The sequence below is a fragment of the Kogia breviceps genome, chromosome 10 (genome assembly GCF_026419965.1).
Source record: "Kogia breviceps isolate mKogBre1 chromosome 10, mKogBre1 haplotype 1, whole genome shotgun sequence".
Lineage (NCBI taxonomy): Eukaryota > Metazoa > Chordata > Mammalia > Artiodactyla > Physeteridae > Kogia > Kogia breviceps.
The window spans coordinates 37,038,575-37,316,495 of record NC_081319.1 but is presented as its reverse complement, the minus strand read 5'-3'; the positions used below and the strand labels follow the sequence as shown (position 1 = coordinate 37,316,495).

The window sequence follows — 277,921 nt, the reverse complement described above, 5'->3', positions numbered from 1 at the left end:
CCAAAACCCCACCCAGGTCTCCTGGGTCCTCAGAACCACCAGGGAAAAGGCTGATTGTTAAGAGGGGAGATCAGAGGTCCTTTGTGGCAGACACCAGAGCTGTGGTTGATGGTGACAAATTCACTGGGAGTCCTCTGCTTTGCTTGGTTAGTTGCTTCTTGCAAAACAACGCCAGAGAGCAAGAGAGAAGGCGGCTGGGAAGATCCAGGCCTGGTGGCGTGGCATCCTGGTGCGTAGGACCCTGCTGGCAGCCGCCCTCAGGGCCTGGATGATTCAGTCCTGGTGGAGAACAGTCCTGTGGAGGCAAGTGTATAAGCGGCGGCAGATCTCATTGAAGAACTATGTAATCCAGGAGCAGGCGGCAGTCAGGCTCCAGTCCTGGGTTCGCATGTGGCAGTGCCATCAACGTTATTGCCAAGTGTGCAACGCTGTCTGCATACTCCAAGCTCCAAAGAGCTGCTTCACCTTTCAGACCAGTGTTGTTTCACAGGCACAATATGAAGGCACTTACAACCAGCCGGAGTTCCATATTGAAATCCTGTCAGTCTAAGAGTACTGTAAGATGGAGAGCTGGTTCCACCACCCCAGTAAATGTCTGACCAGGTTTTGTGTGTTTCAGTGACTCCCACAGGATGGGGACCCCCAAAGATTCAGGCCCTGCCCCTCCTCTTCTACTTGGGGAAATACTTTAATATAGGTATCTCTCCCTCCCATCCCCACCCCGACCCCTCAGTACCTGTGGCCCCTGTTCTGGACTCACAGTGGCCATATGCCACTCACTCTATGCAAATCAGAAATTGCTGCCTGAGGCTGACCTCATATATGCAGAGCCAGGGGTCTCATTCCACAGTCCCAGCATCAGTCTTGTCTCCTAAACTTGCAATTGGGAGGCATTGGGCTTTATATTCCTGAAGACTGGGTACCTACTCTTATTGAGAGTGAGGCCACGCCACACTCTCTCAGCCTACTGTCAGGGCCCAGCTGGGGTTACACCCACTGACTTTCTGTTTGGCAAGTCCCAGACCGAAGTCAGACACTTGTCTGGCTCTCCTGGGAAGATAGAAAGCACAGGAGGCTGGCCTGAGTGATGACTGGACACAAGGTTTTGCAACCTTCATGCTAATTTGGATGCTGTTTTCTTTGGGAAGTAGCGGATATCATGATCTTAAGGAACCTCAGTTCTGTCTCCCTCCTCCCTCCTCAGTGCTAGCTTCTCTAGAGTACTGAACACAAATAGGGCTCCCACTGATATCAACCACCTCCACCCTATGTATGACACCATTCTTAGTGACTTCAACATTGACCGGATGATGCCCCCAAGCCCCTTGCCTCTCACCTCCAGCGATTTTGACTTCCACCCTAGCTTAGTCCTTCACTCCTGTGATCACACTAAAGACCTTGGCTTCTGAAGCTGTCTGTGGGGAAGGACCACTTTTTAATGTCCAATCCATCATAGACTGATTATTTTGTAAAACAAAGAAATAAATTATGATAAAAATAAATGGAGGGCTTCCCTGGTGGCTCAGTGGTTGAGAGTCCGCCTGCCAATGCAGGGGACATGGGTTTGTGCCCCAGTCCGGGAAGATCCCACATGCCGTGGAGCGGCTGGGCCCGTGAGCCATGGCCACTGAGCCTGCATGTCTGGAGCCTGTGCTCCGCAACAGGAGAGGCCACAACAGTGAGAGGGCTGCGTACCGGAAAAAAAAAAAGGAAAGGCATGCAGAATACAAGGCTTGTTTTTAATGATTAAAACAGACATAAAATTACTATTTCAAATTGCTTTAAAAGTGTCTGAATGCTTATTCTCAATCTCTGTACTTATCTCGGTGGTAACAAATGCTCACCACACTTGGGTGGTATTCCCCTAGTGCTTGTGTTACCAAACTTAGGTTCAGCTGCTTGTCGTTTAAAAATCCAATACTGAGAGACAAGGGACTTCCCTGATGGTGCAGTGGTTAAAAATCCACCTGCCAATACAGGGGACACAAGTTCAATCCCTGGTCTGGGAAGATCCCACATGCCGCGGAGCAACTAAGCCCGTGCGCCACAACTACTGAGCCTGCGTTCTAGAGCCCACAAGCCACAACTACTGAGCCCATGTGCCACAACTACTGAAGCTCACACGCCTAGATCCTGTGCTCTGCAACAAGAGAAGCCACTGCAATGAGAAGCCCACGCACAGCAACAAAGAGTAGCCCCCGCTTGCCACAACTAGAGAAACCCAGTGTGCAGCTACAAAGACCCAACACAGCCAAAAAAATTTAAAAAAACAATCCAATACTGAGAGACAAGTGTTAGGTAAAAAGAAAGATAGCTTTACTGAGGAAGTTGGCAACCCTGGGGGGAAGGTGGACTCATATCCCAAACAACCAATTCCTCACTCTTTACATTTTGTTCAAAGACAGTATAGGGAAAAGAGGAAGGGGCTACATGCTGAGGAGAGGGTTGCAGGGTACATGATCAGATCATGGACATTCTATTGATTAGTTGGTGGTGAGAAACCAGGAGTCAACATCATGAACCTTTTGGTTCCAACCGGTCTGGGGTCTATGTGCTTGTGGGCAGCATACAGTTAACTTCTTCCACCTGGTGGGGGTTTCAGTATCTGTAAAACAGATGAAAAGATATGGCTCAGAATATTATCCCTAGCCCTCAAGGAGGAACTAAAGGTCCTTGACTTTGTTTAATGGCTAAACTACTATTATTTTGTCTTGTTTGACTGCTTGCCTTTGTTTTTGCATTTTTTAAAATTTTCTGATAAAATTTATTCTTTTTTAAAATAAATTTATTTATTTATTTTTGGCTGCGTTCAGTCTTTGCTGCTGCACGCGGGCTTCTTCTGGTTGCAGCGAGCAGGGGCTACTCTTTGTTGCAGTGTGTGGGCTTCACATTGCAGTGGCTTCTCTTGTTGCAGAGCACAGGCTCTAGGCACGTGGGCTTCAGCAGTTGTGGCATGCAGGCTCAGTAGTTGTGGCTCATGGGCTCTAGAGCACAGGCTCAGTAGTTGTGGCACATGGGCCTAGTTGCTCTGTGGCATGTGGGATCTTCCCAGACCAGGGCTTGAACCCGTGTCCCCTGCATTGGCAGGCAGATTCTTAACCACTGTGCCACCAGGGAAGCCCTAAATTTATTCTTTAGCTACAGTTGTTTTTACAGACAAGAGGCAGGCAAAGGACATGGGTGGGGGGTGTCTGTCCCAGGAAGGCCCCATGGGATCCTGTTTAGTGACACTTGTCACCACTCAAAACTGATAACAGCAATAATAATAATTTCAGTTACCCCAGTCTCTGAGTTTTGCCTTCTATCCTTTAGAGCAGAGGTAAAAAAACTATGACCTACATTTGAGTGGTTTTGACAGAGACTGTACAGACAACAAGCCTAAGATACTATTTGGCCCTTTATAGAATAAGTCTGTCAACCCCTGTGTTAGAGCTGTTGATTCTTATGCATCACTCCAAATGTTTCTTCAGTCCTAGGAACTTCCCAGAGATTGACCTTAACAGTATTTTACTGCCCATCATGCCGTCATGCTTTCACCCCTTGCCCCATTGTCTATTAAGCATTCTTTTACAATTTTACCACCATTTGACCTCTCTCTCTCCACCTTTGGATGAATGCAACCCTTCACCTACTTCATCTTGCACCAGAAGAGCTGAACTTCCCTGAAGAGAAACAAATCACCATACTGCATGGTTGGGGTTTCTATTCAGGACGACAGATGGACAAACTTCTCAAGATACTTCTCTATAAGCTTGCTTTTTTAAAAAATTAATTTTTATTGGAGTATAGTTGATTTACAATGTTGTGTTAGTTTCTGCTGTACAGCGAAGTGAATCAGCCATACATGTACATATACCCATTCTTTTTTAGATTCTCTTCCTATATAGGTCATGACAGAGTATTGAGCAGAGTTCCCTGTGCAATACAGTAGGTTCTTATTAGTTATCTGTTTTATATATAATAGTGTGTATATGTCAATCCCAATCTCCCAGTTTATCCCTCCCTCCCTTACCCCTTGGTAACCGTAAGTTTGTTTTCTATATCTGTGACTGTATTTCTGTTTTGTAAATAGGTTATAAGCTTGCATCTTGACCTGAAGATCTTACATTCTTGCATACAATTCTCTTCAAATGGTCAGTTCTCCCTTTTTCCTCTTAACCTCAAATGATAATGTTACCACACACTTAACCAAGCAAAGAGCAGCAGACTGGAACCCCATCTTCCTATCATCTCATCCTCCACCTCAGAATCATTTGCACCACACTTTTTGCCTTTCTTGAGTTGAAATGAATTCTTTGCCCCATCTGAGGCCACCCCCTCCACTTTGCTCTTCTTGCGCTCTTCTTTTTCTTTTGCTCTCTATCACCTCTTCCCTTTGCAATGATGTCATCCTGTAATTTCATTTTTCTCTAAATCAGTTTCCACCTTTTCACCAAATGATTCCCATCAGCATACAAACTATCCCCCATATTTAAAAAGTCCATCCTTGACTAACTCCTATTCCAGTTCTTATATCTCCTCATAGCAAAATATGTTGTCACTGTCTCCCCTTCCACTCCCCCCATTCTTTCCTAAACTCACTCCAGTTGGGCATCCCTTACCCCCAACTCCACAGAAACGATACTCATCAAGAGTACTTAATGAGAGACTGTTGGCAGAGATAACCAAAATTAGGGACTTCCCTGGCGGTCCAGTGGCTAAGAATCTGCATTTTCACTGCAGGGAGCACAGGTTTGATCCCTGGTCAGGGAACTAAGATCCCACATACTGCGCGGTGCGGCAAAAAAGAAAAAAAAGACCAAAATTACTTCACTTGACCATTCACCCAATCTGTTTGATTCAAATTCCTCTCTGAATACTCCTTTTTACTTACCTCCATTCATTTCCCTCCCACATCAATCCATCATGAAATGCTGTTGGCTCCATCTCTGCAATACAGCAATATCTACAATATAGCAGATAGTGAAGATTGGAAAAACTAGATTTCTCACAGATTGCTCATAGGAATGTAAAATGGGGTAACTGCTGTGGAAAACAGTTTAGTGGTCTCTCAAAAGTTAATTATAGAATTACCAATAACCCACACTTCTAGATATATACCCAAGAGAATTGAAAACCTATGTTCAAACAAAAACATGTACAATATTTCAAAGTTGGATAATAGCCAAAAACTTGGAGACAACCCAAATGGGTGAATGACTAAATAAATTGTAGTACATTCATACCATGGTATACTGCTCAGCAATAAAAAGAAATGAACGGTACTTCCCTGGTGGTGCAGTGGTTAAGAATCCACCTGCCAGAAAGAGAAATTAAGGAAACACTCCCATTCACCATTGCAACAAAAAGAATAAAATACCTAGGGATAAACCTATCTAAGGAGGTGAAAGACCTGTACTCAGAAAACTATAAGACACTGATGAAGGAAATCAAAGATGACACAAACAGATGGAGAGATATACCATGTTCTTGGATTGGAAGAATCAATATTATGAAAATGTCTATACTACCCAAAGCGATTTACAGATACAGTGCAATCCCTATCAAATTACCACTGGCATTTTTTACAGAACTAGAACAAAAAATCTTAAAGTTTGTATGGAGACACAAAAGACCCTGAATAGCCAAAGCAGTCTTGAGGGAAAAAAACAGAGCTGGAGGAATCAGACTCCCTGACTTCAGACTATACTACAAAGCTACAGTAATCAAGACAATATGGTACTGGTACAGAAACAGAAATATAGATCAATGGAACAGGATAGAAAGCCCAGAGATAAACCCACGCACCTATGGTCAACTAATCTATGACAAAGGAGGCAAGGATATACAATGGAGAAAAGACAGTCTTTTCAATAAGTGCTGCTGGGAAAATTGGACAGCTACATGTAAAAGAATGAAATTAGAACACTCCCTAACACCATACACAAAAATAAATTCAAAATGGATTAGAGACCTAAATGTGAGACTGGACACTATAAAACTCTTAGAGGAAAACACAGTAAGAACACTCTTTGAAATAAATCACAGCAAGATCTTTTTTGACCCACCTCCTAGAGCAATGGAAATAAAAACAAAAATAAACAAATGGGACCTCATGAAACTTAAAAGCTTTTGCACAGCAAAGGAAACCATAAACAAGACAAAAAGACAGCACTCAGAATGGGAGAAAATATTTGCAAACGAATCAATGGGCAAAGGATTAATCTCCAAAATATAAAAACAGCTCATGCAGTTCAACATGAAAAAAAACAAGCAACCCAATCCAAAAATGGGCAGAAGACCTAAATAGACATTTCTCCAAAGAAGACATACAGATGGTCAAGAAGCATCTATTTTATATATAATATTAAAGAGCTGCTCACCATCACTAATTATTAGAGAAATGCAAATTAAAACTACAATGAGGTATCACACCAGTTAGAATGGGTATCATCAGAAAATCTACAAACAACAAGTTCTGGAGAGGGTGTGGAGAAAAGGGAACCCTCTTGCACTGTTGGTGGGAATGTAAATGGATACAGCCACTATGGAGAACAGTATGGAGGTTCCTTAAAAAACTAAAAATAGAATTACCATATGACCCAGCAATCCCACTACTGGGCATATACCCAGAGAAAACCATAATAGCACTATTTTACAATAGCCAGGTCATGGAAGCAACCTAAAATGCCCATAGACAGACGAATGGATAAAGAAGATGTGGTACATATATACAATGGAATATTACTGAACCATAAAAAGGAACGCAATTGGGTCATTTGTAGAGATGTGGATGAAGCTAGAGACTGTCATGCAGGGTGAAGTAAGAAAGAGAAAAACAAATGTCATATATTAACACATATATGAGGAACCTAGAAAAATGGTACAGATGAACCAGTTTGCAGGGAAAAAATAGAGACACAGATGTAGAGAACAAATGTATGGACACCTAGGGGGGAAAGTGGCGGGTCAGGTGGTGGTGGTGAGATGAACTGGGAGGTTGAGATTGACATATATACACTAATATGTATAAAATAGATAACTAATAAGAACTGCTGTATAAAAATAAAATAAAATTCAATAAAAAAGCAAGTAAAATAAACAGCATGTTGTAAGATGATACAAAATGTCTTTATCAATAATCACAGTAAATGTACAAATAAATGGAAAAACAAAAAAGAATCCACCTGCCAATGCAGGGGGCACAGGTTCGAGCCCTGGTCCAGGAAGATCCCACATGCCACAGAGCAACTAAGCCCATGCACCACAACTACTGAGCCTACGCTCTAGATCACACGACCCACAACTACTGAGCCCGTGTGCCACAACTACGGAAGCCCGCGTGCCTAGAGCCTGTGCTCCACAACAAGAGAAGCCACCGCAATGAGAAGCCTGTGCACTGCAACGAAGAGTAGCCCCCACTGTCCAACAGTAGAGAAAGCCCACATGCAGCAACAAAGACCCAACACAGCCATAAATAAATAAATAAATTTATTTATTTTAAAAAATGAAATAAACTACTGATATTTACAACAACTTGTATGGATCTCAAGGAAGAGTACAGCCCTCAGAGCGATAGAACCATCTACCTCCTAACTCTGGGAAATTTAGGGGATCGCAGACCTGAGGAATTTGAACCATCTATTTCCAAGTCATGGGCATTTGATGTTATGTAAGAGAGAGCCAGTGTACCCAAAGTTGCAGGAAGGGGAAGGTGGATTTGCACATTTGACTAAGGATACACAGCCTACATCTAGGGTCTTTGGGCAAGGCAGGAGGTTAAGTACGTGGTGGACTCGGCACAGAATTTTACAAAGAACAACCTACCCATATCTTTCCCCTCTAAACTCTGATTACTGAAGAATGTTGATGAAACCCCCTTGATGAACAAAAAAGAAAAAAAGACAAAGAGAGAAGAGCCTCCACCTTCACCCCTTCCATCCCCTCCACCAAAGGCAGGCTGATAGAAAGCCTCAAAGTTGAGGGGCACCCCAACCTGCAACATGTCTAAACAAGGTCAGCCAGGAGTCGTGGTTGTCTTCTCTATGGTCCATAGCATGAGATGATCAGGCAATTTGTCATCAAAAGCAGGATACATTTGTGAGTGAAAGATAGTGCTATGAATTATTGCTCAGGAGCAACAATCATGAACTGAGAGTGACCCAGGCCAACCACGATGAATGGTTGTCCTATCCAGAACTGGAATGAATAGGAATTGACTCATCCCTGGTTGTCCTTTTGTCCTAGTTCCTTCTCAGTCTGAGAAGGGTGGGTGTGACTGAGATATGGAGACTTGGTTATAGGGAGAAGAAACCCTGACAATTGGGAACCAGACTATGCCAAGCTGGGGAGAGGGGTGAGAGGGCTGTGTTTGGGGGATGCAGAGTCAACTACAGGGAAGCCCAAGTCTAGAACCGTGTGGGAGCATGTGTCTGTTTACATGAGTACATGTATGTGTGTTAACTGAAGTTCAAGATGTGAGAACCAAAAGAAGTGAAAGTGAGGAATAAACGAGAAAGGCTCCAAACTGTGTAGGTCAGACAAACTTCTTTAAAAAAAAAAAAAAAAATTATTTATTTATTTATTTTTGGCTGTGTTGGGTCTCTGTTGCTGCACTCAGGCTTTCTCTAGTTGCAGCAAGCAGGGGCTACTCTTCATTGTGGTGTGCAGGCTTCTCATTTTGGTGCCTTCTCTCATTGTGGAGCACAGGCTGTCAAGCGCAGGCTCAGTAGTTGTGGCACACGGGCTTAGTTGCTCCGTGGCATGTGGGATCTTCCTGGACCAGGGTTCGAACCCATGTCCCCTGCATTGGCAGGTGGATTCTTAACCACTGCACCACAAGGGAAGTCCCAAACTTCTAATCCTGTGAGTTGACAGAGGGAGACAGCAGGCTGTGCATTGGAGCTGGACTCAGGCATGAAAGGAGAGCAAAGGATGCCCTTTCTCCAGCCTGTGGGTGAGGTCTGAAGGGAAGTGATATGCTTCCCAGGTAGGTGGTCAGGCCCAGGCACAACAGAATAACCCTTTGACCCATAGTTCGTGGTGTTCTTGTTCTAGACTGGCCAACCAGGTCCAAGGAACCAGGTGACAGCTAGGGCAGTTGTGCCCCATGTTACAGTTGAGGACCCTGAGACTCAAGAGTTCAACTGTGATGTGTCTGTTAACCAAGAGTGGCAGAGACAGGACACCTATCTGGTCTTCAGGCTCCAGCCAGTGGCCTGCCCAGTGCTCACAAACTTCTGAGGAAGGTGCCATTGTTGATAAAGGATCAGGACCCCTTCCTGGCTCACACCAGGGCTCAGGTGGGTTGGGAACATTTCCTGAGTGTCCGTCTTTTTCCTGCAGGCCCTCCCTCAAAAGGGAGGTGAAGAGCGGAAAACCATAAAGATCCAGGCCTGGTGGCGGGGCACCCTGGTGCGTCACACTGCTGCACGCGGCACTCAGAGCGTGTGTTATTCAGTACTGGTGGAAACAGAAGCTGGCAGAGCTGCTGGAGAAGAAGGAGCAGGGTGTGCTGGAGTATTACACTTGGCAAAAATGGGCAGTGGTCAGGCTACGGTCCTGGTCGCATGCAACGCATCCACCTTTGTTACTGCCCTTTGCTCCGTGCTTCCCACATTGTCCAGGCCTACTGACGCAGGCATACATGTCAAAACCGTGGCTTTTTCCAGGGCAGCTACGAGTTCACAGCGAGCTAGCTAGGACTTGAGCTTGAGATCTCTCTGGAATCACAGATCTGTCAGATTAGAGACTGCATCACCTTCCCAATAAAGAAATGATCAGATCAGTTCCAACACTGTGTCACAAGATCTCTGTCAGGCAAGCTTCAAGAGGTCCTTGTCTCAGTGAAGGGTCAAGATAAATGATGGCAGATATTGGGAATCTCACAGGTCAGCTTTGAGGTTGTCTGGGGTCTCATATGAAGGAGGATTCTAAGAGCCAGCTGTGGGATGAGCGGGGTCTGTGGTTGATTAGTAATGTCTGCCATGGGTAGGAGACATGAAGTTGCAAAGCTGCCATGTCAGCCAGCTCCAGGTCAACTCCTTCATAGTGTGGTGTATGGTTATGATTTCATTTTGCTCATGGTTTCCTTTGCTGTGCAAAAGCTTCTAAGTTTGATTAGGTCCCATTTGTTTATTGCTTTTATTTCTATTGCCTGGGGAGACTGACCTAAGAAAACACTGGTACAGAGAATGTTTTACCTGTGTTCCATAGTAAGAGTTTTATGGCGTCGTGTCTTATATTTAAGTCTTTAGCCATTTGGAGTTTATTTTTGTGTATGGTGTGAGGGTGTGTTCTAACTTCGTTGATTTACATGGGGCTGTGCAACTTTGTCAACACCACTTGCTGAAGAAACTGTCTTTTCCCCATTATATATTCTTGCCTACTTTGTCGAAAATTAATTGACCTTAGGTGTATGGGTTGATTTCTGGGTTCTCTATTCTGTTCCCTTGCTCCATAGGTCTGTTTTGGGCCAGTACCATGTTGTTTTGATTATTGTAGCTTTGTAGTATTGTCTGAAGTCTGGCAGGGTTATGCTTCCTGCTTTGTTCTTTTTCCTCAGGATTACTTGGCAATCCTGGGTCTTTTATAGTTCCATATAAATTTTAGGATTATTTGCTCTAGTTCTGTGAAAAATGTCATGGGTAATTTGACAGTGATTGAGTTAAATCTGTAGATTGTTTGGGGTAGCATGGCCATTTTAACAATGTTAATTCTTCCAATCCAAGAGCATTCTCATTCACTTTAGACCAATTCCAAAATGCCCCCACACGCCTGGGGTCTACATAGGCCCACACAGTCTGGCCTTGGCCATCTCACTCTCTCAATGCCCTCCGTGGCGGCTCTGCTAATATCAAAAACAACCCAGCACCCTCACATCGCAGTGCTTTGCTCTTGCTGCCACCTTTCCTTGGATTGTCTTCTTGCAGGTGGAGCCCTCACTCCATTCAGATTTGTCTCTGCTCCATGTTCCTTCCAGGGAGACCTCCTTTGATTTGACCACCTTATTGAAATAGCTTTCCCTCCCACTACTGTATACGCTAGCTCCTGACTCTGCTTTCCTATTTCAGTGCTCATCCCTACCAAGGTTATCTTACCTCTCTGTTTTCTGTTCCCCCTCCATGAGAGGTGAGCTCCAAATGAGCAGGGACTCTGGGTTCAGTGCTGTGTTCCCAGGATCAAGAACAGTTGGTTCTCTCTCCCTCTCTCTCTCTTTCAATATGTTATTGGCTGTATATTTTAACTTTCTGTATATTATGACATTTTGACATCATTTTTGAACATTCCTTTCTGGCTTGGGTAGACTACCCCTCCCAGGACTGGCCAGTTCTTTAAGATGGCAAAGGACTCAGCCTGGAGCATGCCTATGATTTGCAAACCAACCAATCCAGAGTCTTACTTCCTCTCTCAGGCCTGTGCACCCCAGAGGGCAATACTGCAGTGCCTTAATCATCACCGATCCAGATTCCAGATCCAAGGTCCAGGTACCAGGCATCTGGGGACCACCCCTATAACATAGAGCTCACCCGAATTACTCAACCTAGCCAATCCTGAACTGTTTACCCTGTCCAACCTTGTCTTTCCTCCTGCAAGAGAGACCATGGCAGAAGTTCTTTCCTCACCCATCCTCTGCCACTTGCCCAGTACCTGATGCTTGTCCTCTGACCCTGTGTGACATGAGGTGGTGACCTCTTCTCTAGGATCTATAAGTACAGTAACCCTTGTTTCCTGTGCCTCTCCTATTCTCATGTGGCCTCACCTGACTGACCATCACATCGCACAAATAAGTGAAGTCCACATAACCATTTTTATATTAACCACATAATATTCAGTGGCATTTAGTACATTCAGAGTGTTAAGCAACCACTATTATGTATATCAATTTCTAAAATATTTTTATTGTCCTAAAAGAAAACCCCATACCCAAAAAGCAATCACTCCCCAGTACCTGCTACTCCAGCCACTGGCAGCCACCAATCTTCATTCTGTCTCCATAGCTTTACCTAGTGTGGAATCATGCAATATTTTGTGTCTGGTTTCTTTCAATTAACATGATGTTTTCAAGGTTCATCCACGTTGTAGCATGTGTCAGTACTTCATTACTTTTTATAGTAGAGTATATATCCATTATATGGATATGCTACATTTTGTTTATCCACTCTTGATAGGTATTTGGACTGTCTGCACCTTTTGGCTGTTGTGAATAATGCCACTATAAATACTTAGTAACTACCCCATTTTACATCCCATCAGCAATATACAAGTGTTCCAATATTTCTATATCCTTGCCAACTCTTGTTATTTTCCTTTTAAAGAAAATTCTAACCATCCTAGTAAGTGTGAACTGGTGTCTCATTGTGTTTTCTTTTGCATTTCTCTTATGATGAGTGATGTTGGGCATCTCAATGTGCTTGTTGGTCATTTGTGTATCTTCTCTAGGAGAAAAATCTATTCAAGTTTTGAAAAAAATTTTTAATTGTGTTGTGGTTGTCTTTTTGTTGTTTCAGTAAATATTTAGGTAATGAATGAATACACAGTTCTATCCAGGCCCTGGTGTGGCTTTACCATGACTCAAATCTTTCTCCCTAGAAACAACTGTCCCACCATCCCTGAATGAATGGTTCTCTCATCAACCACCCCAAATCCCTCATACCCCAAAGACATGTCTTTCTCATCCTCTTTGAATTTTTATTTCTCTCTGGCAGTGTTTCTGTGTGTGCGTGTGTGTGTGTGTGTGTGTGTGTGTGTGTGTGTGTGTGTGTGTGCTGGGTGGTGGAAGGAGTAGCTGTTACTGTGTCTCCATTCATCTGGGCATACTGTTCTCTAGCTTTGTTGGTCTTCATTGCTGTCTCTGTGTCTCCCTCTCTGTCTGTCCTTCATAATCTTGTCTTTCACTGTGATTATAATTATCTCTTTATGTTCCCCAGTATCTTTCTCCCTCAGTCTCTGCCTTCCTCCGTCAACCCTTATAATGTTATGTCTCCTTGTAGCTGTTTCTCTGACACACGGGATTTTCTGATCTGTAAATTGCTGGCAGAGATCATTTTCTTTAACCTGTCCATCCTCAGACACAGCTCTGCTCTTCTGAGCCCTGATTACCCCTCATCCCTAGAAGCCCCACAAGGACGGGTGGAGAATTCCCATGTAGGGCACCCACATGATTGCTCCTGGGTGATGGAGGCACCAGCCTAGCATGTACAACTACTTAGAGGAATGTTGGAATAATTTATGTATATGGCCACAGTGATTGGTTCAGGGATATGCACATGATGCAAGCCAGGCCACTGGGACTTAGTTGTGGTGCCATGGTGGAACTACTAGGATTGATGGCTGTAAGAATTACAAAACCAGAGCTGCTGGGGGACACCACATGGAAGTAGCTTGCTGAGAATGGAGCCAACACAGAGGAAAGTAGAACCAAAAGATGGAAAGAGAGGGACTAAGTCCTAAGGATTCCTTTGGGCCTCTGGATCATGCCATGCCTGAGGCTACCACTCACTATAGTATGGGAATTATTACTTTTGTGAGCCAGTAAATCTCCATTTTCACTGAAGTTGGCTTGCTAATAAGACAGATAACAAAGGAGTAGGAGATCTCAGCAAATTAAGAAACACTTAAAGGAGATTGAATTTTATGTAAGTTGCTTTTCAGGAAGGGGTTTTTGAGTTAGAAACTTGGCAAAAGATATGCCTAGGAAATTCTTACAATAAACATGGGATTATCTCTCACTTAATGCACCCAGAAGACCAGAACATTCTTGTAATGCTGTGTAGTGTGGTAAAAAAGAGAAGTGCTATGGAATTATGAATAAATCAGCTAGTCATCTATAATTAGAATGGCCTGCGTGTGAATCTAATCATGGATTGGTCACCTGTGAGCCAATGTGGAATTTTATCATTTGCCTAGTTCAACAAGTCAGCAGGAGGAAACCGTGGGCAGTCACCAGCCATTCATGAAACAACTGCATGAGGAGAATAGATGAACTAGTCAGGTCCTTCCCTTGCTCTCTACTCCACTTACGCAAAGCATGTCTGTGGTAGCCTTCACTCCAAGATAACCTCTTAGCTCTGCCCCCTGAAGAAAGTGGTCAATATTCTCATGAAGAGTTCCTATCTTGGGTGTTGAAAGTAAGAGAGAAATAGGGCAATGTTTTTTGAACTTTATCAACAGTCCCGGTGATGTGGAGGGTCTCATTAAAGCAGATTGCTGGGCCCCACTCACCATTTCTTTTTTTTTTTTCTTTTTGGCTGCATTGGGTCTTCGTTGCTGCACGTGGTCTTTCTCTAGTTGCGGCGAGTGGGGGCTACTCTTCATTGTGGTGCACAGGCTTCTCTTGTTGTGGAGCATGGACTCTAGGCGCGCAGGCTTTGGTAGTTGTGGCACATGGGCTCTAGAGCACAGGCTCAGTAGTGTGGCGCACAGGCTTAGTTGCTCCATGGCATGTGGGATCTTCCCAGGCCAGGGCTTGAACCTGTATCCCCTGCATTGAGGGGCGGATTCTCAACCACTGCACTACCAGGGAAGCCCCCACTCACCATTTCTGATTCAGTGTATCATGTTCCCAAGAATGAGTATTTCTAACAAGTTTCCAGGTGATACTGTGGCAACTCTTCTAGGGAATACCACTACGTTAGAAAAATCTACAATTCTTCCCCTTCTGAATGGGAAAAGGTCAGTTTCTGCCTCCTATGAGTCTTTCTCCTGTGTGTCTCCTTTACTACTCATACAAAACACTTAATTTTTGACACTTTTGAAAAACCCTATTTCAGTCCTTTCCCTTCTAAAGAAAAGGGGGTGTAAAGCTGAAAATTCCACACTCTGATTATATATTGATCTTTTTAATGACCAGCCTTCATCGTTAGTCCATCCAGGATCTCTCTCAGACTCACCTCATTAGAACAAAGGATATGCCTATCATCCAGGAAATTATAAGAATTTCAGAAGCTCTGTGTCAGGATCCGGTTCAAAGACCAAATATCAGAAAAAAAGATGCTCCTAGTGCTGTTATCACTTAAGAAAATACAAGGGTGCTTCCTGGGACTCTAGGCTTCCACCGTTTCTCTGTGGTTCTTCCAATTTCTCTACTGACACTATTCCCACCTTTTCCCCTCTGCCTCTGGGATTTAACGAGCTCTCCTGAGACCTAGGCCTCTCCCAAGACCTAGGCCTCTCCCTAGATGTCCAAGTGTGGGGGAGCTGAGGAACAAATGTTAGTTAGCCTCCTTTGTAAGTTCAAGGCCATGTCCAGCTCCAGTGTGAAGATCATGAAGCCCAGTTGTGAGAAGCTGGGAGTTCAAGTCTGGCATCTTCCAGGCCCTCGTGGAGCTGGAGATGAACTCAGACCTCAAGGCCCAGCTGCGAGAGCTGAACATCAAAATTGCCAAGGAGGGCTTCCCTGGTGGCGCGGTGGTTGAGAGTCCACTTGCTGATGCAGGGGACGCGGGTCCATGCCCCGGTCCGGGAAGATCCCACATGCCACAGAGCGGCTGGACCCGTGAGCCATGGCCTCTGAGCCTGCGCGTCCGGAGCCTGTGCTCCACAACTTGAGAGGCCACAACAGTGAGAGGCCTGTGTACCGCAAAAAAAAAAAAAAAAAAAAAAAAAAAAAAAAAAAAAAAAAACTGCCAAGGACATTGAAGTCAGTGGTGGTTGGAAAGCTATTATAACTTTTGTTCTCATTCCTCAATTGAAATCTTTGCAGAAACTCCAGGTCCGGCTATTGTGTGAGTTGTAGAAGAAGTTCAGCAGGAGACATGTTGTCTTTGTCACTCAGAGGAGAATTCTGCCTAAGCCAACTCGAAAAAGCCATACAAAAAATAAGCAAACATCCCAGGAGCTGCACTCTGACAGCTGTGCATGATGTGATCCTGGAGGACTTGGTTTTCCCAAGTGAGATTGTGGGCAAGAGAATCTGCAAGAAACTGGATGGCAGCTGGCTCATAAAGGTTCATTTGGATAAAGCACAGCAGAACAATGTGGAGTAAAAAGTTGAAACATTTTCTGGTGTCTCTAAGAAGTTCATGAGTAAGTATATTAATTTTGAATTCCCATTGTTTCAGTTGTAAACAAAAATGACTAAATAATGTATTATTTATAATTAAAAAAAACCCGGAATTACAAGGTTTTCAGGAGCTCTGTACCAGGGTCTAGGGGCAAAGACCAATATATATTTTCTATTTCTTCCAAGTCTGTAATATCTTGGTGTAAGAAATAATCAAAGGTGAGGGGGACATGTGAAAAGAACACAGAAGCCAGGCTGAAGGGCTCCCAGTGGCCAAATCTGGGTCAATTTGAGCACCAAAATTATGATGATAGCAGATTATAACCTATAGAATTAAATAGGAACCCATCAGTTCACACCAATATAAATTAATAAATGAAAAAAAATTTAAAGAGAAGAGAAATATCTTCCTTAGAAAGCAACTAATATATGTAGGAAGAATTAAGGTATTAGAAAGTCACTGCTCAATCACAATGGCCGAGGAATAGGAAGTAGAGTTCACCTCCCTCCACAGAAACATTGAAAATAGATCTATGCAGAATGATTCACACAGAACAGCTACTGAATGCCAACAGAAGACCTCAGATGTCCAAAAAGACAAGAAAACCTCCATGTAACTGGGTAGGACAAAAGGAAAAAGAAAAAGAAGGAATCAGGACAGGGCTGCACCCTGGGGAGGGAGCTGTGAAGGAGGAAAGTTTCCTGCACCTTGGGAAGGTTTCTCACAAGTGGAGAAATTAGGTCGGAAGGGGAGTTTGGGAGCCTAAAGGGGGAAGCAGCAACCGGTTTGTGAAAGGCAAAATGGAGACTAACCTGCACAGAGGGTCAGCACCCCCACCCTACACTCTCAAACCTGAGATACTCCTGTGTTAGTGAGGTTGAGGGTCGAGTACTAAAGCTCAGACTCCTAAGCTCAGTCCCAGAGAGAGGACCAGGGTTAGGTGCAGAAAGAGCCTGAAGAGGTTGGGCCACAGCAACTGAGGGTGTACTAGGAAGAAGCCTGGGCCCACCAGAGAGGCAAGGAACCATTATTGGGAGGCGCATGAGAAGAGGAGAGGGAACATCCTAAGAACTTCTACCCCTGTGAGCGCTCCCAGGCAACAGGACACTGCCTACAGGAGTTCTGGGGGCAGGTGCGAGTAGCCACCGCCATCTTGGGCTCCAGAGGTGGGCACTGGCCGCCTCTTCCAAACCTGCAGGCAGACACTAGACCCCACCCCTACTGACCCAGGAGGGCGTGGACAGCTCCCAAAACTAGGAATTCTGCCAGCGGGTCACAGAACCCACCCCTGCTGACCTGGAAAGGTGTGGACAGCTCCCGAAACTAGGAATTCTGCCAGTGGGCCACAGGACCTACCCCACTGTCCCAGGAGGGCACAGATAGCTCTTTCTACTAGGAAATTCACCAGTGGGTGTCAGGACCTGCTCTGCTGTCCCAGGAGGATGTGGATAACTACCCCCACTAGGAAATCTGCCCAGAGGAGGGGCTGAAACCACAGCTGATCCTCAGGGACTGTGTGACTAAGAAAGAAGAGCTGAAAATTCTCCTTGGGGCTGCATAAACTGCGGAGTTACACCTCCACTGATGCCTTCCCTAATTCAGCGCCTGTGAAACATCTGAAAGGACAAGTGCTCTTGCAGCTGCCACGGGTCTGGCTTTAGCAGCTGTGGGCTCTGTGGGCATGTACTCACGGGGATTGGGCCAGACCAGAGTTTGAGCTGCCTCCTTAGCTCCTACAGCAGGTCCAGGTGTACAAGTACTGCAGTCCTGGGACCTGACCTCAGTGGACCTGCGCCGGTGGCTGGGTGAAAACAACACCTGAGAGTCAACAGGGCTGATTGCCAGCATACACACAGTTAAGGTGGGACTGAGAGCAGTGTCAACAATATACTTTGTGAGCCCTCACAATGGGCAGAAGGGGATACAACAGAGCATATTCACAGCTTCAGAGAAGGAATACACTGACTTCTCTCCCAGTGGGAGTGCTCCAATCCCACATACCTCACACTGCAGATCAGAATCACAGCTAAGAAACAGATCTTTGGGCCTCTACTCCAACAGCTAGGGAGCAGGCCCCACCCCTGACAGGTCAGTGACAACCACAGAGCAAAGGGGAGGCCCCGCTCAATTTCTAGGGCAGGCTCTGATCACCACAACACCAGTCAAACCCCCTATCAAGGGAAAAATGGCACAAGCCTCTGGACCAACCTCACCCACCAAGGGGGCAGACACCAGAGGAAGTATAGTTCTGCAGCCTGTGGAAGGGAGACCACAAACACAGTGAGTTTGACAAAACGAGATGACAAAGAAATACGTTGCAGACGAAGGAGCAAGATAAAAACCTACAAAAACAACTAAGTGAAGAGAAGATAAGCAATCTACCTGAAAAAGAATTCAGAGTGATGATAGTAAAGATGATTCAAGATCTCAGAAAAAGAATGGAGGCATGGGGCTTCCCTGGTGGCACAGTGGTTGGGAGTCCACCTGCCGATGCAGGGGACACAGGTTCATGCCCCGGTCCGGGAAGATCCCACATGCCGTGGAGCAGCTAGGCCCCTGAGCCATGGCCGCTGAGCCTGTGCTCCACAATGGGAGAGGCCACAACAGTGAGAGGCCCATGTACCGCAAAAAGATTAAAAATAAAAAATAAATAAACTCAAAATGGATTAAAGACCTAAATGTAAGGCCAGACACTATAATACTCTTAGAGGAAAACATGGGCAGAACACTCTATAACATAAATTGCAGCAAGATCTTTTTTGATCCACCTCTTAGAGTGATGAAAATAAAAAACAAAAATAATAAATGGCATCTAATTCAACTTTAAATCTTTTGCACAGCAAAGGAAAGCATAAACAAAACAAAAAGACAACCTTCAGAATGGGAGACAATATTTGCAGATGAAGCAACCAACAAGGGATTAATCTCCAAAACATACAAACAACTTGTGCAGCTTAATGTCAAATAAACAAGTAACCCAATCAAAAAATGGGCAGAAGATCTAAATAGACATTTCTATAAAGAAGACATATGGATGGCCAAAAATCACATGAAAAGATGCTCACTAGTTATTAGAGGAACGCAAATCAGAACTACAATGAGGTATCACCTCACACCAGTCAGAATGGCCATCATCAAAAAATCTACAAACAATAAATGCTGGAGAGGGTGTGGAGAAAAGGGAACCCTCCTACACTTCTGGTGGGAATGTAAATTGGTGCAGCCACTATGGAGAACAGTATGGATTTCCCTTAAAAAACTAGAAATAGAACTACCATATGACCCAGCAATCCCACACCTAGGCATATACCTGGAGAAAACCATAGTTCAAAAAGATACATGCAGGGACTTCCCTGGTGGTTAAGTGGTTAAGACTTTGCCTTCCAATGTAGGGGGTGTGGGTTCAACCCCTGGTCAGGGAGCTAAGATCCCACATGCCTCGCAGCCAAAAACCAAAACATAAAGCAGAAGCAATATTGTAACAAATTCAATGAAGACTTTAACAATGGTCCACATCAAAAAAATCTTAAAAAAAGAAAAAGATACATGCACGAAAATGTTCATTGAAGTACTATTTACAATAGCCACGACATGGAAGCAACCTAAATGTCCATCAACAGAGGAATGGATAAAGAAGATATGGTACATATATACAATGAAATATTACACAGCCATAAAAAAGAACAAAATAATTCCATTTGCAGCAACATGGTTGGACCTAGAGATTGTCATACTGAGTGAAGTAAGTCAGACACAGAAAGACAAATATCATATGATATTGCTTATATGTGGAATCTTAAAAAAAAAGGGTAAAAGTCACAGATGTAGAAAACAAATTTATGGTTACCAGGGGATAAGGGGGAGGGGAAGATAAATTGGGAGATTGGGACTGACATATACACACTACTATATATAAAATAGATAATAAGGACCTACTCTGTAGCACTGGGAACTCTATTCCATACTCTGTAATGGCCTATATGGGAAAAGAATCTTAAAAAAAAAAAAAAAGGAGTGGGTATATATATATATATATATGTATAACCGATTCACTTTGCTGTACACCTGAAAGTAACACAACATTGTAAGTCAACTATACTCCAATAAAAAATTTTTTAAAACAATTCTCTGCTTAGAAATAATCAGAGTAATCAATAACTCAGGCAATAAACATTAAGAAATGCTAATCTGAAGGTGTGACCAAGATGGTGAAGTAGGAAGACCCTGAGCTCACCTCCTCACACAAGAATACCAAAATTACAACTATTTACAAAGCGGCTATCTATGAGAATGACCTAAAGATTAGCAGAAACGGTTTTCCACAACTAAAGATATGAAGAAGGAACCACAATGAGATGGGTGGGAGGAGTGGAGTCAGTATAGTCAAGACCCACACTCCAGGGTGACAACCCACAAACAAAAGGATAATAATGATTACAGAGGTTCTCCCCAAGGAGTGAGGGGCCTGAGCCCCACACAGGGCTCCTTTGCCTGGGGATCCTGCACCGGGATGATGAGCCCCCAGAATTTCTGGCTTTGAAGTCCAGCGGGCCTTCTGTGGGGGAAAGCTGGAGGGCTGTGGGAAACAGACTGTTCTTAAAGGGCTCACGAAGAATCTCACATGCTCTGAGACCCAGCACAGAGGCAGTAATTTGAAAGTAATTTGAAAAATATCAGCTTTTAAATTTAGCTTCCACCACTCATTTTTGTTTTCTATTTAATTAATTTTAAGCTTTTTTTAAATTTTACTGCTTTCTAGATTCATCTAGTCTCTCTAGTTTCCTATGGCATACTGAGGCACTGAAACTTGAATCCAGGGAAGACAGGGAGTGCTAAGTCTGAGGAGACACTAGAGAGCTGTATGGAGCTATCCTGCCATGGTCCCTCCTGCCCTCCTGTGTTGACTGATAATGTGAAAGGATGTGGATGGGCCTCACTGGAGGGACAGCACCCAAGTGCCCTATCTTTCCACTCTGAGTTCAGATACATCTCTGACAGAAGGGAAGTGGACAGGTCATAGTTCCCATGGAGCTTGTTTGTGAGGAAGGCTCAACTTATGTGGCATATATCCTAATCCTGATGTCATAAAGCAATTGTTAACTCATAGCTCTCCCCCTCATATTACTCCCCCTCTTATTACTCATGTCAGACCTTGGGAAGTAAAGAACTAAAGGAACCATCTAGAGACAAGCCATGGGGGTTCGATTTTGTGTAAGAGACATGGCCAGATCCACTCGGCAGGCTTGAGGGTGGGTAGGAATCACTCTGGACCTCACAGCTTTTGGGAAAAAAGAGGATGCTGAGGCAGTGGGTATCTTTGTACAGAGCCGTAGAGAGAAACAGTACTCTTAGCTCATCCATTCATTTCCCGTTTAATTCTCATGACAGACAGACGGCAATTTAATTTTAATTGAGATTAAGGATTCCAAAGAAGAAATTAGATTGAAGCAGAATAAGAAGCAGAAGCTGAAGGAGCAGCAGAAAAAAGAGGTAAAATCTCCATATAATTAACAGATATCCAGAACATTTATGTCAGTGTCATGAGGGTGTGGAATTGTGCCTCTTAGGGATCCAGAGCTTAAAGTAATCAGGAGTCAATTCAATACTGGCTTATTTTTCCTCCACTTCCTTCTCAGCATGAACTCTCTGGGTCTGGGTTTGACTGTGACACAAAGTGTGAATGGAGAGAAGGAAAGCCATCAAGAAATGCATGAGCTGGGAGATGAGGATGTGAGGACTCTGAATTAGAAAGTAGAATGTTCACAGTATGGGGAGGCTGGGAGTAGAATATGTGATGAGGTTGTTAAAAACTCACCGCCATATTGAAATACACTGTTGTGGCAGAAAGAAATCAGCCAATGGGACTAGAATTAGCAGAGAATACCAAGCAAAAGCATTATGAGGCCAAACCTCCCAAACCCCATAAGCACTGAAGAGGTAGAGTATAACTAAGTCCCTCACATTCCTAATGCACCCTCCTAGTTACTAATGGTTTTTCTCTTGATCCATGCACCTGTGAGGTAGTCAAGAGGAGGATGCTATGACTCTGAGGGCAAGGTGATGTGTCCATGTTGGCAGAGGAGGACTCACCACCCAGGCCTTCTGCCTCTTAGTCAGTGTCCTGCTAACTCCCCTGAAGTCTCCAAAGAAGGGCTGACTGTTTAAAGAATCAAGGTCCTTTCCAGGAATATCCTAGAAATTGGTGGCAGGAAGTTCCCTGAGTGGTCTCTCTTATCTCTGCCTAGAAAAATATAAAAGAAAGAATAAAAGCAGCCAAGAAGATCCAGGCCTGGTGGCGTGGCACCCTGGTACGCCAGACATTGTTACACGCAGCCCTCAGGGCCTGGATCATTCAGTGCTGGTGGAGACTGACACTGGACAGGCTGCAGCAGAAGAAGCGGAGGGCAGCCCTGATGTCCTACGCACACAGAGAGTGGGCAGTGGTCAAGATCCAGTCTTTGGTCCGTATGTGGCGCATCCACTGGCGATACTGCCAGGTGCTCAATGCCATCTACATCATCCAGTACCACTGGCAATGCCACAACTGCCAAACCTGTGCTCTTCTCCGGGGCCACTGTGTAGTCACAGCCACTCACCTGCAGTTCCACATTGAAATCATCAACCCCTAAGGGATGGCAAGAAGTGGCACTGTCTCCTGTCCTCAGTAAAGGTCTAACCTGATCTGTTATGTCTCATGGTCTCCCCGCCAGCTAATGGAAATTTTAGGACTTAAGCCATGCTGCCTCCTCTACTCCCTGGGAAAGAACTTTAGTGAGGTTTTCCCCTTGTGCCATGAACCCTGTTCTGGACTGACAATTCCATATGCTACTTACTTAGTTGTCAAAACAGAAACCGAGGTCCTAGTCTAATATAACAGAGCCAGAAGTCCCAGTTCCCATCCCCAGCCTCATTCCTTTCTTCTCACTGGGAATCTGCAAGACAGGTGAGCTACATCTTCCTGAAGACTTTGGGTACCTCTGCACATGAGAACAGACAGTGAGGGTCTTCTCTGTCCGCCGGCAGTTGGGGATTGACTGGGATCTCAGATGCCTCAGACAAGGTATCTTTGGCAATCACCTAGTGAAAAGGCCAGCATGTGGCTGACTCTTCTGGTAGCAGTGCAGTGCAGCCCCAGGTAAAGGACAGTAGGCCGGCCTTAGTGACAGATGTAACTGGGCATGCTGACGAGCAGGTGATGACCCTGGGGACTGGTAGAAAACAGGAGTTCATGACACTTCAACTCCATCTTCACAATTCCCTTACCAGAACTCCTCTCCCTGAGGGCTGTGTAGCAAACAGGGCTCCCCCGTATATTACCTCCATCCCTACTCTTGTCTCCATTCTCACTCCCATGGTCATACTAAAGCAGTGCTATACTCAGTAGCAATTTCTGTGATGGAAATGTTCTGTATCAGTGCTGTTCAATCTGGTAGCCGCTAGCCACACATGGTTGTGGAGCACTTGAAATGTCCCTGGTACAACTAAAGAATTGAATTTTAAATTGTATTTAAATTAATTTATGTTTAAATATATGGCTAGTGGCTATTCCATTGAATAGTGTGGCTCTGGACCTTACCATTACCAATCAGTGTACTGTTGCCCTAATTGCTTTTTCTAGAGTTCCATTCTCTTTTTACTTGATTCTCTCCTTCCAGTTCACCTTTCAAATACCCCTAATAGAATGTTTCTTCAGATGTGGTAAGGTCTTCCAGTCTATTGACCCTACCAATTTTTTTTACAGCCATCACCCCTGACAAACCCTTGTATCTCTCTTCACCCAGTTCAGATTCTATACTTAATTATTGTAATCTCTCCCCTGAACAACTTGACTTCCCTTGGCCCTCTCTCTGCAAACGTGTGTGGGATGAACTTAATTATCTACCTGCTGCTCTGTGCCTGCAGATATGTCTGCAACCTAGAACCAACAACAGGTATAGGGAAAGCTAAACAAAACAAACAAAACAAGAAAAGCATGCTCTCTCTGGTCAAAAGAAGGGGAAGTCCAGCAGAGATGAAGCAGGGAGACCCACGCCTAGTGACAACAGCAGACTGAATTGCCTACGGTACCCTTATAAGCCAACCCATCCCATGCCCCACACGCACTGGCAGCAACAGGCATGATCTGCTCACAACAGCAGCAACAGTGGAACCCAGGCTTATCCACCCACTCCACACCCCACATCCGCTAGCAGTGGTGAACCAGTCTGTCTTCAGCAGCAGTAAAAGCAGAACCCATGTGGGCCAACCCAGTTCATTTCTCATCTGCTAACAGAAGCAGGCTTGATCTACCCACAGCAGCAACAGCAGAACCTGAGCAGATCAGTCCATCTCCTACCCCAAACTAAATGGGGGGAGAGAGAGGTACAGGAGGTACTTCAGCTCCAACAGGCCTAGTATATCCTGGCCTTCCAGTCAGTGGCAGAGGCAATCTAGACCTAGCAGCCCCTTGCCATCCAGCCAGCCACAGAAGAAGATCCAGAACAGGAACTTCCTGGCCCTCCACCCAACAGCAAAATGCAGTCCAGGTAGCCCTTCTCTCCTCCAGTGGCACCAGCAGAGACAGTGGGAAACCCACTGGCACCAGGTGGCCAGTGAACAGGCCAGGGTATTGCTCTCTACCTCAGAAGTCCAACATCCTAAACCTTCCATCTAATGGCAAGAGGGAACCCAGGAAAATGGCTTCTACCTTGTAGGTGGCACCAGAAGGGATCCAGTGGAACCAAAACAATAAAGCAGACCAGAAAAGAAAATTGAAAGATCCCAGAAAAGAAAATTTTCACTGGAAACAGGGCCCACAAAAGTAGGCCAGCATCTACATACTAAACCTAAATAGAATGCTGCCTTCTAGAATAGAAGATTTAAATAGCATTGAGAGCCTCCTGATATAATATCCAAAATGTCCAGCATACAATGGAAAATCACTCATCATACCAAGAACCAATAAAAGTATGATGTTAGATGTGGATTCTCTTTATCAAGTTAAAGTTAGGTAGTTCCATCTATTCCTAACTTGCTAAGAGTTTCCCTTTTATCATGAATGGGTGTTGGAATTTGTCAAATGGTTTTTCTGTTTCTGACTATATATAATCATATGATTTTTCTTCTTTAGCCTGTTGATATGGTGAATTGATTAATTTTTGAATGTTTGAAGTAGCTTGCTTACCTGGGATAAATTTCTACTTTGTGCTGGTGTATAATTTCTTTTGTACCTTGTTGGGTTTGATTTTTACCTCTAAGTTCCTGAGAGATACTAATGTACACTTTTTTAAAAATTCCCTTTGTCTGATTTTGATATCAAGGTAATACTGACCTCATAAAAATTGGGAGCATTCTCTCCTTTTCTATTTCCTGGAAGACAGTATGTAAAATTGGTGTGAAAATTCTTCTTTAAATATTTTGTAAAAATTCTTTAGTGAAGCCATCTGGGCCTGGAGATCTCTTTTTAGAGAGCTTTTAAATTACAAATTCAGTTTCTTTAATGGCCAAGGGACTATTCAAGTGTCTGTTTCATCTGATTGGGTTGGTATTGTGTGACTTTCAAACAGTTGATCAATTTCTTTTTTTTACAAACCTGTGTCCCCTGTATCGGCAGGCGGACTCTCAACCACTGTGCTACCAGGGAAGCCCGATCAATTTCTTTTAAGTTGTTGAATTTATGAGAATAAAGTTGCTCATAGTGTGTTCCCTTATGCTTTTTAAAATATTTTATTTTTTAATACAGCAGGTTTTTATTAGTTATCCATTTTATACATTTTAGTGTATATATGTCAATCCCAATTCATCCCACCACCACCACCACCCCCAATTTCCCCCCATGGTTCCATACATTTGTTCTGTACATCTGTGTCTCTATTTCTGCCTTGCAAACCAGTTCATCTGTACCATTTTTCTAGATTCCACATATATACATTAATCTATGATACTTGTTTTTCCCTTTCTGACTTACTTTGTATGACAGTCTCTATGTCCATCAACGTCTCTACAAATGACCCAATTGCGTTCCTTTTTATGGCTGAGTAATATTCCATTGTATATATATACCACATCTTCTTTATCCATTCATCTGTCGATGGGCATTTAGGTTGCTTCCATGACCTGGCTATTGTAAATAGTGCTGCAATGAACATTGTGGTACATGACTCTTTTTGAATTATGGTTTTCTCTGGGTATATGCCCAGTAGTCGGATTACTGGGTCATATGGTAATTCTATTTTTAGTTTTTTAAGGAACCTCCATACTGTTCTCCATAGTGGCTGTATCCATTTACATTCCCACCAACAGTGCAAGAGGGTTCCCTTTTCTCCACACCCTCTCCAGCATTTGTTGTTTTTAGATTTTCGGATGATGGCCATTCTGACTTGTGTGAGTTAATACCTCATTGTAGTTTTGATTTGCATTTTTCTGTTCCCTTATGCTTTTAATGCTTAGTGGCTGTATCCATTTACATTCCCATAGTGGCTCTATCCATAGTGGCTGTATCCATTTACATTCCCACCAACAGTGCAAGAGGGTTCCCTTTTCTCCACACCCTCTCCAGCATTTGTTGTTTTTAGATTTTCTGATGATGGCCATTCTGACTTGTGTGAGTTAATACCTCATTGTAGTTTTGATTTGCATTTCTCTGTTCCCTTATGCTTTTAATGGCTGCCAGATCTATAGTGGGGGGAATGGGAGAAAGTCTAGGCAAAAAGTTCTTAGACTTGACTGCAAACATACAATCCATAAAAGGAAAATTGATACATTAGACTTGATCAAATTTAAACCTTTTATCTATGAAAGACCCTGTTAAGAGAATGAAAAGACAAGTTGTATGACAGGAGAAAATATTTGCAAACCACATATTTGATGCACTTGTATCTAGAATATATTTTTATCATTTTTCCAGTTTTATTGAGGTGTAATTACAAATAAAAATTGTATATATTTAAGATGTACAACATGAAGGTTTGATATATGTATACACTGTGAAATGATTATCACAATCAAGTTAACACATCCATTACCTCACAGTTACCTTTTCTTTAAAACAAGAACGCTTAAAAACCACTCTCAGCAAATTTCAAGTATACAGTTCAATATTATTATATTCACCATGCTGTCCATTAGATCCCCAAACTTATCATATAACTGAAAGTTCTTACCATTTAATAAACAGCTCCCCATTTTCCCCACCTCCCAGCCCCTAGTAACCACTGTTCAACTCTGTTAGATTCCACTTTGTGAGATTGTGCAGTATTTGTCTTTCTCTGTTGGGTTTATTTTACTTATGTCCTCCATAAGGTCCTCCAGGTTCATCTATGTTGTCACAAATGTAAGGATTTCTTTCTCTTTTTATAGCTGAAAAATATTTCATTTTATATGTGTATCCATTCTTCCTTTTATAGAAAGAGGGTATTTCCATAGCTGGGCTATTACGAATAATGCTACAGTAAACATGAGAATGCAGATATCTCTTTGATAAAGTGATTTTATTTCCTTTGTATATATACCCAGAAGTAGGATTGCTAGATCATATAGTAGTTTTATTTTGAATGTGTTGAGGAACCTCCATACTGATTAACATAATGACTGTACCAACTTACATCCCACCAGCAGTGTATACAAGGATTCCCTTATCTCCACACCCTCGACAACACTTGTTATCATTTGTCTTTTTGATAATAGCCGTTCTAACAGGTGTGAGGTTATATCACATGTGTTTTGACTTGCATTTCCATTATTAGTGGTGTTGAGTAATTTTTCATCTACCTGTTGGCCATTTGTATGTCTTCTTTGGAAAAATGTCTATTCAGGTCACTGGCCATTTTTTAATTAGGTTTGGTTTTGTTGTTGTTGTTATTGTTTGTTTTTGTTTTTCTTCATTATTGGCTTATATGAGTTCCTTGTATATTTTGGCAATTAACCCCTTATCAGACACATGTTTTACAAATATTTTCTCTTGTGCCGTAGGGTGCTTTTTTGTATTGCTGATTGTTTCCTTTGCTGTGCAGAAGTTTTTAATTTGCTGTAGTCTCACTTGTTTATTTTTGCTTTTGTTGCCTGTGCTTTTGAGGTCATATCCAAAAAAATCATTGCCAAGACCAATGTCAAGCAGTTTTTCCCCTGTTTTCTTCTAGGAGTTTTGTGGTTTTAGGTCTTGCACTTAAGTCTTTGATCCACTTTGAGTTGATTTTTGTAAATGGTGTAAGGGAAGGGTCCAATTTCATTCTTTTACATGTGGATATACAGTTTTCCCACCAGTTATTGAAGAGACCGCTCTTTACCAATTGTATATTCTTGGCTCCCTTGTCAAATATTACTTCACCCTACATATATGTATGTGTTTATTACTGGGCTTTCAATTCTGTCCAGCTGGTCTGTGTCTGTTTTTATGTCAGTTCCATACTGTTGTGATTATTATAGCTTTGTAATATATTTTGTAACCAGGAAGTGTGATTCCTCCAACTTTGTTCTTTTTTTTTTTTTTTAAATAAATTTATTTATTTATTTTTGGCGGTGTTGGGTCCTCGTTTCTGTGTGAGGGCTTTCTCCAGTTGCGGCAAGCAGGGGCCACTCTTCATCACGGTGCGCGGGCCTCTCACTACCACAGCCTCTCTTGTTGCGGAGTACAGGCTCCAGACACACAGGCTCAGTAGTTGTGGCTGGCGGGCCCAGCTGCTCTGCAGCATGTGGGATCCTCCCAGACCAGGGCTCGAACCCAAGTCCCCTGCATTGGCAGGCAGATTCTCAACCACTGTGCCACCAGGGAAGCCCCCAGCTTTGTTCTTTTTTTCTCAGAATACTTTGGGTATTTAGGGTCTTTTACAGTTACACACAAATTTTAGGAATTTTTCTATTTCTGTGAAAAATGCCATTGGAATTATGATAGGGATTACAATGAATCTATAGATTGCTCTGGCTGGTAAGGATATTTTAACAATGTTAACTCTTCTGAACCCTGAACATGGGATATCTTTCCATTTATTTGTACCTTCTTCAATTTCTTTAGTTTTTAATATATAGATCTTTCACCTCCTTGGTTAAATTTATTCTTAGGTATTTTATTGTTTTTTGTTTTTTTTGTTTTGTTTTGTTGTTTTGCGGTACGCAGGCCTCTCACTGTTGTGGCCTCTCCCGTTGTGGAGCACAGGCTCTGGACACGCAGGCCCAGCAGCCATGGCTCACCGGCCTAGCCACTCCGCGGCATGTGGGATCTTCCCAGACAGGGCACGAACCTGTATCCCCTGCATCGGCAGGCAGACTCTCAACCACTGTGCCACCAGGGAAGCCCCTATTTTATTGTTTTGGATGCTGTTGTAAATGAGACTTTTTAAAATTTCTTTTTTCAGATAGGTTATTTTTATTATATAGAAATGCAACTGATTTTTGTATGTTGATTTTGTATCCTGCAACTTTACTGAATTTGTTTATTAGTTCAAACAGTTTATTGGTAGAGTCTTTAGGGTCTAATTGAAGGCATCATTCCAGAAACTTGGACAGTAAGCTGTCATTAATTTTGGTTAATTTCAGCTTTTATGGTACTAGCTATCCATCCCTGACACCCTAGCCCCCAGCACTATTCCAGGCAGCCGTGAATGAGTTCTGGAGAAATTGGTATGAGGCTTGCAGAATCCAAGGTGAGCAATAAAGAATCTGTCCTTCAAATATTAGGGATCTGTGCTCATTTTGCTGATGACTGCTTGTGATCACAGAGGTGCAGAAACAGAGGCAGGGGCCATTGTTGCAATCCCCACCACAATTGTTGCAACACCCTCCCCTTCCAGCTGAAGTGGCTTACAGGTTAAAGAGATGGAACCTCTCCTTCCTCCCCCACCCCTTTTCTCTTTTTCCCTTTTTGGGAGCCAGACACTTAAGGACTAGGACACTTAAAAGTAACCACATATACAGGGGAATTTTAAAAGTCACCATGTATGCCCAGGGAAAGGTGGAGGCCCAGAAAAGACCAGAGAAGACCTTAAGTTTACACCTATACTGATCCCCAGCACAGAGACACCCTACAACGAACCAACAACAACAGCAAAAACAGCAAAATCAGGGAAAGAGTGAAAAATTGACCTCTAGAATAACCACATTATGAGATTCTAATGTCCAATCTTCAACAACAACAACAAAAGTACAAACCGTTACAAAGAGGAAAATTATGGCCCATTCAAAGGAAAAAAGTAAATCAACAGAAACAGTCCCTGAGAAAGACAAGGTGGTGGACTTAATGTAAAAATACTCTAAAACAACTAAACCTTGAAGACCTTATGTTAAGTGAAATAAGTCAATCATAAAAGGACGAATATTGTATGATTCCACTCATATAAGGCATTTAGAGTAATCGAATTCATAGAGACAGAAAATAGAATAGTGGTTGCCAGAGGCTGGGGAAGGGGAGAATGGAGAATTATTGTTCAATGTGTACAGTTTCAGTTTTGCAAGATAAATGAAGTTCTGGAGATGGATGGTGGTGATAGTTGCACAACAGTTTGAATATGCTTAATGTTACTGAGCTGTTTACTCAAAAATGGTTAAAATGGTAAATTTTATGTTATGTGTATTTACCAAAATTTTTAAATAGTATTTTTTAAAGACTTTGGGGAAAAGAGCAAAAGATGACACAGGACTTCACGTTGCACAACTACATCGGGGCACCATTTACATAGACCACACTGTGAAAGAGTCTCCCTGGAGTTGGAAGACTTGGCGGGCCCTGCAGCCCCAACTCTCCTACCCATGGCAGACATTGCTAATCAATCACACAGGCCCTACTTATAGAGCATCAGACTCTCAGAATCCTCCATACTGGACCCCAGGCAACCCCTGCCACTTCCTTAGAGCTGATTTATGAGATGCTAAGTATTTGCCATCATTAGCTCAATGACCTCCTTGAAGTATGTCTGACAAAGAGCTGGGGACACAGATATAGCAGACCTGGTCATTCATTCCTTTATTGGAAGGGGTATGCATTGTTGTACTCTACAAGCTTGCGAGCCCAAAGAGATTTCAAGTTGAAGATTCAGTTGGTTTTCTTTGAGGTCGTAATGGCCCTGAATAAAGCCACGGGTATGGCAACTATGCCAGCGCCAATAGACCTGAATGATGCAGACAGCATGGAGCAAACGGCAGTAACGAAGGCGGATGCACCACATGCGGAACCAGGATTGTAGCTTGACAGCTGCCCTTTCTTGCCGCGCGTAGAATTCTAGGGACATCCGCCGCCTCTTCTCCTGCAGCTTCACCAGCTTCTGTTTCCACCAGCATTGAATGATCCACACTCTGAGAGCCATGTGGAGCAGAGTCCTGCGCACCAGGGTGCCCCGCCACCAGGCTTGGATGAAAACAGCCGCTTTCTGTTCTTCCGTCATCATGATTCTTACTTTGGGGCCTTGCAAGAGAAAACAGGGGACACTTAAGAAACTCATACAGGGACTTCCCTGGTGGCTTAGTAGTTAAGAATCCACCTGCCAATGCAGGGGACATGGGTTTGAGCCCTGGTCTGGGAAGATCCCACATGCAGTGGAGCAACTAAGCCCCTGCACTACAACTACTGAGCCTGTGTTCTAGAGCCCACGAGCCACAACTACTGAGCCCGAGTGCCACAACTACTGAAGCCTGCATGCCTAGAGCCCATGCTCCACAACATGAGAAGCCACCACAATGAGAAGCCCACGCACCACGACAAAGAGTAGCCCCCACTCGCCCCAACTAGAGAAAGCCTGCGGACAACAACGAAGACCCAATGCAGCCAAAAATAAATAAATAAATAGATTAATTTTTTTAAAAAAAGAAAGAAACATACATTTCAGCCCTAAGGTGTTGCAGGAGAGCTGTTGTGGGCAGCAGCTGGACCTCAGAGATCAAGTAAGTGTCCTGCTTCCGCACACATGCGCGCACAAACAAAGATACATGTGCACACATGTGCGCACGCACACATGATCCAGTCTTCCTGTACCTTGGCCTTTGCATTCCCCAAACATAATCCCCACTTTGTAGCTCTCAACCGTGTGTGGTTCTGGGTTCAAACTCTTTGCGCTCCTCCTTAGCACACACCTTGGCTAGACTCACAGCTCTCAGCCTAAGGAGAAAATAGGGGGAAAGGACAGCCAAGGAGGAGTGGATCCCTGTTCATTTCCTGCTCTGTGTATGGTGGCCATGCATCCCAGTTTGTCTGGAACACCCTGGGTTTATGCCTGTTGTCCTGGTATAATTTTGATAAGTGTCTCTTTAACTCCCTGAGGCATTTCTCTTTGGACAGTAAGTTGCGTGGTCACAGACCTTTGGGTCACTCCACTGGACCACAAGGGTCAGAGATGTCACAAGTCAAGGCTCTCCCCAACACAGTACAGCCTGGATCCATCTACCCAGGGAGGGGTGGGAAGGCAGAGGCAGTGGTGTGGGTAGGGAGTTGGAGGTGGAGTCCCTTGCTCTCCTCTCCTTTGCTCCTTCAAGCTCTTTTCTATCAATGCGACTTCATCATTATCTTTGATTATAATTTGGAAGGTTTGCTGTCCTTACCAGAGTTTAGAGAGAAAAACATGAAAGTAAGGGTGCTCTCCCCACCACTAGATGCCAAGTCAACCACACACTAGGCTTCCTGGACTTTCCTGGGATCTCAAACATGAGAAGGGATGCCCTCCTGAGGAAACTATGGAAAATGTACTGCCCTCCAGAAGGCTTGGGTAAATCTGACTGTCTCTTATAAAACATTAAATGCCCATGGCTTTGGGAGGATGGTCAAATCCCCTCAGGTCTACACTCTACTAAATTACCCATGGTTAGGGTCTAGATGTTCCCATCGCTCTCAAGTCTGTTCTCCAGCCACTGCTCTGGCAAGAAGAGAAGAGGAGGGGAGAGAACCATGATGTCATAAGGGCACCTATGACTCAGGCACCAGGATGGCTCCCAATAGCTGAGCCCCTTCTAAGGAAAACCTAGGGGACCTGTCCTTTCTTTCCTATGTAAATGGCTACAAAGAAGAATACTGACCCATTGACACAAATGTGTATAGTGATACTCATTAAAACCTGATGGGTATTCATTAAAGGGATTTCAATTCATTTATTTTTTTACATTTATTTTTTTGAAGTATAATTGATTTACAATGTGTTAAATTCTGCTGTACAGCAAAGTGAGTCAGTTATATATATATATATTCTTTTTCATGTTCTTTTCCATTACGGTTTATCACAGGTTATAGAATATCCTGTGCTACACAGTAGGACCTTGTTGTTTATCCATTCTATATATAGTAGTTTGCATCTGCTGATCCCAAACTCCCAGTTCATCTCTCCCCCACTGCCCCCCCTTGATAACCACAAGTCTGTTATCTATGTGAGTCTGTTTCTGTTTCATTGATAAGTTCATTTTTGTCATATTTTAGATTCCACATATAAGTGATACCATATGGTGTTTGTCTTTCTCTTTCTGACTTACTTAGTATTATGGATTTCAATTCATTTAAATAATGGTATACCAAATAACAATTAGAAGGAATGGGTGTGCTCTCTATCTACTGATATAGAAGCATATACAAGATTTAGCAAGATTAGCAAGTTCATCAAATCAAGATCAACTAAATATAAGCATAGATTTACACACGTCTTATAAAGTCATTATTTTAAAAGGTGGTGGAAATTAGGAAGATATCCACAAAAATTAACAATGATCATCTCTGATGAGGATATCGGAGTTGGGGGAACAGAGTAAACTCCTTTGCTGTGGCTAAACCTCCTATGTCTTGCCTATCTGTAAGTCACCTAGTTATCAGGCCCCTGGGAGAGCAAGACCCACACAGGCCAGAAAGCCCATAACCCCCCAGGACTAGCCCAGGACCCCCATCTCAGGCTCAAGTGGACTCAAGCACTTTCCTATCTTCTTCCCTGAGGCCTCAAGGTCACAGTGAGGAGATGGGTGAAGGTCAGCCACTGCACAAGCAGGACCCCACCTCTGCCTGCTCCTGGCCTCTGAAAACCCACCGGGCTATCATGAGGCCCTGGTCCCCTCTCAGGGACGCAGCCTCAGAGGTCACTGAGAAATGCATTTGCAATGTGTAGAGTGAGTATGGAGGAAGTCAGTGTGGGGCTAGGGGAAGAGCAGATGTAGAGAAGAGGAGGAGGCCATTTAAGACTGGAGGGGAGGGGCTTCCCTCGTGGCGCAGTGGTTGAGAGTCCTCCTGCTGATGCAGAGGACACGGGTTCATGCCCCGGTCCGGGAAGATCCCACATGCCGTGGAGCGGCTAGGCCCGTGAGCCATGGCTGCTGAGCCTGCGCATCCGGAGCCTGTGCTCCGCAACAGGAGAGGCCACAACAGTGAGAGGCCCGCGTACCGCAAAAAAAAAAAAAAAAAAAAGACTGGAGGGGGTGTCAATGTGAAGTTAATGGGATGGGGGAGTGGAAAGGATAAGAGTAAATTAGAGAATGGGGAAATAGTGGAGTACAATGCATGGGACAGTGAAGGTACAAGAAGCACCTGTTTGAAGATAAAGGTGTTTGGCCATGCCCCTGGGAGACCCACATCTGTTTAATGCCCCCATTAGTCTGGCTCCAGAGTCTAGGCCCTAGTCACCATTGTCCCTGCTGTCCCTGGTAATAATCATGGAGTGATGACATTCATCCCACTTCACAGATGAGGAGACTGAGGTACAGAGAGCCTTACATGGCTTGGTCTGGTCTCACAACAGATTAGGAAAGATGCCAGGGACTGTGGTTGTTGGTGGATGTGGTGACCCTAGGGGCAGGGAGGGTGCTGAGGCTTTGAATGCCACCAGGACCTGCTCGGACTGAAGCCAGTGGGAAGGGAGGAACCTCCCTGGGGGCTAAGGAACAGAGGGGTGACACCATCCAAGGGAATTTTTTGTGGGTATGCTGGCCAAGGGGCCTGGGGCGAGCATGATGGGGGTGCATCTCCTGGGGCTAGAGTAAGGGACACGGAACAAAATACAAGCACCCCTCATGACCACTGTTGGTGACCCACAGAAGTACCAGCATTCTGGGGTGTCCCTATTCTCCCACCCCACCCCCACCATTCTCCGCCACCTCTACCAGAATTTCCCCCTAGAGGTTCTCAGTAGACCCTTTCAGGGAGGGGTGGAAAGAAGAAAGGAGGGGTCAGTGAGAGTGTCAATGGGATCAGCCCTCTGAATATGCTCACTGCCCCAGAGCCTTCAGGGCAAGGAAAGCATGTCTGCTGGGAGTGGCCTGTGCTAAGAGAGCCCTTCCCCATCAGCCCCTGCCTGGGTCATTTCTTTGGCCTCCACCCCAACACTACAGCTAGGTTACCCTTGAATGCAGACCCCACCGCAGCTGTCTTCTTGGCAGCCCCTAACGGAGTAACTTGGTAGGTCTGCACCCTGAGAAATCCCAACCCCCCTCATAGATCTCCACTATGGTCCTCATTGGATCCTACTGTAGTCACCTGTTTACTGACCAGCCTCTTCCCTCACTGGTTCCTAGAGGACAGAGCCTGAGCTGCTTTCACATTTGTGACCCCAGAGTCCGCACAATATCAGGATATAATTGTCCATTGAATGAGTAATAAATGGATGAATGAATGGACTCCACCCGTAGCCCACGCCTCTGGAGACCCAAAGGCCTCAGGGCCTGCAACCCTTCTCTCCATGACTAGGGACAGATCCTGCCATGCCCTGCCTTGTCCACTCTGCTTGGGGTGGGCTGAAAATCTCCAGGTCTGAGACGAGGAGCCTAGAGCGTTTTGGGGCTAGGAGAGAAGGGTAACACTGGGAAAGCCTGGAAGAGAGAAAGGGAGAAAACTGGAGGCGGGGCAGGGGGCACATGGGGACTTGGAGTCTGAGAGAGAAATGTAGAGAGAAGGGCAGAAGAAAGTGAGACACAATGTGACTTTTTCAGGTGACACCCAGTGGCAGCCCTGAATCCTCAGGCTCTCCCCACTAAACAGTCTTGTTGCTGCTCTCTTCTGTCCACGAATGTCCACTGTCCCTCTGAGGAGGTCCTGACAGGTGGATTCTGAGAATGAATACAAGACCCCTTAGTGGCCCAGCTTGGGTTCTTGCTCCAGGGATGTGGGTGGGATGGTTGCCAGCAAAAGACTCTTCTTCTTCCTAGTGGTCCCCAGCCCGACTCTGACCTCACCATGGGTGTTTAACACCTGGAGCCACAACAGAACCCCTGAGTGTACCTCAATGAGAGAGAAGCCCTGGCCCAAGAGACACACTTGCTTTCACCCTGGGCCTCAGATCTGGGAGTTCTGTAGGGTCTCCATATTGCTTGTTTTTAGGGTATTGTGGGGTTGGGGAAGTTCAAGACTGGATAATCCTGTGTGGCTGGTATAATTCAACTCATAACACCAATGATAAGTCTCTAGCTACAGGCTTACCCTTAGGAAAGAACATGCCTTGGTCAAATCCCTTCCCTATGGCCAAAGGCAATTCCTAGTACGGGACATAGCAGTGACCCAGCAGTAGCCAGTATTCCCAGTAGCTGTGGGATGAGTCATCAGCTAAGAAGAGTGGATCTACTATGTCCACATATTCACTACAGCCCACCCCTTCATGTCACTCACATATACTTACTTCCCATAGCAAGTTTTTACCATTTAAAAATAGCTTCTTCAGGATTCATGTAGGTCTTTTCTCCTGGGAAAACTTAAAAGAGAAGGGTCGGAGAGACAAACTTCAGTCCCTACTGCTACAGTTTATTTTGAGGCCATTACACTACTCTCCCCCTTCCTCTACCACCCTTTCTAAATTCCTTTCACCTTTGACTAACATTTCTGCTGGTCTAGGCAGTTTGCCTGAAGGGAAGCAGCAATTCAGACCCTCATCCTTGAGGCACCTGGTTCTCTGGTTAGCATGTACTTCTCAGGCCATGACTGTGTTCATCTACCATTATACCTGGGCAGCAAAGCAACAAGACATCTTCCAGTGAATCACCCAAGCAGCACTCATAGTCTTCCCTGCTCCCATAGTGTAGGAGCAGGCCCTTCACGTTCTCCTCATGATATCAGGGTTAATTATCCCTGCCAGAGTGGTGATCCCTTTCATCGCCTGCTTAACTCTTGGCAAAAGGAGTCTGAAGTGACCAGGTCACAGCTGTAGCTTTAAGTTTAATGGGACTCTTACAGTGATCCCTGATGTGTGCCTTCCAACTCTAGAAACTAGAACCTCCAGTGACATGGAGCCTTGAAGGTGCAGGGACAGAAAGCACAAACACCCAAGCATATAACTAGAAGGGGTGGTCACAGGTGCAGTACCATTTCCACACATTGGTTCTGAGACTAGTACATTGTACCTACTGGGGACTCAGAACCATGTAATGGACATTGATTTAGGGCTTGGGTTGGCAAACTACAGCCTGTGGGCTACACCCAGCCCACTGTTTTTGTACATCCTGCAAAGAATGGTTTTTACATTTTTCAGTGGTTGAAAAAACTCAAAATAATATTTCATGACACATGAAAATTATATGAAATTCAAATTTCAGTGTTCATAAAATTTTATTGGAACATAGCCATGTTTACTTGTTGATATGTTGGCTATAGCCACATGTACACTACAATGACAGATTTGAATAGTTGTGACAGACTGTATGTGGCACTCATCACTTCCCACTGCTGCTCAGCACACAACAAATTGCAGTGGTGCAGTTATAATTGAATAGTGTTTTGGGCACCACACATATTGCTGTGCTGTGACTTATTTTTTATTACCAGTAAATATCCATCATGTCAAAACAATGGAAAAAGGAGAAAAGTGGACTTTAAGTATCGTACTTTTAAGAAAATGGCAAACCATTGTACTCATTATGCAATGACGCTATATAGCTATGCTAAAAGAATACAATATTGGGACTTCCCTGGTGGCACAGTGGTTAAGAATCCGCCTGCCAATGCAGGGGACATTTAAATTTAAAAAGATTTAAATGGACTATCTCATCACAGCAGAATTTCTCCACAAAAATTTTAAAAAATGAAAATGAGGCTGCAAGCAAAGTACGTTTGCAACTTGCTCATTTGTTAGCCAAGCAAGAAAAGATGTTTACTAATGATGAATTAATTAAATCAAGTTTAATTGCAGCTGCTGAAAAAAATGTGTCCAGAGAAAATTAATTTAACTGTTAACCTTTCAATGAGAATAGCTGCTCCAAGAGTTGAAGACATTGGGAACAATATCAAAAGTCAATTAAAGACAGGGCAAATGACTTCAAGTGGATTTCCTTGGCTCTTAATGAGTTGACAGATTTTACCAATACAGTTCAGCTGTTGTTCATTGAAGGGATAAATGCCAAGTTTGAAGACTGAAGAATTGAGTTCTATGAATAGTCTGCATGAAACAAATACAGTTGAGAGTATTTGTTAAAGTTGAGAAAACATTAATTCAGTACAACCTGAAGTGGAATCTGCTAAGATGTGATAAAAATGATAGTGGTGAAAATATGTGTGGAGCAGGGGGAAAAAAGGCTTAGTTGAACAAATTTACAAAGTTTATGAAAATATAATGTGCTTAAAGCCTGTGTTTATTCATTGTATTATTCATAACTAGGTACTCTGTGGAAAATATTTGAGTCTATCATGTTACTAAACCAGTAATGTCAATGATAAATTTCACTTGCCACTATTGACAACCATCATTGGTTCCATGAATTTTGGTCAGAAATAGAAGCTGAATATTCTGACTTATCAACCGCACAGCAGTTCTGTGTCTTAGCAGTGATAAAGTTTTATTGTGGACTTTTAAGCTCAGGGTCAAGATTGAAATTTTTCTGAGCGAGAAAAACTGCCCTAAACTACTGTTATCAAACAGTGAATGGCAGGGACTTCCCTGGTGGTGCAGTGGTTAGGAATCTGCCTTCCAATGCAGGGGAAACAGGTTCGAGCCCTGGTCTGGGAAGATCCCACATGCCATGGAGCAGATCAGCTTTATTTTATTTTAAAATAAAATTTAAAAAAGTAAAATAATCTTAAATCTTTATTTAAATTTAAATAAAATTTTTTTTAAAACCTGCATGGCATTGGAAATAAGCTTTTGCTGCAGTCTTCATTTTTTAATGAATTAAACTTGAAATTAATGAGCAAAGCAATGTTTTATGTGAAACTTATACTGAAGTGAAGTCATTTTGGCAAATAATTTTATTTATTTTTAAAAGATTTTTAATTTTATTAAAAATATTTTTAAATTTACTTATTTTTGGCCACATTGGGTCTTCGTTGCTGTGCTCGGGCTTTCTCTAGTTGCAGCGAGCAGGGGGCTACTCTTTGTTGTGGTGCACGGGCTTCTCACTGTGGTGGCTTCTCTTGTTGTGGAGCACGGGCTCTAGGCGTGCAGGCTTCAGCAGTTGTGGCACGTGGGCTCAGTAGTTGTGGCACACGGGCTGAGCTGCTCCACGGCATGTGGGATCTTCCCAGACCAGGGCTCGAACCCATTTCCCCTGCATTGGCAGGCAGATTCCTAACCACTGCACCACCAAGGAAGCCCCTTGACAAATAATTTTAAATAAGTAATGTCAAGCTGCTTTATGCACTTCCTGAGCTGTCAAAAGTTAAAACAAGAAGCAAGATAACCATTCTCATACAAATTTTCAGTGGATATATTCTGTGAGTTCAAACTAGAGTTCCAGCAGCAAGCACTTTTCAGACTTCCATGTAAGTACAACAGGAGTTTCCATATTTCTAAACTTTTTAATCTAAGCAATTGAGGAACAACCACCTGAACTTCAATTGAACGTAATTGATCTGCAATGTAATGACATGCTTAAAGGCAAATATCAAGAAAAGAATCTCATAGAAGTCTACAAATATCTTCCAAGTGATGACTAGTCTCGATTATAATCCTATGCTCAGGAATTTATATCTGTATTTGGCGGTGCCAGATATTTCACTTCATACCTATGTGAATGAAAAGACATTTTCAGAGATGACACATGTAAATTTTCATTACGGACAAGTATTAACATAAACATTTGCAATTGATTTTGATGGTAGGGAACACTAACTTTTGGTCTTCTTTTTTTTTTTTTCTTTCTTTTTGGCGGTACGCGGGCCTCTCACTGCTGTGGCCTCTCTCGTTGCAGAGCACAGGCTCAGCGGCCATGGCTCACGGGCCTAGCTGCACCGCGGCATGTGGGATCTTCCCGGACCGGGGCACGAACCCATGTCCCCTTCACCGGCAGGCGGACAACCACTGTGCCACCAGGGAAGCCCCCTTTGGTCTTCTTAATTGGGCTAAACATTATTCCCCTTCCACCCTGACTGCCAGTTTTTAAGGTTTGTGGGTGTGACCCCTCTTTCTTGTTTTGTTGCTGAGGCTGAATTTTTATGCTACTTGACATTCACACTGAAAGATGAGGATCATTACCCCCACTTCATAGCTCAGGAAACTGGGGCTCAGAGAGGGAAAATGACATGTCTGCAGCCACACAGCACTGAGTGGAGAAGCCAGGGTTGGTGTGACCTACCTTGGTCTGGCTCCAAAGTCCTTGCTCTTTACTCTGAGACACTGAACACAGGCGAGAGAAGCAAGGAGGGGCACAAAAGTCCTTCAGAACAAGAGCGAGAGACTAGGACCTGAGTGAGACAGGGCAGGACACAGAAGGACAAAGCAAGAAAGACAGAGCTCAAGCCCTAGTGCAAGACAGAGAGCTGGAGCATGAGATCTCTGAGCAATATGAGCTGAGGGACCAACTTGCCAGGGCAGAGGAGATGGAGCTGGGCTGGACATAGGGCTTCTGAGTTTGCAGCTTTGATGGGGAATAACCCAAGACCTCAGACCCCCCTCTGCAGGAAACCACGGAACAACAGTGCCCAGATGGGCAGAAGCACAACCTAACCTTGACCTCTTAATTGGCCCTTTATCATCACTTAGGTGCCAGTCTCACCCCAGGTGGCAGCTTTTCACAAGAAGGGACTGTCAGAGGTCTCAGCTCCACCTGGATTAATTCTTGCAGAGACTGGGAAGAGGGTGAGGGAGACACAACTGATGGCTTCTCAGCTCTAGGTCTCTGATAGCCTAGGGGATGACACTCACCAGAAGGTTTGGCTAGAACCGGGTTGCCTTCTTTCCCAACCTCCACACCTGTGGAACCTCCCACACCAACCAGGTCTGGAGGGGAATGAGTCCTAGCCTGCATTCGGGGTCAGAGAGTGAGGGACAGAGTTTGAGGTAGGAGTGAGGACAGGGGCTATGCAGTCTAACCATTTTCAGTTTGGAGCTCAGACTCTGACTTGGAGGTCAAGTATGAAGATACAGCAGGGAGCTGTAAGGATGTAAGGATACAGCTGGAGGTCACTGAAAGGATGTGACCGCCAGCTGGACTCACAAGCTAGACCCAGGTAATTAGATGCCCCTCACCCCCTCCCCTGTCCTTGGAATGTATGTTCTGCCTGCCATTCCCACAGTGGGAGGCATTTTCAGGGATTCAGCCTTGAGAGAGTAATGTGTTCTCAAGAACATCTGGATGGTATATGTGGCTGAACCTCATTAAGGCCTCTATATCAACTTTCAAGAGTCTGGCAAGCAAGTACGGAGATCTACTTGTCTGTGGCCGCCCAAGACAAGTCTTGTAAATAAGTTCCCTTGCTTACTAAACCTAATCTGGTGTAGTCTTCCTCTTTCTTCAGTCTTTTCTTGCCCTCCATGTACAGGGGCCAGTTTACAAACCAGCAGGAGCCAGGATCAAGAGATTGGGGTGGGTGTGCTCCTCTCAGCCATGGGGATGGGAGATCACTCCCAGAGCAACTAGACCTGGTGAGTGAATTCCTGGCAGAAGTGCTGCTGTGTGCAACAACCCCACCCCTGCTCCAGGATTCCATTATACACAGCCTTGGGGAGAGGCACCGTTTCCATAGACTGAACATGAGTGATGCTCCCTGAGTTGGCAACATGGCAGATCTGTACCCCCAACTTTTCTACCTATGTCAGACGTTGTTAATCAATCACAGTCTCTGTTCAGTCTGGACAGTGGCTCAAAATCCTCCTCCTCAGACAACCCCTGCCAATTCCTCAGAGCTAGCATATGAGATGCTAACTATTTGCCATCATTGGCCCTGACCTCCTGGAGCTTATCAAGCAGAGAGAGGCTGGGGAAGGACCACTTCACTGCTTTATTGGAAGGGGAATACACTCCGTCACAATGCAAGGCCCTGAGCCCAGCAAGATCTCGAGTTCGAGATGTAGCTGGTTGGCCGTGACTCTGTAGTGGCCCTTGATGAAACCCTGGGAAGCGCAGGAGTGGCATCTCCAGTAGGCCTGGATGATGCGGGCAGCGTTGAGCATACGGCAGTAGCACCAACAGATGCGCCACATGCGGACCCAGGACTGCAGCCTGACTGCCACCCACTCCTTCCGTGTAAAGTTCTCCAGAGCTGTCTGCCGCCTGTTCTCATGCAGCTTCACCAACTTATGCCTCCACCAGCCCTGAATGATCCACACTCTGAGAGCCGCGTGCAGCAGTGTGCTGTGCACCAGGGTGCCCCGCCACCAGGCCTGGATCTTTACTACTTCTGGATTACTGACGGGAGGCCTATTTTGGGTTCTTGGGATCTAACAAGAAAAAAGACGAGACAGTTGGAGGATATTCCCCACCCACTTCAGCCCCAGGGTGTGCCAGGAAGGGATCCTGATGCCCTATCAACAATCATCCCTTCTTCTGAACCTCAGGAACACTGGGAAAGGCACTGGCTGGAACCAGAAGACCAGGTAGGTGTCCTTTCTCTGTCCCACTCTGGTTAATGGACATGGGTACATCACATTGACCTCTGAATCTCAGAGCTCCCATCTGTAAAATGGTAGTATATCTGTCCTGGCTACCCAGTTTTACATGGGTCAAGTTGGCCAGCCTAGAGCAAGAATACCATGATCAAGGGGTTATCATAGTCCACCTGAGCCTGTCCACCTGACCAGGATCCATGATTCTTCCCTTCAGACCCCACTCACCTACTGGAGAAGTGGCTTCCTCTTCTAATCCTGCTCTTTCATCCTTGACTGCAGCTCCAATCCACAGCCTGCTCTCTTCCTCTGTGATATCATAGTATTTAAAGTTTAGGGGCTTCCCTGGTGGCGCAGTGGTTGAGAGTCCACCTGCCGATGCAGGGGACGCGGGTTCGTGCCCCGGTCTGGGAGGATCCCACATGTCGTGGAGCAGCTGGGCCCGTGAGCCATGGCCGCTGAGCCTGCGCGTCCGGAACCTGTGCTCCACAACAGGAGGGGCCACAACAGTGAGAGACCCATGTGCCGCAAAAAAAAAAAAAAAAGTTCCCACATCCCATAAAATTCTGCCTCTCTTATCTCTTCCCCATCTTCACTTCTCTTGCCTTTAAAACTTTAAATCTTAATTAGCAAGCAAACATACATGCTCACGCTCATACACACACCATTGATTAAGCCCAGCTTCCCATATGTTGGCCATTCCATCCCACAAACACAACTCCCACATTCCCACCCCTAGCCCCGTATCATCTGGGTGGGGGGAATCTTACTGCTCTGGGACTCTTATTAGCATCATCTACTCCCTTTGTTGCAGCTATATTCTCTTGTTTAGCCTAGAAAAAAATGGGGAAAGAGGACAGACAAGAATGAGTTTATTCCTGTTCTTAGCTCTGGAACATACAAAGGACACTAGCCACAAGCATTAGGACACAAAGACCAGAGACCTCCAAGTCCAGGCTCCTCCTAACTCTGCCTTCTCTAAGTTCGGTGATGGTGCTGGCGGTAAAGATTTCAAGATCAGCTCCTCATTCTGCTGAGGCTCATTTTTTTTTTTTTTTTTTTTTTTTTTTTTTTTTTTTTTTTCGGTACGCAGGCCTCTTACTGTTGTGGCCTCTCCCGTTGCGGAGCACAGGCGCCGGATGCGCAGGCTCAGCGGCCATGGCTCACGGGCCCAGTTGCTCGGCATGTGGGATCTTCCCGGACCGGGGCACGAACCCGCGTCCCCTACATCGGCAGGCGGACTCTCAACCACTGCGCCACCAGGGAAGCCCAAGAGGCTCATTTTTAGTGTGTTCATTAATTGTTTTGGACTGGTCCTTCTCCTGCAATCAGCAGTTAGGGGAAAGGCAAGAGGGAGGCTGCTCTCCCTCCCTCTCCATTAAGTAACCCACACATCCCCAGCGTACAGGGCTTCCCAGAGTATTCAGATGTCAGGGAGATCCCCTCATCCCAAGAGATTTATGGGGACATCCCTAAAAAAGCCTAGTGTATCAGTCTTTCTCTTACACACCATTGGTCCCACATGGATTGGGTATAGATGGTTCAAATGCCCTCAGGTCTGTGTTCCTCTAGTCATGGCATGGAGAGAAAGAGTGGGGGAGGGAGACCTATGGTGTCATAAGGGCAGTTATGACTCAAGCACCAGGATGGCTCCCAATAGTTAAGCCCCCTCCAAAGAAAAGACAGAAGTGCTGTCCATTCTTTTCTGCTGGAAATGGCCAAAGCCCTAAGCTACAAAAGCAAGACACCAGAAATAGTGGCCCACTGATGTAAAGGTGTATAAAGATAGTCATTGGTGATATCCCCAATTGGTAAAATTAATGGTTTATAGTCCATTCAAACTATAGAATACAACATAACTGTTGAAAAATAATGAATTTGATCTGTGTGTACTGATGAGAAAGTATACCCAAGATGTATTTGTAAGTGAAAAAGCTGAACATCATTATGATCCCATTGGATGGGATATAAAACCATCATTGGATGGGATGGTAAAAAACTGTCAAGATGTATAATTATACACGTATGCTATAAACACAGATAAAGGGGGAGAAAGGTATATAGACCAAACTGCTACCAACAATTACCTTAGGAGAGAAGAGTTGAATTACTGACCCATTCATACAATACCGGGGAATTCTGTGAGGCCCCCAGGATGAGCAGACCTGCTCTCCTTCCCCTGCAGGCTTCTCCCCTTCCCACTCTTCCCTGAAGGGGTCTACTGAGAGCCTTTGGGGTGAAACTCTGGTAGAGGGGGAGAAGAATGGTGGAGAAGAAAGGGGGTTGGAGAAGGAGGCTCATCCCCATCATGCTCACCCCAGGCCCCTTGCCCAGCACACCCTCAAAACCTTTGCTTGGATGGTGTCACCCCTCTGCTCCTCAGCCTCTGGGGCAGCTCCTCCCTGCCCACTGGATTAAGTCTGAGCAGGCCCTGGTGGCATTCAAAGCCCCAGCACCCTCCCTGCCCCTAGGGTCACCACATTTACCAACACCTATCTCTGGCCTCTTTCCTGTCTGAGTCTGCCTCCATCCTGGGACTCAGCCCCCTCGTTTACCCAGGCTGCATATGTGGGATCTTTCCTGTGCCCTTAGAGTGCAGGGACTTTAATTTCTCCCTTCACTCCTCAAATGCTCATGGATCCAATTATGAGGAGCATGTGTTTAGTGGCCATTCATATATCTTCTTTTATGAAGTATTGGTTTGGGCTTCCCTGGTGGTGCAGTGGTTGAGAGTCCACCTGCCGGTGCAGGGAACATGGGTTCGTGCCCCGGTCCGGGAAGATCCCACATGCCGCGGGGCGGCTGGGCCCGTGAGCCATGGCCACTGAGCCTAAGTGTCCGGAGCCTGTGCTCCGCAACAGGAGAGGCCACAACAGTGAGAGGCCCGCATACCGCAAAAAAAAAAAAAAGTATTGGTTTAAGCCTTTTGTCCACTTTTATTGGATTGTTTGTCTTTATTACTGAGTTGTAGAAGTTCTTATACTCGATATGAGCCCTTTGTCAGATACATGTATTGTAAATATTCTTTTCCCTGGCTTGTGACTTTTTAAAATGCTGTCTTTTGATGAACAGATGGTTTTAATTTGGATGAAGTCCAGTCTATCAATATTTTATACTTAACGCTTTCTCTGTCCTAGGAAATCTTTGTCAGCTCCAGGGCCACAAAATAATTCTCATGGGTTTTCTTCTAGAAGCTTTATATAGGTTTAGCTTTAGTTTTTGTTTAGGTCTGTGATCCATCTTGAATTATTTTATTTTATTTTTTTCTGGCTATGATGTTAGATAGAGGTCAAGATTTTTTTTGTTTGTTTGTTTGTTTGCGGTACGCGGGCCTCTCACTGTTGTGGCCTCTCCGGTTGCGGAGCACAGGCTCCGGACGCGCAGGCTCAGCGGCCATGGCTCACGGGCCCAGCCGCTCCGCGGCATGTGGGATCCTCCCGGACCGGGGCACGAACCCGTGTCCCCTGCATCGGCAGGCGGACTCTCAACCACTGCGCCACCAGGAAAGCCCAAGATTTTTTTTTTCCATTGAAAAATGTATTTCCTTTCTGCATTGAATTATCTTGGTACATTAAAAAAAATCAATAGACTGTGTATGTGTGAGTCTATTTCTGGCTTCTCTATTCTGTATCATTGATCTGTTTGTCTCTTCTTACTCTAACACCACCTGTCCTGATTACTGTAACTTTATAGTTTTTCAAGACAGTAAATCTTGAAATCAGATAATGTAAATCCTTCAACTTTGCACTTCTATATCAAGAATTCCCCAACTGCTCATACAGTTGATTTTTGTATATTGCCCTTGTATCTTTCAGTTTCGGGGGTGCTTTTGATTTTTATTTATAAACAGCTTTGTTGGAATATAATTCACATGCCAGAAAATTCACCCCCTTAAAGTGCACAATTCAGTGGTTTTTAGTATATTCACATATATTTATTTGCACACAATACCATAGGTATCTTGCCTGCTTGCTAAATTTTCTTATTCCAGTAGTTTTTTGGGTAGATTGGGGGTGCCTGTATGCTAGTTGCAGGACCTGGAGGTGAGGTATCCTCAGTGGCTTGTGGTGGGCTTCCTGATGGGGTCCGCAAAGTGGTTAGTAGGATCCGCATCCCTTTGATGTTTTGAATCCTACCTGCTGTTCTCTCAGTTCCTCCCCACCCCTCAGTCATGCTGCTCACCTCAGTGTTTTGAAAGGAGTGAGAAATGCACACCTCAGTGACCGCTGAGGCTGTGACTCTGAGAGTGTACCAAGGCCTCATGATGACCAGAGGGTCTTCAGAGGACAGGAACAGGCAGAGATGGGGAGGGCCCCACCTAGTGTCTTTTGCATGGTTCAGAGCTACAAACAGAGCTAAGAGCTTCTACAGTGGCTGCCCCCCACCCATCTAATTGTGGCCTTGAGTCCATCAGGGGAGAAGACAGGAGAGCACTTGAGCCCACTGGAGTGTGAGGTGGGAGGTGTAATTCTGCACCCCAGAGTCACATGGCTTCGTATTTGTTATAAAACATATAGCAGTGAGCTCATTGCCTACTCAACTTCCCTACATCTACTAGACACTGCAAACTAAACTTGATCCTTCTCATCCTGCTTTCCCCACCTGGTCTTTCTCATCTTGGTAAATGTCACCACTGTCTATGGTGCCACATTCATCTCATCCCACAGTCAGCAGATCAGCAAGATCTGTTGGCATCACCTCCAAACACAACCCAACCAGAGCTCTGCCTCCCCACTTCTGCTGCTGGCCCTCTCACACCACCATCACCTCTTACCTGCTATTACTACAGCTTCCTAAGTGAATGCCCTTCTTCCCCCAAACCTTTACTATTTAATTCTCCACAGAGCAGTGACTTGTTTTTTTTATTGTGAACCAGATCCTATTACTTTTCTGCTTTCAACCCCTCTCATGGCTTCCCATTGCTTGAAAGGAAGGGAGGAAGAGCCCAACTACACAGAAGTCTCAGCTGACCAAGGCTGAGACTAGAAGCCATAAGAGGGATTATTTTCAGTTTCAATTCCAAAGGCATTTATTTTCAAACTTTCCTTTCTCCCTGGGAATGTGCTAATGGAAAAGGGGTTTGTGTATTAAGGGGCATTTCCGTGTTACTTGCAATATTATTCAGGAGGTATGTGTATGCTGTCGTTGAGCTCAATTTAAGGTGGGACATAGGGAGTGAATTCTAGTAACATCCTCTGATCCACAACAGGGTTTTCAGGGGTTCAATCTGAACCTGACCCTTCTGGCCCCAGGAGAATGAAGGTAGGAGCAGGTCTGTCCAAGGGAAAGGCCTCATGAGCAGGGGAGCAGGAGGGAAGCCCTGTAGCTTCCTCCCCCAAGGGGACCACGCTGCCGCTTGAGAACCATAGGCTCAGCTGTTGGGCCCAAGGCATTAAGGGAAAGTTCAGAGCAGAATCCTTAACACACCTTGCTCATTTTCCATTGAGGACACTTCACTGCACTGCTGCCTCTCCAATCAGCCTCTCCACCCCCTCTTTACTTCCCATGGCAGAAGCTGAATTATCCAGTTGGTGGAATCAGGAGAACACATTAACCTGGCAGGGTCACTGCTGTGAGGAATCGTGCAGCCTGGCTGTCATTCGGACTAAGGGCAGAGCTATTTCCACCTCTGACCCTGTCCCGAAGCAGTGAGCAATGCAGGGCCCCACCTCCACCCGGACCCCCACCCCAAGGGCAGTCTGGCTCCTAAAGCTTCCTAACCAGGCCTGTGTGGTACAGGTCAGCCTGACTTGTAGGTCTAACTGTCTTCCCTTCAGTCCTCAGACCCCACAGCCAGCCCTTACACACACTGGACAGCCACAGCTTCCTAGCGGAGGGATCAGCAGCTTCTGACCCCAACCAGCCTGGAGCACTGGGTGGAAAGCTGGCCTAACAAAGTCATAGAGGATACTCCGGGTCTAGGAGCCAGAAGCCAGCTGAGGGCTCTATCCCCAAATTCGCTGGAAAGGATAAAGCCCCCAGGCCTTTACTAAGCCATCCCCTGCCATCCCCCTGCACCCCGCCCCCAGTCAAGAAGCTAGAGGAGACAAGGCCCAGAAGAGGAGGCTTTTAATACAAAGAAGGCAGGGGGGATAGCCTGGGAAGAACTTAAATAAAGGGGATGAGAGTGTCAGGAGCCAGCAGCAGGGGGCCTGGGGGCCCTATGGAGAGGGATGATACAGACGGAGTTCCGGGCCTCTTTGATCCGCCACCACCGGCCAAGCCTGCAGGGGCAAGAGGAGCAGATGAGGGCGGGCCCAGCCCCACCGTGTATCCACCCCATTCCCACCCAGCCACCCACCCTATGCCATTTGCGCCACCCGCACCCCTCGAGAAGTGCCTCATACCTGTGCTCCTGCCCTACCCCGGCCACCAGGAAGTCCCCAGCACTGGAGAACTTGAGGCTATTGATAAAGCCCACCTGAGAAGAGGGAAGGACAAGGCAGTAAGATGTGAGAACAGATCCCTCACCACAGCCCCAGCATCACAGTCAAAGGCCCAGCCTGGGACTTCCCTGGTAGCGCAGTGGTTGAGAATCCGCCTGCCGATGCAGGGGACACGGGTTCGTGCCCCGGTCCGGGAAGATCCCACATGCCGCGGAGCGGCTGGGCCCGTGAGCCATGGCCGCTGAGCCTGCACATCCGGAGCCTGTGCTCCGCAACGGGAGAGGCCACAGCAGTGAGAGGCCCGCGTATCACAAAAAAAAAAAAAAAAAGGCCCAGCCTGGGTTAAATCCCTGCTCTGCCTCCTGCCACCTGGGCCGGCCCTCTACCCCTCAGGGCCTCAGTATCCACCTCTGTGAAATGAGGAAAGTAGAGCGCAGGCCTCGCAGAGAGTTTGTGGGGATGAAGGAGACAGTGTACGCCAAGTAGGGCCTGGCTCCTGGTCCTGGCTCTGGAGACTCCATGACCATCACCATTAACCCAAGCCCTGAACTGTCACTAGAAGTCACTGACAGATCCTACCACTCTGCCCTAGGTTGCACCAAGTCCACACAGCCTAGCCTGGCATTCAGTCTGGCACCAGTCATGCAGAACCCATCACAGGGCCAGGCCCTCCATGCCTTTGCCCACACTCCCCTGCCTTGTACCCCAGTAACCAGGACAGGGCATAGGACAAGGAGGGGAGTGGAGGTGGGGAAGGGAGAGGGAGAAGGGAGGGTTCCTGCAGGCCCTGAGCTAGGAGCTGGGGCTAGAAAGAGAAGTCATAGCTGGCCCTGCTCTGAGGAACCGCCCTTCTGGCAGGAAAACACTGTAACGGGCCTTGGGAGTGTGGTAAAGACAGGCTGGGTATTCAAGCCTCACTCACCAGGGGGATGTCGCAGAGAAGGTCAAGCTGCCGGAAGCCCTCCCCGCATTGCCAGAGCCGCACAGAGCTGCTGTGAGAGCCTGGGGAACAGGGAGACAGTGAGCACCCCCCTCACCAGCCCACCCTGAGATCCCCTCCTTTCTGCCACACAGGGCACCCACCTGTGGCCACGAGGTCTGTGTTGAGCAGGGCTGCCACCGATGACACCCAGAAGGGCTGCTCCAAGCCCAGCTCCCCCCGCAGCCCATGGGCCTCACGCTGCAGGGCAAGTGGCCGCTTCTTAGAGAGGCCCCACAAGGCTACAGAACTGTGGACAGGGAGCAGGGTCAGTGAGGGGGCCAGGGGCAGAGCAGAAGGGCCACACGGCAGGAAGGGACCAAGTGCACACCAGCCACAGGAAGCAGACAATCCCCTGCGCTCTCTGCCTCAATCTCATCTATGGAAAGGGGTTACTATAGCTCCCGAGCAGGAGGATTCTACACGGCAAGTCCAGGGACAGTGGCAGTGGTGGAAGGCAGCTCTTACCCATCATCTGCACCCGACACCATGTGCTCCTCGTTGATGAGCTGGATGCTGTCGATGGAGCCCCTGGAGAAAGGCACCATGAGGGGCGTGGCCCAACCTCACCCCCAGCCCATGCGGGTGGCCACCTCAATGCCTGGTGCAGCAGGCCGCCTTACTGGTGGCCATAGAAGACAAGCTGGGACTCCTCGGGGATCTTCCACACACGCACGGTCCCGTCCCGGCCTCCAGCGGTCACGCAGCACTCCCTGCTCAGAGCATCCAGTGCAGCCACGGCATCCTGGTGCCCGAAGCTAGAGAAGGGGACAGAGGGAGGATGGGGTCACCCGTGAACCTGCACGCGCACATCCGCGTGCCCTCTGCCCGCACATACTCACAGCGTCTCCACGTAGGAGTTCTCTGCCACATTCCACACCTTTACAGAGCGGTCGTGGGATGTGCTGTAGAGCTGGTGGGTGCCTCTGCGGAATGCCAGCCCCTAAGGGTGCATGGAAAGAGGGCAAAAGGAACCTGGACTACAGCAGGCGAGACAGACGTCAAGCCCAGGGAGGACGTCCTGAAAAGCAGGTCAGGACGTGGCACAGGGAGCCAGCCCCCATCAAGAGCGCTCTGTGGGGCTCTGCGTGGAGCCAGGGGCACACTTGCCTGCCCTCAAGCAAGTACAGACTTCTCAGAGGCCTCCTTCTCCCTAGGCAAGCTCGACTCAGTTTCCCCAAGCTCTTCCCTATTTCTTCACCCTGTTTCTGTCCTGTTCACCAAAGTGCAGGTTCCCTGAGGATGGGGAACCGCTGCCTCATTCACACCATTCCCCAGATCCCAGTACCATGCCTGGCCCACTCAGGTGCTCGAGAAACGTCCACTAAAGGAGGCCCAGCTTCTCACCGACACGGCGTCCCGGTGTCCCGTGAAGGTGTACAGGTGCTGGCAGCTCTGGGCCTCCCAAATGAGAATGAGCTTGCTGCGGTCACCCGAGGCCTATGGAGACAAAGGTAATGGCCACGGGCACCCACCATGTGCCCACACCTCTCACCTACTCCCGGGGCCAACCCTGCCTTACCAGGTACTTGCCATCGGAGGAGATGGCCATGCAGAGGATGTGGCTACTATGGCCAGAGGGCTGCCCCTCAGCACCCTTCTTGGCTCGAGGGATCACATGAAGCTTCCGTCCACTTTCCACACTCCCTGACACCAAGGGGGAAGAGAGATGCTACTGGGACAGAAGGCAGGACTGTCTGGCAACACCCCTCAAGGGCAGCATGGCACCATGGAAAAAGTACTGGCCTTAGGTCAGAAGATCTGGCTCAGCCACTGTGAGCCCTTGGACAAGTCACCTCCGTTTCCTCATCTGTTAAGTGGGGACAATAATCCTAAAGGGCAACCATGAAGCCCGGAAGAAAAGGGACAGGAAAGTGCTTGGACTGTTGGTACGAGCTCTTCCTGTTACTACTATGGGTGGATGAGGACAGCCCTCAGTGGTCAAAGGCCAGGAACCCAGGAGGACCAGGAACTCAATCCCAGGACTATGCAGAACCTCGAGTGTCCTCTAGTCCAACTGCCCACCTGAAGCATCAATTCCCATTAAATCATCATCCTGCCTCCACTCCATCATCTCCAATGACATTGACAGGGAGCTCACAAGTCCCACTCCTGGGCAGAAGCTTCCACTGTCATCCAGAAAACACCTCTTCGGAAGCAAACCGGTCTCCAGAAGCTTCCCCCATCGTGTCTCAGTTTTCCCTGATTATTCCCTCCTCCCCAGACCAGCCGGCCCAGATGATCCCTCACAGCTGCACCTCCACCCAGGCACTCACTCACACTTAATAATGGTGCAGTCTTTGGCGGCAGAAAAGATGGCCAGGTCGTCAGGGGTGATAACCAAACATGTGATGGACAGCTGGTGGCCTCGTAAGATTCGAATGTCAGCAGGGTCTGGGGCCTGGATCTAGGCAGGCAGGGGCCGGGTCACTGCAACTGGGGGCAGGAAGGCCCCCCTCCACACACACACATGCCATCCTTTCCCACCACACTGCCCAGAAGGAAAACCGGACCCAGGGCTGCCAGGACCAGACCATTACCTGACCCTGTCTGCCCAAGTGCCCACTATGTTCCAGAGCAAACACCCCACAGCCTGAGTCCCGAGCCGGGCCATCTGCCCACCAACCCAGGTGATTCCCTCCAATCTGACACCAAAGTGCCCTGTCTGCTCACCTCCTTTGCCACCGACTTCTGCAGCCTGCCTCTCTGCTCGAGCTGCATGGAGAGGAGAGGGGTGAGATCCCAGGAGCAGGACAAGCCCCATCCCTTCCCTCCCACCACCCTCCCTCTACACTCACCACGTCCTCCTTCAGCCTCCCCGCCACCTGGTCCTCCTCAAATTCGCGGGCCTCGGCCTTCTCCTCCTCTGTGTAGGACAGACCAAGCCAAGTAAACCCAGGCCAACACCCCACTTTTCCCTTTGCATCCCCAACCACCACCTCAGTCCTGGGCCCTGAACATTTGGGCTGTGTCCCATGGAAGTTCAGGCCACCTCGGCCAAAGGGGAGGGCTGGATGGTCTCCTTCTGCCCACCCCCTGCCTTTACTTATCAGATCAGTCTGAAGCCCCCTGAAGGCCTGGCCCACCCCAGGAGATCCATTAGAGCTCCTAGCCACCCTCCCACAGGGCCGCCAGCAGCAGCAGCCCCAGCAGCCCACCGACTACCTGCATCAGTCACCCACCAGGTGGCTGGGGCCAAAGCAGGCAGACTCAGGCATAGGCCCCGCCCCTCACCTGCCCAGTCCACAGGCTCACCTTGCTGCTTGAGCTGCTCAAGGTAGAGCTTGGCCAAGCGCAGCTTCTTCTCCTGTGCGGTCTCCTCCAGCTCCTCCTCCTCCTCCTCCTCATTCCTCCTGGGAATTAGGCTGTGAGCAGGAGGAACTAGGCCCCCTTCTCTGGCCACTAGGACTGTGCTCCTCGCTGCTTCCCCAGCCACTTGACGCCCCCATCCCTGCCAGCCCCCATCCTATGCCAGCCTCAATGGTCTCACACACAGAAAACTGAAAGATGTGACTTATCAAACTGAAAGGGCCCACCCAGGGCCCAACATAAGGGTGAAAACAGACCCCAAACCCAAAGAGATCACTGTGAAATCTCTCAACTCTGGAGGGAAAGAGAAGGTTCTACAGGCTTCCAAGAAAAATCAGATCGTATACAAAGGGTCAAGAATCAAAATGACTCCAGAAGTCTCAACAGCAACACTGAGAGCAGAAAACAAAGGAGCTGCACATACAAAATTCGGAATAAAACGCTAACCACTGGAATGGCATGCCAGTTAAACCATTAATGATGAATGAAGACATTATCAGATATACAAGGTGCCACAAAAGTGGTCCTTTGTCCTTCTTTTAAGGATGGAGGATGTGCTCCCTGAACAAGAGAGTGAGCTAAGAATGGGGAAGGCACAGGAGACAGGAAACAGAAGATCCAACATGGAAAGCAGAAACGGTAGATCTCAGAACAACAACGACACACACACCTCCGACACAGGGGAGCAGCCAGCTCAGATGTGATGCAAGGAACCAAGAGGCAGACATGTTGGGACTATCAACGCCCCATCCTCACTGCCATGGCACCATCCTCTACCCTAAGGATGGGATTCCAGGTGAAGCTTAACTGGGCCTGGCTTGACCTTGTGCTAGTGAAGTCCTTGCTTTCCCCTCCATGCCCCTCACTCAAGATGAGTCCTACTTTGACTTGCTCCTGGGAGCTGGAGGTAAGTCACGGGAACTCAGGAGCAGAAAACCTAGGGCAGCCCGTTCCCTCTGATCAAGTGCCTGCAGATATCTAGTCCCTGTCAGGTAGCCCAGTTGTTTCCTAGACTCATCCATGACCTTGCCCACAACTTCCCCAGAAAGGACCTTGGAAACTCTCAAGGAAGCCAAGGCCTGACCATGCTCCTGAGACCGGTTAGTACCAAGTGCCCAGCAAGTGTGCAGCCGACAGGGTTGGTGCTGCCCTTCCCTCATACACCAAGGTCTTAACTTCAACTCAGTTTACCCAAGGAAACAATCTATTGTTTCGGGTTCACACATAGAAGACAGAACTCTAAAGTAAATCAAGGCAAGTATACAACCATTGTAATTCCACTCAGATAACATTCTGGAAAAGGCAAAATTCTAGGGACAGCAGTTACTGGTTGGAAGGGGGTGGGAATTGACTGCAAAGGAGCCATGGGGGATTTTGGTGGGTGGTAAAACCCTTCTATATCTTTACAGTGGTGGTAGTTACCCAACTATATGCAACTGTCACAACTCACAGAACAGTACACTAAGAAAGGTGAATATTACTGTACGTAAGTTATACCTGAATCAGAAAAGGGAAAAGAAAATAAAGAAGAAGAAGAAGAAAAAGGAAGGAAGGAAACCAAAGAAATGATTAACTTAAGTCAGGAATGGCAGTTGGGGCTTCTAAGTTTCTACAAATGGTCTAGTTCTGGTGGGTGCACAGAGGTTCATCATTTCATCATTACTCTCTATGGTACAATTACATTTCACTAACTTCTGTAGCTAATACATTTCACAACACATTTTTAAAATATTTAAAAGTGCTTAGCACAGGGCCTGGCACACACCCACAGTAAACTTAAGACTACAAAAAGTATATATTAAGTCTTTCTGTGAGCAGGTTAAGGCCAACATGTACTCAACTTTTAGAAGTAGGATTTCTAAAGCCAACTCTTAAGGAAGTCACCGGGATTCTCTGATATGACAGCTTCCATGCCACAGGGTCAGGCCTGATACCTTGCTAGCCCCCTCTGAACTCTGCAACATACTCCACCCCCATCACCTGCAGAATGGAGGAGGTACGCAAAGCCCTCCACAGTTCAGATGCACCCACTGCCTACCCTCCCATCCTCTCCATCTCCCATCTAGCCCGCTTAGCCCCCAGACTTTTCTCTGATCCCTGAATGCCTTCCCTACCTCTCCATCCTCATCTCTCCAGGCCCCATTTAAACTCCCCTTCTCTGTTTCGACAACACGCAGCTCTAAGATACACATCCCACCACAACACATTCCGTCTTCACCTGCCTGCTCATCTCTGTTCTCTCAACAGTGAAACTAGTGCCTGGCACTCTCAATAACTGAAACTGTGGGAGAAGAGAATGAAGAACTAGCAAGCATTTCTTGCATCCCTTTCCCCTTGCCTGGAGTTCAGCTCCCTGTCATGAAGGAAGGTCTCACTGGTCTCCCATTAGGTCTGGGGGTCCTCCCCACACAGAGACCCTGCCCCTGCAGCGAAGGAAATGACAGTTCTCAGGGTCAAAAAGTGGAGGAAAGAATCAAGATCTGAGAATCAAGGGCCAGAGTCCTGGGTTCTAGGCCCAGCTCTAGCCCCCGTCATTGAGTACTCCTTCCATATACAATGGGCCCCAGTGTTCTTTCCTACTAGGTGGAAAAAAAGAGCTCACCTCTCACTCTCCGAGTCGCTTGAGATCTCCTCATTCATCTTGCCGCCACCCTTGGACTTGCCCTTGTCCCCAGAAGAGTCTCCCTAGGAATTATATAATACTTTCTTTGGTCAGGGGTCCCGACCACCCCGGCTCTGACCAAGGGCCCCTTAGGGTCCCTCGAGAGTCACTGGGAAAGGCGGTAGCTCCCGGCTCAAGTGAAAGGCTTTTTCAGCATTTGGCGCGCGGAGAAAGGGACGAAGCTGACTCCAGCTGGGGTCCTGGGGGTGAGGGGACCGGTGCTGGGGTCCCCGGATGGGGATGATGGTAGTTCCAGTAACATAGGGTGGACCGCCGCCCGCCAGAGCGCCATGCTCACCTTTCGCCGCAGCTTGCCGGCCCCCGCACCAGCCCCGGCCCCCGAAGCCGGCTTTCCCCTCTTTCGAGCCGCCGCTGTCGCCGACATGCTGCCCACCGTGTGTGTTGCGGCGGCTCCTGGAGAACTCAGGTGGCAGCTGAACTCGGGCAGTCCCACAAGACTCCAAGCCAAGATAGGCTCCCACCGCCCGGTGGGCCCCGCCTCCCACAGCTCCATTGGGTCCTTGGGTAGGTTCTGTCACGCCCCCAAGCGCCCATAGGATAAATGCCTGTGGCCTCGCCTCCTAGAACTCCTATAGGCTCCCGCGCCCGGCTCCAGTAGGAAGCAAGCCTCTCCCTGGCGCTTCCGGCCAATGGCTGCGGCGCGTGCGCCCTGCCGCTGACTGGCGTATGAAGAGGGGTCGGACCCCGACACCGTCTCTGTGTTTGCTCTCCTTGGACGCTGGGGGGCGTCAGAGACGCGGGATTCCTTTTCCTGGGACGTGACTCCTCCCCGTCAGGGGCGGGGGCCAGGGTGAGAGAGTCTGACTCTAAATAACCGGGGGGAGAGGGATCCGGCAGCCCCCGGGAGAGGAAGGCAATGCCCGCACCTGGGGCCAAGGTCACTGGACAACCGGTGGACACGTATTGCATGCCTCAGGCCAGATGAGCAGCTCTAAGGGCGCGTCAGTCCCCTGGGCCTTGGCTGTGTCCGGATCAAGTGTCCACCCATCCATGGGACAGGCTGCCTGCCCGCCTCGGCCTGCCCAGCCTCTGACTCACCAGACTGGTGGCCAAATAGCTGGAATCCTACCCACACCCACTTCTTCCCCGCTACCCTAAGACTTACGGGAGGTTGTTAGAACTAGGACTGCCTGGGAGTTACTGACCTGGTGGCCACCACCTCTGCCAGGTCCCTGCTTCTCTTAAGTGAGTGCCCAATGGCCTTGCCCACAGGCCTCCACAGGGCAGGGCAGGGCGGGTGTGACTGACCCTTGCCCTCTGGCAGTTCAATGCCACTGGTCTGGGACGGAGGCTGGCACCCCAGAACTCTTGAACCTGTTGGGAAGGGTTTCTGTGCTATTGGGTCCCAAGCTTTGGAGGAACAGATCTGGCCTTAGGAGTGCTGCCCCCCGGGAGCCACTGCCCACTTTCCTCCATAGCTGGGGTGACTCAGCCCAGCAACCATGCCAGGTCTAAGTTAGCTGAGATGGGGGAGGAGCAGAGAGTATTCTGGGGAGAGGAGCCCAGAAATGGGAGGAGGGAGATTCTCCTTTCACATTCCCTTCATCCTCAGAACACACAAAAGAGCCATAGAAGGTGGAGAGCCCCTCTTCCTTCACCAGACTGGGCAGACTGGACAGGGGCCTGGCCTGGCCCTGGTGACTGGAGAAAGGGGTGTATCTGGGGTGCAGAGAGCCGGTTTTGGTCAGGGACCGGGAATGGGGAAATGGAGGCAGAGGGAGGTCACCAAAGGGCAATCTCAGGGTGGGGCAAGTTGGTGCTGTGCCAGCCAGGTGGGACGCAAAGGCCATGGATGCCTGAGGGCCCCCTCTGTGCCCCAGGACAGCCATGGCTCCAAAGCACAAGCCCCAGGTGCAGCGTGAGGGTCCTGAGAAGAATGGGCATCAGGGGGCAGAAGAGGAGGACAGTTTCCGCTCCACTGCTGAGGCCCTCAGGGCCACACCCACAGAGAAGCACATAGCCCAAGTGGACCCCCTGTGCCCCCTCAGCTGCAACCCTGGGACCCAGGTAAGCTGTAGTCCCCGGCCAGTCCCAGTGCCTGCTCCCTCTTGGGTACAAATACACTCAGACCTCCTCCCCTCCCACTTGGCTCTGGCCAAATAGCTCAAGGCTCCCAAGTAAACTGTGTTCTTCCAAGACCCCAAAGGTCAGGCAGGGCTATATCCCATCAGATCCAGGTGGGTCATGTCTGCTCTTTTCCTGACCCCAGGACAGGCCCCTGAGCTTCTCAGTCTTCCCCCCACAACACTTAAGGCAGGTTCCCAGACAGGGCTTCCTCTGACACCCCAGTGCAGTGTGATTCCTGTCAGCGTGCAGCCAGGTACCCAATCCCACCCAGGGGCAGCTGGAGCCAGCCTGCCCTTTGCATACCCCCTCTGGCCACAGGTGCGTGAAGACTACGACTGTATCCTGAAGCAGACCAACACTGGGAGCAACAACAAGATCTACATCATCCAGCTGCTGGAAGAAGGTGACTGCTTTATCTGCTGGAACCCTGGGGGCGCGTGGTGAGTACAACCCACCCACCCTGCGCCCGCATCCTCCCCACCTCTCCCTGCTCAACGCATGCCCCCTACTCCCTGGGGTCCCCACAGCTTACTCATGCCAAAAGGCCACAGCCTCTGACTGTGCTCTGCCCCACCTCTGACATCCAAGTGCACTCAGCACAGGGCCTGCACAGTAGAGGCCAGCAAACATTTACGGCGGGCACTGTGGTAAGCACACCTCTGAAAGCTGTTGCTTGCCGGGAGAGGTGGGCCAGTCAAAACTCAGCCACTTCATGTCACTGGAGGATGCACAGAAGGACTTTGAAAAGAAATTTCGGGACAAGACCAAGAACAGCTGGGCAGAGCAGGACCACTTTGTGGCCCACCCCAGCAAGTATATACTTATTGAAGTACAGAGAGAGGCCCAGGAAGCCATGGTGAAGGTGAAGTGGCCAGGGAGGTAGGGTAGGCCTGGGCCGAGGGAAGGGACAGCCACTTCCCAGCTGTAGACCCTTAAGCACAGGCCTTCCTCTCTGGCCTCGATCTGGCCAGGCCCTGCTCCAGGTGCAGGTGCCCTGCCCAGCTGCTCCTGCCCACATGGGCCCTCTACCCCTAGGTAGACAGAGGCCCAATGAGGATCGTGGTTCAGCAAGTGCAGCCCTGCTCCCTGGACACAGCCACACAGAAGCTCATCACCAATATCTTCAGCAAGGACATGTTCAAGAATGCCATGGCTATCATGAACCTAGGTGAGCAGGGAGGAGCCTGGAAGGGTAGCAGGGGTCTGGGGGTGGCAGGGCTGTGGGCCTGACTCCCCACTCTCCCCATCCCCCCAGATGTGAAGAAGATGCCATTGGGGAAGTTGAGCAAGCAGCAGATTTCCCGGGGTTTGGAGGCCCTGGGGGCAGTGAAGGCGGCCCTGAAAGCCCCTGGAGATCGTGGCCTCAGCCTGGAGGAGCTGTCCTCCCACTTCTACACCATCATTCCCCAGAACTTCGGCCATAGCCAGCCCCCACCCATCAACTCCCCGGAGCTTCTGCAGGCCAAGAAGGACATGCTGCTGGTGAGACTTGGCAGGTTGCAGGCAGTGGGGTTACCAAACAGATAGATGGGGCAAGGGAGATGGGGGCAGATAGATGGACTGCGATGGGCAGGTCAAAGGACAGGGGAGGGGAAGGCCAGACAGATAGGTGGGGTGGGGCTGCATAAGGTGGGGTGGCCATGGTCCTATTTATGTGGGAGGGGGAGGGGAGGCCCAGGGTCAAGGGGACACACAAGCTGCCAGTGCCCATCCCCTTAAGTGCTGGCAGACATTGAGCTGGCCCAGACCCTGCAGGCAGCCCCCGAGGAGACAAAGAAAGTGGAGGAGGTGCCACCCCCACTGGACCGAGATTACCAGCTCCTCAAGTGCCAGCTTCAGCTGCTGGACCCAAAGGCGCCTGAGTACAAGGTGGGCCGGTCCCCACAGAGGAGCCAAGCTGGCAGTGGGCACTGGCCCTTTGCCTGTCTGCCCTCCAGGTGCCCAGAAAAATCCCTCTCCTAGGGCCTTCTCTCGCTGTGTCTCCAGGGCCTGAGGAGAGCTCTGGAACTGCAGGGAACAAGTGGAGGTTAGTCCATACATTTTTTGCTCTTGGCACCCAGCTTCTTCTCTCCCTGCAGGTGATACATACCTACTCGGAAAAGACTGGCAGCAAGTACAGTTGCCCTGCTCTTCAACATAGTTGGACAGTGAACTGAGAAGGGAAGGTGAGGAAGATTCCCTCCCCACCATCACTACCTTGTCCCTTAGGGAGATGACCTTGGCTTATCTTCCTTTTAGCGAGTTGGCTGAGAAACTGACCAGTTTCCACCAGGCCTAGGTCTTGTGCATGTGTGCATGAGTATGTGACTGACTAGGGGTCCCCTAGTCAGTACCCTTGGCCTTGGTCATACCCTCTGATGGCAGACAGAAACACCTGAGCTTGGGTGGCATGACTCTGCTGGTTCCCATCTCCCCCCCTAGGGAGATCAGTTCCAGGCCTACGACAAGCTGGGTAATCGGAAGCTACTGCGGCACGGCACCAACATGGCTGTGGTGGCTGCCATCCTCACCAGTGAGCTCCGCATCATGCCACATTCTGGTGGCTGTGTTGGCAAAGGCATCTACTTTGCCTTGGAGAACAGCACGTCAGCTGGCTATGGTGAGGTGTCCCTCGGGGCCAAGCCCTGAGTGGGTATGGGGACACTAAGGAGCATGGGGCTCATTACTTGTCCCACCTGCGGTGGATCCAGGAGAGGACCCCTCAGATAGTTACTGACTAGAGAGCTCCGTGGGGCATCCTGGGGGTTGGGGGACTCAAAGGAGGCATCTTCTGGTCAGCGACAGCTTCCTGGAGAAGGTGATGCAGATGGGATGAGTGTGCCAACCTGACCTGGGAAGGGGTGAAAGAGGAGCCTTCATGGTAAAGCAGCCAGGGAGTGGCACGAAGCCTGGGAGGCTGCGGCAGGTCAGCACCTCCAGGCACGGCTTGATGACAAAGCTTAGAGCAAATGTCTAGTGTGGGGGTGGGGCTTGGGGGCCCAGGAGGATCCAGGGAGCCTTATTCAGAGAGCGATGGGGAGTATAGTTGAATGTGGCTGCAGCCGTTGGGAGGGTGGCAAAGGCCAGAGGCTGCAGGGAGGCTGTGTTCCCATCCAGGCCAAATGTGATGGGCCCCCAGCCCAGGGCAATGGAGGTGGAGGAGGAGAGAATCCATGAGAGGAGTATGTGGGAGGTGGGATGGGCAGCATTGTGGGAAAGGGTCGAGGGTGTCTCCAGTGACCCCCCAAGTTTCTGTCCAGAGGTGTCCTCACTGAGGTGACCTGCCCCTACTGGCTTCTCAGCCCAGGTTGACCTCATTATTGGAGACCACTACCTGCCCCCACTCAAGAGAGCAAGGTCGGAGGATTCATCCAAGTGCAGATGGAGCTGAAGTTTGCTCAAGGCCAAGGCGTCCACTAGGAGGGCAGAGGAGCCTAAGAAGGAGTGGAGGGTGGCCTCAGGAGAGCATTGCAAGGGGGTCTCAGGGTAGAGGGTGAAGGATGCCGTGGCAAAATCAGCAGAGCTGGCCTGAAAAGCCCCCACCCCAGATATGGTCACTGGAAGGCCATTACTGACCTTGGTGAGGGTGGCAGATGCCTGGCCTCTGGGAGCTGAGGAGTGGAGGAGAGAAGGGGGAGGCAGCACAGCCAGGACAAGGGGCCTAGAGAAATGGTTGGAGGAAGGATGGAAGAAGGATGGGTACTTTTCTGGGCCGGGGCAGCAAAGCCAAAGGAGATAACAATGCAGCAGAGAGGAGCCCAGGGAGTCAGGCAGAGAGCCGGTCTGCCTACCCTGAGCCTCCCTGTGTCCTCCAGTTACTGGCATGTCCTGCGGAGCTCATGACATTGGCTACATGTTCCTGGGTGAGGTGGCACTGGGCAGAGAGTACCGCGTCACCATCTCTGAACCCAGCTTGAAGCAGCCACCCCCTGGCTTCGACAGTGTCATTGCCCGTGGCCACACAGAGCCTGGTGAGTCCCATGAAACTGGACAGGTCTAAGGATAGAGGTGAGGCTGAGATGGAACATGATGCTTTCAGGGAGGAGGTGAGCAAGGAAGGGGCTTGTGAGGAAGGACTAAAAGAAGCAGGATTCTTCACTGCAGTCATTCACTTTATCATTCAACAAACATTCACTGATTCAACAAATCTTTCCTGGGCATCCAGGAGAGCTTCAAAGAAGAGGTGTCATTGACTGAGCATTGAAAGATGAGCAGGCATTTCCCAGGCAGAGAAATGGGGGAGGAGATTCCAGGTAGAAGGCCCAGCCTATGCAGCGGTTTGGAGTTTGGCAAGGTGGGAATGAGTGGGCACTCCCTGTGGTAGAAGTGGAGTGCACAGGGGGTAGGACTTACCGGTAAAGCCAAGGACCAGTGACCCTTGGGTCATCCATGGCCCTTGCTGTGCCCTGCAGTTCCAACCCAGGACACCAAGCTGGAGCTGGATGGCCAGCGAGCGGTGGTGCCCCAGGGCCAGCCCATGCCCTGCCCAGAGTTCAGCAGCTCCAGCTTCTTCCAGAGCGAGTATCTCATCTACCAGGAGAGTCAGTGCCGCCTATGCTACCTGCTGGAGGTTTGCCTCTGAGCTGCCTGCCCGACCCGCCTCCCGTCCACCGCCAGGAGCTAGACCGTCATCCTCAATCTTCCTCCCATCCCTGGGGCCCCCATATCACGCCTTCTTGCTCTCAAATCTCCCTCCTGTGTCCAGACAGTGGTCCCCTCTCCCTCTAATCCTTGTTGGTCCTGGCATGGCTGTGGCCTCAGTCTCGCCTCCTAAGGTGATGGGTGTGATGGACTGGCGTTATTATTGGGACACGGATACAGCAGCCTTTTCAAGCCTGTGTAGTTAGAGGGGCACAGGCTGAGAGTGGGCGGGTCCCACATCCACCCAGGCCGTCCACCCTGGCCCAGACTGTCCATCCGAGAGGGGCGTGATCACCGAGGTGGGCCAAACTTCAGACATGCACAGGCAAGTGTATTAAACATTGTATTGGCTCACCCCCTGACCTCTGCTTGTCTCTGCCAAAGCTGCACCAGGCCTGGGCCTCCTTGCTTTCCACAGTGACCCACCACACCACATAGCAGTTCCAGCCCCACTCCAGGGAGTGACCACTCACACGGGAGGACGTGGGTTGTACACACACTCCCACCCACCCTGGTCAGTCTACATTGGTCACTGCAACGACCGGCCTCCTCTGATCATTGAGCCTCCAAAAGGGACCCTCCCCATCAACTCAGAACTGTTGGTCATGTGGGGACCCACCTGGTGATTCTGTCCTTTAGCCCAGACATGACCAGGCAAATCAAGCGTTCCTTGTGTCTTGGCACCAAACATCCATGTATGTCTTCTATGTGAATATCATAAATGAATTGAGACTATCTGCAAGGGGTGCAGCTCTGCTGTCATGAAAGGAATGCTAGTTATCACCCCAGGTTACCCTGTCCACAAACAAGGGGTACAGATGCTAGACAGCAGGTCAGGGTCCAGTGCAGTGTCACACACCACATTTAGTTGTCAAGTCTCTTTGGTCTCCTTTCATCTGAAACCATTCTTCAGCCTTTTTTTTTTTCTTCATAACTTTGACACTCTTGACACTACTGAAAAATACAGGCCAGTTGTTTTATAGACTGTCTCTCAGTTCGGGTTTGTCTGATGTTTTGCAGTGATTAGATTCAGGCATTGCAGTTTGGGCAGGAACATTACATGAATGCTGTGTCCTTGGTGCACTATATCAGGAGGGACATGTCCCATTCTTGGTGATGTATATTTGGTTGCTCAAGGTCGTGTCCACCAGGTTTCTCCACTGGGAAGTTACCATTTCCCCCATTTTAAATTAACCAGTAATCTGTGGGGAAATATTTTGAGGTATAAATGTCCCATTCCTCATCAACTTTCACCCACTAGCTTTAAAATCCAATGATGATTTTTACATGAAATCGATTACTTGAATCAATTTTTGCTAAGATGGTTGTAAATGATAGTTATCTAATTTAATTCCATCATTTGTTCTGTAATTATTAATAATAGCCCCCTTTGTTTATTATCAGTATGGATTTGTGGGTTCCTATTTTATGCAATGGGTTATAATCCATTACTGTTATTATTTTGATCCTCAAATTGTCCCAGCTTTGGCCAGCAGAAGGTCCTTCAAGCTGACTCCTGTGTCTGCATCATTTTATAAACACTTCCTTATGTTCCGGTATCACACGGTATTCCAGGCTCATCTTGCATAAACCTAGAATCAGCCATTTCTCCAAGGAGCCCTGGTTCCCTAGGGCAGGAAATGGTATTTAGAATCCAAGATCTGGGCAGTAGGTATGCTCTTTGGTACTGGGTGTCATTGCTTTTCAGTCCCAGTAGCAAAGAGGGCTAGGAAATATGTATATGTAAATAAACACATCTATCTGTGTCTGTTTCTCCAATTCCAATCCAACACCATGTGGTCTTTCCATTCTTCCCCATATCCATAATTCTACTCCTTCCCCAACTGTCAGAACTTTGGTTCTCATCAGCATCAATATATTTACTTATTTGCTCAATCCCACACAAAAAAAGCAGTTTCAGAATTGCTACACCCAATACCACTGTGAAAAACAAACTTTCTAAGTAGAGCTCAAGATTTACTGAATCATTCAAGATTATCTTTTTGTCTTTAGACTGAGGGTCAATGGTCAAAGCAACAATTTGAACATAGGTTCAAATGTTACTTGGATTCATTATTTATTTCCCTTCAATGTGGTTATATTATTCATTTGAAATGCAGGTAGGTTCATTTGCTTCTATTTATATTCACTTTTAGGGTTTTTCTCATCTTTGTTGATTTTTTTCAACACGTAGAGCATTAACATGGTTCTCAAAAGTCCAGTCTATCCAAATCTATGCTCAGAAGAGTGTCCTCCTAGCCCTCTCACTCCATGCCCACCCACCTGCTGTAGTTTCTGGTTTATCCTTCCTGCATTTCTGTGGGAAAAAAAAAAAACAAAAACAGACAAACTACAAAGTGTTTTGTGTGGTTTTTTTTTTTTTTTTTTTTTTTGGCCATGCGGCATGCAGGATCTTCCCCAGCCAGGGATCGAACCGCACCCCCTGCAGTGGAAGCATGTAGTCTTAACCACTGGACCGCCAGGGAAGTCCCAGAGTGTTGTTTTTGTTTTTAATAAATTTATTTATTTTTGGCTGCATTGGGTTTTCATTGTTGCACACGGGCTTTCTCTAGTTGCGGCAAGGGGGGGGGGCTACTTTTCGTTGTGGTGCACAGGCTTCTCATTGTGGCTTCTCTTGTTGTGGAGCACGGGCTCTAGGTGTGTGGGCTTCGGTAGTTGTGGCAAACAGGCTCAGTAGTTGTGGTATGCGGACTCAGTAGTTGTGTCACACGAGCTTAGTTGCTCGGCAGCATGTGGGATCTTCCTGGACCAGGGCTCGAACCCATATCCCCTGCATTGGCAGGCGGATTCTCAACCACTGCACCACCAGAGAAGCCCTTGTTCTGTTTTTAAGTTATTTATTTAATTTATTTATTTTTGGCTGCATTGGGTCTTCGTTGCTGCGCGCAGGCTTTCTTTAGTTGCAGTGAGTGGGGGCTACTCTTCATTGCAGCATGAGTGCCCCTCACTGTGGTGGCTTCTCTTGTTGCAGAGCATGGGCTCTAGGCGCGCGGGCTTCAGTAGTTAGTTGTGGCTCATGGGCTCTAGAGCGCAGGCTCAGTAGTTGTGGGCACATGTGCTTAGTTGCTTCATGGCATGTGGGATCTTCCCAGACCAGGGCTTGAACCCGTGTCCCCTGCATTGGCAGGCAGATTCCTAACCACTGCGCCACCAGGGAAGTCCCTCCCAAAGTGTTTTAATTGCTAATTTAGTTGAATGATTTTGCAGGGAGCATGCACTCTCCAACCCACCATAGTCCCTATCCCTCCCTATTGCCTTCCCCAGTCCCCTGTTCTCATTTGTTTTCCCACCTGGCCCTGCTGAGCCCTCCCCAGACCCTGGTGGCTTGGGGGCTGCCCCAGGCCTGCAGGCCTAACTGGGCAGTAAGAAAGCCAATGCTCTCTCCTTCTTCTGAACCAAGACCTCAAGAATCCAGCTTCACTTCCTGGAGGTAAATGCCCACATTCAAGTTGTGCTCAAGTACAGGAAGTGGTGCCTGTGTGGACAGAGCTTAGGAAGCAGGGGACCTGGTTTCCAGGTATAACTTGGCTGTGTAATCCAGAACACATTCCTTCCCTCTCTGAGCACCAGTTTTCTCATCTGAATAATAGAGAATTGGACCGGGTCCCTTCGAATTCCAGCAACAGGTGACTCAAATCCAGAGGTTCATGCCCTGTTGTCTGCCAACCAGATCTGTGTTGATGTGGACTGCGTGCCTATGAGGGGTTCTAGGGGCACAGGCACAAGCAAGACACAGACAAGGTCCCTGCTCTCAAGGGGCTTGCATTCTAATGAAACAGGCTCTAAACAAATATGTGCATAGATATGAAATACAATATCAGGTAGGAAAAGTACCAGGAAGAAAAATAAAGCAGGGTTGAGGAGTAGTGATGGGAAAGTGGAACAATTTTAGGAAAGATGGTCACTGAAGGCAGAGACCTGAATTAGGTGAGGAAGCAAGCCATGGCCATGGAGAGATCTGGGGCAGGGGTGTTCTGACAGAGGAAACAGCACATGCAAAGATCCTGAGGTGGAAACCATTTTGACATGTGGGAGAACAAGCATGAAGACTGTATGGCTGGAAGTATGGGAGGCAAGGAGGAGGCGGGTGAGGTCAGAGAGGTGGGAAGGCCATCTCAGCAAAGAGGAGGTGAGATTCTATTTTGATGATGGGAAGTTCTTGGAAGGATGAGTGCAGGATCATGACCTGATCTCATTTGTTTTTAGAGGGATCCACTTCAGCCAGCTGTGTTAGAGAGTGGATCTGTGGTGTCAGTCAAGATCCAATCAACAAAAGAGAAATCACTCTATGTATTCCAGACAAGAGGAATTTGATACAGGAAAGGAACTGAACTACCAAAGGGGCTGGTAAGTCAACCCTGGGATTAGCAACAGCAGAAAGTTGCTACCACTCTTAGGCTGGAAGAATGATGGTATTCCAATGCCCAGAGGCCAGGGTCACCCAGCAGGCACCAGCCTGAAGGGAGCCAGGGCTATGGAGAGAGAGGATGTCCTCCACAGAGGCAGATCCAGAGGTAGAGCCAGGCTGAGCACGAAAGGGAAAATACCCTGTGGCCTCCCCCCTCCTGCCACCCTCCAGCCTTTTGCTGGTTACTTCCATTGGCTGAATTTACCCAAAAACCAAATGACAAAGGAGCCTGGGAAATCAGTTTCTTAGAAGGCAGAGCAATGCTGTGGAAGATGGGAATAGATCTAAGGGCAAACAGAAAAATGACCAGCAAAAGGTGCAGAAGCGGAGGCCAGGACGAGTCTGAAATGGTCCAGGTGAGGGGTGGTAGTGGCTGGGAGCATGGCAGTGGTGGTGAGAACTAGCTGGATTCAGACACATTGATGGATTGGATGTGGTGCGTGGAGGAAAGGGAGGTGTCAATGGAAACTTCTGAGATGGGATTTACTAAGGGGGGAAGACTCTGTGGAGCGGAGTGGGATGGGGGGTCATGAGTCAAGTCCTGTTTTGGGGCATAGGACTTTTGAGATGCCCAGTAGTCCCTGTACTGGGGGTGATGTTGAAGAGACAGCCGGAAACCCAAGACTGGGGTTCAGGGGAGAGGAAGGAGCTTCAGACACAAAGGCAAGCCATCAGGGTAAACATGGGGTTTTGCCATGGGACTGGGTGACACCACCTGGGGGGCATATGCCCCATTGGAGTCACATAGCTTTCCCTGAGCCAATACCTTGGTGGTGAGGGATGCAACACACTGACTGGCCAGGACTGGGTTTCATGCCTAGTCAGGAATGTGATATGAAAGGTGAGGGTCTTGCTCACCGAAACCACATGTCCTGAGTTGGGGAGAGGTGGCTTCCTAAAGAAAACTCAGAGTGTGCTTAGCAGAAGGGGACTTGTTTGCTAACAGCAAAAACAAAACAAAACAAACAGCAATTGCTCCCTAAGGGTTCCTCTCATTAATTCCACAGCGTCTTGAAGCACCTATTCTGTGCCAAGCCAATACCAGCTGAGCAGCCTACTATGTGCCAAGTCCTGTGCTTTTCCCCTCACTTTACCTAGAGAACTAGCCCTCCTGAGGACCAGAGGGTACCTAGGGATCTCCCAGCTCCAGCTCTTGTCTCACTGGTACCTCAGTTTCCCCTCAGTACAAAGGCTGAATGATCCGATTAACCCCACTGATGGGGATGGTGGAAGACAGCAGATGTGGGGGGCGGCACTTCCCACCCGTGGAAAAGGCAGAATAGGATGTGGCTGACTCCAAAGTCCACACTCTAATGTCCTGAGTCTCACTCCAGCCTGTGCCTGCTCTGGGCCCCCCTCCCGAAGCACCCACAGCACAGCCTTCAGCCTCCAGCTGGCAGCTGCTAGGACCCAGGGGGCCGGTGCCAGGCCCTGCCCCTCCCTTGCCAGCTCTGTGTGTCTCCAAAGGGCAGCATCAAAGTGACAGCCGGTACCATCTCCAGCAGGGGCTGAGTTGCTGGGGTGGAGGAGAGAGCCACCGTCCCAGCCTTGCACACTTCCATGGGGCCGGCCAAGCCCCCAAGAGAATGGCAGCCTGGGTGTCTGAGCCAGCGCCTGGGCAGCCTGTGAGGTGAGAGGCTAGAGGAGCAACGGACGGGTGATGGGAATGGGGCCGGGGGTGGCGAGAGGCGGGCGGAGGAAGCTCCATTTCACTCTCTGCATCCCAGCACAGGGTGAAGCCTGAGCGCTCGAATGGCCAACACCACAGGGCTGAACGCACCAGAAGTCGCAGCCTCTATGGGGTTGATCCTGGCAGCTGTCGTGGAGGCGGCAGCACTGCTGGGCAATGGCGCACTGCTGGTTGTGGTGCTGCGCACGCCGGGACTACGCGATGCGCTCTACCTCGTGCACCTGTGCGTAGTGGACCTGCTGGCTGCCGGCTCCATCATGCCGCTGGGCCTGCTGGCCGCTCCCCCGCCGGGGCTGGGCCGGGTGCGCCTGGGCCCCGCGCCCTGCCGCGCGGCGCGCTTCCTCTCGGCGGCGCTGCTGCCCGCCTGTACGCTCGGCGTGGCGGCGCTCGGCCTGGCGCGTTACCGCCTCATAGTGCACCCGCTGCGGCCCGGCGCGCGGCCTCCGCCCACCCTCGTGCTCACCGCCGTGTGGGCGGCGGCGGGGCTACTGGGCGCGCTCTCCTTGCTCGGGCCGCCGCCCGCACCGCCCCCTGCCCCGGCTCGCTGCTCTGTCCTGGCTGGGGGCCTCGAGCCCTTCCGGCCGCTCTGGGCGCTGCTGGCCTTCGCGCTGCCCGCCCTCCTGCTTCTCGGAGCGTACGGCGGCATCTTCCTCGTGGCGCGCCGCGCTGCCCTGCGGCCCCCGCGGCCCACGCGCGGGTCCCGGCCTCGCTCCGACTCTCTGGACAGCCGCCTCTCCATTTTGCCGCCCCTTCGGCCTCGCCCGCCCTGGGGCAAAGCAGCCCTGGCCCCGGCGCTGGCCGTGGGCCAGTTCGCAGCCTGCTGGCTGCCTTATGGCTGTGCGTGCCTAGCGCCCGCTGCCCAGGCCGCCGCGGCGGAGGCGGCCGTCACCTGGGTAGCCTACTCGGCCTTCGCGGCTCACCCCTTCCTGTACGGCATGCTGCAGCGCCCTGTACGCCGGACGCTGGGCCGTCTCGCCCGACGAGCGCTACCCCGGCCCCCGCGGGCCTGCACTTCGCGGGCCTGGCACCCGCGGGCCCTCCTGCAGCACCTCCATAGACCTCCAGAGGGCCCTGTCCTAGGCCCTTCTGAGGCACCAGAACAAGCCCGGGATTTGGCAGGAAGGGAGAGCCTGAGCGTGCCAGAGGCCACGTGAGAGATGTCTCCCAAGGTGAGCCGGGACTGGAGAAAGCAGGGTGGTATCACAAAGGGCCCATGCAGCCTCCAGCACAGGTTATGGCAGGTAGCCTGCCTGCACTTCTGGCTCTGGAATGGGAGAAAGGGGGCCTGCAGCCTAGTGAGGCCCAGAGGCTTCTGGGAGCTAGGAATTCTGAGTTCTGGGCCCAACTCTGCATGGCCTTGTACACAGACCTACCCTCCCCTAGGCATCAGTCTTCCCATCTGTACCCTGGACCATCTCTAAGGGCTCCTCCAGCTTGGGTGATCTGGACACTCATGGATGATCCCCAGGCCAAGGAAGAAGCAGAGGTGGGCAGGATCACAGAGAAGAGGGCCCTAATGGCTCACAGCCAAAGGGAATGGGCCAAGTAGGGCAGGGTCTGGGTTACAGCCACAGCAGGAGGAACCAGTGAAGGGACATTCAGAAAGACCTCCCGCACATCTGCACCAAGGAGAGGCTGGACAAAACTACTGGAACTCCTCCATCAGCTTCTAAAAATGCCCAGAAAACAACTGGATCGCTTTGGTGCCAGAGGCAGGAGGCTGGACAACATGACCCCCCAAAGAGCCCTAAAGCCCCAGAACTGGCATGTGGAAGGGGCCGAGGCCTAGCTGGGGCTGATGGAGTCACAGATGGGGGTCCTCTGGGGTCTCAGCTACACCCATTTTCTGGAGGTTTTGCCAATGCCCAGTGTTTCACAGCTTCCTGGTCTCTCAGAATATTTATTCAAAAACAGGAATTGAAAAAACTGTACAGAGTGTCTGCTGCTGAGAACTCGGCCCCTGCCCCCATGCCACTCCCCCAGCTGCCTGGCAGCACCCCCTCTTCGGGTTGCCCTCTGCCAATCCCAGCCAGTCCATTCCAGTCAAAAGGGTATCAGTGGAAGCAGCAGGAATCTGCAGGGAGGTGGGGAGAGAAGCATGGCCCCCAGCCACCCCCAGGCCTCCTCCCTGATCCCCACAGGGGGACAGGAGGCAGGGAAGCCCTGAGGGATGGGGAGTACATGAGTGACCCCCCCAAAGTGGGGGCACTTAGGATGCTCCCTGCATCCAAGCACAGAGCTAGAGGGGATCAAGACCCCTACCCTGGGGCTGCTGCAGCTCCCAGAACCCTGGGCCAAAAACTGCCCCCACTCCGAGAGCAGGAACTCCCACAGACCTGGGCAGGGTGGGGGGTGCATCCATGCGTCTGGGCATTAGCGGCGTTTGGGACCCCCCTCCCCGGGGTGGAGTCTCCTTGGGCAGATAGTGGAGGCAGCCCCCTGCCGGCAGTCCTGCCTGCCCCCGTGCCTGTGCCTCGGCTGGCCTCAGTAGGGGGAGAATTTCTGCCGCTCAGCTTTCTTGCTCCCATTGGCCGCTGCCATCTTGGCAGTGTAGGCCGCCAAGCCCGGCGGCGGCCCTGGGGAGGCAGGTGGTAGAGCCAAGAAGGGTACAGGCTTGAGGCCGATGAAGTTGGAGAGGGAGATGGCATAGGGCGTGCCCAGCAGGCCTGGGGGAGCGGTGGGCAGGGCCGTCAGGGGTGGCGAGAAGGGGGCAGGAAGGTCTGTGGGGGCCGAGCCGGGTGTCCCCCCAGAGGTAGACTTGGCCGTTTCTAGACTGGAAAGAGGGATAGAGGGGGAAGATGAAGGGGAAGGTCAGGGGTGAGAAAGGAGGCAATGAGGGCAAATATAAGGGGTGAGATTAGATGAAAAATAGAGAGGACTTGAGAACAATGACCTGGGGTGGGTGTGTTTGAGAAGATGGGAAAGGTTGGAAGAGCGTGGACGGGAAGAAAGGACAAGCAAATATAGCATTGGGTAAGGGGAGAAGTGGGGAGGCCGAAGACCCAGGGAAAAGAGATAGGGTTGGAGAAATAGGACATGGGGGACACATGTAGGGGGAAGATAGGGCAACACTGAACAAGTGTGGCAGGGTTAGGGAGGCAGAGGACAGGCCCAGGAGAAGGGAGGTCAGCTCTCCCCACCCGACCTGTGCCTTTCTCAGGCACAAAAGTCCCATGACCTGTGATACCCCACCCCACACTCACCAGGCAGTGATGAGGTACTGGGCCAGGGCGATGGACACTGGTGAACCAGTGATGGTCACGTGCCGCTCACCAGCGCCCTCTGCTTGGTTCCCGATCTTGATATGTGCCCCTGACATCTGCCGGATCTCACTGATCTTGCTGCCCTGGCGCCCAATCACGCAGCCAATCAGCTGGAGAGAAGGTAGAATTCAACTCTAGGTGAGGCCCAGACCCCCCGGGCCGCCCTACCCACCCTCAAACCACCCCATCCCGTGCTCACGTCATTGGGAACCAAGAACTCCTGTGAGCTGGTCTGTGTGCCAGGATCCAGTCCTGGCGGGGAGAAGAGGGATTGGGTGTGAGTCTGGACCTTTGCTGCCTCCCCATGTCCTTTCCAGAGGGGCTGCCTGGCCCCTTGGGATCTGCCCCTGCTTCCTTCTGCAGGGACTGCTCACCTGGCACCATGCTGGGTGAAGCGAAGGGGACTGCGTGGCCCGAGAGCTGCTGGAGCTTGGTGACCTGTGCCAAGAAGAGGGGTCAGGAGTCAGAGGAGGCTCAGTTTGGGAGGGGTGCCTTGGGCTGCGGTCACTCACCTCAGCTGAGGTCATAGCCCCATACTGACCCTGGACGGAGAAGCCCTGTGGGGACAAAGTGGGTAAAAGGGGATTACTGTGATAGATCAGGGCCGTTTGGCCAGTCACCCCTCCCCACCTCTCCCTGGACCCCCCCATTCCTTCTTCCATCCCCTTCCCCTTCTCCAGTAACACATCCCACCCCTCCTGCTGTTTCCCCTCACCTGGTTGGTGGAGAGAAGGACAGTACCTAAGGAGAGGCTTGGATGATATGGGATAGTGGCTCCTTTGGGTGGGGACTGGAAGGCACAAATGGAGAGGCTCTATCAGTACCTTTTCAGACCCCCCGTGACCCCCATGACCTCCCCAAGGGCCCTGTGTTCTCAAGGCCCTCCCTATAACCCCAGGTAAATGCAGCCCGACATCCTGGAGCTTTTCACATCCATCCCTGCAGCCCCGCTCTATCCCCACCTGGTGTCACATGCCTAGGATTTGGGGGCCTGACAAGGCAGGCCCAGGGCCCATCCCTTGCCCTCTCTCCCTGTCCCAGGGCAGCACCTCCAGGATGACAGCACAGATCTGGCGCACACACAAGATGATGGCATCAGGCACCCCAGAGACGGTGACAGCACGCTCTGTGGAGTTGGGGAGCAGGTCCCCTGCCACCTGCACCTGGGCACCTGTAGTCTGCAAGCAGAGAACGGGGGCCACTTCCAGCTACTCCCATAACCCAGAACATGCCCAGGCTCGGAGCTCCCCACAGGACAGGAAGCTGTAAGCCCAGGTCTCCCCTCGAAACTGAAGGGTAAGACTCTCTTGGGGTGGTATCCCCTTCCCCTCACCTCTCGGATCTCCTTGATCTTGGTGCCAGCCTTCCCAATCAGTGAGCCACACTGGCTTGCAGGGATGACAAGGCGCAGGGTCACTGGAGGTCTGGAGACACTCCCCCCGTTTGCAGGAGCAGCGCAGAGGTCCTGGGCAGGAAAACGGGGTTGGCTGTGCATGCCCCTGCTGCTCCCCCTCCCCTGGAGCACCGTCCTGCTGGGGGATGAAGGAGGGAAGCCTGCCGGCATCAAACTCTAATGAGAGAACCCTGCCCTCAGCTTGGCCTTCCATCCCACCCGTAGCCACTCTGTGGAGTCAGAATCCTGTTCCTCCCGGGGAACCACCCGTGGCCTCCAGCCCCTCAGACAGCCACAGACCTCGTCCAGCTTGAAGGCAATCATGGAGACTGCATGGAAGACTGCTGCTGTAGATCCGGTGATGGTGGTGATGCGCTCAGGGCAGGAGCCCTCAGAGATGGTGATCCGGGCGCTGCTCTGTGGATGCAGGACAAGTGCCAGGCATCGGGGCTCCTTCTCTGCTTCCTGGCCAAGAATTTGCCTGCCCCTCCACTCACCAGGCCCCAGCCAAGGCTGGAAACAGCTACCTTCTAGGGGCACTCACTGGTCATCCCAGATGGTGGATTCAGGGACAAGGTGAGGCAGGCATCTCCCCTCCCCTCCAAACCAGGTGCCCTGGGCTCCTCTCCCAAACTCCGTCCTCACCTGTTCCCGGATTCGCTTTACAGTCTCTCCTTTCTGCAGGAGACAAAATGGGAGGCAAAATAGAGAATGGCTCTTAGGCCAAGCAGCCGTTGCTTCCTTTCCTGGACAGAGGTCTCAGGTTGAAGGGGACATACAGAACAGAACAAGGTACCTACCTTCCCAATTATGCTGCCCACTTCCTGCAAACAAGACAAGAGTGGAGTCAGCAGGGTACCAATACCCCAGGCCCAGCACTTTCCCCTACTTTGGGTAGGGGCTCTGCAGGAGACAGGATACCCAAGATCAAACTCCCTCCCAGAGGACTAGGTCTTGCCTCACCTTGCACTTTGCCCCCTTCTGAGCCACAGCGAAGCACTCCCCCACATGCACTTACTTTCCCATGCATCAGCATCCGCAGCGTGAGGGTGATGCTGAGCTCTGGCTCCTCCTCCAGCCCCGCATCTGAGCCACTCATCCTGTCAGGCGGGGCTGGGGCCGAGGCCGCCTGGGAGTGCGTCCACGCTGTGGCCTGGTCGGGTCTGCGGGGGCAGTGGGAGATGGGTTAGAGAAGAGCTCAGCTTTCTTTCAGGTCCCTTGCCCTTACATGGGAACCCCAGAGCCAAGCTAGACAAACTTCCAGAGCAGAGAGCGTGGACCACAAGTTTCAAGTGTCACATTGACCAGTTTGCTGTGTGCAGCTCACTAGCTGTGTAAGCCTGGCTGACATATTTAACGCTTCTGAGCCTCAGCTTCCCCATCTGTAAGAAGGGGATACCCAGTCCAGTCCCCAGAGTTATGAGAATTAAAATGAGATAGGTGCATATGTGATAGGCACCCAGTTTCCACAAGTATCCTTCCCTTCCCCTCGTACGTCAGAAGAATTAACTATGGGAGTCCAGAGAGGGACCCTCCTACCTGACCTCTTGGAAGAGGGGACCCTTGTGGATTGGCCCTTGAAGGTTGGGTTAAAATCAAAACGTTACTTCAAACGAGAGGCACTTGCGTCCAGGGACCAGAGCCCCTGCTGGCTAGAGCCTGGAGGAGCAGCTGGGGAGCCGGAGCAGTCACGGAAGCCATGGGAGGTCTTGAAAGGTGGGCAGAAGTGAAGGTAGTGAGACTCCAGGAAGGTGGGCTGCACCTGTCCACTAGAGGTCACTAAAGCAGAGGCTCCTGTGGACAGCTGTGAGCGAGGTTCATTCAGCACTGGGGGTGGGGGTGGGGGTGGTGTCTGGGGACCAGCCGTGTGCACGGTGATTTTCTGAGCCCTATGTGCTGAGGAGGTTAGAAGTGTCCGGGCTGGCCGTGTTCCCAGCCTGGAGCACTTTCTACTGTACCAGAAACAAATCACTTGGATTCTTGAGTCTCAGTGTTCTCACCCGTAAAATGGAGGGACTGCTTCCCCCTTGGAACTGGGTGATGGGTAAGAAAGGGATTGGGGGGCTGGGGAATGTCAAGGCCGTTAACTGATGGAAGAAGGAGGAGGTGGAGATTAGATGCTGGGATTAGCCCAGCCGCCAGCCCTCCCCACCCAACCCCTTTTCTGCCCCAACTTAATCCTGAACCTTAATCCTGCTTGGAAATCCCTCTCCTCTAGCGGCTGTCTCCTGCCCGCCAAGGCTCAGCCTTGATGGGGAGCTTACTGGGGAACTAGAACCTGAGCAGGAAAACAGGGAGGGGACCAACTGGTGCCAAGTCTGAGCCAAGAGCAAGCCCTAACCCTACGAATTCCTACTGCCCGGGAGGGGTAGGGGGGATGAGTGTGCTGGGCTCGAGCACCCCAGAGACCCCTGGGCACCTTCCTCCTCAGCCCCCTGCCCTATCCTGACTCCAGGGTCAAGGGTATGGAGCTCTGTTCAATGCCCTCTTCAGAAACCCCCTTGCTAGCCTGAGCATGGGCATGGAGGAGGCGGGGTGGGGCTCCCAGCCTGGCTGTCTCTGGAAGCCACTGTATGGCCTGAGATCTTTATTTCTTCACCTGTACCATGGGGGTGACAACCCTGACTCCCCAAACACCCAGTAACTGTTGCCTCCCCAGCACCTGCTCCTGGCTCCGCTTGAGTTCTGTCCATTGGCTCTCCAGAGGTCAGAGGTCAACAGTGGATGCAGGGCCTGTGCTCTGTGAGCATCCTGGCCAGCCCCATGCTGGCTGCCCTTGCTAACATTCCCACAGCTGCCGGCAGCTCCCCCAGCAAAGCACTCGTGATGACGTGCTTAGTTTCTGTTGCCCTGGCCAGCCCAGGAGCCCCTTAGAGCAGGAGCCAAGGCTGCCACCCTCTCCTTGTGTTCCCAGAGCCAGGCTGGAGAAGTTACTCAGAACACACTGGTATCTGAACAGATGAATTCACCAAACAGAAGGGGAGCCTGGTGCTTAGAGAGGGTCTGTAACCTGCCCAAGGTCACAGAGAGGTGGGGCCTGGTGGGACTAGCAGGGCCCTGCCTGCTAGTGTGAGGGCCTGTCTGCTTCCCCTGTCTGGGTTCTGTCTGTCCTCTTCCGGGGGGGAACAGGGGCAGCTCTTCAAAGGTGGGGAGCAGGCTTTTCAGACCCCTGCCTGATTAGTAGACATGGGTTGTGTTTGGAAAGGACTGTACTTGTCCAGAGCCACATATTAAGCTCCGGAACTTTCTGGGGCTCAGGGACCTCTTTAGGGTGGTAACCAATGGGAGACCCGACATTTCCCCATACCATTTGCACATCAACTTTTGTGGGCAAAGGCTCCTGGGAAAATAGGGCAGAAGGGCTGGGATGTGGCCAGAACTAGGGCTCCTGCCCTGAAAAAGATACCTGGGTTTACAGCAGAGCCCCACTGCCCCAAATTCAATGGGTGACCTTGGCCAGGCCTGCACCTGACCTAGACCTCAGTTTATCTACCTGTGCTATGTGTGTGTGTTTGCAGGAAGGGGGTGGGGGAGGGGAGTAGCTGATCTCTCTGTGTCCTTCCTGTTTTGATAGACCCTCAAGGTCTTTTCTCTGTTTAGGGGAGAACAAGGGGTCTTGATACAGGTCTTTCTAATTATTCTCCTAGGAGCCCTAAGAACAAGCAGCCCTACTAGGCATATTGGCTCCCCTTCTACCCTTACAGGGGCTCTAGGGAGTTGCTTGCTGCTCCAGCTTGGTGGGCCCTAGGTCCCTGCTGGGCCACCCACATGGCAGCCACGCATCGTGCCACACTGACCTCCAGCTCACCTCTGGGGGTGCCCAGCCCCCTTTGGTCAGCAGGGCTCCCTGGCAGAACATACCAAGCTCAGACCAGGCCTCTGACCTCTGGCGTTCCCTTCTCCCTGGACCCCCTCCCCAGATCCAGTGCCCACTCCTTCTGTCTCTGGCTTCCTGCCACTCAGGCTGGAGGGGGCGGGGGGTGGGGGGTGACAGCTGTGTAAGCAATGGTGGCTGCCCCTTCCTGCCCCTCCCCCCCAGCTGTCTCTCTCTCATGACAGCTGCCCAATCAAAGGGCCGGGGGCTTAGCCAGCTCCCCCACACACGCAGGGATCAAGTGTCCACCGTGGCTTTGTTCTGGAGCAAGAACAATCCGGGGGAGGGGAAGGCTCCTGGGGCCAAGCAACTCAAGTGGACTGGCCCGCCCCTTGGGGGATTCCCTTGGCTCTAATAGCTAGAGTGTCTGGACCAACTAGGGCTTGTAGACCCACCTGGGCTGGGAAGAGAGAGAAGGGTCCAGTCTCCAAGTTCATCCCCCACCTTACATCCCCCAACAGTCCCAAACCTAACAGCCTCCTTCTATTCCTACTCCAAAAGCAGCCATGCTGGCCACACCCAGTGATGCTAGAGAATGGCTCAGGGCATCAGGAGGGGATGGGGGGTGAGGGAATGGACCCTGGGACCGGAGGGGATCAGCACTGAGGGATCCTGACTCCCCTGCCCATCTTTTTCTCTGGGCATGCTCACCCTTTCTGATTAGCTAGGCCTCCAGAAGAATTGCCCCAGCATCCTTGGATCCATATGCCCAGCCTCTCAGCCTTACAGCCTTCTAGGACGGCCATTCATACCTACTTTATGGGAGAGTCGGGGGAGGAGGGGCCTGGAGGGGAGCAGTGTGGGATCCATGAGCTCCAGCCTCTGGTTCCTTGACCTAGAACTGTCCTATAGACTCAATACTAGGCAGAGAAGGGAAGCTCTGACAAGCTGGCTGGTGCCAGAAATGCTACAACCTCCTTAGAGCATTATTAGGCAACCCCTCAAGAGCCCTCACAGCGAAGGGAAATCAAGGTAGGCCCAGGCCCAGACTGGAGTCCAGGAGAAAGGGTACAACTTCATGGTACAGCCCCACGCACTGGTACCCATCCCCTCGCTGTCTCACCCAAATTGAGAGAGGTCTCTAGCTTCCATTCTCCATGTTGGAGACTGGGTCACTCTGCTGCTCAACAGCCATCCTTGGCTCCCCAATGCCCAATGAATAAAGCCTGATCTCCATAGATGGGCACTCAAGGCCCTTCATGATCTGGTCTCTGCCAACTTCTCTTGTCTCATCTCTACCCCATCCCCCACACACACCAGACTGCAAAACACGCCTAGCACCACCAGGCCTCTGGGCCTTTGCCCAGGCTGATCCTAGCTTGAAATGCCCATCCTCCCCACTCTGTCCAAATCCTTCTCAGATGCTGCCTCCTCTGTGAAGCCCTCCCCAACCTTCCAAGTCAGATGTTATCACTTAGGCTTCTCTGCCCCTCCAAGATGCCTGCAACTCAAAGAAGCCCCATTTGGGCGTTTCTGAGCCTGCCTTTCGACTACACAGAGTTCCAGGAGGGCAGAAGCTCCTCCAGGAGGGCAGGAGCCAGTACCAGGCTGAGTGTGCAGGGACAAGAAAGGGCTCACAAGGGCCCAGAGGCATTAGAGACCAGCGATGGGGCTAAGAATCCCAGAGAAGCAGTGACAGTGGGGTGAGAAGACCCGGGCTCAGAGGACCAGCCCCATGGGAGAGTCAGGATCCACCTGGACAGGGTTCCCAGTTCCCATTCCTTAGCACCCCAGCCCCTGCTCCTGCTGTGTCTCTGGGTCTAGGGGGCTCCCCAAGCGTTATCACTGGGGTGGGGGATTTGCACTTTGAGACTTCTGGAGGCCCTGAGTGGGTTTCCCCATGGCGAAGGGGGGCTGAAGGAAGAATTGTGGTGTGGCATAGGTTTCACAAAATGGGGCTTAGACTGTCATAGCTGGAAGGGCCTCATCAGAGGGGAACCTGAGGCCCAGAGAGGAAGGGGCTTGTCTGTAAGGCTACATGAGAATGAGAGGCAACTGGCAGAGCTGGCAGAACCCCAGGGTCCACCTGTGCAGCTCAGAGCTCTTTCCTCAAGAGGTCAGCGCCACTAGGCAATGGGGATGGAGGCTGGAGGGGGGCAGTGATGGGAGTAGGGAGGGTGGGCAGAGCCTGTCTGGGGACACAGGGCGGGGCAAAGCCAGCCTCCCTGTGGCCTGGGCCTGCCAGGGTGTGTGGGCCGCCTGCTCCCAGCCCCCCACCCTGAGCATGCAAGAAGAACAATCCCCTTGTGTTTGGGCAGCCTGAGCCTGCATGCTGATGAAGGCTGGGGGGTGGGGGCTGGGATGGGGGCGCCTTGGAGGTTGAGGGGGTTCCAGGGCCCGGAGGGGCTAGTGGACCTTCAGATGGGAAAAGGATAGGGTCCCAGGTGCTGGCTCTGAAGCAGTGAGGGTAACCCCAGGAAAGAGTGAAGGCTGCAGTTGAGGTTTAAGGTCCAGGGGAGTCACTGGGGGTCTAAAAACTCTTCGTAGGAGGAGAGGAGCCCCTGGGGACACATGCTCTATTGGTCCCGCATGAAGGTGATCATCCTGCTCTTGGTGGGAACTAAGAGCCCACATTCTGGAAGGAGGGAATGCACCTGGCCCTGGGTGCATCCCCTTGAAGACCACTCCCCAGGGTGCTGGAGTCGGGCGGGGCACTGGGTGCCACAGGTCCCAAGATGGCGGGCCTGGGATAGGGGACTGAGGAGGCGGGCACCTCCCTCTCCTGGCCAAGCAGGCTCCAGGGCCAGGCTGAAGTGACTAGCCAGAGCCCCCGCACCTCCCAGGACTCCAGCTAAGAAGCTAGGTCAGAGCTGAGGGGCTAAAGAGCCACAGGGCACGAGGGACCACTCCGACCGAGCCCCCAACTGTCATCACGCACCCCTGGCCTGGAAGTCTGTGTCTGGCACCCCCAAGGACTGCAGAGAATGGGAAGGGGTGTGTGCTGAGCCAGGAACTGCAGGGGAATGGCAGATGGGGACAGAGATGGAGCAGAACCAGAACCCAGGGCAGGAGGTCGAGAGAAGAGCAGGTCCAAAGGACAGAAACAGCAGGTGGGATGAGGGCCTCAAATCTGGGGTCTCAGGTCCAGGGAACCCCTCCCTGATACTGGGGGCTCCTCTAGCAGACCAGCGCCCCCCACCTGTGCAGGCCTGGGCCCGTGTGGGGCAGGGAACGTGTTCCTCGCAGTCTCCCAAACCCGCGACCCCAGCCTGTGAACTCAGGCGCGGGCTCCCAGCCCCCGGCCGAACCCCCAAACTTCGCGGCCCGCGGTGCCCCGCCCGGCCCGCGCCCTACCTCGCTGGGGCTGTCCTGCGGCGGCGGCGGCGCGGCGGCTGGGCCGCTCAGTCCCACATTGTCCCCGGGAGAGGCGGCCGCTCACAACTGCGAGTGACATCAGCTGCGAACAATGAGGGGTTTGACAGGCGCGGAGCCCGGCCGGCCCGGAGCCCGGCTCCGCGCCCCCCCCACCCCCGGCCCGCCCGGCCCGGCCCCTCCCCGCCCCCTCCCCGGATCCGATTACAGCGCGGCGGGCCCGCCCCAGCCGCCCCAGTGCCGCAGCCGCCCGCCCCGCCCCGCGCGCCGCGGTGCGCCCCGAGCGGCGGCCGCTTCCGGGAGGGCTGGGGCGACCCTACCCCGGCGGCTCCTTCAGCCCCCGGGAGTGGGGGGCGAGGGGCTTGGTCCGACCTGAAGCGCGGTCCCAGCCACGGTCCTTCCCGCGCCACCCGCGCCTGCGCCCCGCTCCCAGTCCCTTCGCTCTCGGCCAGCCGGTCCTTCCGTCCCGGGCCGCCCGCTCGGCGACTCTGCCGAGCCCCCTGCACCCCCATCTCGGCCTCGGTCCCGCCGCCAGCGCCCGCGCTGCCCCGCTCCGGCTCGGGTCCCTCGGAGCTCAAGTTTCGACCCTCCGCCGGGTCGGGTTCCCGGCGCTCCTTGCTTCTGCGCCATCCATCCCCGCGCGGGGCTCTCGCCCACCAAGCCCCGCACCCCCCAGCCACCCCCAGCTTCCGCGAGGCCCAGCCCTCGTCCGTCCAGGACAGGTTACCGGACCAGCTGGAGGAGGCGCCTGTGAGCGGTGTGACCCTGTGCACCCGCCCCGTGATTCCCCCAGAGCTACCCCCAGAATTCCTTTTTGGGCTAGGGTCGCGAGGGACTCGGCGCAGTTGAGTACTCGACTAGGAAAGGGGTAAGAGTAGGGGGAGGAGCTGGGCGGTTCCCAAGCTCTCGCTTTCCAGCACCGCACCCCCGGCTGCCGCGCCCCCTGGGGCGCAAATCTACCTCCCCCTCTCCTCCGTAATCGGCTCAGCCTGGTCCCACTGACCTCCCCCTCCCCCTACAGCTGAGTCTCTTGGCACCTGGGTATGTGGGGGTGGGGAGAGGAATCCAATCTCCCTTCCCCTCCATCTGGCCCGGTGGACAAAGGGCAGGGGGACCATCTGGTCCCGCCAGGGTGGGGGAGGGGCCTTCAGTGGCGGTCCCAAGGGGCGGGGGGAGGGGCGGCGCTCTGGAGACAGCGAGAGCCTGCGGGGTCTAATTGCATCACTTTATTTCACAGACCTCTAGTCTCTGTCTCCCCACCCCCCAAAGCTCAGAGCAGGAAACTAGCTTGGCTGAGAAGACCCAGGCCCAATAACCTGGGGAGCTGTGGAGCACAGAAGAAAGTGGAAAAGCTAGGAGATCTGAGGGTCGAAGTGGTGGCCCTTCCCTTTTGTGGGCATTTCTGATCTGGGGGCCAGCTGCAACCTGTGGGTGAGTGAAGTTCAGAGCTGGCCACACCCTAAGCCTGGTAGAGGGTCTCCTGCAAGGGCTGGCCTCATGGTGTCCCCACCTTCCCAGCCATGGGGTGCTGAATGATTGGGGAGGGCAGCACGTGCCTGTGCAAGTGCTTGTGTGGGGACAGAGTATGCGTGTGTGCCTGTGCATGCAATGCAAAGCTGCTGTGAGAGTGTGCCTATCAGCCCAGAGTTGCATGTACCTGTGTGGTTGCCCCCAAGTGAAGGATCATATTTTGGAACGTAGATGACTGTAATGTGTATGCATGCATGTGGGCATGTATGTATTTGTGGCCTAAGAGGTGAAGGTAGGGGGTGTTTGTGCCCAGCAGAGCAGCCAAAGGAGGAGGTGGGAGGTGGGGAGAGGCTGGGCAGAGCAGAGGAAGGAATGCAAGCCGAGCAGGAAAGCCTATAGGCGAAGCTCATTCTAATGGATTACCCTCCACCAGATTATGTCCCTTGACTCCTGAATTTTTTTCTCTTGATTTCACCTCTTCAGTCGGTCACTGCAAGAGAAAGAAGAGGAAAAGACAGACCCTAAAAGAACTCAGATAGAAAGACACACCTGTTGGATGTGCAGGATGAGCAGGAGCCCACGGAGGAAAGGAGAGAGAATGAGTGAGAGAGAGCCCAAGGCAGGCAAGTGGCCCACCCCCATCAGCAGGGCTGCGCCTCATGCTAGCTCTTGCAGGAAATCCAGCAGCCCTGTATGCCACTCCTCGGGTTTGTCAAGGTAACAGGGGTGCCCCGCCCCCTCCATGACCAACACCCGGTGGTTGGGCAGCTGCTTCAGGTGCTCAAAGCTGGTCTGACCCATGGGGTCCTGGTCTCCATATACGATAAGAACTGAGGTCTAGAAAAAGGAAAGGGAGGCAGAGTCAACAGGGACCTGCCCCACCAGCCCCAGCCTCCTAGATATCAACTCCAGCCCTCCCCATCACTTCGGTCTCTCCCTGGGGTCACCGCAAATGACAGAGAGAGACAAGTTGGCCCAGTGCAGGGATGGTTTGGAAAGGCATGAATTTGTGCATGCCCCAGCACACAGTTTAGCACAGGGCTTGCCACAGTAATCTTCTGCCAAGTACACCGAAAGGGCGGAGTTTGGTGGTTCAGCTCCTCCCGGAAGCTACCCCTTTGGTTACCCAGTACCCAGGGCCCCGGGATGGACTGTTCCTTGCTCCTGGCAGGGACATCTCAGCCTCCCACATAGAGGTACCTTCACTCTGGCATAGTCGGCAGCATTGATTTTGTCAGTGCAGATGGGGGCCACTGGCACATAGCCCCGTATCTGGGAGCCTGGGGCCACGAGGAAGGGCAGGGAGTACATGCCACTGAACGATGGGCTGATCACGACTGGGGGGCCCATATCCAAGGCATCCACCACAGCTGCCAGAAAGCTGCTGGGGACCAGCTCCCCAATAGGGGCAGGGCCTGTTGCTTCCTTGGATCGCCCCAGACCTGCAGGGATTCAGGTGTGGGAGAGACAAAGGTGGTGAGTAGGAAAACAGGGGAGAGAGGGTCCCTTCCTCCAGGAAGCCCTCCTAGGTCAACCTCTGCTCCAGGTTCCTGCAACAGGCAGTGTTGCATGCTGTAGTTATTCTTACAGCAACCTAAGTCTGTCATATCTGTGGCAAGCATAAGGCATTTCCTTCCATGTTTGTGCTCATCTCCCCCAATACAGCGTCCTCAAAGAATCAAGCTCTGAAGCCCAGCTTGGCCAGATCCAAGTCCCAACTATCCACTATAGATTATGTAAGCTTGGGAAAGTCCCCTCAGCCCTCTCTCTACTGTTCAATTTCCCCATCTGTTAAAAGGAGATAACAAAAGTCTTCGTTGGCTTCCCTGGTGGCGCAGTGGTTGAGAATCCGCCTGCCAATGCAGAGGACGCGGGTTCGTGCCCCAGTCCAGGAGGATCCCACATGCCGCGGAGTGGCTGGGCCCGTGAGCCATGGCCGCTGAGCCTGCGCGTCCGGAGCCTGTGCTCCGCAACGGGAGAGACCACAACAGTGAGAGGCCCGCGTACCGCAAAAAAAAAAAGGTGTTTGCCATTTGAGATTGTTGTGAAAATTGAGTTAACTGCTTCAAGGCACCTGTCCCAGGGCTGGCAGGGTAGATGCCTCCAGGACAGTTCATGAGGGGCTAGCTCTGCACACATCCCTCCCCTCCAATTAGTCAGTCCCTACCTTCTGCAGAAGGATTAGTTCAAGGCCTTGGCCTTGAAGCTCAGCCCAATCCACTGTCAGAACCAATCCTGTCCCTGCCTGGAGGCCCGCCCTTGGGCACTGAAGCCATACCAGCCATGGCCAGTGAGAGGAGCAGGTTGGCCATGCTGCCACCTTCACACTTGGCACCATGGGCTGGGCCCGCCAGTTGAGGTTGTGACTGGCAGTCTTGTGCTGTTCCTCCCTCCCTCAGGATCTAAATTAGGGCTTTGTACATGGGATCATGACTGGGGGCTTAGCCACCCCCAAAGGTGCCAGGGGACTCAGTGTCACTCCTCAGGGCTTCCAACAGAGCCTGTGGTTTTGGCTATTTCAAAATATTTTACTTCTATTCGACTGAGCACCAATTATTATGTGTTAGGTACTGGCCACATACTCACATGGATAATCTCATTCCATTCTCATTAGAGCCAAACCCCAGAATGAGTTTGGTTATCTCCCATTACAGATGAGGAAACAGAGGCAGAGACACTGAGACACTGCCCCGGGCAACACAGTTAGAAGCAGCTGGGCAGTGTCCAGACCGCATCCGGATGGACTAGAGAAGCTCGAAGGCCCTTGTAGTGTGCACTGCGCCCTGTCTAGCTCAGGAGTCAGCCTGGCTAGGTCCTCCCAGTCCCCCAGCCCCCAGCCCTGGGTCCCCAGTGAGGCTCCCACAACCCCTGTCCAGAAGCCTTTCCTGGAGTTACCTGGAAGGTCAATGGCCACAGCCCGGTAGCCAGCCTGGGCCAGCCTGTGCAGCGTGCCCAGGTTCTGCCAGGTCTCGGAGGAGAAGCGTATGCCATGCAACAGCAGCACGGAGAAGCGGGTGGCCTGCCCACTGCTCGGGTGAGCCTCTCGGAAAAAGAGGCTCTGGCCCTGCACCTGGATGGTGCCCTCGTGCTGCTCCACGCCCGCCATACCTCCTGCTGTGCTGGTGAAGCACCTGTGGTTCAAGGCCAGGCTGATGAGAAGCCACAGAACACCCTGCCCAGGTGAAGCAGGGAGGCTGCCACAGACAGGGCAGGGGTCCCTCCTGGAGCATCAAGGAGGTTCCCAAAACTCTAGGAACATGCTTTGGGGTGAGGAAGATATAGGTGTTATTTCTGTGTCTGCCACTACCTAATTGCCTTGGTTTCCTCATCTGAAATATGGGACATTAAAGCCTACCTCAAGAATTTATGAGTTAAAAAAAAAAGAAAAAATTGATAATTGATGGTGCCTGCCTTTGGAAAGAACTTAATACATGGGTCTCCCATTACAATTTTTGTTCCCATTGTTTTTATCCTTTTCTACAAATGGGGATAATACAATAGTACTAGCTCCTAGGTGGTTGATAGGATTAAACGAGGCCAGGCATGTAAAACACTCACCAGTGCCTAGCACATAGTAAGCGTAGTAAATGTACCAACAGCAATCAACAGTAAGTAGCTGACTATTTTGCTTTTCAACATTTTCCTCTTCCAGCCACTGTTATAGGTCGTAGGTTGGCATCGCAGGCCGAAGAGGATAGGGGTTGGAGTAAAAAAATCTGTTTTCCGGAGCCGGAAACTGGAGCGCTGAGCAGGGAAAGGCTTTGAAGTTCCGGCCTGCGAGGGAAGCGAGGTGCTCAGCGCGCTGCCCTCTGGGGCCCAACGCACTGACGCCGCGGCCAGGGGCGCGGACACCGGCGCCGCCACTGCTCGCTCTGTCCCCTCCAAGGACCTCGGTTGTGGATCGCAGGGTCTGGTAGGGTGCATACAGAGGGGGTGGGGGCAGACCCGAGGAAGGGGGCCTGGGGAGCCGAGATGGGCAGAGAAGAAACTTGGGGTAGGTGGGGGTGGGTTCTAACTGGAGAGAGGAAGAGAGGGTTGGGGCGCGCAGGGCAGGTACCTGGGGAGCTGCGTGGGCTCTCGCAAATAGGAGGCGGGCGAGTGCAGGCGGCGACTGGGGCCCGGGGCGGGGAAGCAGGGAGGTGGCCCTCCGGAGGGCGAGGGCCGGGCCGTGCTCCGGGGCGCCCGCTTGTGGGCACAAGCCGTCTCAGGGCCGACGGGTGCTGCTAGACCCATCCTTCTTCTCACAGCTGTCTCAGTTTCCCCACGCCACTCAGCCCCACGTGCCCCAAGCACCGGACTGGGTCCGGCCCCGAGACCCTCAGCGACCTGTTCCACATGCATATGGTGTGGCTTGAGAAGGAGGGTTCCTTTGGGGTCTCATCCTTCCTGTTCCCTCCCCCTTCCTCCCCACCCCCTCATCCCCAGCCTGGGCTGCCCAAACCCAAAGTCGTCAGTCTGGCATATGGTTGAGGCCCAACAGGTTTGAATGCGAAGCTTTGCCATTGCCCAGCCTTGATCGTTTTCCCAACGCCTCCGAGCCTATTTCCTTGCCTGTAGAATGAGTGTGATGTTGCCTACCTCACAGAGTGCTAATAAGGAGTGAATGCTGCGTGTTCTGTGCAGCCTCCCTTTTCCAGGCCTGCCCACACAGGCCAGGGACAGATCAGATGTTGGCCACATGTCACCAACCAGGATAAGTGATATATAGAGACGTGAAGGAGCCTAGAGGCCACCCCGGGCTCTGACCGAATGATCGAGCGCGTGTGTGTTTGCAGGGGTCAGGGAAGTGGATGGCCAGAGACCTGGGGCTGCTGCATAACAGTACTAATATCTGGCAGTTACACAGCGAGGCTTCCGCTCCAGACACTGTTCTCAGGCTTGACCGATCCTTCAGTCCTTAAGACAGGCCTCTGTGGTGGTGACAACCCTTTGTGGTCCTTAAGACAACCCTTATCCTTAACCCTGCTGTACAGACCGGAGACTGAGCAAGGGTGGAAACGTGCCGGTGGGAAGAAGTCGACTGGCTCTCCCCCGGCTGTCAGGCCGAAAACAATCCGGAAAATCTGAACGGGGGAACTGGGCGCCGAGCCTCTGTGCTTTGGGGCGCCGCCCCCAGTGCCCCCTCCAACTCGGCTACTAGGCGTGGACCCGAGACCGCGGACTGCGCAGGCGCGCGGAGGCTCGCAGCCGCCCGCAGAGAGGCGGAGGGTGAGGCAACGCCGACGTCTAGGGGCTGTTTAGCGCTGGTTGCACCTGAGCGGAGCCCGCCCCGTGGTGGCAGACCCGGTCATCCCTTTCGGCCCGGTGAGTGTCCCCGGGGAGTGAGGCCAGCAGGGTGCCCGGGGGCGGGCCATCCTTGCCCCGCCCCTTGCCCCCGGAGCCCTGGGACAGAGTCCTGCTGGGAGGGGCTCGCGCTGGGGCAGCGAGTATGTTTGTGTTCGTGTGTAAAGTGTGCGCGCCCGCGCGTTTGTCAGCGTGTGTTCTTGGGGGTCTGGGTGTACGTGTATGTGTGTGGTGTATCGCTGTTTCTGTGTGCCTTTGTTGGGGGTGGTATGTCAGCCTGTCTGCCCACTTGTGTCTGTGTATGTCTACTGTGTGAATTTCTGTGTGCGTGTGATTTTAAGGGTGTATATCTATCTGTGTGTCTGTGTGTGTATTTCTGAGGGTCTGTGTTTGGGTGTCCGTCTGTCTGCCTGTGCCTGTGTATTTCTTGTGTGTGTGTGTAGTTCTGGGGTTGTGTGTATGACTAGGTGCTTGAAATACGAGGGTCTTCATATGGTTTTGAAAGCGTGTGTGTGTCTACCTGCCCCTCTGCCTTCCTGACAGCTGAATGTGTGCGTGACTTTGAGGGTATTTCAAGGTATCGATTGTGCAGAGGCCCGTGCGTGTGCAAGGAGGCTGCGTGTGTGTGCAGGGAATAGCTTGTACAAAGGAAAAGCATTCGGGGACAAGAGTTTGTGTGCACGTCTGTACACCTGTGTGTCATTGTCGTTGAGTATGCCAAGGACCTAACGCGGATACAGCGCCTCCCTCCCCTCCCCCCATATCTGTACTGTTGTCTAGTGCTCCAGCTGCTTGGGTCGCCAAATCAATGGCTGAAGTCCCGCCCCTCCCTACCGGGAGAGGTGCCCCAGGGCACCAGGCCCACCAGAGGATAGGTTCAGCACGGATGCTCAGCCTGGTGGGAACCTAGGCTGCTGCGTTGGAGGCTTGCGTCCGAGGCTGGTCTTGGTCAGAAAGAAGAGAGTAGCGTGCTTTTCCTCCACTCAGCACCTGGTCCTCCATCAGCCCCAGAGGGGCTGCCACTGCCCAGTCACCACCTGACCCTTGAGCCTGGGGGTGGGGGCTTGGGCAACAAGCCTTCTCATTCTGGGAGAGGTGGGGGGTGGGGGGGTCCAAGGTGATTCCCCAGCCCTGAATTCCGGCCAGTGCCCAGCTGACACTCAATAAAGACCTGTTTACTGGAATCTGGGAACAAGGCAGGCCTGCTCACCCTAGACCCAAGAAATGATAAGACAGCCCCTGATCAGGTCCACTGTATTACCGAAATCTCACAGGAGTCTTGGGAGGGCAGCTGCCAGGTTATCCTCCCCATTTTACTGACAAACAAGGCACACAGCCAGGAATTGGAAGAACAGAGTCTCAAAGGCAGGGCTAGCTGCTCTGTCTGGGTCCTGGGTTTTGAGGTCTGTCTTCTGGGCTGGCAAAGGACTCAGACTAGAGGAGTCCATGAAGCAAGTCATTTGGCGTGAAGCTGGGGGTTGGGAGGCATTTGTCTCTCCAGCCTCCATGCCTCCCTTTCCACTTCTGGATGTGCCATGCTTCTCCCTAGCCCCATACCCCCTCATGCCTAGGCATTTCCTCCATCAAGGATATTCTGCATGAGCTCTCTTCCCACTTAATCAGCTGGGGTAGAGCATTAAATACTCCCATCAATGGTAAAACATTCTGATTTTAACATTATTATATACAGTGTGATAAAAAGAACCATTTCAAAACATGCCCTCAGTGGGACATTGCTTTACTCTTTGATGTCTTTCACCTTTGATGACCCTCAGCACTCTGTCCACCAGTTCATCCGACACCTCACAGCCTTGGTTTCCTCCGTGGCAAACTGAGTGTGGCCTTGTAGTTAGGACCCCAGCCCTGGGCTCAAGTCCCAGTTCCCCTGCTTGCCTCTGTGCACTTTGGATAAGAGAATTTACCTCTCTGAGCTTCAGTTTCCTCATTTATAAGAGACCTATAATATCTGCTCTCTAGTGTTTTTGTGTGGGTTCATGAGTCGTTAACATGTGAAGGGCCAAGCACAGGGCCTGGCTGTCATAAGCACTTGATGAATGGAAGTGGTTTTAGCTGGCACAAGGATGATGGTGGCCACTGATGCCAGGGGGACATCTCAGATGCTCCTCACACTTTGGGGTATCTGAGGCCTTGCCCTGGCATGTGGAGTAGTTGGGTGTGAACCCTCAGATCCTTGCCGGGAGCAGAGGAAAGGGCAAGGGCTGAGCTTTTCCTCTGCTGGGAGCTCCTGGGTGGGATTTGAGAATGGGGTCCCGGGGACCTTGCCGGGGCTCAGCCCTACCCTCTTCTCCCTCTCCTCTCCTCCTCCAGACTGTGGTACAGACCTCCATGACCCGGTCCCAGGTTGCCCTGCTGGGCCTGGGCCTGCTGTTCATGCTGCTACTGTATGTGGGGCTGCCAGGACCCCCTGAGCAGACCTCCTGGCTCTGGGGAGACCCCAATGTCACGATCCTGGCTGGTCTCACCCCTGGCAGCTCCCCCATTTTTTACCGCGAGGTGCTCCCACTTCACCGGGCCCGCAGGTGGGTGCTGACTCCAGGGTGTAGTGAAAGGACTAGGCCCAAGGGGAGTCCCTCTGTGGGTCCCCCAGCTCAGTTCAAAGTGCTCAGGGCCTGGGAGGGCAGTGGGAGAAGCCTGGGAAGAAAGAACCCCCAGAACACATACTCCCCTGTGTGCCCACAGGGTGGATGTGGTGCTGCTCCATGGAAAGGCCTTTAACTCCCGGACGTGGGAGCAGCTGGGCACACTGCAGCTGCTGGCGCAGAGGGGCTACCGGGCCGTGGCCCTTGACCTCCCAGGTGAGAGCCCCCACCCCTGGGTCTAAGGAGGTAACGTGCAGCAAGGACATGGGGACAGCATGCCAGAGCGGAGAACTGGAGGAGTAGGAAAGCCCTAAGATGTGGCTGGGGAGCATCTGGACCCCAGTGTCTGAACAAGCAGTGGCAAGTCACAACACAAAGTGTCAACATGAAAAGCTCTGTGTTCTTTATTTTCTACGTTGAAAACTACAGTGTGGATTGTTGCATGTCACAGAGCCGTTAGCAACATGACCTGCCTCACAAGTGATTGCATGGGGAGATCTCAACTGTCCTTTTTATGACAAACTAGGTAGCTTTTTGTTTTTTCAGCTATACAAATGATTTTTGCTATTATTCTTGTCATTAAAAAATCAACCAAGAGTGATGCCCTCAGAGACCCATGCCATGTTTCTCTCCCTCTCACTTCTCTAAGCAGTTTGAGGGTGCCAGACCCACTTTGGGCGTTTCCTTACCTAGAGATACAGGGTTGTTTGGTGGAGGCTGTAAACATGACTGGTGTCCTGCCATCTTAGTGAATCTATCTGCAGCCTAGTTTTCTTCTCCTCTACCATGTCTCATGGGTCATGCCAGGCACTGTGACCCTCCCTCTCCGTAGTGTGTGCCATCAGAGAGATGAACAGGTTTTATCTGGCCAGTGCTCGACTGGTGGCTTTGTAGGCTGCTTTAGAGTTTTCAGTGTCAGTTGAAATGCTCACGTAAGGAAGCTGAAGCATCTTTGGACATGCTTCTTTGAGCATGTGGGCAATAATTTCTGTAGGGTAGCCATCAAGGCCAGTTGATGGGTCAAAGGACACACATTTAAAGTTTTTTGACGAATATTATCTTATCCTCCAAAAATGCTGTGTGGATTTACCCTCCAGTCATGTACAAAAGTGTCCATTTTTCCACGTCTTCCTTAACACTGCGTATTATCAGTCATTTTAGTTTTGCCAACATGATGAATGAAAGATGGTTTTCTAGCAGCCCTATCACAGTACAAAAATAACGTCTAGGCAGTTTGGGGTAGCAGATGCTATATGCCACTACCCCCCATCTCTTTCCCCCACTATGGTGGGCAGGAAGTCCTGACCTCCTTCCCAGCCTCCCTCAGCTGGTGCCTTCTGCTGTTCCCAGGTTTTGGGAACTCGGCACCTTCGAAGGAGGCAAGCACAGAGGCAGGGCGGGCACAGCTGTTGGAGCGAGTGCTGCAGGACCTAGAGGTGCAGAATGTCGTGTTGGTGAGCCCTTCACTGAGTGGCTGCTATGCCCTGCCCTTCCTGATGCAAGGCCACCACCAGCTGCATGGATTCGTGCCCATTGCACCTGCCTCCACCCAGAACTACACCCAAGAACAATTCCAGGCCGTGAAGGTACTGGGAGGAGGGTCTCCAAAAGTCCTGGCTTCCTGTCCCTGGCTCAAGTCATGGGGGGAAAGGCCTCAGGTCTTACTTGGAGGACACATGGCCCCATCCTTGATCTGGATGGGAGAAATGGGGTGTATAGGGAAGATTTCCTAAGGAGGTGGCTTGAGGGCCAGTCCCCATCAGGCCCCAGGATTACAGCCCCTTGCCTTGCCCTGCAGACCCCGACTCTCATCCTGTATGGGGAGCTGGACCGCGTCCTGGCTTGGGAGTCACTGCGGCAGCTCCGCCACCTGCCTAACCACTCGGTGGTGAAGCTGCGCGATGCAGGCCATGCCTGCTACCTCCACAAACCACAAGACTTCCACCTCGTCCTCCTTGCCTTCCTTGACCATCTGCCTTGAGCTCACCACTGTCCAGGCCCCAGGCCTGGCCTGAGCTTGGAGGATCTGGACCAGTCTCCACCAGGGAGGCAGCCCCTGGGGTTGGAGGGCAGAGGCCAGAGGACCTCTCATTTCATCTCAGAGGCACAATAAAAAGAGCATTTTTGTCATGCCTAGGGAGTGACAGGTCCTGTTTCCTGGCATTGCTGCAGGTGGGGTTAGAGTTGGAGGCAAGTCTGGGACTGCTTTGGGACTGAGCTGGAGGGATTGCTCCAGAAGTCTGGGAAGGCTAAGGACATGCGCTACTTACTAGATGGCTGCTGAGTGGCTACTCTGACTCAGTTTCCTCATCTGTAAAATGGGCATGATGGTAACACCTAGCTCAGAAAGTGGTTTTAGGATTGAGTCTGGTTAAGCAGAGCACTTGGCCATACTGGGCTGGTGGCGTGGGAGTGTCATGGAGAGGAAGTGTTACTACTGCTGAATGACCACTGGGATTGGTGGGAAATCAGGGTCTAGCAGCTGAGTTGAGTGAGTCAGGAATAGAGGACCTATGGCCGAATGGAGCAAGATTTGTAAAGGTGGGGTGGAGAATGTGGTTTAACAGGTAGCACAGTATTGGGAAGAGGGAAATTTCCCCCTCTACCCCTCTTGAGTTCTTGGCTGGACTAACAATAAAATTGACACAAAACAGATTAATAGGAGAAAAATTTTAATCATGTGCAAGGAGGTCTCATAGAAATGGGGCCTAAGAAGTGGCCAGAGCAGGCAGCTTTTATACTTTTTAGACAAAGAATAAATTTGTGAGGACTTGACAGGACAAAGAAGCATATTTTGGATGCTCAATTAGTAAAGAATCTAAACAGAGTAGGCTTGGGGGTAGTAAATTAAAGAATTAACAAGGTTCGTTTATACAGGCTTCTCAGCCTGAATTCCCTATCTCCGGAAATCAGGGTGTCCTACCTCCAGATGCAGGGAGTGTACCTTTCACATAGAGATTGATTTTTTTGTTTTCAGGGAGATAGAAAGGAGGGTCAGAATGTCTTTCTTGCATTGGACATTTCTCAAGTGACTTTAATTCAAAATAATCAACATGCCACTGAGGCACATTTTGGGATGGGCTACCCTGGGCCCCAACAATAGCATTGTTGGTGAACCACCAAGCCTGCTTGCCCCTGGGAATCTGTGGGTCAGCAGTCTGACTTAAACCTCACAACGGTTGGATGGACCCTACCCTACTCTGCCAGCCTGCCTCTGCTGTGCCCAGAGGTTGAAGTCTTCAACCCCACCCCTCCCCAAGCTGATTCAGCCCCTGGAACAGAGAGCAGAACTGGCTGAGAGTACAAAGGACAGCCGGACACACAAATGGGCAGCTACAACTATGTGCAGCCTGTGGGTGGCCAGTGGGACACTTGTGCCTCTTTATCTTCCCTCTCCAGTGGCTGCAGAAGAGCCAGGGAGCCTGGCACAGGGTCAGCCAAGAAGGTGCCACACGTATGCTTTTGTGCAGTTTCCCACCTCTCATTCTGTTGTATAGCGTCACGATTACATTGTCTCATCGTGCCATCCTCTGTCATACCCAACCACCATCTCACACTCACATTGTCATAAACAGTCACCCACTGATACACAGATTTGCCTACACAGTGGTGCGACCACACATGCGCCCATCCGTTCATTTATCCTTCATTCCTGACACGCTGTCCGTCTGTTCTGTGCCCTGCCAGGAACGGAATCCTGCGGGTACATGGACCAGCTTCTTGGAGCTCACAGATATTAACCAATAACCTCTCCACACAGGGAGCATTGAGGCAGTCAGGGAGGCCGCCCCTGAAGAGCTGAGGCGTGAGGAGGGGAGAAGTCCAAGACTCGCGGGAGGGGGTGGTGGAGCAGGCCGGGCCCAGACTCAGCAGGACTTTTCAAAGCTGTACTCTGAGAGCGAGGGTGCGCTCAAGTGTGCAGCTGCGAAGTTTCCGGTCAGTGCCCGCCTTCCTCCCTTCTGGCCCAATCGGGAGGTTGCAGGAGGTGGGGCGCGCTGCCCAGGGCCAAGGGCGGGGCCAGCCTGTATCTCGCAGTCGGCCGCAGGGCGGAGACGGCGGCAGAGGCGGCTGCCCTGGGGTGGGCGCCTGAATCCCGGCCTCATGTAAGTGGCGGAGGCTGGTGCCACTGGCTGGCGGAGACGCCCACGCTCTCTGGGCCTTAGCGATTGGGACGGACCTGATTCGCAGTCTTCGGTCCCGCCCTGCGAGGTCCGGCCACGTGGTGGGCGGACCGCGGCAGTTCTGATCCGGAGACCTGGCAGGACCCGGAGTCCCGCCCACAGTCCAGGGCGGACGCCGAGAGGGGTGCGCGGGACTAAGGCCAGCAGAGAGCGAGGTGGGGGGCCGTGGAGAGGGGTAGAGGGATTTGGGGCTCCCTGACCTGAAATCTGGGCAACTGGGAGAATTTTTTTGAGGAGGGCGGGGGCAGTCAATGTCTGGGTTCAAACGTGGCTCAGCTACTTTCTAGGTGTCTCTGAATCTCTCTTAGCTTTTTCCTCTGTAATGTGGGCTTTCAGAGGCACGAACTTCATGGGGCTCCTTGGGGGATTAAATAAGGAAATGTGTTGAAAGTGGCCAGCACAGCGCCTGAAACAGAATGGGGGCTCTGTAACTGGGGGCTCCGAAACAAGGTGTCCTCTCCCTGCGGGGCGGCCGGGGAACCGCCCTGGGGAGGGACTGCGTGTAAATGGAGCCCACCAGCCCCAGCGGCGGGGAGGGGTAGGTAGCCACTCGCTTTGCCCCTAGCTCACCACGGCAGGGCAGCGCCATGGCCAGCAAGCGTCGTGAGGGCGAGCACCCATCCGTGACGCTCTTCCGTCAGTACCTGCGCATCCGCACCGTCCAGCCTGAGCCCGACTACGGTGAGAACGCGGCGGTTCCAGGAGGACCTGTGGTGGGGCATCAGGGGCGGGGACTGTGCTCTAAACCAGGCGCCAACTCCTGTCACCCAGCTGAGCCTAATCTGCCTCAAATGGCGCCTCCATTCCTCTTAGCCATTCCCTAGGTCAGCAGACTGCTCAGCATCCCCTCCAGGCTGTGCTGCTCCAAAAGTTACAACTGGCAGTTAAATAGGGAACAACTTCACCTCACCCTCCAGCACTTGGGGTTGGGGAAGGGAAGAAGCCCCCGGAAGCCTACTGGGGCTGAACAAAGGCCACAGACCTTCAGGGAATCAGGCTTGGTGGCTGGGACCTGTGTACCTGGGTCCAATCCAAATCCCTGCTCTGTGATTTACCAGCTGGGAGATGGTGGGTGAGCCTCATGTCTCTGTGCCAGTTTCCCCATCTTTAAGGAAGGTAACAATGACACCTGCTTCTCACTCTGGACTTCCCACCTGGCCTTCCACAAAGGGTCACTGGCCAAAAATGTCTTCTTCCTTGGGGACAGAGATGCAAATGTCTCTGATGGATGTGGAATTGTGTTGAGGCAGGGGTCTGCTCCCTTCTCTGGATGTACCCCCAGCTCTGCCTGGGCCCATGGGAGGTGTGGGGAGGCAGAAGCAGCAGCAAGGCTCTCTGTGTCCCCAGAGGCTGCCGTGGCCTTCCTTGAGGAGAGAGCCTGCCAACTGGGCCTGGGCTGTCAGAAAGTGGAGGTGAGCCTGTGGCCCTGAATGGGTAGGGGAGGTGGGCCTGGGACAGCTCCTCACCGTGCACTGACGACCCCTCCTCCTGGTCCTCTCCAGGTGGCAGCTGGCCGTGTGGTGACTGTGCTGACCTGGCCAGGCACCAACCCCAGACTCTCTTCCCTCTTGCTCAACTCCCACACCGATGTGGTGCCTGTCTTCAAGGTGCGGGGGGTGTAGGGAGTGGAACACCCTTGGGGACAAAGATGGTACAGATCCCCCATTCGACTGCAGGGATCCCACAATTCTGGTCCTGACACTGATTCGATCGCATAGAGCATTACTCCACTCAATCAAGCAGCCTCTGCCCAGTAGCCATTCCATGCCAGGGATGGGGTAGGCGAGAGGGTGGTGGTGGGGTTGGGAGGCAAAGATGAGGGATGGCTGTCAGCTGCCCTCTTCAACCCTACGTGGGCTCCTAGGGCACCTGCTCCCTGGGCAGGGCCACAGGTGAGCAGAGTGGATTAACGACTACATTTGGTGCTTGGGTCCCTCTTCCTGCCCCTGCCCCCAGGAACATTGGAGTCATGACCCCTTTGAAGCCTTCAAGGATGCTGACGGCTACATCTATGGCAGGGGCACCCAGGACATGAAGTGTGTCAGCATCCAGTGAGTGTCCTTCATTCCCAGTTTCCCCACTGGCCCGTTGGATTGACCCAGGACCCCGGTGTGATTGAGAACATCAAGGCCAAGGAACATCTTGACCCCTTACCTTGGGCAGGAATGCCTGTTATGACCATTGCATGGATGGGGAGACAGGGACAGAGACTTTCTGGAGTCACCTGCTAGGCTGTGGCAGAGCAGGGCCCAAGGCTGCAGCCTGCCTGCTTTAGCATCTGATGGCTCCCCCTCAGCACTTGGCTTACACCCTCTCACTGCCCTTCAGGTACCTGGAGGCTGTGAGGAGGCTGAAGGTTGAGGGCCACCATTTCCCCAGAACCATCCACATGACCTTTGTGCCAGGTAGGAGTGGCTTGAGGAGGGGCACCTGCAGGGGTGGGGAGAGTGTTGGGGCACCCCCACCTCACATTCCTGCTGCTTTTACAGATGAGGAGATTGGGGGTCACCAAGGCATGGAGCTGTTTGTGAAGCGGCCCGAGTTCCAGGCCCTGAGGGTTGGCTTCGCCCTGGATGAGGGTGAGCAGGGTGGCAGGACACTGAATGGCCAGCAGGGGATAGGGAGGCTGCTAGTGGGGGCTGGGTCACTCCACCCTCTCATCTCAGGCCTGGCCAACTTTTTCCTCCTCAGGCCTGGCCAACCCCACTGACGCCTTCACTGTCTTTTACAGTGAGCGGAGCCCTTGGTGTGAGTATGCACTTGGACGTTGGGGGTCACTGTGCAGATGGGAGACTGGGCCAGAAGGGGCAGGGGCCCGCCAAGGGTTCCACAGCAGGTTGGGGCCTGAGTAGGCCTTGAACCCAGGGCCTCTGCCTCCCAGCCCCTTCCTACCTGGGCATCTCTGTCCTGAGCTTCTGAAAGGAGGCCCTAACTATGGGCAGAAACCAGCTCTACATTGTGCATTCTGAGGCGGGCAGAGACCTGGCAGAGGAGCCTGGAATGAGGGGAAGACCCCGGGCCCACCCCAGGGCTGGTTGCTTTTCCAGCCTCTCCCATACTGAAGACACCCCTTTCCCCCTGCCTCTCCCAGGGGTGCAGGTCACAAGCACCGGGAAGCCAGGCCACGGCTCACGATTCATTGAGGACACAGCAGCAGAGAAGCTGGTGTGTGGCATACGGGGAGGGAGTTTGGGAGTTCCCAAGGCTCTGTCCCGGGGCCACTCTCACATCTAACCTCACACTCTCCTAGCACAAGGTTGTGAGCTCCATCCTGGCTTTTCGGGAGAAGGAGAGGCAGAGGTGAGGCAGCCTGGGAAAGGGCACGGGGCTCTGGGAGGCTACGCAGGAGAGGAGGGGGCTGAGCCTCCTTTTTATCTGTTCTTCCCCCTTGCTGCTGCTGCCCCTGCCCCCCACCACAGGCTGCAATCAGACCCTGAGCTGAAGCAGGGGGCCGTAACCTCCGTGAACCTGACTAAGCTGGAGGGCGGTGTAGCCTATAATGTGGTACCTGCCACTATGAGCGCCAGCTTTGACTTCCGCGTCGCACCAGATGTGGACCTGAAGGTGCCATCTCCACCTGGGTTTGGAGGAGGGAGCCTGGGTCCTCAGCCCTGTCCTAGGGACTCAGGGAGAGCCTGAGGGGTCAGCTCATCTTCCTTCTCACAGGCTTTCGAGGAGCAGCTACAGGGCTGGTGCCAGGCAGCTGGCGAAGGGGTCACCTTCGAGTTTGCTCAGGTGTGGACTGGGGAACCTACAACAGGGGAGTTGTAGGAGCTGGGGAGGCTGGGCTTGCCGCATGTGTCACTGTAGGAGTGTACATTTGGTGTGCCTGCATACATCCTGGCTTTAGCTGTGAGAGACATGTTTTGTTCACCAACAAGCGTTACTTGTGTAGGCCACTGTTGGGTGCTGGGGAATACTAGGGAGTGAAATTAGACAAGTTTTTGCTCTCATAGTCCTTACACAATGAAGGGAGGAATAGACATGAATCAAAAAATTATGCATTACTTTTATATAAGTATGAACACATGTGGTCCAGGAAGGGGTGGGACCTCATAACTGTGAACCTGCAATTGGAGTATTTGACCAGTCTGAGAGGTCTGGGAGTGCCATCTTGAGGAAGGGGCGCTTGGGAAGTATCTGAGGATGGACAGGAAGTGGAGGGCAGAGAAGGTCCCAGGTCTGTGACCTTTGAGAGACTGAGCGGGCCTGTTGCTGGACTGGCCAGCTGGATGTCTGGGTAGGTGGGTGTGTGCCCCGTGCCAGGCACAGCCTACCCTATGAAGAATAGGGCAAGATGCCCAGGCCTTGTCCTGATCCTGCCATCCTTCTCCCTGCAGAAATGGACAGAGCCCCGAGTGACATCTACTGATGATTCAGACCCCTGGTGGGCAGCTTTTAGTGGGGTCTGCAAGGACATGTGAGCACACTGGCCAGCGCCCCTCTCCCCTTCCCTCCCTCCCACCTTCCTTTGCTCCTTCAACCCTTCCCTTGCCCTCTCCCCTCTCTGCCTCCACATTCACAAGGTTCTTCCCTCTGCAGGAACCTCACCCTGGAGCCGGAGATCTTCCCCGCTGCCACAGACAGCCGCTACCTTCGCGCGGTGAGCTGCTTGCAGTAGGGGGGGCAGTGGAATGGTCCTGGGTGCTGGCCTTGCCCCTAACGGCTCCTGTCACCCCCTGCAGGTGGGGGTCCCAGCTCTGGGCTTCTCACCCATGAACCACACACCCGTGCTGCTCCACGACCACGATGAACGGCTGCATGAGGCCGTGTTCCTTCATGGGATCGACATATACACTCGGCTGCTACCTGCCCTGGCCAGTGTGCCCACCCTGCCCAGTGAAAGCTGAGCCCTGCACTCTCCAACCTCCACCCCTGATCAGTGCCAAGGACCCTTCTTCCCTCCTGCCCAGCAATAAAGTCTGTGTAGACAGGGACCACTTCTGAAGTACTAACAGCAAGGATGTTCATGAAGCAGGGTTTCAAAGATAATAGTAACACCTATTTCAGAGATGAGGGATCATATACCATGGGTTGCACCTGTTGCCTCAGCATAATAACTCTTTGGGCCTCCCCATTGCCCAAAGTTGGACTACAAATGAAGACCTAGTGTGACCAGGAACAGTGCTTCACTGGCTGCTCTGAGGGCTAAGACTCTGCTGGTGAAGCAGGTGATCCAGGGGGCAAAGAATACAGCACAGTCATGTAAGGCAGTGTCACCACTGCTTGGCCTCCCAGGAGCCCTAGAACTTGGGGGAATGTACAACTCAGAGCAGTGAATGCTGGCCAGGCATGCTAGGAACCTAGAGCTCCCCAGGCCAGAGTGCAGAATTCTTCTGGGTCCTCCCCTTTCTTCTGGGTAAGCTTTAAGACTTGACAGGGATGTTTGGGGTTTTTCTCTGTCCTCACCAGCCTGCACAGTCCAGCAAGCTATGCCCCAGTGTCCCTAAGGTACCCAACCACTCCTCATTTACTAGGTCCCCTTCTGGCACCCCAAGGCCCTATTTCCCCTGACTCCCACCCATACCCTGCCATCCAAGGAAGGCTAAACTCTTCTCCCACACAAAATGTACGTACCGACCCCACCTGAACCCTACTTTCAGCCCTGGGATCACAGACACAGGCTGACTGACAGATCCTGCCTCAGGTTTATTTGTACAAATAGCACAGGAGGACACCAGCCCCATGCAGACAGCAGCCCAGGGGTCACACCAGTCCTTCTGTCCTCACATCGGCAGATAAAGGTCTCTACTCTGGAGCCTTTGTGGGGGCCTGGGCACCTTTGGGAGCCGGAGCTGGAGCCGGAGCTGGAGCTGGAGCCGCAGCTGCACCTGCAGCCTTGGCCTTGGTTGCAGCCTTGGCCTTGGTTTGAGCCTTGGCCTGGGACTTTGGCCGGCAGAGCCTGAGACCCTTGGCGATGCGGGCACGAGCACGTTTCCCGAGCTTGGGGTGAGCAATGTAGGCAAGTCGACTGAGCTTGCGGCTGCCGCCTGTTGGGATCCTGGGCTTGACTTCCTTGGGCTTTACGAGAGCCTTGACAGCCTCAGCACGTGCACTTATGGCCTTGGCATTGTTGGCCTGCATCTTCTTCAGGCCCTTCTTGTTGTGCTTCTTGGCAAAACGCATGTTCCTCAGGAATTTGGGGTCCACCTGGAAGACAAAAAATATACAGGTGGCTGTAAGTACAACATGTAGGGGCCCCCAAGTCACCCATGGTACCCCTCTCCATAAAAGCACCTAGGAGACTATCAGGCTCCAGCCGAGGCCTACTGGGAGCTGCGACAGCATCAAGTCAACCTTAAATGCAGAAATATCTGATCCTTAGAGCCCAATAGAGCTCAGAAAGGAAGAACAAATTCCTACAGCAGGATTTTGGTTTAGTTTTTCCTGAAACCCCCTCACGGACACCCCACCCCCTCACCCTTAAAAGGTGCCAAATACTAAGGTTAGTACAACAGATTCACAGCAAACAAGGCAGAATAAGTGACCAAAGGAGGGAAGGGAGTGGGGGCGGAGAGAGACCAACAGTACAGTGTAGTAGCAAAGTGGAGACAAGACTCAGTTCTGCTCAGACCCTACAGCCTCAGCCTTCTTGGCTAATCCTTAGAACTCCCTAGCACAGGAAGGGAAGCTGCCCCCTCCATGCCTAGCACTGCATCAGATCAAGGTCATATGGGTGGTCAAAGTGGAATGGAAGGCTCACAAGGTACCAGGTACACAGGCAAGACCATCCCTTCCCTTGAAAAGCTGAGTGAGCAAGGGAGATGATCAGGCAAACTGCCCTCAGGAGGCAGGTTACACCTCGGGCCAGTAAAGGCCAAGTAAAGCTTTATTACAGGTCTGGCACAGCATGAAGTCCAGGCAAAATGAAGGACAGTTAAGCTATGTGAAAGACCCTGACCATGCAACTGGAGACACACTTTTTTGTGATTCGGCGCACACTCACCCCCTTAAGAGATTCATATCGTTGTGATCGGGGTTTCTTGATGCCATTTCTGTGCCATTTTCGGGCTGTGGGGAAAAAAGGAATTAGACCAAAACAGAGATTTCCTCTAATAAGACCATCATCACAGATGGCAAGCCCGGGAAGAACCATAATTTCTCCTTACTTGGGATCCGTTTAAGAAACCCTTTACCACTGAATGCAAAGCACTGTAGGTTATCTCAAGCGTATCCCTGGCTTCTAAATCTATAGCCCCATAGGTAATGCTGGCTGAAAGTAAAATCAGCCCCAGGCCCACTGTAGGAATGTGCCTCCTTTCCCTGCCCAGTATCCCTAATCTTTGCCAGGGTCTGGGGCATTAGATGAAGGCTGGGCCAGGGGAACTTACACTGGTTGTGCGTGGTGTGGTTCTTGGACTTGGCCATGTCTGCAACTGGAGGACGAGAGTGGAGATCAGAGCTGGGGGCTCGCGGGGCCGGGCCTACCTCTTCGCCCTGATCTAGAAGAACGTGCGGCCAGAAGCCTGAGTGAGGCTTCAGCACAGATGCCTTGCATCTGCGCCCTCCACCAGCCTGGATTCATTCTGCACGACCCGACGCCAGTCTCCCCCTCCCAAACTCAGGTAATGGTGCCTCGAAACCACCCCCCCAGCCGCAAGGCTGCGCTCTCCCCCCAAATCCGAATTCTCCCCCTCCCATCCATCCCTTGAGAACCCACGAGCCACCGTCCCCGCCCCGCGGCTTCCGCTCCGCACAGCCAGGCAGCCGGTCTCCCCCTCCTGCCTAAGGCCACGCGCCCCGCCGCCGTCCGGGAGTCACGGATGGCTCCGGATACCGCGCGGCTAGCGCTCACCGGGGCCCGCAGATCCCCAAACGCCTGGGACCGGAAGAGAAAGAGGAACACCGTGGTGCAGCACGGGAAATAGGCTTGTCGCGGCAGGAAGGGACTACTGGAAAAGCTTCCGCCAGCGCCGTGAAGATAGGTTCCTAAGCTCCGAGGACACAAGCCAGATGGGAAGGTGGTGCTACCAGCCTGGCCTCGCTCCTTCAGGTTTTACCGACCCCTCTCCTTTCTCCTCATATTCCTCCTGACTTGGGTCCCAGGTCTCATTAAACGTTTTGAAGGCGAAGGGAGTCCTTGAGGAATACATTTTAGGCAGGGGGTGACAGGAGATTTGTGTTCCTAAGAAAGTACCTCTGTCTACTGCGTGGAGAATGGACTGTAGCGGGCAGAGGAGGGAGACCCGTGAGGAGTCTGGTGCAGGATGGGACAGGATGGTGCCTGGAGCTGAGTGGGGGCACGGGAGATGGATAGGAGTGGATAAGGAAAGAGGATAAACTGGGCTTGGGATGCAGAAGATTGGGGAGAGGAAGAAGGCCTGTGTAGCCCCTAAGTTTTTGGCTTGAACAAGTGCGTGAAGATGGTGCTTTTTACAGAAATGGGGAAGATTGGGGGAGGGACAGGGGTCTTGTTGCTTTATTTTGAGGGGGCCAGTGATCCAGATGTTTCTTTTTATTTTTTTAAGAATTTTTTTTGATGTGGACCATTTTTAAAGTCTTTATTGAATTTGTTACAATATCTTTTATGTTTTGGTTATTTGTTCACAAGGCATAAGTGGGATCTTAGCTCCCCCACCAGGGGTGGAACCTGCACCCCCCTCCAGCCCCCCAGCCCCCCGCACGGGAAGGTGAAGTCTTAACATCAGGGAAGTCTCCAGGTGTTTCTTTTCAGATGCATTAAATGTGATATGCCTGTTGTCATCCAAAATAAGTAAATGTTGCCTCCTAATAACTCTATTGCCTTCTCCACCTCTTACCCCTATAGTTCATTTCCACACAGCAGTGGGGCCTGAGGGCAATTTGTGTGTGTGTGTGTGTGTGTGTGTGTGTGTGGTACACGGGCCTATCACTGCTGTGGCCTCTCCCGGTGCGGATCACAGGCTCCGCGGATCACAGGCTCCGGACGCACTGGCTCAGCAGCCATGGCTCACGGGCCCAGCCGCTCCGCGTCATGTGGGATCTTCCTGGACCGGGGCACGAACCCGTGTCCCCTGCATCGGCAGGCAGATTCTCAACCACTGCACCACCAGGGAAGCCCATGGGGGCACTTTTAAAGATACAAATCAGATCTTGTCAGTTAACCTTGCATTAGAGATAAACTCTTTACCTCCCCTAATCTTGGCAATGCTCTCCTTATCATTCACTTTTCTCCACACCCATGGACTTCTTTCTTTCCTGCCAAGCACAAATACCTGTCCTGCTTCAGGGCCTTCACACTTGCTATCCCCTCCACCTGTACCACGTTTTCCCTGCTCTTTGGATAATGTGCTTGCTTGGAGAAGCCTCCCTAGCCTGCCCTATCTAAAACAGAGACCCTCTGCCCCATCTCCCCAGTTACTCTGCATCCTCTCATCCTGTTTGCTTCCTTCATAGAACTTTCTCACACTCTAACTACGTTTTCTATTTACTTGTGTATGTGTTCATTGGTTCAAGCACCAAGAGTTCAGAACTGGTTTGGTCACCTTCATTTTCCCATTGCCTTACACAGCACTTGATGTAGAACAGGAACTTGAGAAACACCTACTGAATGGACGTTCCTTGGCAGGCAGGTTCATGGACTGACCGAAGCATTTTGCAGAGAGTTGGGGAGTGAAAGGGAAAGGAGGATGTGGAGGCAGGACACACAGGTGACTCCTTACTGAAGCATTCCTGAGGAGAGGGAGAGAAATCTGGCAGGTGTGAGTTAGGAGAATGAAGAGCAGGCTCAGATGCTCAAGGAGTGACCTAGTGCCAACAAAGAAACAATTGAGGCCAGAAAGAAAGGTGTCTCTGCAGGAGCAAAGTCCTTGAGGGGTGCTGAGAACAGGTGGAGGAGCTGGTAGGCAGAGGTGGGGACTGTAGGAGGTGGGCGTGGCACGAGGCCACAGGGTATGGGAGAGGTGGCGCTGGAAGTTTGGACAAAGAGGAGAAGGCTTTTTGTTCTGAGGGTTATTTTTGGCCGTACCACATGGCTTGTGGGATCTTAGTTCCCTGATCAGGGATTGAACCCACACCCTCGGCAGTGAAAGTGCAGAGTCCTAACACTAGACCACCAGCGAATTCCCAGGGGAGCAGGTTTGACTGCCACACCTTGAGAAAGGGAAGCAAATGGTAGGGGTCGGCAAAAAAGGCTGTTGACAGCTTTAAAGGAACCAGGCTGCCCCATTGTGTGGCCTTCCAACTAAGCAGTAGCTTTCACAGCTCCTAAAAAGTGAGCAATGACGTGTGCTGAGGACTTGGTGTTACCAGGTTGTTTTGACAGTGGCAGAGTAAGCAACGAGCAGAGAGCCATAGTCCGACAGGGAGGCAGATTCAGAGATGATGGCTATGCAGTACTGTTGGAGCTGCTATAGGGATAGGCCCAGGGTGAAATCCCAGCTGTCAGGCAAGGGAGGAGGCAGTGACAAGAATGAGGAGCTTTGGCTGTAACCTGAGGGGACCATTTGCGGGGGTAAAGGGAACCATGATCTGGAGCCATTGGCCTGCCATGCTTTTCTTTTTTTTCTTCTTTTAATTAATTAATTTATTTATTTTTGGCTGCGTTGGGTCTTCATTGCTGTGCACAGGCTTTCTCTAGTTGTGGCGAGCGGGGGCCACTCTTCGTTGCGGAGCACGGGCTTCTCAGGGCTTCTCACTGTGGTAGCTTCTTTTGTTGCAGAGCACGGGTTCTAGGCATGCGGGCTTCAGTAGTTGTGGCTCGTGGGCTCTAGAGCGCAGGCTCAGTAGTTGTGGTGCACGGGCTTAGTTGCTCCATGGCATGTGGGATCTTCCTGGACCAGGGCTCGAACCCATGTCCCCTGCATTGGCAGGCGGATTCTTAACCACTGAGGCACCAGGGAAGTCCTGCCATGCTTTTCAAGTGGGAAAGATGGTAGGGCCAGCCATATGTATAAAGAGATAGTTTTCCTACCTTCCTTCCTTTCTTTCTCTCTCCTCTGTCCTTTCTCCCTTCCTTCCTTCCTTCCTCCCTTCCTTCCTTTCTTCCTCTCTTTCTCTCTTTCTTTCTTCCCTCCCTCTCCTCTCTCCTCCTCCTTTTCACTCTCTCTTGCTCCCCTCCCAATCTCTCTCTCTTTTTCTCTTCATAAATGTGTAAAGAGCTTATACAAGCTCTTCTGTAACTTGATTTTATTCATTCAGTAGTAACTCATGGACATCTTTCCCTTTTTATGAAAATCTTTTGTAATCCTATTTTATTTTACACGTTTAAAAATCTTATTCTGAGATGTCAGTAAACATCACCAGATGTCAAAGGAGTTTCTAACACAAAAAAGGTGAAGAATTTAGCCCTTTCTCAGGGCTTCCTCCAGCCCTTCCTCCTCACCCTCTGTGTGTCAGCAGTTCTTGCCCCATCTCTGTCTGTGCAGAGGCCTGGGTCCACTTGCTGACCTCTGTGGCATAGCCTTGGGCAGAACTACTACCTGGACTCAGCAGAACGTCTGTCACCCAGGCCCCTTGTAAATGCCTTGGGCACAAGGCACAGAGAGATGTGAGGCCTCAGTGACCAGACGAACCTTGGACTGGGCGGGGCTGGATGTGATCTGCCTGAGCCATGTGGCCTGCAGTGGTATTGTCTTGTCCAGGCCTTGTCTAGAGCTACCGCCCAACTCACAGCCCGAGTAGGATCCACTGGGGCTTACTCATTGAAATTATAGGGTCAGAGACATCCTGGGTGATTTTTTTCTGTGCCTGGCACAGTGCCAGGTACATGTGGGTACCTGATAAATGTTTGAGGAATTAAATGTACGTAATTCACCAATCCAGGCAGATGGCAGAATCAGGAGGCAAGAGGTCAGTTGGCCTGGAGGGATTTCACAGAGACAAAAGTCAGCTTTTCTACTTGGTCCAGATCTCTGCCCTCTAAGCCTCAGTTCTGAGTGTAACCTGCAGATGATAATAGTAATTGTCTTGTGGGGTTAAACCAGATAATCTTTTTTTAATTGAAGTATAATTGATTTACAATCTTGCATTAATTTCTCATGTACAGCAAAGTGATTCATGTATATATATTCTTTTTCATATTCTTCATATGGTTAATTACAGGAAATTGAATATAGTTCCCTGTGCTATATAGTAGAACCCTGTTGTTTATCTATTTTATATATAGTAGTTTGTATCTCCTAATCCCAAACTCCTAATTTATTCCTCCCCCACCCTTTCCCTTTGGTAACCATAAGTTTGTTTTCTGTGTCTGTGAGTCTGTTTCTGTTTCATAAATAAGCTCATTTGTGTCATATTTTAGATTTCACATATAAGTAATATCATAGGTGATTTCTCTTTATGACTTGCTTCACTTAGGATGATAATCTCTAGGTCCATCTATATTGCTGCATATTGCATTATTTCATTCTTTTTATGGCTGAGTAGTATTCCACTGTGTGTATTCCATATATATGTGCATGCACACACACACACAACGCACATGCACACACACACACACACACACACACACACACCACATCTTCTTCATCCATTCACCTGTCGATGGACATTTAGGTTGCTTCCATGTCTTAGCTATTGTAAATAGTACTGTTATGAACACTGGGGTGCATGTATCTTTTGGAATTAGAGTTTTCTCTGGATATATGCCCAGGAGTAGGATTGCTGGGTCATATGGTAACTATATTTTTTGTTTTTTAAGGAACCTCCCTACTGTTTTCCATAGTGGCTGCACCAATTTACATTCCCGCCAACAGTGCAGAAGGGTTCCTTTTTCTCCACATCCTTTCCCGTATTTATTATTTGTAGACTTTTTGGTGATGGCCATTCTGACCAGTGTGAGGTGATATCTCATGGTTTTGATTTGCATTTCTCTAATAATTGGCAATGTTGAGCATCTTTTCATGTGCCTGTTGGCATCTGTATGTCTTTTTTTGAGAAATGTCTGTTTAGGTCTTCTGCCCATTTTTGATTGGGTTGTTTTGTTTTGCTTTGTTTGATATTGAGTTGTATGAACTGTGTGTATATTTTGGAAATTAATCCCTTGTCAGTTGCATTGTTTGCAAATATTTTTTCCCAATCCGTAGGTTGTCTTTTCATTTTGTTTATGGTTTCCTTTGCTGTGCAAAAGTTTATGTTTGATTAGGTCCCATTTGTTTATTTTTGCTTTTATTTCTATTGCCTTGGGAGACCGACCTAATAAAACATTGCTGCAATTTATGTCAGAGAATATTTTGCCTATGTTACTTTCTAGGAGTTTTATGGTATCATGTTTTATATTTAAGTCTTTAAGCCATTTGGAGTTTATTTTTGTGTATAGTATGAGGGTGTGTTCTAACTTCATTCATTTACATGGGGTGTCCCACTTTCCCACCACCATTTGCTGAAGAGACTGTCTTTTCTCCATCGCATATTCTTGCCTCCTTTGTTGAAGATTAATTGATCATAGGTGTATGGGTTTATTTCTGGGCTCTCTATTCTGTTCCATTGATCATATGTGTTTTTGTGCTGATACCACTCTGTTTTGATTACTGTAGCTTTGTAGTATTGTCTGAGGTCTGGAAGGGTTATGCGTTCAGCTTTATTCTCTTTCCTCAGGATTGCTTTGGCAATTCTCGGTGTTGTATGGTTCCATTTACATTTTAGGATTATTTGTTCTTGTTTTGTGGAAAATGGCATGGGAAATATGATAGGGATCACATTAAATCTGTAGATCGCTTTGGGTAGTGTGGCTGCTTTAACAATATTAATTTTTCCAATCCAAGAGCATGGGATATCTCTCCATTTCTTTGAATCATCTTCAATTTCCTTTATCAGGTAAACCGGATAATTTGAGTAAAGCACTGAACACTGTGCTGAGTATACATTAGGTGTTCAATCATTGTTCGTCCCAGCCATGCTGTTCCCCACAAGGGCTCTGGGGAGGCAGAAATGGCTTAGGGGAAATGTCAGTGTCAAGTGAATGCTAAAAATGAGCACAGGATCCAAAGAAGGGCCAGGATGGAAGGACATGACAGTCCTCAGGGGTGCTTGGTCCCCTCAGTCCTGAAGTTCCAGAGGACAGGGACTACCAGTGTACCCAGATAGGAGCGACCAGAGTGGCTTATCAGAAGCAGGATGTATTACCTGTGGGAGAGAAGACTGGGGGTCAGAGAGGAGGTCCCTAAGCACCGGGTTAAGCTTTGGATCTGCTTAGAAATTCCTGTGAGAGGCCACTTGTTTCTTGTGGCCCCAGAAGGCAGAACTATGACTGAGGGAGGCAAATACCATGGGCAAGGGTCATTTTTGCAGTCAGATTTTCTTCTAAACCATGGGCTGCTCCCAGAGGTAGTAAGCTCTCAGATACGAGGAATTCCTGGGGATAGAAGTTGAAATATGGGATGGAGGGTTGGAAAATACAACTCTCAAGTTCACTTTCCTCCAAAAGTCTGGGATTCGAAGCTCCTGAGAGAAGGAAAGGTGGTGGGCAGCTTGCAGTGCCAGGCTGGGGTCCAGGATCTGTAGGGAAGAGAGAAGACAGGTCCAGCAGAGGCTTGGGGGTGCAGCGCATTCCTCCAGTCACTGAGGACACCTTCATAGCCGCAGGCCACTGATTTTCCCTCTAGGGAGCTTCTGGCCCAGAAGTGATGTGTCTCCACTGGGGAATGTGAGCCTATCGTCCACATGGGGGCAGCACAGGACCGCAGATGGAGTGGGGCCACCGCAGCCCGCCTGGAGCTCCCCTCCTTTGGGAAGAAGTCCTTTGAGCCTCCCAGACCTCTCACACCCCTGCTTCTGGCACCCATTCCCCACCCCCCACAAGCCCCTGTCTGCCCATTCTTGGCAGGTTCTCTGGGTAGGTTGAGTCTCCCCTGGCTTCAAGCTCCTGGTAGTGGTGGTATAGGGTGTCTTCACCCAGAGAGGGAACAGGGCAAAGAAAGTGGAGCCTGTGGGTATCCCTGGGCACAGCCCCTGCTGGTCCACATCAGAGTTACTAGAGGCTATGTCTGTTGGGGTTTTTTAAAAAATTAATTTATTAATTTATTATTTTTTTTGGCTGTGTTGGGTCTTCGTTGCTGCACACAGGCTTCCAGTTGCGGAGAGCAGGGGCTACTCTTCATTGTGGTGCGCGGACTTCTCATTGCGGTGGCTTCTCTTGTTGTGGAGCACGGGCTGTAGAGCGCAGGCTCACTAGTTGTGGCACACGGGCTTAGTTGTTCTGTGGCATGTGGGATCTTCCCAGATGAGGGATCCAACCCGTGTCCCCTGCATTGGCAGGTGGAATCTTTTTTTTTTTTTTTTTTTTTTTTTTTTGCGGTACGCAGGCCTCTCACTGTTGTGGCCTCTCTCGCCACAGAGCACAGGCTCTGGATGCACAGGCTCAGCGGCCATGGCTCACGGGCCCAGCTTCTCCACGGCATGTGGGATCCTCCCGGACCGGGGCACGAACCCGCGTCTCCTGCATCGGCAGGCAGACTCTCAACCACTGCGCCACCAGGGAAGCCCGCAGGTGGATTCTTAACCACTGCGCCACCAGGGAAGCCCAAGGAACGGGTTTTGACATCAGACTGACTCGGGTTCAAATTCCTTCCTCTTTCCCTCCCTCTCTCCCTTCCTCCCTCCCTCCCTCCCTGCATCGGCTCTTAGTTGCTGCACGTGGGATCTTCATTGAGGTATGCGGGATCTTTTGTTGTGGTGCACGGGCTCTTCATTGCGGCGCAGTGCTTCTCTCTAGTTGTGGCTTGCGGGTTTTTCTTTCTCTAGTTGTGGCACATGGGCTCCAGGGCACATGGGCTCTGTAGTTTGTGGCACGTGGGGTCTCTCATTGAGGTGCACAGGCTCAGTAGTTGTGGTGCACAGGCTTAGTTGCCCTGTGGCATGTGGGATCTTAGTTCCCTGACCAGGGATCGAACCCGCATCCCCTGCGTTGGAAGGTGGATTCTTTACCACTGGACCACCAGGGATGTCCCTCAGGTTCAAATTCTGACCACTGCTCACCAGTGGAGTGACTTCATCTCTCTGAGCCTCAGTCTCTTCACTTGTGACAATGGAGGGAGAGATAGTGGAGGGAGTGCCGAGCAGGCAGGAAGCCTCCTGGGGCCTGGCTGAGCATTCCCGAGACCACACAGCAGCCTTGGGAGCTGGCAGGGTTCCCATCACTGTATTTCACAGATGGGGAGATGGAGTCCTTGGGCATGACTTGCTAGAGGTCCCACAGCCAAATGGAGAGCTACTGTGGTCCAGATGCCCCCCAGGACCAGAGGAGCATGGGATGGTGTGTGCCCAGTGAGGTCATGGAGGAAGCCCTGTGACACTGACCAGTGACCTGGAAGAAGCCCTGGCCTCTATGGCCAACAGATGCCCAGAGTGGCGGTGGGGTCCACTGTGCTGGCTCTGCCTCCACTCAGACCCACTGGGCCCTCCCAGAACACGCCTAGAAAGGAGGGGGTGTTGGTGGTGGTGGCAGTGTCCCTGGGAGGAGGGCAGGCTCCTGCCAGTTTGGGGCGGGGCTGGGGTCTGTGGGCCTCAGGCAGGCAGGGACTGGCCAGGCTTGAAGGAGGGGGCGCTCAGCAGTACAGAGGACTGACCTGCCAGGAAGGGAGGGATGGAGTAGGTGGGCAGGAGAGCGGGCTGGACAGAGCAGGACTGCACCTCTAAGGGCTTCCCCCAACTCTCACCCCTGCCTCTGAGGTGAAAAAAGAGCATGTGAAAAAGAACAGTGAAGTTGAGGATTGGGAGGGATCCCCTCTCTTCCTCCCAGCAGCCTCCAGTAGAGCCAGCAGTGTCACTGCCATGGCAACTGCAGCCCCTCCAGCTCCCCTTTCTCCTTTAGCCCCATCCTGCCTGGATGCCCCTATGGCCTGTGTGTGCCTTCCTAGCCCAGGGAAAGAGAGGCTGCGGGTAGGGGAGGGCTCCTTTCTCAGCCCCCGTTATGGCCCAGGGGCTGGATCCTAGGACCACCCCTGCCTCAGGGTCAGGTGGAAGATTCTTTAAGGGGGGGAGAGGGAAGGGTGTAGTCGCTTTTGCAATAATTATTCTGAATGAACAAGGCGGCTATCACCTCCTAAGGTTTCAAACCCCCAACTCTCAAAGTCCCTGTTCTCTCCCAGGACACAGAGGCTGCGACCCAGGAGCCCCTGGCAGAGTTGAGAAAACCAGCATTGGGGCAGGGGCCTTGAAGATCATCTGGTTCCCGTCTCCGAGCCTATAGGTGGGGAAGCTGAGGTCTGGAGAGGAGCAGGGACTTGCCCAAAGCACACAGAGTATGTGGCAATGTCAGGCAGGGAACCAGGGTGGTCAGACCAGGGGGGTTTGGGACAGGCAATGAGAGCCAGGAGGGCTGTGTCCCACAGTGGTGGGGGGGGCAGGTCTGGGGAAGGCTCTGGGCCTGCCCTTGCCTGCTCCTCATTTAGTGCTTCAGTAAACCCCCTCCCAGCCTCAGCGCATAATGGACTGAGTGAGGGAGGAGGCCTGGCCCTGTTTAGGGAGGAACAAGGGACACCAAAAAGAGCAGAAAGGAGCTGGGGATCTGAAGAGGGGCACAGTCAGGAGAGCTAGGGACCCTAAAGGTCCCATTGAGTGCCCCTGAGTGAGAAGGGCTTGTGGCCCTAGACAACAGGCTTTGGCCCAAGCACCGCCCTTTCTAAGCTGTGGGTGCCTGGGCAAATCACCCAAATTCCCAGGGTCTACACCTCACTTTCCTGCTGCCCCTGCCCCATGTAAAATGGGGTCAGTCACACAGGCTGGGGGGAGATTCTCCGTGATGGAGCAACCAAACAGAAACGGTGATTTCTGGCTCCACTTAGGAGATCGGTGGATGGGCCCTGTGAGGCCCTGAGCTCGAAACCCTTATGTCTGCTGGGCCAGGGCTACTGCCACGATCACCTGGAGCATCTATTATGTGCAGAGCCTGAGGGGCTGGGACAGGAGGAAGCTGTGGGCACACAGGACCCCAAGATGTAGAACAGAGAGGGGTCCATCTAGGCAGGAGCCTCTGGGGTTTGGGAGAGGAGGGATGCTGCTGGGGCTCAAAGGCAGGCCGTGTAAGGTCAGGGAGAGGTGGGAGGGGCTGAGCGGGCACAAGCTGGCATTTGCTCCCTATGACTCTCTGGCGCCGGACCCCAGCTGATCAGGGCCTCCCTGAGCTGTCACTGCACCCCCAAAGCCCCAGAGGCCTGGCCCACAGTGGCTTTCCTCACCTTCCAGCACAGTCCTAAATCCAGGGCCTGGGCAGGAAAGGGGCATCCTGCTAGGGCCGGGAACCAGGAGCTGTGCATCAGCTGTTGCCAGTGCTCGCCACACCCGCAGAGTGGCTTCTCTTGTTAATCCCATGTTGCTGATGAGGAAACAGAGGCCCAGAAAGGTAGTGTCTTGCCCAGGGTCTCCCAGCTCCTTCTCTCCTCTGTCAAGGCCACTCCTGGAAGCTCTTCTGGGCTTGGATGCTGCCTGAGACGCACACTGATGACAGCTTGGGAAAAGGAGGGCCACGTCCTAGTTGAAGAGCGTGCCTCTGAGAGAGTGTGCTGTGGCATCCACGGCAGCTGGGAACCCCGTACAGCATTGTCGGTCCTTCCTTTCTGTGTCCCCCAACACCTGTTCATTTGTTGGTCGTCACATTCTCAGGCCTCACGGTCTGTCCACTGGTAAAGGTTGGAGGGCATGACCCAGATCCTGCCTTGACACTTAGCAGCTGGGTGACCTTGAGCAAACACTCTGTCCTCCTGTGGCTCCGCGACCTCCCTTTGAGATGGGGATGAGGGCACCACCTACTACACTAGGGGTTGTGGGGAGGCTCCAGGGACCCTTTCGTGCCAAGTGCTTACGGGGCCTGGCCCACGGTCTCTGTTCCTCTTTTTTGTTTTTGTTTTGTTTTGCCACACCACGCAGCACGTGGGATCTTAGTTCCCCAACCAGGGATTGAAGGCGCACCCCCTGCAGTTGGAGTGTGGAGTCTTAACCACTGGACCGCCAGGCAAGTCCCTCTCTGCCCCATTTGATAGCCTCTCTGGGACAAGGCTTGAATCAGCCAGAAGGCCAGGCAGGTGATAAAGGGGTCCCTCCCTGCCCCCCAAATTCCCCTGGAAACACGTAGACTGCCCACCTGCAAGGCACCCCACCCAGAGGGGGATGGGAGAGTGGGGATGGCTCCCCTGACTCCCTCTTCACCACCCGCGGGGATGATGAGGATGGGGCCAGGAGAGGGCGGGCTGAGGACAGCTGCTTTGTGGTGGCAGTGAAGGGCATGTGGGGGACCCCGGCCACCCCTAACAACCGGGTCCCAGCACGGGGAGCCCGCGGGTGAGAGGCCCAGGGTCCTCGCTCTGTCTCAGAGCTGGCCCGCCTGCATGGCACGAGCACTCCAAGCACTGGTTTTAATCGATCTTTTTTTGCAAGCAGCTCCTGGAGGTGCGGGGGCGGTTTCCCCTTGACTCGAGTCTCTAGGAGGATGCGGCTTGGCTAAAAATAACTCGAATTACTGTGTTCCCGCCCAGAGGCCGGAGGAGGGGCGGGCAGGAGCCTGGAGGGAATGTTGAAGCAGCAGTGGGGAGGGGGTTCCCTGAAAGGAGCTGGAGAAACGCAGGTGCTGGCAGGTGGGAAGGGGTGCAGGACATTCAAGGGAACGGCCCTTTCTCATCCATTTCTCTCCAGGGAGGCCAGTGCTTCTGGAGCAGAGATGGGGGTGAAGGCTGGCCCTGATCCCTGGCCCCACACCATGGAGGGGGCCACCCTTGCTGGATGGTAGCAGTGGGCTCCTTCCAGCAGGAAGTCTGTGTGTTTGGAAGAGACCGCCCCCCTTCAGCTCAGCCCTGTTGAATGCAAGCAGTGACAGCAGGGGGCGCAGATCTGGGCTCCTGGTCCCCAACTCTCTGCCCTGCGGCCTGACACTGAGCCTCAAATCCTCATCCAAAAACTGGGTGCGACTGCAAAATTAAGCATCTGACTCCTGGGCACTCCAAGGCCTCCTCTCCCAACCCCATCTGCTCCATCTGTCCAAAGAGGCAGCTTCAGGCTCCCTGTCACACCCTTGGTAGAGGGCTGAGAGAGCCCACCGTGTGACCACCCCTCAGAGCAGAGTGGAGGCTGTGTCTGGGTCCGGGAGGCCCTAAGCCAGGCAGGATCTGGGGTCCTCTGCACAAAGGGGGGCTGGTCAAGGAGGGTGGGGACTTCAGGTGCCCATGGGATGGGGGAGGTAACGGTGGGGCCCACACAGGAGGCTGGGGACAGGCTGCACGATGGGCTGCTGGCCCTGGTGGCCTTCTGGTGCTGCCCTCTCTGCCATCCCCAGCTTCACACCACAGGGCTGAGACAGTGCGAGAAGGAGCACAAGAGGCTCAGTGGCAGGGCATGGATCACATGGTGGAGAGGGGACAGCATGACTGTCCGTTGCACACACACAGACCCTGCAGAGGCAGTGGGAAATGCACTGGAGGGGGGCCAATTAGCCCTGCAGCAGGGAATGGGCTGGGACATATGGGTCCCTGGGTAGGGGCCCTCCATGCGCTGTGCCTCAGCTTTCTCATCCTTAGGGGTGGCCATGGGATGCCTTGGAAAGCACCTTAGATGGAGAGCAGAAGAGGCCGAAGCAGGAGTAGGGAAAAGGGCAACTGCAATGATATCAGCTACCCCTGCCCTCCTCTGAGCACTCACAGGGCTCCCCGTAATGTTCTGTGAGGGTGGTCCTAAGATTACCCCCACTTTACACATGAGGCAGCTGAGGCTCAGAGAGAAGAAGGGACTCACCCAAGGTTGTAGAGCTTGTGCAAGATGAACTGGGCCTTTGAACCCAGGACCATCCGACTACACAGTCTGTTTCTCCATTTCATCTTGTTCTGAACATGGAGCCAGATGTACTTATGAGGTTGACTCAAGGTGGGGTGCACGGGTATTCATCCAGATATGAGATACACAGAGTCGCTTCAGTGGGACCCCTACCCAGACCTACCCATCCCCCACCCCTCCAGGGTTGGCTCAGGTCACAGGGAGCCTTGTTCTGGGGCACCAGTGTGCCTGGGAAGTAACTGTGTGTGCAGGGGGGTCAGGGAGAAGAGGGAGTGTGTACTCCGCCGGGATGGGAACAAGACAAGTGATAACAACAATGATAATAAAATCCCCCCAAAATAATGTTTTTAGCAGCACTGTTCCTGAGGAGAAACTAAGAGCAACACAAACATCCAGTAACAGGAGAATTGAGAAATCAACCACAGCTCCCACAGCAGCAGGGGTGAGTCCTAAACCATAATGTAGAATGAAGAACACAAATTGCAAGAAACTACATTCAGTTCAAAGCCATTTTTATAAAGTTCCCCACCAGAGTAAAACTACACAATACTGTTGTAGGCATTCATATGTGTGTGATAAAGCTTTTACGAAAGAGCAGAAGTGATAAACCAAGATTCTTGGTACACTGGGAGAGGCAGGAGTTGGGTAGGGGTGGCACACAGAGGGAGATTCCACCAATGAACATCTGTTACTGGCCCATGGGGTGCCAGGCACTATTTGTGGTGCTGGGGGTGGGGCATGCAGGTACAAGCAAGACAGACATGAACCCCAGGCCTCATGGCACTTACAGTCTCAGGAGACACACTTCCTTCCTGTTCCTGTGCTGTGCAATAGGTCACCAGTGTCTATTATGTATTGTCACAGATATTCCTTTACATTAATCAAATACTATGTTTAAAGAGATAAATAAGGAATAAACACAATTGTAATTAACCTCCCCCTCAAAAAAATCCCACCCAAGTGGGTGAGCTCTGGAGGCTGAGCTCCTCTCCCTGCCTCCTCTCACTGATACTCCATCACATTGATCCAGGAGTCCCAACCCCTGGACCCCATTGCCCCTCCAATCTCCAGTCACAGCTGAATGTCTCACAAGGTTATTCCCTCAGGCAAAGGTAAAAATGGCTTGGAGTGCAAGATTGGTAGACAGGGCAGGGTACTCAACCTGTGGGAGAGCCAGAGCCTGTTGGGAAGATAAAATACAAAGGAGGGAGGTGCAGAGCCTGGGAAAGATCCCTCCTCTTTCTGGCCTAGGGCTCTTGCACGACATTAGTAGAGGTGGAGGGTACAGAAGGTGGGAAGTAACAGGTCTGCTCTGTCTCAAGCTCTTCATCTTCACCTGGGGGGCTCAGTCTGCCATCCGTCTGTCCATCCATCCAGCCAACTATACACCATATAATGGACATTGGTGACCTACCACACAACACAAGAACAGGAACAAAATGTGCCTTGTGAGACTGTAAGCTGCATGAAGCCTGGGGTTCATGTCTGTCTGGCTTGTGCCTGCATCCCTGCCCCCCATCCCAGCTCCCCTGCACAGCCCTCCTGGGGCAGGGCCAGTCCAGTCGCCCTCACCCGATGGCCTGGTACATGGTAGATACTTGCTGAGGGGTACCCGGCCTCACTGTCACTGCTTTCAGCAAAAGCAGAAAAGGATGCACCTCCAGGCCCTCACATGTGTTGTTCCCTCTGCCTGGAACTGTGCACCCTCCAACCTGGCTCAGCCTAAAGGTCATCACCTCTGGGAGGCCTTCCAGGACCACCCCAGCCAGGCCACGCCCCTCTCTCCACACCTCCCCCAACACCACAAGCTGTATCATGGTCATGCTTTGTCTAGATCCATCTCTCCTTCTGAGTGGGGGGACTCCAAGGTCAGGCCCAGGTCCCCGAGCATCCCCTGGGCTGGGCCAGGGCCCACAGGAGGGGTCTCAGCTTCATCTTCTCGGCCATTCTTACACCTGAATACAGTCTGGCATTTTTTTCCTGGAGGAGCCAGGCCCAAGGCGGAGGCCAGCCACTTCATCAGCCCCCGCACCTCTTGGACTCCACTTTCTAGAACTTTGCCCCTCCCCCAGCAGTCCACCCATCTTCCAACCTGAGGGCTACCAGGGCTCCTCACATCCATCTCTTCTCTTCTAGAGCTGCCCTCGGCAGGAGAGATAGTGGATGGGAAGTGTCCAGGGCTGGGAAAATGGGGCTACAGGAAGATCCCTGAGAGAACCCTCCCCCCCCAGCTCTCTTTGTCCACAGCCTGTGAGGGATGCAGGGTGGGGGATGGGAGAGATGGCAGTGACTGGTCATCAGTCCAAATCCAGGTCACGCCCAGCCTGCTCAGCAGCCGTCGATAATTAGGGGCCAGCAGGACATGGGCAGGTGGGTGGCAGGAGACCTAATTGTCTGATTTTTCAGGTAATTAACGGGAGGCTGTCTGGTCTGTCCCTGTGGGGCCCAGCATCCGCCACCCCATCCCCTGGGCAGCCCCAGCCGCCTAATGAGGCCAATTATTGAGTGGTGCCCAGGCCCTCATTAGTCACCTGGAAGGGTCATGTGGGAATGGCACCAGGGGCGGGGCTCAGCCAGCCATGGTGGAGGCTGGGAGCCCCCAGCGATCGGGATGCAGGATGTGCTGCCTGTAGGTCTCTGCAGCTGCACACTGAGGGTAGCCCACCCACACTTGGGACCTCACTTCTTGCCTCTGCTCTCAGGGCAGCAGCTTTAGGTCAAATCCTCCCCCTGCCATTTCCCAGCTGTGTGGCCTTGGGAGTGTCACTCCCCCTGTCCTACCCTCTGTTTCCTGAATCAGAGATGATGGATGTAAAACGCCTGGGGCACAGTGGGTTCCCAGTGCACAGGTGCTCACCTTCTCCCCACGGGGCCAACTCCTTTCCTTCACTCTTGAGGAAATATTGGCCCAGAGTGGGTAGGGCACAAGGTTACCGGTGTGTCCAAAGCCCACTCTGCAGGGCCTGGGCACCAGGGAGGGCAGCAGGGATGCTGAGGGATGGCCCTCTGGGATTCACCCAAGGGACCTCAGCAGCAGGGCAGGGGAGTCCTGGGAGGAGTCATAGAGGCGATCTGGCCAAGGAGAGGGGGCACCCAAGAGCAGCTGGACTTTCCGGACACCTGAGCAGAGTGGCGATGGGGAAGAAGGAAATCTCCAGGAAATGCGGGTCTTTGGAGATCATGATGGAGCCAGAGGCCTCCACTCCCTGAATGCTCCAGGACACTCAGGAAAAGCCCACAGGCATGTGACGGTGCCACAGCCTGCTGTCCAAGGCAGGGATCCATTCTTTCTTGGTTGGTCCACACCAATCTTGGCACAGGAGATCACTGTGCCTTCAGATGTTGAGTGTTTTTGGCTTCTGTGGCTTCTTTGTTTTAAGAATTCTGTGACCTAATTCCATGGTGACAAATTCCATGCAGTTCTGGCTTCTATAATTGTCAGCTAATGCTACTTTTGGTCCTACTGCCAGCCCAGAATCTTGGTCAAGTGTTTCCAAACTGTGTCCCCCAGGAGCCCTAGGGTGGGAGCAGAAGGGGGGACTACTGACCCTCCAGTTGGAACAGCTGGACTTTGATCTTTGATAAAATATTAGTAGCTGCTCCTTCATGAGCTCTTGCCGTGTGCCAGGCATGCACCGGGCCTCTGCCTCAGCAATTGCATTTGTCCTCAAAAAATCCCACAAGGCAAGTAGCATCACATCCCCATTTTACAGATCAGGCTGCTGACACTGTTGGAGGTTGAGGCTAAGCGGCATGCTCCAGGGCTCACAGCCTGTGGGAAGGAGAGCCGGGACTTGGACCCAGTTTCCACTCTGAGCTGCTGTGAATATGGGTTCTGTGGCTAAAAAGAAAACTAGGTGCAGGAGTTGAGGGGAGTGTCCCATTTATCATAATTTGTTTCCTCCAGAGCCAAGTGTGTGGGTGCGCCTGCCTCTCTGCCCCAGAAGAGCATGGCCTCAGCCCCAGGTCGCCCAGGGCCTCTACGCCCCACCACGTGGTGTCTGTGTGCACGAGGGCCCATCTGCCCGTCTGTTTCCCTTCCCTCTGCTGTGGGCTCTGCTTCCCCGTGGTCCAAACAACAAGATCCAGCCCAGAAACAGCATATGTTTCCAGCCTCTGCTAGTCCAAGTCATAAATCGCCTGGTGTGATCTGCTCCTTGTGTCAGCTTGTTTCAAAACTCAGGGTGGAGGTGGCTGAATGAGTGTGAGGAGAATGCAGGGCCTCCTCCAGGCTGAGAAGCTGAGAGCTGGGAGCCGGGGTGAGTCCAGGACTGAGGTTCAGGAAGGGAGACAGGGACTAGGCCTGGGGCTGGCTTGAGGGCTCAGCCTGGGGCGGGAACCAGCAGGTGGTGGCCTGGATTCAAGCTGGGCCTAAGGGCTGAGACTTAAACGGGAGCTGAGGTCAGAGATCAAAGGGTTGGGCTCCTTGTCCAATGGTCAAAGGTCCAGACTTGACTTGGGGTCAGGGGTCAGAGGGCAGTGGCTATTGCTCAGAACTTGATGGGGATGGAGAGCTAAGCTCAGTTTGGGGTGAAGGTCAGGCCTCAGGCTGAGGTAGGGTCAGAGGTTGGAGGTCAGAATCAGTCCAGTGCCGAAGGCCATAGCTAACTGAGAAGGAGGTCCCCAAAGAATCAGAAGCCTGCCTGCTCTATCCTGGAAGTGATGTGTGCCAGGACCGGTGACAGAGGGATGCCTGTGATAAATAAGACGGGGCTTCCAGGGATTGACCATGAGTGTGAAAAGGACTGGGCACAGATCTTATGTCCAAAGCCACTAGAGCAAGGCCGGGGGCCTGGCCTCCAGTCCCAGCTCCCTGCCCTCAAGATGGGAGCCTTGATTGCTTATCTCTGAAACGTGGAATGATCACAGCACCCGCCTCCATGTTGATCATGCTCCGTGTTGCTGATTTCTACCCTCAAGACTGTGTACCTTGGAGTGCGGGTAGATGAGTTAACACAGTGAGGGTGAGTGGTCGAGGCAGGTGTGTGAGATGCTTCTGTGGCATGGGGGGCAGGGGGTCTCAGGAGAGGAAATGTGCCAAGACCCTAGGTCCCCAGTCACCACCCAGGGCCCTGTTACTCCCAGGCTGCCCCAGAGAGGTGACCCTGCAGCCAGTTCAGGCCTCAGCTGCCCCTCTGAGCCGTGTGCAAGCAGCACCGTCCCGGGCATTTTTTCCAGGCCTCCATTCTGCCAGCTAGGTTTTCCCACCTCTTCTCCATTCTGAGCCCAGCATGGCTGGAGATCTGGGGACATGCCCACACAGCTGCCAGTTGGGGAGCTAGGATGGAGGAGGCAAGCAGGAATGAGAGGCCAGCGGGCAGAGAAGGGTGCCAAGGAGGAAGCCTTATCACTGGCCTCTCTGTTCTCATCTCCCACAAGGCCTGGTCATGAACCAGCCTCAGCTGTTGACCCGCCGCTGGGGTCCTGACCCCAGCGGTCTCCCCCTCCCCACAGGGGAGCACAGGGAGATTCAACAAGGGGGGAACCAGGCATGTGTGAGGGGGTGGGGGCTGGAGGGAGATGAGAGAACCCCTGGGGGACAGGAATGGTGGAGAGCCAGTAGAGGACATGTGGACAACAAGAGTGCTGCCCTGCCTGCCCAGGATGCAAGGCCTCCAGGGTTTGGCTGTGAAAGTCCCAGTCACCTCCTCCAGCTGAGCTATTAATACCCAGCTAAGACCCACGCACCCTTGCTGGGAGGACGCCGAGTTCCTTGGGGGCTAAAAACGGTCTGCAGTGGGGGTGGGCCCGGTGTCCTCCCTCTTTGCTTGTCAGAGGAGCTGGGGCCAAAGTCCACGCTGGCCTAGAAGGGGGCTAGAGCCAGGGTCGGGGTACAGAGGGTGACTGAACCCTGGGGTGGCCTGAGGATTCCAGGCAGGAGCAGGAAGGCACTCAGCCAGTCCAGTCCCCGTTGCTCAGAGACCTGAGGGTGGGCTGGGGGCCTGCCAGTGGTCCCACCCAAGAGGAGACCCGCCTGGCTTTCTGGCTCCTTGCCCCACCTAGGCCTTCTCCTTCCCCCCAGGCCTCAGCTTTGTCTGCCCCAGGCTGCAGTGGGGCTAGCGGCTGAGGGCTGCCTGCCTGTCTTCTGCCCAGAGGGGCCTAGAAGGGAAAGGGAGCTCCAAGGAGGGGGCAGGTTCGGAGCCTCTAGTGGGATCTGGGCTGCCTAAAGCAGAGCCATTCACGTTCATTGAGCTTCATGTGTGAAATTTCGATTATTCATAGCATTCTCTCAGGAGGGAGTTACTGGCAGCACCATTTTATAGGTGAAGAAACAGACTCGGTCATCTCCTCAGAGCCTGAGCTGGCTAGACCTGGTTTGTCAGACTCCAGACCCTACCTTGTGTCGCCTCCTGTTACGTCATTGCAAAAGGAGATTTCTTGGTTTGTCTTGGGGATCCATGAAACAAGTATTTCCATCAAAATACCCTGATCACTGTAGTGTCCCAGGCCCACCAGGGTGGCCAAACCAAGAATGAGAGGCCTGCATGGGCACCTTTCTCCTGCATTGGTGAACCCCCCTCCCAGGGGTCGTCAGCCACTTCTTCCCTCATTCCTGGGGCTCAAGGACACATCCTGGGAGCCTGTGCTAGTCTTCTGGGCTCGAGGTCACCCAAGGCCATCTGCTCCCTGCTGTGTCCCCCTCCCTTCCCATGACAAATGCTCCAGGATCCAGACACTGACCCCAGAAGAGCACAGACTTGGCCAGGAGAGTCCAGACGAGAAAGTGGTTGAGAGGTGTCAACCCCGGAGGCCCCCTGAGCCGGAAATCCCAACAGCTGCCTGGCTCATGGGTCCTGGGCACTGGGCCCTGACCCAGAGCAGGCAGCAGCCGTGTCAGGTGTCCAAAGGAGTTGGGGGAGGTTATGGCTGGAGCCAAGGCTGTCTGCCTGTGGTTAGCAGGGCTGTTGACACCTCCTGGGCTGCCAAGGCAGAGAGAGGCCAAGGGGCTGGGGGAGGGGTCCTCGCTTAGCCTGGAGGGTCTGAGGGGAGAGACAGGCCCTGACTTGAGGGTCTGGGGAAGGAAGTACAGTCCTGTCCTAAGCTGAGAGAGACCTGGCCCTGCCTGAGAAATCTGAGGAGGGTCACAGACCCCTAGCTTTGGGGAGAGGGGGGAGAGGGAGTATATTTCCAAATGGCCGGTGGGGAATAAGGTGTGGGGGGTTGTCCCAGCCTGACACCAGGACAGCAGGAAAGGCTGCTGGTATCCTGGGTTCAGGGGGAAGCTCTGAATCTGCCAGGCTCCATTCCTGGCTGGGAGGCACATGGCTCTGCAGGACAAGCAGGAGGCCTCTGGCCTCAGGCTGACCACACAAACAGCCCCAGGGTTTCACTTCCCCAGGAGAAAAGGAGAGGCCTATCCTTGCCTGGATTTTCCTTAACGCCCGCCCCGGAGAGGGTCTTTGCCTCTGTGATGGTGGAAATGGGGGGACAGACTAGCATCAGAGAGCCTGTTCCAGGGGAGCCCTCCCGGGATGGGCCCCCCTGCTCATTTGATCCATGCACCTCAGCTCTCCTGATGCCCATGTGCTCCTGCACCTGGAGCCACCTCCCCAGGCAGTCTTCCTGGATTGATAGAGATGAAGAGGCATTATGCTTCCAACTCTCCCATGCTAGGCTGGAGTGTCCATGGCTACCCCATCTTCTTGGGGCCCCCGCCAGCCGAGCCTGAGCTCATGAGGCTTTGGGCCTCCATCTCTCTTCTCTAACTTTCAACACTCCCTCCCTCCTGGCTCCCTCCTAGACCACCAGGCCTCTGGTTCTCTGGCTGAACCAGCCCCTTGGCCACACCAGGTCTGGGGTCCTCTTCCATCTCAGCTGTCCCTCCTGCTCAGTCTGGGGCTCAGTCCCCTGCCCTGTGTCTCTATGTCTTCTCTCTGGGTTCATCTTTGTCCTCTGGGCTCTGACTCAGACCTAACTCTGTCTCTGTTTTAGTCTCCATCTCTGCCCCTCTCTCTATATCTGTCTCGCTCCCTGACCCCATCTCAAATGTCTCAGTCTTTCTGTCACTGTTGCTCTAGGACCCCGTCCTGGCAGTCTCCTCTCCCCACCTGGCCGGGGCACCTGCCCAGACATCTGCTCTGCTGTCTGCTCGCTGGGCCTCACGAAGAGCTCAGACAACACTTGTGGTCTCAACTCTGGCCCAGTTCCAGGGGAACTGCTGTGATTCCCAGAAGGTAGGTGAGGGAGAGACAGGCCAGAGGGCCATATGCTCGCCTGTCTCTTGAGGGGCTAATGGCCTGGGGCTTCCCTCTGCTCAGGCCACGGCTACCAGTGCCACAGGCTTCACGTTTCACCCCACCACTGATGGCTGTGGGACTCCGGGCAGGTTCTGAGTTCGTGTCCTCTTCTCCATAGTGGGGTCAATAGGGCCGACTTCGGCAGGTGTCAGAGGATGGAATGTCAGTGCACTTGGCGGGCACTTGGCACTGTGCCCAGCATGTACTAGTGCTCCATAGGGTCCCCATGAATGTGACTGTGACTGTACTTCCCCAAGGTCCCCGTAGTCATGATAGGCAGAGTGGGGGATGGGCTGAGCTTCTGATGCTTGAAGTGTCCCATGTCCACCTGCGTCCCATACCCGTCTCTTCCTCTGTTGGACAAAAGACCTCTCCCTATACCTGGGACCTTCCTGTCCTCAGAGTCTGTCTGAATTGCACACTGGTGCTCACCAAATTAATTATTGCTGGCTTGGGGATATATTTTTTTAAGAAGACGTTTTTCCAGGGGGAAAAACACACAGGAGCTATAATTAGTTGGGAAGAGGAAAGAGGTGCAGAGCGTGTGAATCATCAGCCCCAGTGATAGACGGTTAGAGGCTGAGCAGAAGTTTCGGGAGAAGCTGCTGGAGTGTGGGTGAGTTGGGGATGGGGTGCTGCCCCCAGGCAGGCCGGGGTCCTCAAACACCAGGCATGGTCAGGGATGGGGACTTTATCTGTCACCCTGAAATCTTTATGCCTTCCCCACCAAGGCTCTGTCACCCATCACCCTCTCAAGGTCCCAGCTTCTCAGCTCCCCTGCACGTCCTGCCTGCCCTGACTGTCCCTAGGGCTTTTGTCCACCTTATCCCAAGGCCAGTGCCAGTCCCTGCTGGCATGTACCTGGGCAGAGAGCCTTGCAGCTTGAATGAGGAGAGAAACTGGAGGGTTTGAGGTGCAGGGATTGCAGACCATCTAGACCAGCTTCTCATTCATTCACTCACGTGTTCATGGAATACTGAAATGCTGCTGTGTGCTTGGTCCACAGACAGGCAAGCCAAGGACCAGAGAAGTGCCACTCAGCTGTGAGTGGAGCAGCCTCTCTGCCTGTCCTGTCATACCAACTCTGCTGAGCCAGACCCTGGGCAGGGCTCTGGGCCACCAAGGGGACCATGACCAGGCCCCACTCTAACTGAGCCCATATTCTGATGGGGGAGGCAATCAGGCACATACAGGGTAGAACGCCCAGTGCTGTGAAGTGGGAAGCACAGCGCTGTGGGAGCTCGGAAGTGGATCTTGATCCAGCCTGGTGGTCAGACAGGGCTTCACAGGGGATGAGGTGAACAGTGTTCAGAGGCTGGAAACAGCATGATGACCCATGATGCTGGAGGGATGTTAAGTGACTCTGTGGCAGGGCTCAGGCAGCAGCAGGACTGGGGGGTTGCCGGGGACTGTGGCTTCTGGGCCAAGTGATCACACTGCCCATTTCCCCAATGTTTCTCCTGAGCAGCTGTCTGGGGCGTTCTGAGGCCCTCGTCCTTGGGGACCCTCCGTTGGTTCTTTTTGATGTCTGGGGCCCACTGACCCAAGGTAACCCCTGTCTGGGCAGTCAGTGGCTAAGGGGACTGGACCCCAGGTTTCTCCCTCTCTCCCTCTCCTCTGGCTGAGGGCTGGCTGCCCAATGGTCTAGGGGTCTCTGCCCAGGCCTCAGGGGCTATGTGGGAGCAGCGTGGCCTGTGCCTGAGAGCTGAGGAGAGGATACTTCCCCCCCGGGAGAGCATGGCATCATTCAGCACACAGAGCTCTCCCTTCTAACCCCAGACCAAATTAGCCTTCCAAATTACAGGCTGCACGTCCTCCAAATTGGGGATTGGGTGGGAGAACAGAGGCCCAGCTCTCCTTCCTGCTTCCTGCTCACAGAGGGCTCTCGGCCCATCCCTAAATAACAGGACCACGTTAGGAAATAATTCTGGGCACACACACCCTCCCACCCCAGGGTGCAGGGATTCAGGCTCAGGGCAAGGCTTTGCCCTCCTGGGGTTTGACAGTGAGCTTGGAACCAGAACATTCAGTCAAGGCCAGCTTAGGGTTCTGAGGGCATTTTGAGGATCATTCATTTATTCATCAAACACCTACTGGGCACATTCTCTGTGCCAGGCATTGTGCTGGGCCTTGAGACACTGAGTGGCAATGGAGGTGACAGACATGACCAGGAAGGTACATGTCAGAATGAGCAGGCCTGTGGCAGGGGGTGTACAGGTGGCCCTGGGAACGCCTGATGAGGTCAGGGAGACCTTCCTGGAGGAAGGGGTATATAAGCTGAGTCCCAAAGGATGTATGTGTCCTTAGCCAGGGGAAGAGAGTTCAGGGAGGAAAGAACATCCAGTGCAAAGGCCAGGAGCAGAGAGTGAGGGAGGGGCATCAAGAAGTGGGTGGAGGCACTAGTTGGTTCAGATCCAGGGGCCTTGTCAGCTATGCTGGGGGATTGGATTTCATCAGAAGTACAAGGGAAGAAGAGGCCTGTGATCCCAGGAGTGGAGGAGGACGGGTGTGTGTGTGTGTGTGTGTGTGTGTGTGTGTGTGTGTGTGTGTGTGTGTGTGTGTGTGTGTGTGTGTGTGTGTGTGTGTGTGTGTGTGTGTGTGTGTGTGTGTGTGCGCGCGCGCGCGCGCGCAGAAGCACAGTTGGACCATGGCCCCACCCCGAGGGCTCCTGGTAGGTATGAAGGGATGTGGGGGCAGAGGAGGGGGTCCTGGACCTCCCACATTGGCCTCCCTCCCACCCCCACCGCTTCCAGACAGCTTCGGGCCTTTGAAGAAACAATCCAGTTTACCACAAGGAAAACACGGGAGCCTGATGGTATTTCTTTGTGTCCTGAAATTAAGGTGCCTTCCTGTGTTTTCGCTAATTGGTTTGGAACTCTTCATGTTTTTGTTTTAGAAGAAAATTATTATGGATGTTGAGAATAAATGCGATCATTGTGTGGTGCTGAGAGCAGAGAATGAAAGGAAAACACCTCCTGAGCTCGCCCACTCTTGTGTCACAGAAGAGGCAAGTGAGGTGGGGAGGAGAGACTTCGAGGCCACACAGCCACAGTGATGGTCCCCCAGGAGCAGGAAGGGGTGGCTTTTGGGGCTCGGTGGAGAGAGGATGCTTGGTGGGTGGTTCTTAACAGCAGGGTGAGGACCTGCGAGTTCCTCCAGCTTCTGGTCTTGCTTGCACACCTCCTGGGATGGAGAAATCACTGCTACCTGTCTACGTGTGGCGAATTGGCCCAGCTGTAGCTGGTGAGCAGTTTTCCCTGAGTAGGCAGTGCTACTCCCCTCCAGTCTCACCCAAGGTTCTCTGCATCCCAATCTCTACCCCACCCAGGACCTCTGGTCTTCGCTTCAGCTGCCTGAGGTGAGGCTGGGGCCAGGGTGGTCTCTGTAGGTGGGACCCTGGGCTTCTGCAGGCAGCACGGCACTGGATCTGATCTGACCCCGGTAGATGGTGCCTGCAGTTCTGAGCCTGATGGCTGGGAGGGCTTCCGGGCTGGAGCTTCCCCGGCTGGCAGCCAGCGTGGGAGCGTGAGGAAAGGCACGAAGTCTGCTTCCTGGATGCACGGCCTGTTGTCCAGCACATCCTGCAGGGCCCGGCCCTGCTCGGCTGAGGACACAAGCTAGTGGGTAGAGTCAGGCCTGACAGACAGTTCCATGGGCAGCACTGGGCAGACAGGTGGGGCACCAGGCAGTGCGTGCCCTCACTCAGCAGGCTTCTGTTTAGTTCCTGCTATATGTCTGGCCCTGTGATGGCCGTTGAGCCCTCAGAAATGAATTAGACACAGACTTGCCCCTGCCCCCGAGAGCCTGTGGTCTGGACAGGCACGGAGGAGACAACAGAGAGTAATAAAAAACCTGTATCCCTGGCCGTACCAGCAAAATCAGCTCTAGACTTTGGGGAGTGAAATCCTACATAACCCACTTCTACCCAGCAGCTAGAAAGGGACCTCTAGAAGTCACCTCCAGCCTCCTGTTCCTTCTGCTTGACCTGCCATGGCTCCCTTTTGCTGGCCCCCAAGGGCTTGTGTGCTCTGGTCCAGCGTCTCCTGGGGCTCAGCTCCATCCTCCACTCAGCTGCAGTGAACACTCAGGGTTTAATGGTCTCTCTGGCCATCTGGCCTTTGCCCAGGTTGTTCTCTCTGCCTGGAAAATGTCCCCTTCCTTTACACTTGCTAACGCCTACTCACCCTTCAGAGTCAGCTTCCAGCCCTCTCTGTGGGTAGCTTTCCTGGCCTCTAGATCATGACAGCCCCCTGGTACCTGTCCCTGTAGAGCCCCCTACAGTGCTCCTCAGAGCATTCATGGAACTTGTGATCAGGTCTTTAGTTGTGTGTTTATTCCATTGGGGACGCAGGACCCAGAGCAGGCCAGGTTTCTCTTGGCCACTGCTGGATCCCGTCGTCTCACCCCAGAGGAGCCCGGAGGATGTGCTTAGTCAATATATGTTGAATGATGAGTAACGTGTAAAACCCACATGTTTTTCTATTAATAGAAAGTTAAGTTCGGGCACAAACATTACAAAAATCTAGTAAGATTTAAATGCATGCTCATACCCACACGCTGAGAATGTTGCAAAGATGGTTACACTGCCCCCTAAAATGTAATTACCCCCGCGCCTGCCCCCAAAGTCACTGGCGGTGGCTGGTTCAGGGCAGCCCTGAAGTTAACAGCAATAGCAGTGACACTGGCCGTGTGCTGGGAGCCACCTCAGCACTAAATAAGTGCGGGGGTTTTTTTTCAATGAAACATTATATTTGGTTGCAAGAACTTAGAGTATCAAAGATTCATGTGGAGCCAAAATTCATTCATCAAAAGACATTTCTTGGGCTTCCCTGGTGGCGCAGTGGTTGGGAGTCCACCTGCCGATGCAGGGGAAACGGTTCGTGCCCCAGTCCGGGAAGATCCCACATGCCGCGGGGCGGCTGGGCCCGTGAGCCATGGCTGCTGAGCTTGCGCGTCTGGAGCCTGTGCTCCTCAACGGGAGAGGCCACAACAGTGAGAGGCCCGCGTACTGCCAAAAAAAAAAAAAAAAAAACATTTCTTCAGAGCCAAGGGTTGGCTGAGCACTGAGGATCTGGTTGTGGACAGACGGCCTGCCTTTGCCCGTATCGGCGTCAGGCTGAAGCCAGGAGGAAAAGCGGAATCAATGGACCCGACCTTTGGCCCTGGACCAAAGGGAAGGAAAGACATTTCCTCCTGTGGGATGTACAATCTCTGAGCGCATCTCTGTCAGCAAAGAGGCACAGCCTGACCCTGTCCTGCGGGGCCCTGGAGATTCCATTTTTTCTGGTGGGGGCCTGGGCTGGTCACACCCCCTCCCTGGGACAGCGTTCAAGCAGGTGTTAGATCTGGGATGTTCCAAAGGACCCTGCAGAGACAGGCTCACCACCTTCCCGGCTCACGTCTACCCCTTCCACGAGATGCCACTTCACAGCCTGTATGTGGGATCCAGCCCTCAGCCAGTGTCTGCCAGCTGTCACATGAGGGTCAGGTACAGGTCAAAGCAGCTCCTCTCTGCTGCCAAGTCATGGTTGGGGTGTCCCGCTGTGTATGTGCATGTCAGGTACGGGGCACGCAGGGGCTGGGGGGCTCTGGGAGAAAATGGTGAGCACCTTATGAGAACAGGGCCTTGCCTTCCCCTCAAAATCCCCAAGACCCGGCCTTTCTCCTGTTTCAGACCAGAGTCCCCAAGGGCCTTAACCAGACAGACAACCGGCAATGAGAGCCAGCGTCCCTGGGACCAGAGCCCCCGTTCCACCTGGCAAGACTCTTGGGTCAGCGGCCTGGGATCTTCGGCCACCGTGCTGACGTGCTGAGGCCCAAGTCCTCACCCGGCTGTGCCCTGCCCAATAGAGAGGGCTCTGAAGGACACAGATAGCTCTTCCTCTGTCAGGGCAGTGGGGCCATTTATCACGGAGATAAGCATTAGCCGGAGGGCAGAGTTGGCGGAAGGAGCTGTCTGGAGGAGATAATCTAGGGTCACTCACAGGGCATGGAGGAGCCATGTCCCCACTCCATCCCCTGCCACCCAGACCCCGCCTCTATGCTCGCTGGCCAAGACATCTGGCTGTCTCACCCCATGGAAAAGCCTGATGCCCTCTGGGGACAAGGAGCTGGGCTATGGTTGGATGTGGGGTGTGTTTCCTCTTCATGTTCTGTGCCATGGCAGGGCCCCTGTGATTCTGCCTCGCCTTTTCACAGATGGGGAAAAGGCCTGAGGGAGTGGGCTTTGGGCTGCTCTTGTCAGAGGGAGCAAACATGGGGTCCTGACCCTGCCCTCGGCCTCCTGCACAGGGTAGGAGGGGAAATCCACGTGGTGCTGTGTCACTGGGCACTTCCTATGTCCCAGGTGTTGCCTGCATGGCCTGTTTCCTGTCCCCTGTACCCTGAGGACCAGGCATTGCCTTGTCCTCCTTTTCCAGAGGGAGGCAATGCCCAGAGAGGTGAGGGTACCAGCCCATGGCCGAACCGCTGGAAAGTGGCCTGAGTAGGGTTTGAACATGGGGTTCTCAGAGCTGCCTCCAGAACACTGTCTGCTCAGAGGGGCTTTGGGTGCCTGGCAGAGGCCAGAACAAACTCACTAGATGGAGGACAGCTCTGGGGTCCCTCTGCTCAGCTAAAAGCTGATACCCCAAACTGTCAGAACCCCTCAGGCTGCTCTGCTCACCCCACTTCCCTACCTTGGCACTCAGTGTGTCTCAATAAATATTTCCGAACAAATTAATAAGTCAAAAATGAGCAAACACATAGCATAAATCATGACATTTCCCCTCCATGAGTCCCTGGAGCTGGTCAGTCCCTCTCTGAGGGCTGTACACACTGGTTTTGGTATCTCCCTGCCAGGGACATATCTGCCTACCACCTACTGGCTCCTCACTGTGGTTCCATCAGAAAAGATGGTGCCACCTTTGGGAGCAGAGAGAAGAACCCAGACCTTGGACTGTAGAGGATGGGAGGAGGGGGAGGAAGGAGGGAGGAGGGAGGAGACCCCTCTCCTGGGCTGGGAGCCACACTTATCATTACCCCATGGTGGACACTTTTGCAGCCCTGCAGCCCTCACCATCGGAGTCACTAAGTGTCACTGTGTTCAGGGTGCTGCAGGGACCAGGGCTGGTCTGGGGGATGAACCCTGGATCTCCTTTCTCTGCCCCAATAGCCAGGGCAGTAGATTTGACCCAGAACCAGCCAGAGACTTTTCTGGAAAGTCTTTGCTACGTGAAGGGTAGGAGGGGGCACGCTGGGAGTCTTGGAATTCATCTAGCAGGCCTGTGGGCCTGGGTGGCTTTTGAGAGCCTTTCTGCCCATGACCACCTTCGTGGGTTCTGGGTACTATTTAGCCTGAGACATGCTGGGCAGGGAGAGGGGTCTGGATTGTGCAGGGAAGGGTCCCAGGGCCTGGGGAAGGAGCCAGTGAGCATGAAGAGTTGTGCAGAAAGGAGCCCAGCCCCCGGGGCCTGTGTTGGGGGGTGGGGGGCAGGAGGACAGACAGGCACAACTGTGTCAACCTCACCACTACAGCCCCCTGGGAGCCCCCCACACCTGGAGGGGCCCTTCCTTGGATTTGTTTGGGGGCATTGGAACCTCAGGTGTGGAGGGTTTTTAATCCTTGGACACTGGGTCACCTCATGTCAACCCAGGGGAAGTTACAGACAGACCTCCAATCCTCAGGAGATAAACTGAACTGGCTTGCGAGCTGGCTGCCTCTGAACCAGTGCAGAGCAGCCCTGGGCAGGCTCCCCCAGAAAAGTCCCCACTCTGGTGGTTGGGAGGGCCATTGCCAGCAGCAGGACCCCACACTGAGCTGGTCCAGCCCCTCGGGGGACAGAACAGGCACACGACAATAATAGCAACCGCAAAAGAAACCCAAGGAGCACAGCTCTTGCTGTGCCCCAGACAAGGCTGAGCTTGGCTTCCTGGCCACTCTCCCATTGCATTTACTTCTCATGACCCTATGAGGTGTACACAAGTATTATTCCGTTTTACAGACTAGGAGCCAAGGCCCAGAGTCACGGAGCATCAATAATCCTAATGGCACATGTGCACAACGCTCACAGAGGGACCTCAACACACTCCCAGGGTATGTCCTGCTGCTCATGAGCATCCTTCTAGCAAGGGCGTCTGTGACAGCAGAATCCTTAATGGGGGTGTCACTGGGTGAAATGCCCACCGATCAAGTCCATGTACAGGACCCCAGTGAGATGGACATGGAAGCTGGTGTGGAAGGTGGACCAAGCCTATGGTTGAGGGAAGTTCATTGCTGCTGCTACAGATCAATCCCGTTTGTGTAACACACATGTTACAGATATAAAAGCTGGGGTGGTGCTGGGGCAGATGGGGCACCCTAGTACACACATGCTGGAGGACACCCACACAGAGCCCAAGGACCACACCTTCCGTACCTCAGCATCCAGCACCCTCACACAGCTGATCACGGGGGACCTGCCAGGGTGCTCTCGTTCTCCCTCTTTCTCTCTCCACCTGGGCCTCTCTGCCCACCTGGCTGGGAATAAAGCACTGGAGGTGGGCTGGACCCAGATCCTGGATGCAGAGTCCTGGCTGGCCCTCCAGGCCTGGTCCAGACAATGGAGGCTTGGAGTCTTGGCTTTGCACCTCCTCAGCATCCCTGCTTCTCCCTCTCTTCCTCTCTGCTTCTCTCTTACTTGCTCCTGTCTCCCTCTCAGTGTTCTGAAGAGTCCTCCTCAGTGGCAGCAGATACACAGGTGACACGTCCTGCTGCCTCAGTCACACACAGTGCCTTTCCTCTTGCCCCAGAGACTCACGCTGTTTCTGGGCATCAGTCTGGGGTCAGGCTGACCTGTGGTGGCTACAGCCTCACTCGAGCTGTGCTCCCAGGTTGGCTCGGGCTGCACTTGAGCTGGACGGAATAAAGAAGCCACTGGCCTCGATGTCCCCACCCACCCCTCCCCTGCAGAATCCCTGGGCCCAGTAGAATCATGGGAGGTTGGAGGCTTCTAGGACAGTGGCAGCGCCCAGGGTGGGTGTGGTGCCAGAAGACAGAGAGGGTGTGAGGATGGAGGGCTAAAATGGAGGATGGGGTGAAGTGGGGGCAGGGCTGCACCCTTACAGTCAGGCCTCCCAGGGGCAGGTCTGTTCTTCCTCATCTCCGCCTCTATCCCAGTGCCTGCCTGGCTGTTCCCTGTGGCCCTAGGACACTGAGGGGCAGGAAGCTAGGCAGCTTCTGGTGCAGACTTTCCATGGTCTTGGGCCAGTCAGGGTACCAAGCCAGGCTCAGTTTCCCCATCTGTTATATGGGGCAAGGTGAGGGGAAGGTGCAGGCCTGGGCATGCCCACCAGGTACCAGGAAGACACCTACCAACGACTGTAGGGTATCCACACAGGCCCTTCTTGTCTGTGCCTTCCACCCCCATAGTCAACCTTTCACTTAAGTACTGTTGCTCTCCCCGGCTTCTATGTGGACACCCGCCCAAGGCCACACAGATGGAGAATGCTGGTGTCAGGATTTGAACCGGTTGCCTCTCTTAGGCAACCTGCTGTCTGAGTGGAGCAAGAGGATGCCAGACACTGGCCCAGGATCGGGGCTGCCTGATCCCTGCACTGGCCAGAGGAGGCACCACAAATCCCACCTGCACGTCCACCCAGCCCGCCCTGCTCAGAGCTGTTCTGTGCATCTTAGCTTAACGAGGTGTGGGGAATTCTTCAACCTCCCACAGAGCCCGCTGAGAGCTGGCTATGAGTCCAGCCACCTCCCTGTCCCAGCAGCAGCCCCCAAAGCCTGAGGCTTAATCCCCCAGGCATGTCCTGCCCTTCATCCTTCCCAGGCTGTGTTGCCCTTCTGCCCCTCTTCTCTAGTTGAAGCTGGTCACCTCACCCAAGTCTTCCTCCTGGAAGCTCTCCCTGACTCCCCATCCTTCAGCATGTCTAGATTCCGTTCCCATGCCCAGAATTCCACCTCCATGCCCAGAATTCCACCTCCTAGCATACAGGAGCCTCTCAGGTGCCTGGTGCCAGGCCTGCTGAGGCTCCAGATGGTGGCCAGCCAAGCGACCGAGGAGGACACCCCTCAGTGAGAGGAGCAGAAGGGCAGGAGTCAGGAAAACACTGTGGGCCTTCTCTGAGCCTTAACACAAGACACTTGCCCAGCAGGGTTTGCAGAAGAGAAGGCCTAGGAGGACCGACAACTTCTCTCCAACCTGCACGTCGGAGCTGGCCGGGCTCCCAGGGAAGTCTCAGAGCATGAATGGACTCCTTGCCCCACCCCGCAGCAAGCAGAGAGACAGCCAACACCGGGGACCTCCTCCTGGGTGGCCTCCGTGCTTAACCCTGCAGTTTCCACTGACAGAACAAGCACCAACTCCAGCCTGGAGACCCCAAGCCAAGGGCCAACCTTGCCTTCTGTTTGCCCTGCACTGCCCATCTAAATCTCTGAGGTACTATTGGTCTGACATTCTCCATTTTCCCAATGAGGAATCTGGGGCTTTGCAGGGTTAGTAACATGGCCAAGGTCACACAGCTGTAGGTGGCAGAGCTGGGGCTCAACCCCGGGCTGTCCTGCATCTGCAGGCATAACTCCACTATGATGACCTGCTCAGCCCACACACGGAGGGCGTCAGCGGCCCTCAGCCAGAGGCAGCCTGTTTTGCACAGGGTTTTCTTTTTCTTTTTAAATTTTTTTATTAAGAAAAAATTTGTATTGGAGTATAGTTGATTTACAATGTTGTGTTAGTTTCAGATGTACAGCAAAGTGATTCAGTTATACATATATGTATTCTTTTTTTAATTTATTTTTTATTTTTGGCTGTGTTGGGTCTTCGTTGCTGCATGCGGGCTTTCTCTAGTTGCGGCAAGCAGGCGTCTCATTGTGGTAGCTTCTCTTGTTGCGGAGCACGGGCTCTAGGCTCGTGGGCTTCAGTAGTTGTAGCACGCGGGCTCAATAGTTGTGGCTCGCAGGCTCTAGAGCACAGGCTCAGTAGTTGTGGCGCACGGGCTTAGCTGCTCCGCAGCATGTGGGATCTTCCTGGCCCAGGGCTTGAATCCATGTCCCCTGCATTGGCAGGCAGATTCTTAACCACTGAGCCACCAGGGAAGCCTTATGTATATATATTTTTTGTCATATTCTTTTCCATCATGGTTAATTACAGGATATTGAATATAGTTCCCTGTGCTATACAGTAAGACCTTACTGTTTATCTATTTTATATGTAGTAGTTTGTATCTGCTAATCCCGAACTCCTAATTTATCCCTCTCCCACCCCCTTTCCCTTTTGGTAACCATAAATTTGTCTGTGAATCTGTTTCTCTTCTGTAAATAAGTTCATTTGTGCCATATTTTAGATTCTGCATATGTGTGATATATGATATTTGTCCTTCTCTGACTTATTCACTTAGTATGATCATCTCTAGGTCCATCCATGTTGCTGCAGATGGCATTATTTCATTCTTTTTTATAACTGAGTACTATTCCATTTTATATATTGCACGGGGTTTTCTGTGCTGCATCTCAGGATGTCTGAGCCCACAGGACACTGAGCCCATCTGCGTGGATCTGTGTAGCCCTCCAGAGTGGGCTCTGAGCCCAGGCAGGTGAGCTGGGCTCTGTAGGAGGCTCCCTGCCCCCAGCACCACTCTCCCAGGTCCAGCAGGATCAGGTGGCCACAGCTGAATTCACTCCCCATCTCTCTTGGCAGGTGGAGGAGGTGGTCTCTACGGTGGAGGAGGCGCTTCAGCGGCACGTGATGCGCTGAGAGGTGTGCCCAGCCTGGCGTGGAGCGGGGTAGGTGCTGGGTAAGTGGATTCTGCTCCTCCGCTTTGGAGTTCCGGGTACATCCAGAGGCTACAGCGAAGGCTGTGGGGCAAAGCCAGTGCCAAGGCTGCATGGCTGGAAGAGGCCAGAGCAGATACCCCCGTACCGGCTGCAGCACCAACAGGAGGGGCAGGTGCTGTGAGTGCCTCAGGGACCCCCACCTGGCCTATGCCCTGCTCCTGGGCCTCTGAGGGCTCCCTCCCCACCGCCTGCAGGATCACAACTCAGCTTCCCGGCTCAGCGCCTTTTCCTTCTGGTAAGTCTCTGTTTCCTGTCCCAAAAGACAGGGAGAAAAATCCCTTCCCGTGAGGCTGATATAAGGTGATGTGTGCCTAGAACAGAGCCGGCACGCGGGAGGGCAAATCCCTGTAGTTTCCTCTTCCCTCACTCAGTTGGCTTGTGAACTCCTGGGAGGCGGGTAAACATCCGATGTGACCCCTGGTGCGGACGGATTAATTACCGAATCACTGCGTTGTACTCATTGCCTAGCAGCTTGTGTTTCTGTCTCTTGGACTCACACAGAACACACAGGCCAGAAGTTCCACTTGCCTCCTGTTGGAAAAACAAAGGTTTGCAGGCAGCAGGGCCTGGAGGTGGGGGAGGGACAAATGGCCCCCTGAGGGCCTGTGGAGCCCTGACCTTCCCAGGGCCTAGACAGGTGTGTCCAGCATCCCAGGCTAATGCTGTACTGAGGCTGGGGAATATGAGGGGGATCCCATTAAGTGGGTCCCTATGGGCTGTGCTGTCCAGTGTCTGCTAGCCTGGCCTGGAGAAGGACCTCAGCCTCATGCCTTCCCAGAGACTCTTAGAATTTAGCAGGGAGTGGTAAACCAGAGAGCCTACCCCTGCCCCAGCCCTAATCAAGATCCACGGGGAGGGCAGCGGCCTCTAATTGTTTCAGGAGAGGGAAATGTCACATCCTGGGGACCCACAGTCCTTAGGGCAGACCATTGCCAAGTGAGGGTCCTTGGCTTCTCGCAGGAAAGAATTCAAGAATGAACCAGAGAAAAGCAAAGGCGGGTTTATTTAGCAGGATACACACTCCATAGGTAGAATGTGGACCCTCTGGGAAAGTGAGAGCAGCCCCGGGGCATGGGGTTGTAGGTTTTTATGGGCTAAGTAATTTCATACACTAAGAATTAAGAGTGGGACGAATATTCTTGCTATTTCAGGGAAGGGGGGGATTTTCCAGGAATGGGGCCACTGTTCACTTTTTGACCTTTTCCGGTCGTTTCAGAACTATCACAGCATAAGGGGGAGTGATCTTGAGTATTACGATGACGTTATAATGAGCTAAAGGTCAATGACCAGGGTATTCTCGAAGCCACCATGGTTTCAGCTGGTTCTGTTTGAGCTTAATTGCATCCCAACAGCTGTGCCCCCTCTTCACTTATCTAGCGTTTGTGTTCTGCCCCTTGCCTTCCTATCTCATTCCCCCATCAGAGATTTTACTTCCATATTCTTTTTTTTCTTTTTCTTTTTCTTTTTTTTTTTTTCAGTACGTGGGCCTCTCACTGTTGTGGCCTCTTCCGTTGTGGAGTACAGGCTCCGTATGCACAGGCTCAGCGGCCATGGCTCACGGGCCCAGCCGCTCCGCGGCATGTGGGATCTTCCCAGACCGGGGCATGAACCCGTGTCCCCTGCATCGGCAGGCGGACTCTCAACCACTGCGCCACCAGGGAAGCCCTCCTTCCATATTCTTATGGGAAGCAGAAGGGCGATGGTCTGTCTTCATTGACTGCTTCAGGGCTGAGTAGGGGCATTGACCTTGGGTGTCAGGGAGTAGAAATTTCTGGATGCCTAGTGTAGGGATCCCAGGGTCAGGACAGCTTCTTGTTTTAAGTCATAGGGCGGTATGGGCTGGAATCCTTGCCTGACCATCATTTTTATTTTGACTGCGCCATGCGCAGCTTGTAGAATCTTAGTTCCCCAATCAGGGATCGAACCCAGGCCCTCAGCAGTGAGACCACAAAGTCCTAACCACTGGACCACCAGGGAATTCCCCTAACCATCATTTTGATGTGGAATTGTTGTAACCTGGAAAACATGAACTTTACCAAGAGGTGAAAAGAGGCAGAGTCCAAAGAGGAGGAGGAATAGGAGTATGGCTGTTACTCAGGGTCCAAGTAAGGCTAGGGAGGGCACTCTTAATGGTGGACCAGATGGCATTAGGGTCTGACCCCTGGTTGTAGCGGTGTAACCATGTTGCTTGTTCATAAATCCTTTTGATGTCCATCTCAATCTGGCCTGAATTATTGACATAGGTGCAGCAGGTTCTGTTTATGATTGCACACACGCCACCCTGCTCGTCCAGCAAGTAATCCAAGGCCAATCTGTTGTCCATAACCCCACTGGCCACTGAGTTTAAAGAAGTTGAAAGTCTATTTAGGGCATTTCCAGTGGTCAGGGCTGGGTTCTCTAAAGTGTTGGTTAGGTTTTCTAGGGTTACCTCATGGTAGGCAAAGCCTCCCATGGAATTGCCAAACCCCCTGCCAGTCCTATTCTTGCCAATATTAATCCGATGGCCCTCCTGGGACGATTTTGAGCATTATTACGTATTGTGACAGTGAATGGGGCCAAATGTCCTAATGTACAGACTCCCTCATGCCACACATTATATAAAGATAAGCATTTACATAGGGGCCGAATTACCCTGGGGTGCCCTTGTCTCTGGGCCCTCATTCTGGGGAGTGCCACATATCCAGGCATATCTTGAAGGTGCAATAAGAGATCTGGGAACAGAAGAATTTAGCAAGGAAGCACCATCCAGATCCATGGAAGAGAAAAGTTAATGAACATAATGTGGGGACAAGGGCCCATTAGTATATTAAAAACAGTTAAGTCCAGGAGTATTCTGTGACCTCGGCTTAGGTGAGATGGTGTAGTAAGAAGGTTTTAACCCACAGTTTCCATAGAGCCTGACAACTTCTAGCCCAGTTTTTAGTCCATTCCATCCCTATCCTGTAGGCACCTGGGGTCTGGGCTTCATTATAAGCACAGAGAGTGGAGGCATTCGTGGGAATGCAGTTTGGGTCCAGGTTCCAAAACACTGTGGTGATATTACCCTCTGGTGCCCCGGGATTGTTCCAAAGAGGCTCACCATAGCCAAGAGAACCATTAGAGGTGTAGTGACATTGGAAGCTTGACTGGTTTTCTGGATAACAAAAGTAGCCATGATTAAAGGAAAACTTATGTCACCTTTTTAAAAAGAGTTAAAACGTAGGCAAGGTATCTGGCCTGATGGGGGTATCACCCGTCAGGATCGTATCAGCTGTGGGGGTGGTTTCCATGTGTTTGAATTGGTAAAGCTCTTGTATGTACCTATTTGTACCTATAACGACTGTTGTAAACCAGGGTTTACAACAATTTAAACCAACAATTTAAACCAACAATTAACTAGTTTTACTCCCAGGGCAACTATTTTAGATATGTTTACTAAAGCATGATTTTCCCATTCTGAGCTGCAACCTTCATCAGAAGTCCTACTAGTATGATGACTTTTGACATCGTATTACCGTATTTTTTCTTTCAGACCTAGCAGGGGCAAAGAAGATGTTTACCAGGGGGAGGGGGTTTTGAAAAGCGGCAGAATAAAAGCGTGATAGTCAGAAACACAAGGATGGCTAGGCCAACCCACCTCAGCCACGTGAGGTCCCTTATCTGTTCTTGGAAAGGTATCTGAGGTCTTCCGTGGGCTCACAGGAGTGGGTCTCTTCTGGTTCCTGTTGGGACTTAATAAGATACAGGTTTTGTTCTAGACAGATGAACCCAATTAGTAACTCCCTATAGCTTGACAGCAGTTGGGGTACTTAGTAACACTTGATATGGTCCCTTCCATTTTGGTTGTATCTGGTCCTCAGGGGACCCTTCCTTCCAAGTTCTTAGTAGGACAAAGTGCCCTGACTGGATGGAGACTGTGACCTTTCCTTTGTGGGGGTGGGCAGTGCTTTGTTTCCATATACTTGGAGGACCTTTTGAACTTTGCTCAAGCTAACACTGTGGGAGACCCATTTGTGGGTTTCCTCATCAAACAAGAGATCTGAAGTCAAAAAGGGCCTCCCAGTGGTCCTCTCCTGGCAGTCCAGTGGTGAAGTTAGTGGTTAGGCTGTTACTGCTTAGGGCCTGGGTTCAATCCCTGGTCTGGGAACTAAGATCCCACAAGCTGTGTGGCATGACCGAAAAAAAAGGTTGGGGGCTTCCCATAGGTCTCAAATGGGCTAAATTTTAAAATTCTCTTTGGGGCCATCCTGGTCCATAGAAGGGCTACAGGCAGGACAGAGATCCAGGTTTCTGAAGTTTCTTGGCATAGCTTAGCAAGTGGTTTTTTTGGCTTTTTTTTTTGCAAGCATTCTTTTAGAGCATGATTTGCTTTTTCTACTTTGCCTAAGGATTGGGGCCTTCAGGAAGACTGGAGGTGGTAGTGAATACCTAGAGGTAAGGAAGGCTGTTGGGTCACCTTGGCAGTGAAAGAAGGTCCGTTATCACTGTAAGCTTTGGGATAACCCAAATCTCGGAATTATCTCTTTAAGCAGAAATTTGGATACTCCTATTGCCTTTTCAGTCCTAGTAGAGAAAGCTTCTATCAACCCTGTAAAGGTGTCTATGAATGCCAATAGGTGTTTCCATCCCCTACTTGGGACCATTTGGGTCAAGTCCATTTGCCAGTCTTCCCCTGGATAGGTTCCCTTATGTTGTATGGGCCAAGTTAGGGGTGGAGGTATGGGGTGGCTTCCTAGGGCATGGTGGGCACAAAGCTTGCAAGCCCTGGTGACATTTCTAACAGTTTGGGATGGTCCCTTGCCCAGGAACTAGTTTGAATAGGGAGTAACTAGTAACTAGTTTGAATAGGGAGTAACTAGTTTGAATAGGGAGTCCACCCTAAGTGAAAGGACTCGTGGAAGTACTTAGTTATTTTCCATTGCTCAGCCCCAGGAAGGAGAAACTTGTTATCATTTGTCAGCCACCCTGAGAGGTCTCTTTCCAGTCCCCTATGTTTAGCCCACTCAAGTTCTTCAGGTGTATAAGATGGCGCTGTTGGGAAGGGGGTGCTGTCAGGCCTGAGAACTGCAGCTTGTAGGACCGGCTGTTCTTCGGTGGCAGTCTTAGCGGGCTTTTTGGCCAGGGTGTTTCCCCTTGTAAGGGAGGTGTTGCCCCTTTGGTGACACCTGCAACCTCCTTTGGAAGCTGGAACGCTTCTAGAAGTTCTAGAATTTCTGCCTGTTGTTTTATAGTGGATCCTTAGACTGTTAGTAATCCCCTTTCTTTCCATATGGCAGCCTGGGCATGTAGCACAAAGAATCCATACTTGGAATCAGTATGTATATTCTTTTTTTTTTTTTTAAATAAATTTATTATTTATTTTTGGCTGAGTCGGGTCTTTGTTGCTGCGCGCAGGCTTTATCTAGTTGCGGCGAGTGGGGGCTTCTCTTGTTGCAGAGCACGGGTTCTAGGCAATGTGGGCTTCAGTAGTTGTGGCGCGCAGGCTCAGTAGTTGTGGTGCACAGGCTTAGTTGCTCCGCAGCATGTGGGATCTTCCCGGACCAGGGCTCGAACCTGTGTCCTCTGCATTGGCAGGCGGATATTTAACCACTGAGCCACCAGGGAAGCCCTGTATATTGATTTTTAATTCCTTTCCTAGCTGTAGTGCTCTGGTCAAGGTGATCAACTCAGCCTTTTGGGTGGAAGTGTGAGGGGGTAGAGCTCCAGACTCAACAATTGTCCACAGTCTGACTATGGCATAACCTGCCGGCCTTAACCCTTCATGTATAAAGCTTCCTCCATCAGTAAACCATTGTTTTTACTTTTTAATTAACGAATTCATAAAGTGATTATTATTTAATTATTTCATTTTTATTTTATAGTGGAGTATAGTTGATTTACAATGTTGTGTTAATTTCAGGTATACAGCATAGTGATTCAGTTATACATATATCCTTTTTCAAATTCTTTTCCCTTTTAGGTTATTACAGAATATTGAGTAGAGTTTTCAGTGCTATACAGTAGGTCCTTGTTGGGTTTTTTTTTTTAAATTTTAAATATAGTAGTGTGTATATGTCAATCCCAAACTCCCAATTTATCCCTCCCCTGAACCTTTCCCCTTTGGTAACCATAAGTTTGTTTTCTGTGAGTCTGTTTTGTAAATAAGTTCATTTGAATCTTATTTTTTTAAGATTCTGCATATAAGCAATATCATGTGATATTTGTCTTTCCCTGTCTGACTTACTTCACTAAGTATGATAATCTCCAGGTCCATCCATGTTGCTTCGAATGGCATTATTTCATCCTTTTTAATGGCTGAGTAATACTGCATTGTATATATGTATCACATCTTCTTTATCTTTTCAACTGTCGATGGATATTTTGGTAGTTTCCATGTCTTGCCTATTGTAAACAGGGCTGCAGTGAACATTGGGATGCATGTATTCCTTTGGACCATGGTTTTCTCCGTATTTTTAGTTTTATAAGGAACCTCCATACTGTTCTCCGTAGTGACTGACCAATTTACATTCCCACCAACAGTGTAGGAGAGTTCCCTTTTCTCCACACCCTCTCCAGCATTTATTGTTTGCAGGCTTTTTATTTTATTTATTTATTTATTTATTTATTTATGGCTGTGTTGGGTCTTCGTTTCTGTGCAAGGGCTTTCTCTAGTTGTGGCAAGCGGGGGCCACTACTCATCGCGGTGCGCGGGCCTCTCACTATCGCAGCCTCTCTTGTTGCGGAGCACAGGCTCCAAACGCGCAGGCTCAGTAATTGTGCCTCATGGGCCCAGTTGCTCCGCGGCATGTGGGATCTTCCCAGACCAGGGCTCGAACCCGTGTCCCCTGCATTGGCAGGCAGATTCTCAACCACTGCACCACCAGGGAAGCCCTGTTTGTAGGCTTTGTGATGATGGCCATTTGGATTAGTGTGAGGTGATATCTCATTGTAGTTTTTTTAAAAAATTTATTTATTACATATTTTTGGTTGCAATGGGTCTTTGTTGCTGTGCGCGGGCTTTCTCTAGTTGCGTTGAGCAGGAGCTACTCTTCATTGTGGTGTGCGGGTTTCTTACTGCAGTGGCTTCTCTTGTGTGGAGCACGGGCTCTAGGGCTCAATAGTTGTGGCCTGCAGGCTCTAGAGCGCAGGCTCAGTAGTTGTGACGCAAGGCTTAGTTGCTATGCGGCACGTGGGATCTTCCCGGACCAGGGCTCAAACCCATGTCCCCTGCATTGGCAGGCGGGTTCTTAACCACTGCACCACTAGGGAAGCCCTCATTGTAGTTTTGATTTGTATTTCTCTAATAATTAGTGATGTTGAGCATCATTTCATATGCCTCTTGGCTATATGTATGTATTCTTGGAGAAATGTCTATATAGGTCTTCTGCCCATTTTTTGATTGGGTTGTTTTGTTTTTGTTTTTGGTGTTTTTTGGCTGCACCTTGTGGAATGAGGAACTTCCCCAACCAGGGATTGAACCCACACACTCTGCAGTGGAAGCACAGTCTTAACCACTGGACCAGGGAAGCATGTTTGTCTGTTTGATATTGAGTTATATGAGCTGTTTGTAAATTTTGGAGATTAATCCCTTGTCAGTCGCACCATTTGCAAATGTTTTCTCCAATTCTGTGGGTTGTCTTTTCGTTTTGTTTATGGTTTCCTTTGCTGTGCAAAAGCTTTTGAGTTTAATTGGGTCCCATTTGTTGGTTTTTATTTACATTACTGTAGGAGATGGATTGAAAGTTTAGTTTTGAGTTTATTTTTGTGTAAGGTATTAAAGAATGTTCTAATTTCATTCTTTTACATGTAGCTGCACCATTTATTGGAGAAACTGTTGTTTCTCCATTGTATAGTCTTGCCTCCTTTATCATAGATTAATTGACCATAGGTGCATGGGTTATTTCTGGGATTTCTATCCTGTTCCATTGATCTATATTTCTGTTTTTGTTTCTGTACTGTATTATTTTTATGACTGTAGCTTTGTAGTATAGTCTGAATTCAGGGAGCCTGATTCCTCCAGCTCTGTTTTTCTTTCTCAAGATTACTTTGGCTATTTATCTCTCAGCTATATAGAGGAGAAAGGGTTTTTCTAAGTTTGGGAGACCTAACACAGGAGTGGTTCCTAATTTTTGTTTTAGAGCTAATAACGCCTGTTGGCAATTTTCATCCCAGTTGAGGAGTTTGTGGTCACCTCCTTTTAGGGCCTTAAAAAGAGGCTTTTCTATGAACCTGAATCCAGGTATCCATATCCTGCAAAATCCTACCATCCCCAGAAAGGCCCTCAGTTGCCTCTTAGTCAGGGTGAGGGTTGGTTGGAGGGTTACGATGGCTTCCTTTTGGTCTTGGGCGAAGGCCCTCATCCCATGAGTGAGCACATTTCCCAGGTACTTAACCTGTTGGGTGGAAATCTGGGCCTTGTGAGGAGAGACTCAATATCCTTGTTCCCCTAGGAAATTGAGGACCTGAGTGGTGTCTTTATCTGAATCTTCTCTAGTGGGACTGGAAATTATGAGGTTGTCCACATTCTGTAGGAGAGACCCATTAACCAACTGTAATTCTCTTAATTCCTTTGCTAATGTGTTTCTGAACAGGTGGGGACTATCCCTGGAGCCTTGGGACAGCACAGTCCAAGTTAGCTAGGAAGTGTTACATGTGTCTGGATCTGTCCACTCAAAGGCAAAGAAATATTGGGAGTCTGGGTGCAGGGGAATGCAAAAGAAGGCATCTTTCAGGTCTAGCACTGTAAGCTAGTTTGCATTTTCTGGAGCTTGGGCAGTACAGTGTATGGATTAGGGACTATTCAGTGAACTGGGACCACTGCCTCATTAACTGCCCTCAGGTCTTGAACAAACTTGTATTCTCCACTTTGCTTTTTTATGGGCAGAATGGGGGGATTACACAGAGATTGGCAGGATCATAACAGCCCATATTTTAAGAACTTGGTTATTAAAGGCTGGATACCTCACTGGGCCTTGGGCCTCAAGGGATACTGCTTTTTCCATGGGTCATCAGCATTGGGTTTCAATGAAACCTGAACTAGGGGCACATTATTAGCTCTGCCAGGAACCTCAGTGTCCCAGACAGAGGGGTTTACTGGAGAAAAAATATGGGGTGGAGGGGAGACCTCTGATGGTGACTGAGGCAGCCTCCCATGGGGAAGAACAATCGTTTCTCCTGATGGGTGCCTTCTCTGAGGGGGTCTCCAAACTGAACTATTGTCTGGAATTTAGTGAGCAACTCCCTTCCCAACAAGGGGATGGGGCACTCAGGCATGAGCAGGAACTGGTGTGCAAAGGTAAAATTTCCTAGTAAGCAGCTGAGCGGGGGGCAGTGTGAATCACTTGGCTTTGGGCCATCCATCGATCCCTGTTAATATACAGGATTGGGAGGACAAGGGTCCAGGGAAATCAGTCATCACAGAGTAGGTGGATCTAATAAAAAAAAATACGTTTCCCACCTGCCATGTCAAGGGTTACCTGAATCTCCTCCGGGGAAATGACCAGGTGACCTTTGGGAGGCAGGGAGAGTCCTGGGCCCTCTCAGTCTTCAGTCCTATTGGCCAGCATCAGTTTGGGAGCCCCGAGTCCCCTTCGGGACTGGGGGCAGCCTTGCTTCCAATGGCCCTCTGGTTTGCATGTCAGGCAGGGTCCTGGTGGATTTTTCCCATACAGGGGGCGTTTGTCCTTCCAGTGACCCTCCTTGCTGCATTTAAAACAGGCCCGTTCCCGACAGAGAGGGGCTCTGATCCAGATTTTCTAGATCCTGCCCCTGCCATGGGCTTTCGCAAGGGGGAGGGGGAGGATAACCACGAGGTGATGTGTGGGCTAGGGCTGCCACCAAGAGTTGTGCCTTTCGTTGTTGCCCTGAATCCTCCTTGCCTCCTCAACTCTATCTTTATTGTTGTGTCCCATGGCTGCCTTCTGTAATTTTCTCCTAATGTCTGGGGCAGATTGAATGATAAAATGGGTATTTACTGGGACTTGCCCTTCGGGAGTGTCGGGATTAATATTGCTATACTTTCTTTCTTTTTTTTTTTTTTTTTTTTTTTTTTTTTGCGGTATGCGGTCCTCTCACTGTTGTGGCCTCTCCCGTTGCGGAGCACACTCTCTGGACGCGCACGCTCAGCAGCCATGGCTCACGGGCCTAGCCGCTCCGCGGCATCTGGGATCTTCCCAGACCGGGGCACGCAGCTGTGTCCCCTGCATCGTCAGGTGGACTCTCAACCACTGCGCCACCAGGGAAGCCCTCTTTTTTTTTTATCAATATCTTTTTTTATTGAACGATAGTTGATTTACAATGTGTTAATTTCTGCTGAATAGCAGAGTGATTCACTTATACACATATATACATTCTTTTTTAAAATATTGTTTTCCATTATGGCTTATCATAGGATATTGAATATAGTTCTCTGTGCTATACAGTAGGACCTTGCTGTTTATCCATTTTATATATAAAAGCTTACATCTGCTAATTCTAACCTCCCACTCCATCCCTCCCCCAACCCTCTCCCCCTTGGCAACCACCAGTCTGTTCTCTATGTCCATGATTCTGTTTCTGTTTCATAGATAAGTTCATTTGTATCATATTTTATTTTTTAATATTTTAATAAAGTTTATTTGATTTCATAATTAAATTTTGCTTAGTGAAAATCAATTTTAAGATTAATTTATTTTATTTTTTAATTGAAGTATAGTTGATTTACAATGTGTTAATTTCTGCTGTACAGCAAAGTGATTAAATTATACATATATATACACATTCATTTTTTTTCTTTTTTTATATTCTTTTCCATTATGCATTATCCCAGGAGATTTGATACAGTTCCCTGTGCTATACAGTAGGACCTTGTTTATCCATTATAAATGTAATAGTTTGCATCTACTAACCCCAAACTCCCAGTCCATCCCTTTCCATCCCCCGCCCCTTGGCAACCACAACTCTGATCTCTATGTCTGTGAGTCTGTTTCTCTTTTATAGATAGGTTCATTTGTGCCATATTTTACATTCGACATATAAGTGATATCATATGGTACTGTCTTTCTGACTTACTTAGTATGATAATCTCTAGTTGTGTCCATGTTTCTGCACATGGCATTATTTCATTCTTTTTTATGGCTGAGTGTATTCCATTGTGTATATGTACCACATCTTCTTTATCCGTTCATCAGTTGATGGCCATTTAGGTTGTTTCCATGTCTTGGCTATTGTGAATAGTGCTGCTATGAGGGGGTGCTTGTACCTTTTTGAATTCTAGTTTTGTCTGGATGTATACCCAGGAGTGGGATTGCTGGATCATAGGGTAATTCTATTTTTAGTTTTCTTAGGAGCCTCTGTACTGTTTTCCATAGGAGCTGCACCAACTTACATTCCCACCAACAGTATAGGAGGGTGCCCTTTTCTCCACACCCTCTCCAACATTTGTTATTTGTAGACTTTTTAATGATGGCCATTCTGACCAGTGTGAGGTGGTAACTCATTGTAGTTTTGATTCACATTTCTCTAGTAATTAGTGATGTTGAGCATCTTTTCATGTGCCTATTGGCCACCTGTATTTTGTCTTTGGAGAAATATCTATTTAGGTCTTCCACTCATTTTTAAAAAATTATTTTATTTATTTTTATTTTTGGCTGTGTTGGGTCTTTGTTGCTGCACATGGGCTTTCTCTAGTTGTGGCGAGTGGGGGCTACTCTTTGTTGCAGTGTGTGGGCTTCTCATTGCGGTGGCTTCTCTTGTTGCAGAGCATGGGCTCTAGGCACTCAGGCTTCAGTAGTTGTGGCACACAGGCTCAGTAGATGTGGCTCGCAGGCTCAGTAGTTGTGGCACACGGGCTTAGTTGCTCCGTGGCATGTGGGATCTACCCAGACCAGGGCTCAAACCCGTGTCCCCTGCATTGGCAGGTGGATTCTTAATCATTGCGCCACCAGGGAAGCCTGGTCTTCTCATGTTTTTTTTCTGCTCATTTTTTGATTGGATTGTTTGGTTTTTTTTTGTTGTTGTTGTTTGAGTTGTATGAGCTGCTGATATATTTTGGAAATTAAGCCCTTGTCCGTCATATCATTTGCAAATATTTTCTCCCATTTCATAGGTTGTCTTTTCATTTTATCTATGGCTTCCTTTACTGTGCAAAAGCTTGTGAGTTTGATTAGGTCCCATTTGTTTTTATTCTTATTGCCTTGGGAGACTGACCTAAGAGAACATTTGTATGATTTATGTCAGAGAATGTTTTGCCTCTGCTCTCTTCTAGGAGTTTTGTGGTGTCATGTCATGTCTAAGTCTTTAAGCCATTTTGGGTTTATTTTTGTGCATGGTATGAGAGTGTGTTCTAACTTCATTGATTTACATGTGGCTGTGTGACTTTCCCAGCACCACCAGCTGAAGAGACTCTTTTTCATTGTATATTCTTAGCTCCTTTGTTGAAGATTAATTGACCGTGGGTGTGTGGGTTTATTTATGGGCTCTCTATTCTGTTCCATTGATCTGTATGTCCCTTTTGGTACCAATACCAGCTCTTGGGGCTTCCCTGGTGGTGTAGTGGTTAAGAATCCGCCTGCCAATGCAGGAGACACTGGTTGGAGCCCTGGTCCAGGAAGATCCCATGTGCCATGGAGCAACTAAGCCCATGTGCCACTACTACTGAGCCTGCACTCTAGAGCCTGTGAGACACAACTACGGAGCCCGTGTGCCACAACTACTGAAACCCATGCGCCTAGAGCCTGTGCTTCCAACAAGAGAAGCCACCACAATGAGAAGCCTGCGCACCACAATGAAGGGTAGCCCCCTCTCGGCGCAACCAGAGAAAAGCCCGCATGCAGCAACAAGACCCAACACAGCCAAAAAATAATAAATAAATAAATAAATAAGTTAATTAATTAATTAATTTAATTTAAAAACACACTGTTTTGATTACTGTAGTTTTGTAGTATTGTCTGAAGTCTGGGAGAGTTATGCCTCCTGCTTTGGTTTTTTTCCCTCAGGATTGCTGTGGCAATTCTGGGTCTTTTATGGTTCCATGTAAATTTTTGGATTATTTGTTCTAGTTCTGTGAAACATGTCATGGGTAATTTGATAGAGATCACATTCAATCTGTAGATTGGTTTGGTTAGTATTGCCATTTAACAGTATTAAATCTTCCAATCCAAGAGCATGGGATATCTTTCCATTTCTTTGAATCCTCTTTAATTTCCTTTATTAATGTTTTATAGTGCTCAGTGTGTAAGTGTTTCATCTCTTGGGTCATATTATTCCTAGGTTTGTTTTTCTTTTTTGGGTGCAATTTTATTTTTATTTTTTATTGGAGTATAGTTGCTTTACACTGCTGTGTCAGTTTATGCTTTACAGCAAAGTGAATCAGCCATACATATACATATATCCCCTCTTTTTTGGATTTCCTTGCCATTTAGGTCACCACAGAGCACTGAGTAGAGTTCCTTGTGCTATACAGTAGGTTCTCATTAGTTATCTACTTTATACATAGTAGTGTATATATGTCAATCCCAATCTCCCAATTCATCCCACCACCACTCCCACCCCCTTGGTATCCATACATTTGTATCCAGATGTAGAGACGTCTGTGTCTCTATTTCTGCTTTGCAAATAAGATCATCTATACCATTTTTCTAGATTCCACATATACGTGTTAATATACGATATTTGTTTTTCTCTTTCTGACTTCACTCTGTATGAAAGTCTCTAGGTCCATCCATGTCTCTGCAAATGACACAATTTCGTTTATTTTTATGGCTGAGTAATATTCCATTGTATATATTTATCATGTCTTCTTTATCCATTCCTCTGTTAATGGACATTTAGGTTGTTTCCATGTCCTGGGTATTGTAAATAGTGCTGCAGTGAACATTGGGGCACACTTGTCTTTTTGAATTATGGTTTTCTCTGGGTATATGCCCAGGAGTGGGATTGCTGGGTCACATGGTAGTCCTATTTTTAGTTTTTTAAGGAGCCTCCATACTGTTCTCCATTGTGGCTGTATCAATTTACATTCCCACCAACAGTGTAAGAGGGTTCCCTCTTCTCCACACACTCTCCAGCATTTATTGTTTGTAGATTTCTCGATGATGGCCATACTGACCAGTGTGAGGTGATACCTCATTGAAGTTTTGATTTGCATTTCTCTAATAATTAGCGATGTTGAGCATCTTTTCATGTGTTTGTTAGCCATCTGTATATCTTCTTTGGAGAATGTCTGTTTAGGTATTCCGCCCTATTTTTTTTTTTTTTTTTTTTTTTTGCGGTACGCGGGCCTCTCACTGTTGTGGCCTCTCCCGTTGTGGAGTAAGGGCTCCAGACTCACAGGCTCAGCGGCCATGGCTCACGGGCCCAGCCGCTCCACGGCATGTGGGATCTTCCCGGACCAGGGCACAAACCTGTGTTCCCTGCATTGGCAGGCGGACTCTCAACCACTGTGCCACCAGGGAAGCCCCCCGCCCATTTTTTGATTGGATTGTTTGCTACTGAGCTGCATGAGCTGTTTGTATGTTTTGGAGATTAATCCTTTGTCAGTTGGTTCGTTTGCAAATATTTTCTCCCATTCTGAGGGTTGTCTTTTTGTCTCTTTTATGGTTTCCTTTGCTATGCAAAAGCTTTTAAGTTTAATTAGGTCCCATTTGTTTATTTTTGTTTTTATTTCCATTACTGTAGGAGGTGGGTCAAAAAAAATCCTGCTGTGATTTATGTCACAGAGTGTTCTGCCTATATTTTCTAAGAGTTTTATAGTATCTGGCCTTACATTTAGGTCTTTAATCCATTTGAGTTTATTTTTGTGTATGGTGTTAGGGAGTGTTCTAATTTCATTGTTTTTACATGTAGCTGTCCACGGTGCAATTTTTTGTTTGTTTGTTTGTTTTTTGTTTTTGTTTTTTTTTTGCAGTACGCGGGCCTCTCCCTGTTGTGGCCTCTCCCGTTGCGGAGCACAGGCTCCGGACACGCAGGCTCAGTGGCCACGGCTCACGGGCCCAGCCGCTCCGCAGCACGTGGGATCTTCCCGGGCCGGGGCACGAACCCGTGTCCCCTGCATCGGCAGGCGGATTCTCAACCACTGCGCCACCAGGGAAGCCCCACGGTGCAATTTTTAAAGATACTGTTTCTTTACATCCCTGTCTGATATTTCATTGTTAGTGTAAAGAAATGCAACAGGGCTTCCCTGGTGGCTCAGTGGTTTAGAATCTGCCTGCTGATGCAGGGGACACAGGTTTGTGCCCTGGTCCAGGAGGATCCCACATGCTGCAGAGCAGCTGGGCCTGTGAGCCCTGGCCACTGGGCCTGTGCATCCAGAGCCTGTGCTCCGCAATGGGAGAGGCCACAGCAGTGAGAGGCCTGCGTACTGCAAAAAAAAAAAAAAAAAGAAAGAAATGCAACCAATTTCTGAATGTTAATCTTGTATCCTGCTACTTTGCTGAATTCATTTATTAGATCTAGTAGTTTTAGTTTGGAATTCTTAGGATTTTCTATATATAGTATCATGTTATCTGTTTCTAGTGAAAATTTTACCTCTTCCTTTCCAATTTGGTTACCTTTTATTTCTTTTTCTTGTCTGATTGCTGTGGCTAGGGCTTCCAATACCATGTTGAATAGAAGTGGTGAGAGTGAACATCCTTGTCTTTTTTTAAAAAATATTTATTTATTTATTTAGTGGCACCAGGTCTTAGTTGCTGCTCACAGGCTCCTTAGTTGCAGCACATGGGCTCCTTAGTTACAGCAGGTGGGCTCCTTAGTTGTGGCTTGCCAACTCCTTAGTTGCAGCTCACCAGCTCCTTAGTTGCAGCATGCAAACTCTTAGTTGTGGTATGCATGTGAGATATAGTTCCCTGACCAGGGATCAAACCTGGTCCCCCTGCACTGGGAGTACAGAGTCTTAACCACTGTGCTACCAGGGAAGTTCTGGACATCCTTGTCTTGTTCCAGACTTTAGTGGGAAGGCTTTCAGCTTTTCACTGTTGACTATTTTTTTGGCTGTGGGTTTGTCAGAAATGGCTTTTATTATGTTGAGTTGTGTTCCCTCGATACCCACTTTGGTAAGAGTTTTTATCATGAATGAATGTTGAATTTTGTCAGATGCTTTTTCTGCATCTATTGAGATGATTATGTGGTTTTTTACTTTTCTGTTGTTAATGTGGTATATTACATTGATTGATTTGTATATGTTGAGCTATCCTTTTAAACTTGGCATGAATCCCACCTGGTCGTGGTGTATGATCTTTTTTATGTGTTGTTGGATTCGGTTTGCTAATATTTTGTTGAGAACTTTTGCATCTATAGTCATCAAAGATATTGGCTTGTAACTTTCTTTTTTGGTTATGTCTTTGTCTGGTTTTGGTATCATGGTGATAGTGGCTTCATAGAATGTCTTTGGTAGTGTTCCCTCCTCTTCAATCTTTTGGAAGAGTTTGAGAAGAATCAGTATAAGTTCTTCTTTCTATGTTTGGTAGAATTTACCTATGAAGCCATCTGGTCCTGGACTTTTGTTTGTAGGGAGTTTTTTTTTTAAACTACAGATTCTATTTCACTACTAGTGATAGCTCTGTTCAAATTATCTATATATTCTTTCTTTTCTTTTTTTTTTTTTTTACTCATCTGATATAATCACACTGCTTCCTCTTTGTGTTTTTTTGTGTGTGGTACGCGGGCCTCTCACTGTTGTGGCCTCTCCCGTTGCGGAGCACAGGCTCCAGACGCGCAGGCTCAGCAGCCATGGCTCATGGTCCCAGCCGCTCCGTGGCATGTGGGATCCTCCCGAACCCGGGCACGAACCCGTGTCTCTTGCATTGGCAGGCAGATTCTCAACCACTGCGCCACCAGGGAAGCCCTATCTATATATTCTTGAATCAGTTTTGGTTGGCTGTATGTTTCTAGAAAGTTGTCGATTTCTTCTAGGTTGTCAAATTTGTTGGCATATAAAATTGTTCATAGTATTCTCTTATGGATTTTTTTAAGGTAAGTCTTTTTGCTTGTCTTTATGGAAGTGAGGTTGGTTCTTTTTAATGTTTTATTTATTTTATTTCATTTTTGGCTGCATGGCTGTGCATGGGCTTTATTCTAGTTGTGGTGAGTGGGGGCTGCTCTTTGTTGTGTTGCACAGGCTTCTCATTGCAGTGGCTTCTCTTGTTGCAGAGCATGGGCTCTAGGCACACGGGCTTCAGTAGTTGTGGCATGCAGGCTCAGTAGTTGTGGCTCACAGGCTCTAGAGCACAGGCTCAGTAGTTGTGGTGCATGGGCTTAGTTGCTCTGTGGCATGTGGGGTCTTTCCAGACTGGGGCAAAACCCATGTCCCCTGCATTGGCAGACAGGTTCTTAACCGTTGCACCACCAGGGAAGCCCGTCTCTTATGGTTTTTTGTATTTCTGTGGTATCGGTTGAGGTTTCTCCTTTTTTGTTTCTTATTTTGTTTATTTGGGTTCTCTCTCTTTTCTTATTCATGAGCCTGACCAGAGGTTTATCAATTGTGTTTACCCTTTCAAAGAACGAGCTCTTGGTTTTACTGATTTTTTTCTACTGTTTTTTAGTCTCTGTTTTATGTATTTCCTCCCTGATCTTTATTATTTCCTTCCTTCTGCTGACTTTAGGTTTTGTTTGTTCTTCTTTTTCTAATTCTTTTAGGTGATAGGTTGTTTATTTGACATTTTTCTTGTTTTTTGGAGTTGTTTTGAGGAAGGCCTGTATCACTATGAACTTCCCTCTAAGAACTGCTTTTGCTGCATTGCATAGATGTTGTATGGTTGTGGGGTTTTTTTAAGATTTTGTTTTTAATGTGGGCCATATTTAAAGTCTTTATTGAATTTGTTACGGTATCGCTTCTTTTTTTTTATGTTTTGGTGTTTTGGCCGTGAGGCATGTGGGGTCTTAGCTCCTCAACCAGGGATCAAACCTGCACCCCTTGCATTGGAAGGTGAAGTCTTAACCACTGGACCACCAGGGAATTCGCTGTATGGTTGTGTTTTCATTGTCATTTGTCTCAAGGTATTTTTATTTATTTTTATTTTTTTAACATCTTTATTGGAGTATGATTGCTTTACAGTGGTGTGTTAGTTTCTGCTTTACAACAAAGTGAATCAGTTATACATATATATATGTTCCTATATCTCTTCCCTCAAGGTATTTTTAAATTTCCTTTTTGATTTCCTCGTTGACCCATTGGTTTGTAGTAGCATGTTGTTTAGTCTACATGTAATCATTTTTTTCTCATTTCTTTTCCTGTGGTTGATTTCTAGTTTCATGCCTTTGTGATCAGGGAAAATGCTTGAAATAATTTCTATACTTTTAAATTTGTTGAGGTTAATTTTATGCCCTAGTATGTGGTCAATCCTAGAGAACGTTCCATGTGTGCTTGAAAAGAAGTGTATTCTGTTTTTGTTTTTGGGTTTTTTTTGGATGTAATGTCCTGAAAATATCAATTAATTCTAAATGTTCCATTGTATTATTTAGGATCTCTGTTGCCTTTTGATTTTCTGTCTAGAAAATCTGCCCATTAATGTGAGTGGGATGTTAAAGTCTCCTACTATTATTGTATTCCCATTGATTTCTGCTTTTATGTCTGTTAGTATTTGTTTTATGTGTTCGGGTGCTCCTATATTAGGTGCATATATGTTGAAGAGAGTAAAATCCTCTTCTTGTATGAATCCTTTTTTCATTATATAGTGTCCTTCTTTATCATTCTTTATAGCCTTTGCTTTAAAGTCTGTTTTGTCTGATACGAGTATTGCAACTCCCGCTTTCTTGTCATTTCCGTTTGCATGAAATATCTTTTTCCATCCCCTCACTTTCAGTCTATGTGTGTCCTTTGTCCTAAGATGGGTCTCTTGTAGGCAGCATATTGTAGACTCTTGTTTTTTTATCCAGTCTGACACTCTGTGTCTTTTGATGGGAGCATTCAGTCCATTGACCTTTAAGGTAATTATTAATACCTATGTATTTAATGCCATTTTAAACCTTGTTTTCCATTTGATTCTGTTTCTGGGTTGTTCCTTTCTTTTTCTTTTTGTGGTTTGGTGATTTCCTTTTATTCTATGCTTGTGTTCTCTTCTTTTTGGTTTTTGTGAATCTATTGTATGTTTTTGATTTGTGGTTTCCCTGTTTTTCAGGTATGTTAGTCCCTTCCTATATCTGCTTGCTTTAGACCAATAGTCATATAGGCTCAAACACATTTTTAAAAATCTGCATTTTCTTACTCTCCTTCCCAAATTTTATGATTTAGATGTACTTTTTTTCATCTTAATGTTTATCCTTTTGCTCTTCCTTGTGTTTATCATCACTTTCACAAATAGGGTTTTTTTTTTCTTTTTGATCTACGTACTGGCTGATTTAAATGATTTATTTTCCAATTGTGATTTCCTTCTTCCTATATCTTCCTGCTTCTTTTCTATTTAGAGAAGACCTTTCAATATTTCTTTTAGGAAAGGTTTAGTATTGCTGTATTCTTTTACTTTTTGCTTTTCTGAGAAATTCTTTATTTCTCCTCCTATTCTAAGTGATAATCTTGCTGGGTAGAATATTCCAGGTTCCAGATTTTTCCCTTTCAAGACTTTGAATATATTTTGCCACTCCCTTCTGTCTTGCAGTGTTTATGTAGAGAAATCAGCTGATAGCCCTATGGGGGTTCCCTTGTAATCAACTCTTTGTTTTTCTCTTGCTGCCTTTAGAATCCTCTCTTTAACTTTTGCCATTTTTATTGTCATATGTCTTGGTGTAGTTCTGTTTGGGTTCATCTTGTTTGGGACCCTCTGTTCTTCCTGTATCTAGATATCTGTGTCCTTCTTTAGGTTTGATAAGTTTTCAGCCATAACTTCTTCAAATACATTTTCAATCCCCTTTTCTCTCTCTTCTTCTGGAATCCCTATCATGCATTAGATTGGCATGCTTTATATTATCCCATATATTATCCCATATATTGTCTCATATTGCTTTCATCTTTTTCATTTGGCTTTCTGTCTGCTGTTTTTTTCGTTGTTGTTTTTTGTTTTTGCGGTACGTGGGCCTCTCACCTCTGTAGCTTCTCCTATTGCAAAGCACAGGCTCCGGATGCACAGGCTCAGTGGCCACGGCCCACGGGCCCAGCTATTCTGTGGCATGTGGGATCCTCCCAGACTGGGGCATGAACCCGTGCCCCATGCATCAGCAGGCGGACTCTCAACCACTGCACCACCAGGGAATCCCCTGTCTGCTGTTTTAATTAGATAATTTCCATTCTTCTATCTTCCAGGTCATTTATTCTTTCTTCTGCATTATTCATTCTGCTATTCATTGCCTTTAACTCAGCTTTCTCCGAGTTAAAGGCAAATGAATTTTCTAATTTTTCTTGGTTTCTCCTTATAGTTTCTAGTCCCTTTTTACAGTAATCTGCATTTCTATCGATAGCCTTTCTTAATTCCTTCAGTATTTTCATTACCTCCTTTTTGAACTTGGTGTCTATTAGACTGAAGAGGTCTGTTTCATTGTTTGTTCCTTCAGGGGAATTCTCTTGGTCTTTTAACTGGGGGTGGTTCCTTTGCTTCTTCATTTTGCTTATTTTTATCTTACTCTGTGAGTTTAGGAGAAACAATTATCTACTGTAGTCTTGGAGGGCTTTTTTTTTTTTTTTTTTAATGCAGGCCTCTCACTGCTGTGGCCTCTCCCACTGCAGAACACAGGCTCCAGACACACAGGCCCAGCGGCCACGGCCCATGGGCCCAGCCTCTCCACGGCACGTGGGATCCTCCTGGACCTGCACGAACCCACGCCCCCCACATCGGCAGGCGGACTCCCAACCACTGCGCCACCAGGGAAGCCCTCGGAGGGCTATTTTATGCAGGAACGTCCCTGTGTAGAATGTGTGGGTTTAGTATCTTTTTGGCCAGAGGGCTGTTTTTGGTTTGGATGCCTGCTGTCTCTTTCCTCAGTATGTGCTGGCCATTATCCCCTTGGTAGTGGGTGTGCAGGTGCATGGCCTGAACACACTCCTAGAAGGCAGGGGCAGCAGTTGGTGCCCGCTTCCTGGACCTTGGCAGCAGGAGCAGTCTGCACCTGCCTCTGGAGTTAGAGATGGCAGTGGACGCTTACACCACCCCTGGAGCGCGTGTAGGTGGTGTTCTGCCTGAGAGCGCGCACAGAGAAAGAAGCTCCTATGGCAGTCCCGCCCCTCTTCTCGTGCACCCCCCAACAATAGCATCTTCCCTCTCTGGTGGGCCCAGGCTTCTTCCCATACTCCCTCAGTTGTGGTGACCACACCCTAGTCCCCTCAGGCCGTTTCTGCATAGCCAACCCCATCCCTGTCCCCAGGGTCTGACCTTCGAAGTTTGAGCCTCAGCACGCAGCCCCTGACCACCCCAATGCAAGTGTCTGAGGCTGGGGAGTAGACGTCCCAGTGTGTGGAAACCTTTCTTCTTTCACAGCTCCCTCCCAGGGATGCAGGATGTGTCCCAATTCCTTTCTTTCTCTCTTTTTTTTTCTTTTGCCTTACCCAGTTACATAGAGATTTTCTTGCCCTTAGGTCTTCTGCCAGCATTCAGTACATGTTCTGTGAGAATCGTTCCACATGTAGATGTATTTTTGATGTATTTGTGGGAGAAGGTGAGCTCCACATCCTACTCCTCTACCATCTTGATCCAATCTTTTGTCATATTTTAGATTCCAGATATAAGTGTTATTGTATGGTATTTGTCTTTCTCTTTCTGACCTATATCACTTAGTATGATAATCTCTAGTTGCATCCATGTTGCTGCAAATGGCATTATTTCATTCTTTTTTATGGCTGAGTAGTATTCCATTGTGTATATGTACCACATCTTCTTTATCCATTCATCTGTTGATGGCCATTTAGGTTGTTTCCATGTCTTGGCTATTGTGAATAGTGCTGCTATGAGCACAGGCATGTATGTATCTTTTTGCATTATAGTTTTATCTGGATATATGCCCAGAAGTGGGATTGCTGGATCATACAGTAATTCTATTTTTACGGGTGTTTTTGCCCCCTGCAATGGAAGGGGGGAGTCCTAATCACTGGACCACCAGGGAAATCCCTATTTTTAGTTTTCTGAGGAACCTCCATACTGTTTTCCACAGTGGCTGCACCAACTTGCATTCCCAACAACAGTGTAGGAGGGTTCCCTTTTCTCCACACCTTCTCCAGCATTTGTTATTTGTAGACTTTAAAAAATTATTTATTTATTTATTTATTTGGCTATGTCAGGTCTCAGTTATGGTATGTAGGATCTTTAACTGCAGCAGGCAGACTCCCAGTTGTGGCATGTGGGATCTAGTTCCCTGATCAGGGATCAAACCCAGGCCTCCCACACTGGGAGCATGGAGTCCTAGCCACTGGACCACCAGGGAAATCCCCTTTGTAGACTTTTTCTTTTTTTAATCAGAGGTACCCATGTTATCCATTTTTAAAAAAAATTATTTATTTTGGTTGCTTCAAGTCTTAGCTGCAGCACATGGGATCTTCATTGTGGAATGTGGGATCTTTCACTGTGGCATGTGGGCTCTTCATTGCAGCACACGGGCTTCTCTAGTTGCGGTGCGTGGGCTACTCTCTAGTTGTGGTGCACGGACTCAGTAGTTATGGCACTCAGGCTTAGTTGCTCCGTGGCATGTGGGATTTTAGTTCCCCGACCAGGGATCAAACCCACATCCCCTGCACTGGAAGGCAGATTCTTAACCACTGGACCATCAGGGAAGTCCCCTGTAGACTTTTTTTTTTTTAATTAATTAATCATTTATTTATTTATTTTTGGTGTGTTGGGTCTTCGTTGCTATGCGCGGGCTTTCTCTTCATTGTGGTGTGCGCGCTTCTCATTGTGGTGGCCTCTCCTGTTGCGGAGTATGGGCTCCAGGCACACGGACTTCAGTCGTCATGGTGCGTGAGCTCAGTAGTAGTGGCTTATGGGTTCTAGAGTGCAGGCTCAGTAGTTGTGGAGCACGGGCTTAGTTGCTCCGCAGCATGTGGGATCTTCCGGGACCAGGGCTCCCCTGCATTGGCAGGCCAATTCTTAACCACTGCCCACCAGGGAAGTCCCCCCTGTAGACTTTTTAATGATTGCCATTCTGACTGGTGTGAGGTGGTACCTCGTAGTTTTGATTTGCATTTCTCTTAACTAGTGATGTTGAGCATCTTTTCACATGCCTGTTGGCCACCTGTATTTCGTCTTTGGAGAAATGTGTATTTAGGTCTTCTGCCCATTTTTTTGATTGGGTTGTTTGTTTTTGTTGTTGTTGTTGAGTTGTATGAGCTGCTGATGTATTTTGGAAATTAAGCCCTCGTTGTTCACATAGTTTGTAAATATTTTCTCCGATTCCATAGGTTGTTTTTTCTTTTTTTTTTCTTGCTGTTTGTTTTGTTTTGTTGGTTTCCTTCGCTGTGCAAAAGCTTGTAAGTTTGACTAGGTCCCATTTTTTTATTTTTGTTTTTATTTCTATCGCCTTGGGAGACTGACCTAGGAAAACATTGGTACGATTTTTGTCAGAGAATGTTTTGCCTGTGTTCTCTTCTAGGAGTTTTATGGTGTCATATCTTATGTTTAAGTCTTTAAGCCATTTTGAATTTATTTTTATGTATGATATGAGGGTGTGTTCTAACTTCATTGATTTACATGCAGCTGTCCAGCTTTCCCAGCACCACTTGCTGAAGAGACTGTCTTTTTCCCATTGTATATTCTTGCCTCCTTTGTTGAAGAGTAATTGACTGTAGGTGCATGGGTTTATCTCTGGGCTCTCTGTTCTGTTCCATTGATCCATATGTCTGTTTTTGTGCCAATACCATGTTGTTTTGATTACTGTACCTTTATACTATTATCTGAAGTCTGGGAGAGTTATGCCTCCTGATATTTTTTTTTTCTTCAGGATTGCTGTGGCAATTCTGGGTCTTTTATGGCTCTGTATAGATTTTTGGATTATTCTAGTTTTGTGAAAAATGTCATGGATAATTTGATAGGGATAAAATTCAGTCTGTAGATAGCTTTGGGTAGTATGGCCATTTAACAATATTAAATCTTCCAATCCAAGATCATGGGGTATCTTTCCATTTCTTTGAATCCTCTTTAATTTCCTTTATTAATGTTTTATAGTTCTCAGTGTATAAATCTTTCACTTCCTTGGTCAGGTTTATTCCTAGGTATTTTATTTTGGGGAGCACAATTTTAAAAGGTATTGTTTTTGTATATTCCCTTTTTTTTAACATCTTTATTGTAGTACAATTGCTTTACAATGGTGTCTTAGTTTCTGCTTTATAACAAAGTGAATAAGCTATATGCATACGTATATCCCCATATCCCCTCCCTTTTACATCTCCCTCCTGCCCTCCTTATCCCACCCCTCTAGGTGGTTGCAAAGCACCGAGCTGATCTCCCTGTGCTATGCAGCTGCTTCCCACTACTATTTTACATTTGGTAGTGTATATATGTCAATGTTACTCTCTCACTTCATCCCAGCTTACCCTTCCCTCTCCCTGTCTCCTCAAGTCCATTCTCTACATCTGCATCTTTATTCCTGTCCTGCCCCTAGGTTCTTCAGAACCATTTTTTTTTAGATTCAATATATATGTATTAGCATACAGTGTTTGTTTTTCTCTTTCTGACTTACTTCACTCTGTATGACAGACTCTAGGTCCTCCACCCACTACAAATAACTCAGTTTCATTTCTTTTTATGGCTGAGTAATATTCCATTGTATGTATGTGGCACATCTTCTTTATCCATTCATCTGTTGATGGACACTTAGGTTGCTTCCATGTTCTGGCTATTGTAAATAGTGCTGCAATGAACATTGTATACATAACTCTTTTTGAATTATGGTTTTCTCAGGGTATATGCCCAGTACTGGGATTGCTGGGTCATATGGTAGTTCTATTTTTAGTTTTTTAAGGAACCTCCATACTGTTCTCCATAGTGGCTGTATCAATTTACATTCCCACCAACAATGCAAGAGGGTTCCCTTTTCTCCACACCCTCTCCAGCATTTATTGTTTGTAGATTTCTCGATGATGGCCATTCTGACGGTGTGAAGTGATACCTTATTGTAGTTTTGGTTTGCATTTCTCTAATGATTAGTGATGTTGAGCATCCTTTCATGTGTTTGTTGGCAATCTGTATATCTTCTTTGGAGAAATGTCTATTTAGGTCTTCTGCCCATTTTTGGATTGGGTTGTTTGTTTTTTTGTTATTGAACTGCATGAGCTGCTTGTATATTTTGGAGATTAATCCTTTGTCAGTTGCTTCATTTGCAAATATTTTCTCCCATTCTGAGGGTTGTCTTTTTGTCTTGTTTATAGTTTCCTTTGCTGTGCAAAAGCTTTTAAGTTTAATTAGGTCCCATTTGTTTATTTTTGTTTTTATTTCCATTTATTTAGGAGGTGAGTCAAAAAGGATCTTGCTGTGATTTATGTCATAGAGTGTTCTGCCTATGTTTTCCTCGAAGAGTTTTATAGTGTCTGGCTTTACATTTAGGTCCCTAATCCATTTTAAGTTTATTTTTGTGAATGGTGTTAAGAAGCGTTCCAATTTCATTCTTTTACATGTAGCTATCCAATTTTCCCAGCACCACTTATTGAAGAGGCTGTCTTTTCTCTCTTACCTCCTTTATCAAAGATAAGGTGACCAGGGCTTCCCTGGTGGTGCAGTGCTTGAGAGTCCACTTGTCGATGCAGAGGATACGGGTTCGTGCCCTTGTCCGGGAAGATGCTACATGTCACAGAGCAGCTGGGCCCGTGAGCCATGGCTGCTGAGCCTGCACGTCCGGAGCCTGTGCTCCGCAACGGGAGAGGCCACAACAGTTAGAGGCCCACATACCGCCAAAAAAAAAAAAAAAAAAAGATAAGGTGACCATATGTGCATGGGTTTATCTCTGGGCTTTCTATCCTGTTCCATTGATCTATATTTCTATTATTGTGCCAGTAGCATACTGTCTTGGTTACTGTAGCTTTGTAGTATAGTCTGAGGTCTGGGAGCCTGATTCCTCCAGCTCTGTTTTTCTTTCTCAAGATTGCTTTGGCTATTTGGGATCTCTTGTGTTTCCATACAAATTGTGCACTTTTTTGTTCTAGTTCTGTGAAAACTGCCTTTGGTCGTTTGATAGGGATTGTATTGAATCTGTAGATTGCTTTGGGTAGTATAGTCATTTTCACAATGTTGATTCTTCCAATCCAAGAGCATGGTTTACCTCTCCATCTGTTTGTATCATCTTTAATTTCTTTCATCAGTGTCTTATAGATTTCTGCATACAGGTCTGTTGTCTCCTTAGGTAGGTTTATTCCTAGGTATTTTATTCTTTTTGTTGCCGTGGTAAATGGGAGTGTTTCCTTAATTTCTCTTAAAAATATGGAACGCTTCACGAATTTACATGTCATCCTTGCGTAGGGGCCATGCTAATCTTCTCTGTATCGTTACAATTTTAGTATACATGCTGCCGAAGCGAGCACTACATTCCCTTTCTAGTGTTTCATTGTTGGTGTAAAGAAATGCAACTGATTCTGAATGTTAATCTTGTATCCTGCTACCTTGTTGAATTCGTTTATAAGTTCTAGTAGTTTTTGTGTGGAGTCTCTAGAGTTTTCTGTATATAGTATATCATCTGCATGTAATGCCAATTTTATCTCTTCCTTTCCCGATTGGGTACATTTATTTCTTTTTTTGTCTGATTGCTGTGGCTAGTACTTCCAATACTATGTTGAATAGAAGTGGTGAGAGTGGGAATCCTTGTCTTGTTCCAGATTTTAGCAGGAAGGCTATTGGCTTTGCACCATTTAGTATTGTATCGGCTGTGGGTTTGTCATAAATAGCTTTTATTATATTGAGATCTGTTCCCTTTATATGCAGTATGGTAAGAGTTTTTATCATGAATGGATGTTGAGTTTTGTCAAATGCTCTGTCTGCATCTATTGAGATGATCGTGTGGTTTTTGTCTTTGTTTGTTTGTTTATGTGGTGTATTACATTGATCTGCATATGTTGAAGCATCCTTGTGAACTTGGGATGAACCCACTTGGTCGTGGTGTATGATCTTTTTTATGTGTTGTTGGATTCGGTTTGCTAATATTTTGTTGAGAATTTTTGGGGTCCCATAGCTGTCTTCTGTTATTTTCTCCTAATGTCTGGGTCAGATTGAGTGATAAAATGGGTATTTACTAGGACTTGCCCTTCAGGGGAGTCGGGATTAATATTGGTATACTTTCTAAAGGCCTCCACCAAACCGCCCTGGAAGAGGGCAAGATTTTCATCTTTTCCCTGCGTTACTTGCTGTGTTGTTCTTCGTCATAACTGTCTTTTTTTTTTTTTGCGGTACGCGGGCCTCTCACTGCCGTGGCCTCTCCCGTTGCAGAGCACAGGCTCCGGACGCGCAGGCTCAGCAGCCATGGCTCATGGGCTCAGCTGCTCCGCGGCATGCGGGGTCCTCCCAGGCCGGGGCACGAACCCGTGTCCCCTGTATCAGCAGGCGGGCTCTCAACCACTGCGCCACCAGGGAAGCCCCTGTTTTGTTTTTTAAATATTTATTTATTTGGCTGTGCTGGGTCTTAGTTGTGGTGCTCAGGATCTTTTAGTTGTGTCATGCGGGATCCTTAGTTGCAGCATGAGGGATCTTTAGTTGCAGCATGTGGGCTTTTAGTTGCGGCATACGGGATCTGGTTCCCTGACCAGGGATTGAACCTGGGCCCCCTGCATTGGGAATGCGGAGTCTTCCCCGCTGGACCACCAGGGAAGTCCTAAGATGGTATGTTAATTCAATGACCCATTTTCTGGCCAGATCTCTTGATCCCCCAGTTTGTATTGGGGCCATGGAGTATTGCAAAAGAAAATTAATTTCTTTTTTCTTAAACCATCCTGTCTAAATTCACCCCAGTTAGCTAATATGCATCCTAATGGGGAGTTCTTTGGGGTGTTTGTAGTTGCCTACATTTTTGGTTAGGATGTCATGACGAGCTAGGGACTTCAGTGGATAGGCCCCCTCAAGGGGGTGTTGCAGAATTAAGTTTTGAGCATGAGAGAGGCAGCTTCCGGAAGGGCAGTTTTCTTCCCATAGCTTGCAGAGCTAACCCCAGAGAAGGCCTGGTCTACTGAGTCCCCCAGATGCTTCTAGACCTCGCAGGTCACCCCAGCTACAGGGCACTGGAGGGACTAACCTGTAAATAAGAGGGGGCTTCTGCTCCATTGGTAGAGGTCATGTGGAGCCCATTAGAAGACACAGGATTGATTGATTGATTTAATTTTTGGCTGCTTTGGGTCTTCGTTGCTGCGCACAGGATTTCTTCTAGTTGCGGTAAGCAGGGGCTGCTCTTCGTTGTGGTGTGTGGGCTTCTCATTGCAGTGGCTTCTCTTGTTGCGGAGTACGGGCTCTAGGTGTGCAGCCTTCAGAAGTTGTGGCACGTGGGCTCAGTAGTTGTGGCGCACAGGCTTAGTTGCTCTGCGGCATGTGGGATCTTCTCGGACCACGGCTCGAACCTGTGTCGCCTGCATTGGCAGGTGGCTTCTTAACCACTGTGCCACCAGGGAAGCCTGAAGACACAGGATTTAGACCACTGAAGAATTCTGTGATCAGCTGGCCATGTCTGCCATGGGTGGAACGTGGGACAGATGAGGTGTGATGGCTGTATGTTTGCAGCCCTTCGTTGTACAGTTGGGGAAACTGAGGTCCAGAAAGCAACTCTCCAAAGACCACAGAGCAAATTAGAGATTAACTGCTTCTCCTTTCCTTCAAGTGGTGATTTCCTTAGGGCAAATTCCCAGGAACAGGACTGCCAGGTTGAAGGTTATGCATATTTTTAGGCCTTTTAACATAAGCAGGTAAAAGGCCTTCAGAAAGCATCTCCAAGTCCACTTCCTTGGCGATTGTGAGGCAGTTATACTTGAGACCCAGCCCTACTCTGGAAGCCGTTATACTTGTGGCCTGGGACAAAGCCCCCTGGAATCCCCCCGAGATAGAAGGACTCACCTGTACAGACATCAAGCCTCACCCTTCCCTCTGCGGGGTCTCAGGGGTAGGCAAGCCAGCCCTGCCCTCCTGTAGTCTCACGGGGGCCCCACAGGTAGACAAACCCTCACAGCACTGGTTAAGGGGTAGTGGGCACAGCGAAGGTACTTAAGTCAGTCTGGGGAGGAGCGGCTTCCCAGGAGGGGCGGCTTCCCAGAAGAGGCAATGCTAGGCCAGGTAGGAGGCAGCTGGCTGGGGACAGAAGGGAGAGTCCGTGCAGTCAGGCCTTGGGGTAGCCTTGTCCTGAAGCCTCCCTGGGGCTGAGCCTGATCCCAGAATGAAGCATTCCAATTCCATCATTCCTTCCCCATCAAGGGTTGGGGTGTGGGCGGCCCCTCCCCCGAACAACAAGTTATAAAACTCTGGGCCTCAGTTTCCACACTCACAGTAAAATGGCAACCTGGTAGAGGAGTTTGGAGAGCTTGTGTGAGGTCTTCAGCTTTGAGCAGGGGCCAGATACCCAGGAGGCAGAATTCTCCTTGGCGGGGGAGCGTGGATGAGCCCACTGGCCGCTGGCTGAGGCCCTGGGACCCCCCTCAACCCAGAGTTCAGGCTCAGATAGCAGCATTCAGAGTCCTACTGACAGAGGAGAGAGGCCTGAGAACACCTTCCTGAGGGCTTGCCCACACCCCCTTCCCCTCTCTCTGCCCTCTGCCCCCTGAGACCCAGCCCCAGGGCAGAGTGGCCCAGCACTCTGCTCCTCGCACCCACCTGCAGGGTCACCAGCCTGTGTTCCCCACCTTCAAGGCAGCACGTCCACCCCCTCGGTCCCCCTCCGGCTGGGGCTCACCCTGCAGTGTGGCTGCTTGGGCAGCGCCTGAAAGTGCATCCCGAGGGCCTTACCCCAGTGGAGTGAGGTCCTTGGAATCCACTCCCAGCCCAGGGCCAGTGGCTCTGAGGGTGTCTGGGAGCTCCCCCCGCATCCCCTGCCCTGCCCAGCAGGCACACGCAATAACAGCTGCTGCTCGCTTTCTCCCCGGGGCCTGGTGGCTCAGACAAGTCACTCCCACACCTGGTGAGACAGGTATCTCTGTTATCCCCACTGAGTGGGGCTCAGAGAAGTGAGGGGTCACTTCTGAAGGTGGGACTACAAACCAGTCTGCAAAGCCAGACTCTCTGCTGGGCCACAGAACTCACCCCACTGGGACGCGGCTGTATGTGATACCCCCCTGGCTCAGCTGTTATCAGAGCTATGGTTCATGAGACATCTCTGATCCTGGCCACAGCCCCCAAGGAGGGAATGGACTCATGGTGTAGAGGCAGCAGCTGAGGCTCAAAGAGGACAGAGCTGGCCCTGGATCACACAGCTTAGAGCCACTCACCGAGCCCAGGGCAGCAGTGGGGTGCACATCTACATGGAGGCTCTCAGGAGTCTTGGGCCGAGGGATGGTGCTATCAGAGCATTGTGTGTCCTCCTCAGAGTGACCCTTCATGGGAGATCAGAGGCTGAGGACAGAGTGGAGTCCCCTCCCAGAACCCTTGAGTCAGATGAGGTGACTATTTGGGGGCCTGTTGACTAATAGACCATGGTATGTCTGGCCTAGCAGGTGTTATACAAGAACTCGAGGTGTCTGAACTGGGAGCAGCCCTCAGTGAGTCCAGCCAGTGTGCGCAGCTGGGGAGACTGAGGTCCAGAGGGTGCAGGAACCTAGCTGCAGGCCCACTGCCCTTTGGGGCCAGAGCTGGAGCCAGAATCCAGAGCCTCAGCCTCCCAGCCCTGCTGAGGAACACTCGGGCAGCTGTGCCTCTCCCTTGAGCCTCAGTAGCTTAGTACAGGCCCAGCTTGGGCAGGTGCTGACCACTGCTGGGGCCTGGGCCTGGGGCAGAGCCTGGAGACTGAGGGCTGTGTTGGAGCTGCGACCCCACCTAGAGCCAGAAGTTGCCTGAAGCCCCATCCCCCTGACCCCCACCTTACCCTGATGGCAGCTGCAGCAGATCATTTAGGGATCCTAGGAACCCCCAGTGTCATCAGGCCAGTCTCCCACTTCTGTCCTCAGGCATCTTGAGGCAGCCTCAACCTCCGTTCCCTGGAGGGACATAGTTGAGAGGCTGCCTTGGAATCGAAGGAGGTTGAAACTGATCAGAGCCCAGGTCTCGGTCTTTTGCGACTGGAGTTATAGCAGGGGCTCAGCCCTTAACTCCCTCCCAGGGTCCTGGGCTTGAGTGGGCCGGGGGACAAGGGATTCTGAGGCTGGAGGTCAACAAGATGGGCAGTTGGGACAGAAGGGGCCCTTGGCCAAGTTTGGGAGGTAGAGCATCCACCTCTACTCCCAGGCTGAGCCTGGCAGCCTCTACCCAGGGCAGTGGCCCCACCCCCACATGTTCCTGGGAGTCTAGACTGAGGTGGGTGGTGTTGCAGGGCCGGCAGGCTCTGGGGAGGGCGGGACCAGGCATTTCCTGCTGCCGGGTGCCAGGCTCCAGTCCCCTGAAGGGGGTGATTCTTTAATCTTAGTCAGAGGAAGTGAGGCAGGGCAAATGGGCAGTGTGTGTGCAGTGCCGCCGGGCCTGGTGGGGCAGGGTTGGGCGGACGGGCAGCTGTAGGAACCAGGGAGCAGGCCCAGCCCTGCAGGTCCCCCGCAGCCATACACACAGTATCTGCCCTCGACAGCCAGCCTGTTGCCCAGCACCCAAGTAGGGTCACCCGGATACCAGACCCTGGTGGTGACCAGCCCCAGACTCTGGCTCCCTCCTCCCTAGTTGCTGAGGCTCTGCCGCTCACCTGCTGTGTGGCTTAGACTGGTCACTTCACCCTGAGTCTCAGGGTTCTCATCCATGGAGTGGGGAAAACTGTGGTACCCACGTGCCCCTGACTTTCTCCCACCCCAGCATCAGGAACCCACCCTCCCAGTTTGTCCCACTCTTGGATCCTGGGGAAGGAGCCCACCAGGGTAGAGCCTATCTCCTCCTTGAGCAGAAGGGGCGTTCCAGTCCCAGACTGGCTGCTTGAATGGTTTATGTCACGCAGACGACCCCAGGGGTGACCCCCCCCCAAGCCCCCTGGCCTTGGCTGAGCTACCTGCCTCCCTGCCCTCTGGTGGCCCCCAGCAATTGGAGCCTCCCTGCACTCCACTGGGGGATGAGTTACCAACACCATGGCTGCCTGTGGGCACCCACCATGAGGCCACCACCCCGTCCCACAGCCCTGCTTCTGAGGCTGTGCCTGGGGCCCCTGATGTCTGGATTCTAGGGCTTCTCTCTGAGACAGCTCTGACCTCAGGGGGTAGGAGGTGCAGTTTCTGTCTTGATCCCCAAAGTGGGACCTCTTCCCTAAGGCTCCACTGTTTTCCCTCTTAGGAAGCCCCAGCAAACGCTGGCCAGGTGGAGAAGGGAGGAAGCCTGCCGGCTCAGGGCTCCAATTCCCCAGTCCCTAACAAAAGGAGGCAGAAGACAGGGCTGTGTGTGGGGAGAGTCTGCCCTGGGTAGAGCCCTGGCCTCTTGGCCAAGTGCTCGTGGAAGGGAGGCTAGCTCAAGGATGAACAAAGTGACCTTCAGCTAGCTCCTACCACAGAAGGTCACTACGAGCAGAGGCTAAGCAGGGGCCCGGTGAGGACTCAGACCAAGAGACCTCCTCTGCTTTCCCCACCCCCTGGGCCAGGGGCTCCTCTCCACTTTGGTGCTTACACTAGGGGCCTGTGCTGGCTGAGGGCAGGAGCCCCAGTGGAAAGTCTTACCCCTCAGGGTCAGGGTAGAAGATCATCTCACCCAGCCCCCTTCCCACAGATAGGAAGACCAGGACTCAGGAGGGGAAGGATGGGGGCAGAGCCTGCTGTCCTCGTAGGTCCTAGGAGCGTGGCTCTGGCCCAGCTTTTGCTGAGCCCAAAAGGTAAGGAAGGCGAGGAGGGTCTCCGGATGGATGTGGCTGGGGCGAACCGGGAGAAAGTGCTGGGCTCTGGCCGGGCTGGGCAGCCGGCCTCCCTTCCCCGGGCCTGGGCTGGGTGGGGGCAGCAGGGCTCAGGCCGGAGGGCTGTTGATGCAGCCCAACAATGATGAAATGGCGCCTTTGTCCCGCGGCGCCAAAGTTGCTGTGACTGGAGGAGGCGTGACGTGAAAGGGTCATTGTTCCCACTTGGGCAGCCACTCAGGGAGCTGGAGGACCGGCCCTGGGTCGGCTTCCTGCCAAGGTTGCAGCCCTGCCTGCTGCTGTGGCGGTCATGGTGTCCTGGGCTCCCGGCCTCCTACCCATGGCCAGCTCCCTCCCTGGGGCCATCCGGAGTACAGGTACCCAGCAAAGGTGTCACCCTCCCTCCCCCTCCCTCCCCCTCTCTTCTCTGGTCTGGAACCATGATGTTACAGTGTTGGGGGCTGGGCTCTGCTCTTCATGCATGTGAACCCTGCTGGGCAGGATGCCTGGGTGCCAGGAGAGCTTGCGGGTAAAGCAGGTGTTTTGTCCTGGGGCGAGGAAACATGCCTGACTTCACATCCCAAGGCTCTGGCCTTCGGGGACCCCTCCCTGAACCTTGCAGATTAGAGGAGAGAGGCCCAGAGAAGGGAAGTGGGTGGCCCTAGGCCACACAGCATTAGCTAGTCTGCTGACACCCAGGCTAGACCTACTTCCCCACAAGTCCCCACACCTGATGGACCTCCACTCTCTCTAGACACCTGAAGCTCCCTCTTTGCCAGCTCCCACCCCTTTCCTGCCCCTCTAATCCATTCTCGCCTGAGCAATCCATTCCCCATCCCAGCCCACGATCTTTCCAAAACCCAAACCTGATCAGGTCCCTCCTTGGCTTCAAACCTGCCATGTCCTCCCACATCCAGAGAAAGTTCCAGCTCTTGTGCTGGCATTCAAGGCCCTCACTGTGCTATAGCAGCCAAGGGTGAGAGGCCCTTTTGTAGACACTGGAGTCTCCCTCAGCCCGTGTGGGGATGCTAACCAAGTAAAGGCCCTTTTATCTTCCCGGGGTCAGCCTCCACTCCTTTGCTCCCACAGGTCCTGCCCCCTCCGGTGCACCCAACTGCCCCTGGCCTCTGGGGCTCAGGTGAAGAGCCAGTAGGCTGGGCAGGGTGATCAATGGCTGGTTCAGGACCAAGCTTGAGGCCCTTTATCCCCACCCCAGGTGGCCCCGCTGGCTCCAGTGCCCAGAACTCCTCCCTGGCTCTCCACTGCCCCCAGCAGCTGGCATCAGGCTCAGCCTGACCCAGGCTAATTAAACCCTCCCCCAGCCCAGAGGAGGCTTTGGCTCCAGCGCTAGGCTTTTTTCCCTGGAGGGACGGAGCTAATTAACCGAGAGGGTTTAATTAATCAATTAGCGTGGCCTCCAGACCCCTCCACTTAGCCAACGCGGTGGCAGATATTTATAAACAGGAGCTCTGGCTGGAACTAGAAGGGAGGGCAGGCGACCATGGTGGGCACAGAGGCAGGGAGAACAGGGGCTGCAGAGGCCAGAGCTCCTGTCAGTCCCACCTCCTCAGCATCTCCAGAGGCAGGTGCAGAATCAGCAACACCTGGACACATGAGGACATGTACTCTGGGGACACATGCAACATCTCTGTGTGCTCAGGTCACGCAGGCCTGACATCCAGAGCTGGGCAAGTTCCCAGAGGTGCCTCAGACAGTGGCCAGAGGGATGATGATGCCCGGCTGGACCCAGCATCCTGACAAGCAAGGCCTCCAGGGAATGGGGCTGCACAGAGGGCCATGGGAGCCAGAGGAGGTGCCAGAACCTCAGCTGGGGGAAGAGGCTTGGAGGACTTCCTGGAGGAGGAGGCATTTGAGCCAAGCTCAGGGAAAGAGTAGGCAGAGGTAGTGGTGGTAGGCAGAGGTAGCGGTGAAGGGAGCGGTGGGTGATGAAGAGTATTCAAGGGGAGGAAATAGCAGGGGCAAAGTCCTGGAGGCAGGAACAGCAGAAGCTCCATCTTTACCACAAGATGTCCCCTTCTCTGGGAAGCCTCCCTGATACCTTACCTTTTAGAATTGGGTGTCCCTGAGTCTCTGCCCCTCCAGCCTTTGCACTCTGGGACAGCCCGGACTCAACACTCCCTCCCAAGCCTCCCGAGGTGATGCCAGCTCTCCTCCTCTGCCTCCCCCACCCAGCCTGGCCCAGGGAACCCACAGATGCATTGTAATCCCTTCAGAAAGGGGGTTACAGGCTCCCTCCCTCAAGATGCTGCTCCTAGGGTTGGCACCGGTGGGAGCCTAGGTGGTGTTGGGATTGGGAGGGGTCAAAGACCCCAAAGCCACCATGGACCTCTCAGGCCTGGGATATTTGAGAGTGTTACTGAGTCTAAGCTTGTACTGCTCACTGCATGACAGGCCAGTAAATCGAGAGACAAGTTGTTGGGGCAAAGAATAATGACTTTATTGAGAAAGCCAGCATACTGAGAAGATGGTGGACTAATGTCCCAAAGAACCACCTTACCAGAGTTGGAATTCAGTTGGTACCCCCTTCTTTCATGTTAAAAGGGGGAGGGGGTGTGGTTGGTTGGTGCAAACTTCTTGGTGTCAGAATCCTTCCTTCTTGCGTCTGTCCACTAGCCCAGGTCGTGATGTTCCTGTAAACCTCCAATAAGACAAATGTTATTTTCTGTTCTGCAAACTTTTATCTCTATATGAATGGAAAAGTGTTATATCTTTGAAAGTCAAAGCCTTGAGAATGGGCTGTCCTGTATATTTCAGACTACAGGCAACATTCTTAACTTGTAGCAAAAGTAACAGAAGACAAAGGTTAGAGTAAAAGAAACAGGTCCAATATGGAGGCAGATTTGTTCTTCACTATGACAAGAGCAAGGATTCCAGAGTTAGCCAGACGTGCACCCAGACCCCAGTGCAGACCCTTCTCAACTTGCTTTCCTCGTCTGCCCACTGGGGACAATCAGCACCCGCCTCCCAGGGCTGCAGGGAGGATTAAATGAGTTCAACATGTAAAGCCAGAGGGACTCGCACTGCTGGTGGGAATGTAAATTGATACAGCCACTATGGAGAACAGTACGGAGGTTCCTGAAAAAACTAAAAATAGAACTACCGTATGACCCAGCAATCCCACTCCTGGGCATATACCCTGAGAAAACCATAATTCAAAAAGAATCATGTACTGGACTTCCCTGGTGGCGCAGTGGTTGAGAGTCTGCCTGCCGATGCAGGGGATACAGGTTCGTGCCCCAGTCCGGGAAGATCCCACATGCCGCGGAGCGGCTGGGCCCGTGAGCCATGGCCGCTGAGCCTGTGCGTCCGGAGCCTGTGCTCCGCAACAGGAGAGGCCACAACAGTGAGAGGCCTGCGTACTGCAAAAAAAAAAAAAAGAATCATGTACCACAGTGTTCACTGCAGCTCTATTTACAATAGCCAGGTCATGGTTTTCGTATCTGTAAAACAACTCAAGAAATGTGCATCAGATACCATTATCTGGGTACTTCAATTAGCAATAATCACGCCTCAGTTAAACCTCATTGGCTACGATATTGCCACTATGAAAAGCTATCTGGGTACTGCAGAGAGGGGCTACAGCAGAGGATATGGAGGAGGGGGTCTGTCCCAGGAAGGCCCCATAGGGTCCTGCTAAGTTACACTGGGATCCTGTGTTTGTACCATGGGTCCTGCCTCCCATGAGGATCAAGTGCTGCTGGTCCTGCGGTTAGGTCCTTCTCTCCCCATCTCCTCCCATGCTACAGTGGTCCAGTCCCCACCACCCACTGTGACCATGCTAGCCTCCTCAATGTCCCCTGTCCTGAACACTTGCCCCTCAGCCTATTCTCCACTCAGAAACTAGTGTTTTTTAATTTTTTAATCAATATTTTAAAAATTGAAGCATTGTTGATTTACACTGCTATGTTAATTTCTGCTGTACAGCAATGTGATTCAGTTATATATACATTCTTTTTTTTAATATTCTTTTCCATTATGGTTCATCATAAGATATTAAATACAGTTCTCTGTGCTATACAGTAGGACCTGTTGTTTATCCACTCTCTATATAAAAGCTTACATCTGCTAACCCCAAACTCCCACTCCATCCCTCCCCTAACCCCCTACCCCTTGGCAACCACCAGTCTGTTCTCGTCTGTGATTCTGTTTCATAGATAGGTTCATTTGTGCCATATCTTAGATTCCAGATATGAGTGATACCATATGGTATTTGTCTTTGTCTGAATTACTTCGTTTAGTATGATAATCTCTAGTTGTGTCCATGTTGCTGTAAATGGCATTATTTCATTCTTTTTTATGGCTGAGTAGTATTCCATTGTGTATATGTACCACATCTTCTTTATCCATTCATCTGTTGTTGGACATTTAGGTTGTTTCCATGTCTTGGCTATTGTGAATAGTGCTGCTGTGAACATAGGGGTGCATGTGTCTTTTTGAATTCTAGTTTTGTCTGGATATATGCCCAGGAGTGGGAATGCTGGATCATATGGTAGTTCTATTTTTAGTTTTCTGAGGAACCTCCATACTGTTTTCCACAGTGGCTGCACCAACTTATGTTCTGGGGGATCTTTCTAGTGACAACTATACCTTGCCAGCCATGGGCTTAAAGCTCTTTAGGGGCTCCCCTGTCCTCTGGACCACATCCCTCCACCCCGCTCCTGGCCCATCCAGCCCCGGAGAAGGGGCTGCGGCCCCTCTTTGCTTGCAGCAGGGATGGAAGGGCCCTGGGACTGGAGGAGGAGGTGTGGATGTAGAGGGGTGGATGGAGATCCTACAGATGCACAGAAGCCACAGAGTAGATGATGCCCCCGGGAGGTATGCGACGGAACAGACCTGGGAAGGGGGCTGCCTTCCTGAGCAAAGGGGGTTCGGCAGGGGCTGGAGTCCCCTGTCGCCTGTCAGGGCTCATCTGGCCCAGCCAGAGACAATGGGGCTGAGGACTCATCTTACCTCTGGGGAGCTGCTAATGATGGTCTTTAATGGCCTTGCCTGGGAAGGGATGACCTCACCGTGCTACACCCTGATGAGAGGAGGCTCCTCCATTGCCGCCGCCGTGAGACCGTGAGACCTGCTTGGGCTTGTCTTGTCTGAGGAATGAGGGGGCAGTGTGTGTGCGCTCGTGTATCTGGTCCTTCATGCGGCCAGGGGGAGAAGGCTCCCAGCCCGATGGGGGAGGCAGGACCTGGGTGAAAAGTCTCAGGGCAGCAGGGTTGGGAGGCCTTGCTTCTACTCAGTGTCTCTGGCTTCTGTTAAGGGTTTGGGTGTGGGTGCCGGCGTTCCAGGCCACATCCATGCTGAGGCAGAGGGTCTGCCCGCTGCATACATAGTGTCCGGGGGCAGGCCTGCGTGTGCCAGGTGGTGGCGGTGGCGGCGGCGGCAGCAGGGGTGGGAGCAGGTTCCAGCACAGGCTTATTGCCTGCCCCCCGCCCTGCCCCATTCATCAGAGATGACTATGTTTGCACTCTGGGGAGGGGTCCTGTGGAGGTGGCCCCCCTCCTGAGGGCAGCCTCCCCCTCCCCCAGGCTCGGATCAGGACCACCCTAGGGAAATGTTCATCTCTTTTGTGGTGTCTTTGTCAGACCCCCTTCAGGGTGACTCCTCCACAGTGCTACAAGTTCTTTCTCGTGTCCAGCCTTAGTCACTCTTGCTGTTGTACCTGATTCATTTATCAGAGGACAAGTTGAGGGCCCCATTATCCTGCCACCCAGTCTGACATCACTGAACTTCCCTCGGGCATGTTCCCACTCCTGGGACAGCCCAGTCGGTACAGGAAATGGCTGCTGGATGAATGTGCAAGTGAGTGAGTGACTGAATGAGTGGCTCAGATCCTCCTCCCATGAGAATGCTAAGAAGTGGCTAAGAAGTGGATGAGGGGGTCCTGGGGGCCTGGGCTGAGATGGAGACAGAAACGGGGACCCAAAGGGAGGCAAAAAGAGGGTCAGGAGGAAAGAGATGGGACTGAGGGCACAGAGATGAAGCAGATGCAGCCAAGAGCCAGGTGTCCTCGAGCTCCACTGGCATCCAAGGCCTCAGCCAAAGATGGGCTGGGACGGACAGGGCCCATGGGGGGGACAGCACGGCCAAAACAAGGTGGAATAACAGGAGCTCAGAGTGAGGGACCATGAGGCAGGAACCTGGGACCCAGGGTGGGGACAGCAGTCCAGCGTAAGCATGGCCTAGACCAAGGTCAGAGCAAGGACCCAGGGCCCCAGTCAGCCAGCCATGACCTATTCCTCTGCTCCCACCAGAAGGAAGCTTCAGGGAACCTCAGCCAGGCATGGTAGTGAGGTGGGAGTTTCTACAGATGAGGACACCGAGGGTCAGAGGCCACGTGGCCTAAGGTTGGATAGGAGGTAAAGCCCCTCAGTGCTTGGTTGGAGGGGCTGGCTCAGGAGGAGACTGCTGCTCCCACACCCCATCCTGTGCTTGGGCACAGTGGCACTGCCAGGCACTTACTCGGCCTATCGAGGGCCCAGCCCCCCGCCCAGCACCCGCGGGCTTCCCCAGCCCTGGCCGAGGGCAGCGAGGGAACAAAGGTCCAGTCTCTGCCTGCTCAGGCCCCCACCCCCTTGCCCGCCCCTGGCACAGAAGGACCAGGGCCCTGAGGGAGCCCAAGAGCCAAAGCAGCCCCCGCCCCTTTGCCGACACTGTGAGAACCCCTTTCCTCTCCCTCCCATGGGCCTGCTGGCCGCACTGCAGTGTCCCCCCTTCTAGAGAGGGCTGAGGAGCTGGCAGCCACACAGCTGGGATTCGAGCCCACCTAGCCCTCCTCATACACGTGAGGGTGTGACCATTTAGGTTGGACGTAACTCATGGGGAGGGATGGGGCAGGGACAGAGACGGCAGAGCCTAGATGGCCCAAAGGGGAGTGCTGGGGAAGGGGCTGAATTGCTCTCACTTTTCCGGCCCTGCCCACCTACCTGCCACCCAGGGCCAGTCCAGTGCTGGTCACAGCAGAAAGGATAAAGCCAGGGGAGAGGCAGAGATAGGGAAACGGAGTCAGCACCCAGGTCCCCCTAAGTTCATGACCGGGGCTCAGTCAGTCCAGCCAGAGGTGAAGCCCCTGTGGAGCTTCCGTTTCCCCATCTGTAACATGGGGCTGTGGGGCCCACTGAGGGCCTCGCTCCCCAGGCCACGGCCATCATTCTTCTCCAGGACCCTTGCCTGCCCCCCTGCTCCCCCCAGGGCCTGGCCTTACGCCTCCAGAGGGGCCTGCATGGAGGGCTGACGCTCATCTGCTCTGGAGAAGCTGGGCACAGCCTCCTTGCAGGCCGAGGTCCAGACCAGGAGATGAACATCAGGTGTTCATCATGCCCGAACGTGAAAAGCACTGGGTATCTGGGTGTGACTGGCTCCACTGTACAGAAATGGATACTGAGGCTCAGGGAGGCTGAGGGACCTGTCTGAGGCCATCCAGCTCCTGAGGAGCAAAGCAGGGCTGACCCGCTCACTGACCAGGCTTCAAGTCCTATAGGCATCCCAGGGACAGAGGGGGAAGGAGGGAGGTTGATAAACGCACATCCCATGTCCCGTCCACAAGAGCAGCAAGAGAAGGGTTAGGGCGCCGGGGCCGCAGGGGGGCAGGTCAGGAGCCTGGAGTGCTTGGGCAGTCTGGGCAATGTCCAAGTGGACAGCCTTGCGCGGTTCTGGGCGAGCAGGGCTCAATTCTGCAACCTTGGTCCATAAAACCTCTCCAAGCCTTATCTGTCAACCAGTGGGCCAAAGCCCATGGAGAAAGCCCAGATGCCCCTACCTGCCTGCACCTGAGGGGCTGGGGAAATGCCCACACCCCAGCCGCTCCTCCGAGCTTTGGGCACCTCCGACCAGTCAAAGCAAGTGCCCAACAGGCCCCAGGCAGGATCAGGCTGCTGCCTCTCGCAGAGCAGGCACTGGGGTACTGGCCAGTGTCCCTCCTCACTGCCTCCACCCCTGGCCCTTATCAGACACAACTCGTTTTAAAGAAAAAATAATATTTATTTGCAATATAAACAAAGTCCCGTTGCTGGATCGGGATATATATATGTATGTGTGTGTATATATATGTAGGGTCACAAATTTTCCTTCATAAGTTCATAAAGCAAAACTGGCCACCCTCTTGGCATACCCTCATTTACACAAATCTGATGCATCTTTCTGGGTTTTTCTTTTTAAAGGTAAAAAAGAGAGAAAGAGAACCATGTACAGCATGGAAGCTTTTTGTCAATTTGACTGTGGCAAGATTTTAATCTGCTGCCTTAAAGAATCCCTGAAAACCACCCCTGTGAGGTAAGATGCAGTGGGGGCAGAGTTTCCGTGGCCTTGCTCACATGCTGAGTGCTGGCTCACTCAGAGACCCCAGCCCGACTGCTCACCCCTCCCCGGGCCCCATGCAGTCCTGACACCTGGGAGAACTGAGGTTGGAGTAGGAACAAAACTGGAGGAGGATAACGGAATCCGTGGCTTTGTTCTATGGATATGGGGGTGGAGGGATGGACAGAGCCTCACACCCCTTTCCTTGTCCATCCTCGCTGCCCACCCCTGCCCTGGGATTGAAATGGGTGCGAGTTTCTTAACAGAAGGCAGGGGCAAGATGAGCACAGGGCAGGCTTTCTCGGGTCGAGGGGGCTGGGAGTGGCAGCTGAACCAAAGCAACAACCAGGGTGAGGGAAGAGACTTGGGGGAGGCAGGGCTGGGCCCCACCACCTACGCCCCCCACAGCCACTGGCCCTGCACCCTCAGCTACAAACAGACAGAGAGAGGAAGAGACAGAAGTAGTGGGTACATATAAAAAGGGCCTGGGGCCCAGGCCCCCCCTTGGGGCTGAGCCCAGAGGATTAATGCTACTGCGTGGCAGCCCCCTGTGGCCCCACCTCCAGCAGGACAGCGGCAGGGCCTCCCTCTGCTGCCTGGGGCAGTTGGCAGGGACCACCAGAAGGGCAGCTGGATGGCAGAGAATGCAAAGGCCACCCATCCAGCCCACCACTCACGGCAGTCATCACAGGCAAATGCAGCGCCAGGTTGGGCTGGGCCGAGGTGGGAGGTGTGGGCAGGCCTGGGAGTCCAAAGCTGGCGAGAGCAGCGAACCACCCCTTTAAGGGCCGCTGCAGAAACGGAGGCTTCACACATGTGCAAAACGCTTTTGGTCAAGATCAACGTGGGGTTTGTCTTTTCCATTAAAAACAAAAACCCAAGAATTGCTTTTTGAAATAAGAAGAAAAACAAACTGATAACACTTCTCTCTCTCTCTCTCTCTCTCTCTCTCTCTCGCAGGATCAAGAAAGGGATGAAATACTGGTTTATACAATCCACTGTTGCATGTAGCCTGAAAATAACACTTTTCATTAAAAAAGAAAAATCAAGAAGAGCTTGAACACTCTCTGCTCCAGGGAGCTCGGATTTACCTGCCAAAAATAAAAAGTAAACTCAGGTCCATGGATGTGTCTTTTAAAAAAAAAATAGCCAAACTGGCTGGGCCATCAGCAGAAAGGAGTGTCCTGGGACAAGGACGAGGCCCCTCTGGACTCCCAAAGCCACATGTCTGACAGCTGAGGGCCCCTCCAGGAAGTCCTGCCGGGGGAGGCCTGGCTGTGGGCTGCACCCTCCCCGGGACGGTGAGGGAAGCTCACCTCTGGGCACAGGTGATGTCCGGGTTCCTCACGCCAGAGGCAGCAGGCATGGGCCCTCCCTGCGGGCCCCGTGGAGGCCCGGGAGGGGCTGGCCCGTTGCCCCGTGCCCCCGGCCTCACGTGGACTCGAGCGTGTTGAGTGGGAACAGGTTGTGGTTGGTGGGCGTGGAGAAGTAGAGCTGCTCGCTGGGGGTGTGGTTGTCACACGGGCTGCTCAGCCCCAGCGTCCGCTCAAAGTCCAGCAGCTGCCCCATAAAGTTGAAGTTGGGTGAGATGTTGGACTTTTTCCTCTTGACAAAGTCGTAGGCATCATTGAGCGACAGGTTCATCTTCTGCATCAGGTAGGCCACCGTGACTGTCACCGAGCGGCTGATGCCTGCCAGGCAGTGCACCAGGACACCGCACTTCTTGGAGCGGGCCTCGTCTGAAACACACAGGCACGGGTCAGGGCAGCACGGTGACTGGCTGGTGCCTCCCGACTCTCGAGTTACCTGGTGAAGTCCCAGGCGGGTGGGACAGCAACTTGGGGTCGAGGTCAAGAGCATGACTGGAGAGGGCTCTGCCATACAGTAGCTCCAAGTCACTGGACATTCCTGTGCCTCGGTCTTCTCCTGTCAGGGCCTGCTTACTCACAGTGCTCTTAGAAGGACATGAGCCAAGTGAGGGCGCCACAAACACTGTGATCACTGCTAGTCCTACTGCTGCTATAACCGTGTGCTACTACGTGCCAAGGTGTCACCTGCATCCTCTCAGGTCATCTGCACCATGGCTACCAAGCTAATTTTATAAATGAGGACACAGGCACAGAGACCAGTGACAAGCACAAGGTCACACAAGGTTCCCCCTAACTCGTAGCACTCACCCCGGGGCAGCTTCCATGGGTGCCCCCGAGACCCTCCTCGGAAGCAGGCCCGAGGGAGGCTCCTCCAAAAGGGAACGGCGGGCAGCACTCAGCTCTGCCCTGGGCCCAGCCAGTCCCCGGGGACTTAGTCCTGCTCCGGAATAGCCAAGGACTGGGACCAGGGCCACACCTTGTTTCACGAATGGGGTTTGCTTATGTGGGGCCTACCCAGCCCACTTACTAGACTTTCCCTGGCCCATGTGCCAGTGACATCTCCCACCACAGCCAACCAAGTTCTGCCAACTCTCCCCTCCACCGCTCCTCCCAGGTTCCCCCAGTGCGGTGCTCAGACACCTATGCCTGACACACAGTAGGAGCTCAAATACTGGTTGAGCCACCGGCCAACTCAGTCCTGTCATCTCTCCTCCCCCTAGATCCGAGCACAGCTCCATCTCCATGTCATAGCTGTGCCAGGGGCACAGATTAACAAGAGGCAGGCCTGGGGTCCCCGCCTGAGCTCACTGGGGACCAGGTACACTCCTACAAGATGCACTCCTACAAAATGCCACAGGTTCACAAATTGTTCCTCATATGGTGCTCACTGCCTCTGGCCTGGCAGGACTTCCCTTCCCTAAGCCCACATGAGGGTTCCCAGGGCAAAGCATGCAGTAGGTGCTTAATCCAGACTCGGGGACCAACTGGGGGCCAGACCAGCAGGGGAAGAGACTGATGTCATGGATTCACGTGGAACCACATTGTCTGACCTTTAGATTTGGGGCAGGAGAAGGGGGTAGTGGAGACAAGCCTCCACTGGTGACACATCAAGATAAGAGGAAGGACTGGTCCCCAAACCTACTCCTGGGTGATCCAAAGTAAAACCACTTCCACTGGCTTTATTTTTAGCCCTCTAAGGGTGTGGCTGAGCCTTGGAGGTGCTGGTGCTTAATACTGCCCCACTGAGTCCTATGGGATGCTTGGGCTTCAATTCCTTCACTTGTCAAAAAGGGAGTACGGGGCTTCCCTGGTTGGCGCAGTGGTTGAGAGTCTGCCTGCCGATGCAGGGGATGCCGGTTCGTGCCCCAGTCTGAGAAGATCCCACATGCCGCAGAGTGGCTGGGCCCGTGAGCCATGGCTGCTGAGCCTGCGCATCTGGAGCCTGTGCTCCGCAACTGGAGAGGCCACAGCAGTGAGAGGCCCGCATACCGCAAAAAAAAAAAAAAAAAAAAAAGGAAGTATGGTTCCTCCCACCTCTACACCCTGTTCTGTCCCCCTCCCCAGATGTAAAGAGACCTCCAAGAAGGATAAAAACACCTACAAACCAGGCTCAGCCGTGGGAAATCCGGGGGCCCCCTCTTCACTGGGGAGAGCACGAATGCCGAAGCAGCACCCATAGCCCTCTGGGCCATGTCCTCCCAAGCAGAGCTGGGAAGCTCTGGATAGCCCCCGACACAGCCCCTCCCCCAGGCCTCAGCTTCCTTCCTTCCTCCCAGCCAGGCACCTACTTTTGGTTCCCAGTAAGCGGATGAGGCGGGGAAGCCTCCCACTTCCTGTTATTAACACGAGCCCAGCCCAGCTGACACCAAAACGCCCTCCACTGGACACAGCCGCCAGAGGGAAGACTGCCGGGCCACCCCCTCCCTGCCACCGGAGGCTGGACAGAACACTGGGTCACCAGGCTCGGAGAGCCCAGGGTTTACATTCACCCTGATCTTGTGTCCCTTTCCTGAATCCTGGATGAGAGCTGAACCCAAAGATGACCTGCCATCTAAACAGCCCCCAGCTGGCCAAGGAGAAAGCAGGATGGGAGGTCAAAGATAAGGAACCCGAGTCAGCTGAGGCTGCGGATGCAGGGGGTGCTAAGCCAGACAGCAGAACACACTACTCTGGGGAGGGCTTCCTCAGCCTCTCCCCATACTCTCTGAACACCCTCTATATGCCAAGCAAGCCTCACAGGCTGCCAGGAGCATCTGAGGCCTCGCCGAGGCCCTTTGGGTCATCACGTTCCAACAGCTGCCAGTTTTGGGTAGGCCTCTGGCTCCAGGCCACACTTCAGCCCCCCTCAGGTACACAGTAAAGCCCAAAGAGGCTCTGTGACAGCCCCTAAAGAGACATGTGCGCTGAGGCGTGACGCAAAGCAAGCAAGACCCGTGGGAGGTCTGAGAGCTGGGATGTTTCAGCTTGCTGAGCCCGAAACAGCACAGCCAGAAAAACCCAAGCTGGACAGCAGAGTCCACGAGGCTCCAACAGCTGCGGGGAGCCTGGGAGTCGGGGGATTGCTCAGGCCCCGAGGGCCTCGGTGACTCACAGTGGGCCTGGGTACACCCATGGGCACACGCTGGCACATGCAGGGCACACACAGGTCTTGACAGGCCCAGAGATACCCAGCCAGGCATGGGCAACACCCAGAGTCCCATACACACCTTGATGCGCAAGCCCACCCACCCTGCCCAAAGCGCAGCAGCACTTACCAATGAAGCTGATGGCCTCAGGGAAGAACTGGGAGAGGTTCTGGCTCCAGTGGTCAGAGATGGGGATCTGCTTGTAGGTGAACTCGCCCCCGTGCTCGAAGGCGTTGGGCAGGTTGGGCGTGACGTTGAGGATATACTTGATGCCGTACTTGCCGAGCACATCCAGGTTGGTGGAGTCCTTCGCGCAGCCGAGGTAGAGGTAGGGCAGGATCTGGACGGGGAAGGCCGGTTGGCTGGATGGCACAGGGCTGCCATCTGACTCGGTGGCACTGCTGGGCAGCTCTCTGTCCGACTCACCATCTGAGCAGTCAGAGCTGATGCGTAGGCCCCCCAGACCCAGCACTGAGGTGGGCGGTGAGCCGCTCGGTGAGGACGAGCTGTCCACGTTGGTCTCGCAGTGTTCTGAGTACTCTGTCTGGAACTTGTTGAAACCACCTGTGGCCAGGATGAGACAGGGCCTGGATGAGAGACTGACGATGCCAGTGCCCCCAGACCAAACAGGCTGCACAAGACCAACAGCAGCCAGGGTTCCCCACGGCAAGCACCGTAACACCAACAATGGACAACACAGGCAGTGCTACATATTTACACATGTACCTCCTCCTGTCTTCTCCACAACTATCCTATGACCCACTTCACAGATGGGGAAACTGAGGCCCCAAGTGATAAAGTAACATGCCTGAACTTCATACCCTTACCCATAGGGCTTCAGGGCCCCAGCCATACAACCAGCTTTAGGTCACTTGAGGACAGACTCCAGCTCATTCCTCTTCCACAGCTCCCATGCACACCTGGCACCCATAGGTGCTCAGTAGCTGCTAAGCGGTAAAGCAAACAACCCCACCTCAGGCCAACACCTGTGGGTTTGCAAACCCCTCTTAGAGATGAGACCGCAGGGGCCAGAGCTGCATCTGGGTTAGCTAGAGGCAGAGAGGGCCTGAACCCCCTGACTGGGAATCGGGTGCTTGAGCCCCACTCTCAACCACACGGGAAATAGTGTGAAGGTATCTGCTGGCTCTTTCCCACGGCAAGGGCAAGTTCATAAAAGGGGTCCCAATTCCACCTCTCCAGAACCCACCACCTTATAGTACAAGGTCCCCCCCAAGCCTTGGACCCACAGAAGGGGAAGCTGCTGGGGGCTTTACAGGGACAAGAAATGGGGAGCGTCTTGCAGCTAAGGATGGGCCCTGCGCCCGAGGGTGCCGCAGGCCTCCTCTCCCCTCCCGCCTGCCCGCCCCGCTGCCAGCAAGAGGCCATTTTGGAATGTTAATTGGAAACACCGGCTGCAGCCACTCGCCTCCCAGCGCTGCCTCCCCCTTCCACAATCTCTGGGGTGGCAGGCTAAGGACTTGGGGGCTCCCAGAAAACCAGAGCTGGGGCAAGGAACACTGCTTACAGCCCTGCCCCAAGCGCCTCCAAGAGGCAGTGATTCCCAAGTGATGAGACCCACGCGGGGATGTCCGGAGTCCCCCAACCCAAATGATTCCTATTCCCTGGCGGGGGCGGGGACGATTTTGAAAAGCTCCTGTCCTAACCGTGGCCTTCCAGGAACACGCATTCCAGGCTGTAGGAGCTGAACTTGGGTGCCCAGGAAGGGACCCTCCCTCCTTTGAGGGGCTCACGGGAAACCTAGGAGCTGCCATGGCCCCAACAACACGAAAAAAGGAAAGCCCAGGCGGGGAGAAGTTTGTTCGACCCACTTAGATCGTGCCCAGAAAGGGGTGCAGAGGAGGCCCGCGTGCCAGCCTAAACCCGCAGCTGGGGCCGGACGCCCGGGAGAGGAGAATGCGGGCCGGGGGCGACGTGGCGCCGGCCGGGCATGCTGGGCACGGGGAGAGAAAGCGGCCTCCGGCTGGGGCACCCGGGAGCCGCGGGAGAGCCCCAATCCCAGACAGGGTCTCGGTGCTGCCCTCACCTTGGAGGTAGTAGGCCTGGCAGCCGTCGTCGCGCAGCTTTTGCAGGAGAAGGCCAAGCACCGAAGCGGGAGCGCCGGGCTCTGGCTGCCACTCGGCCGTGGCCTCGTCGTAGAGCAACACGGTGGCCGCCTTGCAGCGCGTAGCGAAACGCTCCTTGTCGGCGTGGTTGGGGATGATGGAGCGGATGGGCAGGTTGCCCTTGCGCAAGCGGCGCAGCATGAGGCCCGGGATGGCCAGGTTGATGGCCGTCTCGATGTGCGACGACTCGAAGAGCTCGTGCGGCCGGCAGTCGAGCAGCAGCAGGGACGCGCCGCCGCGCGCCTCCAGCTCCTCCTGCAGCCACTCGGCGCTCTTACAAGGCATGGCCCCCGCACCCGCCGCCGCGCCTGACCCGGTACCGGCGCCGGAACCAGACCCCGCACCGGGCTCCGACCCCGCCCCGGTGCCCCCAGCCGCCGACGCCCCCGAGGCCGACATGTGCGCCCGCGCTGGGGGGCCGTAGAGCTGGTTTTTCATGGGGAGCGCGGGCGGCCCGGGGCCGGGGCCGGGCAGCCCTGCCCTGGGACGGCGCCCCGGCCGCGCGGGCCCCAGCCGCGTCTCCGGGCGCCCGCCTCCCGCCGAGCTGCACGCCCGCCGCCCCGGCCTCCCGGCCTCCCGGCCTCCGTCCCGCCCGGCCCTCCGCGCGCGCCGCGGCCTGACAGCCCCAATTAAACGGCGTCTCGGACGGCCGCGCGCCGAGGCGTCCTCCGGGGGGCGGGGCCGCGGGGCCGGCGCCCGAGCTTAAAGGCGCCGTACCTCCGCCGCCCCTCCCCACGGGGTACGCGGGCGCGCGAGCCGGTCCCGTGTGCCCGGAGACCTGCGCCCCGGCCTTCGCCCCGCCTCAGCGCTGCCGCCGTCTCGCCTGGCCCAGAACAGATTATGACTCGCCTGGGGGCCCGGCCAAGACCCTCTCGGGTCCCCTATCCCGCGCTCCCAGCTCTTCTGTGCCCTACCCTGAAGGGCTGCCCTGGGGGAGTCCTGCGCATAGCATCCCCTTCCTACGTTCACGGAAGCAGAGTTTCCCCGGGGATGGGGCGGAGGGAAGGGGCGATCAGGCTGAGCCAAAGCCCCCTCCTCCTGTCAACTCCATTCATTCATTCTCAGCGAGTTCATTCAACAAACGGAAATTGAACGCCTACTACGTGCCATGACCTGTGCTTAGGCTGTCACCGTTTCTGGCAACTTGCATAGTCCCAATGAGGGCTACACGCTTGAAGACCTGAAGGTAGTCTCCCCCAGCAGGCCTGAGGGGAGATCAGCACCTAGGCGACTGGCGGAGTAGGACGGCCCAAGGCCGTGCCAACCTCCACGGGCAGGGGTGAAGAAATCCTGAAAGGATCTGGGAAGGGAGAGCGGGCCCTTTAAGGAAGCTTCACAAGCGGGATGGTGACAGGCGCCGAGTGAAGCGCCACGTGACTTTTCCACAGGAGCTGGTGCTGGGGGGGGGGGGGGATCCTCTTTAATCGGCTCTCCTCCTCCCTCCTCCCAGCGCACCAATCAACTTCCATGGTAGGCGGGAGTGCGCCAAGCAGGTGGCCAGTCGCGGCCGAAGGAGACGGTGGGGCGGAGAGAGGAAGGCGGGGCCCTCCGAAAGTTCCACCCAGCGCGGGAAGTGGGTGGGGTCTCAGTGAGCGCTGTGTATCGGCTCGCAGGCTGCCTAAGCGGAGTAGGTGAATGGATCCGCAGGTAGCGCTGGAACAAAGCGGCTCGACTCGAGTGGTGCGCGTGCGCAGCGCCTGCCGCACTTTCCCTACTGAGTCAGGGTTGTCTGCGTCGGGAGGGAGTTCGTGGCTGATCCTGCGGTTCGTCTGGTCCGTTCCCTGCTGGGCGGAGTGCTCCCACATCCTTGGGGTTTATCGTTCCCACTCTGCCCGAGGCTGGTCGGCTCCCCGCCACCTTGCCTCTACACCCAGCTGAAGGGAGGTTAGCGTCAGAGATGAAGGGCGGTGGCGCTTGAGATTTGCCGAAGGGAGTGCTTCTGGAACCCGCAGGATTTGAGCTTTCCGCTGACAGGAAGGCACGAAGAGGGGCGGCCCTGGGTTAGTCCCCGCTGCCCACCTCCCTCCCCCCACCCCCCTTTGTGCATGCGAAGGATAGTCTACGTGAAGGGTTTCATCCCGCTACAGGGCTGTGTCGAAAAGGAGCAGGGATCTCTCCCACAGTCACACTCCCAGCAAGATGACAGCGTTGCAATCATAGGTGGCCTTATCACCCAAGGTTCGATGCCCAGAGAGGTGATAGGAGAATCAGGTCTCTGGCCTCCTGGGCAGGCTTGTCCTAGGGTTGCTGGGCAGAGCCTACTTCCCTGGGGACCTAGGACGAGTGGAAAGGGCTCCCAGGGCCTGAGGGGCCCAGATGTGGATTCTGCCCTGCCACCTGCTGACGGTTGTGTGGCCCGAATATGGTTCCCACCTCTCTGGGCCTCAGTGTTCCCCACGTGGGATCGTGCTGGTCTGGACAGTGCCCAACCAGTCCATCACAAATCTGTCAGGCTGGGAGGGTGGTTCTCTGAAGCCAGGCCCCTTGGCCGGTAGTCCAGGTGCTGGTTGTCGGGGATGGAGACAACCAGCACCTCACCCAAAAGAGAGGCCTGAGCAGACCCACAAGGGAGGGGACCTGCTGGCCAGTGAGTCATTCCTCAGTGGGCTTGTTGGGGGCCTGCTGGCGCTTCGCCTACAGCAGTTCCTGATGAGGAGTTGACCATTGTTCTCACTAGTGGGGGCACAACTGCGAGAGAACCCTCCACAGTGCCCCCCCAGTTTCCATCCCCCGTGCACGAGGAAGTCCCTCCCGGAAGAGGGGAGGAGGCCCACCACCCCTCATATTAGCTTGTGATGGCTCCCTAGTCTCCCTCACCCTCTGGACTCCTCTAGCGGGGACAGCCACCCTGGAGGAGACACCTGTGAGGATGTGTGGAATTGGGAAGACTCCCTGGGGGTGGGGGGCATCCTCCCGCAGGGATGTAAAAAGAGGCAGGGTTTGACTGAATACAGGAGAAGGGAGAGCACCTGGGGAGGGGGTGACAGGGGGAGCAAAGGGGTGGAAGAGAATTAGCCTGGCCATGGGAGATAATGCAGTGGTCCTGGGCCCCCATCACCCTGGCTGGAGGAGAGCCCCAAAGCCTTGGTTCCTGAGTGGAAGCCCTGCCTCCAGTCTTGAACCTCTAGACAATAGGTAAAGTGGATCCCAGCAGGGCTGCCCTTGGGTGTTAGGGGAGGGGGCAAGGGACAGACACAGAACCCTCTGACATACGCGGCTCAGAGCATAACAAGAACTTGCCTATGGTCAGACAGCAAGAGGCCAGAGCTGCCCCTGCCCAGGGCCTTGCTCTGCACCTGTGACCCTCCTTCAAGGATACTGGGAGATGGGACCTGGTACCTTGGGCGAGAGCTTGGGATCAAAGACATTCCTCCTCCTCAGGAATGTGGCCTTTCCTGCCCTTCAAGGTTCAGACCCTCCCTCACCTGCAGCCCCTGGGAGAGGTGCTCCACTCACTAGGGTCTCCCTGAGGGGCAGGGGGGCCCCAGAACAGGTGTGGGTCCCTGGGGGTGATTGGGTCTCAGGAGGGGAGCTGTGGGTGGGGTGTGTTTGAACTCTCTGTGGGCTGTACCCCTCTCCCACACCGCTCCAGGCCTTTGCACATGCTCTTCCCTCAGTCAGGACATTTTTTTGCCCTCACCCTTTGCCTGCCTTCTAGAATATCCCAGCTCAGGTGTCACCCTCAGGGAGGCTTCCTCTGATCCTCCAGGCTAGCTTAGCCCCCCTGATCCGTGATCCCAGGACCCCTGCCCCCCAACTTTGCTCTGGACTCTATCAACAGTCATGGTTACACCGCCCACCAGACTTTCTCCCTTTGGATGTCCAGGGGTATGCCTGGCCCTCCTCAAGGCCATTTCTCCTCCTGCCGTCTCTGTCTCATCCCTTGTCCCCCAGTTGCCAGGCCCAAACATGAGGCATGTTTGGAGCTACCTTCCCTGTCTGCACGTATCCAGCCCCAGAGCCACACAGTGAAGGGGGCTTCCCAGCCCGGCAAGGCTTAGCTGTGATGGTGGGATGTTTGATGTGAACTGAACAGATATGAACTGGTGTGTACCCCCCCCCCAAACACACGTCCACATGGCATGGTGACCCAGGAGCTGCATCACCAAGAATAGTTTAAGCATCTTGGAAGCAGACTTTCCTTTTCCCACTGTTGCCCCTGGATTTCTTAGAGATGGGCCAGCATGTTTGAATGGCATATGCTGGAGGGGCAGGAGGGGAGGAGGGTCAGTTTCTTGCCCTCCTACCCTAAGGAGGCTAGCACAAATTTGGGATGAATTCCTGCTTGCTTCCAGGAGGGCAGCTTTCCAATCAAGGTCTATTTCCCACTATGAGAGCTGAGCAGGGGCTGGAGCAGGGGCTGAGGCAGGGCACTCCAGTCCATGATGCTTGCTGCTGGTTACAGAGCCAGTCTCTGCCAAGGGCAGCTCCACTAGGCTGAGGGAGATGTGCCATCAGAGCCCTGCCTGAAACCCAGACTAGGGGTCACTCTGCTTGCCCCTGAACCTTGGGACAGCTTCTCCCACATCCCTTGGTGAGGTGCCTGCCTGGGCTGCAGTCAGAACAAGTAGTGTCTAAGCCAGGCCAGGAGTGGACTATGAAAAGCCTGGCAACTCTCCTGCCCTGCACAGAACTCCTGGCTGTACACATCCACGCATGTGCACATATACGTACATGTACACACACACACACACATGTACACACACACACAAGGACACATAATACAGGCCCAAACACCCACAGATCTACCTATACATGCATATATGCTCACAGGCATATAAGGGTGTGTGTAGAAATACACAAATACAGACCTATGCACGAGTGCAGAAATGTACAGTACACATGTACACACGTACTCACTGTGATATGCACATATGCAAACAGACCCTGTATGTGTGGGCACTTGCCACTCTTGCTGGAGAGGTGCCCACAGACAGATAACCCAGAGGGGCTGTTACAGGCTGATGGAATCCATGTTCTTCTCCCACAGCCCTCCAGTCACCTGGGCTCACCCTTCCATATTGGCCGTTGCTGGGATCTCCACGGTGACTAGTTCTGGATGGAACAGAAGTCCATCCCGGCCTGCCTCCCAGCAGGGGGCTGCCAGGCCCTGGGTGATGGCAGCATGGCACAGGGAAGCTGTTGCCTGGGACAGCTCTGCTGCTGGGGGCCCAGCCTATCCATCCTGTCCCTGCCCTGCCCAGGTGTTGGGGCAGAGGGGGTAGGAGGGCAGGGCGCTGAGGAGCAGGTGAGAGAGAGGGCCATGCCCAGGAAAATCAGAGAACAAGACCTGGCAGGATGGAAGCCAGGGCCTAGAAGATCTGAGAACTCCCCAAAGCCACCTGGAGAAGGTAGAGGGGAAGAGCGAACAGAGCCTTGCCTCTGGAGGAGCCTCCCCTCCCATTCAGGCTCATTTTCTGAGCACCTGCCCTGGGCAAGGGAGTGTGCAGGGCAGTGAAGTGGGACCTCAGAGGGGGAACTAGAAAGATGTAATTCCTCTCTTCCTGCTCCCCACCCAGCAATGACTGCAGGCCCTTGGCCAACCTCCCCAGGTGGACTCCCTGGGGCTACTCACTTGAGGGTGTGCCTTTCCCAGCCACACACCACCCCACTGGGCCCTGCCTCAGTGTGGAAGACTCACCACTCGGCCTCGGTTCATCCCAGGCAGGCATTACTAGTCAATCACAGGACTTGCTGAACCATCCTCTGGCCTGAAAACCCTTCCAAGCAGGCAGGACCAGTTGATCAACTGTGGTAGACAAGGGAGGTAAAACCTTTTTGCTAATGTCTCAATTCATAGCCAGACCAGCTATGCTTCTCTGTCCCCACCCCCAGCTCACTTCACTCTGACCTCCTCCTGCTTCCTACTCAGTGCCTCAGACACAGCACCCCTGCCTCCACACACTTCCTCATTCCATGCCCACCCCCCAAATTATCTCCAGCTTCTGAGGGGCCATGGCCTCAGGAAGCCTATCCTGCTTAACCTCAGCAGAGTCTGCTCCTGCTCCGAATCCTCCCCTGCAGGGCCCAGCATTTTCCACTCTCTACCCAATGGAACCTCCCCTCTGCGACTTCTCCTGTGTGAGCCTCCCTTCATCACTGGAGTCCCCCACGTGGTCACGCAGAGTCCTGGGGCCCAGCCAGGCCATTCTCATGACCCCAGCTGCCCTCTGTTCCAAGCTCTCTTGGGCATGGGGCTCCCATCAGAGTATGGGGGTCTGCTGGGCTGGTCAGCCTGGGCAAGTGAACATTTCAAGGCCTGCTCAGGGCTGGCTGACTTGGGACTGATGTCAAGCAGGCCTGATCCCAGCACAAAGGCCTTACCCCATGGCCCTCATGCCAGTGCAGTGTTCACCAACTCAGCCCCGCATTGCCCCAGAGTCCCCAGTGAGGTGAGCAGAGCAGGGCTTGTCTGTCCATTCTACAGATGAGAAAACTGAGGCCTAGGAAGGGAAATGTTGTGCCCAAAGGCCTGGCTCCAGCCCCAGCCAGTTACTCACTTACCCATGGGGCCTGGGGTGAGTCATTGTGGCCCAGGTGATGGGAAGGAAACACATAAACACGAGCAAGTGGGAAGGACGGTCTGGTAGGAGGGTGGATATGCCTGCCTGGGGCTCCCACACACAGGCCCCTGTGGTCTTACTGATCAGGAGCCCACCTGACGGTTTCAAGTCTTGTCCCTTCTGGCCCATGTCCAGGCTTTGAAGCAGCCCTGGAGGGCTGTCAACTCATTTGACAGGTGGGGAAACTAAGGCCCATGGTTAAAACCCCAGCTATGGCTGGGGGCTGGGCCCCAGACTAAGAACCCAGAGCTCCTTTCCCCCAGCCCAGGGGTTTCCAGCTGGCTCTTACCTGGCTCCAGGCTCTACGGGGAACCCCTTGCTCTACCAGCTGTTTCCCATCACTGGGGTGGAAGGGGGCCAACACCAGCAGGGTGAGGGCATGGGCAAGCTACTCACCCCATAAGGAGAGGGGGCTGTATCCTGCACATAGCATGTGTGCTATCAAATGCTCTTTCTACTTCCATGGCTAATCATTCCCTACCCAGAATCTGTCCACTGTCACTACACAGTCCAGGCCCTTCTATCTCTCCCGTGGACCATCTCCTTAGCTTCCTTTGCAGCCCCCCATTCCACCCCCACAGTCCATTCCCCACCCAGCAGCCAGAGAGATCTTTGGAGAATCAGACCTGGTCCTGCCCTGCTCTGAAGCTTCCCACCATCCGGGCAAAGGCCAGCATGGCCCTCAGTGATCTGGCATGGCCCCTCTCCCCACCTCCTTACCTCCCATCAGGGTCCAGGATTCTCTGGTTGCCCAGCCCAGGCCCCTACATCATCTTGCCTGCTCTCTCTTCAGGGCCTTTGCACTCACTGGTCTGCCTGCTGGAGCCCTCCTGTCCTGGCTCTTTCCTTTGACTACCTGCTTATCCTTCCCCCCAAACCAGCTCATCCTCCAGAGCCAGGAGGTCACCGGGAAGTGGATGAGTCAGAACTGGGATCCCGCCTTCCTTCTGGACTCTGTGTTGTCAGCCATGAGCACATGGTCCTGTGATTTAAAATGCCTTTGGCCCTTCTCTGCCACACTGGAGGATTCCAGAAACCTCTCACTTCCGTTCCGCACTTGGGCCTCAGCCAGTCCTGCATGACCTGCCCAGAGTCAGAAGGCTTCTTACCATGAAGGGATGGCTCCTTGCTCCCACCATGCCTGGCAGGGCCTCATCCCTGTCCTTGGGCTGCAGGCCTCAATTTCCCTGTTTCAGAGAGAGCACCCCACCCCCAACTCTGGTGCAGCTTATCCTTCCTCTGCAGATTGAGCCCAAATTCTCACCTCCTGGTGGACCCAAGGGCACCTCAGGTCCCAAGCCTGGGTTCCAGTCCTGCATACCACCACTCTCAAGACTGGAAGAGGGGCTGGGATGGGTGGGGGAAGCCCCATCTGCTGACACTGAGGTCACCCCTAGAGGGCCAGGAGAAACAGCTCAACAGCCCCAAGAAACCAGGCAGCTGGCTCTGATTTCCTTGGGGTTTGGAGGAAGGCAGAGGAGAGAGGAAAAGGACTCAGGTAAGTCTGGCTGAGCTGGTTCCCTGCCCCAAAGTCGTAGGTAAAGGCAAGCCCTTTCCTCTTGCATGCCGCTCCCCAGAATCTTTGCCCTGGGCTGATCTCCCCTCCGTTTTATGACACTTTAGGGCTTGTGGGCAGCACCTCATGAGCCCACCTGGGGCTCTGAGGGATGGAAGCCAGTGCTTTAAGGGAGCAGGGGTCCTTAGCTGCTGGCCTCTGGCCACCGTATCACCCTTGGCCTCCCACTTGAAGCTTCTGATCCTTCTGAAGCCACCTCTGCCAGGAAGGGCCTGGAGCTCCAGTGGTTTGAGCAGGGGTGGGGGGCAGGAGGGTGACTCGGGCAGGGATTCCCAGCCAGAGCAAAGGCAAGGAGCAATGATGGAGTCCAGGGTGGTGCCCTGGTCCGTCTTTGTCAAACCAGCTATGGTGTTTTGATTAGGACAGCCAGCAGTGGCAGGCTCCTGACAGTAAAGCCAATCCAACCTCTGAGGCTGGGAGGCAAAGGAGGCTGGGAATTCCCAGGGCACCTGGCAGGTGGATGTGCCAGGGGTCTGGGCTGGGTCTGCTTCGGGTGGGCCAAGGGGCGGTGCCTGGTAGGTCTCACTGTAGCTGCCAGGCCTAATTGCCTCATTAGCATCTGCCTACTGCCAGCCTGGGCCTGTCTGGTCCCCTCCCCATCACTCCACACAGCCGTTTTTCAGGAATTCCTCCTATAAGGCATTGATGGTTGACAGTGATGGTGATCATGTGACCACGATGAGGTTGGGGAAATGGCCTGGGAGCCAGCTGGCCTGGCCCTGACATGAGGTTGCTGTGTTGAGGCCTCAGCGCTCAGCCCTATCCTAGGTTTCATGCCCAGCACCATCCCACATGGGCTCAGCTGTCCAGCAGTCTCCTGGAGCTCAATGTTCCATGTTCCCAAGTAGGCAGGCACGGGTGGCAGCATTAGGAAACAGTCTGGGGAACTCCCTTTCTTGATGTGGCCTCACCCAGCCCTATTATACCTGCCACAGGGGCACACGCACCAAAACCTGAGATGCTCCTTCCCTGCAAAGACTAGGGTCCCCTGGGAGACAAGAGGGACCAGTGAACTCTCAGGGCTCCTAGTGGGGCCCTCTGAGGTTGTTACAGGGAGGACCAGGGATCAGCTCTGCTTAAGGCCCCCTTCCCACCTCCCTGCCCCTTGCCATGGCTTATGCAGTCTCCCATTAGAAGCCAGCACTGCCCTGACCCCCACTGCCAGATGGGACAACCCTCTGGCCTGAGCCATAGGGGTGGCTCCGAGACCGGTGCTGGTGGGGATGAGGCATTGAGAGCGCAGTTTGGCCAGAGCTGGAGCTCTCTGTCAAAACCTCCCCAGAAACAACAGGCCAGGCCCAAGAACTCAGGCTGGGGAGTGGCTGAATTCCCCAGGCCATGAGCACTACTGGGACGCAGAGTTCCCACGTAAGAGGGAGCTGGAACCCCCGAATCTGGGTTGCTGCTGTGGACATGAGTGGCCCCTGGAGGTGCCCCAGCCTCTCCATCTATAAAGTGGGGCGATACCTTCTGCCTACCCTAACTCCCAGGGGTGTGGGGCAGCTAGGCAGGTTCTGCCTCGGAACTGTCAGAAGGAAGGGCCTCTTTCGCCTAAGGGGCTGGGCAGACTCCCAGCCACCCCCATGCACTGCAGGAGTGCCTTGGCCTGACACCTGTACCAGACGAGGTCAAGTGCTGACCACCTGCCAGACCCTGCACTGAACATAGCAGGACAACCCGATGTGGCCCTCAGATGACCAAGGTGTGAGTGTGCCATGTGTGTTGGCACAGGGCATGGGTAAGATGGGAGAGGTGGAGACTGGGGAGCCTGCCTGTAATGCTGACTCCACCACGGGCCTCCCCTCTCCAGGCCTGTTTCCTCCTCTATAGAATGGGGTACTGTACATCATGCGAGGCTGCTTGAGGCAGGAGGAAACACGCTATGTGAAGGCTCCAGTCAAGGGCTGAGCTCATGTCCCCCTGCTGAGCCCTCTTATGCCTGGACAGTGGGGAGAGGGCCTCGGGGGCAGGCAGTGACCGCTGTGGGAAGGGGTCCTGGAGCGGAGGCCTGGGAAGGGAGCTTGTAAGCAGCTGTCCCGGGGAGTGTGGGCAGAACGGACTCTGAGCAGAGAGGCTGGCTCCAACAGGAAGAGAAACAGAGACAGAGGAGACAGCAACTCTTCTGAACCTGCAGCCGGTGGCTGCCCTGTCCTGAGGCTGACGTGGGGCCATGGACACGCCCAACACCCCATGGGGCAAGGCCCTGCCCACCAGCCTCATGCCTCTGCCTCTGTGTCCACCCCTGCCTACCCACCTGCCATGAGGGAGGGAAGTGGAGTCACCAGGCCCTGGCCCTGCTCCAGCCTGGTCCTACCTCCAAGTCTCAGCCACACCAGCCCTCTGCTGCCTCCTGCTCACCCTTCCTTAGCTGTCACCACCATTCGATTCCCACCCTTTGCTCAGACCCAGCAGACAACAGCCCCTGCTCTGACCCTCAGGGAGCCTTTTCCATCAGGGGGCTTTGACCCATGGCTCCTGCCTCCTCAGGGCTCTTCCTGTAGAACTGTCCAAAGTGGGATCCAGAGAACGCTAGGCCCACCTCATAAAGAGGGTCATAGGGCTTCCCTGGTGGCACAGTGGTTGAGAGTCCATCTGCTGATGCAGGGGACACGGGTTCGTGCCCCAGTCCGGGAAGATCCCACATGCCGCGGAGCAGCTGGGCCCATGAGCCATGGCCTCTGAGCCTGCACGTCCGGAGCCTATGCTCCACAACGGGAGAGGCCACAACAGTGAGAGGCCCGCGTACGGTGGGGGGGGGGGGGGGGGGGGGGGGGAAGAGAGAGGGTCATGTGGTCAAATGTCTGAAAAACACTGTGAACTCTGTGGCCCCAGCTGCATAGCACAGGAGTGTGTTAAAGGCTCTGAGAAGTCCTGCAAGCTTAATTTTAATAGCTGGCTTAATTTTGTTCATCTGGCATTTCCCAAACTCTGGTGACCACAGCATCAGTTTTTTGCATAATCTCCACTCCCAGCCCATGGGACTGTGCGCTCAGCCTGTCCTTCAGGAGAGAAAATAGCCTTGTCTTGCCCAGTGGCTGCTCATACCACATTCTCTTCCCTGGACTTCCTTTCTCATTTTCAGATGAGAAGCTGAGGATCATCAAGTAGCTGCTCAGAACCCCACACCCTCCCTCTGGCCGGCTCTAGGCGCCCTGAGGTCTGCTTTTCACCAGCAGGTCCGACTGCCATCCCAGCCCGGCTCCTGGGGAGGCTAGTATGATTAAATGGGCACCGGGCAGAGATGAGCCAGATGCCTGGCCACCTTCCCCCAACCAGCACCAGCCAGCTCTTGGCCATGACCAGCTCCTGTGGTCTCTAGCTCAAGGCTGCACAGGGCCAGACAGGGGCCAGACGGGGAGGCTGGTTCTCTCAGCGTGGGGACTGTGGACAGGGCCCCCTCCTCAAGCCCAGGCCAGAGTTGGGTTACAAGCTCTGAGGGTCTCCTAATGAGTTCCACATGTGAATGAGGGCCTCTGAGAGGAAATGGGAAGGGGCTGGGGGAGGGGGAGAGGGGCCTGAGAGGGGACTGGAAACATGTGTTTGGAGGAGGAAGCCAGGGGGAGGGGGAGTGGAGGGAAGACTCTCCCCAGAAGTCTTGTGCCCACCCCCACAAGGTGGCTGCCAGGCTCCCAAACCCTGCAGGAGGCCCCCAGGCCAGCAGTCTTGCAGGGAGACCCCTTAGAGGGCCCACTCCTCTCCAGGCAGAAAAAGCCCCAAATCCTTGGCCCTGCTTGACTGGGGTTCTGAGCCATTAGAGGCAGGATAGAACCAGGTGGGTGGGAGGGCCCACGGTGGCATGATGAAGCCCCTCCACAGCCAGCCAGCTGGCCAGCAGCAAGATCCTCATTCAGATCCAGCCCAGCTACCCCTACCCAACCAGAGAGCCCTGGATGCAGCGAGGGCCACTGACCTGTCAGCCCTGACCCCCACCTTTGCCCCTCTCGGCTAGCGAGTGGGCAGGGAGGCCTGGCATGTGGGTTGGCTGCCCCACCTTCCCTCCCTGTCTAGTGGGGGCAGTGCCTGGCCATTCAGATTGGCCTGGTAGCTGGAAGCCTCATTAGGAAAAGGCTGTCTAGGAGCCATGTTGGCATGTGGAGTTGGGTGTCCAGTGAGAGAGGCCCATGGCGGTTAGGGAACAGACTGAGGGCCTCATGGGGTGTAATGGGTGTCCCTCCCAGGAGCACTGGTTGAACCCCAGGTTTCTAGTCAGCTGACCAAGGCTGAGCCTGGAGTAGGCCTTGTAGCCAGTTGGCTGGCCTGTAGGATTCTGATGCTGGGGGCCCAGACCTTCAGCCCCATCCACCTCCCCAGGCCATGGATCGGAGCCCTGCAGGCACAAAGGCTGTTCTTAGAGCTTTGTGTGAATTGTGAGAGCAAATCTTTCCCGCAGCCCTGTGAGGCCAGTACTACTCTTACCCCATGTTGTGGATGAGGAGGCCAAGGCACAGAAAAGTGAAGTCAGAGCATTCCTGGCAGTAGGGACAGTAGGTACAAAGGCCCCGGGGCTGGAATGTTCCTGGTGTGTCCAAGGAATAATCAGGAGGCTGGTGTGGTGGGAGAGGCATGAAGGGAGGGTGGAGGGTGGTAGGAGATGGGGGTGGGGGAATGGGCAGGATTGAGTAGGGCCTCTTGGCTGTGTGAGCATTGTGTCCTATACTTGAAGGAGGCTGGGGAACTGCTGGAAGGCGTTGAGCAGGGATGGCATGAACTATCTTTTTTTTTTTTTTTTAGATTTGTTTATTTATTTATTTTGGCTCTAGTTGCTGCGAATGGGGGCTACTCTTCGTTGCAGTGCGAGGGCTTCTCATTGTGGTGGCTTCTCTTGTTGCAGAGCACAGGCTCTAGGTGCGCAGGCTTCAGTAGTTGTGGCGCACGGGCTTAGTGGCTCTGCAGTATGTGGGATCCTCCAGGACCAGGGATTGAACCCTTGTCCCCTGCGATGTCAGGCAGACTCCCAACCACTGCGCCACCGGGGAAGTCCCGCATGAACTATCTTACAAGTTTTATTATTTATTATTTTTTAATCTTACGGCTTAGCCAACTCTGGCTGCCATGTTGAGAACAGAGGGAGTGGGCCAAGGGCAGAAGCAGACAAGGCAGGAAAGGAGCAGGCAACATCTCAGCAGGTCCTGGCTCCTTGGGGGGCTAGCTCTGGGATGGCCTGAGTGGTGGGCAGATTGGAAGGGCTATCACCTGACCTGCCCCAGCCTAAGCCCCCTTCCCTCACCAGAGGGGCCTCCATAGCTGAGGTTCCCCCAAACCAGAGGCAATTATCCCAACAGGAGCTTTGGGAGGAAATACAGATGGCCAATAGGCACATGAAAAGATGCTCAACATCGCTGATTATTAGAGAAATGCAAATCAAAACTATAAGGAGGGGTGTTTCCCTGGTGGCGCAGTGGTTGAGAGTCCGCCTGCCGATGCAGGGGACGCAGGTTCGTGCCCCGGTCCGGGAAGATCCCACATGCCGCGGAGCGGCTGGGCCCGTGAGCCATGGCCGCTGAGCCTGCGCGTTCGGAGCCTGTGCTCCGCAACAGGAGAGGCCACAACAGTGAGAGGCCCGCATACCGCAAAAAAACAAAATACAAAAAACATAAAACTACAATGAGGTATCACCTCACACCAGTCAGAATGGCCATCATCAAAAAGTCTACAAACAATAAAGGCTGGAGAGGGTGTGGAGAAAAGGAAACCCTCCCACACTGTTGGTGGGAATATAAGTTGGTGCAACCACTATGGAAAACAGTATGGAGGTTCCTCAGAAAACTAAAAATAGAATTACCATATGATCCAGCAATCCCACTCCTGGGCATATATCCAGACAAAACTAGAATTCAAAAAGGTACATGCACTCCTATGTTCATAGCAGCACTCTTCACAATAGCCAAGACATGGAAACAACCTAAATGTCCATCGATGGATGAATGGATAAAGAAGATGTGGTACATATACACAATGGAATACTACTCAGCCATAAAAAGAATGAAATAATGCCATTTGCAGCAACATGGACACAACTAGACTTATCCTACTAAATGAAGTCAGACAAAAAGACCAATACCATATGATATCACTTATATGTGGAATCTAAAATATGACACAAGTGAACCCATCTATGAAACAGAAACAGAATCACAGACATAGAGAACAGACTTGTGGTTGCCAAGGGGGAGGGGGTTAGGGGAGGGATGGAGTGGGATTTTGGGGTTAGCAGATGTAATCTTTTATATAGAGAGTGGATAAACAAGGTCCTACTGTATAGCACAGAGCATTATATTCAATATCCTATGATATGGGACTTCCCTGGTGGTCCAGTGGTTAAGAATCTGCCTTCCAAAGCAGGGGACATGGGTTCAATCCCTGGTTGAGGAACAAAGATCCCACATGCCGCGGGGCAACTAATCCTGAGGACCGCAACTACTGAGCCCGCGTGCTCTGGAGCCCATGCATCACAACTAGACAGCCCGTGCAGTCTGGAGCCTGTGGGCCACAACTAGAGAGAGGCCCGCATGCCACAATGAAAGATCCCGCACGCCACAACGAAGATCCCACACAACTAAGACCCGACACAGCCCCAAATAACAACAACAAAAATCCTATGATAAACCATAATGGAAAAGAATATTTAAAAAAAGAATGTATATATATGTATAGCTGAATCACCTTACCATATAGCAGAAATTAACAACACTGTAAATCGACTATAGTTCAATAAAAAAATATTAAAACTGGAAAAAAAGGAGACTTTGGGACATGTCTCAAAGGGCATGGGCATCCCTGTAGAACCTCACAAACGGCCCTATTCCCTAGCACACCCCAACTAAGAGGGGAACTGGACCCAACTCCAGAACCAGGGCAATCCTGGGAGCAAAGGTCAACTTCACAGTTGCAGCCAAGAAGTCCCACAGCAGCAGCCCAGACGCAGGCCAGCCCAGGCCTCTGCAACAGAAAGCACCTTCTGTTTCCAGTTAGAAGGCACATGTGAGCTGCTGCCTGGAGGGTCTGGGAAGACTAATTACATTGCTTCTCTAGCTCCAAGTTCCAGAGGCTTCTGGGGGAGCCAATCCAGCAGCAGCTGTCATGGAGAACGATCCTGGGGGCGAGGGTAGGGGTGGGGCGTGTGCTGGCCCCCGGGGAACACGATCAGCACTCCCATCCCAACCCTGGGCATGAGGGCATGTCCTCGGGTGGCTCTGGCTGGGGTCAGTTTGAGGGGCTTGGTGCAGAGGTGGGGTGGGGCACCACAGGAGCTTCTGGGGGAGCTGGATGGTTCCAGAGAGGCCTGCCAGGTCAAGGCAAGGCCCTGGGTTGAGCCTAGCCAGGGAAGGGCAGGGGCAGGGCAGAGATCTGGAAGAGAGGCCAGTTGAGCAGAGCAGCTGCAGGGCACCTGTGCCCTTGGCCAGGCCTGAGACCAGGAGAACAACATGGACTGGGTGAACGTGGGCCCCAGGTGCTCAGGGACGGCCACAGCTCTGAAGTCAGTCTCCATTCCTAAGCTGAGTCCAGGTGCCCAGCTGAGGAAGGATGGAGACGGCCAGGGGCTGATGTCAGTATGTTGGCTGAGTGACACTGCTGACACGGGCCCAACTCCTGCAGGCCAAGCCTCTGCCCACGGGGCACCCATGAGAGATAGCAAAGTCCCACTTTCAGGAACAGGCACTTGTGCCTGCAAAAGCAGCATAGGACTGAGAAAGGAAAGCTGCCGGAAGATATGCTTTCCTCTCCTGCCCAGGTGCCCCGTCCGACAGTGCTCAGATTTCTTATGGGTGGTAGGAGACAGTGGGGGCGGGGGGAGGCCTCCTGCTACAGGCAGCGCCCAGGCAGAAGGGGCTGGAGGTGGCCTCACCTGAAGTGAAACCACTCCCCAGCCTTGCTCTGTAAATAGGGTCTGGGGAGTGTTTCCACACAGCAGCTGCCGGCGGACGAGGGGCCGGCACAGAAAGCTTCCTCATGGCTTTGCCCCAGGCTGTCTGGCCTGGCTCGTCTCATCTCGAGCACGGCTGTGAGTGCCCCACGTTCTGGGCCTCTAGAGAGACTTCCCCCAGAGTGGCCGGCAGAGTGAGCCTGGGGTGCTAGGGCTGGAGGCCACTCAGCAACGGGACAAGGCCCTGTGTCAGGGTGGTGATGCTCACAGGAAGTGAGCTGGGGCCCGCCAGCCTGACACTGCCGCCTTGGCAAAATGGTTCCCTCCTCGGCAGCATGGGGCGGGGTGGGGTGGAGAGGGGGTGCTTGGAGAAAACTCCGGGGCCCAGTTCTGTCCCGCTTAAATGGCCACCCACCAGTTAAGGCTGGAGCCATCAGGGGCCCATCTCGAGCAGATCGTTTAGGAAGATGAGGTTAATGACAGGGAGCTGAGATAGGGTGACTCACCATGCTTGCGCTTGCTCAGCGGGCTGGGTTTCCGGGATTCCCGGCAATCACAAACACCCACCCGCAAGCCTGTACTGGCCCTAGTGGCGGCCTCAGCCTTGGTGACAGCAGAAGAGGTGGGCTTGGAGGGCTTGCCTCCTCAGGTGGGGCGAGGCCGTCTGCTGGCCCAACTCCCTCCTCACCACTAGGGATCCCCGTAGCACGGGCCATGGGGTCAAGAGACCGTAACCCTGGCCACCTAGAATTTTGGAGCCAGGACTCTGGGACCATCAGACCCCATCCCCATGGACATACAGGCCAAGTTCCAGGGAAGGGGTCAGGCCCGCCAGAAGTCTCCCTCCAGTCACACACGGAGCACATTCTTGCTCTGAGCGCCTCGTGTGCCTGATGAGACGGGCACCAGCTCACAAATGGTCTCTACAAGGTTACTGAGCTCATTCAAGGTCATGGAGCTAGCGGGGGGCAGAGCCGGGATTTGGACTCTGGCAGTGCCCCCTGACTCCCAGAGCGATCCAGACTCCCCTGCTCCGCCCTCTTGCCAGCCTGCCGTCACGCAGCACACCCCCACCCCGGAGATCATGGGACAGAGGACAAGGATGGTGCTGGGCAGGAGAATGGCAGTTTCCAGGACAGGCTAGCTCGTGCCACTCAAGTCTCTGGAGGGACACAGGCCTGCAGGGACCCATCAGCACTTAGTCTGTCGGGTACCCCTGGGAGTGGTGACTCAGGAATGAAGGGCGGCAGGCTTGCCATGGGCAGGGGTTGGACTCAGCTGCTGCTTTCTGGCTTGGTTGTCCAGCCCACCTGACCTGCCTCCCTCAGTTTCTCCAGCAGGGAGTAGATTCATCCCTGAAACCCTGAGAATCTGGCAAAGGGTAGGTGGGGGATTGCAATTTAAATCACAGACACCTGGTTCTTTCACTTCACATGTTAGGAAAATTAGGGGATGAAGGGATGGGGGTGGGGGCTGGGAACTGCCACTGAGATGTACTTCCTAACAAACCCCCACTAACCTAAACACATCTTCCTAGCACACACACACACACACACACACACACACACACACACACGAATATGCAATTTGGTTTTCTGGGATCAGTTACCAAAATCCAAAATTAGGAGATGACGGCTGAGTTGAGGCATTTACATTTCCATAGGGCCGCTTCTGAGCTTGGCAGCATGGGTGGGGGATCGGGAAGAGTCCCCGGCCACAGGGGAGCTGTCTAGGAGGGCTAGCAGGGAGTGTCGTCTGGGGAGATGCCACAAGAAAGGCCCTGTCATGTTCATGTGGCCCCCAACTGGGCCAAGCCACCTCAAGCCCCGCTAGGCCTCCCCACTCCTCCTGTGCTTATAAGGCCCCACTCACCCACCCACAGCCAGTCCTGCCTGCCACCAACCCAGACCGTGTTGCCCAGGTCGGGGTCCTGCAGCACCTTCACGGGGGCAGGGCTTGGAACTGAGGCTAGACAGACAGTCCCCAGAGCAGTCAGAGCACCCTAGGGTTTTCTGTCTCCCTCCCGCCAGGAGCAAGCTGGCCCCTAGATTCTCAGAGCAGTGAGGTCCTGGTTCAGGCCCCACATGAGCAAGAAAAGGAACTCTTTGGGGAAGAACATGGCCAAATGTGAGCCTGAGCCCTCACAGCTCTGCCTTGGCAAGGTCATACACATTGACCCCCAGGCTTGGAGATGGCAGGTCTCTGTGCTGTTTTAAAGACAAATGCAGCTCTCCAAGAACCATCCTTCTCCCCAGTTCCAGATCTGTCTGGTGGCTCCGTCAAGGCAGGTGTGTGAGTGGCAGGAAATCCCTCAGGAGGGCTTGGCCCGGGCCACTCGTGCAAAGCCCTCCCAGAAGCCCATGCATGCCACGGCTCTGGCCCGCCTCCATCTGGGAGGGCCCAGGTCAGACTGTCCCAGGACGTGATGATATTGTCCTACCAGACAAGGGGTGTGCTGTGTGTGTGTGTGTGGGGGGGTGGTGAGTACCCCTCTCCAGACTGTTTACATCTGACAATGGTGGTGGGATTTCCAGGTGAAAACAGTACACCACTACCTCCCCGGCCATTTCCCAAATCCCTAGCAGACCCTCAGAAATCCTCATTTTCTCCCACAGAGAAAGGGAGATTTCAGAGAAAAATTCGAAACTTGATCCTGGTGTAAAGTGAAGACACAATGGGTGGCAACCCTTGCCTGGCCTGTGAGCAGAGCTGCTACACAATGCCTTGGGTCTCTGTGTCTTTGGAGAGGATCTCACCTGGGCTGGCTGGTCAGATCACCAGAGCCCCAACACCTGGGAGCTCCAGCTCTACTGGCTGCAACACGGCAGCCGATGTCTCATCAGTGGCAGGGCAGCCAGCATGGGAGGGGATGACAAGCTTGGCCCCACAAGCTGTGTCCCCTCTGAGCAAGCTGACTTAGCATTGCCCAGACTCCCTAAAAGCCTCCAGGGATGGGGAGCCCATGACCTCCCGAGACAACCAAGGGTCTTACCTGCCAATTTAGACCAGCAGGACTTCCGGGCTCTTCTACACACTAGCAGGGCCACGTGGGAAGACTGCAGCAGGTTCCTGGGGGCCTCCAAAGCGTACTGAGCCTGCAGCCTCTTCCCCCATCGTCCTAGAGGGACTGATGGGGGCAGGGAGCCACGGGCCTCTGTTGAGTACCTACCTCATCGCCACCTGGTGGGGTGGTTACCACCACCACCTGACACAAGAACCTGAGGCTCAGAGAGGTTATGTCACCACGTTGAGGTCACACAGCTAGACCAAAGGCAGAGCCTGAGGCCTAACTGCAGACTACAGCTCTCTCCCCACCCAGGTGGAAGAGGCAGCTCCTCTAGGCTTGTCGTTCATCGGTACTCAACATAGGCTGCCTCTTGTCAGCCCAAGCTCTTAGGCGTTCAGACTCTGCTCCCACCTGGAAGCTGCAGAGGCTGGGAACCTCATTAGCTGCTTGGTACTGACAGCTCCCAGGAAGATCTAACACCGCCCTCCCCCCAGGCCCCAGGGTAGGGCAGGTGTGTTGGAGGGTAAATACCTCTCTGGCTGGCTGGGCCCCAAGAAGCTGAATGCAGAAGGCATGGACGACACCCAGACATATGGGAAACACTTGCCTGGCTTTCTTGCAAGGATGCAGGGGAAGCTGCCTATGGAACCCTCATGAGCAAGAGGAAAGGCAGGTGCCTGAGGCCTCCAGGTCCCAGCTGAAGCAGCCAGCCAGCCAGGCCAGCCAGAGGGACAGGGTGTAGGCAGGGGCTCTGTCTGTCCTTGCTCCTGAAGACCCTGAACGGCTGCAAACAGGGTGTGCTGGGCTTCAGAGGTGATCCTGGCAGGGGCCCTCCCAAGAAGCCATTTTCATTCTTCCTTTATAGGTCCTGGGGACTGGGGGACTAGGTCTCACTCAGAACAAGCCATTTCACTGACAAGCTCCATCAAGTCTGTTTTAATGTTCAGTTTCCTTTGCCCTCATGCATGCAGAGGAAGCCATCAGGCCCCAGTGAACATGTGTGGGGCAGAAATCAAGACCACTGCAAAGCCATCACCCTCTCCAGAGTGCTCGCTCCTAGGTACATCAGACACAGATGGGCCCACTTTGGGCCTTTTGTCAGATTTATAGGAAACTCCTGGCTCATCCAACCAATGAGTAGTCCATTTCTACGTTGGGAAAGGTCGGTGGGGGGAAGCCAGTCATACGGCAGAAAGGTTGATAAGGGAAAAGTGGACTCCACTTAGGACTCCAAGGTAGCAAACATTTTCAAGTGGCTCCTTCACATAAAACTAAACGTGGTCATCTGTGGGTATGTGGGGCCTCCCACAGCCAAGTGGAGAGTCTCCAGGTGTGGATAGCTTGGGTGGTGGGCAGAGGTGCAGGACCCCTGGGGCTCTGGGATGGATGTGATTCCCAGAGCTGAATCCCCTTTATTTATTTACCCAAGTTCCCCAGTACAAATCCCCGACCTGTCACCCCCAAAATCGACCGAGCTCTTGATTCTTGCTCCCCTGATCATGGTGGTGTTCTCTGCATGATTAACTGCTGGTTCTCCAGACACTGCTTCAGCTTGTCTTCTGTCAGTGTCAACCGCTGCTCCAGGATGGAGACTGTCTGCAAAATAAACAGTCAAGCTCAGAGGATGGAGGGGCCATTGGGCTGCCCTGGACATGCCCTCAGCCAGTCCCGCTCAGCTGTCTCAGCCCGCTGAACAAATGCCAGCTCTTCCCACCCAGGGCTCCTTCCTGGTGCCTTGTCTCTGGTCTTCATGTCCACTCCTGCTGGCTCGGGATGGTTGTTCTCTGATGTTTGTTGGGCAGCAGGAAGGACATAGTGAGGGAACGTAGGCAGGACGTCCCATAGTCCTCAGTCATTGCCCAAGACCGCCAAGGGTGAGGAATCCCCAGCCCCGGTGGTCTGGCATTTAGACTGGAGTTCCAGAGCAGAACCACTTGCTCATCTGGGCCAGGCTCTGTCCATAACCAACCAGAGACCGTCAAGCATCTCCATTCCAAAGGTGAGAAAACTGCATCCACAAAAGAAGGCACCCCACCTGGGTCCTGCCCACACCTCAGGCCCTTTATCTCTACACCTGGAGGGGCTTTCCAGGCTGGAGGTGAGTCCCTTGATCCCAGGAGGGCCTCTGCCTGTCCAAATCCACTGAGGACCATTGCAGGAATGTGCTGTTTGGGGGTTAGGCCCTAATTCCCCATTTTTGAGCCCATTTTCTCCTCTGTAATGGTAAGGATAATGCTGAGCTCACAGCAGTCCTGTAGACTGAGAGGTGACAGCATGGTGCCCATGCTGTCCACCATGACAATGCCTGTCATGTTGACTTCCAGAGGCAGAGCCTTTACTCCCTGGCCTCTCCTGCATACCCAGCATGACGGCTGGCCTGTGAACCTGGCTTCCAGACAAGGCTGCAGAAACCTGCCCGCTTCCTCTGGCTTTGGACAGAGTGTTGACAGAGGGGCAGTGGTGTCCAGGCCCACACCAGGCCCTGGGCAAGTCCACTGTGAATGAAGCAGGCTTGGTTCCTGTGCCATGCAGCCTACCGGCATCAGAAAGGGGTCAGATTAAGAAACAAAACTTTCTATTAATTTTACTCATTTGTGGGCTTTCCCAAGAGGTTTTGTCACCTTCCCTGAAGCTCCATGGAGGCTCTGGGCCTTGGTCCAGTAGAAAGGAAACTTTCCTTTCACATATTTAATAAAACATTGAAACATTCTGGGAGGGAGTTTCCCCTCTAAGACTGCTATAAATTTTTGCAGCATCCCGCATGGATGTCAGCCGCTCATGGAGGCTGCTCCTCCTGGCGGCTGGCCCCTTCTAGATGAGTTGGCCGGGCTGCAAAGGCTCTGAGCCCTGGGGCACAGGACAGAGCCTGAAAAGTTGCTGCCTGTGGAATATGAACTGCACCCTGAGAGGTAGAGCTGAGCTGAAAGCGACCGTCACATTCCCCTCTGCCGGCCGGTCAGCCATGGAGGGGGTCTGCAGCTCATAAAAGTGGCGGCGGAAACAGCCCCCGGCTGGCCCAGAGCAGCATTCCTGGAAGTTTCCACTGGCTGCTGCAAAACTCACACTGAGCCAAGCTCCAAAATCATTCCTCATCCAGACTTTTTCCGATGTCTCTGGACTCCAAGCCCCAGTGGGGGAGCCAGCCAGCTTTTCCTCTTCTGCCCAGCACCATTCCCCCCTCCCAACACACACACACTTAAAATTTTTTTTTTCTTCACAGGGACAGAATATCCAAATGTGGAGGCAGTGGGTGCTGGGCCAATGTCAATACCAGGAGTGCCACACATTTCACGAGGCCTCTACTTAGTTCCATGGGGGGCCCATACTTCAACTCGGTAGAAATATGGCATTAAATCTGATGATGTTCAATTTCTTTGAACAGAAAAGCATCACTTATTTCACCTCCAGACCCCTGAATGGAGGGAGGGTGTTGGGGGGTCCTTCCTTTGGGAGCTATGAGGAGATGCTTCATAGCACGTTAAAGACAAACAGGCTGAAAAAAAGTCCACCTTTCTCAAACCTGCAGCTTCTCCCCTTTCCCAGGCAAACTTCTGGAAGAGTCACATCATCTCTGTGTTTGGTGTCCACTTTCCCTACTCCCTGCACCCCCAGCCTACTCTGCCAAGATGCTCGGTGGCGGCCACCATCCAGAGATTAAGTCTACCCAGCTCTTCCCCAACACATATGATCCCTCCCAAACCCCTTTTGAGCTGGAAGGATGGGCCAGGGGGAGGAGGAGGGACACTTTGGATTTCTGTGCATTAGAACACAGTCTCTGCTTCACAACTTCACAAATTTGTCTTAATAATCCCATTCCACTAAAGCATGGGACCTCATTTTCATGGGAAACGGTTATCCCTCCTGATAAAGTGAAGCCTGGAAACCCTGATCTCCGATTTGTTGATATGCCTTCCCTCCACCAGGAAAGGGCTTCCCCAGTGATGAAAAGGCCCGGATCAGGGAAGAGCAGAGGTCAGACGCGCTCAGGGCTGGCGACGCACACAGCGAGAGGGCAGGCAGGCCGGCCACTTGCAGGGAGTCAGCCAGGCCACCACAGCGCACCACCGCCACCGTGCTTCCCCAGCTGCTGGGGCCCCATGCGAGGAGGAAGCGGCATCACTAGCAGGGACCGATTCTGGGCCATGTCATGTGGCTGTGTTTGCAGTATGACCTTTACCTGTTGGTTCAGAGCAATATCCCCACAACCAAGTGTCAGGGGCACAGCAAGCCTCCGTGAGTATGTGCTGCCTCAGCACCCAGAGGGCAGAGCAGAGCTCGCAGCCGTGCCCTCCTGAGGCTCGGGGCCACGCCAAGCAGGCTGCTCATGGCTCACCCCACTTCGTGCTCTGGCCCAGTCCTGGGAGTTCTCCTCCTGCCACATGGTGACCATGCTCCCCAGGCCCAGAGACAAGGCCCTCCTGCCCTGGAAGGTGAGGAGAAGCACTGGAAAGGCAGACACCTCTGCAGTTCCTCTAAGTCCACGCTCCCAGCCCAGTCACCTTGCTTTCCTTTTATTCAAGGGTGAATGACCTGGTCCTGGCCTCTCACAAAGTCCCCAAGGAGTTGAAAGCTGGGTGTGGTGGCAGGTGTCAAAAAAGGAAATGGCCCTGCACGACATGGGTGTCCGTGGGCCTCTGACTTAATTTTAAGTAGGGCAAAGGGAAACTGGAGAAGGGGCTGAGGAGTCTAGGGTTCTGGCTGCTGGGCAGACCTGTCTGGGCAACGTGTCTGGGAAAGACGGCCATTAGCCGGAACTCCTTCATTCTGGGGTCCAAACTCTTCCACAGAGAGGGCCCTCCTGTCTGCTGACTTTGGAGAAACCAGGCAGCTCATGCCCTCTCCCTGGCCCTGTGCCATCCAGACACGAGGTCCCCTTTGTAATTGGGTGTGAAGCCCAGACTCGAGGGAAGACCCAGGACTGGGCTCTGGGGGACCATCCTGATTCTTGACACACCCTGCTCCAGGGGCTGCTCTTGACAGCTGACACTCACAGAGTGCTCATGGTATGCCAAGCATTCTATTCCATACAGTGGCCCCTCAGGGTGGGAGCCTGTATCACCCCCATTTTTTCTGATGAGGAAACCAAGGCACCAACCAAGTGATAATAACTTGCCAAAAGTCACACAGCATATAAATGACAAACCTGGACTGTGAACCCTGGTGGCCTGGCTTCAGAGTGCTGGCTAAGGCACTGGGAACTGTGCACCTTTGCTCTGTCCCCATCCACCACGTATAAGGAGAGGCCTAACATACTCCTCCCCCCGCCCCCACCCCCACCCCCCCGCTCCCTCTGGCATCACCTGAGGGCTACTGGCCCAGTGACCCAGCAGACCTGCTTGTCCCCCACCCTATGGCCAAGCTCAAGAAGCCTGAGATCATGCTCCTGGACCTCTGTGCTCACTCAGCGGCAGCCACCTTCTGTCCTGTCCAAGCCACTTGGTCTGGTGGCTCTGGATTACACGAGCAGGAGCGGTTCGAGGGGCCTTCCCTCAGGGTCACCCAGCAGTGCCGTCACACCATCAGGCCACTCTCCAAGGCAGTTCCTAGGCCTCAGACACCTCCAATGCCCATGAAGTAGAGTCTCTTATCTGGCTAAACATTTAGGTTTGGAATTATCACAGAAGTCACAATTCTGAGCTATGAAAAGGCAATATTATAGGGTTAAAAGGGACATACCGACAAGAACCTTTTAAGAGATATGCAATGAGAAACGACCCTAACACCTTAATTTCAGATGCCTTCTCTCACTGGGGCGCTTATGCTGCTACAGCGTAAGAGATCAGCCCCCAGACACGCTCTGGTACTCGCCCCGGTACTCGCCCCGTCACTGCTGGCGCCCCACCCCTGCCAAGACTGTGCCCGACTTCAAACAAGGCACCTCCCTCCCTGAATGGGAGCAACAGGAAGCAGAATTCAGACTCCACGCCTGGACACTGTTACCCCTCGCCCAACACTGTCTGCCTCCCAGGGTCATGGCCTTCACCTGTAAGCCACGTGGGAGCCTCTTGGGGCAAGGTCATAGGGGATCCAGAAGTTTCACCTTCAAAGTCACACCTGTCTGGTTCAGAACCACCTTCTCCTGCTGTTACCAGCGATTTCCAGGAAGCCACAGCCCTTTCTCATGGAAAATCGTTTCCTTAGAAACACTCCAGTTTGCTGTTGAATGAATTCTGTTGTTTCTCTAGACCAAGGGTTGGCACACTCAGCCTGCTGCCTGTTCTTGTAAATAAGGTTTTATTGCTGTGCCCATTTGCTTACATATTGTCTATGGCTGCTTCCTGGCTACAGTGGCAGGTTGAGTAGTTGTGACAGACTCTTATGGCCCCCAGAGCCTAGAATATTTACCATTAAGAAAAAGTTTGCCAACCTTGGCCCTAGACTCTTCACTCACTCAGATCCTCCCCGGGCACCACTCCGTACTGGCCTGTGCCAGGCCTGGGGTGACAATGGCACAGAGCAGACAGACTCAGCTGGGCCCACAGGGTGCACAGCGGGTTGAAGAGGCAAGCGCTAAGCAGCTGTGCAGACCAGCAGGGTGCGCTGGGAAAATGGAAGGCACTGCTTGGTCAGAGCCAGGGGAGGTGGCCCTAGGAAGGGAGTGAGCTAAGACTGAGGAGGGGTTCACCAGGAGAGAGGGGTAGGAAGGCCCTGAGGTGGGACGGAAGGCAACGAGCAGGAGAGGGGCCTCGGAGGAGGCAGGAGATGGGGCCGGGCCCTGGAGGCCATACCTGGCGGCCTCATCTTCAGCCGCAGAGCAGCAGGAAGGTGCTGGGGGTTCGAGGCCAAGCGGGGATGAGACCCCTCTGACTGCTCCATGGGAATGGCCCGGGGTGTGGCTATGTGGCTGTGACTAGGCATGATGGAGTCAAGAGAGAATGAGAGGGGATGATGGTGGCTTGGACTGGGGGAGGGGGCTAAGGAGGAAAGTGGACAAAATCAGAGATATCCATGAGGTATGAACCACCACCATCTGGTGGTGAGTCAGACGGGGGACAAGACAGAACCCGCTCCTGAGGCCGAGAACACAGGCTGAGGATGGGCCCTGCAGGACAGGCTGAGGCCCCTCTGAGAGGGATGGGAGGGTCAGGCAGGCATGAGGCGGTGGCGGAAAAAGCCTGACTATTCTGCATTTCTCAGATCATCTTCGTGAATCGGGGGAGAGGGGGCTGGGGGCAGACAGGGAGAGGGAGAGGGCAGTGAATCCACAAGCCCCTGGATCCTGGAGAAGAGAATCCAGTGCGGGTGAACTGGGGGCTCCGGCCAGGGCTCAGGATCATGTCAGTGATGCTGCTGAAACCCCCTGGAAAGCAGCCTGGCCCCTCAGTGGGCACTGATGGAGGGACGGCCCAACCCAGGGACCCAATAGGGAGGAGGATGCTGGAGGCACTGGGGAACAAACCCCAAAGCATGGAAGAGGCCAGCTGGGCTAGGGGGCGGGGTTCCCAGCAGGACTCGCCACTGGAGCTCTCTGAGGAGAATACCCCTGGGAGAGGCTCAGCAAGGGCATCTCATTCAGATCCTGATTTTCCTGCCGAGGGGGGAGAAGACATTGTGATCTGTCTCCTATTGGGGCAACATTAGCAGGGCGAGAGGCTTCTCTCGCTCACAGTTCAACAGTGTAAGACATTTTATGAAACATCCTGAAGGGCCTTCTGAGTGGTGTAAAAATAACCAATTTTAAAGTGACAGGCTTTTATTTTCAGTCCCCTCTGAATTGTAGTGCTGCTCAGAGAAGTTGCACCAAAATGCCTGTCCTCAGCGATAAGTCTGGTACCTGGGGCCCCCAACTCCCAGTGGGAGGGAACACAGCACGGGGGACATTTTGACAGAGCCACGGGTCCAAACTTTGCTGCCTCAGATGCCTTTTCTCTACTGGCATCGCGTCATCAGGTGTCTGCACCCCACGGGGCCCAAAGTGGCCTATGTGGGACAGAGCCTGGGTTTGTGTATCTCCACTGGCCTCCGAGGTGGCCAAGGGGAGAGCCTCCACCCCTGAGTCCTGTGACGGGGCCTCACGCATCTGTGATGCTGGGAGAAGGCAAAGTGGGTCTGCGGGGCCTCCGCCTGATTCTACAGCTGCGAGGGGCCAGGCTGCGATACTCCCGTGGGCTCCACGTGGGTCCAGGGAAGAGTTCTGAGGGCAATGCACGGAGGTGGCGAGAGTCCAGTGCTCCTCGGGAGAATAAATCCCCCACCCTTGGAAGGGGTGGAACACAGCAGAAGGGGGGCGGTGCAAGTTGCCCACAGCCTTGTGGAGCAGCGCACAGTTCTTTCAGGCCCACATGCTCTCCCTGGGCTCTGTGGGCCCTTCCTTTGCCCCCCCTTTCTCCTGTTGACAGCCCACTTCCCAGGCCCCCACTTCCTCACGGTGTGTCCTCCCCTTTTTTCAGCCCTGCCAACCTCTTTTTTCTCCTCAGCCTGGTTTCCTCTTGAGGTGGGCTTGTCCTCCATTTTTCCTCAGCTCTTTCCCCCCCAGTACTCATTTCTGCCTCCTTTTCATCCCCTTTTCACTTTGTGTTTAGGGAGAAGGCAAAGAGAAAAGGAGCAGGATGTGTCCGGTCTGGCCCACAGGGACTGAGCTCCACGTGGAGTCCATGCCCCTGACTTGGCTCACGTGCTCTGGGGCTGGCAGACCTGGGAAGGAGAGTTCCAACCCTGACAGGAGGCCCAGAAGGCCTGTGTGAGGAGATAGCACAGGACAGGCCAAAGAAAGTGTGTTCCAAGCACAAGGTGCAAAGGCCCTGAGACAGAGAAGAACACAGCACACTCTTGGCACTGTCAGGAGGCCAGTGTGGTTGGTTTGGAGTGAGTGAACAGGGAAGAGAGTATGGTGGTCACATGGAAGGTGGAGGAGGGGTCCCAGGGCCCTTACCCCAAAAGAGACAGGAATGGGGATGCCTCCACTCCCTAGCACTGCCTCACCAGATTCACAAATCCGAGCAGGTACAGCCAGGGAGGATGGTGCTCCTGCATGCCCATTGCCACTTTTCCAAGCACTGGATCCAGAGTGGACTCGGGGAGAAGGGGCTCAGCCTGGGAACTGATCATGGCTGCCTAGTTTCACAACAGGTGGTGAAACCAGAGGGAGTGAACTGGCACTTCAGAAACGGACCAAGGCACACCTCCGGAGCCAGGTCCCTTCTGGCAGCTGCTCCTCCTTCCAGAACCACTGCTGCGCCACCTTTACTGAAGGTCTCTTGAACATACTGGTGTGCAAATGTAGCAGGAAAACTGGAGCCATAACTTCTACAAAGCTCTGAGGGGCCACAGAACCCTCGTGAGCCCTCCTGACATCATCATCCACACACACTTGTCAGGTGCCCATCACAGGCAGCAACGAGAGACTCTGGCTCTGAGGGGCTTCCAGGCACTGATGGGATGCAGTACCAGTCCTATCTGGGCAGGCTTTTGGCAAAGCTGCCACAATTGATAGTGAATAACATTTTGGAGGAAGGGAAAAGAATGAGGGTGACCAGCCAGCCGTTCTCTCCACATTTCTCAGCTCTTGGGCTAGTTCCTTATGAAATGCTGCCACGTGTGCAGGCCTCACTCACTCCAGGCCTTCCCACCACACTCCCCAACACTGTCCAGCTCTGCAGGCAACCCTTCTTCCCAGCAGCTCCCACTCCCCCAGCCAGGGCATTTCCACGGCCACTTCCTGCTCTAAGCAGAGCCTCACAGGGTGTGTGGGGCCCCTCTTAGGTGAGTGGTATTGGTTTCTATGGTTGAAAGGCCCTCCTGGGCCTCCCTGGAACATGGAAGACAGGTGGCACAGAGGTGAACAGGGTGGCTGGGCCAGAGACAGACTGATGATGGAAGCAGAGAGCTGGCATCCAGCCACGTGCACCCTCTAGCACTCTGCCTTGTGGCAAGGGGGAACTAAAACTGCTCTGGGATGGCAGTCTCGGGAAGCCAGGAGACTGGGACCTCAGTGTCCAAATGGGGCAAAAGGGGCAGTGGGGCAGAAGGGCTGAAACGGTTGGGGGGTAGGAGTGCCACACAAGCACACACCTGCTACAGCGTGGGGAGAAGGTCAGGCTGAAAGAAGGGACGCATGCAGGGCAGAGGCAGCACCTGGGAGAAGCCGGGGAGGGCGGTGGGAATGGTGAGCACGGAAGGGCACCGGAGCGGGTTGGGGAGGCCGCAGGAAGGGCTGACGAGGGCGCAGGGAATGTGCAAGCCCCCTCTGGCTGCTGTGTCGGGCTGGGCATGGTAGTCGCGTCGGGGCTCTGCCCAAGGAGTCTCCTCGCCTGACCCAGGACCCCAGGGCCCCCAATATACAGTCAGTGCTGCGGACCCCAGGCATGTCCCACTTGGTGACTGTCTCCTCTCAGTCCCCATCCTTTTACCTCAGCTTCCTGGTGACTCCTCACCCCCTTGCCCTCCACGCTGCTTCTGCTATATTCCTTTTCTGTTCAAGAGCTCAGGAAGAAAGGCCAGACTCTTGCATGTGGCATTCACATGGAACTCGAGGCCTGCGTTGCCTGTCACTACTGCTCTCCCTGCCCCAAAGCCCACCTACTCGAAGCCCCACTCTGGCCCTGCTCCCCCGAGAAGTCCCTCTCATCCCCACCCCTCCCCACCCCCCAGTGCTCGGGTCCCTGCCCATCTCCTCTCTCACCATGTCATGGCTGTGACACAGGTGTGGGCCTTAGAAAATGCTGTCAGAGTGACTCCTGGTCCCCACCTTTGTCCCAGGTGGTAAGAGTACAGGCTTTGGAGCTGTACTGCCTGGGCTCAAATCTGAACTTGATCACTAACTTGCTGAGTGGTCCTGGGCAAGTTACCTGACCAGGGCTTCAGATTCCTCATCTTTGCAACGCATCTCTTGTAGAGCCATCGTAATAGGGTTGGTGGAAAAAAAAAGTTCGTTCGGGTTTTTCCATAACATCTTACGGAAAAACCCAAACGAACTTTTTGGCCAACCCAACACTTTATTGATAGCTACTATTTACATGACGCGTGCTCTGGGCAGGGGTGCACCGTGGGCAGCATGGCTCCCCCAGCTCTCAGGGGCTATAGCTGAGCTCTGGGCTGTTTGAGGGGGCAGCCCTAGGCACAGATGGGGCTTGATGAGGCTCCAAAGAAGGTGGCCTGTGGTCAGGCCTTGTAGGGCCTGAGCCATTAGGGCACGTGGTGGTCTGGCTGCTTTTTAAAGTTCTCCTGTGACGGAAAGTTCCTTTTAATCATTTCCAGGCTTACAGTTGATTTTGGCTCCTCCAGGCGGTCTCCCCAGAGGGGCTGGGGCACCCGGGGCACCCCAGCCCCCTTCCCCTAACACAGGAGGCCAGATTCCTGGGGGGTAGGGGGTCCCAGGTGCCCTGGGTGGTCTTAGGGCGAGGGCAGAGTCACCCAGCCATGCCGCTGGGGGCACTTGTGCCAGGCTGTGGGAAACATCCAGGGACTGGCCATTGGCTCAACGCCCCTGTCTCGACAGTGCCGCACAGAATGTCTAACTTTCCTATGGTTTCACTGCAAAGATGGAACAGTGTGGAATTAATCTCCCTTGTAGAAGGGTTTTGACTTCACTCAGATTCTAAAGATCTAAAACAGATGCAACAAAAGGGGAATCTCTTTGCTGTGGGGTCTTGTGAGCTATCAAAACAAAGTGGGGCTGCTGGGCTCAGCGCCTGCCTGGCTCTGCCTTGTCTCCTGGCAGCTCTGGCTCTGGCTCTCGGTGTTCGTGCACACGTGTGTACACACACGCAGGGCCCTGGCTTGCTGATGGTGCCCTGGCCAGCCTGTTGCCACATGTCAGGGGTGAATGGGGGCTGGAGGGGCCAGCCCATCTCCCTGGAGTTGCTTGTCTGGGCCCAGCTCTTCCTACCACCAAAGGCTCTGCCTCTCAGCCCCAGCCTTGGCCCAGCGCCTGAAGGTCTGTGGCACAGGGGCCTTCGAGTCAGAGTTGTGAACGCTGGCCCTCGAGCGGCCTGCTGACAGCCATCAGAGTGCCAGCCCCACGAGGACAGGGGTTTCTGTCTATTCTCGCTCACCACCGTCTTCCTGCTCCCAGGCCCAGCTGCTGACGCATCACATGTGCACACTGAGCGCTGGATGGAGACATACCAGACCCTGAGTGCCATGGGAATGCAGAGGAGGCAGCCCTACTCTGGGGATGAGCCCGGCTGGCTGGTGAGGAAAATTCCCCCCAGCTTGGGCCTTGGACCTGGTGGGCTTGAGGGGCTGGCGGAGGAGGGAGAGGAGGGTGGGCAGGCTGGAGCCCGAAGGGCCACCGCCAGCTGGCCTTGGGAGGGAGGAAGCCTCCTGGCCTCAGCAGGAAGTAGGGGTGCGCAAAGTGGGGTAGGAATCCAGGAAGCAGCCCAGTTCCTCCCCTCCCCACCTCACACCAATTTGATGAGGACTAAAAGTTTCGGGGCCTAAACTTTAGACGGGGAGGAATGGAGATTCCCGCTCATGCTGACGTCTGACATGTTAACTTGTCCAGCATCACACACAGCTGATGCACAGAAAAACAAGTTTCTACAGAAATTCTTCACAACCTCTCTGGGCTCAGTAACTGTCTTTTTAACCACCTCTCATCACCCCACAGTCTTCTTCCAACAACACAAAATGAGCTTTTGTCCCTTGAGCCCAGAGGTCCATGTTTCTGCTTCACATTGTCTCAGGGATATAGGATTTCTCGGGCGTTTCTGCATCCCCCAGCCCCCACCTCTAATGAGGATTAGCTCTCTTCGGGAAGCGCATGAGACACTATTTCCTATTGGTAGATTAGCTATGACATTAAGGAATCTTGGCTAATTTACTTTCCTTATGGCTTTATAGCAACTCCTTTTAAATAAACACAGGCTTTTCCATATTACTGCTTACCCCCAAAGGAGAAGCTATTAAAAGTGGGGCCACTCACCACCATCCATTAAAACCGGATGCTGCGGGGACCCGTGGGGTGCTTGCTACCCACACCAGGAGGAAGACCTGAGCCACACCCCCCGCCACGCCGACCCTGGCCTGGGTTCAAGCTCATTCTCTCTGCCAGCCATGGGCACGCCACCAGGGAAGGCAAGTGTCTGACAGGGACAGGCCCCAAGGTGCAGGATGCCAGTCACTGCTCAGCTGTACTCGGGCTCCAGGGTAAGTTTAAACAGAGCTGACAGTGGGGCATGAACCTTGGCCTTGACCACCTTCAGTATCCCCTTTCTTCAGATGCTCACTTTTTCAGCAATCCATATAAAATAGTTAATTTGCCAGCACCCGATAAAACACAACCATCACAAGTCAGAGAGACTGCTTGGTAGCTTGTTGGAGGCCCAGAAAAACTCAGTGCAGCCTGGTAAGCCAGGCTGTGGCCCCTGTCCAACAGGCCCACCTCAGGGGCGAAGGCACACAGGCTCCCCCTGCCCTGCGGAGTGCCGGGTGAGCCACAGCGGGAGACCCAGCCTCTCATCTTGGCTGGTTTTCTGGAGCTACCACCTAGGCCCACATCAGAATGGGGGAAACAGAATCACTCCCACAAATGCCACGCTCTGCTGAGTTCAAAGCTCCTTTCCGTTTTTTCTCTTCCCCCCAGAGCCGAGGCTACTGTGGGTACAGTGAGGGTCTGTGCCAACAGTCCAGGCCCAGACAGGGCCCTCTGAAGAGTGGGTGGAGGGAAATGGCAGGCCCGACTGCAGTCTTTCCCAACCCAGCTCTCACGGCACTTCATGCAGGAGGGCGCCAAGTGGCCATGGGGCAGCTGGGGCTTGGTTAATCTCAAAGCCATGTAGGCCCGTTTGGGGCTTCCTGTCACAACCAGAAGACTCGTAGGCCCCTTCTTGTGGCCTGTGCTTGACCCTTCTTTGGAGGGCCCTTGGGTCCCCAGAGCAGTGAGAATAAATCGCCTGGGTCCCCTTCCTCCCTCCTCTCAGAATCATCCAGAGTCATTCTGAAGAGATGTCCCTGCATGGGCCTAGCTCTCCTAGATCTCCTACTCCAGCCCCTGCTCCCCAGCCCCCAGCTCCAGGCCTGCTCTGGGCCTCACAGGGGAAATCTCATAAGACCGTGAATGTTCCCAGGCCCCAGAGGTAACCGCAGCCATCCCGAGCCCATCTGGTGGGCGGGGGCCTTCCATCTGCAGCTTCTTTGGGGAGGGGGTGCTTTCTGCCACAACCGCAGACAGGATAGAAGATGGAGCTGCCATCCAGCCCCTCACGCAATAATAAACACAAGCTTGCCCCGTCTTTGACTGCTGCCAGCACACCGGCCCTGACTTGGTACTCCCCATGCCTCTGCATTTGCAAAGCCAGACAAGCCTCTGGATAAACTGTCAAAATGAGCAACAGGGCTGGGGAAGGGCCAGGGCCCAGCCCCTCTGCAACCGGCTAGAGTCAGACCCCAAGTGTCTAACAGACCAGAGTGTCTTCAGTCCCTTGTCCCCAGGAAGCAGGCTCTTAACAGAGGAAAAACAAGTCTCCAAACCCCAAGTGGCAGGAGGTCCGGCTGTCCTGAAGTCGACTCTGGCCCAAGGGCAGCCCTTAAATATCCAGGAGGAGGAGTCTGGCTAAACCTACTTGGGATTATACACGGTCAAGGCTAAGTGGCGAGATAGGCTGCTGTGGAGGGAGGGCCCACTCTTGCGGAAACCAGCAACAATCACCCCTGTGGCCCTGCCTGGGTGCGTGAGCGCCATCGGGAGGGCTGCACACATCTCACAAAAGGGGATTACTTGGTGGGGGGGGCAGGGAGGCGCTTTCACTGCACACCTTCCCAACAAGTTCCATCTGGGCACACCTGGGAGGACCCGCCCCCAGGGAAAATGGCAAAACTGCTCTAAAGTCTGGAGTCTCTTTCCACAAACAACAGCTTGTCCGTCCGGGAAAGAGGGACCCTGAGAGCCCCTGAGAGTGGTCAGGCAGCTCGGCCCACACCGGGCCTGCCCAGTGTTCCCACCTTCCCTGTGTGGGATGCCTCACCCAAGCAGCCCATCAGATAGGAAACCGTCAGGATCTTGGGGGGCAGGGGCAGCGTGTCTTGAAGCAATGGGTCACTCTATCCAACTTCCCAAAGCTAACAGGCCAAAATTCTTATCCTTGTTGAGTTTGGTCAGCAGAGTTGCAACAACCTGGACCTTTAGACCACAGGGCTGGGTGGCCTGCCCGCGGCTGCTTCCCACGGCGCACATGTTCCGGTCCCCGAGCCCAGCGGCCCCCAGTGAGTCACAGGAACCTGAATGTGTGACATCACAGCCTTGCTGTGGCCAGCCTCAAGCACAGCTGCCATGAGAAAACACAGTTGGAGCAGGAATTTCATGGCTTGGTATTTTTAAAAAGCAGCAAGACGTGAAATCGGAGTCAAAAATAACTTTGCTGTGGGCTTCCGAGGCGAAACCACCGGCCGCCTGCCGGGCCCAGGCCCCTCACTGCAGCCTCCCTAGCTCCCGGGTACCGCCCACATTGCCACGCCGCACCCCATGCCCACGCCCTCGCCCTCAAGGAAGACCCAGGGCCCCTGCAACTTCCAGACACCACCCAACCTCTGTCACTCAGGAGTTCGTGAAGGAAGTGAAGAGAGCCAAGGTGGGAGGTGAGCTCCCAGGGGACTCTGGCTGGGAAAACAGCCTCTCCCTGCTCACTGGTGAGCGTCCCAGCACCTGCAAGAGGGACCCTAAACCACTTGGCAGAACCCCCAGAAGAACACCAGGTCAGGGCCTCTGAATACCCATCACCAAGCAGGCAGGCCTGGCAGGGGTCCACTCTGGAGCCCCTCCTCTTGGAGTGGCCACAAGGGGAGGGGCCTGGCCAGGGGTGGAGGGGAGGGGTGACTCATGGAAAGAAGGCCCTGAGAGCAGTCCTGGCCCCACCTGAGATGCTGACCTCTGCTGCCCACCCCAGAGGGCAGACAGATGGGCAGGGCCTAAAGTTTCCCCTCAGTGGAGGAGGAAACCATGGCTTCCTCAGAAAGAGGCAAGGCTGTGCCAGAGCATCCGCGGCTTCTGACTCCTGGTCTGAGCTTTGCTCTGACTCCTGCAGGCCTCTGGGATTGAGCCATCTATCTCAGGAAGAGAAGACTGGGGCAGGCCCAGCAGGACAGTGACCAGGGTGGCCACAGGACAGGTGTGTGTTCTCCCCAGACGGGGAGGGGAGAAGGTGGGGCTCAGGACAGTCTCCTGAGAGGAAGAGGGGGGGCGCACACACACGGCTCCCAGCACCCATACTTGTGACCTCAGCCCTAGTTGCTTTTGAGAATTCCCATGAGGGGTTTTGAAAACCAAAATGTCACCCAAAGGAAAACCTAAATCCCATCGTTAGGAAATCTATTTCCCCCACAACCATTACGGTAACTCAATTCAGAGGATGGCTGTCACAAGATATATATACATCTTTGAAGAGCTTCAATCTTGGCCCCAATGCCTGGGTCTGGGTTCAAGGACCGCATCTAATGGGCCCCACGACCCACCCCTGATTTTCAACAGTCCCCAGGCACCCAAGTCCCTCTCGTCACCTCCTGGGCCCTCCTCCTTCCAGGACGTGGGGAAAGACCTCCTCTTTGTCTCCCTCTCATCCTAATGCCTAGTCAGACCACTAGAGCCTCACTGGCAGCTCAAAAGCATTCCTGGGACTCCAGCAGTTAGACATGCGTGGAATGTCCACTCCTGTGTCACCTGACCACCCTGGTGTTTTCCCACACTGACCCTTGGAGAACATCGACCTAGCACACCCAGGTAACCCAGAGCTTCACCATAGTGCTCAGAGGACACGAGCAGGCTTGGCTGTCCCCACTTTACATGCGAGGAAGCTGAGGCTCTGGGGAGCAACATCACCTGCCCAAGGTCACCCAGGTGATAAGCGGTGGAGTTGGCCCTCAAGACCAGGAGGGCAAATACGCCCAGGCTAATGGGCAGTGGCTCACTGGGCTGAGCAGAGCAGCCCTGACACCCAAGGGAGGTACCTCTGTTCCCCACAGTTGATAGGGACATGTAAGGCCAAACACACCCTGGCTGCTCAGGACACAGTGTCCAGCTGGGATCAGGGTACGGAGGAGCTCAGTGAGGCCCCAAACAGCAATCTCACAGGGGCAAGGGGGGTTTCCCCCACACAAAGAAGGGCCAGGACAAGGGGGTGTACTCTCTGGCTGGTGACCTCAGGGGCCGGGCCTGCTAGGCTCTGTGATCACAGAGGGCTGAGTAAGAGCTTCTGGCCTTAACTTTCAGAAAGGTCAAGTTTGGTTTGCAGATAAACTTCTCAATGAAGCCATACCTAACTACACAGAAATGGTTAGCAAGGGAAGCTGGGAAAGCTCTGACCTACAGCAGGTCGAGCTCAGGATCACCTGGCATCCTGGAGAAGCCCCAGGCTGAGTGGACCCCAGAGCTGGTCCAGGCAGAAGCCATATCTAGGCACAACACCCTATCTGCACCGGGCTGACCTGTGGGCACCAGGCAGGAGGATAACACAGGGCTGCAGAGGAAAGCCCTTGGAAAGTTGCAGGCTTCAGATAAACATTGGGAGGAAAATTATGATGAGGATGTGATCCCCACACTCTGAGGACTTTCCATCTAAAACAACACGGTGGGGAGACCTGACAGCCCGGGGCAGCCCAAAGAGTGAACCTGTTCGGGAGTGAGATGTACGAAGGGCTGTGTACCTTGCAAGGCCATCCCATCCTATTTCCCTGAATAAATACACTTTTGAAAAACAATGTATGCACTTTACTAAAAAGGTATTCCTAAAAAAATAAAACCACACAACCCCAATTCAGGAGTTAAAGGGCTGGATTCAGATGCCGCACACGTCCCGGGGGCAGTCTGCTTTCCATGGGGGCTAAAGGAAGCGCCTCACTCCCTCGGGAGCCCAGCGGTATCCCAGGGGCTGACTGCTGTGCTGTCCTGCCCATCTCCTCACCCCCTTCCTCCCTCCTGCGGTGAATCTGAGCCAGGGCGGCTGCAGAACTCGCCTCCTGGGGGAAGGGCCCTGACAGCTCCACCCCCAGCCCAAGTCCCAACCTCTCTGTGTCCCTGTCCCTACTCCACACCAGACCCTTAGCGTGGGTCTGGCCCGACTCTGCCCTGCTCAGTGGCCGCACCAGGAGCACAAATGCCTACGCTGCTTCTTCTGTTAGGCCAAAGGACTAGGCCAAAGGACTAGTGGCCCTCTCCACCTGGCCCACGGGATTCCCATCTGGCGCACTCTGCCCAGCTGTCTCCCACGGTCCTGGTTGCCTGCTCCTTCTAGGAGGCCTGGCTCTGACATCAGCAGATTCAGTCCTGGGCCCTCCTAAGGGTGGGACTGGGTCTCGCTCAGGGCCCCACACATAGAAAAGGCTCAGCGAACATGTGTGCACGGAGGGAACCCTCCACACCTGCTGTGAGGGCGGGGGAATGGCTCTCCTGGGCAGGGAGGCAGGGGGAACTGGAGAGCTGTTTCTGGTGCCATCGTGAGGATCCCCCTACACCCATGCCAGCCAGGCCCTGAATAGTGACAAAGGTCAGCAGCAGGAACAGCATTGAACACATCAGCAGCACATGAATTGCTGGGCACTGTTCAAAGAGCTTCGCACAGGCTGACACATCCCATCCGCACAAGAGGCCCGTGAAGTGGATGCAATTATCAGCTGTGTCCCAGATCTGGAAACTGGGGCACGAAGAGGTTAAGTGACTTGCCCAAGGTCACTGAGCTAGAATTGGGAAAGCCAGGACTTGCACCCAAACAAGCTCTGAGCCACATTTTCCCCCAGGCCCGCTCAGCCTCCTGACCTCTGGGCCTCTGGTTTGCACAGAGCGGCCACGGACGAGGACTGAGGCTGGGTCCTTAGCCTTCAGACGGGTGCCAAATGGGCCACACACCTCCAGAGAGGATTTGACCATTGGGCCGCATCCAGCCTGCTGGGCGGGAAGGCAGGCTCTGAGGACAGTGAACCTCCACAGCAGAGCACCTTCTGTCACTCGGGCCTGGAGGCTCTGTGACTCGCTCAGTAAACATCCTGGCTGCTGCCCACTGCAGCCCTGGGCTTCTTCCCTGAAGGATGTTCTTCAGGACAGAGGCCCACAGGACCTAGAAGGCAGTGTCCCTCTTGGAGGCCGCTTAGAAACAGACTTCCTTGTGGGGGAGGGAAGGGGCAGTGATGGGGCAGGATGGAGGAGAACAGCATGATTCAAACAGAGAACTCTGAAGTAGGTGTCAGTGTCGGGGTGGCCGCGACATCCCTGCTCCTCCAGAGCACAGCCGCACGCCAGGAGGGTGAGGAGCGCCGCTGAGGGGAAAGCATCCAAGGCCAACACCCACAGGCCAAGCAGGCGTAGAGCCCCAGCTGAGCTACCCGCATGGGGAGAAGGACGATGGTGGTCACCCGGCTCTGGGCCTCAGGGGAGCCTCCAGAGAGGGGGCTGCCTGCAGCCAGGCTGGTTCCAACAGGAGGGGCAGCTCTGGCTGGAGCTAAACACCTCAGCTAGGGCCCCAACTCCAGGAGGGGACGTGGGCCTGGAAAACAACTGGCGACCCAGCCCGAGGTAGCACACAAATTCGTGCAGATGCCTCCCCACACCATTTTGAAAACAGGTTGCACTCTAAGGTCTCAACTGGGGCTTTATCTGTGGAACCCAAGTTGCCTCAAAATATGCTGACTCCATCAGGAACACGCCAGCCACACTTTGTGGCCTTCAGGAATGCACACTGTCTGGCAAAGCGGGTGACTGGTTGATGGGCTTGGCCTTTGGTGGGGGGACAGTGCTATCTGGATTTGCAAAGGGGCTGAGCGGTGTGACCCCGGCCACAGGCCAAGGTTCACTTATTCCCTGTGATGCCAGTTTCTTACAGTTACTACCAGACTCCTGACTGCTAACACATAACAAAACCTTCCATGTACGCCCTTAAAACACAGTGACAGGAAATGTTTCTAGTGTTATACTCCTCTGGATCCAATAAGGCTATTTTTAACTACCTTCTCAGACTTAATTTCCAATTTTATCCTATAAAGTTCTAATTCATTCTACCTCCCCTGAACTCTCACTTGACGAGGCTGTGAAGAACATGAGGCAGGCTTGGCAGTTTCTGACGGCTCTGAGGTGGGAGAAGTTTTCTAAGTCTTTGCTCATCTCCCTCTCTCAGCACACGCCTCCTCCTCCAGGGCTAAGAGGCTCTCGGCAATAATGTGCGCAAAGTCCCACTATCCCCTAGTCACCGATGGCTGACCTTTCCCCTCAAATGTCCTTCCTTCAGTGGGTCGAGGGTGTGCAGTACCAGCTGGCATGCTGTGACACAGCGTGGACCACGGGACACAATGTGGAGGAGGTTTTCACACTTAGCCCCAGATCCAGAGGTAGGGAAGGGACGCCACGCCACTTCAGCTCCATCTCCGTCAGAGACTCAAGGGTCCTCGGCCTCCCTCTTGCATTCCCCCTCTAGCCGTGAGCCAGCACAGATGGGTGGGTCTGCACCCAGAGCCCAGGAGGGAAGGGGCCTGAGGACCTTTAAATACTGCCTTGGCCCAGCTGCCACCACCACCTACATGCCCCATGTCAGCTGTGCTGGGCTCTGCTTGTTGCCTGGATGTGCCCATGGCCCCTCCAGACCTGCAGGCAGGCTGTTCTCTCTGCAAGACCGCTCTCCCACCCCAGGAGAAGATGCCCCATTGGGCATGCCCGCAGTGCTGGCTGCCACCTCTCGTCAGGGCACTTTGCTCTCACTGGAATTGCTGCAATGCAAGTCTGTGTTATGAGCTGCCAGATGTACTTACGCTCCTGGTGGTGATGGGGCCACGTTGATCTCCCTGATGAGGGTGGTCAGTGCCACAGCTAACATCTACTGAGCAGCTATCTAGGACCAGGCACAGGTCAAACACTTCCTGCAGATTCATCTTTAATCCTGACCACAAACATGGCAGGCTCATCACAGATAAACACACCAGGGCTTGGAGAACCGAAGGGATGTCTCTAAGCTCACTCATAGGATAAGGAGCAGCACCAGCTCGAACCCAGAGCCTGGGCTCTTGGATGCCTTGACTCCCTGCACACAGCTCCCTGGACATGCCAGGGAGTGCACGTCCCTGGAGTGCCCACCCAGCGAAGAGTCAAATGAACGGACAGCGTTTCTTTCAAAGCTCTGTTGTGGCCCAGGCCAGCACTGGGTGGGCACTCCCTGGCAGGATTCAGTGTTGGTGATTTTGGGGTCCAGTGGCTTGGCCAGGGATCGGATGGCTCTGAAAGCCAGGATCCCAGGGCAGGCACTGCTATTTCATTAATTTGGGCTGCAAAATAGGTACATTATATATTTTTTAAAACCCAGCACCCGGAGATCGCGGTGCTGAGAGCTCGGTGCGGGAACAGGCATCAGGAAGAGCGGTTGCGGGGGACCTGGGTGGGCCGGGCTCGGGAGCCAGTTGCAGCTCCCAGCCCTGCCGGAAGACGCAGGTACCGCGGGGGAGGGCCGGGGGCACAGTGCAGGCAGCTGTGTCAATCGTTTCCCCTCCAGGAACTTGCCGGTGTCTGGGGATGGTGGGTTGTTCAGCTGCACAGGGCCTGCTGGGGTCGCCGGCTGGGAGCCAGAAGGTGAGGAGCTCGCGGCTCCAAGCGGGCCTCGACCTGGCCTGGCGCAGTTAATGACAGCAGGAACAGGGAGGCCCGGGGAGCTGGGCAGCCGATCCACGGCCGCAGCCGGGAGCGATGTCACCTCGGCTCTTTAATGTGCCGCCTGCATCCCCTCGGTCCTTACCTTCATAGTTCTTTCTCCCTCTGTGTGTCCTGAACCTGTTAAAAGTGACCCCTGAGAATACTGGATGGTATCGAGGAATTATCATTAACCTTGTTCGGTGTGATGACAGTAATGTGGTTAGGTTAAGGAGAGAGAGAGAAAAAAAAAGACGAAATACTAAAAGTTTTGACAGATTGAAACAAAACAAAACAAAACAAACCAGCACCCTCTGGCCAACTTCAAATGGTCCAAATGCCAGGCCAAGTGCAGACGATGGGGTGAATTCACGTCACGGCCTACCTGGGTGAGGACGTCCAGCTGGCCTACAATGTGCTCCAGCGTGCTGGTCAGCGTCTGGGGCATGCTGACAGGCTCTTGGGGCTGGCTCTGCATCAACTCCTGACTCCTGCTTCTGCCTGGTGGGACAGGGGAATCCACTTCTGGCTAAAGACAATAAAAGGAAAGAGAACCCCTTAGTCTTGAGTCAGTGCTTGAGGAAACACCGAGAGGAAGAGCTCCTTGAAGGATCAAGTGGAAAACCACCAGCAAACTCGAGAAGACGAGTTCCAAATGTTGGTGAGCAACAGCGGTGTGGCAGGACTCCTACATCCAGGCTTGCGCGCTCCCTGCCAGTCCCCCTTTCTGAGCAGAGGCCGTAAGTGAGAAGCGGAATCAAAGCACCTGGCAGTCCGGGCTGCAGGGGCCTGGGAGGGATGTGCAGGTGGGCTCTTGGAGGCCTTCAGAGAGTCCGGGGGCTGCCAGCTCTTCACATGGCATGCCCTCCACTAGGCCTGTCAGAGTGTGGGACCCCTGAAGCCCAGCCTGGCTCTTAAGTCACCCTTCTTCCCGGTTAGCTCAAGGTCAATTCCCCACCCTGGAAATCGGGATGGCCCAGAACCAGCAGGAGGTTCCAACCCTGCCCTGGCCAGATCCCCTGGGAAAACAGATTCTACGTGAACAACCTGGCCTGATGGCTGGCGGGAGTCAGAATCCACAGGACGGGCGCCCCGGGCTGCTTCAGACAAGACTCTAGGAACATGAGGGACTTGGTGTTTCTGCCTAAGATCCTCAGTCCCCAAATGCAGAAGCCATCCTCCTCCTCTTCCACCACCACTGAGGGCAAGTGATTTCCTAAGGGGGCTCATTCCAGTCCAATGTATGTCCCCCCAAAGTCAGGCACTGCTCTGCACACAGACAAAGGCTTCTCCTGACCCCAGAAGCATCGTGCACGTGTTCAGCAGGGCAGAATGCCGGGAGCCTCCCAAGGACACGGCGGGCAGATGCTCAGGAAACTACAGTTCCTCTGTGGACTCGCCCCCTGTGGGAATGACATGCTCAGGGAGGCCGACACTCTCGGCCAGCCCCCAAACCCCAGTAACCCATAAATGCAGCCACACTTGGGGCTCAGTGTTTTCAACCACAGCCTTACTGATGGACATTCCAAATGTTACCACATCATTCCCTGGCTTTGCCAGTCATCCAGGGCCCTCCACCGGCACTAGGAGAAAATTCAAACCCCTTGATGGGGCACCCTGCTCCAGCCCGCATCCTTCCACAGCTCCGCTCCCACCTCAGTGCTCCCGTGCCCACTGCCAGGGCCCCTCATCTACCCCTCCTTCCCCTGCTCTGAGCATCCTGTCCTCCACTCACCTTGCAACCCCCCATGCCCAATCAGAAGCTCCTCTGTGCTCCGCACCTGGGCCTACCTCATCCCTGCCCTGTTCCTCCAGCCACTGCGTTTCCAGGGTCAGGACACGTGACTGGGATGAATCAATGCCAGACCACCACAGGGCCTGCCACCTGCCCATGTACCTGTGTCCCCAGTTCCTGTCTTCTGCTTGCACTCATTGCTCCTCTCCCCTCTAAACCCAGGGCATCACTAGGCTCAAAGCTTGTCAACTCCTCATATACCACAGAGCCAGGGTACTCCACCCAGCACTCCTCCACCCCTAAATGCCACAGCCACTGGAGAATACTGGCTATGACTGGGGCTCACCTAGGATGTCTCACACCTGCCACTGGCAGCTGGCTTGCATCTCCTCTGAGTTGGCCCATCTTTTGGATAAATCCAGTGGCCTAGCCCCAGGAAGATGCTCTGCCCTGGACATGTTCACTTGGGCAGGGCTCAGAGTCCTTGAGAAGAATCAGCCCGTTAGAGGATTCCCAACCATCAAAGAAGGGCAGTTTAGGGCTTCCATGGTGGCATAGTGGTTGAGAGTCCGCCTGCCCATGCAGGGGACACAGGTTCGTGCCCCGGTCCGGGAAGATCCCACAGGCCGCAGAGCGGCTGGGCCTGTGAGCCATGGCCGCTGAGCCTGCGCGTCCAGAGACAGGCTCTGCAACAGGAGAGGCCACAACAGTGAGAGGCCCGCTTACCCGCAAAAAAAAAAAAAAAAAAAAAGGCAGTTTAGCACGTGGACCCTACCTGCATATTTTCCTTTATCAGGAAAGTGTTCTAATCTCATAGATAACAAACTCTCAAATACATGTTGATTTGAACTTGGAAAAATGCAGACCCTGGTGGTTAAAGAGAAATCGAATGTGAGACACAAGCCTGAGGAGGATTCTTGAAAGCAGGAGCAGTGCCATGTCCACATGCCCACTGTCGGCCTGTCTGCTTGCGGCATTGTGGCCATTCTGTAAGACCTCGCCCCACTGGGGCTAGGCTCTTCCAGTCCTCCAGGAATTGGAACACTTCAGCTCTCAAAGCCCATCCCAAAAGGAAATGTTCCAGAAGCCCTGGCTGGCCTTCACCTCACCGCAGCAGCCCCCAGACCCAGGCAGCGCTGTCGGGAGACAGAGCAGAGTACAGCGGGGAAGAGCAGTGACTCCGGCAGGCCGTGGTCGATATCTGAGCTCTACCACTGACCAGCTAGGTGGCCCTGGGCGAGAGGTTTAATCCCTCTGGGCCTCCACTTCCTCATCTTCTATAAAATGGGGGTGATGACTGGGCCTGCCCTTCCAAGGGCTGGGCTGTGATAGGCGCTTATCTGCAAATCACCCACAGGCCATTCTTGAGAAGCCAGTGCCTAATTCTTCCAAAGGACCCCCTTCCAGACATGCACATTCTTCCTCTGGACACTGAGTCCCCCTGGCTCCCTCAGAAAAGGCCACCAGAGGGAGGGTGGGAACCTGGCAGCCCTCTGTCCTGACAGCCAGACGGGCGCTTCCTGCTGCCTGGGAAGGAGGGGATGGAAATTCTGAGTGTTTCTGCAGAGCGGCCCAGAAATGGACAGTGCCGAGCCGAGTCTCTGGAAGCAGGGGTGGGGGTGGTGAGCACTGCTGACTTTACCAACAGGAACCCTCCTTCTAAGCCCAAGCCCAGCCAGCTCCAAAACAGTACTAAGGACCGCAGCCACTTGCCCGAGCCAGGGAGGTGGCCTCTGGAAGAGAGGGCTGCAGGAACCTGAGGCTCAGACAGGAAGTGACTGTCAGAAGGTACCCAGCCTCCAGCCTTGCTCACAAGTCCAGGGTTCTTCCTGCCCTGGGCTATTCCTCCAGCCACAGCATTTGCTCCTGCTCTTACCTTCACCAGGACACAGCCCTTCCCTGCAACCTCGTCCACTCTTACCAGAAGACATTACAGCACTTGACACACCGCACGTAAAGACGGCTATCGCTGTGGTTTACCTGCCACCTATGTGCCAGCATTTTATATGTCACTTCATTTAATCCCTACAATGACCCCTCACAGCAGGCATCACTAACCTTAACTTTCAGATGGGGAAGCAGGCTCAGGGAGGTTAAATCACTTCCTCTAATACAGGAAATGACGGCTGGGATCTGAACCCAAAGTACAGGCATTTCCTGACAGGAAGCAGCCTCTGACAGGTGACATGGCCTGCGGATTTGCTTCCACAACCCCAGCTCCTCTCTTCCATCCTTGTGGAGGCTACTGGCTCCTGGCTCTAACACTTTTTGCGTCATTCCCCCACCCCACCTGCCCTGGAATGCCTGCCTGGCACAGAGCTGAACACAGAGCAGGCCCTCCACACACACACTCAATGCCTCAAAGAGCCAAGCGCATCATGGTGACACTCCTGTGAAATGACACCTCCCCAAGGCAAAGGGCCAGCAGTCACGCCCCACACATCATCGCAGGCACTCACCTGCACTCCAGCACTCTGCAGATGTGGCATTTCCCTGAGAGCGATAAAGCAGAGATAAGAAGATGATGGGCAAGAGCAGGAAGAGACACATGTGCAAGGGCTGTGATGGGATAACAGGAGCAGTGTTTAAGGGGAGAAATCCTATCAGTGCTTTGTCTGCTCAACATCCAAGGGTACTAGGGGCCCTGCCTGGTGGTCCTCGTTAGTTCTCTCACAAGTAAGATTAAAACAACATTAACCCAAACACACATACCTAGAAAGTCACACCAAGTCGACAACTTTCACTTGTACCAAATATAAACATCTTAACATCAAAAGAAAAAAAAAAAAGGTCAAACTCAGAATAGATGAATCTATTTAACTTTGTGGCGATCTCATTTGGGGTCTGTAGGTGTCACCACCCTGGTGTGGGATCCTGGGCTCTCACAGTAGTTTAATCTACTTGCCTCAGTTTCTGTTGCTGCCAGCCTGTCATATGCCACCATGAGCTCAGCACTGCGCACAGCAGGAATTGCGTAAATATCTGTGGTTGCTTTCAGCCACTCAAACACATGGGTAACCAACCCATACATTTTCATTAAAAAATAAAAGAGCAGGACTTCCCTGGTGGCACAGTGGTTAAGAATCCACCTGCCAATGCAGGGGACACAGGTTCAAGCTGTAGTCTGGGAAGATCCCACATGCCACGGAGCAACTAAGCCCGTGCACCACAACTACTGAGCCTGCGCTCTAGAGCCCGTGAGCCACAGCTACTGAAGCCCACGCGCCTAGAGCCCGTGCTCTGCAACGAGAAGCCACCACGATGTGAAGCCCACACACTGCAACGAAGAGTAGCCCCCGCTCGCTGCAACTAGAGAAAGCCCATGTGCAGCAACAAAGACCCAATGCAGCAATAATAAAATATAAAATGAATAAATAAATCTTTAAAAAAAATTTTTTTTAAAAAGAGCAGAGCTCGCAGGTCTACCTTGTGACAAGAAATCAATCCATCTGGGATAACTTCTTGACTGGTCTCTGGATTGCCTATGGTCTCACCTTTTTATCAAGATGCAGGTGTGGATAAGAAGCTTCTGCCTAAGGTAGAGAAAGTTGGGGGAAGCGTTAATCCTATCCTAACAAGAAAAAGAGCAACAATCTAAAAGGATCTTAAATTTTCTTAAATCAGAGACCTGAGATCACAGACCAAACAACTAGCCTGAAATCTAAGGAAAGGCAGACTCTTCCAAGGAAAACAGGAAGTGAGCATCGGCTCACCTCTGGCAAAGCCTGGGAAGAAGGGACACTGAGTGCCATACAAGTGGGTGAGAAGAACTGAGTTATGCATGTTAACAAGTTGCAGAGGCTGAGAGTGGCCAAGGTGAGAATGAAGAACCCCTGGGAGCCACAGATACAAGGGGAGTTTGCACCTGCTCACAGGGTCTTCTCCATAGACCTCCACAGGGCATTCCTGAGAAAGATGGGGTAGGGGGAAAAAACCATCCTTGAGGGTGCAGGCCTGGAGGAGGGGAGTAGACACGGAAAAGGCAAGAAGCCCTGCCAAGACCCTTCTTGCCTACAGAACAAAATCCTTAAGCTACTGGGAGAAGAGCAAAAAGAGATAAAAGCCCCTCTTCCCTTGTGGGAGAGGCAGGAAACCATCCTGAGTGGAGATCATCGAGGTATTCAAAGGCTGAAGGAGGGGCAGGACTACTGAGAATGCCCTACTTCTAAGACCCAGGGACACAGGGCCTAAGACTGAAACTGGCCCAGGACAGCAGAGAATTCCTCCAACAAAGCTAGCAAGCACCAGGTAACAAGCAACAGCAGCCTACTGCTGGGGGAGGGACAAGACCGTGGACACAGACATCCTCTGAGGGGCAGGACCCCAGGGTAGGCTGAAAGCTGGGGGTAGAGCAAGAACATTGAGAAAAATCCTCCAACACCCAGACCTCACCCTAAGTTCAAGGTATCAACTCTTGATAAGACTATTTACCCGAGTCTCTGCTATCCTGAACATGATGTGTGGCATTCAATAAAAACTTATGAGACACTCAAAAAGGCAAGGAAAAAAAACCCCACTGTCAAGAGACAAAGCAATCAGCAGAATTAGATTCAGATGACTTAGATGTGGGCACAATTAGATTCAGATGACTTAGATGTGGGCACTATCAGATGGAGAAAAAATAATTATAATTAGTATGTTACAGATTTTACTGGAAAATGTGGACAACATGCATGAACAGGTGGGGAATTTCAGCAGAGAGGTAGACATTATAAGAAAGAGTCAATGGAAATGCTAGAAATAAGAAACCCAATACCAGATATGAAGAATGACTTTGTTGGGCTACTACTGGGTTGGCCAAAATGTTCGTTTGGGAAGAGGTTTTGGAAAAACCCGAACGAACTTTTTGGCCAGTCCAACAGTAGGCTCAGCTCAACTGAGGAAAAGAAAACAATGACCTTGAAGACAGGTCAATTCCTCAAACTGAAACATAATACAGAAAAAAAAAACCCTGAACGGACTACCTGTAAACTGTGGGACAATATCAAATTATCTAATACATGTGTGACTGAAATCCCAGAAGGGGAAGAAAGAGAAAAGAGACATTTCTTATAGTACAACTTTACTGGTAATGAATTCTCTCAGCTTTCGTTTGTCTGGAAAAAAAAAAGGGGGGGGGGTCTTTATTTCTCCATTTTTAAAAGATTTTTTTTCTGTGTATAGAATTCTGGGTTGACAGTTTTTTCTTTGGATACTTTAAAAATGTTACTTCTGGGCTTCCCTGGTGGCACAGTGGTTGAGAGTCCACCTGCCAATGCGGGGGACACGGGTTCATGCCCTGGTCTGGGAAGATACCACACACCACGGAGCAGCTAGGCCCGTGAGCCATGGCCTCTGAGCCTGCACGTCCGGAGCCTGTGCTCCACAACGGGAGAGGCCACAACAGTGAGAGGCCCGCGTACTGAAAAAAAAAAAAAAAGTTACTTCCATGTCTTCCAGCTTGTGCAGTTTTATGAGAATAGTTCTGTAATTCTTACCTTTGATCCCCTGTATATAATGTCTCCTTTCTCTATCTACCTTTAAGAATTTCTCTTAATCTTTGGTTTCCGAAGCTTGAATATAATTTGTATAGGGTTCCGTTTTGTTATTGTTTTTTCTTCAGCCTGCTTGTCATTTCTCTGAGCTTCTTGGATCTGTGGTTTGATGCCTTTCATCATTTTCCAAAAATTCTTGGCCATTATCTTTTCAATAGCACCAAAAAACATGAAATGTGTTATCAGTTTCCTATGGCTGTTCTAAAAAAAAATTGTCACACTTGGTGGCTTAAAATAACAGAAATTTATTCTCTCAGAGTTCTGGAGGCTGGAAGTCTGAAATTAAGATATCAAAAGGGCCTCACTCCCTCTGGAGGCACTAAGAATCCTTTCTTGCCTCTTCCAGCTTCTGGTGGCTCCAGAATTCCTTGGCTTATGGTTGCATAACTCCACCCTCTGCTTCCATCTTCACATGGCCTTCTCTTCCCTGTGTGTCTCTTATAAGGATGCCTGTCACTGGATTTAGGGCCAACCTAATAATACAAGATGATCTAATCTCAAGTTCCTTAACTTAAGCACACCGGCAAAGACCCTTTCACCAAGTAAGGTCACATTCACAGGTTCTGGGGGTTAGGATGTAGACATATTTCTTGGCAGGGGGAGGAGGTACTATTCAACCCACTACAAAATGCTTAGATATAAATCAAACAACATATGTACAAAATCTGTACGCTGTAAACTAAAATACACTGATGAGAAAAGATCAATATCAATGAAGAGATATACCATGCTCATATACTAAAGGTTCAAAGTTGTTAAGATGCCAATTCTCCCCAAAATCATCTATAGCAATCAAAAAGCTTATTCCAAAATTTATATGGAAAGGCAAAGGAACTAGAAAAGCCAAAGCATTTTCGAAAAAAAGAACAAAACTAGAGGACTCACATTACCTGACTTTATGACTTAGTCTAAAGCTAAAGCAATCAAGACAGTGTGGCATTGGTGAAAGGACAGACACATAGATCAGTGAACAAATAGAGTCCAGAAATATACACACAGATATATGGTCAATTAATTTCTTTAAATGGTACACCACTTACCAGAGAGAAGATAAGATAGTATTTTCAACAACTGCTGGAACAATTGGAATCCTTATGCAAAAAAATGAGTTTCAGTACATATCTCATACCGTATACAAAAAGTAACTCAAAAATGATTCATAGACCTAAATGTAAAACCTAAAACTATAATACTGGTATGATTTTTTCTTCTAAAACATAGGAGAAAACCTTTGTGGCCTTGGGTTAGGTAGATTTCTTAGATATGACAGCCAAAGTATGATCTGTAAAAGAAAAAGCCAATAAAATGAACTTCATCAAAATTCAAAACTTCTGCTCTTTGAAAAACACTTAAGAAAATGAAAACACAAACCACAGACTGGGAGAAAATATCTGCAAGTCACATATCTGGTAAAGGACTTGTATCCAGAATACCTAAGAACTTTCATAATTCAATAAGACAACTAATTTAAAGAATAGGCAAAAGATTTGAAAACACTTCACCAAAGAACATATAAAGATGACAAACAAACATGTAAAAAAATGTTCTACATCCTCAGTCATCAGGAAAATGCAAGTTAAAATCACCACGAGATATAACTTATACACCTATTACAATGCTTTAGAGTTAAAAAGACTGACCATCCCAAGTGCTGACGAGGAGGTGGAGAAACTTAACTCTCATACACTGCTGGGGAGAATGCAAGATGGAACAACCACTTTGGAAGACAGTTTGACAGTAACATAAAAGGTTAAGCATATACCCATTACACGTCTCAGCCATTCCACTCCTAGATATTTACCCAAAAAGAATGGAAGCACATGTCCATAGAAAGATATGTATGTAAAAGTTAACAGCAGCTTTATCTGTAATAGCCCCCAAATTGAAAATAACCCAAGTGTTCACAAATAAACAAATTGTATATCCATTTGATGGAGTAGTACTCAGCAATAAAAAGAAATGAACTATTGGTAAATGTAACAACATGAGTGAATCTCAAAATAATTAAGCTGAATGAAACCAGACTAAAAAGAACATATAACTATACGATTTCAATTATATCAAATTCTGAAAAATGCAGAAAAAAGACTCGTAGTTGCCTTGGGCTGGAGATGGAGGGACTGGATTGACTACAAATAAGCACAAGGAAATTTGGAGGGATGATGGAAATATTCTATAACATGATCATGGTGGTGATTACATGATTGTCAAAACTCAGAGAATGGTTCACTTTTTAAATTATTTTTTATTTATTTTTTAATTTTTTTTGCAGTACGTGGGCCTCTCACTTGTGGCCTCTCCCGTTGTGGAGCACAGGCTCCGGATGCACGGGCTCAGCGGCCATGGCTCACGGGCCCAGCCGCTCCGCGGCACGTGGGATCCTCCCAGACCGGGGCACGAACCTGTGTCCCCTGCATTGGCAGGGAGACTCTCAACCACTGCGCTACCAGGGAAGCCCCAGGTTCACTTTTTAAAATGGTGAATGTTACTATTTGTGTACTAATAAGTCTGACTTAAAAAAGAAAAAGATGCAGTTACAACCGAAATGCCCCTAGGACCCCAACAGGCACATCACATGACTGCACTTGACACTACCCATCACTGCCACTCTGCACTCAAGGTGAAAAACACTGCCTCGCCACAGGGCATTACCAGTAGGCAAAACCCAAGGCTAAAGACCGCAGGTCAGGCCCGTGAGGTCCACCATTGGTCTGGGGATGATGGTTTCCAAATGCAGAAGGTCAGAGTCACATTTCAGTGACTCCCCAGTTGTTAGCAGATGTCCTAAGCAAGGTTTTCCAAGCAGCAGCTGCCCAGTCTATGGAACTTCAGGTCTCAGCTGTTTAGGGGTCCATACACAGCTTGACAGTCATGAGCAAGTGAGGTCTACATACACCTGGTCAGAAGTCAGGAGTGGCTGGAGTTCTACCATAAAGATGTCATGAGCTGACTTGACAAAATGCCCCCCTCTAGTTGGGCGGGGTGGTCCATTATTAACATCTGCTTAAGATGGAAATTTCTCCTTCTCTTTTAGTCTCTAACACCGGACCTTGCCCCCTGCCCAGCCTGCTCCAGAAACTAAAACTCTGTAACAGACAAAAGTATCTAGGAACTAACTGATCCAAGGCTTGGGTCTGGCCAGAGAGGGGAGCCAGAGGTGACCCAGGCCCAAGATCTGGACTGTCTCACCAGTTACCCTCCTAGTATAGACCCTGAGTGCAAAACGAAGAAATGGATAGACACACACACCATGGCTGAGTCTTTTCAACTTAATCTTTCATCGAACTGCTCATCACATAGTCTGCTAAGCAAGGGTGCAGATTCACAGACACAGACGTTCCTTGGTTTTCACCTCAGGCCTTTGGCTTTGACAATTTGCCTCATGGAAAGTTAACAGGCATCCAGTTCGCCTGCCTCCCTGTCTGCTAAACCTGGCCCTGGCGAGGAGAGCAGGGGACAGAGCAGAGCTCACTTGGGCTCTGCTCAGCTCCAGCTTCTCAAGTGGAAACAGACACAGCTGTTTTCTCAAATCAAAGCTCAAAAGAAACCTGGTACTGTATTCCCCGCACATATTTGTGGACTAGATCTACTACAGCCCTGTCTGCCCTATAATTTAGGGTTCCGGCCTGGAGTCCAACAAGAGAGGAAACTTCTGGTTCTAAACATAGCCTTGAACCCAAGAGGAATTCTAGTTTCTTAAAATCATCTAATTGTTTGGCAATCTTGCCAGTGTTCTTCCAAGCCAGCCCAAGTATGTGTGTGGGGTTTGGTTACCGCTGCTGGCTTTTGTCTAGAGTATGAATGTGCAGGGTGCCTCCATGTGTTCCCCACACCAGGCTCCCAAGGAGAGTGAGCCAAGAGGCTTGGGGGGATGGGGCTGGACAGCTTCCTTTGAACTCAATCAGACTCTCCAAGATGACAGATCCCAATTCAGTGTGAGAGCCACCCTGTGACCCCGGGCTCCCACCAACGGGAAGCAGACAGGGTATCCTCTGAACTAAGAACTGTGAAGTGGTCAAAGGATGGGTCTAACCTGGAGGATGAGGGATCCACGTGCCTGACCCAGGCCTCCTCACACAGAACCAGTGCCATCCAGGCACCAAGACCACAGGCAGCTTGGCCCATTTTCTTACCTCACAGTCCTCTCTTGAGAGTCCCTCTGAGGCAGGGGCCACAGCTGCCTCTGTCAGCCTGTTACACCTGTGTGGGTCACAGGCCTCCCTGGCATGTGGGAGATGTTAAATGCACAAACCATGGAACCCCCGTCTCCTCACTCAGGCCCAAAGCAAGACCGAGGCTCCCACCCCCAGGGCTATATCAGCCACTCCTGGGCTCAACCCCAGCCATCTCCTGCTGACTCCCCAGCCCTGCTCTCCAATACTTGGTTTCCAAGTATTTCTCCCCACACAAGAGGGCTGACTTATACAACCAAATGTGTTTCAAAGGCATGAAAGGACAGCCTTGGTAAGAAGCAGGAAACAGGAAGTCATTCCAATGTCCAGATATGCCCCCAGGAGAAAAACGTAGGGCAGGGGAGGACTGTCCTACTGAATTGAAATGTGAGGGAAGCTGTGGGGAGAAGCGGGGGAGGACGAAATGGGGAGAGGAAGGCTAAGCAGTTGCAAACTAGTGGCAGCCATAAGAAAGCAAGCAGACCATCATGCAGCAAGAACTTTCCTGTGCCCAGGGGAGCTCCTGGCCCTCCTCGTTCTGAGCGTGGAGGAAAACCAACCCAGGCTTTAGGGTTGAAAGCCCTCCAGGTCATCACGCCTGGTACAGCCAGAAACACGCTGATAGGCAGCAAGGCAGAGCCCAGGGCTCAGGGACACGGATGAGAAGGAACAGGGCAGGGCAGAGTGGTGGGGTCCTCCACACAGCCCAGGGAAGCCTCAGGAGGAGGCGATGCTGCAGAGCATCTGCTGCCAGTCTGCCCAGAGTTCCTGGAGAGGATGCACCTCTGGAGCATTTTGAGAAACGACAACGTCCACAAGCAGACAACATAGCCCTGAGGTCCCCATGTTAGTGACCAATACCTTTGTAAGAACTCTCTTTGAACACGACCTGTTTCCTGTAGGGCTGGCTCTTGCTCGGTTCAGCTCCACACACATCACTAAGGGCCCACTCCAGGCTGGGTGCTAAGTAGCTCGGGTTGTTACCTCCTACCTTGAGACAGAAACACCTGCCCTCCCCACCACAAACACCTGAACCGAGACACCCTGGGCAGGAGATCAAGGCTTCTGTTAAAGCTTAAGTGTTGACTGTAGTTTTTGTTTTGTTTTTTTAAATTAAACTGCTTTGAACTAATTTTAGACTTAGAGAAAAGTTGCAGAAAATAGTACAGAAAATTTCCATATATCCCTCCCCAAGGCTCCCCCAGTGTTAACATCTTACATAACCATTAGTACAATGGTCACGCCAGGAAATTAACATTGGGACAATTCCACTAACCAAACCAAGGAAGCTTCACCAGTTTACCCATTAATGTCCTTGGATCCTGATGTTCCAGAATCCTATCCAGGATCCCACACTGCATTCAGTTTTCTCTTAGTCTCCTGCGATCTGTCCAGTTCCTCAGTTTTCCCTTGTCTTTCATGACCTTGACATTTTTGAAGAGTACTGGTCAGTTTTGTTGTCAAATGTCCCTCAGTTTGGATCTGTTTGATGTTTTCTCACAATTGGGGTGAGGTTATGCATTTTTGACAAGAGCACCACAAAAGCTATGTGCATGACACCACAGGGCTCACACGGACAGGTCTTATATATCAGACAGATCTTATATATCTTATATATCAGTGATGTTGACCTCAATCAATGGTGATGTTGACCTCCCTGCCAGGTTTCTCCAATGCAAAGTTACATCTTTCCCTGTGTAGTCAATCATGGGGCACCGTGGCGTGGCACTGTGGCTCTTTAAAAGGGAACGTGTGGCTGTCATTACAAACTCTGTGTGTCAGCCCGGCTTGCTGATGGCCGCAGCTGCCCCACAGATGAGAGGCATCTAATGAAGATGAGCGGCAGAGCCGACGTCTCTGGAAGCCGCCGAAGCTCTCGGTGACAAAGAGGAACAGTAGCAGTTTATTTATAGATCCACTTGAAGACAGCTCATTGTAACTACTGGAGTTGAATTTTTAAAACCTCGGGAACAAAGGCTGGCTATTTTAAACTCTCCTTGCACTTAGTTCAATGGAGAGTGTTAGAGGCACCAACCATCCCCGGGCACCACTCCCACCACTCGGCAATTCATATTTTGCGCAGCATCTCAGGACACGAGCAGAGCCTGCCAAGACAGATAACCAGGACCCGCTCTGCCTACCCCACAGAGGCAGCGGGCCTCCGATGAGCCAAAGCCCTCACCCTGGTGCTGCCCAGGGAGGAGCCGAGGGAGGCTGCCTCCCCCCACCCCAACCCCGGTGTCTCACAGCCTCCCTTTCCTGGAAAATGAAGTTGTACACAGCTGTTGTGAATCAAGGTTACATCCCCCCTCTCCCTCCCTCCCCCTGCAGGTTGTGAAGAGGAACAGCGCACCCCAGCGGACGCCTGCCCCAGGACAGCTGGCAGTAGCTGGCCCACCTGCGCTGACACATCTCCAGGCTGGGACAAGGGCGTCCTGGAGCTCAGAGTACACAACTCTCCCTTGTGGACAGTGGGAGGGTGGAGCCCCAAGGCTCTGACTGGCCCAGACCAACTGCAGCTCTAAGCTAAGAGCGCTCAAACTCTCCACGTATCAGGACCATGGTGAGGAGGGGAGACGCAGGCTTTCAAAGCCTCCCACGTCCCTATTTGAGCAAAGAGCATAAAACAATATTCTCGACATAATGCAGAAAAATGAGAACATGGACTAGGCATCTGATATTAAGGAAATATTAATTTTGTTGGATGTGATAAGAGCACTGCAGTTATTTAACCCAGAAAAGTCTTTATTTAGGGTAACATATCTGGATTAAACAAAAATATCCCAACTCTTCTAAAAAAGGGTGGGAGGAGATGAACAAAATAAGATTGGCAAAATGCTAAAGCTAGGTAAAGGATACATGGTGGGGGGGTGGTTCATTATATTATTCTCTCTACTTTTTGTGCTAGCTTGAAAATTTCCACAATACAAAGGGTATTTTTTGTTGTTGGTAAAAAAAATTAAAAAATAATAGCTCCAGTCTACTTGAATGAGCTGTGGAGCTGAGGCCAGGCAAGCGGGACCCCAGGAGGAAGGTGAGGCACAGGATCACCCCCACTCTGGTGTTCTGGCACTTTCAAGCACAGGAGGCAAATTAGGCTGAATCCACAAACGTTCAGACCAGCCTTTGGCACTGCCGTAGAGAGAGCCCCGAAGGCACCAAGAGCATTCAGTGAACCCTGCAGCAATGTCCGGACCTTCAAAGAAACTAATTTTAAGATAATCTCCATGGAAACCATCTATTCTGATTTTTCCCATGGTAACCAATGAGAACATAAACACAAGCATTATCCAACACCCTTACACCACATGGGCAACGCTGCCATCCAATCTGGAAAATACAAGCTGAAAAGGGATTTTTTTCCATTGAAAATGAAAAGAAGGACTAAAACTTCTAGCCCAGACATGTAGATTCTCCCACCCTCCACTGCCCACACCATCCCTTGCCACCTGCCCCCAAACAGACAAACCAGGTGAGAAAGTGGTTTCCTTCATTTAGCCTGGGACCATCAAACATGGCAAAAGGAAAGTGCCAGAGCCTGCCTCTGGCCTCACACACTCAACCCACGCTGCCCACAGACAGCAGAATGTGTCCACTGAACTCTGATTTCCTGAGCATTCTGCTCAGGTGTCCAGACTCATGTTGGGCACCACATGGAGACCAAGGCCTCAGGCCTCCAGGGCAACAAGTTAGGCCTGTGAAAAACTGACTGTGGCAGAGAGGGGCTGCTCCACCAAGCAGAGTGCTCTGGGTAGGTGGAGCAGGAAGATTTCACAAGCTGTGGCCCTTCCTGGGAAGGCTGCATGGAGGAGGTGCCATCTGGAAAGAGACTAAAAGGAGGAGTGCGGCTCTGCTGGGGAACAGGGGGGTGGAGCCAAAGAATCACAGTCAGATTTAAGCAACTGGGTCTATTTCCACCTGTGGCTCATTTCCTCCATTTTCAGGTTTCTAGGTTTGAAAGCAGCATGGAAGGGAGGGAGGGAGGGAGGGAGGCAGGCTAGCTCTCAGGTGCCACCCTCTCTACTTCGCATGCATGCCCTCTGCTGGCTCTCTGTGGAGAGGGGACTTGTCAGCGTGGCCTAACCAGGCTGTGGATGTTTATCATCACTGTCACCAAAATGGTAGCATCACTGCAGTGGCCCCAGGGCTGAAACAAAGGCACTCTGAGGCATGCGGTGTGCCCTGCCCAGGGCTGTGTGTGCCTTCTAGTAAAGCACCACTATGTCAGGACCCCACTGTCCTGTGATTTGGGCTCGATTCCCCATGTGCAACTGTGGAATCTCCACTGACCTTGAACCCACACTTTGGCTGCCAGGGGCAAAGGAAACCCAAAACAGCTCTGAGTCCCTTGAAAGAGATGAGAGCTCTCACAGGTGTGTGTGAGCGCCCAGGTTCACACACCAAGTGTGTCCCAATGCATGCAGAGCTGGACACAAGGGCCTCCAGGCTTTGTCTGGATTCCACACTGTGACTATCTTAATACATCTTGCCCTGGATTTCTGAGACTACGTCCCCTGTTGGTTTAAGTCATTAATAGGCCTTCCTTCCTAAGAATTGTGCCATTCTCCTCTGGATAGGGACATTGTGAAAGGGATGGGAATTTTCCAGTGGCGGGAAACTACCATCAGCTCCTCAAAAGGGCAGCTCAGAGAAGGGAGTGCAGTTACTGCCCCATCCCACAGCCCCATGCTCTTGGTGCCACTGCTGTCATTGCTGTTTCAGGGCTTGTTCCTGCTCTTGCTACCTGGAGGCACTTCCCCAAAAGGCTCTACAAAGAAGACCTCCACCTGGGGGTTAAAATGTTGGGCCACAAGCACCCAGGCCATCTCAAGTTCCAGTGTCAGAGACTCACCTGCCAGCTTCCCTAAAGGCCCAGAAGACTCTGGAGGATGGGAGGTAACCTAGGCACCCCCATCTGCAGGGTAAGAGGTGGACACTGAGGACAATGCAGGAGGCAGGTGGCCTGGAGAACATGGATTCAAGCACTGATGCAGCAGCACTAATGGCCAGGACAGGAGCTGAGAGAGGATGACAGGCCCGGCAGAGGCCCATGGAGGGCTGCCCTGGGTCCCATCCTGTAACTGATGTCCTTGGCTGGTAATAAAACCACACATCTGCCTGCCCAGTTGTAAACAGAGCTCAGTGGGTTTAAAGAGTGCCTTTAGGTCTAAAGAGCCTAAAGGGCAGCACTGGGATTTCTTTTAACACCGCACCAAGATCAGAACCAACCACACCGCTTTTCCTCTTCTGGAAAGAGGAAGACTACAATGCTCCAAACTGGGCTGAAGGGACACCAATTCTCCAGGCGCCTCTCCCAAGCTGTAGCTCCCATGAGCCATAGAAACTTCCCAAGATTCACAGAGACTCACTCTCTCTTTCCAGCCACCTCCCTGCCCGCGTTGCCAGGGTGTCAATTGGCTAGACTGTTTTCCAACCAACCAGCAGCATCAGCATCACCTAGAAATTTGTTAGGAATGTAAATTTCTTACTGAATCAGACACTCTGGGGATGGGGCAGGCTGAATTTTAACAAGCCCTTAGGGTGATTCTGATGCACACTAAAGTTTGAGAACCACTGCAAGAGGCTTGCTGCAATAAATGTCAAATGTTAAAAGGCCTGTCTCCTCACTCCACTGCCAGGAAGCCCAGTAACTCTGCCTGATGCGTTTCTGCAAACATTGTTCTCGTGCTTGTCAAAGGCAACCCCTCCCTTCTTGTAAACACAGTAATTATTTAACATGTGCCTGGTAGCAGCCCTGACACGCCTCCCAGTAAGTCAGCTGTAGCCTCTGGAAGGAAAGGAGAGGGCATCCCGCCTGCCTCCCAGTACTGGATACAACAGGTCAGCGGGGAGGGCTCAGCCCCTCACTCTGATCCCTGGGCCCAGGAAGCCCTTCTGCTAGGGGCGTCGAATATCTGGTGCTCCTCGACCATGCACAGCCACGTTACCCATCAGCAACTGTCCAAGGGTGCTCTGTTTCAAGCAGGAAACTTTCTTTAAATATCGCAGTTTGGTGACAAATATTTATATATTTCTAGTCTCCTCTGTCTTCCCATGGAAACTAAGAAACCTAGAGCACTTTCCACGACTTCCATTCAGGTAAAGGTGGGGAAAACGCAATCTGAGTGTGGAGTGAGGCATCTGCCTGAGCACCTCTATCGCCCAGGGTCAGCAAAGGCTGTGGCGGCTGCCCTGCCCTGCCCTCACCCCTGCAGGATGGTCTTTTGCAGAGTAAGCCGGTAAAATGGAAAATGCCCAGAGAAGTAATGTACTCTGGGGGAGAGAAATCAGGATACAGAGAATCCAGATGACCTGTCTGAGGTTACAGGAGAGATGTGCCACATCCAGCCAGGCCCCAGCCTTGGCTTGGAACAGGATACAGGGGCAATACTGCCAGCCAAGCTCTTAAAGGGGCTCCCAGAGCCATAAGTTTCCAGCATCATCCACCTCCCTAGTAGGGCTGCCTGAGAGTCCTCTCCAGAGCAGCCATCCTTCTAAGATTGCTGTCCTCACCGCAGGAAGCACCTGGCCAGCCAGGTCTCTTATTGTTCCCCTGTACTGTGCCAGCCCCAGGCCATTCCAGGTGATCTGGAGACACCTCACAGAACAGGAACCTCAGGGTCTTAGTGGGGGGAATAACGGGGACCAGCAACAGGGAGTCAAATTTCACCAAGGGTGAGGGGCACGCAGACACCAGAGGTCCCAAGGCGGTGCTGCCAGGACTCAACACAAGCGCACACACACAGAAGTGACGAAGAGCTGTTTCTGAGTCACCAGAGTCTGTCCTGTGCTGGGCCTGCATATCTGTCCCAGGGGCTGAGGAGGCTAGGATGCCCACTGAGAAATGGGGAGAATACCTCTTGATTGTTTCCAGTCTAGGGTCTCTTAGTTTTGCTAACAAAGGGGCTGAGACCCAAGGGCACAGGCTTGATTGGTACCTGGGCCACTCACCAGCAGGTGACCTTTGGGCTCAGGTTTCTCCTCTGTGCAGCACAGCGGGCAGGAATGAATTATCCCAAGGGAGTCATCCACTAAGTCCCAGGAAACATGAAAACAGTCCCTACTGTTCCTAAGTCAGCCCCCAAGGCCCAGGCCCTGCCAGGCCCAACAATGGTCAAACCAGGCAAGAAAGTACTGGGAGGGGCCGGGGAGCGTCTGCTTTCCTGTGTTTCTCACCAGGCTCTCGTTCACATGGATGAAGGAGACTGTGGAAGGCCAGCTATTCAGCCAGAGGGTGCAGCAGAGCAAGCGCCCCCAGCACATTAAGAGGCACATCTCGACCCCCACAGATGCCCCGAGCCCAAGGCAAGGTCAGCCGATGTGTTAGGAGTCTGGGTCCCATGAAACCAACACTTTTCCAAGATGCCTGTGTGCCTGGCATCCTCTGACTGAGGATCTGCTGCCAAGAGCCCCTTGCAACAGCTTGGAGAACTCAGAGCCAGAACTGGCCTCAAGTGGAGAAATGAGAGGCTCCCCTCTAAGACACTTGGGGTTCACAATGCCCCATCTACCAACCCACACTTCTCCTCACTACGAAAAGCAAATGCCAGCCAGAAATGTGTGTTCTCAGTAAAAGACCCAAGTCATCCAAGTTCCCAAGCGAGAAAGCAAATCTATGAAGCAGGTGGAAACGGGTCCCTTCCCCAACCTTGACCCAATGACTCCTCAGTCCAGGTGCCTGCATGAGAACCCAGATCTTGAGCAAACGCCACCTGGGACTCCCAGAGCCTCAGCGTGAGGCAAGATCCAGTGCCAAGACTCTCTGGGCCAGGGATCAGGGCCCAAGAATCCCTAAGTCAAGCCCACTCTGTATAGCACCCCAAAATGGAAATGTGGGAGCTGAAGGGGGGCACAGGGGGTGTCTGGGGCTCCACCTTCAGAACCAGAGAAACTAGGAAGAAGAAACAGGCCATCCTTAGGGAAGGCTGAGACCTTGGACCAGATATCCTCGGCTAACCAGGCCTCCTCTTCCTGGGGACGGTCCTAGCACTGAGGCTCAGGAGGTCCTGGACACCATGCCCTGAGGAGTCAGGGGGTAAGGGGGGAAAAGAGGCCTGTTTCCACCCACCTCATGGATTTGCTTTTGTGTCTGCGAGCAGAGAGGACTTGGGCTACTCATCAGGAAGCACAACTGACGCCCACAAGAGTCCAGAAGCCACAGTGGACCTCACAGGGACAGTCTGCTGAGCAGAGTCAACCTCAAATGTGATCCGGTCAGAAGGGTCCCCACCCCCACCTGCTGTCCCTCATCACAGCAGGTTTGGAGCACATTAAGTCCCCTGCCCGGGCAGGGGACTTGCCTAGCTCTGTTGGACAGAGGAAGGAAAAGGAACATTTTAAAAATAGCTAAAGCTTGGTGAGCACTTGCCACATGCCGGGCATGGTTCCAAGTGCCTGCTTGGCATGTACCACCTCGCGAAATCTCCCGAAGGAGGACCTGGCATCTCCCCATTTGAGGTGAGTGGAGAAAAGCCCTCAGCCCTAGACCTCAAGGTTCTCTGAACTGGAGGGCAGCCAGCCCAGAGAACTCAGGAAGTGGTTTTCTAGTTTTACTAAATTACCTAGAATTCGGCCTTCTTCCAGTCCCGCCCCACCCAGCACAGCCTTCCTTCTCAATTGCATAACAGGCTCTCAGATGTTTTAAGAGAGGGCAAGAATAAGATTATATCAGAATAGATGCATCTTTGCTATTAAAAATGGTTTTACGATGCTTCTGTGGTTGAGGCAGAAGTCAGCTATAGCGGCTGGGACTTGGGGTGCACATGCCAAATCCAAGGTCAGCCAAGACACAGTGGTCCATAGCCTCAGGGACAGACCAAAAAGCAGAGACAGCAGGAGGGAGTGAGAACAGTGAAGATGAGTGAAGAGAGGGCGAGAGGATGAGGGCTGTAGCAGGAACAGAGCTAAACAGGAGCCCCTTGAAAACGCCAGCACAAGCCCCTGCCACAGACAGCTCGTGGGGCCCCACACAAGCCTCTCTGGGAAGCGGCTCATCTGCTTGAAACCGTGCAACCTTCCTCCAGCCATGCACCGTGTAGTGGGGCAGACCACGGAGTTTCCTGCCCACCCTCAGCCCAGTGCATGGGCTGGAGTCCTTCCTCTGCAGGCTTCCAAGCAGAGAAAGCTCCCCAGTCACAGCCCTGAAATCCCTCCTCATCGCAACTCAGCCAAGAATAGAGGGAAAATGGAACCCATTATTCTCATTCTGAAGGGCTGGGAAGTGGCTTTGGCTTTTCAACATGAAATGTGTCTAAAAATAAGCTGTGAATTTCAACCAGAGGTTGAAAATAGCTCCGGCAGTGAACAGAGCTCTGTTCAGAGTGGGCTCAAGGATGGCCTTCATTCCAAGAGCGGGAGTTGAATGCCACAGTCAGGGCAGGGGTCCAGGGCAGGGGCTGTCACAGGCTCACAGGGCTGCCTTTGCCATGGTCTGCCCCTCTGGCTTTAAACTGCCAAACTCTAATAGGCATGTGGTCCAGAATTCAAAATCCAGCACCTGGTCCAATCGCTTCCTAAAATCCCCAAAAGCGCAGGAGTGACTCGTGTGGCGTTAGAATCTGAGACCCAGTGTGTAGACAGAGCTGAAGCGGGAGGGGCCTTCAGGTTTGAGAGCTCCTTGGGCACGGTGGTGGTGCTCACGGGCGCTCTGAGAAGCCAAGCCACCAAATCACTCACCAGGTACTACCGCAGAGCCTGGGAAGCCCACAGGCAGGAAGGGTAAGAATACACTCCAGGTGTAGTGAAGAAAACCAAGTTGCTCAAGGTCTTTTTTTGTTGTTTACCATCACCCATGGAAGATTCCACAGTTTGATAAGCCAAACGACATTTCTACAAAATGGGCTTGTGCTAGAAAGTCAGGCTGAGAGACCTGGGCCACAGCTGCTGGTGGGGGAGCCCAGATCTGGCCCATCAAGCAGGAGCACAGGCTCCAGAGTCCTCAGTGCCCCCCCAAGCTCTTCCCACCCTGACAGCCATGCCCGCATTCCCACCCTCCTCCTGCTGCTGCAGCAGCCCCCTTTCTGGGCTCACTCCGAGGCAAGAATTACTGCCGTGATTCTCAACTGGGAGCAGTGCTGCTCCCCAGGAGACATTTGGCAATGTCTGAAGACATCTGTGACTGTCACAACTGGGGGCAGGGGATGCTCCCGGCAGCTGGTGGGATGCTCCTAAACATTCTACAATGAACAGGATTTCTTTGGGCCAAGATTCATCTGGCCCAAAGAATCGACGTGCCAGGGTGAGAACCCCCGGGTTGCTGGAAGGACAGTAATGTGGACAGAGCTAGATGGTTGGGGGCTCCCTGAGGAGCTGAGACACCCCGGCCAGCCACAGAATCAGTCACCAGTACTATCTCGGCACCAGGGAAGCCCTGGGGCAGGACAGGCGAGACCATACTCGCCAGCTTGCCTTCCCAACTCAGGGGGAAGACCTAGCCACTGAGCCGTGCTATACTGCCTAGCTTGCCTCAGTTTGGGAAGACGAAAAAATTCTGTGTACGATGGTGATGATTGTTGCTCAACAGTGTGAACGTACTTAATGCCACTCAACTGTATGCTTAAAAATAGGCAAAATGGTGAATTTTATGTTATGTATATAAAACAAAACAAAACAAAACAGCCTTCCCGGCTCTCCTCTTGACCTGGGAGTCCTGAGATCAGAGCAGCCCCTGAAAGGGTACACCGGTGGTATGCATGTGTGGACATAGTGCGTCTGGAGGAGGACCTATAGGTCAATTCAGAGTCTCAAAGGGGCCTGAGACAAATGAGGAAAAAGCCCCAAATGAAGAATGATTTTAGGATTAACAAGTCAAGTCACTTCAAAGGTTAGCAGAGGTCACCTACATCACACATGGGGTCCTCAGAGCCTGTGAGTGTATTCGGGTCCCATCGTGGAAATGGAGGCTTGCAAAGAGTGGGTGCTTTACCTGGGACCACACAGCCAGAGCCCACACCCCTTCCCCAATTTGAGCCCCACGTGGTGATGCCCACTGGGCAGAGGGCCTGAGGGGAATACGGGAACAAATGGTTTTCCTGAGCCCGGCTGATGGTTCGAGCACCCAGGCCCTACCCTGCCCTGTCCTGCTGGCTTTCCCCACCCCACATCCTTTGTCCTAGATGATCAGGCCCCACAGCTATGGGAAGCAAGGGTGCCCCACACCCCGTCTCTGAGCTAGGGCTGAAGGGACAAGAGGCAGCTTGTCCAAGTTACTTTCTTAATAGCTACAAGACAAGGAGCATGGGATTCTCCCCTTGCTGGTGATTACTAACCATTCCCAAGAGACAGGTGGCAGGGCCCTCCTCCAGGATGAGAAAGAGCTTCCAGGCAGCCCTTTGCCACCTGCAGTTTCTAGCTTACTCAGCCCTGCTCAGAGGGACCAGCATGGTAGGTCCCCAGGTCCAGGCATCAGGGCAGGCAAATAAGCCCCAGGTGTCTCCTCTGTGAATGAGAGCAGTAACTTTACCCACTCATCCTGATGAGGTAAGGAATACACAGGGCAGTACATGTAAAGGCCTCAGCAGGGCCTGGCTCACTGTAAATACCCAAGAGACGGACAGGAAGCTGTCGGGGAGTGGGCATGGACCCCAGAGGATCCCAACTCCACAGTCTGGAAGATGCCTTTCTAGGTGGAAGATGAAATGGCAGCAAGCACACCACCGTGCCACCCAGCCACCCCCTCCCCGCCCCACAACAAACCCAAAAGCTGAGAACCGGCCACTCCTTAGCAAATGCAGAGGGAGAACAAAACCTCTGGGCCAAGGGCAACCCTTGGAAGAAAAGCTTTAAATCCCAACCTGGCCTGTTCCTAGAGGGAGCCCCAACACACAGGATGGGGTGTGGGTGGGGCAGGACCCTCTGCTGGAGCCAAAGAAAGGCCCGGGATGGACTCAAAGGCTTCCTGGTTCTATTCTGGGCCAACCTTGACTTGCTGGGGACCTTGGGCAAGCCGCTTCCTGTTGTTCAGGCCAGTTTCCGCGTGTGGGAGAGGCCATACTGCCTCTAAGGTCCAGGAGGGAGAGATTTAAGCAGCCTGAGGCCACTGGAGCTTACAACCCTCACAGTTCCACCTCCTTGGCTTCACCGTTTACTTTAGCCAAAGCTGAATGTGACCTTATTCAGTGAGATGGTATCAGTTATCTTTTTTTCCCCAAATATTTGTCAAAAAAATATTAACTATTTTAATTCAGGAACACTGAATGCCCTTTTACCAACAAAGGTACTAAAAATGGTTTGTGGCTGAGGAACTTCCTTTCCATGGTTTAAAAAAAAAAAAAGGAAGTAAGAACAACAGGGCTGGGGCCCTTTCCCATTTGTCCCAGCTGTGGCTTCAGGCCCTGTACCCTCTAGGAACCCAACATCGAGCCCAAGGCTCAGCAAAGGATGGGGCCTTCCTTTCCTAAGGCCTCAAACAACCAACGGCCTACAGCATGGAGATAGTCCCCCACCAGACGGTACAGGGCCTAGGCACCCAGCAGTGTGTGCTAACAGCCTCTTCATGTCTTATGTGTTCATTCTAGATTTGAAACAAAGCACCACAAGCACTTAAGTTTTTGGTAAATGATGAGATCTTACCAGAGTCTCTTCCCGGTGACCGGCCTAAGCCTGCAGCACCCCTACCATCCCCAAGCCCAGTGCTATTCACCATGACCCAGCCCACCAGTCACAGGGCTCAGGATATGCCTGTCAAGCCACTTACCAGAGTCCTGGAGGAGCTGGCCAGCGTGCCCACGGGCCTCTGCACTCTTAGGACTTCTCCATAATTGACAACATCAAAGTTACTCTTCCAAACCATTACCTGTCGAGACCAATAAACACACAGAATCAGGGGGAGAAAAAACCCTTACCAGTCCTTCTCCATGGAGAAAATGGGCCCAGAGACCACCCCCAAAGTTCTGGGCCAGTGGTGGGATTGTGGTCCCCACCTGGCACCCCACTCCCTCTGGGACCTGCCCCATCTCTGAAGAGGCCCCGAGAGGATCGGGTGCTCCACCAGGATGGAGAGTCTCTATCACCACTGGGCCTCTGCACTGGCTGCTCCCTGGGCCTGGGATGTCCCAGGCCCAAGCTCTGTGTAGCTGGCACCTCAGGCTGAAGTGTCTGCTCTAGTACCACCTTCTCAGAGAGGCCTTCCCTGGCCCTCCTGCTAGTTTTTAATCATAGCCCTCTATTTATTTCCTTCAAGGCACCAGAGTTGGTAGTTAGTTAATCTTTGTCCCTTTTCCTTGTCTACCATCTGTCTCCCCACTAAAATACAAGTTCCTTAGGGTGGGGGCCTGGCTGGCTTCACTGTGAGAAGTGGTTCAGATACAGACTCCAGGCCAGACAACTAGGATTAAGATCCTGGCTCCACCCCTTACTGTGTGGCTCTAGGCAAGGGACTCAACCTCTCTGTGCCTCAGTTTCCTCATCTGTGAAAAGGGGATGGTCATAGTTCCCACCTCAAAGGGCTGCAATGAAGCTCACAGGAGACAGTCTGGCACAGACACTGGCCCCCAGGGAGAAGTCGGTAACATGTCCATTATTCTACATCCCACTGGGAGGATCTTCATGCCCTGAGGCTCCTCCAACAAAAGCTGGGCAAGAGCACTCCCTGCTGGAGGGTGCGGGCCACCCGTGGCTGCACTCCTCTAGGGCCACTTCCAGGATGGCAGGAATTGTGAATCGTGGCCAGCAGTCAACTGAGGCTACAGAAAAACCAACGAATCCACATAGGAGGGAAATTCAACGTGCCCTGGATGCATGCCCCAACGGGATGCAGCCACAAGCCTGGTTCTTTGGGAGGCTGCTCGCCACTCCCAGAGCAGCACCACTGTTCATTGCTCCCCAACTGATGAGCATCTAGGGTCTCTCATTTGTCCCCTTTACAAAAAGAACATCGGCACACACCCCCTTGTTTATAGGGTCCTGTGTACTGCACAAGTCTAACTGCTGAATGGTCCCGAGGCGGGGAATGGCTATCAGGAATGTGAAGAGAGAATGTCAAATGTCATTCCCAAAAGGCTCTCGGAGCAGACAATCAGAAGGCAGCCAGGGAGTTGACAGCAGCGGCTGCCCAAAGAGGGGCCAGGGTGGGAGAAGCCCTACTTCCTACCAGGTTGCCTCTTGTGCTATGTGAATTTCTTTTGCCAGGACTTTATTTATGGTGTGAATTTACTGTACTAGTTTCCCTAGTCTTCTGAGCAATAAGCCAGGCCTCCATGCCCAGAGGTTGGAGATAAAATAATCAGGAGAAAGAAGTTCCTAAAAAACCGTTTTAACTTTCTCACGGCAACAGTAACCCAGACTTCCTACCCACGCTGGTTTGAGCTGTAAGGGTTTTGAGATGCTGCCACGCATCGGCACCTGCAGCACTCCTGCTCTGGGGAGGCCAAGGCCCAGCTCTGGGGGCCCCACCCCAAGATTCAGGCCTCAAGATTGCTGAAAGCCACCAAGGAAGCTGGTGAAACCCAGCCTGTCCATCCCCAAGATACCTCGGCCCCCTGTTCTGTTCTGCTCAGTATCAGCTGAGACCCCTCAGATCATTCTTTACTTACTTGTTCATCAGAACCTCCAGAAGCAAAATACTCCCCCGTTCTTGAAAAGGCAACAGTGGTGGCTGGACCCTAGGAGAACAAGCCAAAAAGAGCAAATACCAAAGGTCACTCTAGATTCTCAATGCTCCGGAAGAAACCAGAAGACCATGAGTGAGAGAGGCAGCAGGACTTGGGGCTGAGCACCTCGCCCCGCCCGGGCCCTCCCCAGCCTCTGGTGGAGGAACTGGCAGGTGCCCAAACATGAGCACTACTGCCAAGACTCTGGTCCCAAGCACCACTGACAAAAGCTGGGCCATGAGGTCGAGGGCTGGGCCAACAGGAATGAGCAGGAAAGGCCAGGCAGACAGCCCTACCAGACTGACATCACTGTCCTCACTTCCCAAGGAGAAGCCGGATGTCAGAGAGGTGCACTGACCTATCCCGGGCCCAGAACTCTGTCACCTGACCCAGACCATGCCACCCCCACCCGCCAACACCACACTGCAGCTGACCAGAGAAGCGCGGAGCCCCGTGGAGGAGCCAATGAGCAGAGGCAGGGCGCTTGGGGAGCTCAGGTGAACCAAAAGGCCAGAACCAGGGCAAGGAGGAGGATGGGGTGGGGTTACTGAAGGTGCCTGGGCAGGGGAGCAAAGTGACGTGTCCCTCTAATGGGCACATCACTTCCCTCATGTTGGGGCCTTGGGAGGAGACATGCCACTCTGGCTTCTCACGTGCTGAAGGTCCACTGAACTGTCTGAAGGGTGATGTCAGGCCTGCACCTGGCCGCACCAGTGAGCACATTCAGGCTTGGGGCAGGGGGCATGATCTCCCGGTAAAGAGGGGGGGCTCTTCCCCACACGCCTGAAACCCACTGCAGAAAGATGCACAGAGCAAGAGTCTGCTTGGCATACCACCACACTAAAAGTTTGGCCAAAAGGAACCATTGCTTCCTTTCAGCCAAACTGTCAATGCGGCAACACCTGGCATTCCCCAAGCAAAGCCAGATATAAGAGGTTCTCGCCTAGATGATGACAGTGCGGGCTCCATCGGAGGCCACCTCAGTTCCTCCAGAGCAGGACAGGGAGCAACAGGAGCTCCAACAGAGAATATGAGGGGCCTTCGGCAGCAGGGCTGACACAGCGGTGGGCCCGTGGAGAACAGGAATACTGGGAAGCACTTCCACCCAGCGGCAGAAAAGACTAGACAGGTTGTGGGCTGGAAAGGGATCTGGCAACACGGAGCAAGGCCAGCTTCTGCCTGCCCAGAAGAGACAGGCAGGTTAGACAGAGCTGCCCCCTGGGCCCAGGCACACTGGGCAGGAGGCAGCATGTCTGCCCATGCTTCTGGAATCTACCCACGGCTCCTCCTCTCCGAGATGCCCATAATGGGGGTGATGAAGAAGTACAAGGGGCCCGAAGGGGCTGGGCTCACAGCAGCCCGGGAGTCCTCTGCAGCAATCCATCAGGACAAAGGAGATCCATTCTCACTGATGGGGAACAATGTCCACTTGCATAGGTTGAGTGTGCAATACCAGGAGCGCGGCATCACGGGTTGCAGGCGCAGGGCCTGGGGGTAGGATGGGAGCAGGTCGTCTGTCACCCAGATACCCTTCCAGGTGGACAGTCACCACACACTGACAGGACTTAAGTGGGGGAAGGCAATTTCAGATGACTTACTTGAGTCTTAGAAATCTCTGTAATTTCCCATACTTTCAATTTTTTAACGAGTATAGAGCACCGTTACATTAATACAAAAACAAAACAAAACTGTTCTCATTTTGAGGAAAAACAAAGAGGGAAGACAGAAAAGGGAAGCACCACAGTACGTGGAGTGTCCAAAAACCCAGGCTTTCTGGCTACCCAGAGCTCACTGAGGAATGGCAGGTTTCCAAGAAGTCACAGCAACTAAGGGACCAAACAAATATTCGTGGGTCAGTCTCCTTTCCTGTTGACACTCAACACCAGATGCCAAGTTGGGGACAAGATGTTGGAGGCCAAGCAGCAGCAGGACCACTGAAGAATGCGGCCGGCAGCCCAGTTTGGCAGGGGGGTCAGGACCAGAAAGCAGGTGCTAGGAGCCCTCCAGGCAAGAAGAACTAGAGCCTTCCCCAGAGTCCAAGTCCCAGGAAACTCCAGGGAGGGCGCGAGCGACAAGGGGGCTCAGAGGAGCTCTTGAGGGTTGAGGCCTACAGTCCTCCCCAACAGTGCCCATTTACCAAGAGGACTGCATGGCTCCTACACCAGGTACCTCGGTGTTCCTGGAAAGAGTGGTTTCCACGAAGGCTCCTACCCATCCACCCCAGGGCCCACAGAAGCAGTCCAGGGCACTCAAAGCACAGCCCAGAGAATGGCTGGCCCTGGGCTCTGCCGTGGGCCAAAGTCATCATGGACTGCAATGCAGACTCGGCTCTTCACTGCTGACAGTCTTCAACCGAACCTTTCGTTGGCCTTTGGGGCCCCAGACCACCCAGACCCCCAGAGACCTTACCAAGCCCTCTACTCTGCCCTTCCCATCAGCACCCTGGCCCCACTGAACTGCTCGTCGCTCCGCAAAACTGAGCTCAAGAAGGCTTCTTTCCGTGTTCTTTCTGCAGCCTCCTACATTGAGCTCTGAATTTGGTTATTTTTGATCTTTCTTGGTTTTAAATAAATTCATTTAAGGCTACAAATTTGCCTCTGACTGCCATCTTAGAGCTTAGATCCCCAAAGTTTCCCATATGCAGTATTTTCACTGTCCTTCATCTCCAAATGTTCCATTTCCATTGGGATTTTCTCTTTAGCCCAGCAGTTATTTAGAAGTGAGTTCTAGTTTCCAAACCCCGCGGGCTGGGGGAGCCTCTTTTATCACCGGCAGGGATCAGTTGTGATCAGGAGTGTTCTCTGAGACTGTCCCACCTTCACAGTGGCTGATTCCTTTCAGTCAATTAGTCACTCTTGATGCATTCGTTCACCGGCTAGGGCCAGGCATGTGGCCAAGTTGTTTCTTCCCACAGGCAAGGCCTGGGGCCTCTGCAGCGCTTCCTGAGAGGGACTCTGAGCAGCAGCTCTCAGCTGGGCCCTGGACAGCGTGGGTCTGACCTGTCGCTGATCGCCAGGGGTGCCCACCTGCCTGAGGTCCTGGTCCCCACCTGGCTCCAGGCCAGGTCCACTGGCAGGGACGCTGCCTAGCCTCAACCGGATCCTTCCTCCCTCCCTCTCTGGATCTGGACAGTTGGAGCCTTTTGTGAGATGATCATCGTGAGCACTGGATGCAGCCCGGTCCCCCACCTCTCTCTCCCCCCTGACCCAGCTGCACGTGGCCCTCGAGCTCAGCTGGACTCACACCCAGTCATTTCACCACACCGCCTCTGCCTTGCCAACCTCCAGATCCAAGGGACCCATACTGGCTGGTTCCTTCACTCTCAAACAGCAAGGCGTCAATGGAGGGGGGTAAAAAAGGCAAAACAAAGGATGTCATGGTGTTTAGATCCCACAGCTCCTGCCGACTCTCACTCCACAGCCCCTGCAGTTTGTCCAGACCTCTCCGCTGGCCTCACCCCCTCTGACCTGACTCCCTGAGTCCCTGCACACCTGAACTTTGACCACTGTGGCCACAACAGCTAGAGGGACAAAGGCCCAGCCAGGTACCCCATCCCCACCATGCAAGGGTTTTGATATGTTTTTCACTGGCTGCCAGCGAACAAAAAGCAATGTCACACCACATGCCCCACGTCAGAGGTAAAAGAAGAGTGGCCATCAAACAGATACACGGAGACCAAGGAGGCCTTTGGCGTGGGTGCTCTGGACTCTGACCCCCGGGCTCAGGCAAAGACACAGCAACCCAGTCCACCAGGACGATTCTTCCACAAGTCCCCGTGAGGGAGGCTCGGCACTCACTCGCTAGACCTGTTGTGGGCTGGTGCTTATGTCCCTTCGTGGGGCCCCGTGGACAAGGAGCGGCCACGTAGGCTGCTTCTGACCTTGGCCAAGGACACCTGTTCCCAGCCCTCAACTCTGGGCTGCCGGCAGGGGACAGGGGGTCAGGCTGAGCTCTTGGTTACTTCAGCTGGAGTAAGTGAACTCCTCTCCCTCCTAATGTCCCCTCACTTCTCCTGGGAGCTGCCCAACCATCCAAGGCAGATCTAAGCCTCTCAAGCAGCAAAGCAAGTCTCCAAAATGAACAACTACACAAGGGCCACAGGGCGCAGAGAAACCAGGTGGGAGGGGCCCATTCTAAGAGCTTCCTTCCTCCTGGGGCAGCCAGGGGCAGCCCACGTGCCCAGGCCGCTCTGTCCCCCTGCTGTCTCTCCTCCTAGAGGGCGAGTCCCCCTTGTTGTCACTTCCCCAGCCCCAGCCCCAGCCCCCGGCGCAGCACAAGCTGTCAGTAGCGTCGGCCGACCCTGTGCTCTGAGACTATGATTTCTCGACAACGGAGCACAGCCCCTCACACAGCTACCCCGGGTTTGGGGCTCTGGGCCCTGGGTGATAGGTGCTCGCTCCACTGCGGGCCAGCTGAGGTTCGGGGAACCACGTGCCTGCTGGTCCCCGTGTGGTTCAGTCACCCACAGAGACACGAACGCCAACTGCACAGCCGCAAACACCAGATTTAACGGCCCACCTACGCCCCGCCTACCCTCCTCTCCCAAATAGCTCTGGGGACTAAAACCAAATGAGCATGTCTCGAGATTACGTTTTGGAAAATACAGAAAAATAAATCTGTATTTCTAGCACGATGCCCCCACATTTGCCACACAAAACTATGGGGGCCTTGCTCGGGGCGCAAGGCTTCGAAAGACAGCTGCCGTTGGTGGGAAAGCCCTCCCCTCTCCTGGTCTTCCCTGCAGCAAAGTGAGGGGTGAGTGGGGTGAGGAAGCTCCCGTGCAGCTGATGCCCTAAGTCTGTACAGGATCCAGCGAGAAGCAGCGTCTCCCTTTCCTCCTGCTTAACTGTCCCGGTCGTGGTGGATCCCCACAGCAAGACTTCCCAGAGCCTCAGAGAGGGCGCTGGCACATCTACCCAGCCCAGTGTCATCAGATACCCGGCCTGTCCTCCAGGAGTCAGGCCCTGGAAAAGACCCGATGGGCGGGACTAATAAAGGGCAACAGAAGCAGACCTGTAGACCAAGGCAGCAGCAGGCACAACCCACTCAGGACAGCTAGTGGGGACAAGCTGTCGGGGAATCACTACAGCCCACACACTGTGGGACGGATTTTAGGAGTTGTGTGACAAAAGAGAATCCAGAGCAAGAGGATGTTCTGGGGCAGATGAGAACAACCCTCAATAAAAGAAGAAGCCAGATAAACCCTTCAGAGACTCTGTGGCTGAGTGGGAGGAGGGGCAATGGGTGAGCCCCATCCAAGAGGGGGAGGGGCCGACAGCTATGGCCCTGTGCCCATCAGTGGGTGTTAAGTCATCAGAGCCCCCTAATATGTACTCGGTTTCCTAACAAACATTACCCATCCGTGGTGCCAGGACCATGCCCATAACAGAAACTTTAAACAGCCTTTTAAAGAGCTCTCATCTAGAACAGCATGGGGTCATTTTCCAAGAGCTGCGCAGGACAGGGACTGGCATCTGTGAGGACATGTCCTCTCCCATTATGACAGATATGGGCGTCATTCTCACCGAGGAGGAAAGGTTTGGCAAAGTCAAGGTCTTGCCCACTGTCACAGGTTAAAAGGTGGAGCCAGAATGGTTTGACCCCAACGTCCAAACCCTTTCTTCCCATTTGTGGCCCCCCAAAGCTCAGGCTTTTCTGGCTGAACAAGATGGGAGAGTGTCCATCATTTTTCTAAACCAGAAACAGGTGGGTACAAGCTGTTCATCCCTGGAAATGTTGTGGTGTTTCCTTAGAAAGCTGGGCATCAGACAAGGCTGTGAACCTTCCCCAACCGAACATATCCAGCACTTGGTCTTAGTCAAAGCAGTTGGCAAAGTTGACCAGTGCAGGCTATTTTCCAGCCCAATCATTGAGAGAGAAATCACGCTGGTGTCCCCAGTGGCAGAGGAAGGAGAACAGTGCACCATATCCAGGCTGGCAGTGCCTCCCTGCTCTGTCCACTCTCCACCCGGATGGGCAGATTTGTCTGGAAGCAGAGGGCTACCCAACCTCTCAGCCCCAACAGGCTCCTCAGCCTGTCCCACCCCCCTGCCCTGGCAAAGGCGTCAGTGTCTGCTCGGCTTGAGTTTGGAAACCTGCCACCCTTGCACAGCAGGAGCAGCAGGGCGGTGAGGGGCCAGGGCCCGTGTAGGGTTGGAGTCAGCAAAGGGCTTGCCCAGCTCTCTGGCCTGTTCCCCAAATCACCTGGGGACATCCACCCTGTGGAAGCCTCTGAAGAGCCACACGAGCCCCAGCTGCAACCAAGGAGCTGTTTCTGGGGTACAGCACATGTGGCATCGAGCTCCCATGGGAGCTGGAGCCTCGCTCAGTCACCAGCCACACCCCCTGAATGGCCCTTTGTGGCTCAGAGTCCCAAAGCCAGGACTGCAGGGGAGAAGCACCAGAATCCTTCAGGCTCACAATAAACTTGTAACTGATGTCCATCCCCAGCCCCACAGGTAAGCCGTCCTCACATGGGCCGATGGAAGTGTGACCGATCACATGCACGCCAGAGAACCACCAAACTGCCAGCATGGTCAGACTCCTGGGGGCACAAGCAGTCCTCAGTGCCAGCACGTGGGCTCAGCCCAGGAGACCCAGGCCACACTGGGTGATCCTGATCTCAGCTTTTCACTTGGCATGTGCCTGTCCTGGTGTCCCTATGCCTTTAGGAAACAATATGAGACTTTTGGCCTCAACTCAGGCAAGAGAGCTTCTACCCAACAGCATGGCCTCCCCTGACCCTTCCTCACTTTTCCCCCAGTGGAAAAGTGGAAAAGTGCCCCTCTTGCACGGAGACACTTCCCTGTCACACACAGAGCCCCCTCTCCTGCTCAAGGTCTGGCTTCCCGCAGCACCAGCTCCCTGTGGCAGGCTTGTCTCGGCTGGCCTCTGACTCCCGGCCTGCACTGTCCCTTCTCATAAGTGTGGACCTGGAGGCCTCAAGGGGTGGCTGCTCCACGTGGCAGAACCACTCAATAGCTCTCCCTCTACAGCTCCCTCGGGGCTATGCCTGAGGGCGGTCACAAGGAGGTCCTCCAAGTCCAAACCAAAGCTTCCTGGGGATCCCTCTCCTGCTGGACCAGAACGCCATCACCTAGCAGCAAGGCTGGAACACAAGAAGCTATGAGGCCCGCTGGCCTCCTACACAGACCAGTGATCCGGAAACAAGAGTGAGATCACAACTTCTAAAAGCCACACATATGAGGTCAATGGGTGTGGTGGAAACTGCAGATGTGGATACTTGTTCCAGGTCGACAACCCTAAGCTGCATGAGACCCCCTAACAAGTCCAGATCATTCTCTGGACCTCGGTTCCCCCACCAGGACTCAAAGGTGCTTTCAAATCTGCCTTCTCCTCTGGGGGACAGAATCCCTGGCTATCTGGGACCACTTGGGAGCTGTGGGCGCCACAGGCTTCAGGAAGTGGCTGGTGACAGCTGTGCTTGGTGAGGCCCTAACTACCTCCTGGAACAGAATGTGGAAGCTCAAGTCACCAAGGAGTGCAGCTGTGCATCTTCCTGGAAGGACGGAATAGGGAGGGGACTTCACGAGCCAGGGAGCCTAAGAGGACCAGACACTGTATAGAGCATCTGGGCGGGGCTTCAGCCCACTTCTCAGCCCGTGGTGCAGGCCCTCTCCCTGTGGCTTGGCAGGGGCAATACATCCTCCAAAGGAGTCAGTACATCCTCCAAAGGGGTGTCAAAGAACTTCTTCCTGGAGTTGAGCCACTCTGGCCCGACAGCATGTCACAAACCCTCATAGGTCAGGGACATTTTCGGAGCACATTGGCTCCCAGTGACAACACAGGCCCAACTTCCACGGATTTGTCCCCTCGGGGAGAGCAAAGCCGCTCCCGCTCCCGGCCCAGATGTCCGCCCACACTAGGTATCTGGTCCAGCTGGCGGACTGCTTTTAACAACTGCCCAAATCAAGGCTGCTCAACCACATTCTCCTTCCTTAGCAAGCCACCCTTCGCTGACTTTGAATCGCCCCAAACCCAGGGGCAGAGTCAGAACCAACAAGAAGCCACAGCAAACCCTGGCAGACTGGGGCACAGAGGGAGAGCTAGGTTTTGCAGCCCCCCTCACACACACACACACACACCACGTACTTGCCCTCCGACATCAGCCCAGAGACCAGACTCTTCCAAAAGAAAGCGCCCTGGAGGCAGAGAGGGCAAAGGAAGTGGGCCAGGTCTGCCCACGTCGCCCGCTTGAGAACCCAGCACTGAGCTGCCACCAGTGAGTGCATAGTGGTCTCACTACAGGTCTTGAGGGAGAGGAGGAGAAAGGGAGAGATCAGCTCTCCAGGAAGAGGAGAGGGGTTAAAGCTAGTGCAGGGCTCTGGCCAGCTCCTTCCTCCCAGAATTGGTCTGCAGAACCCCGAGGAAGCCAGGCCCTGGGGCTCCCACACCCTGCACCCCACAGTGGGGCTGTGTTATGGGTACTCCAGGAAGAAGAGCCCCTAAGACCCATGGCACACCAATGCTAAGTTTCTGTATTTGATAGGGACTTTGGGGGGTTGGAACAGAAACAAATGTGAGCCTCACACTCCAACTCCCACTTTCATCTGAGCGGGGAGAAGCCTACCGTGCTTCACCCAACCCTCCAAGTTCCACCCAAGACTCAACCTCCCTCTCCTGGTTTCCTAACACATCTCATGCCACCTCGGCTCTGCTGATGTCCCCTGAGAGTCTCCTGCTTCCCAGGCCACGAGCCCCAGGGGGTGGGACCACAACATCCATTTCATACCCCTGGTGCCCAGCCAGTGAGCTGGGAAGCGGATGATGAATGGATAAATGGACGGCAAGATGAACAGAGGTGAGCTCGCTTCTCCTTCTTCCCTCTTCCACTGGGCACTGTGAGTTTGGTGCCCTGAGGAAGAATTGATTTCTGAAGCCATTTCCCGTTCTCCACACCCCCAAACCACCACTGTCCCTCATCCTGTCTCCCACATTTCCAGGTTCAACAGAAGATAGGCAACTGCGTGGTTTCTCTTGGCCCCTGTCTCACTTCTCCCGGAGAACAACATCCACAGGTTTCCCATATGTGCTGATGCTGGGCCTGAACACAGGAATGGCCTTTTAGATGCCGCATTCAAGGCTTCTGAGGCTGAGAGGTGAGTCAGCTGTCTAAAGAACGTCCACAAGAAAGGAGAAAGTGCTCGGTGATCACTTGGTATGCGCCTGCCTGCATGGTGTTTCTGTGCATTGCTTTTCCTTCATTTTCGTGGGAGCAGGAGAGGTAGCAGTGTTCATGTGGTTTTCAAATGCCCTCCTGGTTATAAGATCGGAAACTGGTTGCATGTGAATCTAAGTAACTACTTGCCAAAGGGCTAACAAAAGTGGCTCCCCCACAGGCTGACAATAGGAGCAGCGATCACGCCAGTGCAACGGCCATAGGTGACACCTAGATGTGTCGACACCAGGGGAACAGGCCCGCTGGTCTGGCACACCAGACATTTCTCTGACAGAGAGGACCAGGGGTCACCATGGGCTGAGGGCAAGCAGCCTCCAGGTCCCAAGGAAGCAGAAGAAAAGGTCCGTGCCCCCATTCCAAGCCATGGCCAAGGCCCCATGCACTCTGACTCAGATGGCAGTGGGATCCAGAGGGCCCTGGGCCAGATGCCTCACACCCAGCTGCTGGCCCAAGAGACACACGCACCCCAGGGCTTCCCTCAGCCCTCAAGAGCCTGTGCCCGCTCTCCATCCCGTCTGCCCCTGCTCATGGGTGGAGAAGTGGACAAACTGAAATGCTCTGGTCTCCGCACCCGTGCCCCACTTGGGTGTGGCAACCACGTCCCATCAGGAGACACTCTGAGGACCACTCTGCTCAGCAGGAGACAGCTCAGCCACACCCAGGCCGGCTGCAGGGGAGGACTGCAAGCAGCCCACCGCCCACTGAGGCCCGTGCCCAGCTACTGCCCACAGAGGGGACCAGGCACCGATGTGTTGGTAAAAGACGCTCAGAGAGAAGGCCTCTCTCCCTCATTTCAATTCTAGGAATTCCCCAATGAATGTGCGGGAAGATTTCCCTCCTTCACACCCGCCTCTGCAAGACACCTGTTGTTTCTGCCTCCAAAGAGCCCCAGGAGGCCTGATGGCAATTCAGGGCATGAGTTCCAGGGCTCTACTCAATTGCTGGACCAAGTGATGCCTGAGGTCATTGGGGACAGATTCCATTCAGCCCCTGGGAAAAGTCTGTCAACCATGTCCAGAGGCCTCCGTTCTGACCCTCCACCCAACTGAACCCCTGTAGTCCCTTCTCAGCTGCAGCACCAGGCCCAGCACTTCTGCCAGAGGTCACAGGTCTTGTGGGTGGGAAACCTGCTTCTGCACCTCACCCCAATGTGCAGGCTGCGAGGGGACCACAGAACCCCTCCATCGGGCTCCAAGGGAAGGGCCACCTCAAGGCAGCGCCTCCACCCCACTCCATGCCACTCAGCCCAGGCCGACGCCCTCACCTGATGTCCATGGAGCGTGTAGAGCAGCCGGCCCTCCATGAGGTCCAGGATCTTCAGGGTTGAGTCGCTGGAGGCCGTGACCAAGTAGTTTCCCGACGGGTGGAAGGAGAGGGCGTTCACCGCCGCACTGTGCACTGGAGGAAGAACATCACTCAGGTGGGCTGGGAGGCCCACGAAGCCAGAAGACGGGCCAGAAGGCTCGGCACAGGTCTGGGCCAGGGCGGCCATCGCCCAGAGTTGCTATGAAGAGCCCCACAAGGACTTCCCAGGAGGGTGGCACAAACAAAGGACAGGAGGAGACTCCTCCAGAGAGGAGGGCAGGCAGCAGGAGATGCAGGGCAGGCGGGAGCACGTGTGGCAAAAGGCCAGAGAGATCAAGCTATTCCTCTGCCTCTCCCTCCTCACCAAGCAGTCAAGCTAGAGCCGAACAGAATGCTCAAACATAACACTCAATCTGTCTCACATGCTGCTACTTCAGGGAAACCAAATGGAAAAGAAAACCCCTGGAAATGCCAATATGATGCCCCTGCCCCAGAGGAAAGGATGGGCATGGGAGCAGAGGCGAGAAAACAGCTTAAGACACGCTCTCGGGAGCCACAGGCCCGGGTTCCAATCCCAGCCTCCTGACTGGCCTGCCCCGGGATGCTGAGCGAGCATCTTGACACACTGAGCCCATTTCTCCTTCTGTGGCACAGCACCCACAAGTTAGGGTGCTGTAGGCATGCTGCCAGGTGAAGCCTGTGAGGCCTCTGTACAGAGTGAGCCCTGATGTCCCTCTCCGCTACCCCAGGCATCCCATGCTACTCCAGGTCTTTCCATTTAACTCACTCGACAGCTCAAGCCCATCCACGATTCTTCCCCACCGCTCCAGTCCAAGCCCCACCATCCACGCTGGTGTCCCTCGCTCTCCAAGATCTGGCCACACCAGCCCTGTCAGCTCCCTAGCCGTGGGACCTTCCCACCCCTTGTTCCCCCTGGGCCGGGAAGACTCTTGCCCGCCTCTTCCCCAGACCCTGCAGCTCACTCATTGCTCAGAGTCACCTCCTCAGGGAAGCCTCCCTTGACCTCGCCATCAGGGTCACCCCCTTGTTTGGTCCCTCCTGAAGCACCATGAGTCTCTTCACAGCAGGGTTTTTACATTTATGTGCAGCTCTTTGGTTCCCGGCTGGGTCCCCCATGAGATCATGTGCTCCATCAGGCAGGGGGCTGTGTTGGGTCCTTGGCTCCTGGCTCAGTGCCTGACAGTTGGTCAGTAGGTGAACTAGACCCAGGCGGGCCACATGGGGACATCAACGTGTGGACCAGCCATATCATAGCTTAGAGTAGCTGCTGAGGAAGACCCAGGTGCCTTCGTACCCATTACCACAGGCTTCGTGAGCGAAACCAGAGGGGCTAGGATAACCATGACCCTGACAAGTCAGAACTACCACAAACATAAAGGCAAATTCTAAAACCAACCCCTCATCCTGGCACCGTGAGACTGCAGGAGCCACTGCTGGACCAGTAAACACACCCACCATGAAACGGCCCTCAGTAGAGCTGACGGAGGTACACAGAGCCCCTCAGACACCAGGCCAGCCGACGTGCAGACGTGCCAGGGAGTGTGGATTCACGTTCCCAAGCACACTTAGGGGAGACACTAGGGCTTTACATAACACGATCTTTAGGTCTAAACACTCTCTCAGCACCAGGAACTCCAAGAGATGGCCTGGAGTGGGGCTGACGGGGTCTCCAGAGCCAGCTCCTGGAGGCGGAGTCCAGAGCCCCACGGCCAGATGCTCTCCCACACTCAGGGCCATGAGGCAAGGGGCGGCACCCTCAGTGTTTACCAGAAATGGGGGCATGGAGAGAAGAGGAAAAAAGCCAGAGCCGACCCCAGCAAAACTGAACAGGCACCAGCCACAAGCAGCAGCAGAATGTTAGTGGCGCACAGGGTGTGCCCGTGACTCCCCACGTGTGGGGGGCACACCCACGTGTGCAGACCCAGAGGAAGGTGTGGACAGAAGCTCCAGACACAGAGCAGGGGTGCTCTCTGGGGAGGACAGGAATAGGGGGGACTTCTAATTATTACTCTATATACTTCCAGAAAATATTTTTTCAGCATTAGAATATAGTCACTATGGTTATACAACTGAGCAAATGATAAAAAGTGAATCCTTCCCTCCCCCCAAATGAGTGTGTCACGCCTGGGGAGGAGACCCAGGCTCTGCAAGCACTTCAGGCTGTGCTTCTACAGGCTGTGAGCCAGTGTGTGCTCCTGAGGGGCTAGCTGTGCTCGCCAGAACGCTGGTTCACACCTGCGGTGAGCAGGGGTAGGAGAGGGGCACACACACTGCGAGATCCCCCTGAGGAGTCCCACCCAACCCGGACCCCTCGGCCCACAGTAGGACAGCTTTGAGAGGCAGCTGCCCTCCATCTATCTCACCACGCCCCAGTCTCCCCTTGGGCCTCCTTCGATGCTGCTCCTGGCGCATGTGCCTCACTGAGCCTGGAGAAGGGCACGCTATTCTTGCTTCTGCAGCCCCTGGCAGACTGTGCTGGCATGAACGCCCCCCAGCCCCTCCCTGAGACAAAGCTGGCAGGGGACAGCCAGCAGCAGCGTGGATCGGGGGAGGCGAGCTCAGGGAACACAGGGCTTGCCCAGCACCAGCAGGGCGGCAGGGGCAGGGTGTGGTTACCATGCCAGGTTCTCCCACCTGGTCAAGCCCACCCAAGGGAGGGAACTGCCGCCCATCCCCCCACCCGGCCCAGGGAAGCATGCCGGAGGCCCTGCTCCACTATAAATGGCAGGAATAGCTAAGGCCTCTTGGCTGGGCTAGAAATATCTGGAACCATTTACTCCAAAACAGGGCTCAGCCTGGCAAGCCAGGCTTTTGGGAATGTGCCAGCCCCACCTTTTCCCACTCACTCTCCTGCCTCACCCACCGGCCCCACCAGTCTGGAGCAGCCTCTCTGGCTCTGCCGAGGGTGGGGCTGTACCAGGGAGGCCTCATAGAATCAGCCCTGCGTGACAGTCTCCCACGGAGGCCCAGCTGCCCCATGAGAGAGTGAGCCTCCCGTCACGAAGCCCTGAGCAGTGACGGCAAACAAACAATCCACTTTTCACCAAGCCCAAAGTTGCAGGCCCTCCACCTAGCTCCATGGCAGACATGGGTGACAGCTGATGGCAGGCTGCCATTTGGGCACAATGTGGGCTACACCCCACCCCCACCGCGACCCCAAGAAGGGATTCCAACTCAGGGCCAGAGATGTACCAGTGTCAATGTTCTATAGGTCACCAGGATGCCGGGGAAGGTGCGACTGAGGCCACTGCAGACCCTGCCCCCAAGTACTGGGAACGGGCCACAGCCTGCGGGCAGCAGGTGGCCTAAGGAGAGACCTGGCTATCCACAAGCTGCCCGCACAGCTCTGCTTGTAGAACCCTCAGCAAATCTGGACCACTGCCCAGTGGGTTCCAAACTGGCCATGGGGCCCACAGAGATCCACAGGTGCCCAAGGTGCCCAAGCAGGAGGTCTCCTTCTGGGGCAGGCCACGCCAGCACCGAGCCCCACCACATGCCCACCACAAGGGGCTTGGCTTGCTCTGCCAAGGTGGCCTCTCACAACGCACAACTGGCATTACCAGTGACACAGTGGCTGTGGGCTCACAAGAGGCTATGGGTTCGCACAGTGAAGGTGCTCTGACACCAGCAGCAAAGGACACTCCGAACAGTCATCTCGCGAATGTCGTAGGAACACCCGCTCAGGGACGGTGGGCGAGAGCCGGTGAGTTGGCCAGAGCAGGTGGGATGGTGCACTGCCTCCTGATCAACCCTTTTGGTCTCCAAACGCCAAAAAGGGTGCAGGCCTGCCCTGCTGGTTGCACAGCGGCTTTAAAACCCTCTGTGACCATGTCTGGGGTAGGGAGGGTGTCCAGGGACGTGCTAAGGACCAGTGGACAGAGAAGCTGGGACTCTAAGCTCTAACTGGAGTTTCTGGAGAGAGCCAAGACAAGGCCTCTCGGGGGCCTCAGGCAAGTAAATGACTAGAATCAACACGGTGTGAGGAACCCATAGCTTCCCAGCTGCGTGACCTGGGCAAGCCTCAAACACCCCATCTGTGAAATGGGGAGTAGCCCTGCCCTGCTGACCACTCAGGCCTGTCCCTGGATAATGAACCCCAAGTGCCTGGAAAGCGCAAAGCACATTAAGGGATCCGGGACAGAGCTGCTGCTGCTCAGATGTCTGAACAGTCTTAGTGTGGGCTCAGAGCATCCGGAGCCTAACCCACCTCCATGGGGACTGGCACTCCCGGGGCTCCAGGGACCCACCAACTCCTTGCTGAATTGGGAAATCAGAACTGCTCCCTGCAGTGATAGGCCAGAGCAAGAAACTCCTCGCCTGAGACAAATGGTGCCAGCTGCCTGCTGTAGCCCAGAGTGATTCCAACAACCCAACATGGGACCGGAAGTGCCCTCCACGGAGCAAGATCATGGCGGCTGGCCACAGGCTGGCTGGGCTTGCTGGCCACACATTTGCAGTATCATGAACCAATTTCTCTCAGATGAGCCCAACAGCCTTATGCGCCCAAAGCCCAATCAGGGAAGACACTGGATGTCACTGTCCTTAAACACTTCCCCCTGGGTGTCCTAGGGGTCAGGGACAGAAAACAGCTCAGGTGCCTGCTACCGGGGGGCTGGGAGCCCTACTTGGGGAATCAGCTTCCCAAGAGATCCCCCGGCACCTCTTCTGGGTGGGGGGACAGCTGCTACTCAGGGGCTAGGAGAGTCTCTCAGGTAGAAGGTTCTGCCACGGAGCTCTCGAGGGGAGGTGCTGAGCACACCTGACCAGGTCCCTCCCCAGCAAACAGGGTGAGGGCTGTCCCCCGCAACCAATGAGTTCAGACCTGCCAGGCCCTCCTTGAGCCCTGGAGGCTGAGCCCAGAGGTGGTGGGATGAGTCTGCTGCCTTGTGAATACCCACCGTGTGCCATGCATTGGGCAGGGAGCTCAGAGGGAGCTGGGTTATTTATGGGGTGCTCCAGGCCCCCCGAGGCCTCTGGTCTCTATTAGGGGTGGCTTAGGAATAAGATGCTGCAGGCTCGCTGAGTGGCTCTATCACAAGAGGAAACGACAGCAGCAAAAACAGACTGAAATCTCACTGTGGAGCCTGTCAGCCTCATGCACCTCAGGTCCCCTCAGGACTTGACCTCTGATGCTATCTGAGTCCACCCCCACCCCTGGGCCCTGCCAGTCACTGATCTCCCACCCCACCCACTGCCAAGCCTGCTCCCCCAGGAATCTCTCCCCAGCACCCTCCACTCTCCTCAGCTGCTCTGCATCATGCCCCCCCGACCGCCCTCTTTAGGAGACCCTGCTTTCCTTCAGTCCCCTGGCTCTGCTCTCCTCAGCCCTCCATCACGGGAAAGCGGGCTCCCCCTGCTCACTCTGGCTGCTTGTGGACCTTTTTCTTCCACAGCCCCTCAATCACAGGGATGCAGGATGTGGCCTCAACCCTTCTCACACCCCAGATCCCTAGGCCCAGCTGGCTCCTCCACCCCATAGCATCAGCTTCTGCCTCTATTCAATCTCCAAAACCCAGCCCCTGGGCCTGACCCCTGCCATACTCTGATGCCCAGCTCTCACTTGACATCGGGCATTGACAGCCCACCCACCAGTCACCTAGGCACGTGGCTTCCTACCCAAGCAGGCTCTCAGCACTGCTGTCCTCTCAGATGCCCCTCACCCTTTCACCCCTCTCCCAGCACTTTCAGCCAGGCTGCATCTTCGGGACCCTGGGCTAGAGCATGGCATTGAAGGCCCTCCCCTGCAGGTACCTGTTGCTGCACCTCACCAACACCAGACCTAGGTTCCTGATCCATCAGAGGTGGGCCTGGACTCTCCCAGGGTTACCTGGAGATTCTCTTCACCAGTATCAAGATTTATGTGGTACAAACCATGTACCCAGTAGTGTATTGTAATCCTCATGTGGATTCTCCCATCAGATCCTCACAAACCCCATAAGGCAGGCTACCACCACCCCTTCACAGGCAGGAAACAGAGCCCATACTCCTAACTACTGCTCTGCCTCATCACCTCCCTTCCCGTCTCTCCCTGTCCAAGCCCTCCCTCCTGACCCCACACTCAGAGGTGGCCTTCCCGCCCAGCACTTCTCTGCAACTCCAACCTTCCACCCAGTGAGCTATGCAGATGTACCCAGTCTTCAACTCAGGCCTGACCCAGAACAGGAGGAGAAAGGCCTTTGAGCCTGAAGGAGAGAAGGGAGAGGCGTGGTCTCCAAGTAGAGGGCAGATCCTGCTGGGGCTCTGTTCAGGAAGCCTCTGTCTGAAACAGCATCAGTGACAAACCCCAGGACTCCCTGTTGAGGAAAGAACCATTCTCATGGCTGGCCCCTGCCACCTGGTGGTGGTGTACAGTACTGCAAGCCTGGACCAACTGGGCCTGCCTTGCTGGGAGACCAGACCTCCTGAGACTCAGCATCACTGTCACTGTCACTAACACTGTGCCTTGTTCCTGTTTTGTGTGAGGCACTCTGTAAGTTCTTGTCATGGACCAACTCATTACCCTCCCAACACCACCTAAGAAACAGGCCTTACCATTGTGCCGGGGGCCCAGAGAAGTCAAGTAACCTGCCCAAAGTCACACAGCTAAAAATGCTGAAGCTGGGTACAGAGCCACCCTCCACCATGCGCTTTTGAAGACCAGGATCCACTCCCCCTTCTTGGAAGGTCTGTTCTCTCAGTTACCCCAAGAAAGTCCTGGCCTCAAACATCTGAGAATTGGAAGGGCTTTGTGGGGGGTGTTAAGGGGAGAGCTCTGAACTCCATGCCCCACACCTTTCTCCAGATATGTCCTTCCCATTTTCAGGTGTGAATTTTGGAAGTGAGCCCACGGATTTGAAACCTAATCCCAAGTCAACAACCACAGTTCTTCAAACAACGCCAGCTCTCACTCTCTCTGACAGCCCTGAGCCCCCAGGCCTGCCCACCCATTCTGCCCCCTGCACAACTCCCAGTTCCTCCTGTGGCCCCTCACCAGCTCCCTTCCCTGGGCCCCATCCCCACAACTGGGGTGACTTAGGACTCTGCCTAGTCATACCCGCTCTGAGGCCAGTTCCATATCCCAGTACCTTCAGTTCTCTCATGGTAAGCTCACCCAAGTCTGCCCCCACCCCCACCTCCCTCCAGCAGCCTGATATCAGCCCACAACGACAACCCGCTGCCCTGCCTTCCAAGGGCTATAATTAAATATATATATGAATAAGAGGACACGGCACCGGGGCTGGCTTCCAAGCCTGGCCCCCTACCAAATCGACCCTCCATGTGGCTCACGGCTCCACATCTGTGGATGACACCGTGGAACCAGAGGTGGCCAAGGTCCCACCAACACTGACCTCTTTTGACAGACCTGTCTCCTTCACCACCTCCAGGGCTATCACCTTGGCCCTGGAGGACAGAGCCTCCATTACAGGGGGAGGTGAGTCGCATGGGCAGCCCCTGAGAAGTGCCCCTCAAGAGGAGCCCTGGCCAGAGCCCCACTGAGAGCCCCCATCTGGACCCCAGTGTGCATGAGGTTCTGCCACCTCATAAGTGGGCACCAAAGGGCTGGTGGATGCCAGTTAGTACCACGCTGTATCTCCGGGCCAAGGTTCCAGGACAGCCACGCCATAGACTACCCACCCCTGAAGATCCCAACAGACCCAGGACTCCCCCCTAACCCCAAGCCAGCCACAGCTGTCCTCAGGCCCATTTAAGCCCTGCAGCCAAGAGCCGGACACCTGGCATGACACAGTCCCACTGCAGCCGCTCGGGGACACTCACGCTGATAGTGCTGCAAGAGTCGGTGAGTCCGCACGTCCCACACCTTCACCGTGTTGTCCATGCCGGCGGCGGCGATGCACGTGCCGCTGGGGTGGAAGTCCACGTAGGTGACAAAGCTGGAAAGGGGGCCACCGCATGCTGTAGGAGGTCTGCCCCGGCTCAGAACAGACCCCCAAACATCCAGCACATCCCCATCCCCACACACCTGCTCACACTCTTCCCTCAGCCCAGAATACCTCCCTACTGCCCTGTATCTTTACCAGGCAGCCAAGGGAGAACAAGAAGGAGAGGGTGAGAACAGAGGCTAGCAGTGACCTGAGGGGTATTTACCAGGGAGCAAGTCTCAGCACCAACTTCTAAATGCGAGCAGAGAAAGTGGTCTTCAGACCAAAGGTCAGCCAGCTGCTCGGGTGCTTTCAGTTAGAGCTGGTGCCCCTACCAGAGCAGGAAGTAGGGCAGGCCCTGCCAGCTGAGGCCCAGACATCAAGGGCCAGCAGGGTCTCAGAACCACTGGCTCACCTATTTCAAGAAGACAAGCCAAGGGCCCTCAATATACTCATATGTGACACCCAGGCTGGTATCATGGCCAGCCCTCAGGAGGGACCTTACCTGGGGCTCCCAGCCTAACAAGGGGCAGACGCTGGGGTTCATCTAGGAACCCAGATTGGGTGAGTCCCTGCTCAAATGCAGGCTCATCCCTCTCAGTGATGCGGCATAATATGAACAGCCACCATCCACTACAAGAACCTGGTTAGCCTTTCATTTATAAAGTCATCACCAAGGAGAACAGCCTTTTGGGGGTCTGGGTTCAACTTCTTTAGACAGACGTGTCACAATTTTGAGAACTAGAAAGTGAAGGGAAAAGAGAGGCCTCGAGAGTTTCATGCCTTTATCTTTATTCCTGTCCTGCACCTAGGTTCTTCATAAACATTTTTTTTTTTTAGATTCCATATATATGTGTTAACATATGGTATTTGTTTTTCTTTAAGACGCAGACGTAGAGAATGGACTTGAGGACACGGGGAGGGGGAAGGGTAAGCTGGGACGAAGTGAGAGAGTGACATGGACATATATACACTACCAAATGTAAAACAGATAGCTAGTGGGAAGCAGCTGCATAGCACAGGGAGATCAGCTCAGTGCTTTGTGACCACCTAGAGGGGTGGGATAGGGAGGGTGGGAGGGAGATGCAAGAGGGAGGAGATATGGGGACATATGTATATGTATAGCTGACTCACTTTGTTATAAAGCAGGAACTAAGACACCATTATAAAGCAATTATACTCCAATAAAGATGTTTAAAAAGAGTTTCATGCCTTGAGGTTAAGCACTCTTACTGTTTGTGGGGATGGGGATGAGGCAGAAACTTCCGCCCACACGTGAAAAGATACAGAGCCAGGGAGCAGCAGAGACATGGTGGTGGGCCCCAACTGCCGCCACCGGAGGCCACTAGGGCCTCTTCAAGCCCAGGTCTCTGCTTTTCTCGAGCGCCTACAGGTGGAGGACAGGGTCTGGGGACTCACCTGCCGTGCTCACAGTACGAGTGGACACACTCCCGGCTGGTCTTGTCCCACACCTTGACAGTCTTGTCATCACTGGCAGACACGATGAGCCGCCCATCCGGGGAGAACCTGAACCAGGCGGGGCACAAGTCACATCACCAGTCAACAGACATCACGGGCACCACACACCATCTTTCACAGTCACCCTTCCTGAGCTGCCTACCACCTGACTTCAGGAACCCACCTGGGCCACATGCCCTGCTCTGTGATCCTGGGCAAATGGCTTTCTCTCTGAAAGATGGGTCAGAAGGGTGCCTACCTCCTGGTAAGAAGGTAGGCAATAGCGTCACACACGACGCCCCAGCACTGCACATGGCAACATGCGTGCTGACTGCTGGTACTTGGCATCATTATCCTGTTCCCAGGTGCCCTGAATCGACATCTAACTCTGAGAATGGGTCAGCAAAACCAACCTGCTAACAAAAAAGGAGTGGATGTTCTGGGGACCCACCACCAAAGGCCTGGTGTGATTTCAATACTTGTTTGCTGGCAGGGGCCCTCCTATTCTCGGGAGCCCAACGGTGAGGGCCTCTCAGAGCAATCAGGGACCTCCCAGGACAGAGGAACAAGGGCCCTGGAGAACAAGTAACTTCATGGGGTCCCCAGAAGAACACAGCTCAACAGTCCCCAACCTCTGACTCCTATAGTTTCCCAGTGTCCCCAGACACCCCATCCTCTTCCTCCAGAGCACAGAGATTCGACACGTGAGATCTCTGTTGAAAGGAGCAGAATAAGCGAGAAGCAGGCACAGCTGTGTCTGCAATTCTTAGACCTTGAAAGGTGCTTTGAATCAGCTGGCCCCCATCCCCACAGCAATGGCCCCCACACCAAAGGGAAGACCAGCTTCCAGACCAATCCCTCTCAGAAGCCTGGGCCCCCATCTGGCAGCTCTGAAGCAAAATCAACCTCTGAGGAGCAGAACGTCCTCAGAGGAAAGTAGGCAAGCCTTAGTGCCAGACACTCGGCTTCCAACCCCAGCTCTGCCACTTACTCCCGATGTGCCCCACGGCAAGATACTACACTATTCTGAGCCTCAGTTTCTTCATCTGCAAAATGGCAACAATGCCACCTACTTGCGGGACTGCCATGAGGAGTTAGAAGAAAATGTCTAGTGGTGGTACTGACGTTATCTTGTTGTTGTTGCTATTGCTAATAAGTGGCCCCTGATGACTTACCTTGGGCTGCATCAGCACAGACGTCAGGGGTCAGTCGTGGCTGACAATGGACTAACTTACCTGTCATGCATTAGCTCAGTGAAGCTTGGACAACTTACAATGTGACAACTATTACTGTTCTTTTTCACACATAAGGAAGTTGAGTTGATAAAGAAAAGTTGATAAAGAGTGGCTAAGTAACTTGTCCAAGGTCATGGTGCTAGCACCTGGCAACTCCTCTGTGCTCTCCAACCCCCGGGGTCCCTCCAGCGGTCTCCAGGTAGGACACTACTCACTTGGCACAGCGGACCCAGTTGATGTGCTGGCTCAGGGAGAACAGGAATTTCTGGCGATGAGTTGACCACACCTTGACTGTCTTGTCGTCGGAGGCTGTCACAAAGGACTGGCCATCGCTGCAGAAATGGACGCTCCTCACTGTGGCCGTGTGTGCACGAAACACGGTTGACTCACCTTTGCTGCAGGGATGGGTATTCAGAGTCAGGAAACCCATAAACCCGTAACAGCAACATAAGAGCACATCGAAGCCCTCCCCACCCCCTCAGAACCCTCCCAAAGTAAATCCAGGCTTGAGTGCCTCAGTCCCCAAAAAGGGAAGCCAGAGCCTCACCCACGTGCAAGCAGCATCAGGTGGGATCCCTTCCAGGATGGCTGGGGTCAGCCCAGAATCTCCCTATTGGCCCTGAGGGGAGGGCCCCGACTGAAGCCCCAGCTTCTGATGGTACCTCCTCGGAAGTAGGGCAGATGTCCCACTGTGACCAGTCCAGCACCAGGGCCCAGACTCAGACAAGCCACTCCAAGTCTTTAACTCACACGTTGGGTACCCAGATGCGGACAGTCTTGTCGCGGGAGCCCGAGGCAAGCAGGTGTCCGGAAGGGGAGAAGTTCACACAGGTGACGGTGTCCTTGTGGCCGGCAAAGCGGTAGGCACGTGACTGGGGCTTCATGTGCCACACCATGAGGCATGAGTCCATGGAGCCACTGGCTGAGGAGAGAGCAGATGCCATGACGCTCCGCTCAAGCAGGCCCGGAGCCTCCACCAGGATGCTGGAGATGGGCAGGGGGTGGGGTGTGGGCAGCAGGGACAATCCAGCTCTTCCTTCTCCATGGGGACAGGCCACACCTCCAGTGACTGCTGAGCAGGAGTTCGGAGAGCCTAGGGCCTGTCACCACTCCAGGCAGCAGGCCCACACGGCAACCGGCTGTAACCGAGGGTCCCAGGTCTCCCCACAGACACACTCTGCGGCTCGAGAGAGCAAGTCCTTGCAAAACTGGGGAGCCAGCTCAATCCAGTGGCCTTTTTACCATTAAGAGGACCCATCAGAAGCCTAGTGGAGGTCCCCAAAATAGGCCAAAAATGACTTCAGTTTCCTCTTAATCTCCAGCGTATCACGAGAGCAGCAGCTTCTGGCAGGGGACCTTGACCATTAGATGAAGGGGGAGCCTCATCCATAGAAACAAGAAAGCTGCAGCCATGACAGCCGTGTATGAACCCACAGGTGGCCAAGGAGGGAGCACTCGGCTGCAGCATAAGGGCAGTGGGGGGAAGGGAGCACCCGGCTCTGCTCCCCATCCTTCTCAGTGGTGGGCGTCTTCAACAAGGACGTGTGCCCGTGGTAATGTGGACAACAGAATCAATAAAGACCCAAGGAAAAAGCCACTGTTTAGGGCTCATTCTGCAGGCCAGACCTGACAGGTGGATGGGGTACAGGGAAAAGCCCAGAACCGGGTCCTAACTTCAAAGGCTGTGTGACCTTAGCAAGGCCCCCAAACTTTCTGAGCCTCACACTCCACATGCAGAATGGAGCTCATAAAGCCTGCCGCCCAGAGAGCTGGCCGGCTGAAGCAGGAGGTAGGTCTAGACAAAGCACCTGGGTCCTCGCTGTGCCCTGCTCCCCCAACACCATACCTGCCGGGTAGAAACGCAACCTTCTCAGCTCATAACCTAGTGCCTAGGACAAGATGCCTCTTCTTACCCAGCTGCTTCGTGTTGAGACTGAAGTCCACACAGGTAACTGCATCCCGGTGGCCCTTAAAATGCCTCTCCAGCGAGGGGTCCTCCTGAGGGAGAGCCAGGATCAAATATGTGAAGCCTGGATGAGGAAGGGGCTTCCCCAGGGCCAAGACACTTCCTGTAACAGCCGGCAGCATTTAAAAATGCTCAAGGCATGATCTTGTATACAGAAAATCCTAAGGAATCACTAAAAAAATCTATTAGAACTAATAAACAAGTTCAGCAAGCTTACAGGATACAAAATCAATATACAAAAATCAAGTACACCAACACTGAACAATGTGAAAAACAAAAGTATGATAACAATTCCATTTATGATACGTAAAAAAGAACAAAATACTTAGGAATAACTTAACAAAAGAAGTGCAAGACATATGAGAACTAAAAAACATCATTGAAAGAAGTATAGAAAGACCTAGATAAATGGGAAGACATCCCATGTTCATAGTTTGGAAAACAATATTGTTAAGATGAAATACTCCTCAAATTGATCTACAGAGTGAAGAGAATCCCTTTCAAAATCTCAGATGCCTTTCTTTTGCAGAAATTGACAAGCTCATCCTAAAATTCACATAAAATGTAAAACAGCCAGAATAGACAAAACAACGTTTAAAAATAAAAACAAAAACCAGACACTGTAGAAAGCAATTTGGTAGTTCTGCAAAAAGTTAAACACAGAGTTATCAAATGATCCAGCAATTGTAGGTAAATACCCATAAGAGTTGAAAGCATTTTCACACAAAAACTTGTACACAAATGTTCATAGCAGGATTATTTATAATGGCCCAAAAGTGGACAAACCTTAATGTTCATCAACAGATAAATGGATAAACAAAATGTGGTATATTCATACAACAGAATATTATTCAGTCATAAAAAGGAATGAACTACTGACACGCTACAACACGGATAAACCTTGAAAACATTATGCTAAGTGAAAGAAGCCAGACACCAAAGGCCACATTTTGTCTGATTCCAATTATATGAAATGTCCAGAATAGGCAAATCTATAAAGATAGAAAATAGATTAGTGGTTGACAGGGAGTGGGCAGGGGCGGTGGAGGGGGGGCAGTCAGGAAGAAGGGGAGCGACTGCTTAAATGGGTATGGGTTTCTCTTTGGGGTGACAAAAATGTTCTGGAAATAGACAGTGACGGTTGCACAATATTGTGAGTGTACTAAAAACCACTAAATTTTACACTTCAAAAGGGTGAATTTTATGGTATGTGAATAATATCTCAATAAAGTTATTTTTCGAAAGACCCAAGAAGAGAAAATGGGGACTTTCAGCACCCCCATCTCTGGAATCAGATCCCATACCTTCAGTCCCACTGCGGACCGGCCAGTGAACCCAAAGGTCAGCCCTGAATAAGCCTCCAGTGGCTTTACGACCATCTCCATTCCACCCAACATCAGAGAAGTAGTAGCTTAGGAAGACATGGAGATAATATTCCAGATTTCTCTCCATCCAACAGCAATTCATGTTGGAGAATTATAGTCCAGCCATGCAGACATCTCCCCCTATTCCAAATACCTTAAACCTCAAAGAAGCATTTGGGGGGCACCAGGGAGCCCAGCAAAGCCTCCTCTTGAGGAAAAAACGGCCTTGGGGGCAGAACAAGGACTGCAGGGAGTTGTAACCAGAACAAAGGCTCCCGTGGCCCCTTGCCCAGCTCCACCCCACAACACACCAGCCTGAGTCCTCCTTTCAACAAGAGAAGGAATGGCAGCTGGAGGAGGGCGGGGAACTGAGCAGAAACTGCTCTACCTGAGCTTGTTGGAAGAATAAGGGTAAAACAGTGCACCCTCCAGAGGCAAGTTCAGATCCGCCCCTAACCAGGGGACGCCTGAAATCTCCCGCCCTCTCTTCCAATCCCACAGGCTTGTTGGTTCCTCATCTCCCCCAAAAGTGGTTTATATATTGGGGTGGGGAGTGAAACACCACTAGAGATCAAAAGGCCTAGTTCCTAGTCTGGGCCCTCTGCTCACATGCCCAGACACCCAAGGAAGCCCAACAGGCCACCACCCAGGGTCCTTGACTTTCAACCCAGCCAGAGGACCAGGCAGGTTCAGGTTCAAAACAACCTCTCAAAAAGAGGGACTTTGGAGTGCTCCCCTCTGGCCTCAGGAAGAACCTGGGACTCAGAGTGGGCAGTCTGGCCCAGGTCACACTGCAGGCCTAGGCCGTCCCGGGATTCCCGGGGGCCTGCTGTTCCCACACGTCGGAACAGGGTGCACCCTCAACAAACCCCCATTCAGCCATCCACTGCTCAGGATAAGGAGACAGAAGCCAGAGAGGCCCGGCGCTGGCCCCAGGTCACACCTCCAGTCGGGCCATACAAGTGTCTCCCCCGCTAGGGGGAGATGCAAATCCTGGGGGCAGAGGCTGATTTGTTAGCTCCGGTAGCCCAAACAGAGCCTGGCTCGCAGGAGGCGTTCACCAGATGCCCGGACTCAGTGCCCCCTGCACAGACGGTAAACTGGGGCCAGAGAAGACCGGCTCGGAACCCTTCGTCCAGCTAGGCGGGGAGACTAAAGCCTGGGCGGCCGCAGTTGGCAGAAACTTACCAGGCAGGGCGCGGCCATGGCGGGGCCAGGGGCGCCCAAGGCGCCAGAGAAGCCCGAGGAATCAGCGGCTGCAGTTGCGTCCCGTTCAGTTTCCGCGCCCCCAACCGCCGCCAATAGCAACGCGGGTCGCTTCGCCTCGCCCCGCCCACCGCGATTAAAGGAGTCGCGGCGCCTCGGCTTTTTGTCCCCTGACTGGAAGGAGAGCTGTATGGCCGGCTCCATGGTCTCCGCGTCCTGCGCCCCCAGGCCAGGCAGCCTACAGACGGCGCCGCCAAAGTCCTCTGTCCACCGTCACTCATTCCCCCTGAGAAATTAAGAAGTCCAGAATGAAACGTTCGCCCCACCGACCCGTAGCCCGGCTAACGAGACAGCGAGCACAGCCTTCTGGGAAATGCAGTTCCAAGACGCCCTCATCCTTGTGTCTGGAGGAAAGTGGGACTACATTTCCCAAGATGCCATGAGGGCGGGGCCGTGAATAACAACCCGAAGTGAACGCTTTAAGGATCCCGGAAGTGGAGATCCTTAAAGCGTTCACTTTAGGCTGTAATTGTGGCTCATTGTGTTTGTGTTCTCTTCAAGCGCCCGCAGGCCGGCTTTTCTCTCAGTACCCCATTAAAAGCCAATTATTCACCCTTCGGGAATTCTTTAAATAGTTCGCTCCTCCGAACGCGCTTAAAACAGGTATCGATTTGAAAGAACACTAGTCACTCGGAATCACATCCTTGGAGTGGAGAGGCCTGGGTTCTATTCTCAGTTCTTGCCCTGATTCGCTGCGTGACCTCGGGAAAAATAACCCTGCTCTGTGGACCTCAGTTTCCCCATTTGTGACATGAGAGGGTGTGACGCAGCCTGGAAATAACCCTGCTCTGTGGACCTCAGTTTCCCCATTTGTGACATGAGAAGGTGTGACGCAGCCTGGCCCTCTCTGGACCCTCAGCCCTGAGCAGCCGTTGTAAATTACGTTTAAAAGAGGAGACAACCTAAGGTCCTGGCCGCCAGAGGTCGTCCTTGCTCACTTTCTGGGGTCTCTAGACCTTCCCTCTCGACACCGCCCCCCCCCCCACCACCCCCCACACGCCTCACTCTGGGCATCTTCCCAACCTGGACCTGATCTGGACTGGACATTTGTCAAGATTTGGGAACCTTGTGTCACCTCTCTGGTTAAGTGTGGATTGGCCATACTTCAACACTGATTAAGATCTGGCCAGGCCCTGAGGTTTCTCAGGACATCCTGAGACCTAAGATGGTGTGTCCCTAGAACAGCAAACCAGAGCCCAATTCAGTGAACTCGGATACTGGCAGTGGAGGAGTGAGTCTCTTCTTTGGACCTGGAAGGTTTGGGGCCAGACCCAAGAAATAGATACATTTAATCCCATCTTCGCTGCGGTTTGGCTTAAAACTGGTTCCTGTATGTTAGAAATGTTCAGGCTCACTTAACTTATACAATATGAAATTCCACTTAAAACATGTATAGTATCGCTTACACACACCCAAAATTGTTCAGCACTGTTCAAATGACAATTTTCAAGCCTTCCCACCAATGTTTGCATCTTATTCAGCTATTCTCTTGCCTACTGGACAAATATTTAAAGTGAAAACATTAAGGAAGAAAGAAAATTAAATACAGAAAAATATATCTATTACACATAAGGGTTTGTTCATTCTTGTTGTTGGGTGGCGTTTTTGGTTTTGTTTTGTTTTGTTGTCAATTTTAGCTATAGACACCCATGGTTTACAGGAGTTCATAGTCTACATAAATAAATTTATGAAACCCTTCTGTAAAATGATTTTCAAATGTCAGGTCTGCTCAAAGCAAGAGGCACTGGAAGATTTTACTCATCCTTGCTGGTCTTTCCAGATCCCACTGTCTGCAGTTCTTACCCCTCAGGGAGGAGCAGTTGGGGATGCCCCACTCCCTCTTGCTCATTTACTCGCCGTAAAAACGCAGAGTTCAGCTCTGCCAAAACCACATAGACAACCTAGGATACGACACTGGCACAGCCTGCATAAACCAAGATTGGTGCCTCCATGTTCTGATGGAGCAGTCCCCACCCCATGCCACCTCGACCAGATTGAACTCCATTTCTATTTTTTTTTTTTTTTTTTTTTTTTTTTTGCGGTACGCGGGCCTCTCACTGTTGTGGCCTCTCCTGTTGCGGAGCACAGGCTCTGGATGCGCAGGCTCAGCGGCCACGACTCACGGGCCCAGCCGCTCCGCGGCACGTGGGACCTTCCCGGACCGGGGCACGAACCCGCGTCCCCTACATCGGCAGGCGGACTCTCAACCACTGCGCCACCAGGGAAGCCCCTGAACTCCATTTCTGACTGGGGCCTCCATGGGAGGGGGAACGCTCAGTGCTGGAAGAGCTTTAATATTGAGGGGGCTCCATGTTGAGATGCCTCAAAGAGAGCTTCTTTTCCAAGCCCCCCTATGGAAGAGATGTCTCTGTCCTGGTACAAAGCCCACACTCAGGGCCCCCTGTGAGAGCCTCTCACCCTGTCGTCACTCCCAGACCCCCTGCCCAAGGGCCATATGTCCCCTCCTAGGGCTGAGGTGAGCCAAAAGAGATCGCTCATAGGTGGAGCTCTGGTACCAGGTCTCCCTGTTGTGGGAGTGACCCCTGCAGGGTGACCCTCCCCAGGAAGACCCATTGTAATTCTGGGCCTCAGGAGAACCCGCTGTGAAATTGGCATGCCCCTGCAGGTCAGCCTTCTATATGGCAGGCCCACCCCAAAGTGGGGAGAGGTCCCATGGAGCCCCAAGCCTTCAACCTCACCTAGCCCTGCTCCTCCATCCCATAGCAGTGGCCACTCTGGGTAAGCATCCAGCTTGGGCCTGTCCTTGCATGTTGCAAACAGTGGGTAGCATGACTAAAGTTGCCATAGCAATTCCTGGGACAGTGATGTCAAGGGACCCAGGGGTCCCTGGGACCAGTTTCCAGAAAGACACAGAGCTGGCCAGTAGCCACATTCCACACCATCCACTCAAGTCAGATAGGGACGCCTCTGGGTACTTCTACCCACCTCCCATAAGCATGACAGGCATGATGCATGGCCTCTCTCCCATAGCCTCAAGCAACCCCATGAGAGATGCTGGGCCTCCTTTTCACATTGTCCAGAGAGAGGCAAAGGGGCCAGGGCAGCCCAACTGTGGTAAGAGAGGGAATTCCACAAAACTGAGCCCCAC

At 52.4% G+C, this 277,921-nt stretch overlaps 14 protein-coding genes, 1 long non-coding RNA gene, 1 other non-coding gene and 2 pseudogenes across 28 annotated transcripts in view; 9 read left to right on the top strand and 9 right to left on the bottom strand.

Moving 5' to 3' along the window:
* Positions 1–550, top strand: part of IQCF3 (IQ motif containing F3) — a 1,396-nt gene extending 846 nt beyond the window's left edge. Inside the window, exon 3 of the mRNA XM_059075319.1 lies at positions 152–550. Within this exon, the coding sequence (XP_058931302.1) occupies positions 152–550 (399 nt within the window). The remainder of the gene's footprint in view (positions 1–151) is intronic.
* Positions 551–15,221: 14,671 nt separating this feature from the next.
* LOC131763264 (small ribosomal subunit protein eS7-like) lies at positions 15,222–16,046 on the top strand (annotated as a pseudogene).
* Positions 16,047–21,176: 5,130 nt separating this feature from the next.
* On the top strand, positions 21,177–23,164 carry IQCF2 (IQ motif containing F2). The gene is made up of 3 exons (XM_059075316.2): positions 21,177–21,194; positions 21,372–21,473; positions 22,229–23,164. Exons 1-3 carry the CDS (start codon positions 21,177–21,179, stop codon positions 22,610–22,612), a joined length of 504 nt encoding a protein of 167 aa, XP_058931299.1. The 3' UTR covers positions 22,613–23,164.
* Positions 23,165–30,907: 7,743 nt separating this feature from the next.
* Positions 30,908–31,390, bottom strand: IQCF5 (IQ motif containing F5). The gene has a single exon (XM_059075317.2). The coding sequence runs from the start codon at positions 31,388–31,390 to the stop codon at positions 30,908–30,910; it is 483 nt and encodes a 160-aa protein (XP_058931300.1).
* A 10,305-nt stretch (positions 31,391–41,695) lies between these two features.
* Positions 41,696–61,945, top strand: LOC136791962 (protein mono-ADP-ribosyltransferase PARP3-like). Of its 5 annotated transcripts, none has more exons than XM_067044035.1 (5): positions 58,427–58,510; positions 59,106–59,238; positions 59,326–59,552; positions 60,149–60,235; positions 61,865–61,945. In XM_067044035.1, exons 2-4 carry the CDS (start codon positions 59,121–59,123, stop codon positions 60,224–60,226), a joined length of 423 nt encoding a protein of 140 aa, XP_066900136.1. In that variant the 5' UTR covers positions 58,427–58,510; positions 59,106–59,120; the 3' UTR covers positions 60,227–60,235; positions 61,865–61,945. The 5 variants fall into 5 exon arrangements, with proteins under 5 accessions (XP_066900137.1, XP_066900138.1, XP_066900139.1 ...); XM_067044034.1 differs by lacking the exon at positions 61,865–61,945 and adding an exon at positions 60,492–60,565; XM_067044036.1 differs by lacking the exons at positions 59,326–59,552; positions 60,149–60,235; positions 61,865–61,945 and adding exons at positions 41,696–42,637; positions 57,824–58,010 and having other exon boundaries at positions 58,389–58,510; positions 59,106–59,195.
* On the bottom strand, positions 48,699–56,437 carry RRP9 (ribosomal RNA processing 9, U3 small nucleolar RNA binding protein). Of its 2 annotated transcripts, none has more exons than XM_059075272.2 (15): positions 56,281–56,437; positions 55,923–56,005; positions 53,267–53,376; positions 52,810–52,877; positions 52,685–52,726; positions 52,292–52,418; positions 51,534–51,658; positions 51,359–51,451; positions 50,854–50,954; positions 50,635–50,769; positions 50,480–50,542; positions 50,116–50,261; positions 49,955–50,034; positions 48,994–49,067; positions 48,699–48,870 (listed from the first exon to the last, which is right to left on the bottom strand). In XM_059075272.2, exons 1-15 carry the CDS (start codon positions 56,365–56,367, stop codon positions 48,777–48,779), a joined length of 1,428 nt encoding a protein of 475 aa, XP_058931255.1. In that variant the 5' UTR covers positions 56,368–56,437; the 3' UTR covers positions 48,699–48,776. The 2 variants fall into 2 exon arrangements, with proteins under 2 accessions (XP_058931255.1, XP_058931257.1); XM_059075274.2 differs by having other exon boundaries at positions 53,267–53,364.
* On the top strand, positions 60,646–70,740 carry GPR62 (G protein-coupled receptor 62). 4 transcript variants are annotated; one of them, XM_067044032.1, is made up of 5 exons: positions 60,646–60,669; positions 66,918–67,058; positions 68,622–68,749; positions 68,847–69,978; positions 70,193–70,740. In XM_067044032.1, exon 4 carries the CDS (start codon positions 68,872–68,874, stop codon positions 69,961–69,963), a length of 1,092 nt encoding a protein of 363 aa, XP_066900133.1. In that variant the 5' UTR covers positions 60,646–60,669; positions 66,918–67,058; positions 68,622–68,749; positions 68,847–68,871; the 3' UTR covers positions 69,964–69,978; positions 70,193–70,740. The 4 variants fall into 4 exon arrangements, with proteins under 4 accessions (XP_066900133.1, XP_058931269.1, XP_066900132.1 ...); XM_059075286.2 differs by having other exon boundaries at positions 68,852–70,740; XM_067044031.1 differs by having other exon boundaries at positions 68,847–70,740.
* On the top strand, positions 61,771–63,580 carry LOC131763274 (protein mono-ADP-ribosyltransferase PARP3). Its single transcript, XM_067044039.1, has 2 exons — positions 61,771–62,020; positions 62,462–63,580. Exons 1-2 carry the CDS (start codon positions 61,873–61,875, stop codon positions 62,629–62,631), a joined length of 318 nt encoding a protein of 105 aa, XP_066900140.1. The 5' UTR covers positions 61,771–61,872; the 3' UTR covers positions 62,632–63,580.
* Positions 70,690–80,805, bottom strand: PCBP4 (poly(rC) binding protein 4). 2 transcript variants are annotated; one of them, XM_059075280.2, is made up of 13 exons: positions 80,634–80,805; positions 74,484–74,628; positions 74,266–74,289; positions 74,111–74,143; positions 73,766–73,882; positions 73,406–73,537; positions 73,122–73,250; positions 72,788–72,862; positions 72,585–72,629; positions 72,447–72,510; positions 72,272–72,324; positions 72,013–72,182; positions 70,690–71,582 (listed from the first exon to the last, which is right to left on the bottom strand). In XM_059075280.2, the coding sequence occupies exons 2-13, from the start codon at positions 74,562–74,564 to the stop codon at positions 71,294–71,296; spliced, it is 1,212 nt and encodes a 403-aa protein (XP_058931263.1). In that variant the 5' UTR covers positions 74,565–74,628; positions 80,634–80,805; the 3' UTR covers positions 70,690–71,293. The 2 variants fall into 2 exon arrangements, with proteins under 2 accessions (XP_058931263.1, XP_066900130.1); XM_067044029.1 differs by having other exon boundaries at positions 70,690–70,883.
* Positions 80,806–81,861: 1,056 nt separating this feature from the next.
* On the bottom strand, positions 81,862–86,462 carry ABHD14B (abhydrolase domain containing 14B). The gene is made up of 4 exons (XM_059075301.2): positions 86,179–86,462; positions 85,017–85,252; positions 83,322–83,563; positions 81,862–82,958 (listed from the first exon to the last, which is right to left on the bottom strand). Exons 1-4 carry the CDS (start codon positions 86,460–86,462, stop codon positions 82,779–82,781), a joined length of 942 nt encoding a protein of 313 aa, XP_058931284.1. The 3' UTR covers positions 81,862–82,778.
* Positions 86,463–89,570: 3,108 nt separating this feature from the next.
* ABHD14A (abhydrolase domain containing 14A) lies at positions 89,571–92,137 on the top strand. Its single transcript, XM_059075302.2, has 4 exons — positions 89,571–89,944; positions 90,105–90,220; positions 91,355–91,590; positions 91,803–92,137. The coding sequence occupies exons 1-4, from the start codon at positions 89,667–89,669 to the stop codon at positions 91,983–91,985; spliced, it is 813 nt and encodes a 270-aa protein (XP_058931285.1). The 5' UTR covers positions 89,571–89,666; the 3' UTR covers positions 91,986–92,137.
* A 104-nt stretch (positions 92,138–92,241) lies between these two features.
* ACY1 (aminoacylase 1) lies at positions 92,242–99,142 on the top strand. Its single transcript, XM_059075278.2, has 15 exons — positions 92,242–94,340; positions 94,751–94,866; positions 95,533–95,597; positions 95,688–95,792; positions 96,142–96,236; positions 96,514–96,590; positions 96,675–96,764; positions 96,877–96,933; positions 97,277–97,350; positions 97,436–97,485; positions 97,605–97,749; positions 97,852–97,920; positions 98,526–98,605; positions 98,728–98,788; positions 98,871–99,142. The coding sequence occupies exons 2-15, from the start codon at positions 94,773–94,775 to the stop codon at positions 99,033–99,035; spliced, it is 1,227 nt and encodes a 408-aa protein (XP_058931261.1). The 5' UTR covers positions 92,242–94,340; positions 94,751–94,772; the 3' UTR covers positions 99,036–99,142.
* Positions 99,143–99,814: 672 nt separating this feature from the next.
* Positions 99,815–102,076, bottom strand: RPL29 (ribosomal protein L29). Of its 2 annotated transcripts, none has more exons than XM_059075309.2 (4): positions 101,981–102,076; positions 101,517–101,627; positions 101,132–101,196; positions 99,815–100,335 (listed from the first exon to the last, which is right to left on the bottom strand). In XM_059075309.2, exons 2-4 carry the CDS (start codon positions 101,551–101,553, stop codon positions 99,934–99,936), a joined length of 504 nt encoding a protein of 167 aa, XP_058931292.1. In that variant the 5' UTR covers positions 101,554–101,627; positions 101,981–102,076; the 3' UTR covers positions 99,815–99,933. The 2 variants fall into 2 exon arrangements, with proteins under 2 accessions (XP_058931292.1, XP_058931293.1); XM_059075310.1 differs by having other exon boundaries at positions 101,517–101,561; positions 101,981–102,044.
* A 13,142-nt stretch (positions 102,077–115,218) lies between these two features.
* Positions 115,219–177,067, top strand: LOC136794984 (uncharacterized). 3 transcript variants are annotated; one of them, XR_010842537.1, is made up of 5 exons: positions 131,068–131,172; positions 133,221–133,504; positions 134,762–134,858; positions 175,815–175,926; positions 176,911–177,067. It is a non-coding gene; the product is annotated as an uncharacterized lncRNA (long non-coding RNA). The 3 variants fall into 3 exon arrangements; XR_010842538.1 differs by lacking the exons at positions 131,068–131,172; positions 133,221–133,504 and adding an exon at positions 115,219–115,303; XR_010842539.1 differs by lacking the exons at positions 131,068–131,172; positions 133,221–133,504 and adding an exon at positions 134,603–134,657.
* Positions 161,148–161,254, bottom strand: LOC131764730 (U6 spliceosomal RNA). Its single transcript, XR_009337931.1, has one exon. It is a non-coding gene; the product is annotated as a U6 spliceosomal RNA (small nuclear RNA).
* Positions 171,092–171,215, bottom strand: LOC131764720 (U4 spliceosomal RNA; annotated as a pseudogene).
* DUSP7 (dual specificity phosphatase 7) lies at positions 175,615–183,059 on the bottom strand. The gene is made up of 3 exons (XM_059075277.2): positions 182,490–183,059; positions 180,575–181,009; positions 175,615–177,689 (listed from the first exon to the last, which is right to left on the bottom strand). Exons 1-3 carry the CDS (start codon positions 183,004–183,006, stop codon positions 177,382–177,384), a joined length of 1,260 nt encoding a protein of 419 aa, XP_058931260.1. The 5' UTR covers positions 183,007–183,059; the 3' UTR covers positions 175,615–177,381.
* Positions 183,060–202,499: 19,440 nt separating this feature from the next.
* POC1A (POC1 centriolar protein A) lies at positions 202,500–275,120 on the bottom strand. The gene is made up of 11 exons (XM_059075275.2): positions 274,735–275,120; positions 272,130–272,214; positions 270,967–271,138; positions 270,432–270,611; positions 268,943–269,050; positions 267,420–267,535; positions 259,603–259,736; positions 249,083–249,151; positions 247,246–247,344; positions 223,496–223,639; positions 202,500–203,174 (listed from the first exon to the last, which is right to left on the bottom strand). The coding sequence occupies exons 1-11, from the start codon at positions 274,954–274,956 to the stop codon at positions 203,076–203,078; spliced, it is 1,428 nt and encodes a 475-aa protein (XP_058931258.1). The 5' UTR covers positions 274,957–275,120; the 3' UTR covers positions 202,500–203,075.
* Positions 275,121–277,921: the final 2,801 nt, after the last annotated feature.

Excerpts from the sequence above, each read along its gene's own strand:
- LOC131763274 (XM_067044039.1), top strand. The coding sequence starts at position 61,873 with ATGTCCTGCGGAGCTCATGACATTGGCTACATGTTCCTGGGTGAGGTG. Across the intron at positions 62,021-62,461 it reads CCGTGGCCACACAGAGCCTG|TTCCAACCCAGGACACCAAG; the intron begins GTGAGTCCCATG and ends TGTGCCCTGCAG.
- ABHD14A (XM_059075302.2), top strand. The coding sequence starts at position 89,667 with ATGGGGTCCCGGGGACCTTGCCGGGGCTCAGCCCTACCCTCTTCTCCC. Across the intron at positions 89,945-90,104 it reads CCACTTCACCGGGCCCGCAG|GGTGGATGTGGTGCTGCTCC; the intron begins GTGGGTGCTGAC and ends GTGTGCCCACAG. Across the intron at positions 91,591-91,802 it reads AACAATTCCAGGCCGTGAAG|ACCCCGACTCTCATCCTGTA; the intron begins GTACTGGGAGGA and ends CTTGCCCTGCAG.
- IQCF2 (XM_059075316.2), top strand. Across the intron at positions 21,474-22,228 it reads AGGAGCAGCAGAAAAAAGAG|AAAAATATAAAAGAAAGAAT; the intron begins GTAAAATCTCCA and ends ATCTCTGCCTAG.
- GPR62 (XM_059075287.2), top strand. The coding sequence starts at position 68,872 with ATGGCCAACACCACAGGGCTGAACGCACCAGAAGTCGCAGCCTCTATG.
- RRP9 (XM_059075272.2), bottom strand. The coding sequence starts at position 56,367 with ATGTCGGCGACAGCGGCGGCTCGAAAGAGGGGAAAGCCGGCTTCGGGG. Across the intron at positions 53,377-55,922 it reads AGCGACTCGGAGAGTGAGAG|CCTAATTCCCAGGAGGAATG; the intron begins GTGAGCTCTTTT and ends TCCTGCTCACAG. Across the intron at positions 49,068-49,954 it reads TTCTCTGCGACATCCCCCTG|GTGGGCTTTATCAATAGCCT; the intron begins GTGAGTGAGGCT and ends CCCTCTTCTCAG.
- IQCF5 (XM_059075317.2), bottom strand. The coding sequence starts at position 31,390 with ATGAGTTTCTTAAGTGTCCCCTGTTTTCTCTTGCAAGGCCCCAAAGTA.
- RPL29 (XM_059075309.2), bottom strand. The coding sequence starts at position 101,553 with ATGGCCAAGTCCAAGAACCACACCACGCACAACCAGT. Across the intron at positions 101,197-101,516 it reads CCACACCACGCACAACCAGT|CCCGAAAATGGCACAGAAAT; the intron begins GTAAGTTCCCCT and ends TTTTCCCCACAG. Across the intron at positions 100,336-101,131 it reads GATATGAATCTCTTAAGGGG|GTGGACCCCAAATTCCTGAG; the intron begins GTGAGTGTGCGC and ends TTTGTCTTCCAG.
- LOC136791962 (XM_067044035.1), top strand. The coding sequence starts at position 59,121 with ATGAGGATCGTGGTTCAGCAAGTGCAGCCCTGCTCCCTGGACACAGCC. Across the intron at positions 59,239-59,325 it reads CATGGCTATCATGAACCTAG|ATGTGAAGAAGATGCCATTG; the intron begins GTGAGCAGGGAG and ends CCATCCCCCCAG. Across the intron at positions 59,553-60,148 it reads CCAAGAAGGACATGCTGCTG|GTGATACATACCTACTCGGA; the intron begins GTGAGACTTGGC and ends CTCTCCCTGCAG.
- POC1A (XM_059075275.2), bottom strand. The coding sequence starts at position 274,956 with ATGGAGCCGGCCATACAGCTCTCCTTCCAGTCAGGGGACAAAAAGCCG. Across the intron at positions 269,051-270,431 it reads AACTGGGTCCGCTGTGCCAA|GTTCTCCCCGGATGGGCGGC; the intron begins GTGAGTAGTGTC and ends CGCCTGGTTCAG. Across the intron at positions 259,737-267,419 it reads ACTCTTGCAGCACTATCAGC|TGCACAGTGCGGCGGTGAAC; the intron begins GTGAGTGTCCCC and ends TTCTTCCTCCAG.
- ABHD14B (XM_059075301.2), bottom strand. The coding sequence starts at position 86,462 with ATGCATGTGGAACAGGTCGCTGAGGGTCTCGGGGCCGGACCCAGTCCG. Across the intron at positions 85,253-86,178 it reads GAGCCCACGCAGCTCCCCAG|GTGCTTCACCAGCACAGCAG; the intron begins GTACCTGCCCTG and ends CTTGAACCACAG. Across the intron at positions 82,959-83,321 it reads CCGACTATGCCAGAGTGAAG|ACCTCAGTTCTTATCGTATA; the intron begins GTACCTCTATGT and ends TCCTTTTTCTAG.
- DUSP7 (XM_059075277.2), bottom strand. The coding sequence starts at position 183,006 with ATGAAAAACCAGCTCTACGGCCCCCCAGCGCGGGCGCACATGTCGGCC. Across the intron at positions 181,010-182,489 it reads CCAGGCCTACTACCTCCAAG|GTGGTTTCAACAAGTTCCAG; the intron begins GTGAGGGCAGCA and ends TCCTGGCCACAG. Across the intron at positions 177,690-180,574 it reads TGAGGCCATCAGCTTCATTG|ACGAGGCCCGCTCCAAGAAG; the intron begins GTAAGTGCTGCT and ends TGTGTGTTTCAG.
- ACY1 (XM_059075278.2), top strand. The coding sequence starts at position 94,773 with ATGGCCAGCAAGCGTCGTGAGGGCGAGCACCCATCCGTGACGCTCTTC. Across the intron at positions 96,237-96,513 it reads ATGAAGTGTGTCAGCATCCA|GTACCTGGAGGCTGTGAGGA; the intron begins GTGAGTGTCCTT and ends ACTGCCCTTCAG. Across the intron at positions 97,921-98,525 it reads TCACCTTCGAGTTTGCTCAG|AAATGGACAGAGCCCCGAGT; the intron begins GTGTGGACTGGG and ends TTCTCCCTGCAG.
- PCBP4 (XM_059075280.2), bottom strand. The coding sequence starts at position 74,564 with ATGAGTGGCTCAGATGCGGGGCTGGAGGAGGAGCCAGAGCTCAGCATC. Across the intron at positions 73,538-73,765 it reads TTGCCTTCAAGCTGGACGAG|GACCTCTGCGCTGCTCCTGC; the intron begins GTCTGTGGCTGT and ends TTTCCTGCCCAG. Across the intron at positions 72,511-72,584 it reads GGGCTATGACCTCAGCTGAG|GTCACCAAGCTCCAGCAGCT; the intron begins GTGAGTGACCGC and ends TTCTTGGCACAG.